The sequence below is a fragment of the Anabas testudineus genome, chromosome 11 (genome assembly GCF_900324465.2).
Source record: "Anabas testudineus chromosome 11, fAnaTes1.2, whole genome shotgun sequence".
Lineage (NCBI taxonomy): Eukaryota > Metazoa > Chordata > Actinopteri > Anabantiformes > Anabantidae > Anabas > Anabas testudineus.
In genome coordinates, this window is record NC_046620.1 from 20491943 (window position 1) to 20780300 (window position 288358).

Below are 288358 nucleotides of genomic sequence, written 5' to 3' on the forward strand. Positions count from 1 at the left end.
GTACTTTTACTGGAGTTTGGTACTTTTACTTTTACTCCACTACTATTTTCTGACTTTTCACAGATGTATTCTAATAAAATATAATCAACTAATAAATGATGTATACTCCATGTTTAATCATGTTTATTTAATTAAATCAGTTCCATTTTACCAGTGGAGCCATTTTCCTTCCAGGTCTCTGTAGTAACAGATAGATCATCTCCATTTTTTTTGTAGTTCACTGTATTTTTCCTCTTTGAAGGTTTCTCAAACAAATGTGGCCTAGAATTGTGCATTTAGTTCATCCTATTGTAGTGGAGTACTTGTACATTTGAAGTACAAGTTAGAGCATGTACTTCAGCCCAACACTGGTGATGTTTACACATGAATACACAAAACAATTATTAGTCAATAATATATCATTCTGCAGTACTTTTACTTTGGGTACTTGAAGTATACTTCATGATCATCTTTATCAATACACTTGAGGCCTGAAGATATTCGAGTTCAGCAGAAACTTGGTTGACCATGAGGTGAACTAATAGATTTGATGCCACAGTAACTTCACTAGTCTTTTTCTAATCTTCTAGTCTGTCTAGACTACAGTGAATAATAAACTGACAAGCTGAATACTGGGATACATACTTATTAGAGTTCAGACTGAACCTTATTACTCTTCATTCCATCAGAATCAGTGTATTCTCAAGGTTCAGGTTCAGTTGTATGTTGATTGTATGTTACACTTTGCATTTATTTGAGAACTTTTTTTTCCAGATTAAGATTTTATATAGAAAATATAAAAAAGAAATTAAAAAGCTCCTAACCTTTAAGCTAGAAACAGAACATTAAGTGAACTTATTTTAGTTCAAACAAAGTCATTTTATTAAAGCAGCACTCAAAATAAATGGTTGGTTAACAATCAAATAAAATATACACAATCAATTCTTAAGAGAAACAATAAAAAACATTTTTTGATAAAGAAGAAACTTTCTATTTGTAGGTCTGACATCTAAAATAGAGACAGATTACAGTATTAATTCTAGAAACTACACAAAAAATCAAGAAACAACAACAACAAAACAAACAAAAAACAGACACAGTAAGAATGTTTGGGATGTTCCTGCATTTCCACAAACAATGACTGATGAGTATAATGAAATGAACTGCCTATAGAAAAATTAAAGATGGTTTGAATTCAGAATCAAAGCTGGTCTCCATTAGAATTAGCCAGATTCTTTGGGACATAAACCTTGTAGTTGTGATCCAGGTCTAAGTTAAATGGACAAACAGATGATCAGGTGTGTTTTTCTATCACACTTGATTCCATTCTTCCCCAAGTTGGTTCTAATCAGAGTTTTGTCATTCTGCTGATGGCCTCATTCACTACACCAAAGAGCTGAAACACACAGTCGTACCTACTCCGGTCTTCAGGTTTGACCTGATCCACACTTGTCTGGAAGGTTTCATCATGGTTGGGCAGGATATCTCCATCTCTCCATCTTTCCTCCAGAACATTGAGGCTCTGCCAGGGTAGAAACCTGGAGGGTGGCAGCTGACTGGAGAGGAGGGAGTCTTCTGGAGCAGAGACACTGAAGGAGGATCTGGACAAGAGGAGAAAGTAAAAGAGAAGAAGATAATGGAGGTAGAAGAAGTGAGGAATCGTGACCAGGGTGGAGAAAGAAGAAAGCCAAAGATTAACTATCGACACCGGAAGAGAAAAAGAGAAACGGATGCATCCAGATATTCCCTTGAAAACAGAAATGGAAACCTGGTTCTGGTGCCAAAACAAACGTCAAGGTATCACCACATGTATTAGTCTGTAAATCAAGAATGACAAAAACTGTTTCACAGCAGCCAAACTGTGCTGTTCAGTGAAACAACAATCTTTCTATTGTGACGTGAATATAATGCTGTGAACCTCTTCATCTACAGTTTAATCTGTTGTCTTGCAAAACAGATGAAATGAACTGATAGCGCTGTATTATGGTAAATGGTAAATGTTCTGCACCCATTCACCCATTCACCCATTCACACACACACACACACACACACACACACACACACACACACACACACACACACACACACACACACACACACACACACACACACTCTTTGTTTGAATGCATTTATTATTTATATAATTCATATTCATATTCAGTATGTTTTCATGGCTGTAAATTTAGATCTCTCTGTGAGTTGTTGAAGATCAAGGGGGGGCAGCCCTAAGTATAAAATGACTGCCAGCTTATTCCATGAAAGGAAGGCCGTCGTTTTTGTTTAGTGTGTTGTTTATGTTCATGGTTTGTGTGGGTGAGAATAAACACCTGGTTTGTCTGCACCTCCTCTCTGCCTCAAGCCTCAAGAGTATTAATCTTCACCCACTAAGATTAAATAGCATTGCGTTTCGTTTGATGCTCTAAGAATAGGTACGTGATTGAACAGGAGCAAACAAGGTGGAGGCGGCCATATTGAAATCTGGATTGTGTGTTTCACTAGTGTCCACCATGAAGGCTTTGGAGAGAGACCAGCTTAACCGCAGGAAGAAATTCAATCCAGAGGAATTAGAGGTGTTAGTGGGAGAGGCTCATCACTTTGATGAAGAAGAAGCTTATAGTCCTTACTGACTGGATGATGTTGGCCTGCGGTTTCAGAGCGATCCATGTCTTTGTCTTCAGATCCAACTCTATTAAATTTTCTCTATCATAACTGTACTTTAGATAAGTGACACTCTCTGTAACATATTAGAGACAGACAACACACGCTGCAGTTAACAATGATGCATGGTTGATACTATGTACTAGATACTACAGGAAAGATTTTAACTGGAAAACACTGTACGTGTCAAAAACAGTGTTTTCTTTGCAGTGGCTCCATCTGTACATCTGTCCAGTGTACATGTCAAACTGATAATGAGTTAATTAATAATGATTCCATTTTATATTCTGCTCACCATATTACCACAATCAGGGTTGCCATGTTTACGCCAGTAACATCACATATTTTACATCAGTTTCCCAAACAAAGTCAATTTCAGTGTCGATTGTACCAAAATTATTTTATGTATAATCTTCTACATGCATCTGTTAATCCATTTCTGGCTGATGGAACCTTAATTGGCTGATATTTTCCCACACTAATCTTAACTGTGACACAAGGAAGTGATATCTCACAGTGTTTACCTGTCAAAAATACATATTTGTATGGTGTAGACAGACAAACAGCTTCAACTAATCACTAACTTAAAAGTAGTAAAAAGGAGACACTGAAAAACAAACAGGGCTGAATAGGTGGTGGCCAATTTCATTTAAATCAACTACAAACACAAGTAATTGTACCTGGGTATTTACACTTAGGATGAGTTTAAGTCTCTCCTTTGCCTCGGTCGGTGCCTAAATGTCCTGGTCATGTTCTCGCAGTGTTGACTGGAAAATCGTATCTGACTGATGCCATCTTCTTGTGATATGGTGCCGTCTTTCAGTTGCTTGAAGACAAGATTCATTCCTAAACACAGTACACTTGAAATGTTAGCTATTAAAAAGCCTTTGTTATGTTACTTCATCTGCAACAGATGACTCATGAGTACAGGAGCTACATATAAAATACCTATGTTACAACTGGCCGCATCACTGTCATGTAAAGCAATGCACATGTGTAAACACAAAACACAGTAAGTAAAATGCTTACATATTCATTGTTGATGGTTGAATGCTTTTTCCATTTGGGAACACTGTGTATATATATATATATATATATATATATATATATATATATATATATATATATATATATATATATATATATATATAAGATTATAGATTTATAAGACAAAATTCAATCTCCCATTATACAACAATTTTCCCAAGGGGATCAATAAAGTATGTCATACTAGATTCCTCTGTTCATCAAACCAGAGAAGGAAGACATTACAGTAACTGTGGATGCATTAATGATGTCAGTGACAATAACCTTAGTTATTTCACTTAGAATATGTATTTGTCTGAGTCACTTGTCTGAGGCAGAATAAGAAGGACAAGATAACTTCACCTGGATGACTGAGAATCTTCACAGATAAACAGAATTATCAGTTTGTTCAAGACTGAACTTAACACCATAAATATACAGTATTGAAGGTTTAACTGGTGCCTCTTTCAAGATGGCAGCCAACTCCTCCAGATTGGCGACCTTCTCTGTTTTTCCCATCGGTGATGGCTCTGCACCTCTACAAACAAATGTTGTTAGCTTTACAGTTCTTATTTCTATCTAAGCATTTTAAATACTTTTCTGTCAAGTCACCTAACTTTACACCATTTATTTTCTTATTTCACACAGTTTGCACTGTGAAAATGAGTGTTGTCTCACTCAACACTCATTTTCTCTGTCCTTGTACACATAAAATCTGTAAACCATGCTTTGAAAATATGCTCCAGATCAGATTTTCTATTTGTTGCACGTAAACTCGTAAACGTCCCCATAAACTAGATGATTCCTTCTGGCATCCTCTGAAATGTACTCCAGTCACAGAGGAAGTGGTTCAACTTGGAGAATTGTAGCAGAGCTCAATTCTACTACCCCAACTGTAATGTGAACTAATGTCAGTGTATGTGTCAGGGTAATATTAATGCCAAATTTCTGATTTTGTTATCACTGACTTTATCTTGGTCGGTACAGCCTATTCATGTCATGTTCTTCTGTTGCACACATGATGTGAAAGAAATGTTAATAAGGTTAGATTGTGTTTTGTCAATGCAGTTATCTGAATGTGATTTGAATCCCCTTTTACCTCCATTTCTGTCTCTTCTCACACACAACAGTCTCAACACTTTGAACTTACTGAATTCAAACACAAGTCAGCGCTAAATTTAGACCAATTACACAGACTGGAAATCCAAATGACATACTCACAAGTTCCCCATAAACTAGATGATTCCTTCTGGCATCCTCTGCAATGTGCTCCAGTCACAGTGAAAGTGGTTCAACTTGGAGGATTGTATCCACCCTAAATACAGAATGAAGCCCTTCCCGCACAAGTTTCAATGGACTTGATAATGGGTCAATCACAGCCATCACCTTTTACTCTAGTGAGGTGTTGATGGTTGATGATTAGTCAGCTATTCAGCAATTTTCTTGATTCAGTGCATTTACATATCATGACAAGTTGCAGCTTCATCAATGCATCTGAACAGTACAATGAAACAATGCATATGTAGTTGGCTGCAGAGCTTTGAAATAAGACAAATTAACTCCTACCATTGAGTTGCATTGCATGTGTAGAAACATTGTTAATGTTGAATTAGTGTAACAATGCAAGGTATCAATGTGTGAAAACGTGTTGGTATTCAGTGAAGCATTACATCCCAACTTCATAGCACTTTCCCAATTTTTCTCTAAAGAATGTGACTAAAGTTGGAGTGCATCTCTTACTGAGATTATCAAAACAATTTTCAACTCACACATCTGAAGATGCATAGCTCAATTTTACTACCCCAACAAAAGCACTTACTGTAATGTGAACTAATGTCAGTGTTTGTGTCAGGGTAACATTAATGCCAAAATTCAGATTGTGTTATCACTGACTTCTTTATCTCGGTCGATACAGCCTATTCATGTCATGTTCTTGAGAAGCACTTGTGAAGATGGGAATCATGAATGGCTCCATTTGAAGTTGTCTGAGACTATGACTTCCAATGCACTTGGTTGTTCTTGTCAAGTACAATTACCCCAACTACAAAAGTTCATGGATTACATCATACAATAAAGGATTGAGGATGGCTGTGAAGTCAGTGGTGTCAGAGGTCAGTCACATTACCCCACATATAGCACTTCCTCCTGTTAGAGCTCAAATAATAATGAATACTTTATTGATGCCTTTAGGGAAATTGTGGTTGGACAGCTGCCAGACAGTATGTCTGCGCTACTACAGGGTTTCTGTGTCTTGTTCAAGGATACCTCAGCAAGAAGCCAATTGGCACTGGGAATCAAACCATTCACATTGGGGTTTGTAGACTGCTCTACCACCTGAGCTACTGCCGCCACCAATATTGTTTTATGGTGACGGGTTGTTCTTACAAAAACTTCTTCTTAAAAAAAAAACACAACCTGTCGCAATGAAACTATATTTCCAGTAGGACTCAATGCAGCTTTCCAAATTTACCCTGATCCAGAGTGATGGGAGCATCAGGGTGAGAAGTGAGGAGGGTGAAGTGATGCACCCATCATGTCTAGTGCCTACTGTACAGGCCTGTGGGGGCAGTGCTGATTTCACAGGCATATTCCAAGATGACAATGACAGGATTCAAAGGGCTCAAATTGTAAAAGAGTGGTTCAGGGAGTATGACATCATTTTCACACATAGATTGGTCTCCACAGAGTGCAAACTTTAAACCCATTGAGAATCTTTGGGATGTGCTGGAGAAGACTTTGCACAGCTGTCTGACTCTCCCATCATCAATACAAGATCTTGGTGAAAAATTTATGCAACTCAGAATGGGAATAAATGTTGTGACATTGCAGAAGCTTATTGAAACAACAGCTGTTTACATGCATGTGAAGTGTAAAGAAAATAATTCATTTTCAGATTGAACACAGAAATACATTTAACAGAATATTTGTTGTTGGGCATAACTTGTGTTGTGACAAATTTCAATCTACTGAGTTCTGTAACGTTCCCAGTGTAAAAATCAGCAGCTGAAAAGTCAGTGCTGTTTGGAAAGCAATACTAGAAGAAGCTGCAGGACGACGACAGGACAGACAAAGACACACACTGTAATTTATCCTAACGTCACTGCAGCTTCATGGTGTGCTGAAATAAAAATACAAAAGTTTGAGAGACAACTAAGTCAGTGATTCTGTACTTTTTAGAGTAACTTCAATCTTAATAGTACTAGAGTACCGTCAAAGCCTGCTGAAACTTCTAACCTGTACCACATTATAATGATGTTACATAAACTTGCTTTATTAACACTGTCCAACCTACTACTGCCATAAATGTAGTTTTAAATCTTTGTAGCTGTTTAGCAGTACTGACAACATTCAGCAAGCTAATCTGGCAAAATAACAAAACAAGTCCACCTTAAGTGAATCCAGGAGCCACGGTTGAAAACTGCGCCAGGCCTCATTGTCAGAGGTTTCTTCTGTTTCTTCCGCTCCACTGTTGCCTAGCGTGGGATTGTTGGATTTTCTATATAATTCTGTATATGCTTAGCATTTTTTAAGGTCTTAAACCTTACACTGTAAAGAGCTTGAGATGACTTCTGTTGTGATTCGGCACTATAAATATAAATAACATTTAAATTTAAAAAATTAAAATTGAATGCTAAAAAAAGTAAAAACCAAATGCAAACTTGGTTTTGCAAACCTGTTTTTAACCTGCCTGGCCCTTATGAAAATGTAGTTGCCGCCTAAACATAATAACTGGTTGTGACACGCTTGGCAGCCACAACTGTGGATGTAAGTCCGGACCTAACTAGGCCACTTTCAAAACATAGTTAATTAATTTATTTATTTGTATTTGATGTTTGTGCCATTCAGAGTCAGAGTTGCTTGTGTGTTGTCCTGCTGCTCAACCCAACTTGAACTTAAGGTCACAAACTGTGACTTCTCCTTCTCCTTCAGAATTTTTTGGTTCAGCGCAGAATTCATGGTTCCAACAATTAGGGCAAGATACCCCAGACCATCACACCACCAGTTTATAATAATAATAATAATAATAATAATACATTTATTTATAGAGCACTTTTCTAAACATATGTTACAAAGTGCTTCACAAGACAGACAAGAAACACATGTAGCCCAACAAGATCAACTTGAGCAGCACTAGGCAAACAGTGGAGAGGAAAAACTCCCCCTAGGGGAAGAAACCTCCAGCAGAACCAGGCTCAAGTTAAACGGCCATCTGCCTCGACCGGTTGGGGAGCAGGAAACAGCTATACAAACAAAACAAAAATACAAACAACTACCACATCGGTCCTTGGGGAGACCAGTTCCAACGTAAAGACATTGTAATCTAATGGAGAGTCCTCCCAAGGACAGATTTGTTTTAGCTTACAGAAGATCACAAAAAGCTTGCGAAGTTTATTGCTGGATGTAACACAAAGCACACCTTCCAAAAGTTAAACTTTGGTCTCATCAGCCCACAGAATATTTGCCTTTGTGTTTGGGATAATCAGAATGTTTTTGGCACATGTGAGACGAGCCTTTGTTTTCTTTTTGGTCATAAGTGGCAAAAGACACTTCTCACTCAGCTTAACTAAGTAAGGCCTACAGTTCTTTAGATGTTGTTCTGGGTTCTTTTATGATCTCCTAGGTCAGTCATCGTTATGCTCTTAGAGTAATTTTGATAGTCCAGCCACTCCTGGAAAAGGTTCCAGTCCTGGTTTTCTCCAGTTGTGGATAATGGTTCTCACTGTGGTTCACTGGAGTCTAAAAAATCCTTAGAAAGCTTTGGAACCCTTTACAGACTGATACATATCAATGACTTGGTTTCTCACTTGTTCTTGAATTTCTTTAGATCACAGCATGTGATGTGTTGCTTTTATCCATCTTTTAGAGTGTTTTACTGTATCTGAGAGCTTCTATTTAAATTATTTCTTGATTCAATAAGGCCTGGGTGTGGCAAGTGAAATTAAACTCAGCATTCATGATTTAGCAAACGGGGAGCAATTACTTTTTCAGATAGGGCCAGGCAGGTCTGGACAGCTTTTTGCCTTAATAAATGAAATCATCACAGCATTCACAGCAATTCTGGTGTCAGAAGTGTGATATGCTAAGTGGTAGTCAGGGGAGTTCACAGATGGTGGACTGAGCTCACCCTGGGGAAGACAAACTCACTGGATTCTGCAGCCTCAACCTCCACTACACAGTAGTTTTTCCTTCCTGATATCTAGTGGGAGCCACATGGGATTCTCAGTCAGGGAGATAAGACTGATCTTCAGTCAGTAGGGGTGGATACTGACATAGTTGTTTGGAACAACCAGCCTTACTCAGTCAAGACTAAGTAGGTCACTGAAGCTCACAGAGAAACTGTGAAACTGTGCCCAGCCTGGGTAAGGGGGGAAAGAAGCAAAGTATAAACTGTTACAAATAAAACTGACTACAGAACCACATTGTAAAGATACATCAATAGATAAAGGAAGCAAACATGATATTGCTTATTTACAAATACCACCATCATACCCTCCAGGCTTGTCTCATCTCTACAGTACAGTATGTCCAGATCACTGGGCTGAAACTGGACTTGGACCTCGACCCCTTTTCGGTTGCATAACAGCCCCAACCAGCAACAGCACCACCACAGAATGCAGGTGCAGCTTGGGGCCTAAGGGTTGAGTAACCAGCAAAAGAGTAACCTGTACAAGGAGAAAAGAGACAAAACCAGCTGCCTGACTTTACCACCGTCATTGCTAGATCTATAGTTACGTCTCAACACCACCTAGGTCCCCTTCTACATCAACCCCACTTAGGTTGCGCATAGTACTGCCTCCAGCTTAAAGTCCTATGTCATCTACGCCTCTACAGCAAGGAAAACTGCAACCATTCTCTATGGGGGGAAATATAATCCTTTCTTTGACAACAGCCAAACCATGTCTATGCCCATGATGGAGGCTGCAGGCCCACAGGGACCGTAACAGATAAATAAACAAGTATAATTGATAGGAACATTTCTGAAAGAAACTTCTCAGGACCACAGATGAGATTAACAAGGCAGTCCTTTAATTTGTCTTGCCCAAGGGAACATGCACTGACAGAGGCAAAACTCAAAGAATCTAACACATGCAGGTTTTTTTTATAGATTTCAGATGGGAGGGAGAATAGATAATAATTGTCTGTAAGATATTACAGTTGATTCTTGTCTCGAGGTGAATTCCATGCTGGAGCATCCTGTCTGACTCCCTAAGATAAAAGTCTGGTGCAGTATCTCAATAGGGCAAAGGCAAGTTATAATAAATGGCAGTTTCATGAGAGAAACAACTGTAAAAGAACTGTAAAATAACTCTTTTACATACAACGGAAACAATAACAACGAAAAATAAAAGTAAATATAAGTGTATGATTCTTTTTTAATAATGGACAGTTAAACGAGAAAAAGAAAAGCAATAAAACAAAATTAACAACAAAATCATCACATGATACTGTTTACTTTTACACTGCTATCAGCATATACAGTGACAAGAAAAACTTTGTGAACCTTTTGGAATTTCATGGTTTTCTGCATGAATTGGTCATAAAATGTACTCTGATCTTCATCTAAGTCACAACAATACAAAAACACGGTCTACTAAAAAAAAAAAATAGTACACAAACATATGTTTTCATGTTTTTATTGAACATAACATGTAAACATTCACAGTGCAGGGTGGAAAAAGTATGTGAACCTTTGGACTTAATAAGATCTGGAGTCATTTTGGATCACTCCTCTTCACAAAACTGTTTCAGTGTAGCAATATTCTTGTGTTGTCTGGTGTGAATCGCTCTCTTAAGGTCATGCCACAGCATTTCAATCAGGTTGAGGTCAGGACTCTGACTGGGCCACTCCAGAAGGTGTATTTTGTTCTGTTGAAGTTATTCTTTTGTTGAATTACTTGTATGCTTTGGATCATTGTCCTGTTGCATCACCCATCCTCTGTGGAGCTTCAGTTGGTGACAGATGGTCTTACGTTTTCCTGCAAAATGTCTTGATAAACTCTGGAATTCATTTTTCCATCAATGACAACAATCCGTCCAGGCCCTGAGGCAGCAAAGCAGCCCCAAACCATGATGCTCCCTCCACCATGTTTTACACTGGGGATGAGGTTTTGATGTTGGTGTGCTGTGCCTTTTTTCTCCACACATAGTTTTGTGTGTGTTTTTTCCAAACAACTCAATTTTGGTTTCATCTGTCCACAGAATATTTTGCCAGTAGTGCTGTGGAACATCCAGGTGATGTTTTGAAACTTCAAACGTGCTGCAATTCTTTCTTGGACAGCAATGGCTTCCTCCGTGGTGTCCTCCCATGTACTCCATTCTTGTTTGATGTCCTCCTTATTGTAGATGTGTCAACAGAAATGTTAGCATGTGCCAGAGATTTCTGTAAGTCTTTAGCTGACACTCTAGGATTCTTCCTTACCTCGTTCAGCATTCTGCACTGTGCTCTTGCAGTCATCTTTACAGGACGACCACGCCTAGGGAGAGTAGCAACAGTGCTGAACTTTCTCCATTTGTAGATATTCTGTCTTACCGTGGACACATGAACATCAAGAATTTTGGAGATACTTTTGTAACCCTTTCCAGCTTCATGCAAGTCAACAATTCTTGATCGTAGGTCTTCTGAGAGCTCTTTTCTGCAAGTTATAGTTCACATCAGGCAGTGCTTCTTGAAACCAGTAAACCCCAAACTGGTGTGTGTTTTTAAAGGACAGGACAGCTTTCAGCAACACATCTAATATCATCACACTGATTGGACTCAAGGTTGTTATGTTCAATAAAAACATATGTTTGTATACTACTATTTTAAGCAGACTGTGTTTTTGTATTATCAGTTAGATGAAGATCAGAACGCATTTTATGACAAATTAATGCAAAAACATGAAATTCCAAAGGTTTTGTCACTGTAACATTGGGTTTTCACAATAGACAGGAATTCAGTACTGTTAGACTTCAATATAGGTTTCAGTATAGTTGTCATCTTTAAGGTTCTCATCCTTATCAGTGACCTGTTCATAGTCTTAGTTAAGGCAGCATCTGTTCAACTTTGCATTGGTCCCTGGAGGCAACAAATCCACATACTGCCACCAGGGCAGCCACCACTGCAATAGAGAGTAGAAGAGAAGAGTTTATACTCCTCCATCTCCCAAACAATTTTTCAAACAAGAAGTTGAAAGGATCGTCTATCTCTGAATTTTCAGGTTGTTCTTCAGAGAGTACAGTCAGGTCTTATAAGGCTTAAGTAATGCTGCTGTCTGGTGGTTTTGTTGGGTTTGCGTGTATATCTGCATGTACATAGATCTTCAAGTCAAGATGGCGGCGCGCACAGACGCAGCAGCTCACTGCTTCTCACGAACGGTGCTTTATTTTCTTCATTTACTTTGTGTGTATGTTTGGTTTGGTGTTCTACTATTTGGAAAACCACCGGACGCTGGGCACAGTACAGATACAGTCGTCAGGATCTTCTGAGTTTGGGTTTACGCTGTGAAAGGATTATTACAATGGACTTCCACCGCTCCCACGACATTCCGGAGGGCATAGTGAGACACTAGGGGTCTCCGTGGATGGTTCTCCCCAGCGGCGAGCCCAAGAGGAAGCGTAAACAAAGGAAGCAAAAACGGGGCTGCAGGGGTGGCCCGCTAGCGCAGCTGAAGAGACAACCATTTAAGCCGCTGCTTCCCAGCCTTTTCCTCTCCAACACAAGATCCATTGTGAACAAAATGGACGAACTGAGGCTGAACAATGCAACCAACAAGTGTTTCCGTGACTGTTGTGTTGTATTAATCACAGAGACTTGGCTGAATCACTCCATACCGGACTCGGCTATCGAGTTAGCAGGCCGCACGGTCTACCGCCACGACAGGAACGGTGACTCCGGTAAGAGCAGAGGAGGGGGGCTATGTGTCTACCTCAATAACAACTGGTGCAGAAATGCAACGACTGTAGACAGCTACTGTTCCCCAGATGTGGAATATCTGATTGTTAAATGCAGACCCTTCTACATTCCTCGAGAGTTTACCGTTGTCATGGTAACGGCCATATACGTACCTCCTGATGCTAATGCTAGCGTAGCCATGGAGGTGCTGCACAATGCAATAAGCAGAACTCTCATCCTGACGCAGTGCATATCATAGCTGGGGACTTCAATCATGCTGATTTAAGGTCAGTACTCCCCAAATTTGATCAGCACATTAAATGCGCAACAAGGGGTGCAAACACACTGGACAAAGCCTACAGCAACATCCAAAAAGGCTACAGAGCAACCCCTCTACCACAACTGGGTTTGTCTGATCACACGTCCTTGTTGCTGATTCCAGCATACACCCCCGTCAGGAGGAGAGCCCCTCCAGTGACAAAGACTGTAAAAACATGGCCGGAGGGCGCTTCACAACAGCTGCAGGACTGCTTTGAGGACACAGACTGGAATGTGTTCGCACACCAGGACCTTGAGGAGCATACTACATCTGTGCTCTCTTATATCAACTTCTGCGTTGACAACGTCACCGTGGTCAAACGTCACCGGGTGTACTCCAATCGGAAACCCTGGATGACTACAGAGGTCCAGGTCCTGCTGAAGCAACGTGATGTTGCCTTCAGATCCGGTGACAAAGCGCAATACAGTGCAGCCAGGGCTAACCTTAAAGGAGGCATCAGAGAGGCCAAGGCAGCTTACAAGAGGAGGATTGAGGACCACTTCAGAGACAACAACACACGACAGGTGTGGCAGGGGGTCCAGCACCTAACCAACCACAAGTCCTGCAACACCATGACAGCTGTGGGTGATGTTGTGCTCGCAGAGGAGTTAAAACACTTCTTTGCGCGCTTCGAGGTGGACAGACCTGGGACAGCTGAAGCCCATACTTCAGACTGCAGCAGCTTCAGTCTCACAGTGCAGGAGCATGAAGTGAGGTGTATCCTGAGGGCAGTGAACCCCAGGAAGGCTGCGGGACCGGACGGTCTGACTGGGAAGGTCCTCAGGGAGTGCGCAAACCAGCTGGCTGGGGTCTTCACCAACATTTTCAACTCGTCACTGTCTCAGTCCTACATCCCACCATGCCTGAAGTCAGCCTCAATTGTATCAGTAATTTTAACCTTAGGCCACACCAAGTTGGTCTCCTAAATGAGTGCCATGTTAGAAGAATGCCCCGAGATGTGTCTGAGTCCCTAAAATCCCTGAAGTATTGGTGGTTTCTTCACTGGTTTGAGACGATTGCTCCCTATTGGAATGCACTCCCCTTTGTAGCCAGACTTTTACCTTGGGATTTTTGGACTGACACTCCCCTGTCATTCTCCAGACATAAGGTATAGCTCTATAAGTGACACTAGTTAGGTTGAGTTATTGGTAAATTTTTTACATTGGCTCAGGTTGTGAGGGAATGGGATTGATGGGACCAAACAGGTAAGTATTGGAGGATAAATTTATTAAACAAAAAGGCAGGGACACAGGCAGCTAACAAACACAAAGTAACAACATAAAGACCCAAAACCACGGTGGAATAAGGACTAACAAAAACCAGAAACAGACGGACAAAGTATCAACTGAAAACACTGCAGTAGTGCAGGCAAAAATATGAACGAGTAAACTAAACACACAGAAGACCGACGAACGTAACACGGGACTACACAGCACAAACTACAGCTCTACAGACTAAGAAATACAAAGTAACAAATGAAAACCACTGCAGAGGGCAGGCAAAACATGAACAAACACATACACCAAACAATACAAAGTGACAACGGAAAAGGGCACTGCAGTAGCAGGCAAAAAGGAAAACTTATACGTGGGGAAACAGTCCAACAAACGAAACGTGAAGTAACTTGACTGACTGAATGGAGGGAACACTGGCATGTGGAGGACACATCACAATACAACACACCAGCAGGGAACAGAAGACTGAGGGGAGCTTATAAAACAAACAGGGGAACACAGGTGAAATGAATCAGTCAATCAGGAGTCCAGTGGGATGAGTGGAGGTGGAGGAAGGAAACAGGGAAACAGCAGGTGGAGACAAAAACGCCTAAACAGACAGGTATGAGGCCTGAGGCCTGAATCCTGACACAGGTGGATAAGTCACATGTAAGTTTAGTTTCTTATTTATTGTTCTATAAATTGTTTTCACTAATCCTGCAAACCATGGATGCATAGTGATTTTTTAAATTCTATTTTTCTTATCTTGAGCTCTCAACAGAGCTCCTAAGGTCATTTGGGTGCACAAACCCCTCCACCACTATAGTATAGTGGCAGTTTGAGGAGGGGACAACTTGGGATGTGTCAACTTTGCAAAATGTAGAAAGAAATGTGTAGGATGTGCAGGGTTTTCCATTTGGACCCCATCAAACATCATCCTGGAACACAGCTCCAAAAGAGCGTCATTGTCGTTTTTGTTGTTTCAGTTGGAACACAACTGAAACAACTTTGCAAAATGTAGAAAGAAATGTGTAGGATGTGCAGGGTTTTCCATTTGGACCCCATCAAACATCATCCTGGAACACAGCTCCAAAAGAGCGTCATTGTCGTTTTTGCTGTGGAGTAATGTAATGCCGAAAGAGACACAGGAGGGTTAGATTTGTCTACAAAAAGGGCAGAAGAACGGCTGACTTAGCAGCAGCATCCGTCCTGCAGTTTCTTGCTGAAAGAGAGGGAGGAACAATCAGGGTGAGGTCAGACTACCTGGAGTCTGGTGTCTGAATCAGTACTGCTCTAAGCCATCAGGGAAGACCTGCTGCTACAAGGTCCAGCTTTGCAGAGAAATAAGCCACAGGTTTCAACTTCCCACCATGCTGTTGTAAAAGAACAGACACCATGCATCCCTTTTGATCCACAGTTTGGATGAATGGCTGCATTTGTGACTCCATGGGGCCTCTTTGAATGGATCAGAATTCCATTCAGATTGATGAAAGCCAACACTGCATGGAGGAATGTCTGGAGGATTTGCGGGACAATATCTGTGTTTCTTACCTGAACAACACTTTAGTTTACAGCCAGTCCTTTGAGGATCATGTGGCTCATGTGAAGCAGGCACTCCATTGGCTAAAAAAGTATGGAACACAACTGAAACAACTTTGCAAAATGTAGAAAGAAATGTGTAGGATGTGCAGGGTTTTCCATTTGGACCCCATCAAACATCATCCTGGAACACAGCTCCAAAAGAGCGTCATTGTCGTTTTTGCTGTGGAGTAATGTAATGCCGAAAGAGACACAGGAGGGTTAGATTTGTCTACAAAAAGGGCAGAAGAACGGCTGACTTAGCAGCAGCATCCGTCCTGCAGTTTCTTGCTGAAAGAGAGGGAGGAACAATCAGGGTGAGGTCAGACTACCTGGAGTCTGGTGTCTGAATCAGTACTGCTCTAAGCCATCAGGGAAGACCTGCTGCTACAAGGTCCAGCTTTGCAGAGAAATAAGCCACAGGTTTCAACTTCCCACCATGCTGTTGTAAAAGAACAGACACCATGCATCCCTTTTCATCCACGGTTTGGATGAATGATTGACTGGGATTAGGAAGACAAAGAGTTGGTGCAGATCGCAGAGCAAGTTTCAGCAAAGGATTGTTCTGCCTCAGGTGTCCCCGTGATTTTACCATTGGACTGGAGATGCTGTTTGTGAATGAGTGATCTAAGAGGAGCCTCAAGAACAGCATAGTTAGGAATAAAAATTCCTGCAATAGGAACACATGCCAAGAAATGACATCAACTGTTTCTTAGTAACAGGTTTAGGAAGACTTTGCACAGCTTCAACGCATGTGGGACTTCAGCTGTAATATGTTCCAGAAATGATACATGTTGCTGTACAAACTGTAATTTAGTGAGACTAGCCTTGTCCTTCGGAAGCTAGGTGTTTCAGCAAGGTGACAGTGTCTATTTCACATTGTTCTCTGGATAAACTGAAAAGCAAAAGGTCATCCAAGTATTGCAGGAGTGCGCTCCAGAAAAGAGAGAGATGTTCAAAACTATGCCTGTAAATTTTGTAGTGCAGTGTTTGAATCAGTAATGCCATCAATAGTTTATTGTTTAGGAGAATATTATTTTTTACATGGCCTATATGTTGTTTAGGGTGTAATCACCTGCCTGGGAACCGGACCAGAGCAGTGGCGGCTGCAGGGACCGGAGCGGCAGCTTAGGCCAGAGCAGCGGTGACCGCAGCAACCAAGGTGGCTGCAACTGCAGCGACAGCTGAAGGACCAGGAACAGGAGCCGGATCCGTGACAGGAACAGGAGCCGGATCTGAGACCAAAACGGCATGGGCTGCTGGGGGGCTAACTAAAACCCCCCAGCGGCATGGGCTGCTGGGGGGCTAACTAAAACCCCCCAGCGGCATGGGCTGCTGGCAGGGAAGAGAACTGACAAGAACAGCAAAGACTATAGACTACAGAGAACTGAATTGAAAAACCCATCCTGGTCGCCAACCAATCCCATGAGTACAGGACATTCTTGACAGCCTTGGAGGCAATAGCTGGTTTTACGTGTTAGATCAAGGCAAGGCGTACCATCAGCAGGCCCTTGACTGCATTTGTGACTCCATGGGGCCTCTTTGAATGGATCAGAATTCCATTCAGATTGATGAAAGCCAACACTGCATGGAGGAATGTCTGGAGGATTTGCGGGACAATATCTGTGTTTCTTACCTGAACAACACTTTAGTTTACAGCCAGTCCTTTGAGGATCATGTGGCTCATGTGAAGCAGGCACTCCATTGGCTAAAAAAGTATGGAACACAACTGAAACTAAGCAAATGCCAGATGTTTAAGCACAAGGTTTGGTAGCTAGCTCAGCTGAAGTTGGCAAAGCAGACCCAGCTGATACCCTAGCCATAAAGACATTAAAAGCCAAGAGCCAAAGTACGGTGAGGCAGCTGAGAGCAGTAATGGGTCTATTGAGTTACTATAGGCAATACATTAAAGTGCCCAGTGTTTGGGTTCTCAGACTTCTCACAGCTCTTCATATTGCACACAGAGTCACTGCACAGAAGAGCTCTCATCTGACTGTGAGTTCAAAGAAAAAGAAAGCTGAATTTAAAAGACAATACCAGGAGTCCTTTTTTTGTGACGCACCAAGCCCGCTCTGCATAATATGCTGCGACCAGATCTCTAATGAGGCAATGAAGCCTTCAAAACTGCTTCAAACTGAAAACCCCTATATATTTAGAAAATGCAAAAAAGGTTGGGGACCACTGACTTAGAGAGTTTCCTTTCAAGCAATTTGTCGGGATGACATCTACTTTGCAGGAGAGAGGGGGGTAGATGGAAATTCTGATAGGTGTAATAGATATTGAAGCTAAAAACAATGTTGTTAAAATCTGAATGTATATCAGATTGTGCAGAGATGTGAGCCTAGGTTATAATCATCATAATCAACATGCATGATTAGCTTTACAAGTTGTTTGAAATGTTGAAACTTTAAAATGTCGTGTGTGTTTATTGAAACATGTTACTGTTACCTACTGTATGTATACTGAGGGTGGTAAAGAAAAAGGTTTGTTTACAATTATTTTGAAGCAACTAGTGAAGCAGTTAGATCTGCCAGCTCAAACTCAACAGAACAATGTAGACATGAGCTCATGCAGCATTTTGTTTATTTCTCTTTGTTTGGTACTGTAAAAAAGAATAATGAGAGTCACTGGACTCATGTACAGGAACATGTACAGAATTCTATAAACTGAGATGATTTACAGATGGACTGCAACTGAAGTAGAATGTAATGTCAACAGACAGCTATTGTGGAACATGGTTGCTTCTATGTTTGTTATGTTTTGTGAAACATTTTTCATATAGATACCATAGAGTGAAGTCCGTGTGCGAGATCTTTATTCATTTTCTCTCTTTTCAGGGTGTAACAGTTACCTCCCCTCCCTCTTTTTACTGTATCTGCATCAGTTTGATATATGGTCATTGCAGCAAGATGCAATCCTTTTTGATTCTTCCCCTCTTTGGTTTTCCTTTTCTTAGTACTCTGTGGTTGGTCGTAGACTGCATGCCTTCTCACTCTAATCTGGCGTGAACTTGAGGAAAGGGAGGGATTCCAGATTCCTGGAGAAGTGAGGCAGGACGTTATAATAATAATAATGAAATACTTTATTGATTCTCTGGGGGAAATTGTTGTTTGGACAGCAACGCCTCCAACTGTGCAGGTGACAAAGCACATGTTCCTTCTATCATGATACTCCACACGATCCTTGCAGTACTGCAATTTTTTCAATGAGACATTATCCATGTTCAGTTAATACAGTCAGCAGGATCATGGAGTCTTTGTGGCATGTCTCCATATTCAGTGCACACAAGATAATGTCATCCAAATATTTGATGACAGTGCTTGTGACCTTACCTCCCAAATTCTCCATATCCTCCATCAAAACTTTGTTAAACATAGACGGCACAATTTTTAGGCCCATGGCACTCTGTCTGGAGCATCTTAAAAATTAACCCCAATGCTGAACTGCAACAAGGTGCCTGCTGTTTTCACTCAGCGGCACACTGAAGAATGCAGAACACAGATCAATCACGGTAGACCACTTGGCTTCAGGTGGTACATTCGACAGCAATGTGTGCAGACTGGGAACTTGTAATGGAAAATGTATACTTGTGTTAATTTAGTGCCCTGTTTTTCAGTACCCGGCTTAATGTTAATATTAAGAGACCAAGGTTCTTTATCAGTTTGTGGAAACTGATCCTTAATTAGAGAGGTATCGCCTGACAGGATAGGAAATAAAGGTAACAGTAAACAGATACGTACACCATCATACTGTCACAGTGTGTCTTCTCTCTATCTAAAGTTAGACGTTTTTGGGTATCTCTCTCGTTTCTTTTCTAGATGAGTCACAGGTAGTCAGAATGGCAGATCTGATGTGTGAAACATTTTTGCAGTATGAAAGTGTAGCTCCTTCATATGTGTATGAATGGAAACTGCAGCAGTCTGTAATGTCTTCTGAACTAACCACACTTGCATGCTCTCTAGTGACTCCATTTGACACTGACGTTATGCACATAGGGGATTTTCATTGTACAGCACATATTTCTGACGGACCTGACATAGACTATAAACAAAGATGGGACATGACAAGTGCAGGACAGTTGGCTGCAGTGTACACGTATTGGACTGAACATCAGTGTGCTTTGCCAGAGTGACTATTTAATGTTTTTAATTCTGTTTCTTATATTCCTTTATAAGGAGAAGTGCTGCTGAGAAGTGGGAAGATTTGGATCTATTTGTTAAACATTGCAACGCTGTGACTGATTGACAAAAACGTACTGTGTGTTTGTTATCATCACAACATCTTAATACTTTTCACAACTTCCTGACAGATGCAGAGTTTATTATGCTTTCTGCATTACAGGGAGTTCCACAAACCTTATGCGATAAACACAAGTATGACGAGGGCTTAATCTGTAACTGTGAACCTGTGGTGATTACACACAAAACAACATACAGGCCATGTAAAAAACAAGGTCCTCTTGAACAAGAAGCTATTGATAGTATCACACCAGAGTTTGAAATATTACTGCATTACTGCTGGTGTCATAGTACCCTGTGTCTCCAGTCAATGTTGTTTTTTTCAGTGAACATGTCAAACATGGACTTGGACTAGGTTAGGTCAGGTCTTGAACATCTCACGCTTTCTGAAGGCAGAAAGCTTTGTACTTTCAAGAGAACTTTTGCTTTGCAGTCCGTCCAGAGAACAATGTGAAAAATACACCGTCACCTTGCTGAAACATCTAGCCTCTAAGCACATAGGGTTAGTCTTGCTAAATTACAGTTTGTACAGCAGTGTGTACAGTTTCTGGGACATGTTATTCCCTTTTTCATGTAAGTCCCTTTTTCCCCAATGTGTTAACCTTCCTAACCCTCTCATTAAGAAACAGTTTGTGTAATTTCTTGGCATGTATTCTTATTGCAGGAATTTCATTCCTCACTATGCTGTTTATATGGAGAGCATCTCCAGTCCAATGGCAAAATCAGATGGACACCTGAAGCAGAACAAACCTACTTTGCTGACTTGCTCTGCAACCTGCACCAACTCTTGGTCTCCCTAATCCCAGTCAGCCATTTGTCCAAATTGTGGATGAAAAGAGGGGATGCATGGTGTCTGTTATTTTACAGCATGGTGGGCAGTTAAGACCTGTGTCTTTTTTTTCTGTAAAACTGGTCTTCACCAGCTAAGAGCCCCCTGCATACCCTGCAACCGGGAGACTGGGTTATTATGAGAACATTGACCTAAGCACTGGGAGTCTAGGAAGTGGACAGGATCATTCCTAGTTCTGCTGACTAATACAGTAGTAAAGGTTGCAGAAAGACTGGATTCATGCAACACACTGCAAGAAAGTGCCAAAGCCAGTAGATGACTTCTCACCAACTGTACATCAGCACAAAGCTGATGAAGATAGATAACACCCTTACATAAGCACCTAAAAGCGCTCCTGGGGAGGACGATGGAACGCAGACCATGGCACTCGTGCCGACTTCCAGGAGTGTGTGGACTGAGGGAAACAATGTGTTTTCTTATGACAGTAGTATTATTAATTCTGTTAAGCATTTGGTATCAGATTTACCCTCGCCAAAACATGAACATCATGAGAGCTAAGCAACTTATAGTTTATGATAATGATGCATGGCAACTAGCTAGGGAATATGCAACTGCCAATCCTACTGGAAATTAATAGTTGTCTTAATGATGTTAAACTTTGAACCTATAGGGATTTGTTTAACTGTTGTTTGTGAGGCCCCACGTGGTATTATTGTTTATAGTAGTTTTTGTTAACCATTATGTTGGTGAAGATTCTCAGTCGTCCAGGGAAAGTTATCTGGAAGTTGAGTCATGGCAACTGGACTTTCTTCTTGTTAGGTTGAAATGTTTTGCTACTCATCCAAGTAGTAGTGGACGAGTTTCTGTCTGAACCCATCAACACAAGATGAGCAATATAGTGCATGCAGTCTAGTGCAGTGAAGAATGCTCTGAGCTGTACATTGAAGAAACCAAACAGTCGCTACATAGGAGGCTGGCACAACACAAGAGCAGTAACACCTCAGGACCTGAATCAGCTGTGAGGACAAGTGGTTTGAGAGAGCGGTGAGGAAAGCCTTGCATGTGCAAACAACACCCCTCAACAGAGGTGGAGGACTTAGACACAACCTGTCTTCTATTTATCATGCTGTCCTTTCATCTATCACCAGAAAGTTCAGTAAATTTCACCAATTTACTCCTGCACCAGGTTGGACACACTTAACAACCCATTTTAGGTGTTAAGAGGGGTTGGGCAGAGGTGTGACTCTTACATCCTTCACATCTTCCCCATTCTTTGTTTCATCTAACAAGCCTATTCAGGCCAAGGGATGGAGTAAAACCAAATCTGGAGTACAAATTTGTGGGATCCAACCAACTATCTTCAGACTGATGAAGCTACTTGGATAAGTAGTGAAACTTTTCAACCTAGAAGTCCAGTTGCCTTGACTCAACTTCCAGATGTTAACCATTGTGTATCTAAAGTGATCAATAGAAGGGGGGATGTAAGGGAAAATGTATACTTGTTAATTTAGTTAATTTGTGTTAATTTAGTGCTAAGTGCCTTGTTTTTCAGTACCAGACAGGGATAGGAGCTGCCAGAAGTGACAGAACACAGGCACATACAGTTCTCGCCTTGAACAATAGCAGGCTTTGTTCTGTAATGTTCTATGCTATTTGGCTGCAGAATTTGCCACAACAGAACTTTTGCCTCAATAACCTCATTTAAGGCTTTCAAGGGACTAGTTGATATTTACTCTGATCAGCTTTATTTACTGGCAAGATTGGTGTGCCACGGCATGGGTCTAGTTCTACCACCAGCATAACTGCATCCAACAATCCCTGTATTATTGGCTCAATACCAGCCTCAGCCTCAGATTTCAGAGCATATTGTGGTTTTCAGTGTGTGACTGTAGGTTTCATACAGCCTGATTTTAACTTCACTACCACTGGTTCCGGCACACTAGACAACATTTCTTTCCCAAGATCGGAGTGCTGGTAGCAGAAAACTGACACCAGCTCGAAGTAGACACAGACCTTAAGAAGAGAACTGGCATCACCCAGCCACATGTTTTGATTTTCTGTTGGCCTAAATATAGCTTTGTTTGATTGCAGGGGGCAAGTTAGTTTTTATGAAGTCCATCTGGATCCATGAAGGTTTTACTCAGGTCCCCAAGCCAATACACCAACTCCTCATTCTTTGTCACAGTCACATGGTTTATGGCATTTGCAATTCTATCATCCGGGGTAAGCAAAATTGCACATTTTCGTTTATACAAAGCGTCACGTCCAAGTAAATTTACAGGAGTCTGGTCTGATATCAACACTGTCAGTTCAACAGTCTTTCCCTGAAATTGCATTTGACATGGGAATCAATTAATCGATAAAAGATTCTCAGTCCTCCAGGTGAAGTTATCTAGAAGTTGGGTCATGGCAACTGGGCTTCCTTCTTGTTAGTGGTTGGAGCTCACCAATGTATACTCCAGGTTTGGTTTAACTTTAACCATGGCCTGAATAGGCTCATTAGGTAAAGAAAATGGAAGTGGGAGGATGTGAAGGATATAATAATCACACCTTTGCCATTCTCTCTTTTCACCTAAAATAAGACGCCATGTTCCAGTGTCCTCAATGACCTCACACATTATGAAGGCTTTTGAGAGGCTGATCCTGGAATCCCTCTGACCTCTGGTCAAACCCTCACTTGACCCCCTCCAGTTTGCCTATAAACCACAACTTGGAGTGGATGACGCCATCATACATCTGCTCCATCAAGTTAAGTCAAGAAGCTTTATTGTCATTCCAACCACATATAGCTGAAGCAGTACATAGTGAAATGAGACAACATTTCTCCAGAACCATGGTGCTAAATAAGACAGTAACAAGACAGAACATGAAGCTGAGGGCTGGTAAGTTGTCCTAGCCACATAAAGTGCATCCTGTGCAACCTAATGCAAAACAGAACGCAAAACACAAAACAGCAGTGACCAGTAACTGAAATGTACAATGTACATCTGATGTATTGTAAAAACGATGGTGGAAATGATGTGCAAGAACAGCAAGTAGAAATGATATTGTGCAAAAAAGCAACATGTAAACATTTGTAAACTGTTTGTAAAAAGACAGCATTAATTCCAGTGTGAGTGTGTGTTGAGCTTGAGGAAAGCCATCAGGCTTTTCCTCAAGCCATCAATATTGAGTTTTCTGTATTGATGTTATTTTGCATTTGTGTTGATGTGGCCCTTTCCTGGTTGTGATTCCTTTTCTTTCTGTCTTTGTTGAGAACAATTTCCCTCTAGGTTTTTTGAATCTTGAATCATGAGCCTGTGTCCCTGTGTGCAGCTATCCATTCATTTCCTGTTTCCCCAGAACAACCTTAATGTCCCTCATTGCCAAAATTTTTGCAATCGGCCCTCCAGGTCCATTGTAGGGCACGGCCCATATTGAAGGTGCTCTTACACTACAGTTGTAGCTACAGGGTACCCACTGGTTTTAAGAGTGATTACTCCATCCACCTTTCCATGTTCTTCCACAAATCCAATGCCCAAATCAAAGGCAGTGTCATCTGTTTTTGTTTTTTTTTTTCTCCCTAGAGTGACGTGACCTCCTTTTCAGGGTGTGGAATGTAGAATGTCTCAATATAGACTGAGGAATTTTGGGTTTAGTTCCCATCTGCTCATATCTCATGTGATGAGAGACAAGATGAGCCATTTAGGGGGTAGACACCATGCCAGAGTCAGTTAGACTTGAAAAATCCACCTTCACCAAAGAATCCTCTGAACTTTGTTCAGAATACTGCATATAAATAAACACAGCTTTATTTCTGCTTCAACTCTTATCAACTTTAGCATCAGAGGAACTCAAATCTTAAAAAAAAAACAAAACAAAAAAAACAATTACTTCTTGGAAATGTCAAAATCACAGTGCTTTTTATCTACTGATAATAGCTTACAAAATACATCCAGTACAATGTACAACTTTGACTGGCAAACTGAACACAATGAAGCAGCAGTTATATAGCCAACCCAAAAGCTGATCACAGCAAATGAAAGACCACAACACCCTGTCATGCGCTGGAGGAAGGACTCCATGGCCAGAGATCAGACAGGACAGAACAGAGTATTGAATCTTTATTTATATCGACAGAACAGGGTAAATGAATGAATTGAATGAAACAGGCACTAGATGGAAGGAGATGAGGTAGGGTGAGTATGGTGGTCTGGTTGGCAACCGGAAGTGACGTCAAAACCAAGATGGCTGACCAACGGAGAGCACATTGACAGAATGGAGGACAATGGAGGTGGTGGATGGGGGCAACCAAAGGAGAGTGTCCAGGAATGTAAACAGAGTATCACAGGAGTACAATGACAGTCACAGAACGTGATGAGAACCAATGTCCAAAACACAGTGTGGGTAAACAGTTAATGGTGAAGAACTAGGCAGTCCAAACAGTAAATCAACAGGCTAAACTCAGGTCAAGGGTAATCCAGGTCATACACGGTTAGGGCAGTACAGTGGTAAGTCCAGCAGGCAAGATCCACAACGAAAAGACAATCCAGGTCAAAAAAACACAAAGGGGTCCAAACAGTCTGAGCAGGGAAGGGGACAACAAGGGAGAAAACAGAACAGAGGGAAAACTCACAGAACCGGGGGGGGAAGCAGGGTCAGGTGAGGATGGTCCAATGAGGGGGAATCCAGGGTAGACAGGGTAAAGAGGTACAGGTCCGGGAAACGGAATCAGGCAGGTCCAGGTACAGGTTTGGTACCGTGAGCAGGGTGAATGACAGGGAATAAACAGAACTGACAGCACCAGGGGGCAGGCAAGAGACGGGGTCCAGAACAGGCAGAGTCCAATAAATCCAAAATAAGTAAGTCCAAGGAAATGCAGGATAGTGTCCGGGAGTCAAAAACAAACTATCTGGCAGAGGAGACAGGTGAGCAGGCCGGTATTTATAGTGTGGGGGAGACCAGGTGTAGTCAATTAGGTGAGTGTGTGAACAGACTGGGAAGAGGAAACGGGAAGCTGCCAAAATAAGAGCACGGGGGAAAACACCAGCAGCAACGAGGCTGGAATCATGACACACCCAGTACACTACAACTGCAATTTCAATAGTTAATTCTGCAATCGTCACGCAACTAAATCAATGACAATTTGCTCTTCCAAGACCATAAGAATTCCAACCAAGAAACACAGTGTGAAATGCCAAAACACTCCTCTCGCCTCCCCAACATTTTATGACAACATGAGAACGTACACAGCATACATGTACATATATGACAAAAATCAACTCTTTGCTTTTTCCTCCAGTCACAGCCACAGGCGCACATCACAGCATCAAGTAATACCCGTGTATATGCATTTTCCAACACCATCTGATCCGGACACAAATCAAAGCTTATACAACATTGCAGTTTTCTCGTGGGATTTCACCAGAAAGAAGCTATAGATCAGCTGAGTGACTGGCCCAGAGCATGTATAACTCATCACCTCACCTTGGAGTCTGACCCAAAACCCCCAAGTCACGCAAAATCTGGCTGCTCTACAGACAACACACATTTTTTCTCTTTTTGGCTGCACTTTAAGTTATGCAATGATGCAAACACACACAGGCATTAGTATCAGTTAGTTATTTACAGCTGTGTTAAGATTTAGCATCAGAGAATAAATCCATTTGGAATCACAATTTCACTGTCCTATAATAAGAAATTGTCAATTTTCTTACCTACATCAAGACAACATCCCATACACCAAGCACAGTTTCTTTTGTTTAAAGTAAAAACAAATTATTCCTACCTCTGTTGATCCACTATGCGTCTGGTCTGGGCATGCCACCCACAATGCCTTGATCCTAATCCAAGTTAGAATTCTACCTGTGTTTGTGACGTCAAGATTTCTGTAGTAGTACAGAATAGACCCCAGGCAAATCAATACAGTTCAAATGAGCATTTATTATAAAATAATAGAATTACTCAGAGAGGAAGCAAGTTCAACTTAACGTCTCCTCTGGTAAGAAGAGGTGCTGATGCCACATCCTGTAGAGCTCCCCCTCCTGTCTTTTCTTCACCCTCTTTTATAATCTCCCATCCATCTCCTATCTTTCCTATTTGGATTGGCTCTCCGACCGGAGTCATTTAGTATTCTTAAACTCCTAGAACCTACCAAATACCTTAATATATAATACACTTCAAGACATGAATAATATGGGATATAATCTAATCTAAACTCTTACCCCTAAAAAGTAGTGGATTGATGGAATGTCTATGTCAATACTGCTTGGTCACGGTAACCTAGCTGATATTTAGATAGAAGTGCTAATACTAACAATAATTACCTGCTACTAATAACTGTGTTGTCTTTCTATCATTGGTTAATAAGGGCAGTCAATTGAATTCAATTCAATTATATTCTGTGTTGTGGTCTTTCCCTGTCTGCTCTTGGGTTGGCGGTATAACTGCTGTGCCCGGCATGTTAAGTTGTACTGGAAGTGTATTTCCTCTTGTGTGTCCAGAGGCAAATGCTTCCCCCCTCCCCTGAGCAACTTCAGTTGAAAACACATAAACTTGGAACACTTGTAATACTACATATTTGCGAAAAGCCATGGGTTCTGAGAATAAGAGTGGGTCTCCAACAATGCTGCTTTGGAATAAGGTAGATAAAATTAAGAACATTTCACAGGAAGTAAAGATTCATAGAATAATGTATCACAGTGGCCATTGAAAGGAACATTTCACGTGAGACAACATGCTGAAATGGAGGTTTTGATCAGGAATTACCTTTGGTTTAGTGAAGATACTGATTGCATGGACTATGTTAACTCGTCTTACTGTCACATAGTTAACTTCTTTTTCAGATAAGTTTTTCAGATGGGCGCCTGATGGGTTTGGAGATGTCTGGTGATCCTAGGACATCATTGGGTATCATGGGCCCATCATTTATTATTGAATACTGCAACATTCACAATTAATAAATGACTGAACTGAAAACAATCCATAAGTAAAATGAATTCCAGGAAAGAGAGTGTTGGTCATCACCATCAAGGATTGTTAACATATTCAGAATGTGTTAGCAGTTCTGTGTCAATTGTCTCAGGTGAGGCTGGTCTTGAATGCCTGCTCCATTATCTTATCTGTAGGGGGAAAAAAAGTAGGATTACCATATTAGCATTAGACCATACTGTATAATGTACATGTGTACATAATACGTACGTATGAAATATGTAATACTTAGCAATTAATTATGTAATACACAAAGCATTTTTAGTAGCAGGGTGATTTTTGTTCCATAATTGTGTAGTTTCCACATTTCTTTGTCTTCAGAAGCTTTAGTTTAGACTGCACTTGAAGTTTATTAGAAACTGTGGCAGGTAGACATCACCTAAATCTGCATCTTCCACTTAATAACTAGTTCTCACCTCTGCAACCTTCTGGTCTATAAAATAAATTAGTGGCATACAATTGGCAATATACAGCAAGTACACAAGTAAGGCAAAAGTGTATATACAGTGGAATTCAGAATCTGATACCACATCCGAAGTCTGTGATATTTTCTTAGGCAAATAGTGCTGAATCTTAATTACTGCAGTTTCATTTTACATGTCAGAACATTTTCACCTTTTCTCATGTCTCTAAATCTTTAAACTTCCTGAATATTTACAGGTTTACCTGAAAACACCACAGATTTTGGAAGATGTCTCAGACTCCGTGGTGCATCTTTTGAGCTTTTGTAGTACAACTTAAGTACCACCCTGATAGATTGCAAAACCTGCAGCTTATATGTTTCAAAAGAAATGAAAACTGAGCCTATATGGATTTGACTCTGCAATTAACAGTCAAAAGAAGGAAATACACTACAGTAGTACATATGCTGAAAAAGACCAAAATGATGAATTCTGCATTGCATGCCCTGCAGTTATTATCCAGTGTAAACAGGGTCTGTGACAATCCGTAGACAGTGATTAGTAATGAGCTGCATACGTGATATGGCCAAGATTGAAACTGACCAGCCATTTGAAGAAACTTATTCTGGTTCACTGGGTAAAAACAGACAACTGGCTCATTGATGGAGCATCAAGTGCAGGTTCAGTGAATCCTTTAATACGTAGGGGGCGGGCACGCGTCTACGTAGGTAGGTAGGAGAAGGCGGAGGGGGAGGGGCCAGAGGAGGGGGCGCGGCATCCACACGGCACACAGCAGCGTCGGGCCGGGCGCACGATCTATTGTTCTCCTTTTATTATTGCTTGACCTCTTTCTCTCATATTAAGGAGTGAAACGAGAAAAACGGAGAGGAAAAGAGAGCCGGACATCCCAGTTCTGTTCGCGCAGGATTACTCGTTTGGACGGAGCGGGAGCAGAAACGCACTTTACTCCAATTCGTGGTCACACTTGATTTGTCCCTTCTAATTGGAGACTCCAGCACTTGGTGGCCATGGGGCTCCGAACCGTGTGGAGGCTCGGTGGGTCGAGTGCTCTGACGTTTCCCTTTTTGTGGAGGTTACTTGTCTTTCTCTGCATCTGGGAGCTGGATGCACACACCGCAGTGGAAACTAAATCCACCTACATTTGGCAAACAGGTAAGGTCCATCCTCTGCACCCTCATCACAATCACTGCGGGATTAAAGACTAGAACGGGGAAGACGATAAGGGGGTGTCCTGTCCATGATGAATCTCAAAATCACTGTGATTCAAGCACCTTTGATGAAATGTTCATATGTAAATCTTTGTGTACACAATAGGGTGCAGACAAGCTTGTGAACTTGCTCAGAGTGTTCATCATTTGATAGATTTATGTTGGTAACCTTTTATGATTCAATGTATTTCTTGGAAATGAAGGGGACCTTTATTTAAATCAAAAGTTTCTTTCCTGTTCCCATTTTCTTACAGGCACGCACATGGCATGGGTTGATGAATTGGAGCCATCTTGTTATAGTATAGTGTGCTAACATATTTAGTGCTCTGCAGTTCTTGATGTGAATATCTCGTTGCCCCCTTTCCTTCTTTTAAGTAGCAGGCTGTATTTGCTGTTTTTGCCTGTGCTTTCCCATTTCGGGCTGAAGCAGTTGGGACTTCTCAGCATCCTGTGACGGTGCTGGACTCATTTATCACAGTTTGACATTTGCAATTCATGAGATGTGCTGTGTGCACTGCATTCACATGTGGGATTTTTCTGAGTAGGACAAATGCAAGCATGGTGCAGGGAGGGGTAAAAACACTGATGTTCGTCTGTGATGATTTGATTGTAGGCAGCTTTGGAGGAATATACAAGAGTCCCTGCTGCTGCTGTTTTGGGTGCTGCTTCACACAGATCGAGGCTCATAAATTGTGAGAGAACAGCACATGGTCAGAAGTACACAATGTTGATGCATGGTCCAGTGAGCTCAAAAGTGGAAGAAGGAGGGGATGAGAGGGGAGAAATAGTGATGGGAACAGGAAAATGGGATCTCCTTCAACCCATCAGGACAGCTCCAAAGTGTCCTTTGGAAGCAGCTTGAAATCTATGTTCTTTTTAACAGCCATTGCCTGGATGCAGTGTACTGGATTCACTGGGATTCTGCAATCCCTTGGGGCCAATCAATTGGTATAGGCAAGGCTGTGCATCTCAGTTTGTACGGTATTGATCTGCAATCACAGTGGAATCTTAAAATGTAATATTTAAAATATCTAAAATGCTCAGTGCAGGTTAAACTTGTCATATGCTTCAGAATCTGTCCTGAATGTCCTTTGTATTAGACATTAATAATTGTATTTCACTCGAATTCAAAAAACAAGCTAAGACTCTGATGTTTACATTCACTTTGAAGGGATTAGACCTTTTTATTTATTACTTAGCCTAAAATATACAGTATTTTTGTTTAGCAGCTTCATTGTTCTGACTCTGTTCAGAGGAATGGAAATCCTCTGGTATTATGTCCTGCACCTCCCACTGTGTAAAGGCAGGGGAGGAGATTAAGGATAGAGAAAGCAGAACAGATTGGCCAGACAAGGTTAACCTAGATATGGTATAGACGTGTTTGTGTGTCTTCTCTTGACTTAAGTGCATTGGCACTTTGCTCACTGATGACGGTTTGGCACACATGGTAAAATGAATATCAGTAAGTCATTTTGTATGTTGGGGTTTTTTGTTACATCTTGATGTGATATTTATATCTATTTAGCACAACAATGCTAGAGGCTTTTACTGAATGTAAGCATCTCTTTTCTTTTCTTTTATTTGCATCCACACCCCCGATGTGTTAGAACTAGCTACAGAAGTAATTTGGAGCAATCGGTTCTGAATTGACATGGAAAAAGGAAAGAGTTCAAAAAATCTAGTCTGGGTCATCTGTGGAACAATACCAAACAGTTGTTCAACTGGGCCAGAATATCTACATGAAACAAACAAAGGCATTGTGTGTCACATTACTCTCTCATGCTATCTGGATGGAATTTTGTAAAATTTTATGTTCTGGCACTATATTTTGGAAGAAGACATGCTTGTACCGTCTCTATGTTTGAATCAACTTACCAGTCACCTAGAAAGAGACAATGAGGAAATTGAGTTTCTATTCTTATTAGTTTTTGCATATAATGGATTACCACTTATCTTTTTCTGTCTATTTGTTAATTTGATGGTTTGACCAAAGCTATCAACAAGATTTGGTCAGCTGCAGAATGTTTCTTCCCCACAATGAGCTCTTCAGTTTTGTTTTTATCTCCTCTCATGGTGGTGTTTTCTACCAGTTGTCGATATGTTGTCTCTCAGTTTTTGAGAAATCCTAGGATAGTCGTATTATCAGCAAATTTACACTGTTACACATATAGAGGTGCACCACTTCATGTAGAAGCTTACAGTCTTTGTGTATTTGTGAATGTTATGTGTTATGTTAGCCATAACCATAATATAGAGAAAAACTTGCTTTCAGTTTTTTTTGTGTGGTTGCAGTATGTGGTGTGACCTACCACAGTGGGGTCTGGAAACTACAGTGTAATCATCTGTGATGTTTCTGTATCAGTGGTCCACTATATTATTGTTTCTAGGTAAAAATCAAATCAAATTAGTGATATTTTTGTAGCAGGTGCATCTTTCAGAATATTAAAACCATGTCTCACAGAAAAATAAGACATTTGTTTGGCATTTTGGTGTCATGGTGTTGCACCTAAAGGAAGGCAAGGTACTCTGTGCCTATCAATGGTGCTATATTTATGTCAAAACCTTGAATGTGTAAGGTTAAAAAATCATAAGGTAAAGGTATCTGCAAATAAAAATATGTTCAGGCAACATGAGCAGTCAGGTGATCAGACATGTTGGGAAGCCCCAAGGTAGACAACATTTGGAAAATTAAACAAAAGCAAACTATACAATTATTTTCTGACTAGAGGGTTTATGATAAGTAATAAAGACAAATTTTTAACTCTAAACTCTACAAAAAGTAGAAACCCCATTTGTAATAAAATGAAATCACCATGATAACATTGCCAAAACAAGACATCTAATGATGACCTTTGAGTTTTGCCCAGTACTGTATAATAGATATAATGAGTTTTCTGTATTTATGTTATTCTGTATTTGTGTTGGTGTGAATCTTTTCTGGTTGTGGTTCCTTTTCTTTCTGTCTGAATTGAGAGCAACTGTAACAAGGCAAAACAATTTCCCTCTGGGATTAATTTACGTAAATATTTTGAATCTTGAATTGAATAAATCTATTTAAAGGTCCTCATGGATGCACACTGAGAAAACAACACAGTGCTTTGTTATTATGCAGCATATGGCTCTGTTAGGCCCTTTGCCTCTTTTTGAAAGAAAGAATAGGCTTCATCTCGAGTCACATGCTTTGGTCTTTGTTCTTCCTCTGATGTCCTCAAAAAATTACCCTTCTGTGCATATGCTACCACCACCACCCTGTGCCTCTTACAAGGTGACCTTTAACCTCAGATCTGAATTGTCTTGTGAGGTTAAGAGGCGGGGGGTGGGAAATAAAATACAACTGCTTTTCCAGAAGTGTGAAGTGATTATTTTAACTATCTTCACTAGTAAATTAAATAAGCTGCAGGCTGTAGGTAGGTAAACTGGAGTTCATCTGATACCAATGTGCATAATTCTAATGAATAAATAACTTTTTATTTAAAGCTCTACTGATCTATTTTTATATCACTACTGTAGACTACTTTTTAGAGCCTAAGTAAATTGTGTCACCTGCAGTGGGGTACAAAAACAGAAATGCCAACAATTCTATGAAACCTTTTTTAGACTGTACCCTACATTCTAAGGTACAAAAATCTCAAATGAGTTCAAATCACATGAGCTAATGTTGCTCTGTGTCTGCTAGACAAAAAAAATGTTTGCTCAGTTGTCTTTGAAGATCTGAAAAGGTTTAGTATGAGATATAGACAAAAGGAGAAGAAGTTTTTTTTTTCTGGGGCTCAATTAATAAAAGATTATATAATCTCTAAGTTATGGGTTAGTTTGTTGTGTGCAGCCATGGGAACATATCGGACAATTCACTTGAACTGACTGGCTTCTCACTAGTACGCACAGACAGAGGGACACAGAGCGATTAGAAAAAAGGAGTTGGCCTTGCTTAACTTTAAATGGTGTAATCCAAGACGTGTAACAATGAAAGAGTGCATCTGCACACCATATATTGAGCTGTTGGTGGTGGGGTTGAGACCATACCATTTGCCTCGGAGGTTATCGCACGCCATTGTTGTGACTGTAAATATTCCCTAAACTGTAATATGCTCCCTAAACAGAAAAGTGCATTTTTCTTCACAGCATAATGAGGAAAACAAATATTTTATTGATATTTGAGTCATATCATTTTCTAGTTGTGAACCTCAGTGACTGTGTCAGTAAGTTTCTTGCAGTTTGGCACACAAACTAAGAAAAAGTAATGTAATATTAGATAAAAACCTGAAAGCTTCACCGGCCAATTTCTGCTGCTATTCGTATGGAGTCTGGTTTGAAAAGTAAAAGGTTTGTCACACTGCATGCATTGTTACAAGAGGGATAACATTAATGTTCGATTAATTGAATTTGCTAGGTAATGAGACAAGTTGCAATAAAACACCCATTTTACCGTTTACTAAGGATATAACTTCTCTTTCAAGTTATTAAAGTTTAAGAGGAATGATTAAGGGTAGGACTGATGGGAGGAAGGACTGTCCAGAGAAATAATTAGACTAATGAAGGAGAAGTAAAACGGATTAATATATTCAAAATTATCTTTAATGAAAAACACATCTCTTAAGCATTAGATAGATGTAATAATTTAAAGTTTTTGATTTCTTATAATAATTATGCGTAAATGTATCAAAAATCTCTATTATAATTGACTGTTCTGTTCTATTTGAGCTATTCTGAAATGTACACGAATATACACAATTAAGTACTTCCCATCTGTTATCTTAGTCATGATATTCCAGATGATTTCAGATTTATTGATTTGAAATTCAACAGCAATTGCAATGCATTTTATTTTATTAGCTTGAACAATGAAGCGATAAAAACATGTTTGTCTGATTTACTTTTTAGTAGCACTGTAGTTGACTGCTCGGTAATGATATGGTAACATTGTGGAAATAAGGTAATAGTGGGTAATATCAAGGTAATGTCATGTATAACTATGATAATACCATAGTAATAAGACATAGTGTAAGGTTTCATAATAACTAGGTAATATTTACATAATAAGAATGTAACTGAGTATTGACATTTAGGCTACCACTCTTCCTAATGTAATATCTGTAAAAAGTCTCACAGAATAAAAAAGAGATTCATTATAAAACACGTTACTGCTGTTATTTGGTGTTCACATCACAAAACCATCTTTGTTTAACTTCATAGTACAGAGATAAACTTGTGGAGACACACTTGAGGTGGCTTTCCTCCTTCACAGCCAGGAAAAGTGTGGGAGACTGAAGTTGTTGTAGTTGATGTCTAAGAAGGTGACGTTCATTGAAGAGCTCAATTCAATAAAAATGACAGATTTGATTTGCCCAAATGTGGAGCTAGAAAATATTAGCTCACTAGTTTTAATTGGCATAACAAACACACTGCATTGTGATGCTTTTTTGTGTTCTCTCTCATTTTCTGTGTCGCACTGGCCATTTTTTTTCAGTTTCGTGTTTTAGAATGACTTACGGGAGCAATTTGACAAAGTCTGATAGCTTTATAGTCAACTTCAGTCACTTAGTGTAACATATATGAGATACTGAATTTCACAAATCACTTCATGTACATAGGTTCTTTGCTTTGGGGCATGTCCTGCTGTGTGTGTTTGTGGGCGCACACGCTGATGAAGTAGCTTGTTCTATATTGAGTCTCTTTCATTCTGTGAGGCTTTTGTTGAAATTTGACAGTGAATTAATAGTTAAATTAAGCAGGGATTTTACTCTCTGACAGTTTAAATCTAAATGTGTGTATCTTAGTATCGTAATTTTGAATTAGTTGATGTATCAACTATGACCACAAAAAAAAAAAAAAGAAAAGTAAAGGGACTTTTGTTTTTTTCATTCACAATTACTCTCTGAGTAATTACAATAACCATCCAACCAACCACTGAGCTACTCACTGCATCAATTAGGATTATTTAATCCTAACCCCTAACCCTTAGGATTATTTAATCCTAACTGCTAATTTCTTAAACTGCCATGTTGGATGACACATCCAGTGCCTGTGGAAGAGATGTTAATCAGTTTCGGTTGCAATCAGTCTCCCATCTTACTTAGTGTCTACTGTACTGTAAGTCTGTGGGGGCAGTACTATGATTTGGGGTTGCTGCAGTTGGTCAGGTCTAGGTTCAGCAATGCTATGTGCTCAAAGAATGAGGTCAGCTGACTACCTGAATATACTGAATGACTAGGTTATTCCATCAATGAATTTTTTCTTTCCTGATGCCACGGGCATAATCCAAGATGACGATGCCAGGAATCATCGGGCTCAAATTGTGAAAGAGTGGTTCCAAAGCATGACACATCATTTTCACACATGGATTTGCCACCACAGAGTCCAGACCTTAAACCCACATTTTCTTTTCACAAGAGATGTGGAGCACAGTGAGCAAATGTATTATTTTTTTTCTCTAACCCATTTTCAACAATGAGGCTAAATAACAAACAGAATAAAATAAAAATATTGAAATAAAATTTCATTTTGTCTCTATCTTTAAACCTTTCCTATTTTGTTTTCAGCTAGATAATATATGTGAAATATTTAGTTGTTTGTTTTAAATATATTAAATACAAGAGATGTTTCAGTCATTTATAATTGTTAGTCATTGACATATCCTACGCTAACTTCAAACAGTATGTGGACTGTGCAACAAAAGCAATTTACGGAAGCACAGCATTTTGCAGTGGCATGCAATCCCATCTCTTGGTTTACTGAGACCATCATTTTCCCCACCGGATAGTGACCCGAAGACACACCATCAGGGTATGTAAGAGTTATCTGTCCTGATCTAATTAAATTGAGATAGTTTGGGAATTAGTTGGACTGGAGAGAGAAAGGAAAATCAGCCACCAAGTATTCAACACCTCTGGAAACTGATAATGAAAGTGTGCCAAGCTACGATGAAGGCAAAAGGTGACTTCTATACATGTTTCTTCATAGTTTATATGTCTTCAATATAACTGCATAATGTTGAAAATAATAACAAAGAAAGAAGACTGAAAAAGAAAGGTGGAAAGAAAAGGTGCGTCTTTTGACTGGTAGTGTACATTCTATATGACAACAAAAAATGAAACCACATCCTGGAAGAAGATGACTAACCAAATTTAAAATATGCAACATCAGCAGAATTTCAAACAAACACAACTTGTGGTCAAATTAATACATTCTTTGAATTTATGAAATTTTTGAAATTGTACAAAATACAACTTTCGATATAAACTGCTTTAGCCTTAATGTGTGCAATAAGCCTGTTCCATCTATTGAAATTTAAAAAAAAAAAAAAGGAAAGCAAGCATATTGATTCAATTTAACTAAAACACTCACTTTTATGTACAATCACAGGAGAACCAGGGTGAGGGGATGGCCCTCTCCCTGAAATGATTAGGGTTAGTGATTACTGCAGTTACATTTTTCTAGCAAACATAATTATTATGTGATTTCATGGTAAAATGCACCTTTTGAATGATTAGCACTTGATTCCTGAAAATTACATTTGCTATGAAAAAGTAAATATCATGAAATATAATTTTTAGGAGACAGGGTTGGAAAAGTCCACAAGGCACATGTGTACTGGTTGGGCGAACTCCCATGAACCCTCAAGACCCCTAGTGAGGGTATAGAGCTTGCTGTACTCCTTCCAGGTCTGGGTTTTTGCACCTTGTGACTGCCTGGCCTGCAGTCCAATAACAAAACCCCGCTCTGGTTCAGATCGGGGAGGCCGTAACTCTCAGTCACACCCCTCCGAGTCACTGTTGTTGCCCACGTGGGTGTTAAAACCCCCAGCAGAACGATGACGGGGTCCCCAGTCCGACCACCTTCACTATAAGGTAGCAGTTTTAGGAGGGGTCATTAAGTTTTATTAACAGAAAGCCAAGACAAGCCACAGACCCAAGTTTGAACCCAAACTGCTCAAGCTTCCTGCTTAAGCAAGAAAAAGTAGGTTAGGCTAGTGTTAGGAAAACACAGACACCTTCTCTTCTACACAGAAATAAGATGGTTATCCCGAGGGAGATCGCTGGCCAGAGCATTTGAACTACGAGAGCTGCAGGATTTCCCTCAGAAAAAAAGTCACCCCTGGCTGCACATTTCAATGATGAGGAATGGGTCAAAAAAACTTGCTTACTTGTGTGACATATTGAACCTGCTCAATGAACTCAATCTGTCACTTCAGGGGAAAATGACAACTGTCTTCAAATTGGCAAATAAAGTAGCTGGATTTAAAGCCAAACTGGATTTGTGACGCGTGAACAGAGGTATACTTGACATGTTTCAAACATTACCAGGGATTTTGGAAGAGACTGAGACGGAGCCTTCATTCTCCCTGGTGCACGATCACCTGTCTTTGCATTTAAAAGAGTTTGAGCGCTACTTCCCAACCACAGAAGACCACAACAACAAACCAGGGGAATCCAGCTTGTCTATGCAAGAAGTAGATCAACTGCTGGAGATTGCAAATGATGGCGGCCATGTTTGGGACAACAACTCTGCCAGTGTTCTGGATTAAAGTCATGGCAGAATACCCTGAGATCGCCACAACAGCAATGAGAACCATGTTGCCATTTCCAACATCCTATCTGTGTGAAGCAGTGTTTTCTGCAGTGACAGCAACCAAAACAAAATTACGGAGCAGACTGGATATAGTCAACACACTTCGGGTGTCACTCTCACTGATTTAGCTCTACTGTGAGTTGTATTTTTCATGCACTTTATATTTGTTTTTGTGGTGTATCTTATTTTGAAGGCATGTTTACCCATTACTATTACGACCAGAGAGTGGGGCTGAGAGGCTATTACTCATGTTATGATGTTGGCGCGATGTTATGCGGACGCTGCTAATAAAGTTACATAAACAGTGCATTCATGTTTATTATTATTATTGGGGTTTCAATCAAAATTTGATCTTTGCAGATTAAAATAGGATTAAAACAAATAGAATAAAAATAAAAATAAATAAAAACTTTTTAAAATTTGTTTATTATTACTAAAGTTTTGTGTGTTTAACCATAAAAAAGGTGACCGGTCCGTGAAAATATTGTCTGACATTAAACCGGTCCGTGGCGCAAAAAAGGTTGGGGACCACTGAGTTAAAGGACATACCTTGGTCAAAATTAAGTTCAAGGTTTCTCACATTAGTACTTGAGGCCAAAGCTATTCCATCTGTTTAAGATTAATTTCAAAATTCAACAAACTTTAATAATCCCAGAGGGAAATTGTTTTGCCTTGTTACAGTTGTTGTCAACTCAGACAGAAAGAAAGGGAACCACAACCAGAAAGGATCCACGCCAATCCCAATACAGAATAACGACAATACAGACAACTCAGTATATATACAGAATATAGAAAGATGGATTAAAAAAGGGTAATAATTATAGTCAAGGGTGGGAGACAATAGATATATAACAAAAAATGGTCAATTCCCCCTCCCCTTCCAGAGGGGGGAAGAATTGTAAAGATCTATGAAGGATGTAAAGGATCTCCTGTGGCCTTAATGTGAAGTGTAATGTGCTGTGAAGCACTTAATGTTGATCAGTCTCTGACTAAACCTGCACCTCTGACAAGCCAGCACACTCTGCAGTGTGATTGTCCAGGGGTGAGAGGAGTTTGGACAGCATCCTCCTCTCAGCTACAACATGTAGAAAGTCTTGCTCCATCCCCAGAAAAGAGCCAGAGTCAGCTAGTGTCTGACAACTTAATGTTGCTGCCCCAGCAGACCACAGCATAGAAGATGACAGCATGGTGCTGCAGATGTTGAAGGACCTGAGCCTCCTCAGAAAATACATCCGGCTCTAAGCTTTTATGTATAGTGCTAATGAGTCTAGTTTGTTGTCCAAGTACACTCCCAAGTATTTGTACGACTTCCACCTCCTCCCCCTGTATAGAGAGACGGGATGACAGGACTCACAGATTTCCTGAAGTCCATCACCAGCTCCTTTGTTTTGTTGATGTTCAGTTGCAGATGGTTGAGTCCACACCAGTCAACAAAACTGTCCACCACTCCACGGTACTCCGTGACATCTCCACCCTTAATACATCCTACAACTGCAGAGTTATCAGAACGTCTGAAGATGACAGGACTCTGGGTTGTACCTGAAGTCTGAGGTGTACAGGTTGAAGAGGAATGGAGACAGAACTGTCCCCTGTGGAGCAGCTGTGCTACAGACCACAGTGTCAGACACATATTCTTTTAAGAATGCTTGAAGTTTGACTAATTGATTTGTTTCATATCCAGCAATTGTTTCTAAGCCTATTCAGCCTATGTGTCATCCTCCATATCTCAATATCATAGGTCTGTTTGTAGTGCAATCATTATATGGTCAAGAACCTAAGTTTGACAAGAACTTGAACTAACAATATAAGTGCTTGTGGGTGCAGCATGTCGAGAACAGTATTTTTTTTATGTACTGTGTTTCCCTCTGGGTAACTCATGCTCCCAGTGTGGCCTGATTAGCTTTGGGAAATGTGCTGGAGGATTGCCCTAAGCAGTATAAAGAGCTTTTCATCAACCTGCTTCTTATAGCCCATGCAAGACTTTTTTTTAGCTAATCCTCGCCTGACACATGTTCTACAAACACAACCACCAATTATTACCTTCAGATCATAGATGCAGACATAATAATAGACACAGACATAATAATCACAGGCACTGACTCCTGACGGGTTGCATCCTTTTTAAAACTATAATAGCACAATTCGCCTCTAAAGTAATTTATACATAGCACACAGACAGTTTGCATACATACAGGTGATCCATGCATATGCATGCACCGGAACACTGGTTTTATCTAGACATTACCAGAAGAGCTGAGCACTCACTGAGCTGCATTTTTACTTTGAACATAGCAAATAGTCTGCACTGATATTGCATTTTTGTTTTCCTCTTTGGTACTCAAAGCACTTTTACACTGCTTCTTATTCACCTATTCACCCTCACAAGCACACACACTCACATCCCGATGGCAGAGCTACCATGCAGCTGACCTGACTCATCAGGGGCAACTGTGGGTTCAGTATCTTGCCCAAGGATACTTGGACATTTGACAGGAGGAGCCACCGATCCTGTTAGAAGAAAATCTCACTTGTTCGAAGATGACAGAGTCACTGAAGTCTTTTAAAAGTTTTATTTGCAAGGAGCCAATACATGCACATCAAAATTACACATCAACATGTGACCAACTACACAACTTAATAATGCAGCACAAAACGCAACGTCTCCTCCCTGACCACTTCCTTCATATCCGACTCTGCTGGCCTTCAGTGTTTCTTTTCCACGGTCCAGATAAGAAAAAGGGAGCTGGCAGCTAAGTTTCGGTGGATGCAATATTGAGCAATCTGTTTCATAACAGTAATGCATAGAAAGTTTATCACATCATATTTTCGTTAGAACTTATTCAATGTAGGTTTCAGTATAGTTGCCATGACGTTAATGATGTTGAAGCCATTTGCTCCGCTGTTTCTTTAAACCCATCACTTGTAAAACCCAAGAATCCCTGTTGATCATATAAGTATAAAGTTTAATAATTTATCCAGTCTAAATTCTTATTAATTGTAACCCACATAAGGAATTATTCAAATCTAGCACCAATTTGGTTTGTAGCCTTATATATTTTAGGAACACCTCGAGGGACCCCTATAGCAGCTATGTACATGCGGTCATCAAACTCAAAAGTATTGAGATGTTGTAGCAACTGAGCCAGTGCCTTTACTGAGAACACCTGGAATGTCATCAACAGCTGGATTAAGACACATCATCCCTGCCAGTCAGGCTGGAGTTTCAGGTCTCAGTTTTGTTTTGTTTTTTTTCCCACAGCCGCCGTACATCTGACCTATTTACTGTTTGGTTTACAAACCACAGGGTATTATAGGGGAATTCTCCTGAGGAGATGTTAATGGTTTCATTAAAAGACGCTATTTTGAAACAGGTGTAATTAGCAGAATAAAACTCAGCTCCTGAGGAATCAGAAAGTGAAGAAATGCACAGTTTTATAAGTCTGGTTCTCTGGAACTGCAGAGGTTGTAAATAACAAAAGCATACCCTTTAGAACCTCCAGTTCACTGAGTGAGTGAGTGATGAGTCTGAAGGGGGAGGTGACCAAGAATGGTCTTGATGCTGTACATGCAACACAAAAATCAACCTGGGAAGCACTCTCTTCATAATATGTTGTTTTTCTGTACTATTAGTCTGTTTTCTTGGAGTTATATTCTCACGCCACAATATGACTATAAAATGAAACAAAGTCACAACAATAAGTATCGTTAATTGTAACCTTAGGCCACACCAAGGTGGTCTCCTAAATGAGTGCCAATGTCTCTTTTCCATGTTGGAAGAGTGCCCTGTGATGTGTCCCAGTCAGTGTCTTGTTGGACTGACACTCCCCTGTCAGCCAGAATATTAACATAGATATAATGATACTTATTGACAGGGCATCTTTTAATAAATTGGAAAATGTGTTTTGGTCGTGGGAATTATCCTATTTTTGGATTCAGGTTACCCTAAGGGTTACGTTTTGCACAAACAATACATCCTAAACCAAATTGTTTTTTAGTAATTTAGTAAAATACAATTTAGCCTTTTAGTTAAATACCTCATTTATCATATGTACCATCCCTCCTGTTGAGACATGGTTTAACCCATGGCTCAAAATTGCGGCACAGCAGATAAATTAGGGTGGTTTTGTTTTGTCATAGGTTTGTTTTGTGCTCACATATAAATGAGTATAAATACCATCAGAGTATTTTTCTTTGCGTCTTGTTTAAACCAGTGTTCTGGCTCAGTCTTGGGAGAATTCTTACTTATTTTTTTATTAATTCAACCTGAATCTCTAGGTTTTATATTTCCAAGCTAGTTCAACTTTAAGTTAAGTTGTATTGACAGAACTTATAAACATTGGTTTTCTGACTTTAATTTTGTAACTTAAACTTATGTGATGAATGAAATAATTTCTGAGTTAACTCAGCTCATTTAATTGAGTTGATAAATACAAATCTATTTAGAATATTATTAGATTTCTTAGCATGCATTTGTCAAGTTAATGCTCTTAAAATACTGTTCTTCTTGGGTATTAAAAGAAAAATGTCACGGTAGAACTTTCTGTGTGTCTTTAATACACATTTATCAGATCACAGTTGTTTACTTTCACACTAGTATAAACTATACGAACCATAAGAACCATGATAGACGTGGGTGTTAAATTCAATCCCTATCCCCGTACACCTATAATTTTTAAAAGCGCTTGGTGCAGCTTAACATGATTTTGACCCAAACAGAAGCCAGTATAATATGTTAGATGCAGTACTATGGTTACTTTACTCAGTCTGAGAAAATTGTAGATGTTATCCAAGTTAAGAAAAGTATTTTAAATATTAGATTAATTAATTAGTTCAAACTGACGGGTATCAATACAGTGGATTGTTCAAATAAAATTAGATCTTTAAGTCAGAGCAACTAACTAACTTAACTAATAAATCTAAATCAACCAAATCAAAAACATTTTTGTCATAATAAGTTCTGTTGTAATCATATACACTGCCTTTATAACTGTTGTTACCCAGTTAAATTATTGAGCATTAGGCTATCAGCTTTAGGTGAGGTGGACATGGTTTACCAATTATCCATTTCCTCCCCTTATGTCACAAGGAAACTCCCACATCATTCCATCAATCCACTAGACTGAATGTGGTTTTAATAAGGATACATAGGGCGCTTAAATATTTCAATAAAATGATTCTTCTATATTAAGATCACAGGCTGCCCCTGGATATTCTCACATTTCCAGCAGATTTACTGGACACGTTTAAAAGTACACAATGCACATACAATGGTTTTATGATGTCAGCATTAATGTTAATTAATTAATTAATTAATTAATTAATAGCTTTGAAATAGATTGAAATAAAATTTTAACTTTTAAAATATTTTCTGCAGTTATAATGTAATAATTCACAAATTAACTTAAATGTATAATGAAAAAAAGTCTAGTAAATGTGCTTTGAGTTCAGATGCAATTGTAACAAAAGAAATCAACAAAGAGATTGTACTTAAAGTGGTTTTCTAGTATACAACTAGATTCATTCTGAAATAGCAACTTTAATCTTAGTTGTTTAAATCATATTTAATAGTAAATCATATTCAATCTGTCTGGTTCCTTCACGAAATACAAAACAAAGTATCAATGCTTTCCCCTGATTCTTTGTCTTCTTCTTATTGTCAATATGTTTTTTCTCTTTAGATGAGGTTAAATGAGATTCATTATCATTAGTGGTCACAGATCTACATGCTCTTATGTCACATAACAACTTGTGTGTGTGTGTACATGCGTTTGACATGCGTTTGTCATTCCAGAGGAGGACCCTTCTCTTTTCTGAACCTGCAGTTTCTTGCCCAGTGGCCAACTTTCGCACATGCATAACATGGCTTTGTCTTCTTTTTGAGGCCGTCTCCCTCCTCCATAGCTCTATCCTCTGCCCTTTCCTCCTCTGTGACCGGCTCTGTCTCTATTCCTCGCTTCTGTGTGCTGTCCTGCCTGGTAAAACACACCAGAGAGCTGGTCTGCTGAAGGAGTGGTTAACACGGATGCTGCATTATTTTTCTTAATAACCCCCTCCCTGTTAAAATTATTCTCTTCATGGCCAGCACATAAGCACAATGCCTAGTAATAAATATATTTATCTGGGGAATAGATTATTTAATTGTTGTTTAATAGTCCAAACCTCAGGTTCTATGTCAGGGGCAGAGGGTGGAGGACTGCAGGAAGAGTCAGCCGGGCTGAAGTGTGATATAGCAGGATAGAGGGTACCATTGGGATGAGGTGGTGGGTCTGGTTCAGGTCCTGCTATAACTACAACCTCTTTCCCTTTTTCTGTCCCTTTCTTCCTCCTCTCTGATTATTTGAACCATTCTTTCACTTCCTCATGACTTTTATCTCCTAACTTCCTTTTATCGCCTTTGCCTGTCTTTTTAATTTCCTTCACTAGTTTTTCACAGTCTGCTACATTTAGTTTATCCTGAAACCCATATTTCTTTTCCCATTTTCTTAGGTGTGGTACACTTCTGACCCTCTTTTCTATTACTTGCTAACCATACTTCAGTGTGACCATGTTTGCTACGTTTTTTTTCTTTCACAAACTGTTTTTCACTCAGTTTACCGTTAAAATAATATTTCTCTTCCCATAGTGTCAGGTATTTTGTATACTTTTTATCCTTGCATTATTATTTTTATTATATTATTTTGCAACATGTATTTCCCATCTCCGCTACGGTCTTTGTCTGTTGATTTACAACACTTGTTATCCATGTTATCTTTTTAGTCAAATCTGTGTTAATTCCCCTGTTCAACAGCCAGCAGTCAGCTTGTATAGTGTAACGCTCAAGCAACTGACCCTGGTAGTAAAACACTGCTTCTGTTCTGTTTCCGCTGCTTGTTGTTTTACTAGGACACTGTCGAATAACTACCACCCACTCTCAAACATTTTTCAATTGATCATTCACACTTCACATTCACTCTGAGTCACTGTAGACTTGACTACTCCAACACGGTACTTATTATCTGTAGTATTCCCACATAGACTATGAACTATTTCAGTCCCTGACTCTGGCTCCCAGACCTTTTTTCTGTAAACTGTAAACTAAAAACTCAATATACAGTGAGTCTATTCCATGTCATGCAGAAAAATATTTAAGTTAGACTTTACCCCGTCTATCCTGTCACCTCTCCTCCCAGCCCAGAACTGGACTCTGTATTACAGCAATTCAGCTGGAGGTCTTAAAGGAGTTTCTTGCTTCCCCGTGCACGGTTTAAGTTCCAACTGTGTTACCTCCTGAGTCAAAGCCACCCAACACTGTGGCTTTCAATCTCTGTCTCACAGTGACTAAACAAATGCAGAATTGAATCCCTGTAGGTGTCAAAGCATAGAAGAAATGTTACTTCTGACTCCATGAGAGAGGAGTGGTAAGGCGCAATAATTAACTTATCACCTGTGACATTGTACTATTTATACTGTAGGCCTTACTTTTCAGATTCACACTTTCTGCACTTTATGGTGGCAGAATTTTAGTTACACACACATCCATGAACTATGGTGGACAGTGGTACAGTAGTGATTGTTTGTAGTGTTGCACTCACTCCATTCAATCCAATCGAGCATCTGTGGAATGTGCTGGATAACCTCATACATAGATCGATACCCCAGCACCCCTTTAGCAGTCTACTGAAGTCCATGCCTCGACAGATGAGGGCTGTTTTGGCAGCAAAAGCGAGTTCAAAATAATAGTAGGCAGGTGATCATAATGCTATGACTGATCAGTGTATACTGTAGAATAGAAAGACAATTTGGCATAGAATAAATAGGATTTTCAGAACTAAGTAATTTTATTAATGCTAATTTAACAACCTAATTGTTAAGGTGCAGGTGAAGCATTTTAGTACACACACTCCCTTTAAGTGCAAGTTTAAATTAAGATACCACCACCATCTGGCCACAACCAGTACAACCATTTCGAATGTCATGAAGAAGAAAGAAATCACAGGTGTATTAAGTAACAGACATTGAACAGGTAGACTAAGAAAGACTAACAGCAGTTGACAACAGAAACATGTAATTATAATTTTAAAGAAGACTTCATTGACAAAAGTACAGAGGGTACACCAGAAGATGCAAACTACTCATTAATAAAGAGAATAAGTAGACCTTTGCCAAAAAGTACTTGGCTGGCCAAGTAAGTCTCTAGACTGAAAGATCATGCATTTGCTAAAGAGGAGAGTGAAGGGAATAACCACTCAAAACAAATGACAGCTGAAAGAGGCTTCAGCAAAAGGCTGGAAAAGCATCACAAAAGAAGAATGCATAAGTTTGGTAATGCTAATGGTTCACAGGCTTGATGCAGATATTCCAAGCAAATTACAGCACAAGTAAAGGAACTGGCCTCAATTTTCCAGTACTTTTAGAAGGGAGAGTATCTCATGCTGTATCACTGGCCAATTCACAATTAATTAGTCTGTCAGTCCTCCAGGAGTTCAAAACTCACTTAAAAAATGTTAATGGAATCTCTGTACGAGTAACAGCAATTAAATTCAATTTAATTCAATTCAATTCAATTCAATTCAATTCAGGCCCTCTCTCTAATTCTACATTTTGAAATTCTAGGAGCCACAAGTAGACCTGCATTCTGAGAAAGTGTTCTGCTTGAAAAATATGAAACTATGAGGTTTAAGATATGATGGAGCTTGATTATTAAGTGCTTTATATGTAAGGGGAAATGTTTTGGAGAGGAGCTAATGTAGGAGAAATATGATCTATCTTCATTATTCTGTTCAGAACTCTGGCTACTGCATTTTGGATTAACTGGAGGCTTTTTAAGCAGTTAGAGGGACAAACTATTAATAGTGAATTACAATAGTCCAATCTGCTAGAAGGCAGTTCTAGAGATTTATTTTTTGTATGATGTAAAGGAGATATCCTGGTCAAAGACAACTCTGAGATTCCTCACAGCATTACTTGAGGCCAATGTTATGTCATCTAGGGAAAGAATATGATTAGACATCATGTCTGAGGTTTTTAGGACCAAATAACCTCTATCTTGTCTGAATTTAGAAGTAGAAAATTAGAGGACATCCAGGTCTTTGTCTTTTAAGCGTGCTTAAAGTTTGATTATTGATTAGTTTTTTCTTCATAGCAATGGATATTTATAGTAATGTTAGTGTTTTCTAATAATATTAAAGGGGACATTTGGCAGAGTGAAAATTGGCCCAAGCACAAAACCCCAAAGAACTCAAAGAATTTACATGCACGTATTGGAATCCATCTTATAGATTTAAGCCAACCTAGTGCTGTTCCTTTAACTCCAATGACAGGTTCCACAGATAGATCTATAGTGTGAAAAGAAGCACTAAGATCTAACATGACAAATATAGAGAGAAGTCCATTGTCTGACACTAAGAGATTGTTAGAGACTATGGTGGCGCTGTTTCTGTACTATGATGTACTTTGAATCCTGACTGGAAATCTTCATACAGCTTCTTCCTGTGCAGAAGGTCACATCATTGCTTTGAAAATGCTTTTTTTTGATGATTTTAGAGATGTAATAGCAGATGGCATATTGGTCTATAATTGACTAAAACCTCTGAGTCCAGAGTAGGCTTTTTGAGTAGAGGTTTGACTATAGCAAGCATAAAGGCCTATGGTATATAGCCTGTTAGTAAAGATAGATTGATCTGATCTAATATGGACAGGCTAATCAAAGGTAAAACATCTTTAAGCAGTCTAGTCAGGATGGGGTCTAGATAACATGAAGATGGTGTAGATTAATTATGGAAGTATGAGTGTGGTCTTCCAAATGAGTCTAGAGCTGCTGTACATGTGAGACTATCTATGCCAGTTGCCGGGAGGATCTGATCATTTGTTTTCTCTAATCATTATGACTTTATTAGTAAAGAAATTCATTAAGTCATTGATACTGAGAGTTAAGGGGATACTAGGCTCAACGGAGCAATGACTCTTTGTCAGCCTGGCTACAATGATCAAAAGAAGCCTGGGGTTGTTCTATTTTCTTTTATCAATAAGCAATACTATGTGGTTCTAGCTTTACAGTCTCAAAGTATGTCATTATTTTAAGTGTGATTTTAAGTCAACACGCAGGTTGACTTATAAGAGTATATCTTGTATTTTACATACAGAAGGGGATATAAAATACTGTACACTCAACCACCCTTAGTGCCGGCCTGTTGCTGCAGCTTCCTGTTACAGCTCTTTGTGTGAATGTAAGAGCTGCACCATGGACATCAAACTTGCCAAGTTTGCTCTGTTCTTTATACTTCTTTGGACTCTCTTTTCTACCGTGTATGGGAGTTCCGCATGTTGCCATGTTCCCATTGTTTACACCACAGATCAGCTGTTAGCATTCCGCAACATGGTGATGCTACATCGAGAAAGACCTGATGTTCCTCGCGGTCTGAGGAGGAGAAGACAGGGAAACTGAGCTGGCGCTCTGTGTCGGGTCAAAAGGAGACGGTATAGACCATCGTGATGGGAAATGTGAGATCTCTACCCAACAAGATTGGGCCCGGCACCATAGAGAATACCGGAAGACTAGCATCATTGTGTTCACTGAGTCATGGCTAACTACGCTAACACTGGCTACAGCCGTGGCTCTATACGGATTGCAAATGATGCGAGCAGACAGGACGTCGGAGAGCAATAAGAGGAAAGGAGGAGGACTGGCAGTATTTGTGAATAACAGATGGTGTAAATCTAGTCACATCACTGTTTAAGGGCAGATATGTAGCAGGGACATTGAGCTGTTAACTGTTGGCATGAGATCGTTTTACCTGCCCAGGGAATTCTTGCATGTTATCGCAATAGCTGCGTATATTCCTTCTTCTGCTAATGAAGAAGCAGCATGTGATGTCCTGCTGTCTACAGTATTGTTAACAGCCTACTGACACAGAGTCCAAATGCCCTACTCCTTATCGTTGGAGACTTCAACCATACCCCTCCATCGTCAACTCTGCCCACATTAACCCAGTATGCTTCATGCCTCACCAGAGACAATAAAACATTGGACTTATTTTATGCCCCTTACCCCATACTGCCCCTCACAAAGGCCCAGATGAGGAAGGCCGCAGGCCAAGATGGCATCAGCCACAGGCTGCTAAAAAACATGTGTTAAATGAACTGTGCAGCATAATGCTGTATATGTTTGGTCAGAGCCTGAAGCTGAGGAAGGTGACACAGCTTTGGAAGACATACTGCTTGGTACCAGTACCAAAGACATCTCGCCCAAAATGACCTCAAGGACTACAGACTGGTGGCGCTGACCTCACATCTGATGAAGACGATGGAGAAGCTAGTGCTTATTTATCTCCGCCCTCTGGTGAGACAGTCAATGGACGCTCCAGTTTGCCTACCAGCCAGGCATTGGAGTTGAAGATGCTGTCTTCCTCCTGAATAGAGCTCTTTCACACCTGGATAAGGCTGGGAGCACTGTGAGAGTCATGTTTTTTGACTTTTCCACTGCTTTTAACACCATCCAACCTGCACTCCTGAGGGATACATTGGTACACATGGGGGTGGACCAACATCTCTCTACCTGGATATTGGGCTACCTCTCAAACAGTCTACAGTACAGTAGACTACAGTATGCAGGCTCAAGACTGTGAGTTTGACATGGTTGTCTGCAACACGGGGGCCCCCGCAGGATACGGTTCTGGCCCCGTTTCTCTTACCTGTTTACAATGCTGACTTCATGTTCAGCTCAGCATCTTGTCACCTGCAGACGTTCTCTGATGACTCTGCCATTGTTGGCATGATCACGGAAGACAATGACAGAGAATACAGGAAACAAATCCAGAACTTTGTAGACTGGTGCCAGCGGAGCTATCTACAGATCAACGTAGGGAAAACCAAGGAGCTGGTGGTGGACTTGGGGGCACTCACACTCCACTCTTCCACTTGGGAACATCCAGGAAATGGACATTGAGAGAGTGGACTCTTACAAATACCTGGGTGTTCACCTGAACAATACATTCTTTTTCCTGAGGAGACTAAGGTCTAGTTGTCTAGAGGAACCATATCAAAGGTCTTTTCTGCTATCAGACTCTATAATCAGAGCTGCTCCCAGGAAACAATTTTCACTAATACTCACTTTAAAAACTGTTCTTTAAAGCTGTGCAATACAAATAACCCATGGTGCAATTGTTTGTATGACTCTGTAGATATGTGATATATTTTATATTCTTATTTTTATTTATTTATTTTTCATTTTAGATTGTTGCCGTACAATGCACATCTTCTTTTAATTAATTTAATTAATTATGACCATACTTTAATTCATGATGGTTTTACATCAGAGATGATTATCAAAGACAATGACATCTCTTGCATAACACATAACACTTGAGACTTAACAGGCATAAAGTTACTGTAATGTGTGTCAAGAAGAGCTTGTCTCTCTCTTGTCCTACTTTCTACTAATTGTCTACTTGCTGTTGTACTTGCTGCTGTTTTTTGTTGTGAAAAAAGGACTTAAGAAACATAGCATATTATTCTCATCTAATTTTAATGTCTCCTTACATACTGAGAATACTAAAATTATTCATACATAGAGCAAATAGAGCTTGAGGGAGCACTTTAGTTAATTAGAGCCAAAATAAAAAACGTAAATTACCTCCCCCTCTTAGACAATAACTTAGAGCTTGTCAAACATTAACAATGAAATATTCTGGCTCACTGATGAACTCACTGTTTTAAACTAATTTTAAACCAAAGGGAGAACTTTCCAGCCTAATTGGAATGTACACACCAGCTATGTAAGTGCAGACCATTTGTTTTTAGCCAATCTTCTGTGTTTTTAGCTGTGTTTTGGGCTACTATCCTTTTGGAGAACCCATGACCTGTGACTGAGACCAAGTTTTCTGACACTGGGAAGTACGTTGTCCTCCAGAATGCCATGATAATATTCAGAATTCATTGTACCCTGCACAGATTCATGACACCCTGTGCCAGATGCAGCAATTTCAATTTGTCATCAGTTTTCCTCTTGCAGCCACATCCAGGTTGGCTACAGTCCTGTGGATCTTAACAGTCCGGATAATATGTACAACTGTAGTCATAGGAACATTAAGCTGCTTGGATATGGTCTTATAGAATTGATCTTTAACATGTTTGACTACAATTTCCTTTCTAATCTCCTGAGAAAACTCTCTCCTTGGCTTTCTGTTGTCCATGTTCAGTGTGTACACGCTATGATACTGTGCTACTGATGCTATGCTAAGGTATGGTACCATCATTTTTGTTCAGGGGAGTTTCATTATTTGCGAAAATGCCTCTGTTGAACAACAACTCAAAAGCAATGCCGTATTTTCACGAGTAAATTATTGTTATTATTATTACGTTTTTTTCAGTGACCACTGTTTTTCTTTCTTTAACAGAAGGGTACCTACAATTTTCTCTCATTTGTACATGACTTCATAAACTGTTTCATTATTAGTTCAGCAGAATAGAGGTGGGAAAAACGAGTCTTTTTCTTCATTTCGTTCATTTTACAGCGGGTTGCGTGTTCTTCCACATCCAAGTTGGTGTGTAGCACAATATTAACATAAAAAATGGAATTGCATAAAATGTATTCTAGCAGACAAGTCACTGACCTCAGGTTTTAATTTTCATCTCTTTTTCTTTAACTAACTCTAAACTCTATTGCTAACCTGGGGCTGTATTCACGAAATGTAACCATAAGAGTTTAAAGTTGATTAAAGAAAAATATTAAAAAATATTCACAAAGTATCTTAGCCCTTAAAAAAGCTCCTCAAGTGACAACTTGAACCTACAGATGAACAGGTACAAAATATAAATCATAAAGTCCAAGCAATTATTTTATTCAAGTCATTACAATATATTTTTGATAAATCAATAACAACTTTGTGTCGTCCCTAGCAATAGGGTCAACCACATCTTCCAGATACAGTAGAAGTTTTTGTCCTTTCCTTGCTCTTGGTTGCTCTGAGAATTTTCCTAAATCACTCATAGACTGGGACTCCCAGCTAGGATTTTATAGGCTAGATTAGGAGCTCTCTGAGGTTTTTGTAAGAAACATGGTTATGCATTTACCTGGCAGAGTAATCAGAGAATTCTAACTCACGAAATCAGGTTTCTCTAATCCCCTACCCCAATTACCATTACCAGGTTTTCCATTTACATGACACCTAAGACATCAGCTTTCTTGAGAAAACCGACTGTAAACCAGTTACTTGAGTGCATGTAAATGCACTGAATGGAAGGAGAGGGTCCGAGTAGGTCTAACTCTAGGTCACACCTGTGAAAACCCCTCCTAAATATGTAAATTGGGCCTGTTTTGTTCTGAGGATAGTTGAAAGGGGAGCATGATAAATTGAAGATTAAGGCCCCTATAAGATTATGTGAATGACATCACTACATGGAGTCAGTAACCCTTCCAAAAGCATCACTCTCTGTGAACACAGTTTATTTTATGATCCAAGTTAAAGCTCTATAATGCAATGAAGCAGCCATATCCGGACGGATCTGGACAAACCACCAGCTTCTCTGGGCCAAAGCTTATTTGAAATGGTATTTGGCAAACTGATAAACTTTTCTGTGGTTAGATTAATCAAAATTTCTTCTTTTTGGAAACTATAGACACTGCTTCTATACTTTAGAACTACTACACTAGTTCAAGAGCGTCAATTTCTTGCATTTCATTGAGGACTATGGAATGGGCAGCTTGCACATCTAGAAAGGCACCATGAATGCTATATATGTTTTAAAGCAACATATGCTCCCATCCACATGTATTTTTCAGTATACTATATTCATATACTATTTACTTAACTTTTTTCTAAACATTTACATTTTCTCATTTTAAACCTTTTAGTGTTCTATTGTTGAGATTTGTAGTCATTCCATTTGTATTTTTGTAGACAGCATCCCAACTTTTTCAGAATTAGGGTTGTATACTATTCTTCTTTAAAAGTGTATAACAAGTGTATAACAAGTATTTTATTAGATTCCTCAACAAACATTTAAATTACACTTCTCAGTCTCAGTCTTTTTGACCGTTCACTAACCTCTCTGTTGTCTTGTTTTTTATAGGTCTATGGGGTCGTTGCATGGGCAGTGAGTGTGGTCCTGGAGGCAGTCAGAGCAGGGCTGTATGGTGCGCTCATTCTGAAGGCTGGACCACCTTACATAGCAACTGCAATCAGACAGAAAGACCAGACAGCCAACAGAGTTGCTTCAGAGTATGCGACTGGCACAAAGAACTTTATGACTGGCAGCTGGGTGCCTGGAACCAATGTGTCCCAGTGTCAATGCGCAGTGCTGGGATGCAGCGCCCCACTGTGTGCACCCGGGGAGAAGAGGGTATTCAGATGCGTGAGGTGGGCTGTGTCCAGAAAGCAAATGGTAAGCCTGCAGAAGATGCAATATGTGAATACTTTGAAACCAAACCACGCCTAGAACAGGCTTGTCTTATCCCGTGCCCTCGAGATTGTGTGGTATCTGATTTCAGCCCATGGACTCCCTGCTCTAAAACATGTGGAATGGGCTTGCAGAACCGAATCCGCATTATTCTGGCTCCACCATTGTTTGGTGGTGCAGTATGCCCAAACCTTACAGAGTTTCAGACATGCCAGCCTGGACCCTGTGAGGGAGAGGAGAGATTCTATAGCCTCAGGGTGGGACCCTGGGGGCCCTGCTCTGTCCCGCTGACAAGGCAAGCTAGGCAAGCTGACAAACCACCCAGGGAGAGTGAAAGTGATAAACCTTCCAAAGGGGGTGATATGCAATCCGGGAATGCTGAAAATCCATCCAAAGGGGGAGACAAGCACTCCAGAGACGGTGGCAAACAGTTAGGTGAGGTTGACAAACAGTCAAAACTAGGGGTTAAACAGACCAGACCAGACAAACAACACAAGGAAGAAGACAAATGGTCGAAAGATGGTGGTAAACCTTCAAGAGATGGTGAAAAACCATTCAGACCTAACCGTAAATTAGGCAGATCAAACAGAAAATCAGACAGGCCATCTCGACTGGCAGACAGGCCTAAACGACAGAAAAAGGCTAAAAACAAGGAGAAAAGAGAGAAAATGAGAGAGAATGTCAGAGAGAGGCTCAGGGAAAAGGGCAAAGCAAAGGATCCTGAAACAAGAGAACTCAAGAAGAAGAAGAAAAACAGGAACCCTCAGAACCGTCCAGGGAGGAAGTTTGGGGACCTGCAGATAGGATACCAGACTAGAGAAGTGTCCTGTGTCCACAAGAGTGGGATCGTTGAAGCTCTTAGGTAAGAAAGACTAAAATATGTTTCCTCATGTGTCACTTCAAAAAGTATAGAATGTCAATGGCACCATCTCCAGTCATTAGGTTTACATGCACTTAAGTAATCAAGTTACAGTCAGCTTTCTCAAGAAAGCTGATTTCTTAACTTCCATGTAAAAGGGAAATGTGATTACCATATTCAGGGTTGGGGAAAAACCTGATTTCCCAAGATAGGCTTCTCCCGGCACTGTAAAAAGGTCCGTCTCTCTTACAGTGCTGTCAGTCACCACCTGAAAACTTTATTTTGTATTTACTTTGGTTATCTTAGTGAAATATAAAATTTAGAGTGATGATCTCTATTTAAGTGTTACAAATGTAAATTAGGAAGGGGTTAAATCGTTGACACTACAACTGGAAACTGCTGGAAATAGTTGTGGGACTGGAAATTCGCTACAAGTCAAGAAGCATCAAAGCTAAGTGCTATGGGAAGAAATGTTTCAATTGCATGAGATGCAGCTACAAGATACTTTTTTTTAGATTTAGGTTAAAAATTAGTGACATATTTTGGAAACAGTGCCGGTTGCAGTATTTGAATAAAATAGCAAAGATTTCAAAGTATTATGTTATTTTCCTTAAACTTTATCATTATTTGGGTATGTTACTGATGTGTTAGTGCAAATGATAATAATAATGCTGATGATAATGATTATACAACCAGCAGTGACACCACTCTTTTCCTGAGGTACCTTTGTTTTTATTTTTTACAGCCTGTGTTCTCAGCAGACATTGCCAGTGACACTCCAGGCTTGTGTCATGACCAAAGACTGTTATGTGACTGAATGGTCTGAATGGTCAGCTTGCTCCAAGGAGTGCTACGACCCCAATGGGCCCAAAGGTGAAAGAACCCGCACCAGAAAAGTTAGCCAGCTCCCAACTGACGGAGGAAAGGATTGTCCAGAGCTTGAGGAAAAGGAACCCTGCAGCCTTCAGGGAGATGGAGTGCCACCCTGCGCTGTGTAAGTACTGGACAAGAATAGAAAGAGTATTCTACATATGTGACTCTTAACTGCCAAAGGGGTTAAGGTGTCACTCGTAGGATCAGTAATCAGATGCTGCTAAATTGCTAAAACCTAGCTTTAATTAAATTAAATATGTCTAAAGCTAATGGATGTATTGTCATAAAATGTTGTACTGCAGGGATCTGGAAAACACGAGAAAATTAAACAATACTTACTGAAGGGAGAATTAAGAAAAAAATACAGTGCATGCACATGTACTTATTTTTTGAGCAAGACAACTCTTAGTAATGACAACTTGGTAAAAACACTTTGGTAACATTTCATACACTTATAACCATAGGACAGACTCAAGAATATTCTTGATTACACATCATTGTAAGTAAGACACATTTATCTTGGACACCTTTATAATGCACCCACACCCAACTGGAACTTGTTCTCTTCTTGAGTCCAGATGCACATGTACTGTATGCCTGGGACTATTGCTCTTGCATTGGCTGGATGTGGGTTTACTGGTGATTTAGTCTGTTGCATTGTCTCTGCCGTTACAACTGGAGCTTGGATTTTAGTTCTCCCCTTTCCCCTTTTTTTGTTTTGTCAGTTCCCCTGGTTGCAGCTGAGTTAGCCAATATGCTAGTTGCTTGTTCTTTCAGCTCTTTCTTTTTTTTTTCCGCACTGCTCCACATGATGTACCACATGTCCAGAGAAGAATGGCCAGTCCAGTTTTATCAATCCCACAACTCCTTCCAGCTTCTTCCCGTTTTTTTAGTGTCCAATGTCTATGCTTTTTTGCCCATCTCAGTCTTTTGTTTATATTGGCCAGTCTGAGTTTTGGCTTTTTCTTGGCAATTCTGCTATGAAGGAGGTTCTTCCTACCTGTGACCATCAATCTTTATAATTCCTGTCTCCTCTGTAAGGGGACAGGGAACTGACAATTTCTTGTCATATATCCAATGTCATTCCACCCTGGACTATAACTATTGGTCTATTTTCATCCATCTTACATATTCTCTATATTTACTGAGTTTTCTGTATTTATGTTATTCTGTATTTGTGTTGCTGTGGATCCTTTCTGGTTGTGGTTCCTTTTCTTTCTGTCTGAGTTGAGAGTAACTGTAACAAGATGTAACAATTTCCCTCTGGGATTAAGTTTTTTGAATCTTGAATATTGAATCTTATGAAAGTTAACAATAATATTGCTTAGGTATCTATTCCTTTGTATTGTGCCTGTGTGTTTTACAATTGGGCAGCACTTTGGTGCATTGTTGCCTCACAGCAAGAAGGTCCCAGGTTCCAATCCACAGGTTGGCCAGGTGCCTTTCTGTGTGGAGTTTGCATGTTCTCCTCATGTATGGGTCCTTTCTGAGAATTCAGGCAAAACTCACACTAAGATCTAACTAGATGTTGAGATGAGTCTGTTTTCTGAAGCTTTGAAAGGATTGTTAGTGACTGTATTTGGGTTTATCCTGAAAACACTGTCTAACCTGTGGTTGAGTACTCCCCTTCAGTGTGTCATCCAGTGATGATGAAAATGTAGTTTTAAATAGGGTCTTTAAATACAAAATTCAGAAACAGTTAAAAGTTATAACGTTATGAACAATGTACCATTCCCATTAAATGGAGTGAACTACATGACGTACTACTGTGGGAGAACGTGTAAAAATTGTATTTATATAAAGTCTTAGTCTTAAACAAGCTTTGTTGCCCTCAAACAGAATCAGAATCTATTTTATTCTATCTATTAGTGATTGTCCCCACTGAGTCTGCCAGAAACCTGGGGCTGACCATTGATATCAACTGAGTTTTACCAACCACATCTTCTCATTGATGATCAACTGACCTTTACCGAACACATCTTCTCTGTCTCAAGACATTTACCGACCACATCTCCTCTGCCCCAAGGGCATGCAGATTTTTCCTTTTCAACATCAAAAGGTTTAGACCCTACCTTTTAGACTATTGTTCCTCATCGCTGTCCAATTTGGGCTTCTAAACATGTTTGTGTCCAAGTGCTTCCATTCTCACTATGCCTGAGTGTCCCAAATGCATCTCTTTTAACACCAGGATCTTAGTTTGGTTGGCATAATGACACGTGCCACATAACACACAGTTCTGCTCTGCTGATAATTAATTTCTCTGCATGTGGAATGCTTTCAGGTTTTCATCCATTTGGCTTCACTATCTTTCCATAATATACTTATGCACTCTAGAAAGCTCACAGTCTTTTCTACTTCACAGTCTTACACTATCCTGTAGATGTATAAGATGAGAGCCCATATTTGAATATGTGCAGCAGCCGTTATTTGTTTGTTTGTGGTAATCAGGTGTATGTGGTCAGTTAACAATTTAAAAGATCTCCCCCACAAATACAGATAGAATTTTATTATGCAAAAAACTAATACTAGGGCCTCTTTCTCTGTGAGTTTGGTTAAGTCTCTGCTTAACTTAATGTGTGTGAGGCATATGCTGTGGGATCAATTCCCTCTGGCAAGACACATTGAATGACTCCCACAGTACCACAAGCTGATGCATCACATGCTAAAGTCAGTGGCAATGTTGGGTCACAATGCATTAGCACTTGGTCACCTGTTAGCAGTTCCTTCCTTTTTGTTGCTTTTCCCCCTACTGCAAAGTTACTCCATCCCTAAGCAGCAAGTACAGTGGTTTCAAAAATTTACAATAACAAATTCTCAGGACCACTAATGAGATAATAAGGCAGTAGTTTATTTTCTTTTGTGCAAGGGTGTATGAATACACCAGCATAGCAGCTGACAGAAACATAATAAATTGCACACAAAAACATCTGGCCTCCCCTGAATGGTGGCTTTAACATCTTTAAGTGTCCCTAAATCATTGTAAATCAGGTCTGAGTGTACTTGAAATGACATTCATACTTGTATCTTTAGATTCAAAGAGAAGTTTAACATGCTGCACATATGTGGACCACAACTTACTTTCGGGTTTGAACTATTCGATCTTTCCCAGAAATATCCCATATTCCCTATATCCCAATACATACATGCACACACTATTACACTATTAGTGATACCATCAACTTGTAACCACTGTCCACACCTTGAAAACTATGGCAACACCCTAGAATCACAAATAGCATAATAGAATAAAGATAATGATAACAGTAATAATAAAAAGTAATAGAAAGCAAAGCATTATTAGTGTTGCAGCAACACTACAGCAACCACCACAATGGTGAGATGGGTGGGCAACGTGTGTGTTTGCATGCAAACATGCCACCGAGTGCCGCCAGTGACTCCGGCCAGAGTGACAAGAGTGGGACATGGCCATCATCCTATACTAGGTCTTACGGCAAGAAGAGACCTGGCTATCGGAGAAACCCCCTGCACCTAGGGCCAGGAAACCAGAGGTTGCAATTCCAGTGTCTGAGTCATCAGATGGTTTGACTTGAAAAAAAACTTGAACAAGTCCTTTTCCTTCCTCTCCGAACTTTTCCCACACAGTTTTTGCTTCTGTGCCCACCCGAGCTGCAGCCCTTCTGGTCTACTGTCACATTAATGTTGTGGTACAATCTATGTGTCCACCATCCACCATCAGGTTCTCCAACAACCCTCTGATCACAGTTCACAGCAGAGGTAAAGATGTTGTGAGCCTTGTACAACTAAGACTGCAAATTGTTGGAGAAGTTCAGAAGATTGAGAAAAATCTTCCTATGATCACGAAGCTAATGCAGACCACCTTTGCCCTGTGACGGAAAGAGGTCGTCTGTAATGACCTGCCTGGTGGTGACATTCTGGAACGCTGGCCTGCCCTTAAACTGGAGTCAAATGTTGTTCTTAATAACAAAAGACCACTCTGGTTGAGATCAGGCAGGCCGTTCCTCCCAATCTCTCCCCTTCAGGCTTCTCTGTCATTGCCTCCATGAGCATTGAAGTGCCCTAATAGAACTATGGAGTTCCCAGGTGTTGCCAGATATTCTGGACTGCTATTCAGTGCATACACACAGACAGCAGTCAGAGCTTTCCTCCCACACTGTAAAACCTGATAAGTTAATAGAACTCAAAAAATTAGTTGAAACTGATTACATAAGAAATGTACATAACTTGTTTTTATAAGTCCAAAAAACAAATGTTATCAAGTGAGTTCTACAAATTAGTTTTAATTGATACTAAATTGACTTTGTAAGTTCTAAATACTGCTTTTTATGCTTTGTTTTTAACTTGTTATTTTAAGTCCAGAATACACAATTAATTTAAGTATAGTTAACTCTTATATATCAATTACATGTTACTAAAAATAATTACCGTATTTTCCGCACTATAAATAAAATTTGTCAGAGTGAGAGTTGTGTATATTGATCTTTTTTAAGATAATTAGTTGCAGAGTGAGCGCTCTTTCCACTCTCTGTTCAATAGTACAGCTTTGACATATTTTCTCCCCGTCGGTAAATTAAGCTAGTTTCCACAGTAAAACGAACCGGGGAAGCCCCAGGACACATTGGAGAGACTATGTCTCTCGGCTGGCCTGGGAACGCCTCGGTGTCCCCCCGGAAGAGCTGGAGGAGGTGTCTAGGGAGAGGGAAGTCTGGGCATCTCTGCTTAAGCTGCTCCCCCCCGACCGGGCCCCGGATAAGCAGAAGAAAATGAATGAATGAATGAATGAATGAATGTTAATACTTACAAAGACAAATGCTTTCCAAGGCACTAACGTATAAAGCACACTCAGCATATACATGAACCAGTACGTTTTACTGTGGAAACTAAACTAGTTTAATTTACCGACGGAGCAAATACATCAAAGCTGTACTATTGAACAGAGTGGAAAGAGCGCTCACTCTGCAACTAATTATCTTAACAAAGATCAACTAAAATACACAACTCTCACTCTGACAAATTTTAAGAACAATACTATAATACTTTTTAGCTGCCTTTGTAACAACTTATTGTTATTAATTTATCACTGAAAGGCACAACACGGCCAGAGCACATCATCAACATCATTTTGGAGTGAACAGAGTTGTCAGAACGCTGGTTTGTAATCTATTAATAAAGTTTGACCGACCTATCTTACTGTTTCATTGACATTCCCTTTAGCGCAGCTCTATCTAATGTTGCATAACGTAACCCCAACCTCTACTGTAGCGTCTATTCTATGCGCCTTATAGTGCGGAAAATTCGGTAAGTAAAAGTACTTGCATGAAGGAAAAACATGACTTCTAATCACTTCTATTCATTTAGGTAAACAAATCTTCAGAAACTCCCATAACATTGTACTCTTTAGTTAAACAGTCCATGAATTTTAACCAGGTTGCTGGATTAGTCCAATTTATGAGAAAAAACAAACTCTCTTGTTGATAATTAAACGCAACTTCAATCTGAATGTGATGAAAATCTGAAGGTTTAATGATCACACCAGGCCTATTGCACGTTATTCTTTAGCGTAATGACATTTGTTTATATAAATGAACTGTTGCCTACACTATAAACAATGTGTTAACTTACATCCCACATCTTAAGAAATCTTGAGTCATCCTCATGCAGATATGCAGGAAGAGCTCGAAGGACAGCAGCACGTCTCACATCAACATCAATTTGATCCTTGAGTGTGAGAACAGAACTTGTTCAGCACAGATCTGTACAAAACATAAATTACATAGGTAGACTGTAGAAGAAAACTTGTGAATATTCTATAAATTGGTATTTTGCAAAGGTCTTGAGCCACCATGAGATTTGTTGCTTCGACTATGCTACTATGAGGGTAAATTTAAACAGCGTATGAAGCAAAAGTGAAAAGTTAATCTGGTTTTCTAAATTGTTGTTGTGTTGAAGTCCAGCAATTGGCTCAGCATCTGCGATGCTGATGCTTCCATAGTCCAAAGAATGTATGGTCTGTGTTGAAAAACCACACATAGCCGAATATTAGAATATATATATTTGAACATTTGTTTTTAGTTGTTTAATGTAAAAACAGAGATAAATTACCAAAATATATCTAATGGTGGCTGAAGACATAAAAAACATCTTTATACTAGCAAAATTCATATGTCAGGTTTTAAGTGAAACTGACCAAGATACTGTTGACACAAATAATTATATTTACCTAGACAAATAGATGAAGTAAGAACAACATTTGTACCTGTGACTCCAGTTTAAGGGCAGGCCAACGTTCCAGAATGTCACCAACAGGCAGGTCATCACAGACGACCTCTTTTCGTCGCAGGGCAAAGGTGGTCTGCGTTAGCTTCGTGATCATAGGAAGATTTTTCTCACTCTTCTGAACTTCTCCAACAATTTGCAGTCTCAGTTGTTAAAGGCTCACAGCATCTTCACTTCTTGGGAAGTTAGGAAGGAAATTCACTTCTGCCCTCTTTGGTCTTTTAATTAAATTTACCCTAAGAATTTGACCAGTATAAACTTAAAAATAAAAAAACATTTAGCCGGGGGCTTATGAATATCCCCACACCCACCTGGCGACTTTTACTTTGGGAAACTTTGGAAAAGGATAGTCCTTGATTACATATCTTTATTTTAAAATGGCTTTAAATGAAGTACACAAATAATAAATAAACAAGCATTGTTACATTAAGATAAGTTAATAAATAACAATGCACCAACCCCAACTAACTAAGTAAATGCAATAGTTTCAGATGAGATTGAGTGTCTTACTTGCCAACCTTGAGGCCTAGAAAATCTGCAGGATTTCCACACTGATATAAAAATGTGTCCAAAAATGTAGAATTTACACAAGACAAAGCATTCCAACCCCCTGCCTTTAAAACTGGTGTTGATATATAACATTTAAAAGAACATTTATTTATTTGACAAGTTGTATTATAAAATTCTAATAAATTTAATTTTTAAGAAAGGATTATATTTTATTGATATACTGTGTCATGCCAACCCCTTTTGTTTCCACATCTATCCAGTTACAGCTGGAAAACCACAGAATGGACAGAGTGTAGAGTGGATGTCCTACTGAGCCAACAGGACCGCCGGCGTGGAAACCAGACAGGGTTGTGTGGAGGTGGGATTCAGACCCGTGAGGTCTACTGTGTCCAAACCAGTACTGACACACCACTCAACCTCAGCTCAATCAGGCCCAAAGAAGGTAACTTTCCTAGCATGCATTCTTCTTTTGTCTCTCTTGTTCTTTTGTCTCTCTTGTATTGCACCTTGAGAGAATGAATACCTCAATAGAATCCTTCGTTATTGGACATATGAATACTAGTGTTAATGATGCCCGCTCTTTATTTGGCAGTCATTTAGGGAAGTTTTGCCCTGAGGGCACTTTGATTAGGTGGTCAAGGTGTTCTTATCAGAAAATAATAACATCAGTGAAACTTTGTGCATGATGCCTTAATGATATGTAATATACAGCTGATGCTTCTTTAGATGCAATGGAGATAAATTGTGATTTTGCAGCTACTGGCCCTTTACCCATCCATTATCCTTATCGTAAGTGGAATTATTAAGTGAAGAGCTGAAATTAGCTAAATTCTGAAAATGCCATTAATCTCCATTATACACAGAAAAAAAAAGACAAGATGTTAAAGTTTTACAATTAATTATGTTCAAAATGCCACCTTAAATTTGATGTGATATTTGGTGTTTCTGTGTGATTTTATATCATCCTTTGCACATGGACAACTTCTTCAAAGCACATCCACTTCAGTAATACGAGAAAATCTAACAACCTTCTGCACGCTTAGAGGGTGACATTGCAGGACAGTTTGCTCAAAACAGGTCAGGACATGTTCAGTAGTAGCTGTATAGGTTCAAGATGGCGGCGCGCACAGACGCAGCAGCTCACTGCTCCTCACGAACGGTGCTTTATTTTCTTTATTTACTTTGTGTGTATGTTTGTTTTGGTGTGCTACTTTTTGGGAAAACCACCGGATGCTGGGCACAGTACATATACAGTCGTCAGGATCTTCTGGGCTTGGGTTTAAGCTGTGAAATGATTATTACATCGGACTTCCACCGCTCCCACGACATCCCAGAGGGCATAGTGAGACACTAGGGGTCTCCGTGGATGGTCCTCCCCAGCGGCAAGCCCAAGAGGAAACGTAAACAAAGGAAGCAAAAACGGGGCTGCAGGGGTGGCCCGCTAGTGCGGCTGAAGAGACAACCATTTAAGCCGCCGCTTCCCAGCCTTTTCCTCTCCAACACCAGATCCATTGTGAACAAAATTGACGAGCTGAGGCTGAAGAATGCAACCAACAAGTGTTTCCGTGACTGTTGTGTTGTATTAATCACAGAGACTTGGCTGAATCACTCCATACCGGACTCGGCTATCGAGTTAGCAGGCCGCACGGTTTACCGCCACGACAGGAACGGTGACTCCGGTAAGAGCAGAGGAGGAGGGCTATGTGTCTACCTCAATGACAACTGGTGCAGAAATGCAACGACTGTAGACAGCTACTGTTCCCCAGATGTGGAATATCTGATTGTTAAATGCAGACCCTTCTACATTGCTCGAGAGTGTACCGTTGTCATGGTAACGGCCGTATACGTACCTCCTGATGCTAATGCTAGCGTAGCCATGGAGGTGCTGCACAATGCAATAAGCAGAACTCTCATCCTGACGCAGTGCATATCATAGCTGGGGACTTCAATCATGCTGATTTAAAGTTAGTACTCCCCAAATTTGATCAGCACATTAAATGCGCTACAAGGGGTGCAAACACACTGGACAAAGCCTACAGCAACATCCAAAAAGGCTACAGAGCAACCCCTCTACCACATCTGGGTTTGTCTGATCACACGTCCTTGTTGCTGATTCCAGCTTACACCCCCGTCAGGAGGAGAGCCCCTCCAGTGACAAAGACTGTTAAAACATGGCCGGAGGGCGCTTCACAACAGCTGCAGGACTGCTTTGAGGAGACAGACTGGAATGTGTTCGCACACCAGGACCTTGAGGAGCATACTACATCTGTGCTCTCTTACATCAACTTCTGCGTTGACAACGTCACCGTGGTCAAACGTCACCGGGTGTACTCCGATCGGAAACCCTGGATGACTAAAGAGGTCCAGGTCCTGCTGAAGCAACGTGATGTTGCCTTCAGATATGGTGACAAAGCGCAATACAGTGCAGCCAGGGCTAACCTTAAAAGAGGCATCAGAGAGGCCAAGGCAGCTTATAAGAGGAGGATTGAGGACCACTTCAGAGACAACAACACACGACAGGTGTGGCAGGGGGTCCAGCACCTAACCAACCACAAGTCCTGCAACACCATGACGGCTGTGGGTGATGTTGTGCTCGCAGAGGAGTTAAACCACTTCTTTGCGCGCTTCGGGGTGGACAGACCTGGGACAGCTGAAGCCCATACTTCAGACTGCAGCAGCTTCAGTCTCACAGTGCAGGAGCATGAAGTGCGGTGTATGCTGAGGGCAGTGAACCCCAGGAAGGCTGCGGGACCGGACGGTGTGACTGGGAAGGTCCTCAGGGAGTGTGCAAACCAGCTGGCTGGGGTCTTCACCAACATTTTCAACTCCTCACTGTCTCAGTCCTACATCCCACAATGCCTGAAGTCAGCCACAATCATCCCACTGCCTAAAAAGACCTCCATCAGCAGCCTCAATGACTACCGACCAGTAGCTCTGACACCTGTCATAATGAAGTGTTTTGAGAAACTGGTCCGACGTCACATCATGTCCTACCTCCCACCACACTCGACCCACTACAGTTTGCATACAGAGCTAACAGATCGACAGAGGACGCCGTCGTCACAGCGCTGCACACCACCATTTCACACCTGGAAACACAAGGGTGTTATGCTAGGCTGCTCTTCGTCGACTTTAGCTCTGCCTTTAACACAATAATACCGTACAGACTGTCAGCAAAATTGTTGGACATTGGACTTCCTCCCACCACTTGCTGTTGGATCAGAGACTTTCTCTCTGACAGCGTACAGAGAGTCAGAGTGGGTCCTCATCTCTCCACAGCCCTGAGACTAAACACCGGTTCCCCACAAGGCTGTGTGCTGAGTCCTCTGCTGTACACCCTGTACACGTATGACTGTGTCAGCACACACCCAGACAATGTCGTCATTAAGTTTGCCGATGACACAACTGTGGTGGGGCTCATCTCTGGCGGTGATGAAACGGCATACAGGGATGAGATCCAGAGGCTGGTGGGGTGGTGTGAAGACAACAACTTGGTCCTAAACACCTCAAAAACAAAAGAAGTGATCGTGGACCTCAGGAGGAAGAAGTCAGATCTGCAGTCCATTGTCATTAATGGGGAGTGTGTGAAGAGGGTGCCAAGCTTCAAGTACCTTGGTGTGCACATAGATGAAGACCTCCAATGGAGCTCCAATACCGCAGAGGTAATGAAAAAGGCTCAACAGTGTCTTCACTTCCTGAGGATCCTCAGGAGGGTCAACCTGAAGAGAGAGCTGCTGGTTGCCTTCTACCGTTGCTCCATTGAGAGTGTGCTAACATACTGCATCTCCGTGTGGTTTTCAAGCTGCACCATGGCACAAAAAAAGGTTCTACAAAGGGTCATAAACACTGCCCAAAAGATCATTGGCCACCCTCTTCCCTCACTGAAGGACCTCTACAGCACCCGATGTCTTAGGAGGGCACGCAACATCCTGAAAGACTGCACACACCCGGGACACCGGGTGTTTAAATGGTTGCCCTCTGGAAAAAGACTCAGGGTGCTGAGGTCACGGACCAACATACTCAGAGACAGTTTCTACAATAGAGCAATAGCCCTCATGAACACACACACACATCTGGTTTAGTTTTTCTAGAAGAATGTAGATTGTATATTCTGTATATACAGCTGGTGTGCATGTGTATATTTGTATATATAATTGTGTATATATATATATGAATATATGTATATATATTTAAATACTTTTTGTATGAAAGGTAATTGTAAGTTGTTTTATTATTATTATGTTGTTGTTATCTTCTCTCTCCTTGCACCAATGTGGGACAGTTTGCAATTTCGTTGTACTGTTGTACCAAGTGTGACTGTACAATGACAATAAAGCTTTATCTTATCTTATCTTATCTTACTTTGAATGGACAAGAGGCAGACGACTATTTAGCATTTTTTGGGCTAGTTTCATGCACTTGAGCTAAAATAAGTTACTAATAGGCCAATGCCAGTTCATAACTTTTGTGGTTAGAAACCTGTTTCTTTTTACTGAAACTGTGGCACATTTGTGACTTCTTTGCATTATTCTAAAGCCAGCACACACTTAGTGACTGTACAGCCCATTATTTAATGTGGTTAAAACTGGTTAAACCTAGCTGGAATGGATCAGTGCCAGTCTGCCTAAGTCTATTTTGTGATCCAGAACCAGTTGCTGCCTGTTGTTCTCATAAAGATTTTTTAAAACACATTTGATGTTTAGCACTGACATCAGCGACAGATGAAAGTCCTTACCTGAAGTTTGTTTTACAAAGTTACTGTACCTGTATCATTGTCCTGTGTAATTACCTGTACATACAACCCCTTTTTCTAAATAAAAACTCACTGCACTCAGCTAGAAGAGTATACTCTAATGTGCTCTCTCTCTATACAGTCAAAAGTATTTAGTGTGAACTTTAGATCCAGAAAGTTTTTATTATGGGTAGGTGTGTGTGTGCTGTGGCTGGACACTCAAATTATGTAAATAATGTTAGTTATACAGTTAGTCATACTATTGTTGTATCAGATGATGTTGAAATCTTGAAAATATCATCCCAGTTCATTTAATTGTATATAATTCTATACAATGATGAGAATGATATACAGTTATTTTCTTTGTATGGTGAAGAATGTATGTATAAAATTTCAACTCCGACCGATTTCAAAAAGGACATGAAAAACTACAACTGGTTAAAAAGATTTATTTTAAGAAGCTAGAATAAGGGAGATCAGTGTCCAGGTCCCATCACAAGCAGAGACAAGAAATAAAGGCTGGATATGTCTTTGGATGAAGTGGCATGATCTAGTGGAGACCAAATAGTTTCAGATCTGCTCTACATCTGTTTTTACTTCTTCTGCGTCTTGTTCTTTTGTTGCCTGCTGCAAAAGGCCGCCCACCCTGAGCCTAGTTCTGCTGGAGGTTTCTTCAGTTAAAGGGAGTTTTTCCTTTCCACTGTTGCCTAGTGCTTGCTAAAGGGGGGTTGTTGGGTTTTCCATATGATTCTGTATACAGTTATATTTCGTAAGGTGGTTGGTTTGGTTTGGATGGATGTTTGACTTTGTAGTTTTCTTTAGACCCCATCTCAATCTGACCAGTGTTGGCCTTATTAGCCGTATGTCGTCATTTCACTGCTATGGGTGTTAAGTGGTGTCTGGCAAACAACATGGGCTATATAGATAATTGGAAATTTTTTGGGAAAAACTGTGCTAACTAGAAGAGGCGGCATGCCCAGGACACTGAAACACAGTTTCCTTACAGTCCAATTAAAAGACTGTACCTGACTGTTCCTTTTCATTGCAATGCATATGTGTATTTGAATGTAATTTGTGTTATCATTATTGCTATTGGTTTATAAATAATATTTTATTGGGATATTTAAGAAAAGTTACAGATTTACCTTGTTTACTTTATTACATATATTGTCTTTATTTTTACTGTTAAAGTATTATCAATGAGTCACTTGTTGAAATTAAGTTGTACTAAAAATACTATTAATCACAGAGGTTGTAATTGATTTGATTGATTTTTTTATCGCTTGACAGCAGCAGTAAAGATAATTAAACATAATACATTACATTCATGGAGTTCAACTAAAATCTCACAAGCTGTTTGGGTTATTACATATGTGCATCCCTTCACTTGTCAGTGCACCTGCATCAACGTTTTTTATACCAGTGATGTTTTTCAATACAAATACTTTGAGTCAGTCTAAATTACATGATATAACCCTGTGATAAGGCTACTTCAGAAGGCTTGAGTAGCTTTTGTCTCTCACCAAAGCTCTATGGCACAAACAAACTCTTCTTTTGTGCCTGGCTTTGCCTCTTTTTGGATGTAGTGCTTTCAGTGTACTTTCAGGGACTGCCACACACGCTTGATAGGGTTCAAATCTGGTGACTCTGGTGGAGTTCTCACCCATTAATTCCCTCTGCGGCAGTGACAGAGGCTGCAGCAGTGTGCTTTGCATTGTTGTCTCAAAAAAAGCAGTGATAAGATCCAAAATGAGCACTGATGTATGGCGATGCGCTTTGATGATAACTGTTTCAGACTATTAACGGTCCATAATTCCCTCAATGACCATGGATCCTGGTCCACCTCATGAAATAGTTTCCCAGACATGGACCGTTAGAACCAAATGATAGGCGCTCTAAGCTATAACGATTCCCCATTATTTTATAGCAATCTGCATGCTGAGGGACCTGTCCGGCTCATAAAAAATAAAAGATGTGAGAAATGCATGCAATATATTAGAAAGGTTTTATAACAGGCAACTACACACTACAGTGTTTCAACATAGCCTATTTATTTGGTGATTGCCTTCAGTGATGATAATAACATTTACATTCAGTCATTTGGCACATGCTCTAATCAAGGGCTGTCAAACTCAAATTCGCAGTGGGCCAAAATTAAAAACTGAGAGGAAGTTGCGGGCCAAACTTTAGTTGCGCGTAAACATTGAATCTGGAGCAAGCAAAGCTTAATATTATAAACAAATGAGAAATTACATTTGAAATAAAAGTCATCAGTGGTATTCATTTCTTATTATGTCTCTATCTGTAGTCTTTCGAGTTCCTTTTTAATCAAAATCTTTTTTCTCACAGGCCAACAACAAAAAAAAACAAAAATAAAAATAATTCACTTCAATCTTTCAACTATTAACAGTCCATGCCTTGGAGTAGAAAAAGTGTATAAAGACAGCATCATTCAAGTTCAGTTTGCTAAACTCTGATTTACACTGATGCACATTGGTTCAAGTCAGATTCCTGGCATCTCTTCTTAGATGTCTGGGGTTCGGCTCTGAGCTGAGGAAATCCTCAAGATTGAGTGAAGGTGTTCATCAGTGAGACGACTCCTGAGTGATGTTTTGTTCATTTTCATCAACAAAGATATGTGCTGCAGAACATAGAGAGCATTCGAGCAGCGTGGCCACGGACCGCGGGTAGTTTATCCGGGAGGAAACATGGAAACTGGTTGGTTGGTGCGCTTTCCACGTCAACCGCAAACGGATTACTGAACAGTTCAAATCTGCATTTCTGGGGTTCAAAGTTGGCAATTCACTGGGTAAACTCTGCGTGGAGTATGCTGAGATTTTTGTGCACTTGGCCTCTTTCATTTGGCCATTTTTGAGGAGGGGTGGATTAAGTTTCGAGGTGACTAGTTGCATGGATTCTAATGATTGTCAACAGAGAAGGAGGGGGTGCTTACCGGTCTCGACTGACGCGCCAACACACTAACAAAACATTCTGGGATTTGTAGTATCAGAGGTGTATGCACTGTACTCTGGGGGGCAGCTCTGATACACATTTGATATTTATATCTTGCGGGCCAAATATAATTGCACTGGGGTCTGAGTTTGACACCCCTGCTGTAAGGAATCTTATCTTTGACCAGAATATCACCTTTACTCCATACATAAAAGACATATCTAGAACCACCTTCTTCTGCCTGATGAATATTGCTAAAATTAGGAGCATTCTGTCTCAAAGTGATGCCCGAAAAACTAGTCCATGTATTTGATTTGACTGCTGTAATTCATTATTAATAGTTTGTCCCAATAACTCCTTAAAAAGCCTCCAGTTAATGCAAAATGCTACAACCAGAGTTCAGATTTGTGAGGCATACACCCACTCTACATTTAAGACTAGACTTAAAATGTTTTTGATAAAGCTTATAGTTAGAGATGGATCATGTGACTCTAAACCACCAAATGTAAAACCCTTTCGTAAAGCAGGCAGTAACATGCCTTGAGTCCTCAACTTGAAAGAAACTAGAGCTCTGGTGGTGAAGATGCTCAATTCAACAAAGAGGGAGGAGTACGAATAGGCTATTGTTCTCCCAAAAAGGTTAAAGGATCATATGTATGATAATCATAATAATGATTGATATTTTGTTAATCCCTTGGGGAAATTCTTTGTGGACAGGCTGCCCCCTTGAGTGAGTGCGCAGACGTGAGCCTTGCTGCAGCAGATTTACCCCTGTTCTCATGTTGTGATGTCTTTTTCTGTATTTTATCTTATTATTTTTATTACTTTTTTGTAGATAAGTTACTAGTTTTGAAATTAAGTTTTACCCTCTCAGATCATGTTGTTCGAGAGAGTTTTTCTCTCCGTTTTTACCTTTGGTTTCATACTCTCACCAATCCGAAAGACCGGAGCGCAACAGCTGCTCCATCACCATGGAGCCAGCTCCTTTGTTTACACCCGGGATCAGCTGATCTTACTGAGGACGGCCGGAGTAAAGGATCAAACTTTGTCCGGGACTTTAAACATCCCAGAGGAGATCAGAAGAAGGACAACAAGGGGATGTAGAGGAGGCAAAAACAGCAAAAAGGAAATAAGGAACGGAGAAGAGCGATGTTCAGAGAGAAGGTGAGAAGATTCAAACCTCATCTCCCCTCTCTGATTATGGGTAATGTGAGGTCACTGGACAATAAGATGGACGAACTGACAGTTCTGGTGAGGATGGAGAAAATCTTTACAGAGTGTAGTTTAATGTGTTTCACAGAGACATGGCTGCATGATGGTAGTGGTGGTGCCATCTTGGCCATGTAACTGTGAAAGAGCGTGTCTGCAGCCCTGATATTGAACTGTTGGCTGTGGGACTTTGTCCAGATTAATGCCCAGAGAGTTTCTCATTCCATATTAATCTGTTTACGTTCCTCCATCTGCTAACGCCGCTGCTGCGTGTGACGTCATTCAGGCGGTCACCTCCAACCTGCAGACCAGACACCCCGACGCCTTCTTGATGATCTCTGGAGACTTTAATCACGCCACCCTCAATAAAACACTTCCTACCTTTACCCAGTTTGTGAGCTGTCCCACCAGGGGGGAGAGGACATTGGACCTGATGTATGCTAATGTTAAAGATGCCTACAGCTCCACTGCCCTCCCCCCTCTGGGAAAGTCGGATCACAACCTGGTACATCTCCTCCCAATATGTGCATGTGCAATACACACATTTGGTTCAGAGGCAGCCTTCCACCATTAAGACAGTAAAGAGGTGGTCAGAGGGGGCACATCTTGCCCTGCAGGGAGGCTTTGAAGAGACAGACTGGAAGACTCTCTGTGAACCTCATGGTGAGGACATCGATGGACTGACGGACTGCATCTCTGACTACATCAATTTCTGTGTGGACACCCAGGTACCCACAAAAACCATTCGCTGCTTCCCAAACAATAAGCCCTAGGTCACTCAGAACATCAAAGCCATCCTGAATGACAAAAAGAAGGCATTTAGATCAGGAGACAGGGAGGCAGCAAGGAGGGTCCAGAGACTGCTGTCTGTCAGGATCAGGGAGGGGAAGGAGACGTACAGGGGAAAACTGGAACAACGCCTTCAACAGAACAACACCAGGGAGGTTTGGAGGGGTATGAGGACCATCACTGGCTACAAGTCCAGCAGCCAGGAGAATGTGGGGACTGTGGACCGAGCCAACAAATCGAATAATTTTTTCAATCGATTTCAGGCTGAGCCACAGAGCCCACTTCAGTTCACTATCCGCTCCTCAGTCCCTCTCCCACACAAATCTGCCACCACCCTAACAATCTCAGCTGAGCAGGTGAGAAGAGAACTGCACCGGCTTCCCCCCACAAAAGCGGCAGGTCCTGATGGAGTCAGCCCAAGGGTGCTGAAAGCCTGTGCTCCTCAGCTATGTGTTGTTCTCCAACACATCTTCAACCTCAGCCTACAACTGGAGAGAGTTCCTCTAGGGTGGAAAAAGTCGTGCCTGGTTCCAGTGAATAAGACGCCACGTCCCAGAGTCCTCAGTGACTTCAGACCAGTGGCTTTGACCTCACATATTATGAAGGCTTTTGAGAGGCTGATCCTGGAGTCCCTCCGACCTCTGGTCAATCCCTCGCTTGATCCCCTCCAGTTTGCCTATCAACCTCAACACCATCCAGCCTGCACTGCTGGGAGAGAAATTAAAAAACACTCCCCTGATTTCCTGGATCATGGACTACCTCACCAACCGGCCACAGTACGTCCGCCTGCAGAACTGTGTGTCTGACACTGTGGTTTGTAGCACAGGTGCTCCACAGGGGACAGTTCTGTCTCCATTCCTCTTCACCCTGTACACGTCAGACTTCAGATACAACTCAGAGTCCTGTCATCTTCAGAAGTTCTCTGATGACTCCGCAGTTGTAGGATGTATTAAGGGTGGAGATGTCACAGAGTAACGTGGAGTGGTGGACAGTTTTGTTGACTGGTGTGGACTCAACCATCTGCAACTCAGCATCAACAAAACACAGGAGCTGGTGATGGACTTCAGGAAATCCGGGAGTCCTGTCATCCCTCTCTCTATACAGGGGGAGGAGGTGGAGGTTGTGTCCGAGTACAAATACCTGGGAGTGTACTTTGACAACAAACTGGACTGGACCAAAAACTCATCAGCATTGTACAGAAAGGCTCAGAGCCGAATGTACTTCCTGAGGAGACTCAGGTCCTCCAACGTCTGCAGCACCATGCTGAGGATGTTTTATGAGTCTGTGGTTCCAGTGTCATCTTTTATGCTGTGGTCTGCTGGGGCGGCAACATGAAGGTGGCAGACACTAACAGACTAAACAAACTGATTAGGAGGGCTGGCTCTGTTCTGGGGGTGGAGCTGGACCCTCTACATGTTGTAGCTGAGAGGAGGATGCTGTCCAAACTCCTCTCAATCCTTGACAACCCCTCCCACCCACTGCACAGTGTGTTGGTTGGACAGAGGAGCACGTTCAGCCAAAGGCTTATTAACATTAAATGCTCCACAGAGCGCCACAGGAGAACCTTTCTACCTGTTGCAATCTGTACAATTCTCCCCCCCTATCTATATATTTTGACCCAATTTCATATATGTATTTTACATATTCTGTATATATATTGAGTTTTTCTGTATTGATGTTATTGTGTATTTATGTTGGTGTTGGATCTTTCCTGGTTGTGGTTCCTTTCCTTTCTGTCTGTTTTGAGAACAGTGGTAATGAGGCAAAATAATTTCCCTCTGGGATTAATAAAGTTTTTTGAATCTTGAATCTTGAATATTGAGGCATCAATGGTTCAGAGTTCAGTATCTTGTCCAGGGACAGTTTGACATGTGGCCAGGAATCAGGGGAGAAACCGAGGACCAAACCACCAACCCTGGGGTTTGTAGATGACTGCCCTACCGACTGAGGCATGGTTGCCCAGGTGCAACAGCGTTTTAGAGGAATTTAGATACAGTATCTGTCTGTTAGTCTGGTGACATGTAGTTGAGACTCCAGCCATTTTATTTAGTTTCACCTAAAGGTTCAAATTTTTGGACTAATGCTATAAAATGTGGTATAGACATTCATGCTTCCCATGTTGAAATACATTATTGGGTGAAAATTTGGGTGAAAACTGTCCACTTCTTCTGTTTTATGTTCAGTGACTACAGTGTGTCATTAATGCTTTCTGTGTCTTTATAGTGTTGCGGCCAGTAGACAGTGATCTTTGTCTGGGCATTCCCCCGAACACCACCCAGCTTTGCCATATTAGCTGTCCTGTAGAGTGTGAGGTGTCTTCGTGGAGTGCCTGGGGCCCCTGCACATATGAAAACTGTCAAGACCAGGCAGCCAAGAAAGGTAAGAGCTCACTGTCAGAATGATAATACAACTGTGCTATAAAACAACAAATAGACATCTGACTTCTATATCTAAGCACAAACACAATGTGATGCTGATGTGGTGCACAACACGCTTTTCAGTTAAACTTTTGCGCCATGTAGACTCACCAGGGTTTAGTTTTAAAAGTTATACAAAGAAACAAACAAAAAACAAACAAGTGGAACAATTGCTCTTTTAGAGGTTATAATTCATTTAATGCTTCATGCTATTTGGTGTTTAAAACTTGTTTTAATGTAGTTTATTATCACCAGACAGTCTTTAAATGCTGTTGTAAGTGTTGCCCTACGTTTATGAATGCTGCTTCATATGTGTGCCAACACAGAAAAAAGAATCAGGACTGCTGAATGCTGACAGTCAGTCAGTTTTATGCCAGTGAAATTGCAGATGCACACTGGCAGTTCAGGACTGTGTTTATATACTCATAAAAACAAAACCTTAATTTTCTGTTCAAAGTTGCTATGGGCATGTCTACAAGGATCTACAGTTTTTGTTATCACCGGCGATAGCATTACAGAGTTCAACTCGCTGGAACAAGGCACAATGCAGAGGACAGACGGAAAACATTATTACTGGGAGAAATTTGTGCTTTGTGAGCAGGTGGATTTCTTGTCATCCCTTTTAAAATCAGCAAGTAAGGGGGAGAGACCAAGGTCTCAGAAAATTTATCTATGTAAACTACAGGAAGTTACAAAATTAACATTAATGTAAGTCACGATACACATGTTGATACAGACAGCTGATAAAATTTTAATTTGCACTCATGAAGTTACAGGAAAATTTATTTACACTCATCGACGAACCCCGTGGTGAGTGGTTTGATTCCCGGTTCAGCCGAAAGCCTGTAGTAGATACACTGCTCGTTCAAAAAACACAAGTCACCACCCTGATTTCACTCCCATTGGATAATTACGGCATGGATGATTATGTTTCAGCTGCCAACAAGTTACTTAACCCCAACTGATGCAGTTAGTAGATTTTCATTTCTTAAGCAAAGGAAAATACATCCTGTGGTTGTGGAAAAGATGTAAATCTGTTTCAGAAGGATCAAATTATTGGTATGCATCAGGCAAAGAACTAAGGAGATTGCTGAAACTACTACAATTGAGTTAAGAACTGTCCAATGTGGTCTGATGAGTCCAGGTTTACCCTCTTCCAGACTGATGTGCACATCAGGGTAAGAAGAGAGGGGGGTGAAGTGATGTACCCATCATGCCTAGTGCAGAGAAGAGAATAAAACATTCAATAGAATTTTAATTACTTTATTGATCTCCATTGGGAACAGCTTCACATAGATGATGACACTACTACTGGGTTTCAGTGTCTTCTCCAAATTTACCTTAACAGCGTGGTTAGATATTCATAGATTTATATATATATATATATATGAATATAATATTTATTATATATAATATATATATTAAGATTCAACAGATTACACAGGGGGTGCTACAGCATAGTTTATAAGTGTAGGAATGGTTTGTATTTATTTAGGTTATTAGGAGTCTATTGTTCTCCAACAGGCTTCAAGCTACGGAAAAGGAAACTCATCACTGATCCAATGGGCTGGACAGGGAACTGCCCCCACCTAATGGAGGCAATACCTTGTGAAGACCCTTCCTGCTATGACTGGCTGGTGGTTAAACTGGAGGAGTGTATCCCTGATAATGAGAAGGAGTGTGGACCAGGAACCCAGATTCCTCAAGTGCAGTGTGTCAACAATGATGGTGAGTAGACGTCAAGCATAAAACAAAGCTGCAGTTCTACTGAAGACATAAATAATGATGACAAAATCTGGATGTGATGATAATGGAATAACAAACATAACTTCCTAAACCAGTTTTAGTTACAGTCCCCCTGCCCCTTACAGAGGGGGGAGATGTTTTATTGTTTAATGTGAAACTTGACTGTATCTGGCTGATTGTGCTCCTCTGTCCAGCCAGCACACTGGTGCAAGGGATTGACCAGGACTGAGAGGAGTTTAAACAGCATCCTCCTCTTCTACTATTATAATTTCCACCATCTACATGTTCCTCGGCCAAGCATACCACAGCATTTAAGATGACAGAAAATACAGGCAGCTCTAGACAGTTTTTTAGAGTGCTGTTGAGTTTGTTGTCTCATCCAGTTTATTGTCAGAGGTATTTGTAGTTTGAAACATCTTGAGCCTCCTCAATAGATAGACGACTAACAAGATGCTTGGATTTTCTGAAATCGACCACTGGCTTTTTTGTTTTACTGAAGTTTAGCTGGGGATGGTTAAGCCCATGCTAGTTTCCTGGTTGGTAAGGTACCAACTGGGCTGCCGACTACAGTGTCAGACACACAGTTCGGCAGGTGAACTTACTGGGGGCCATTAGTGAGGTAATTCCCAACCAGTGGTAGTAAATGCACTAGCAAAATTAAAAAAATTATCCACTCCAAATGCATTTCATTCATCCAATTGCACACACAAGCGCACATACACACCAATGGCAGAGCTGTCATGCAGCCGAACTGACACACTGGGGTCAACTGGGTGTTCAGTATCTTGCCCAAGGACACTTTGACATGTGACAGGAGGAGTTGCATATCAAACCACCGATCCCATGATTGGTATTTGACTGCTCTACCTCCTGAGCCACAGCCACCCATGTACATGTAATGTACTTAATTGTACAGCAGCATGAGTTCTGACCTCATATTTAATTATGGTTTAAATGTCTTACCAGTTGAGTCAGTTCTGTAATAGATTTTGGTATAATTACAGGTAACAGAGAGGTCCATGTTGACGTTTGCCAATTTGCCAGCTGCAGGATTCTGCTCTGGACTTGTTTTTAGGATTAATATCTAACATTATATTTGGGTAACCCTTCATTTTACAGAATACTATACTATTCAGAAAATGTATGTCACTTGGTCAAATTAATTTGGCTTTTGTGACACTGATCAACAAAAAAAGATTCTTTCATGTTAAAGTGATCTTTACAAGCTAATCAAAAATACAGTTAAACAGAAAGTAAGTAATTACATTAATACTTTCCCTGTGTTAAGTCAAAACACCGATGGTAGATGCATCATCTGGTAGCAGTCCATCCTGTCTGAATGGATCTCGGTTAGCTTTGGGCCCTATACTGTCACAAATCTGGGACTGCTGCTGAGAAGCATCCATTAAATCACAAATTGTTCTTTTCCCTTTTATGCATAGGTACAGGTTAATAACACAAAAATAACATTTTTTAAATGTTGAACATTGTCAGGCTGTTTTTATTACAGCATTTTTCAAAGTGATCAGGACTATATATTTAATGTTTTGCAGTGTTTCAATGCAAAATTAGTTTTGCACTGTAACACCGTATTCAGGTCCACTTTTGGTCCATTTAATAGTATGGAAAATAAACAGCTCCCATGCAATATTATGGTATTTGATTTTATATATAACCAACTATTTGTGTGGAAATATCAGCACATTTAACATTATTTTCCCTTATTTGGTAATGTGTGTGCTATATTTTTTATATTTTAAATCATCCTGTGTACATACAGGTGAATATGTGGAGAGGCAATTCTGCCGTGATGCCATACTGCCCATGCCTTCCATTTGTGAGGTGCCTTGCCCAAAGGACTGTGCCCTAAGCCCCTGGACCCCCTGGTCTCTCTGCTCCCATACCTGCTCAGGAAAAAACACAGAGGGCAAACAGACAAGAGCTCGCTCCATCCTCGCCTATAATGCAGGAGAAGGTAGGAACACTTGCATTCTCAATAATGACCCAGGCATTTCAATATTTGATTCAATAAATCATATTGACCTAGGTAGATTTGTTAGAAGTTTTATTAAAAGTATTATTACGTAAGAGTCCACCTAGCGAGGACAATGGAGTAGCTGGATGGTTCAGCACGACTTGACCACAAAAGACAGATGTTTGAGTCTTGTGTAAATAGCAAAGATAAATACAGTTCTTATTTTATCCTTTAACTTTAGATAGTTTATCTTTTGACTAAACCTAACCCTGCTTTTTGTGCCTAAGTGAACTAAATATTGATTGTAAAATGTCATTTTTTTAACTGCTAAAGAACCTGCTGAATTGTTTGACTCCTATCACTAGATTATCTTTGCACAATACAGGATTATTTTACATTCTTTTAAACAAAAATATTCACAAAAATTATAATGAATCAAGTACCTCTAGGTTAAAATCTAACCTCCTGCCAGACACACCGTAAGAGATGAACCATTCTCACCAAACCTTGTTACAGAAAGAAATTATAGGCAGCACAGATGGGTACCGTCTGGCTTGGCATGAGAAGGGATTTTTTTCATTTATGTCCCTGCAATGACTTTAACAACTTATGTGATCTGACTTCTGCACCACATTGTCTTTGGTCTATTCACAACAACACAGCATAAATACTGGGGTAAGGAAACACCTCATGCATAATTGATTTTTATATAAATGGATACTCATGCTCCAAGCTGGGCTCCATAATAATATACAGTGCCTATAAAAAGTATTTACCCCCTTGGATGTTTCATCCTTTTATTGACATTATAAATCCATCATGGTCAATAAAAGGTGGCGACTTTAACAAAAAAAAAATCAGAAAAATAGCTCATTAATAGTAATGTAATTAAAAAAAAAAATATTATTATATTATATTATTATATTTTTAAAAATTATTATATTATATTAGTATATTTAAAAAAATAAAAAAATAAATAAATATATATATATATATATATATATATATATATATATATATATATATATATATATATATATATATATATATATATAGTGAAATTATTGTTTGCATTAATGATGGATTTCACTGATTCCAGGGGATGTTCAGTACCTTGGAGATTTTTTTGTATCCATCCCCTGACTTATACTTTTCAATCACCTGTTCTCTGAGTTGCTGGGACAATTTCTTTGTCAAAGTCGCCAACTTTTATTGACCATTTATAATGTCCATAAAAAGGATGAAACATCCAAGGGGGTGAATACTTTCCATAGCCACTGTATATCAGCAAATACAATATTCAATTTTGATGGTTTGAAAAGATTTTGATTTTCAGTACATTTAGAGACTTTAGTTGCTTGGATCTGTCCTTTGTCACTAGTCTACCTGTTGTTGTTATCCAGTTCCCAGCATCTGCTATTAGCACTGATTTGATTTTCTTTTCATCTGTAGTATACCTACATCGCTAATACTGGTCTATGCTGTCTCCTTGTTTTTTTTTTCTTTTTAGGTGGAATCCTATGTCCCAACATCAGTGCTCTGCAGGAAGTGAGGAATTGCAATGACCATCCTTGCACTGTGTACCACTGGCAAACTGGCCCATGGGGGCAGTGTATAGAGGACACCTCCATTACTGCCACAAATATGTCTGTGGGCCAAACACATGGTGACAGTGCAGCCTGCTCAGTGGGGATGCAAACTCGCAAGGTCATCTGTGTCAGAGTCAACGTAGGCCAAGTCACTCCCAAAAAGTAAGAATCCCCATGATTCCTGGAGTTTAGGTTTGAAGAGTGTCTTTTCATCTTTTCTATATTGTTAGGCATGGCTATTAAACCAGCCAAATAAGAACTATATAGGTTTGGTGCCAGGAGTCTTCAAAGGAGTGGACCTTGTCTTTTAGGTGCAGATGGGCTGCTGAGCCTTGTCCTAAGGAGCTGGCCATGCGTTTGTAAAGCTATTGACTGTAATGAATTTAGTAAATATAGGGCCCAATTAAAATGCTGAACCGTAATGCCATCCAGGAAACAGACAGGGGGAAGCAAGGAACTCTGGGAGTTGAAGTCTAGGAACACAAAATGGCAGGTGCCAAGTTGGTGTTCACCGCGCAGCAGGGTGCTTAGAAAGAAAACACGTGGCAAAAGGGGCCAAAGACAAAGCAACAACATAATAGTAGACAACAGACACACAGTCATACCCAGTATTTGTTTGTTCGCTTCCAGTAATTTTTGGTTTAAGTAAGATGAAGCTTTGTTTTTGGTTTTAGACTGTTTGTATTGTTCCATTTATTCTCTTGGTTAGTCTGTTGTTGATGGTGTCTGGTAGAGGTGTGGGCTGATGAGCTGGTTGCCAAGCATCTGGATCTGTTCCTCCCCTGAAGGCATCTGCTTGGAACATGAATTATTAATTTTTTTTTCAATAGAATGGGACCATTAGTTTTCTCAAAGGCACTACACAGGCAATCTCCACAAGCCCCCATAATGTTAATGGAAATTAATCTTGTTTTTCTTTCCCGTGCTTGCTCCGAAACCTACTGTTACATGCTGAGCAGTGAGTCTGCTGCCTTGGGACACACTTTTACATCGTTGGAGAGAGGGGTACCCGCTTTCACTAGAAGCACCAGCTGCAAGAATGTAATGACTGCCACTAGTAAACACAAAGTGACATTAACAAACTTTGTAGCACTGTAGTGCAAGTAATAATTACCATGGTAATAATAATATTACCAAGCTCAGTAATATTATTATCATTATCTGATACCACGGTCTGGGCTGTGCATGTCAACCTAACCTGACTTGGGTGTCGTTATTGGCTTTTTTGCTACATGGATGGAATGGGTTCTGTCAATGTTAAATCAACCAGTCTAAAAGTTATATCCAGGAAAGTTTATTTTACAGTAGATATCATTATCTTTTTATCGCGCAGCCAGTGTAAATGTAAGAACAATGCATTAATTAACTAAGATATCTGAATCATTATAACTTGAGTTATTCATGATGTTCATGTCTTCTTTACAGTTAACGTGGTACCCAATTATTCTGTTGTATTGCAAGAGTTGTAATAATCATCAACTAAGCATTACTTTGTCATGTCACACTCATTCTTTTACACTTTGTACACAAATTCTTAATGAGGTCAGTCTTTTTCTGTGTAGAGTGAGTATTTGCAAAGTAAAACATGCTCATTGAATTTCAAAGGCAACAAAGTTAACTTTCACATCACACCTGTGATGTGAAAGACACAAGATACATGGAGACTGAATACATTCCCCAGTAGTTAATTTAAGCATTTTTGCCCTTGTTGCTATTGTTAAATAATTTTTATCATTTAGTTATTGTTTTCTATTATTTCATTTTTTTGCAACAAAAACAAGATATGAGGACAAAAATAAACTTGTAGTTTCAAAAATTCTAAGTGTGACGCAACATACAAGCCAGGAAGTTCCCAGAGGCACTAGGGGAAACATGACCCAGATGTCCTTCAGTAAATGACCAAAAGATCCTTTCTTATTCGTGTTTCAAGGACAGTAATTCAATTCAATAACTGCAAGATGTTCAAGTTTCTTAGTTCCCCTTGAGCAGCACTAGTTGACAGTATAAAGAAAATCTCCCTTTAACAGAAGAAACCTCCAGCAGAACCAGACCCAGTGTGGCTGTTTAAAAGAGTAACAACAAGAAACTGCAAAATAATATTCCACAGGTTGATAGGGCTAACAACTACACACTATTGACACAGCTCTAAAGTAAGGCATCACTACTAAAGGTACATAGATAATAACTTTACTTTTCTGATTCCAAATTCTATTAATTTATATTTACTATGAATGGGTTATCTCAAATAGGTTGTAGGAATTAAGATAATTCTGGTTGATACATGACATATAAAATTACATATGCTGATGAAACTTAATAGAAATATTAATAATTTACACTTTTCTACTTTCCCAAGTAATGTGTCTATAGGATAGACAGAAAAACTGCTTTTACTAAAACTGTGACAAAAACGTGTATAAAAGAATGAGTGTGTCTTCACTTTATTAGGAGGGCCAAAAATATAAAGATACAGTAATGCTTATTTAATGAGGATTACAGCTCTTGCAATACAAGAGAATACTTTGGCAGAACAGTGACTAAAGAAAACATGAACATTATTAAAACCTCAAAAGTTATGATTCATCTATCTTAGTTGTAACATTAATAAATGCTTTTGCATTAGCACATGCATGAGCTACTGTTTATTCTTTCTCTTATTCTCTTAAGTTCACATAGTTCATACAGTACTAGATGCATGAATACAGAAATATTAATGCATGGAATCATGCATTAATTTGTGATAATTCATGTACCCTTACTATAAAATGTTACCAACGTGTAAAACTACATGTTTTATTTTATTTTATGGTAATATCATACATACAAAGGTCCAGACTCCATCGGAAAATCTTAACCCACTCTCCCAGATCGAATATCAGCAAAAACTAAAGACACGGGTGTCAAATCTCAACAAAACTCACACTGAATGAAAGGACTCAATATGGAAGAAGTCACTGCTGTTAAATGACATTTAATAAAACATAGGTAGTGTTGCATTTAACAGCTCTGTTACACCCACTACCATGTATGTTTCCAGGTAATTACTGTAACTCTTGGTACGTATTGATGTGCCATCCTTGAGGAGTTCGACTGGCTGTCCAACCTCTGTATGGTCCCGGTATCACCTCATGCTACCCTAACCACATGCAAAACTAGTGAAAAAACAGTCCAAAAGATAAAGAGGGAAAATGTCAGTGACCTCCACCTGTAAAACCATTTCTGTTTTAGGGGTTGTCTCACTTTTGCTCCTCTAGTGCTCCTGTTAATTTCATTAACACCAAAGCACTAAGCCCTTCTGCCACTTAACTGACCTGATCCTTTCATTGTTGTGACCAATATAAATTTCATTTGTATTATTTTAAATCTATTGAACTGCAGTCCGTTACTAAAACATGGAATAACATTACCATAATTGTAACGCCATTAAGAATGGAAGTTTCCAATTCTGCCACTGTTTCAGTATAAACACTTACAGTAACAATCTCCTGTGAGCCTCCAAGTGAACTTCCAGCATGGTTCTTTTGGCTTTGAGCCCTAAAATTAGATTTCTAAAGGTACGTTATGTATGTACGTATGAAAGCATGTAAATTATGTACTTTCAGATGTCCGGAGAGTCTGCGCCCGGACACAGTCAGGCCCTGCTTACTGCCATGCAAGAGAGACTGCATTGTCAGCCCATACAGTGAATGGAGCCCCTGCCCATCAACATGTCAAGCAGGTAGTTTCATTACATAGTGTTGTTTTGCAGTGTGTCACACTTGCCAAGCACAGCAGGTTGAGAAAGTGAATTTACAAAAGCTTGAATAGGACTCTTTTCTATAGAGGAAGTATAGTAAACATGCTCTTCATTATTTTTGGACCAGTACACAAATGAAATAATATGTGCACGAGCATGGAATAAAAAAAACTCCTGTTGCAGTTCAGTTATTACATAAATCAGAATGTGTTAGGGGTGCGAATTGTGATATTATTTTATTAAGAGAGTAGTAAATGTACATGATGTAGTATGTTTAATGGTAACGTATTAATATAATTAGTTATTATATATATAATAGTAATATACAGTGTGCGTTTATTCTTGCTTACTAGCTCTGATAAGACTGTGGATTATCTTTTAACTCCATTGCTAGTGGTTCAATTCCCAAATCGTTCTGACATGTGCATCCCTTGGCCTTGTCATACACTTTCAAAGAACTTGCACCTAACACGTATACAGTTTTGAAATTCCGATTTATGCAATTTGTGTTAATAATAATAATAGTATTCTTGCATATATACTAGTAGTTTTTCCTCTACATTCTGTAAAGCATTACAACCCTCTATAAAAATGAATCTGCAACAAGAATCACCAGGACTCTGGCACTGTAAGAACTGCAATGTGATACTCCTTAAATAGACCTTAACTTCCTGCAAGTTAATGACCTCTACCATGTGTTGAGGTGTTCTGGATTCCACAGAGAAGATCATGGGTATGGTTCAGTATTCAATATTCAGGTTCACTCCATTAGGCTTGCTTTGAAGTGGTCACTACCATCAGAGAGTTAACAGAGTAAAGTCTGGAGATGTTTAGGGTGTCACTGCATGTGTGAAGGCAGCACAGATGGATTACAGAAAATGGAAACCAACATTGTTTCATTACATGCACTGAACTCTATACTGAAAGACACCAGAGACATTGCATACAAAAGAAATATTGTTTTATTTTGGCTATCTTTGGAAATATCAATGTTATGCAACAACTCTAGTTTGATTTAAAAAGTCACTGCTGCATTTTACACATGCTGCGGAGTAAACAACTGTTACATTAAACTGAAGCCAGGTTCTAAAACAAATATTGCATTTGTGGATTCCCTTAGGTGTTAAGACCAAGAGAAAACAGTACCGGAAGCGTATTATTATCCAGTTACCAGCAAATGGGGGACAGGACTGCCCTGAAATGCTGACCCAGGAGCAAGAGTGTGAGGCTCCATCTGTCTGCCAAGGATATAGGTAATTGCTTTTCATTGTAAAACCTTGATAATGACAGCACTAAGTGTCCACAAACAGGCACCAGAATTGCCACAATGCTGCCATTAACAGCAGTAAGAAATTTTACCAATCGCAATCAGCCACAACTTTAGAACCATCCGGTGTGTTTTTTTTTTGGACACTGTGTTGCATAAGATAAGACAAGACAACTTTTTATTGATCCCTCAGTGGGGAAATTCAGTTGTTACCACAGCTCCAAGACAATAGTAAGGTGCAAAAGAATAAAAATAGAAAATTATGCAGAAATGTGCAAAAATTAAACATGTTCCAAATTCACAATTATTTTACAAGACCAAGATATACATTATATGTATAAAATGAAACAAACTACTGAAATGAGACAGTTTAATAATGAACTTGTATGTGTACTGTTAGACTGTACAACTCAACAGTTTAACAAACTCTAACCGTGGTGGAAACGAATGATCTGCGGCACCACTCCTTCCTACACTGGGTGGATCAGTCGTCCACTGAAGGAGCTGCACAGAGCTTCCAAGGTCTGATTCAGTGGATGAGATGTGTTGTCCATGATGAAAGTCAGCTTGTCCAACATCCTCCTCTCACCCACCTCCTCCACAGAGTCCAGTTGACATCCCAGGACAGAACTGTGTGCCTGCACACCAGCAGACCACAGCGTAGTGGATAGCAGAGGCTAACACAGAGTCATAAAAGTCTTTAGCAGTGTTCTGCACACTCCGAAGGACCGTAGTCTCCTCAGAAGGTGGAGGCGACTTTGACCCTTCTTGTACAGGGCATCAGTATTATTAGTCCAGTCCGGTTTGTGGTTTAGGTGAACACCCAGGTACTTAAAACTGTCCACTATCTCAATCTCTGAGCCCCGGATGCTCACCGGTGTGTGTTGTAGTGTCCTTCCCCAGAAGTCAATTAACATCTCCTTTGTCTTAGTGGTGTTTAAGCGGTACAAGTACACCATGGAAATCCAGCCACATAAAGCCTGGTGCTTAATTAAACTTTCTGATGTTATGCTGCACGAACCAGCTAAAAGAAAACGTTCACAAGCTGTATATGTTCCCACCTGGGCTCACTTGGATATGAACAAACTTTGTACTAGTGCACTCACAGGATAAAATCTGGGTAATCTCCAAGCTGAATAACTGGTTTGCATTCATACATAATATTAATAATAATAAATTCATTTATAGAGCTCCTTTCTAAACATGTGTTAAAGTGTTTCACATAAGAAAAAACACAGGTAGCCCAACAAATCCAACTTGAGCACTAGGCAAACAGTGGAGAGGAAAAACTCCCTTTAGAGGAAGAAATCTCCAGCAGAAGTTAGTCAGGTACTTGACCGGTTGGGGTGTTGGGAAACAAATAAAATTTACAACATCAGTCCTTTAGAAAACCAGTTCCAAATGACAGCAGAAACTCAGTCACATTCATCAAAGTTAATAGGAAGTCATCATAAAGACAGAGTTGTCCCTGTTTAAAGAAGATCAGGAAAGGCTCGCCGGTAGAGGTATGTTTTAAGGAGATTTAAAAGATGTTACTAAGTCAGCTGATCTTATTTCCTCAGGTATGTCGTTCTGGAGTTTGGGGGCTCTACCTGCAAAAGCTCTGTTACCTCTAGTTTTAGTTTTTTTATGTTTCATTCTCTAGAAACATACAGAAGATCTCTACCAGAGGATCTCAGGCTATGTGCAGGCTCATAAGGCTTTAACAGGATGAGATGAGTGGGAATGGAAGAGTTACTCAATCCATATATGAGCATGGCAGGAAGTGGCTGGGGAGCAGAGTAACAGGAGTACAGGCAAAAGACAGAGAAAGAGAAACAGAAGTAACTGGGCCCGGATCAGGCAGGAATCGAGAGTCATCTAAAAGAGGATCCTATTTCTGTCTTGTTAGAATTCTGTAATGTCTGCTGTATGCTGCTGTATGACCCCTGTCCACTGCAACATTTTAAGTTGTGGCTGACTGATGAACAGTACTGGAAGTATCTTTGTCTAGTCTATATAACAAGACATTTTCCCCATTCTTTTCCTCTGTTAACATGGTCTCCTGAGAATGAATGCTTGATATGTCATTTGGCATTTTAGATAAACTAATTAAGTGAACTTATGTGCCTTATGTGAGTGAATGAAACACGTAGGAAATAAGTATTGCAGGTGAAATAAGAATATTTTAATCCCCTTAAATAAACAAACTTACAATAACACACTTACAAAATATTCATTATTTTCTATAATATACTCATTTCAAGTTGTCCATCTTTGTTACTACCTCAGAAAATTGAAACATCTTCAACTCTGCTACTTTCAGCCCCGCCTCGTCTTTTTGTCTGTGCGACTGTCTCCAGTCCATACAGCAGATCTGCTCTCACTACCTGTAAACTTTCCCTTTTGCTCTAGCTGATACCCTTCTATTAGAGCACTGTACTGCCTGTACTCTCTTCTTCACTTCTCTACCACACGTACCATTGCTTTGAACAGTTGACAGTTATTTAGTCATCCACCTCTACTCCTCATAACAGCAACATTTCCATCACCTTGCCTCTAATTTCCACATGTACTCCATCTTACTGCTGCTCACTTATATTCCCCTTCTCTCCAGTGTGTACCTCCATCTCTCAAGGCCTATCTCAGCCTGCTCCCTATTGCACTACAGATCACAATGTCTTCCACAAATGTCATAGTTCATGGAGACTCCTGTCTGTTCTCATTCATCAACCTGTCCATCACCACTGCAAATAAGAATGGACTGACAGCTGTTTTTAATGCAAACCCACCTCCATCTTGAAACAGTGCATCAGTTCTGCTTCATAACTCACCATTGTCATGCTGTCCTTATACATATTCTGTACCACCTTCACATACTTCTCTTCCACTAAAAAACTAAACTCAGGCAACACTGACTTTTCAACACTGAATTCTCTCTTAATGGACTACCAAACAACTACTACAGACAAAATGTCCCAACAAAGGGAAACTTAAGGTGTATAATGGCTGATTAGACCATTTAAAACACACAGGCATAACCACATATTATAACTTTTAATCTGTTGTAAATAGGTAAAAAACAAACCTAAACTGTGTTTTTAATTTACTAGCATCTCTTCACTTCTACTTAGATACCTCTGATTTTTTTTAACTTCTTTTTAAGATGGAAAACACACAAATGGCGACGATGCCAGCTAGTGCCATGGTCAGTTCGTCAGGACAGTCCTGGAGCTCAGGAAACTTGTGGACCAGGGCTTCAGGTTCGAGGTGAGGACACCCACAAACACGCTTTTATATCTTTGTTTCATCTTTATATGAACACATACATCAACCTGAACATGGCAGACATATAAATAGCATAACTTCTAGACATCAAAGTAAAAGTGGCTGTAATTCCTAAATAGTAAATGCCCTATTTCTGTGAAACCTCTTAAAAAAGCTGAAAGTCTATGTTTGGATTACATCTTGATTGTTTTCCCCAAAACCAGGTCTGTGGTGTCTTTATCTGCTACAGTTTTTCAGTGAAATGTACTTTTTTTCCACTACCGTTATTGAAGGATATAATAACAGCACAACAGAACATAAGGTGATCCTTTATAATATATTAATATAGAATATTTAAATTAATTTAATTTATAAAACCCAAATCACAACCAAAGTAATGTCAAGGCACTTTACACTGTAAGGTAGAAAACCCAACAATCTCATTTGAGCGGGACTAGGCAACAGTGGAGAGGAAAAACTCCCTTTAGAGGAAGAAACCTCCAGCAGAACCAGGCTCTGGGTGAGAGGCCATCTGCCTCAACCAGTTGGGGTGAGTGGAAAGAGAAGAGAGAAAAGAACAGCAGGCAACAAAAACAACAACAAGCAGCAAAAACATTGGGCAGCTCAGTGTATTAGTAAAGGTCCCCCAGCAGACTAACATATAGCAGCATCTCTAAAACAGTTAAGTTTTAAGTCTAGTCCTGTAGACCAGATGTAGAGAGGGTGTCTGCCACCCGAACCTGAACTGGTTCCACAGGAGAGGAGCTTGGTAGCTAAAGGCTCTGCCTCTCATTCTACATTTGGAAATGTTAAGAACCACAAGTAGGCATGCACTCTGAGAATGGAGAGTTCTACTGGGAAAATACGGAACTATGAGGTCTTTAAGATAAGATGGAGCCTGATTATTAAGTGTTTTATAAGTAAGCAGTAGAGATTTAATAATAATAATATATTCAGTAACAATATGCAGTAAGGTTAACCTCATGATGAAAACTCGTTAAATTCATCATTGTAATCTGTATATTTTTTAATATCCTTCCTTGTTTAAACCCCCTTTATCCCTCCTTTTGTTCTATTTTAAGTGTAAATAAAAACATCCCATGTTATTCAATAATTAGATGGATTAAAAGGCAATAAAAGGCTTTGTTTACACTCTATTAAGTTAAGTCTGCCACTTATCTGGAGTCTCTTCTATATTTGGTCTTTATTTTTTTTTTCTGGTGAACAAATTCTAAAAAATCTTTTGTATTGATAATGCTTGTTCACCTGTACATTTATCTATACGTTTATCTCTAGCTCTGCTCTCTTTCTTCATCCCAATAAAACTGCATCTTTTTTTCTCTCTAGCTGTTTCATGTCGGAAGCAGGATGGAGGGCAAGCAGACATTGAAGCTTGCCTTAAGTTTGCCAGCCCCATGCCATCTCTCACCCAACCCTGCCAGCTGCCTTGCCAGGAAGACTGTCAACTCAGTAGCTGGTCCAAGTTCTCCCCCTGCACAGTCAACTGTGTAGGTGTCAGAACACGAAAGAGGATGTTAGTGGGTAGGTGATAAGGCTTCCAGAATAATGTAACTTTAAAAAAAATGGATAAATGTGGAAAAAAAAAATTTGAACTTTAAAATTTCTAGGTAAAGTTGACTGGTGCACCATATAACAGGCAATGAGCAACTAGAGGTTGAACACCTTGTTTAATAATAATATTCTTTAATTTCATGACTTGGGAAATCTTAATTTTGCAGGGAAAAGCAAAAAGCATGACCAGTGTAAAAACTACCAGATGTATCCCCTGAGCGAGACCCAGTATTGTCCATGTAACAAATACAACGCCCAACCTGTGGGAAACTGGTCAGATTGTATACTACCTGAAGGCAGCCGCATAGAAGGTCAATTGGGAATAAGGGTCCAAGGTGACATCAAGGAGTGTGGCCAAGGATATCGTTACCAGGCCATGGTGTGCTATGACCAGGACAACTGCATAGTGGAGACCTCTCGCTGTAACAGCCATGGTGAGTTTTAACATGCAAATAACTTTCAAAACCTTTGCAGAAACACCAGTAATGGTGTAGTCAGATGAAAGGAATTTGAAATCAGCACATTTCCCCCAAGTTTCTGAAATATCTTTAAATACCAGTAGGAACCTTAAGTTTACAAATTGCATAATTTTACTTGAAGAGGCAAAGTCAAAACGTAAACCCAATCTCTCTATGTGAAGGCTCTCTTCCCTTTAAATGAGGATAAGAGACAATTCCTGGCAATTTTCTTCTTCATTTTCAATCTTTCTTTTTGTCTTTCTTTTTTTGGACACGTCAGGGGAGGTCACTGAAAGCCCTGTGAAAGGTAGAAAAACACTTTTACACAGAAGCAACACTATTGGTGTAGAAGGTGTCATCTTTTATCCAGAAGAAGGTTTCATTAGTTCTGACTGACTGGCTGGAAGAGCAGTCTTAAAAACCCTGTGAAGTCATTGAGTCATTAGCACTTGAAGGAACTGCAAAGTTTGCAGTTTTAAAGTAAAAAAATATCTAGGCACACAGGCAAGTGATTCAGGATTCAGACACTCAGATCAGAAAACTGTACTACAACCAGAAAGCAATTTACAAAATGTCCAGCTGGCAACTTTTACTTTTTATCAAGTGCTTAATGATGCATCTACTACATCTACTGTTTATAATGACAAACCTTACTGATTGTAGGTGGACCCAGCTGCAAGCAACAAGATCCTCACAGAATGAATGTTAATGTTAATTAGCTATGGTAAAACTAAACTTTTTTGTCAATGACAGTTAGCTACATTTAGTTGTGACCAGTCTGATCATAATTATTATTATACTCACAATACTGAATACATTGCCATTTATCGCTGAGATCAAACAAACATTAAAAATATTTTTAAATACATCTACAATGCAATGTAACTAACCAAAAACTAGCGATAAAAATAAAAACATGTGATAATAAGCACTGATTTGTTCAAATGCCTAAAACAAACAATGTTTTGCATCTCCAACCTAATTGTTGTTCTTGTGTGAAAATGGCCCTTCCGCAAATGGAGCTATAGGCCACACAGGGTTTTGTGTTTGAGTGTACAAATCATCAGAGTTCAGTGAGGGCAGTTGTACCCTCTCTACTCTAGTCGACTTTACTTTTACACTTCTGAGTTCTTTAGACATGACCATAAGTGGCAGATCAGAAAATGTGTTTTGTTTAGTTCACATAGGTTTTCTCCGAAGGCACTTCTAAACAATCCCTGTATTTTAGTGAGATGCTATCTAAAATCCTACATTCAATCATACACTGATTGAATTATCCAGATCTCTCTCTTCCTTCTTGTTAGGTCGAAACTTTTCACACCTCTGCCAACCTCTCTTATCCTCTAAAGTGGGATGTGTCCAACCTGGTACAGGTGTAAAATGGGGCTCATCTTTCTGGGGATTGATGAAAGAGCAGCATGATAAATAGGAGACATGTTGTGTATAAGGCCTCCACCATTTTTGGGGGGAGGGAGTGTTGACTTGCACATGCAAAGCTTCCCTCACTTGTCTTCTCTGTCTACTATGTGAACCTCTTTGTCCTCGAAACAGTGTCTTATGTCCTTAAGATGAAGTTACACAACTGATTCAGGTCCTGAGATGTTACTCCTTCGGTGCTTTGCAATCATCCTGTGTAACAGCTATTTCGTATCTCCAATGTACAGCTCAGAGCATTCTTCACTTAACTGGACCACTTTCACTATATTGCTTAACTTGTGTATTGGAGTCCGGTTTTTGGGTTAGTCGACTCTCTGTCTGAGTGTGTTGGTGGGTTTGAAATAGACAAGTATGCTCTGGAACAGGAAGCTGCCTTGTTGAAGGCCCACTTGGGGTATTCACTTTGGTTTTGAGAACTGTCTTGAGATGCTTGTCTTCCTTCAATTGGGCCTCTATAGAGGTGTGGATGTTTTGCGCTTTATTGTCCTCCCTTGTGAATGTGATGTTAGTGTCCACTGAGTTAATGTGGTTTGTAAAGGCCTGTACCTACTGGATCTTCACCCAGGTGTCATCCACATATCTAAACCATTGTGTTGGTGTCATCCCCGGGAAACAGTTAAGAGCTTTGTTCTCTACTTCTTCCATATATCAGTTGGCTACAATGGGTGACACTGGACAATGGCACAGCCATGTTGTTGTTTTTAAAAGTCACCTCTGTATGTGAAGGAGACGGGGTGAAAATGTTATCAGGAATTACATTACTTCCAAATGTCTGAGCTCCCCACACTTTTCAAACATTGAGTACAGGCATCCAGAGAAATAAACAAAATCACAAGTATGCCGTTAGATTTAGCTCTGTCTGCAATGTTTGGTACAATATCCACAGTACATATGATGCTGCACTAATCACTGTCACTGATCAATTTACAGGAGAGTAGCCTGACCTCATACTCGGAGGTGCTGACTCTGATCCAAACCTCTACAGCTGTCTAATTTTTCTATTTTCTAATATAGTTTCTTGCATACTATTGTCTACAATATTTAAGTTAAGATCACTTTCACTTTTATTTGATAATTACAATTCCTTCTTCACAGAGTACATTTCTGTAAAGTTTCTGAACAGAACTAATGTTGAAGCGCCTCAAGGTAGCCTTGAGGCTTACAATTCTTACATACATTGTCTTCTAAATTACTTTTTTGATGATTGTACTTTACTGTTTATGCTGACTCCATCTCATTGAATGGTGTGATTTATGTGATGTGTTCTTATTAATACAAAACTTCCATAATGCAGAAATTAAATATGTCTCTACAAATACTGTGTTGGTAGAAGTACCATTTATCTGTGAGAATATATAGCAGCACATATTGCAAAAGTATGTTCAGACTGAGCTTTAGATGTGTTTTCAGGTATATGTATAATATAAATTATTAAATTATTATAATTAATTTATTAATAAATTCTTCAAATGTCTGCACTCCATCTTTTAACTACAGTGGGTTTTACTGCATGGGTCACTTTATCTCACTCTTGGAAAGGGACTGAAAAGTCTGTATTGCAAAATGTGAAACAGTTCTTTTATGCTAACTGAGGGGTTCATTTTTGTACAGATAATGAACAAACATCAACAATCATCTTTATTACTGTACATATATATTTAAACACTCTCATGATCTCTGAAATAAATGTTTTCTTTGTCATGAAATTGCTTACAGGATATATTGAGGAGGCTTGCATAATTCCCTGTCCATCTGACTGCAAACTCAGCGAATGGTCCAATTGGTCACGCTGCAGCAAGTCATGTGGTAGCGGTGTCAAAGTTCGCTCCAAGTGGCTCAGAGAAAAACCCTATAATGGCGGGAGGCCATGTCCTAAACTGGACCATGTTAACCAGGTGAGAGAGGTCTCAGTTTAAACTGTGTGAATAATACTACTGTTGAGAATGATTCTCTTTTGTTGGCAATGACTGCCTTTGTCTTTGTGACATGTTTCATTTATTATAATGTTATCTGCTAAATTTAATGTGCATTTGTGCTTTATTACTGACTACAATAATCTGAATTAATTAAGTCTATTTCTGTCCTTTCTGCTCTTTGGTGAATGGATTTTAACCACAGGCCCAGGTAGGTTTTCTTAATTCATTTCAATTTCATTCAATTTTGTATAGCGCCAAATCACAACAGAAGTCATTTCAAGGCACTTTACAGTTAAGGTTTAATACCTTAAAAAGTATAATTGTATAAAAAATGATATAGAAAACCCAACAATCCCATTTGAGCAAGCTTTAGGCAACAGTGGAGAGGAAAAACTCCATTTAGAGGAGGTTTTGGGACATTAATAATGAATTACAATAGTCCAGTATGAAGTAACAAATGCATGGATTAGTTTTTCAGCATCACTTTGGGACAGAATGCTCCTAATTTTAGCAATGTTTCTCAGGTGGAAAAAGGCAGTTGTATATATTTCTTTTATGTATGAAGTGAATGAGATATCCTGATCAAAGATAACTCCGAGATTTCTTACAGTGTTACTTAGAGGCTACTGCCGCCAAGGGGGCGGTTCCTCCTGATTCCTGGTTTCTCCTGGCTACTTGCTTAGGTGTCCTTGGACAAGACACCGAAACCCCGTAGTGTAGCGCTGACATACCGTCTAGCAGCTGTCCACCCACAATTTCCCCAAGGGGATCAATAAAGTATTCATTATTATTATTATTATTATTATTATTATTATTATTATTATTATTATTATTATACTAAGTCAACTAGGGTAAGGATGTTAGACATAGTGTTGCTGAGATTTTTAGGATAAAAAAAATAACCTCTATCTTGTCTGAATTTAAGAGAAGGAAACTGGAGGACATCCAGGCCTTTATGTCTTTTAAGCATGCTTGAAGTTTGACTAATTGATCAGTTTCTCCTGGTTTCATAGATAAATATAGCTGGGTATCATCTGCATAACAATGGAAATTTATAGAGTGGTTCCTAATAATATTGCCTAAGGGGGAAATATATAGAGTGAAAAGAATCAGTCCAAGCAAAGAACCTTGTGGAACTCCATAGCTAGCCTTGGTGTGCATGGAAGACTCATCATTAACAAGCACAAACTGGAATCTATCTGATATATACGATTTAAACCACCCTAAACAGCACCCTAGTGCTGTTTCTTTAATCCCAATGACATGTTCCAGCCTGTTTAATAAAATGTTGTTATATAGTGTCGAATGCAGCACTAAGATCTAACAAGACGACTATAGAGAGAAGACCATTGTCTGATGCTAATAGAAGATCATTAGTGACCTTTACCAGTGATGTTTCTGTACTATGATGTACTCTAAATCCTGACTAGAAATCTGCATACAAGTTATTCCTGTGCAGGTAGTCATATAATTGCTTAGAAAATAACTTTTCAAGGATTTTAGAGATAAAGGGCAGATTCGATATTGGTCTATAATTCGCTAAGACCCCTGAGTCCAGAGTAGAATTTTTGAGTAGGGGTTTGACTACAGCAACCTTAAAAGCCTGTGGTACGTAGCCTATTTGTAAAGATAGATTGATCTGATCTAATATGGACGTGCTGATCAAAGGTCAGACATCTTTGAGGAGTCTAGTTGGGATGGGGTCTAAGAGACATGTGGATGGTTTAGGTTACTGAAATTAATTTAGAATAATCCTCAAGCAGGAAGCAGACTAAGTACGAGTGTGGTCTTACAAATGAACATACGAGTCCATCCATGCCATATGCAGGGAGGATCTGATCAATTTTTTTCTCCAATAGTCATGATTTTATCTGTAAAGAAATTCATGAAATCATTTCTGGTAAGAGTTAAGGGGATACTAGGCTCAACAGAGCTATGGCTCTTTGTCAGCCTGGATACAGTGCTGAAAAAACCTGGGGTTGTTCTTATTTGCCTTAATTAATGAGGAATCATATGTGGTTCTAGCTTTACTGAGGGCTTTTTTATATATTATTAAACTATCTTTCCAGGCATGGAATTTAGAATAAGATCAAGGGTGTGGTTAAAACAGTGAGTGGGTTTATTTACATTTTGGGTAAAACCAGTGTTGAGGCAGTTATCATCAACATCTACATGGATATTAAAGTCACCCACTATAATGACTTTATCTTCACTAAGAACTAAATCAGATAAAAAGTCTGAGAAGGGATAGTTGGTTAGTAAGGGACAGGAGGACGGTACACAATAACAAACAGGACTGTTTTTTGATATTCCAGTTTGGATCAGACAGGCTAAGAGTGAGGCTCTCAAATGAATTCAAACTATGTTTAGGTCTGGGGTTGATTAATAAACTTGAGTGGAAGTTGCTGCTGCTCCTCCACCCCGACCTGTGTTTCTAGGAACATGATAATTGATATGACTTGCGTCATTCAGACGGACATATTCATCCTGCTGCAGCCAGGTTTCAGTAAGACAGAATAAGTCTATTTAATGGTCAATTATCAAATCGTTCAGTAAAAGCGATTTACACAAGAGAGATCTGATATTTAACAGTCCACATTTGATTATTTTCTTTTTATTTTGTTCGGTGAGAGGAGTTGTCTTTATTTTTATTAGGTTCTTATGAATCATACATACTCCTCTTGGGTTGGTTTTTGATATACATAATTCAGGTGGTTGGGTGCAGAGACTGTCTCTATGAGCATCTATAGTTTTGGGGGCATAAGTAATTATTTTTTAAGTCAGACTTTTACATTTTCTGAAATACTGTTGTATTTTAATGCTGTTTCGATCAGATAAATCAGTGTTCTCAGTGCTTTAGGACACATAAAATTGTGTTTACATGTGTTGATGTTAAACAACACATTTCCTGTGCAAGATCACAATAGGGATGTTTGTATGTGTCAGGTGTATGAGGTAGTGCCCTGCCTCAGTGACTGTGGACAGTATGTCTGGGTGGCAGAACCCTGGAGTGTATGGAAGTTCAGCAATTTGGACCTGAAGGATAACTGTGGTGAAGGTGTTCAGACTAGGATGGTCAGGTAAGATGAGACAAACTTAAATCACATTCTCAATCTGCAATTATGCCTGTACTTGTGTGTTCTAACCAGTGCTGAACACAGAGTCATAAAGATGACTGTAATACCTGTCGTAGATTGTGGGGTGTTGTAGAAATAGACTAACTCTTTGTTTATGCAGGTGTATGTTGAACACAATAGATGGGCCCTCTGAGCAAGTGGAAGATTATCTGTGTGACCCAGAGGACATGCCTCTGGGGGCCCGCAAAAGCCAGCTGCCCTGCCCAGAGGACTGTGTGCTATCAGAGTGGGGAGCCTGGAGCCCATGTGCACTTGTAAGAATGACATATTATTTTATGCCTATGTACTTCTTCTTATCTTTACAGTGCTCTTTGTATACAAGAAATACAAATAATTTTCAGCATCATTAAGTTATTATTATTATTTGTATGTTAATCTCTATTCATTTAGTGGTACCTGTCTAAAGAGAATTTCAACTGACTCCTCATTCAACTAAACTTGCATTCTTTTAACCCTCGAGGCACCTTTAAAATTACCATACACTTTTTACCTTCGGGACCCCAAACGGGCCCTCTCATAAAAGTGAAATAAAAATGTGATATATCAATATTTTTTTTCACTTTCACCACATCAGATCTCTTCAACAGCTTCAGACCTATCCATATATATAAAGGTTTTTATTATTTTTGTATGTTTTTTAGGTTTTTATGCCCTTTTTGTCATGAGAACCCCCAAATTTTCAACAGGCAAAAACGCAAAACATGCAGTATTTACCAAAAATAAGATACAAAGTGAAATATTCCAAATGAGGGTATTAGAGCCTTGACTAAGTGAATATTTGATAACAACTTTGATTTTGATGCATTATTATTTTTGGAGCAATATGAGTTTATTCAAAAAACTTACACCTTTTAACTTCGGGACCCCAAACGGGCCCTCTCATAAAAGTGAAATAAAAATGTGATATATCAATATTTGTTTTCACTTTCACCACATCAGATCTCTTCAACAGCTTCAGACCTATCCATATATATAAAGGTTTTTATTATTTTTGTATGTTTTTGAGGTTTTTATGCCCTTTTTGTCATGAGAACCCCCAATTTTTCAACAGGCAAAAACGCAAAACATGCAGTATTTACCAAAAATAAGATACAAAGTGAAATATTCCAAATGAGGGTATTAGAGCCTTGACTAAGTGAATATTTGATAACAACTTTGATTTTGATGCATTATTATTTTTGGAGCAATATGAGTTTATTCAAAAAACTTACACCTTTTAACTTCGGGACCCCAAACGGGCCCTCTCATAAAAGTGAAATAAAAATGTGATATATCAATATTTTTTTTCACTTTCACCACATCAGATCTCTTCAACAGCTTCAGACCTATCCATATATGTAAAGGTTTTTATTATTTTTATATGTTTTTTAGGTTTTTATGCCCTTTTTGTCATGAGAACCCCCGATTTTTCAACAGGCAAAAACACAAAACATGCAGTATTTACCAAAAATAAGATGCAAAGTGAAATATTCGGGATGAGGGTATTAGAGCCTTGACTAAGTGAATATTTGATAACAACTTTGATTTTGATGCATTATTATTTTTGCAGCAATAAGAGTTTATGTACAAAATTTAGACCTTTTATCTCCGGGTCCAAAATGGGCACTCTCATAAAACTGAAATAAAAGTGTTATTTAGAAATATTTTTTTTTTCAGTTTTACCACATTAGATCTCTTCAACAGCTTCAGACTTATCCATATATATAAGGTTTTTATCAGTTTTATATGTTTTTTTAGTGTTTTATCCCCTTTTTGTCATAAGCACAGGAGAGAAAAACTCCTATGCAATATTTACCAATTTGTTATTTTCTGTCAAAAGATGTTTTGTTTTGTCATGTGTGTCTGTGTGTTTGCAATGCATGTTGATGCATAAACCACAGATCCCTGTGAGGTGAATTTAGCATGCATGCACTCCACGTTTGGTGCACTGGTTCCACACCCTTCTGCACTGTGGGCACAACACCCACTGCTTCTGCTTTCTGGAGGTCCCTGGCTGTAGCTTCTCCTCCTTCTCTTCTTTCTCCACATGACCATGGTCCTGGCCCTGGGCTTGTCGGACCAGTCTGTCTGCAGACAGTCCTCTGTGCAAATGCCTCCTCTTTGCCATGGCTGGGGCAATGAGAGCTCTGTCAACCGACTCTAAGAAGAGATGCCAGCTGCAGCACTTCGTGCTGTTCCAGCGTGGGTCCACAGAAGTGAGCAGGACATAGGCATTGTAACATGACATGTCCATCATGTCATATTCCTAGATATACTTGAAACCTGCATGCATATGAGGTCTGCATGCAGGCAGACAACATCTTCAGCCCATAATATCTTCAGACAACCTCTTCAACCCATAATTTCCAGGTTTGGAGGGCACATACTCTCAAATGCAGTCTCAGGGCCGCTAATCCTGACAAATGCAAAGTATAAGTCCATCCTGGGGTCAAGATGGGAGGGTGAAAGAATGTCAGGGGCTCTTCATGTGTGGCAGACCAAAGGATTTCCCCATTTTCTGATCTCTATTGAGATATTACCACTTTCTCTTCCTCCTCCTCCGAGTTGCAGGTCCCCTAGTTGCCTAGCAGGAGTTCCACCTGACTCTCGGTTGACTTTTCACTGCTGGTAACTTGCTCCTCACTCTCCTCAGAGGACTGCAAGTCTGCAGCAGGGGCCTCGCCTAGTTTCATTCTTCCCCTGATGGCTGTCTTCAGGACATATGACCAGCCAGACAAGGCTGCAAACTATTCTCCCTGCATGTTTATGCAGGTGCATGTCTGTGTTTACTACACATCCAAAAGGAGAGACGAGGCTGTCTCTTGATAAGCCCAATTGGCCTTTGATGACACACACACACACACACACTCACACACACACACACACACACTCACACACACACACAAACACACACACACACACACAAAATGTATTCTCAATCACTTTCACTCTGTTTTATAAACTGAGCCAATTGGGCCTTTGATGACTGAAATTTCACATGCGGACACACTAACTCTCTCTCACACACACACTCACACACACTCACACACATAAAAAATACATTTTCACTCACATTCACACTACTCTTTTACATCAGTCCTACACACCAAGACCATTTTTGTGGTGCTCAGATTTCTTATTGCCATGCATTTTGGTAACGTAAGAGAACCAGTCCTCGATCGAAACCTTATGTGATAAAACCCTGCTGACCCTGGTGGTTTTGGGGGGGTCATGAACCGTAAAACCTTTTTTCCCTGTATTTTGAAGGTAGAGGCTTAGATTTATTTGGTATTAATGGGAAAAGAATGATAATAGGTCAGGATTACAGTATATCAAAAATATGTCATTATAATGGAAGTCAATGGGACCAAAACGGGTCCCGAGGGTAAAGAGTGTATGCATTTTGCATATCTCCTATTCTATACACCTTGTAATAGAGGGGAATTGGAATTTTAAAATTTAGAATAAAAGAAAAATCCTGGGGAAATTTTATACAGATAGCCTTTGAATTGACTGAGATATTGAAAAATGAAAAACCAAAATCAGCAGAATGTACACGTTTGGTACCCCAAGGTGCCTCGAGGGTTAAGCAAGCATGGCAAAAATGTTTTATTAATGTATTATTTTTTAAAGCATTGACATTAGTTAGGTATTATTCTTACCTAACTAATTGCTACTTAACACAAATGTATAGCTACTGTACATTTACATTTGTGTCTTATTTATCACATCTGACACTCCCATCCAAAAACTGTACGATTAATATCGAGGTACTTAAATTAACACAATTGCTTGTAATGTGTGCACATGAATTACTACCTCTAAATCTCAGCCATGCAGTGGGAACAGTACCCGGGAGAGGAATGCTTATCTGCTCCGCCAGCCAGGAGAGCAGAAGGAGTGTCCACCAACTAAAGAGATAGAGCCCTGCAAACTCAACAGCAACTGCTTCCATTATTCATACAACATCACTGGTGAGATTCACACAGCATGGTTCACTAAATTTAATTCTGGGATAGGTTTATGTTCTATTGATCTTTTGCTGATACAAATCACCTTTCAGATTGGAGTACCTGTCAGTTGAGTGAGAGAGCAGTGTGTGGAAATGGCGTAAAAACTCGAATGCTGGACTGTGTACGCAGTGACGGCAAATCTGTTGACCTGAAGTTCTGCAAAAAGGTGAGATATGTGCTATTTCTTACTTTCAAATCCTTTACTAATGTTTTTTTTAAAGAAACCGGTTCATGAAACCAGTGTTGTGTTGTAGTTGGGTCTGGAGAGGAAGTGGCAGATGAATACTTCCTGTGTGGTGGAGTGCCCTGTCAACTGCCAACTGTCTGACTGGTCGCCATGGTCTGAGTGCACTCACACCTGTGGGTTAGCAGGTATGTTTGTAGCTAAGTATGATTTTATACCTATCACAGAAGAATGTTTTTCAATTTATCAATTCAATTCAATAATTTATCAACTCTTTTCAATAACACAGCAAAATGATTAGAAAATATGTTTATTCTACTCCTATAAATTGTGATTTATTGGAACTACCTTTAATAAATAAACTAACTTTTTGATTATTAGTATTAGCTATAGACAACTACAAAAATACAAATAGCCATATAACAGTAGTTATAACTGGAATGTTTAAAATGGAAACAGTTCTAAGCTAGGTATCCACTAGAGTCTCTTAATTTAGAGATCAATAGTATTTGAACAGTGACAACATTTTTATTATTTTGGCTCAACCTTGTTTTATTACATTCAATAAGCCAAAATGGCAGCATCTTCTGAAGTGATCATCACTTCAAGGTTGGCAATGCACAGCTGTCAGTTGTGACTAATGCATGGCATGAGTGGTGATATAGACAATAAGAAAAAACATTTGAATTAAATTAGTTGTCAGGAAAAAAAATGCCAGTGAACTTCCCTGTAAATGTGCTGTGTTCTTATTTAATATCAGCTGACCTCAGTGAGTGAGCCCAGCCACGTGAGATAAAGCTACTTTAGAGGCTATGCAAAATAAACACACACGGCAAGAAGATTTCAAATGCGTTGTGGAACATAAAAAAATAAAAAACATGTTTAACTTGCAGGCCTGAAAATCTGCCAAAGAGTTACTTGACACTGAGAGCAGGAAACGATGGAGCAACATAATGTTAGAATTGGATCATTTGTGCATTCACACACAATGTCACCATCAAAGCTACTCTCCACAGATACTGTTTACATGATAAATGGAAACATACACACATATGTAACTACATGAATCAAAGTAGTGGGCCATAGCTTGCTTAAACATTTAAAGTAGTTAACTAGCTAGTTAATCTGGTGTGTAGGAATTTGCTCATGTGTGTTACTTAGCCACAGTAAAAGGTCGGACCAGCTGCAGAACTGTTTGTGTTGGCGAAGCCGAATAAGTGACGAACATTGGTATGAAAACAGTCACACTTCAGGTTGTGCTGTAGTACTGCATATCAGCATGGCTGTGATTGCTACAAGACATGCTTTATGATTTGAGATGCAATGGTGTTGTAGTCCTAAACCAAATAAAAGAGAGCAGTAAATGTCCTCAGATAGGTTTCCACTGGAACAGGCCCCTGACTGGTGGTCCATTATAACTCATGGATGAAATGTATGGCTCATGGAGCACTCTGCCCTCCTTCAGTGTGTTTATATGCACTCTAGCCACATTACAGTCGGCTTTCTCTAGCAAGCTGATTTCTCAAGTGTCATGTAAATGGGAAATCTGATTATTGTAATTTGGTTAGGGGATTAGAGAAACCTGATTCCCCAAGGTAGATTTCTCCCAGAGAACTCTGATTACTCTGCCATGTAAACATGTAACCAGGTTTCTAGACCACTTTTCACAACAGCAAAGGCACTCACTACTCTACTACTGTCAGCTGGGAAGTGCAGTTAGGTAAGAGGGGAGATCAATACACAGAGTGATGCTGCTGCCTCATTTAGTAGAAATTAAACTAATAGACTAATAATCTTAATCTGTCTCCAAGCAAAAACTATTTTTTTTGTAGAGAAACAGCTGGTAGGTGAGGAGGAGGCCCCCAGAGGAGAGGGCCTCCTTTCTTTCCTCATTGTATTTATTTTTATCTGCAGGAATGCTGCAAGGACTAAATTCCCCAGAGGAGCTAATTTCTATTTGTGAGCTAGGAAGAACAAATGAACATACCTGAATGGAGTGAGGTTTTATCAATCAGGCAGTGAAAAACACAGCAGTTTTTCTGTGTGTTTCAAGTGTTGACCTGTATGCATATAGGATTTTGTCTTTGTGTGTTTCTCAGACAAACAGTGATTTGTGACAGCTTGCACACATCAGCCATGTTCTGTGGAAATTCTTCTTTGTTAATGTGAGAGTTGCTATTTCTTTGAAGAATTGAAGATATCAGAAAGTGAGATGAATCGTCTTAGGTTTAGTACGTGCAGCATGGAGAGAAGACCTTGCCAGTGTTCTGTGACCAGGGTTTCCAAAAAGCCAGCTCATACTGTTTTCCAAAGTGGCTCCACTCTCACAAGACCCTAAAAAAGGGCAAACATATCACAGTAGTACACTCACAACCCTTATGTTATTCCAAACCGTTTGTAAGGCCATAAAACCCCTTCTACCTTTGCCATGCATCCTGCAAACATTCAGCATACAATATATCCAGAATATAACAACAAACCCTCTAGGTCAGAGGTGTCAAACTTAAATTTGCAGTGGGCCAAAATTAGAAACTGGGACGGAGTCGCGGGCCAAACTCAATCTTTATTGAAAAATTAACTGTAATTGTTTTCCCATCTCTTTAGATATGTAATGTTGAACCTTTTCATATGGAAACAAACTTTAGTTTTGCATAAACATTGAATCTGGAGCAAGCAAAGCTTAATATAAAAAACAAATGAAAAATTAAATTTGAAATTAAACACATATCAGTGGTATTCCTTTTCTTATTATGCCTCTATCTGTAGTCTTTCAAGTTCCTTTATAATGAAAATCTTTTTTCACAGGCCAACATCAAAACAAGTGTGTTTTTGTTCATCTTCATTAACAAAGATATGTGCTGCAGAACATAGAAAGCATTTGAGCAGCTTGTGCACGGAGTTGGGGCAGTGTGTCTGGGAGGAAACATTGAAACTGGTTGGTTGGTGCTTTCCACGTCGACTGCAAACGCATTACTGAGCAGTTCAAATCTGCATTTCTGGGCTTCAAAGTCAGCAAATCTCCGGGTAAACACGGCGCGGAGTACACTGAGTTTTTTTAGCGAACCGTACACTTTTTGGGGAGGGGTGGATTAAGTTTGTCCAAGGTGACTGGTTGCATGGATGCTAATGATTTTAAACAGAAAAGGAGAGGGGCGCTTATCGGTCTGGGAACTAAACATTCTGTTATTTATAGTATTATTGGTGTATGCACTATATACTGAGGGGCCAGCTCTAATACACATTTAATATGATCTCGCAGGCCAAATATAATTATACCGCGGGCCAGCCAGAGTTTGACACCTCTGCTCTAGGTGGTTGGTCATCGTTAACCTTTCAATATTGTGTGACCCTTTAGAAAGGTTCACACCGATTTGAATACAGGCGCATCTTCCCTGCACTACCACATCCACACTCAGCCACTGATAACTTCTCTACCACAATATGCTTAATTTCCCACATTCCACCCTTTCATAGTGTCAGTACAGTCGTAATGAGAAATTATTTACATAAGCATATTTTAACATTATTATCAGTTCAGTATAGAAGTATTAGAGTTAAAGTTCCTTATGATGATCCTTGTTGTTTTGTCTGCTCATATCTAAGTATAAAGGAAGATTTGCACATGCAGAGATTCTCTTTCAACGGGATTTTTAGGATTTTCTCAGTAGGCAGGTTTCTCTAGGCATTCTTTGTTCTAGATCTTCTGACATTGTCCTCTGGGTAACATGGTAATGCCCCTTCTACACTCTGTATCCTGACGTTTTTTTCAGTGATAACACACCCATGCCACTTCCATCTCTGCTGTCCTCCTTTATTGTTTTCTGTTAAACTGCACCTTCTTTGTTGATGACTAGTTTTGTGAAGTACAGATGCAGCACAGTATAACTATTTGTCCAGAGCCATGTCCATTCTACAATTCTTCATACTGTAGTGTTCCCCTTAACACTGTTTACATGCATCTGATCTTCTTTCACCTTCACTACACCATCTGGCCTAATTTCCACACCACCCTCTTCACCCTCTGTCCTTTGGAAATGCAGCAGCTGTTCTTAATTTCTTTAGTTCATCTGTTTGCCAAGTTCTGTAGACCGGCACCTCTTAGACCCAGCTGACTTTTACTTGAGTGTTGTAATGTGGTTTGTAACCTCCCTCTCAAGATCAGCATTTGGTGCATCTCCTCTCTCACCTGGAGCCAGTAGTCAAGATAAGTTCTGTTTGTAAAAGAAGAAACTAGAAGGAACAGTTACCGTATTTTCCGCACTATAAGGGGCACCTAAAAGCCTTCAATTTTCTCAAAAGCTGACAGTGCACCTTATAATCCGGTGCGCCTTATATATGGATCAATATTGAACCGCAACAGGTCTCGCAACTACGGTAAAGAGCCGCCGACTCCATTTTCCCTCGTAGAAGAAGTAGAGCGCGGTGCATGCTGGGATATATGACTTCGCGTAGCATGCCGTTGTTATGCCGCGTTTTGCATGCCTGCCGACATCTGCATCCCCCACTCTAATCAGGGAGGAGGATGCAGATCTCGGCAACTCAGAGTTGCCAAATATTGCACCCCCTCCCTTATTAACTGTGACACACGTTACGTTTAAACTCAAGGCGATCAATCACGCAGTAGAACACGGGAACAGACCAACAGCCAGTGAATTTAACATTAACAAATCAATGGTGCGGTTTCTTGTCTTTACTGGAGTTGTGAACTGAGGAGTACATTGCTCTCAACTACATTTTATCCTATCTTTTCTTTATGTAACTGAAAGAAACAGAAAGAAACTAAATTAACAAATAATACACATCGTTACACATTTGGTATGTTACACTCGCACACGCTAGCTTGACTTGAATGAAGCTGATTACAATAACATGCACACGTAATTTATCACATGTAACAGGTAACAACTAACAAAATTCTAATGACAATAAACATGTTAATACTTACAAAGACAAATGCTTTCCAAGGCACAAACGTATAAATCACACTCAGCATAGACATGAACCAGTTCGTTTTACTGTGGAAACTAAACTAGTTTAATTTACTGACGGAGAAAATACGTCAAAGCTGTTCTATTGAACAGAGTGGAGAGAGCGCTCACTCTGCAACTAATTATCTTAACAAAGATCAACCAAAATACACAACTCTCACTCTGACAAATTTTAAGAACAATACTATAATACTTTTTAGCATTTATCACTTGAACTGAAAGGCATGACACGGCCAGAGCACATCATCAACATGGACAAAGATAAACTGTGCCACCAAAATTCTACGTCACTGACTTTACCTTGGGGAAAATAATAAAACAGCTGTTTATTCATTTTGGGAGTGAACAGAGTTGTCAGAATGCTGGTTTGTAATCTATTAATAAAGTTAGACCGACCTATCTGACTCTTTTGTTGACATTCCCTTTAGCGCGGCTCCATCTAATGTTGCATAACGTAACCCCAGCCTCTACTGTAGCGTCTATTCTATGCGCCTTATAATGCGATGCGCCTTATATATGAAAAAAGTTTTAAAATAGGCCATTCATTGAAGGTGTGCCTTATAATGTGGTGCGCCTTATAGTGCGGAAAATACAGTAGTCTAGTCTTTTCTCAGACTAACAGGAAATCTCATAAAAAGAGAGAGAGGCAAATGGAAAATGTTTTCTTCCTCCCCCACTTCTGAGTTTTCCTGTTGCTGGTCAGATCATTACAAACAGATCAGTGTTGCAGAGTGCAGTGTGTAATAGACAGCAGAGTGCATACACCCAGGGATTAGCATGGCCACAGTGGGAACTGTTGCCTCTCAACAGTGGGTCAGCCAGGTGCCTTTCCCTGTGGAGTTTGCATGTTCTCCTGAGTGTCTGCATGGGTTCTCTCCAGCTACTCAGGCTGGTTTATTGGTCACTCTAAATTGCCCATAGGCCCATAGGTGTGAATGTGAGTGTGTATTGTTGTTGGTCTCTATATGTCAGTCCTGTGATAGACTGGTAACCCGTCCCCCGGTGTACCCCGGCTCTCGCATAGGCTCCAGCACTCCCTGAAGTGCACAAGTGGTTAAGAAACTTCTTCCCCTACTTCTCAGTTTACACAACTCTTTAATTTTCAAGACAAAATCCTTCTACAGATTTTTTTGCCCTGATTTATCTTTACTTACTTTTTTCCCTACTTTTTAACTTCCCTCTAAAAAAAACTCTAAAATTTTAAATAACATATGCTTAGTGTTCATATATTTACATTTAGTCATTTGGCCGTTCATCCAAAGCGACCTACAAGCGTACAAGGTACAATATAACATAATATTGCTATTGTTTACCTGATGCCAAAATTGAACACCCTCACCCACACAGTTCCCCATTTGTCTGCAGTCAATTTAGCAGAGCCTGTAAGAACTAATTGGTAATTTTACTTTTGATTTTTAGTGGGCTTATCAAATACATATAAGTTTACCATTCACTTTTATCTTCCCATTTTGTCATATGTTTGGATGTTGTCAATTACACATTTGATGATTTACATATTTTGTAATAGTTAATAGGAACCCTGCAAAGACTTATATATCTGATTCTCAAAAATATGCATTTTTATTGATTAATGCTCAAGTACTTCAGAAAATGTGAATTAATGATCTTTGGTAAAGAATTGGTTTGGTAAAGGGCTCTCGTCCTCAGTCACAAGACTAGTTTTAACAAAGTATATTCAAATTCTCTGTTTTTTATAATTTAAATATTCAAAATAGATATTTGGGATGAATATGTGTTCATGATGACCATCACTTGAATTATAGCTCTGATTTGAGAATCTACTGTAGCTCCAGTCAAATTCAACAGGTCAAATTCCATGTGTTTACTTGCACCCTAATAGCCAGGTTATAGTCAGCTTTCCTGAGTAAGCTAATTTCTTAATTGTCAAATGGGAAACCTGGTTACCGTAAACAGGCTAGGGGTTTTCTCCCACAGAACTCTGATCACTCTGCCATGTCAGGAAGCATCTTCTCTGTCTCCATACATCTAGAATCTGTGAACCATGCTTCCACAATCGGTCCAGGGCAGTGGAGAAATCAGATTACTCATTTGCTTCATGTTTATTCAGATTTTTTCAGTGCATGAAAACCTGTTTCCCCATTACCTGAGAAACCTGGTTTATCTCAGTAACCTGATTACTTGAGTGCATGTAAACACACTGATTGACACCCAAATCCAAATCACTTCAGCAGTGCACACTCTTCCTGCTGCTTTAACTTGACTGATTAATTAAACTTTGGCATGTGGAGATCAATCTAGTCAATATCTTCATGATGAAATTTTTTTTTTTCCATCTGCTGTTCTACAGGCAAGTTATGGAGGCGACGGAAAGTGATCCAAGCTCCTCAGGGTGACGGGAGGCCATGTCCCTCCCAAATGGAGCAGTGGAAGCCCTGCTTAGTGAAACCCTGCTACAGTTGGAGATACAGTGCCTGGTCTGATTGCAAGTCTGAGGTCAGGCAACTTTCTATCTATTTGACAACTGCAACAATGTATTGTCTGTCTGATGAATATTGTGTGTGTGCTTTTTTAAAGAGATTTAAACAATAATAACTTAATTATTTTCTTCAAATACATTTCCGTTTGCTAAAAAAATGTCTTCTCTGTAGCTAGCCTAATATGCAGCTTCAGGTCCAACTCTCAGTTTATGCAATACATATTAAAGGTATCTAGCCAGATGCATTTATGATCTCCACAGGGTGAAACTCACTGATTCCACAGTGATCTCCAGACATTTCCCTTGTCATTACAATGAGTTTTATATTGTGGTTCTGTGTGTTTTTTCTCAACAACTGTTTGATCAGTTGCCAAAAAATGTGGTGTCTTTGACCCCTATATACTGCTTTTTTGTCTATCAGGGAGCAAAGTGTGGAGAAGGCGTGCGCTTTAGGAATGTGTCGTGCTTTGTATCGGATGGTTCAGGTCAGCAGGATGGTAGCCTTGTAGAAGATGAGCTGTGTGCAGATATAGAGCCTTCAGTGGATGGAGATGCACACATTGTTCTGAAGGAGATCTGTATTGTTCCTTGTCCAGGTAGGTCTCTCACTGTGACACTACACTTAGTGTTTGATCTGTAATCTAAATATAATAGGTGTAAGCTAAACATGACAAAAATGACACAAAACAATCATATATAGAACGAATTGTCCTGTTGGAAGGTCCAATGCTTACGCTTATACTTACTCACAGATAGCATGAGTGTTTTCTCATAGAATTTCCTGATACGATTGAATGAATCCATCTTGCCCTCCACACACTGCAGGTTCTCAGTGCCACAGAAAACAAAGCAGCCCATCTCAAAATCAGCTGTTTAAAACTTTTAATAATAAATCTCTAACAAAAAAAGTGATACTACTGACCCTTTCTAGTGTGAACTAAAAAATAGTTTTGCAGATCATTATTTATAATACAAAGTTTTGTTTTTTTTTTTGCTGGATGAGACAAAAAAATGTGCATTCCATTTTAGTATACCCAAAACATACACCACTACACCACTGGTTGTTACAAATTCCTTTTTTTCAACTATAAATGCCTTTGTAAATGTTAAAAATATTTTAGGGAATCTAATGTTGGTACTAGCCTATAAAAACAATTTGAATACTTCTTGTGTTTGCATACAATAACCATGCGTGCTTCATTTAAAGCAAACATATTGGTATGTTCCTTTAGCACAGTGAGATTTGGTTGCTGATCCTCTGCATGTTCTGTAGGCGACTGTTACCTGATGGACTGGACTGTATGGAGTCCATGCCAGCTAAACTGTATAAGTGGGGATGACCTAGGTTTTGGCTCAGTCCAGGTTCGATCCAGAGCAGTGGTGGCCCAGGATCCAGAAAACCTGCTGCAGTGTCCAGAACAGGAGATGGAAGCACGGCCATGCACTGGTCAGCCCCTGTAAATTACATGAACTGCATCTCTTTGAGTACTGTAAAAAAATTACATCTTAAATTCACTGTTGGCTATACTCTGTGTATGTATTGTTTGGAGAAAACTTGTATATCCTGTATACTTTAAATTTTTATTGTACACCACATCTGACCATATTGTTCCTGCAGAGGGGCAGTGTTTTGAGTACAAGTGGAGGACTGGACCATGGAGAGGTTCATCTCGCCTAGTCTGGTGTCAGCGCTCAGATGGACTAAATGTCACAGGTAAGCAGTACATATTTACAAAACGCCTCCACTACAGTTTGAGCAAAATAAAAATGTTGCTCGAAGTTTCTCTTCCACTAAAACAGCCACAATAGCTAATCTCACAAAAAAATCGTACCAAGATTTCACACTCTTCCCCCCCCCAACATCACACACCACCTCGGCTCTTTCAAACTGATGGTTGGTCCAAGTCATTTGCATGTGACTCTACCTCTCGATGCGACTTGGACGAGGTTTGCAAGTCTATGGCTAGATAACTTCCCTTATTTTTAAGTACAGGGCCTACTCACTGCTATTTACTTAGTTTTTCAAAGTGGGGCAAATAGATTAATTGAGTCAAATGTATGTATTGTTTGTAGATTCTGAAATGTCTTCACATGTCTTCACATCACTTCTGCAAAGGCTGATATGTTAACATTGGAGAGTTTAATGCAGTGAAAGTTCACATAAATTGGAAACAGGGAATGGGTGTTAAATCAGTTCTACATTAAACTATATTATCAGCCTTCTTTCCCATGTGTCAACTAAAGCGTCTGAAAACAATTCCTTGAATACGAATAGAGAGTAAAGTTTTTTGTGCTTTTAAAATTCTAATGCTAAATGTAATTGAAACAAATACATTAGTGAGCGTTTTCATAAAGTCAAAGGCAGAGAGAGTTGTAACTGCTGTAATACCACCTCCATTTCAACAAACTGAAAACAACAATCTGAGACACATTTGTACCTGTAATATTGGCCAGACTGTAGTATTGCCATTAAACTACCATCAAAGGGATATATTAGATGTCTATTTAATTTCCTTACTGTAATATATAAGAAACACTAGTTGTTGAATTCTACCATCTGAGTTTAAGCTTTCAACCTTTGTTTTATAGGTGGATGTCCAGTGTCAGCCAAGCCTATGACTGACCATTCTTGTCACCCACCCTGCACCAAACCACGTTCCCTCTGCACAGAAGTGAGTGATCTCAAATATGGCATCTCTTGTGTCTTGTGTCTCTCTGGGCTCAAACTTCCTAATAGGTAGACTCAAATGCAAATCTGACCTCCGGGTGAAGGTATTCCACGTGTCCATTTTTGTTCCAACGTTTTGGTGACATTATTGTGTACAGGGCACAACCATGTGGAACCAGAGGTGTAAACAGTACTAAATTATAGGTGGTGTTGTTATGGTGAAATTATACTGAAGAAAAATTACTTACTGCAAGTAATTTCACTCTGGAGATATTCAGCTCCAAGGCCAAAGATACCTGCAGAAAAGTACAGAAAGAGACGGGAGAGAGAAAACACAAAGTTAATGACATGCATTTGTAGCAATCGAATGGATAGAGGAGAGGAGAGAAGCTCAGTTTATCAGTAGAGGTCCCCCAGCAGACTAACCTATAGCAGCAGAACTAAGAGATGGTTCAGAGTCACCTGATCCATCTCTAACTACAGTGTCTATAAAAAGTATTGACCCCATTGATGTTTCATCCTTTTATTGACATTATAAATCAATCATGGCCAATAAAAGTTGCCGACTTTTACAAAAAAAAAAAAAAGGTTTTTATAATAAAAAATATATGGTGAAATCAGTGTTTGCATTAATATTCACCCCCTTTAAAATGACTGATCTAATCCAACAGAGCTCCATCTACTTGATGCTAGTAGTCCCACAATTAGTGAAATGGGGAACACCTGAGTGCAGTGAATGCGTCTCAAGTGATTGCTGTATAAAGTCACTGGTTATTCAGTATTCCTGGCTACCATTACACCATGAGGACAAAAAAGCACTTCCAGCAACTCAGAGAACAGGTGATTGAAAAGCATAAGTCAGGGCATGGATACAAAAAAATCTCCAAGGCACTGAACATCCTAAACATCTAATCAACATGAAGGAGACTGGTGAGAGAGGCCACTAACACACTGATGACTACTCTGAGGGAATTCTTCACCAGTCAAAGCTTTATGGGAGAGTGGCAAGAAGAAAGCCGGTGTTGAAGAAAACTCATGTTAAATCACGACTTGAGTTCAACATTAGACGTGAAAGATTCCATGGTCATGCTGTTATTGCAGCCAAAGGTGCATCTAGTAAATACTGACTTGAAGGGAGTGGATATTACACTGATTTCACTTTACATATTTTTATTTAGTTGACATTCATTTGTAGAAACCTGTTTTCACTTTGACATTAAGGAATTATTTATCTCACATTTTTTTTGGCAATGTCACCAACTTTTATTGACCATGATTAACTTCTAATGTCAATGAAAGGATAAAACATCCAAAGGGGTGAATACTTTTTATAGGCACTGTATAAGCTTTATCAAAAAGGAAAGGAAAGGAAAGAGAACGTTCTTGTTGTAAAGCATGAAACAGCCCAGTCTCCAGCAGAACTATGCCTGGTACATTGTCTGAGAAATAAAAAGCTAAAAGGCCTGAATGTATCCATTTAATTGTGTTAAACCTAATCCATCCTCTCTCAGGCAGGCGTGTGTGGCTGTGAAGAGGGCTACACTGAAGTGATGACATCTGATGGCCTCCTAGACCAGTGCACTGTCATCCCTGTGCTGGAGATCCCTACTACAGGTGACAATAAGGCAGATGTGAAGACCATTCGAGCCTTTAATCCCACACAGCCTGCTGTCAGCACCCCAGGCAGGGTGGGACGCACCTGGTTCCTGCAGCCCTTTGGTCCAGGTAACACTACAGAACACAGTGACATCTATGAAAAAAGGGATAAGAAAGAAAAACAGAGACAGAAGAGAAGCAGGGAAAAGAAGACCCAATGAATACGTCCATTAAAAAGCATGAAATAAAAACAGAAAATGGTCAAAAGGAAGAAGAATAAGGTGAGAAAACAGAAATAATTAAATGAAAAGAAAGAATGGGAAAGACAAAAGAGAGATAGATCAAACATTAGCAATAGCAATACTTTCTAATAAAATATGAATACAGAATACAAAGTCAATTCCAGAAAAGTTTGGACGCTGTGTAAAATCTACACAAAAACACAATGCAATGAGATCATTTTAAAATTGATGGCAGCAGCAAGCCTCAAAAATGTTGAGACGGATACAACAAAATGTTGGAAAAGAAAAACTAAAACACTGTAACTTACAGGATGGTTGGTATAAAAAGGGCATCTTAGAGAGGCAGAGTCTCTCAGAAGTAAAGGTGGTAATGTTTCTTAATCTGTGAAAAGCTGCATCTACAACTTCAAAATGATTTTACTCAGTGTAAAAATGGAAAGACTTTGAATATATCAGCATCTACATTACAAAGAATCATCAAAAAAGTAAAAGAACCTGGGGAAATCACTGTGGCAAGGGAGAAAGCCCAAACACAATATAGGATGCCTGTGATCTTCGAGCCCTCAGATGGCATTGCGTTAAAGATGGGTATGACTCTGTACTTCCAAACATCACCGTCTGTGAACACACTTCACCTTGCCATTCAGAAATGCAAGTTAAAGCTCTGTCGTGCAAAGAAGAGGCCATATACAAACAGAATCCAGAAATGTCTTCTCTGAGCAAATAGTAATTTAAAATGGTCTGTGACTGTGTGGAATGAGGAGAGGAACCTTCTGGCTTGTTATCAGTGCTCAGCTCAAAAGCCTACATCTCTGATGGTATTAGGCGCATTAGTGCCTATGGAATTCTCAGCTTTCACATCTTCAGAGCTGAAAGATATATGCAGGTTTTAGAGCAGCATACACTCCTGTCCATTTCAGCAGGACAATGGTAAACCGCATACTGCATCTGTTGTCAACAACATGACTGTATAGTAGAGTCCGGGTGCAGAACTGGCCTGTCTGAAATCCAGATCTGTTACCATATTAAAATATATTATAATAATATCATATGTAATATATAATATATTTGGTGCATCTTGAAACTCAAAGTGACCTAGGACTGTTGAGTGATTAGAATCCTACAGTATATCAGAACAAAACTCCAGCTACTCATCTCCACAGTTCCTAGACTTTTACAGTCTGGTGTTAAAAGAAGGCCTCAAACATGCCTCATACATGGCCCTCTCCCAACTTTTTTGAGACATGTTGCTGCCCTCATTTTCATATTAACCCTTTTTTCTTAAAACAGTTATTTTTCTCAGTTTAAACATTTTTCACAGTCTAAAGTTTTCTACAGTTTATTATAGAAAAACTGGGTTTAGATTTGCGAATCATAGCATTTTATTTTTATGTAGATTTTACACAGCATCTCAACTTTTTGGGGTTATACAATTATTGGAGATAATGAAAGTAAATATAACAAGGGTAATAGGCTTCTAATGTGTGCACAGCTGTGTCCCAAGTTACCAAAGTGCAGTCATATTGAGTAGTTCCTGTTTCTATTTCCATATGTTTCTACACTGCTTTACCCATGAAGGAGCCATGCCTATGAAACATGTTCAATAATGAATTACTGAAAATGTTTTTTTGCACAGATCCTTAATCCCTTTACCCCCACTGCAAACACACACACACACACACACACACACACACACACACACACACACACACACACACACACACACACACACAGTGTTATTGTTATGATTCAGTGACCAACAGTTATTTCTACTTCTGCCCCCTGTAGTTCAGATAACACATGAATTGTTATTCAATGCATTGTATTAACAGTGTTCGCTTCTCTATGCAGATGGGAAGCTAAAGACCTGGGTGTATGGAGTAGCAGCAGGAGCATTCGTGCTTCTTGTCTTTATAATCTCCATGACATACTTAGCATGGTAAGAATATTAATTTCTGTCTCATCTATGTATTGTGACTCCATCAGCTTTAGTTACCACTTGTGCTATCATTCACACGTTCAGTGATGTAATGAAGATATTTACAAAAAACTGAGGTGCACATATGAACAGTTCTTCTCTTGTTCATGCTGATCATGAATACATCATTTCATTCAGTCCATTGAATAAGAGGCAAATGCCAAACTTTGTTATGTTAGTATAAATTCTCTCTTTGTGTTTCCCTGTTGAGTTAATAGTGACAAATTAGGACTAATTTGGAAGGTTGAAACCTAGTTTTAAGAATTTTCTTAATCGATGGTCTGTAGCATTAACAACTGATATAAAATACAATGTTCTTTATTAAAATTGTTTACCACTCATGTGACTTATGTTATTGCAGGAATCAGTAATTTAAACAGCAAAGTTAACACAAATGCCTCAGTGGAGAACAAACTAGATTAGACTAAACATGCTGTACTTACTTTATGGCAGTAATGAACGTGACTCACTTGAGCTACTATAGCTAGTGTTAGTCCAGGTGCTAAAAACACCTGTTCAGTTGGGACAGATATCCTACATATGCATAAATACTGTCTTGCCAGATTTCAGTCCAAGAAATAAACAAACACAACACCAGAGCTGCAGCATTGCTATCAGCCCAAAAAACTAAATGGCTTTACACCCGATCCCCACACAACCTGACAGAGCTTGAGCAGTTTTGCAAAGAAGAATATCATAAAATTCCAGTGTCCAGATGTTCAAGCCTAATTGAGACCTATCCACACAGACTCCATGCTGTGATGCTGGCTGCCGAGAAGCATCCCCACAGCAGATATTAGTGGCCTCTCTCACTAGTGTCCTTCTTGCACACTCAGTTTGTGTGGACGGCCTGTTCTAGGCAGATTTACACATGTTCCATATTCTTATCATTTTATGATGATGGATTTCACTGAACTCTGGTGGATGTTCAGTGCCCTGGAGATTTTTTGTATCCATCCTCTGACTTATACTTTCAAATGACCTGTTCTCTGAGAACCAGTGACTGGACCTTCCAGACACAAGTTTCTTTATATTGCAATCACTGCAGACACATTCACTGCAGTCAGGTGATCCCCATTTCACTAATTGTGGGACTACTAGCACCAAGTATTTAGACCTCTGTTGGATTAGATCAGTCATTTTAAAGGGGAGAATAACACTAAAGTAAAATAATAAAAAAAATGTTTTCACTTACTCACTCACTTAATGAGGTATTTTTCCAAAGTTTTTTGTCAACTTTTATTGACCATGATTGATTTATACTTTTAATTAAAAGTAGGAAACATCCAAGGAGGTGAATATAGTTTTAGGCACTGTCCATGACAACAGATCTTGGCCACTTCAACAGTATCTGCTTTTTTTCCAGCAGTGCTGAAGTTGCATATATAAGTCTCAGCTGAAAGTTGTGCAATTTTGCACTGGACAAGGACTGTATTCCATTTTCTCACAATATATTCTTCTACCAAATAGCTTGCAAAATCACAATTTATTCATTCCTTCAAGACGGGCTGTTACATCACTGATCGTATTTATTTATTCATTTCATTTGTCATTTTAAGTTTTGTCATCATTTTCCCTTTATTTCTTTCTCCACCTGTACTCTCACACTACCTGTTCAGTTATTGTGGTTGTTGCCTTTGCTGCAAGTTGAGCTCCAAGTTCCCTTCAGATGGAGTTAACTGGATGGACCCAAACAGCTGCACAGTGCTGTACACCTGCCCTGTGTGCCAGAAACTAGAGAAAGATGAGTCAAAACGTCACAGCAACTTCCCGCAACAACATCATCTGCAGCAGCAGTATGAGGCACAATTCCAACAGTCACCTCCACTACAACAACCACAGCAGCAGGCACTGCCACCTCCAACACGCCACTTTGAAACTCTCATCACTTAGTCAAGGCCCCACCTCAGCCCCCTCTTCATGCCACATCTCATCCATTTGTACAACCTGTTCATTCATTTCAGTGGATAACTTCCTGGAGGTGAGCTGTCACGCTTTCAACAAACAGACCACGCGACTGCAGCCTGAATCCTACAATACTGGCCAATTATGTAAAGGCTAATAAGATTAAAGCTTCAAAAAAAGAATTAAGCTTCTTCTTAAAGCTATATTTTGTACTTTCTACGACTAATTTTGAAACAAAAAAAAATAGAGATATACAATCAATGTTTAAATCATTTGTATGAGTAGGTTCTTTTCCATATCTACACATTCTTTTTTAGTTATCTAAAATCTTTCAGACAGTTCTCACCCAATAACAGCTGGGATAGGCTCCAGCATTCCCGCAACCCTTCAGTGGACAAGCGGTTAAGATAATGGGTGGATTTATGGATGGCTACATACCAACAGTACAGTTCCATGTGTATATAAACTTAGGAATTCCGTTCTTCTGCCCAGTTTCTGAAGTCATAACTCAAGAATAATGATAATAGGAGAAGAAACTAAACTAAACTCTCTGCTCACTAAAGAATGCTTAATTCATGATCTACATTTTGTAGACTTAGTTTCACTGTGTTGCTATCTTCTAGTTATTCATCCACAGTTCCATATAGCCACATAATTATTTTTTTCATGAAATCATTGAGTTTTCATTATTGAGCGGACAAAAGCATTTGCACAAAATATGTAAAGGAAAACATTTCTGCTGTAGAGTATCAAAGTAAGCACTTACAGAATTTAGACTTCACTAGGTTAATTCTATGAAATATTACAGTGAACATTATGACTACTACTTATAAAAAATCAATTAAATTGTAACAAGGGTACATTAATTATCATGAAATAATGCATGTAATACATGAGTACAATACAATACAAGAGTATCTGATGCATGTGTTAATTGCTCTCCACTGTAACTATAAAGAAGACATGAACATCATTAATAACTCAGAGCTCCTGATGATTCAAATACTTTAGTTGTAGCATTAACTAATGCATTGCTCTGGAATGAACACATGCATCAGTACTCTTAATTCCTGTGAAGTCCTAATATTTCATCTAGTATTGCATGCCAGAACCATGCATGATTTTTCATACATAAAATAATTTCTGAATTCATGATAAATTATGTACCTGTGCCATAAAGTGTCAACAATTCAATTAGATATAGATTAGATATGTATACGGAAATATTCCTATATTTCATCACTGTGCAACAAGATTCAAAATTCTACTAAACACAGTGGTGCAGTGGTTAACATGCTGAAACATGCTGAAGAAACTGAATCTGTTTTTGACAAAATGACTATTGGCTGTTGTATTGGAGTTCTGTTAAAGTCCTGAATCAACCTGTTCGTATGGTTCAACAGTTGAAATCAGGTTCTCTTTGTTTGTTCGTTTGTTCTGTAGCAAAAAGCCAAAGAAGCCACAGCGACGGCAGATGAACAACAGACTGAAGCCGCTGACTCTGGCCTATGATGGAGACGCCGACATGTAGTCTAGTCTACCTGCTGATGACACTGTCCTACTGTAGGACATACACTGCTGCAAATGAAACCACTTGATGTCAGGGCTTCCACTGGATATTTTTCAATAAATATGCATATTGTGGGAGGATGATTCTGAATGAAGAAAGAAGAGAAACCTCAAAAGATAAAAACACTGATTGATGTCTGACAGCAGCCTTGAAGTTCATGTCTTCTATTTCTATATTTTTCACAAAAGCCTTCATGGATTCTATATCTTCTTCTGGAAGTCTGCCTTTTCTGCTCTGCCATTTAGAACTGCCAATAACACCCAAACCACAGTTGTTGGAGAGGGTTGCCTGAAAACTAAGATTTTGTTCTAAAAGCACAATCATTTTTTTAAGTTTGTCACAGTTTAGTGGGATAAGCTGTGTAGTTATCCCCTCAATTATGTTGGCCTTGGTCCATCTTGCGAGACCAGATCAAACTAGAAAAAAAAAATTGCAAATGAATCACCATAACTTCTGTCTTCTTCATTTTTCAGACATAATTTTGCACTATATTAGTGCAGCATGTACTTATGTCTGACTTCGCCATAGGAAACTGCCTCTCTCAATACAAGATAGTGTACAGTCTTGTGCTAGTATAACAGTAGACTTTTGCAGAACAGAACTCACCAATGTTTGTTAATATGTTTCTTCTATTACCTCTTGTATGTGATGTACGGTGGGACAATGTAAATAGGATTTTTTCTGTGATCTCCACTTTACCTTTCTAGTATGTACAGCTATACGTTTGAAACTCTGCCAGAGTTTATTTATTCTCTTGACAATTTTTTGACTGTGGCTTAATATGATTTTTTTTTACTTTTGTAACTTATTGATATGCATCTATGCATAGTAAGTAAAGAGTTGTCAAAACCAAGAGACATGTTAATATTGCATCTTGACTCCTGGTGTTTTGGCATATGAAGATAAAAACAGCCAAAAAACACATCTGATTTCTAACATGGCTGGACTATTTTCCAGTTTAACCTGACCCTAGTAGTTAAGTAGGTCTGATGGACAGAAAGAAACTATTTAATTTCAAATGGTCCTCTAAATGCAGTAGATAAATGTAGCCTTCTTTTTCTGAACTAGGAGGCCACAACTGGTTTAGTTGTGACAAGGGATAAAAATAAAACATTCAATCGTGTTCATGTTTAATGAGATTTGTCTAAATGATCTCTCTTATCCCACAGAGACTGCACTCATGAACAGTTGCTATGTTTGTATGTTTTAAAGAGCTTGCGTGACTTTTAATATCCCATGACTGTGTAAAATCCTGACCATGAGGTCATTCTACTGATAAAAATACTTTTCAGGGAGAATTTTCAATGTGGAATATTTAGATTTTGAAAATTGAAACTAAGTGTGCAGTCTGTTTATGGAATGTTTAATTTGTATTCCTAGTTTAAAATAAAGTGCTAAAACATTGTATATATTTTTTGTTCATGTACGATGATATGGTTCCACTTTTATAGCAAAGGGAGCCACAAAAAAGAAATAACAAAAGGAATGTGGGTGTGCACAAATAAACAGGTCTTTCCTACTGTTTTCCAATTGCTGGTAATAAAAAAGAAAATTTGAAGTGCCTACTGTGAAACATTGCAAAATTATATTTCAGGGCATTACAATAAAATATAGTAGTTTTATTTTATTTACAGTTTTATATTTACATAATGTAATTTTTTGCATTTATGATGTGTAAAAAAGTATTTAGTATAAAACCAAATATTTCTAGATCTAGATGCAGACAACCTTTCAGAAAGTCTGAAATCAAGCTCTCATGTGCTGGCACATGAAGTGCCGTTAGCAGTGTGTGTATGTTAACCTTTATAAATGGGTACAAAACACTGTACAGCAAGGAAAAGGAGACAAATCATGACTTGTGACACAACATGACAAAATTCCAGCACTAAAAAAAGTGAAATGACACATGCCTCAGGTCTAGAATATTTCAATTAGATCAAAAATCACACCAATGAACAGCTTAAACAAATTTTATCTCACCACTTTTAGGAGAGTTGGGCCTCTAGCGCTGTTTTATGGAAAGGGATCAACACAATTAAAAACTACAAACTGTGCAGTCACAACCTGCACACCCTTCATCTGACAAATGAATCAATAATCAGCTGGTGAGCTCATGTTCCCCCACACTTCCCCTCCTTCACCCCCACTCATTGATGTTAGATCTCAAGTAGGTAAACTGAATTTAATCACAAGTTTATGATAAACTTCTATTGTAGATGTTAGTTCCGAGGGCTTAGGAATAATGACATCATGCCACATAACCACTGAGGGGTCCATGCTGCATATAAAATACAGTACTACAGTTTGAGGACACTGAAAGGTTTTATGGCCCAGCAGTGATCTGGCCTAAACTGGCAAAGTTTGTCACCTGACCTCAATCTACCTGAGCAGCCATGTTACTAACTGAAAATCAGATGAAAAGTAAAAGTTTCCAATCAGACCTGGCTGAGAATCATCAGGTGAGATACCATATATCTTTAAGTGTCTGTGTCTGTCAAAAATGTAAGGGATTTAACCCCATTTATTATTACTAAAGTTTAGCTTAACTGGTCAAATTATCTATGGTTCACTGAAGGTGGACTTTGACAGGAAGACATTGAAAGACTGGACAGTTTGTTTCATTTCACCACAAGACCAATAGCACAGGAAAGGAAAAAATATATGTTATCTGTTCACAGCAATACAAACAAGAATACTGTGTTTTTTCTGTATTTTAATGGCCAAAAGCAAAAATCCACTCTTTAGACATATCTTGGTTTACTCTAACTTGGCCACAGGTCTAAATTATTGTGAATGGTCTCTCTTTGTGTGCCATATGATCAGCTTAGGCAGACTGGTGTCCAGGTTGTACCCTGGCTTTCACCCAGTGACAGCCAGGGTATTGGCATAGGCTCCAATAAGCTTTACATATGTGTGGATTACATAATGGATCGATCTTGTATAAAAGAAAAGCCACAGTTTGCCACAAAGAATGAATTAATGGAATATAATGAACTACTGTACTGTTCAATGTGTGCACTGTGCATAGATAAACTTCTCTAATCATCCAGCTAATTAAAGTACAACAACATAGTTATGATTGTTATAAATTACAATCTGTCCATCCATCTATCTCCTACACCACTTATCCCGCTGAGGGTTGCAGGTGGCTGGAGCCAATCCTAGCTGACACTGAGGAGGTCTGATTCACCCTAGATTGGAGCTTTGCAAAAATAATGTCGTCATAGAAATCATAGTTTTCTCTGGACCACTAAACAATTTGACCAGTAATGGCATGTATAGCCATATGTCTTCATTCAACCACTGGCTGCCTAGGTGGAGTCCAGCAAACAATGTGGGCTACATAGAACGTTTGGGGGGAAACCTGGGCTGATTAGGAGCGATTACATCCATCCCACTTTTAATGGTGCAACTCTCTCACCCAGAGATGTTGCCGAGTTTATTACACAGGGTAAAGTATGACAATAGAGATAAGTCTTAATGCCTCTCAACAGTTCCTTACTCCTCAGTGTCTCATATTTAACAATATGATTGTTTAATGTTTCAAATAGAATTTCAAAACATGAACTTCTATAACATAAACATCAGTTTTGCTATAGATATAGTTAATAAAATTGTATATGCATTTCAGTATATATTAAGTACTAACAAAGTCAAGCTTGCTGTTATAATATACTGCACCACCAGATGTCAGTAAAAGACAGCTAAAGATATGCCCACTGTTGACCAGGATTTTGGTCCGGTGACACAATCACATTGGCTATAAATTCCTAAGACATGCAATCTAATAAACAGTCTTCTAATCCAATAAACCGCGTACAGCTGATTGTGTCTGGATTGACAGCAATTACAACAATTGGAACAATAATAAGGTTCTTTTTTGTTCATGAACTGAGTTTATAGCTTGTGTTAAACCTCATAGTTCTCTAAGAGACAAAAGAGGAGTCCTTAGTGAAGAAGAAAGGGTCAGTGCAAATTAACCTGTGTCATAAGAAATTGACACAAAAACTGAAGTCACAAAGTAAGGTCAAGCATTCTGTGCTGGCATACAAAGTTGATATTCTGCAATTCATTTACAGCATCTTTGGCTGCAGATGTATCCTAAAGGCACAGGATGCCTTGTGACTCAGTAAAATAGTTTGGTCTAATTATTCTGTTCTTCCACATCAGGGAACATGGTTTAGTCCTTTTATTTAATCAACATTTGATGTAATCATGTCCAATGTTCAAATAAAATTCCTCCAATAGAAATGGAAGCTTTACCCGATGCCCTAACCATTTAAGTCATGTTGTAAAATCTAATTCATACAGGGGACTTTGTAGCAACCAAGAGGGGCATCAAAATCTGATTAGAGATCATCTATTTATATTATATTATTCTTTGTTTCTAAAATCTGTTCCCCTAAGACCAGCAATGTCTCATGTAACTGCTCTAACCCCTTGATTAAAAAAGCACTGCTTAAAGGAAAGTGGTGAATTGTCTTCAAAAGGGCTTAAAGAAAAGAGATCTGTGAGAAATGAAAGGAAAAAACCATCTCTGACTGGACATTTCTCCACGTGAACCACCAGCCAGTGACAAAAACAGAGGTATACTGACAGTTTAAAACTATCATCAGATCAGCCAGGTGAGAAGGAACCAGAAGTAGATTTTCAATATCACAGGTCAAAACATATGAGTGTGACCTCATTTTTTCTTTTTCTTTCGGAAAAAATGCAGATGATTGTTTTTTTCTCTCAGCAAAACCAGAAGCTTTGGATGATTTAAACCAAGAAATAAATAAGTGAAAAAGATCACATTGATTTTAAACAAATCCCAAATAATCCAAATTTTCTGCAAAAGTATTTACTAAAATATACATTAAAAACACCAATCACAATTTAATGGTCAGTTCCTGTCAGTTGGTAGTGGTCTAAGGAACTTACTGCAGTTATTAGCAACATTATGGATAACATGCACATTTAGCACCTTACTGAATATTGGTACCGTCATGACCATGCTATATATGATAGGGTTAATGTTAGGTACCTCCTGTCACCCTCATTAACGTTCAACAAACTATACATGCAGACACTGCCATGAGGGACATAAAGTCACACTGCTTTCCATGCCAGCACTGAAAAGTGGCATTTGATGTAATTGTGTTTATTACATTTGGTGTAATGTTAACAATTGCCAAAGCTACAAAAATGAAGACCGTAGTTGTTATACACCTGTTTTATTCTTTCACTTTATTTCCCTTTCTTCAAATATTTTTGAGTACCTTTTACTGCAGACTCCTTAATGAGAAAGACCTTCCTTCCTTATTTCCATTCCTTACTTTACACCAGCATAAAAGGGCATTCAACTCTACCCAAGTTAGTTTACAAAGTTTTCATCCAAAAGTAGTCTCAACTCTCCAGTTGTCTATTACTTGAAGACTTGTATTTAGGCCCTTAAATAAGCCACATGGAAACTTCAGTTTCTGTTCCTGCTACTTGAAGCAAAAATTGGCAGTCATTCTAATTGTGATGAGGAAGCGATTGATGTGGAGCAGCTGCATCCTGTGACCACCGCTCCACTCAGCCATTTGTCTCTGTCAGCTACTCCTCAGCCCGCCCACCCTCCACATCCTCCTGAAAAGCACTGCCATGCGCGACCGTAACTGGAGGCCATAGATCCTTTTGTCACCACACATGGCATGAGGCAAACCCATGGCCCTTTTGGTCAAGCCTAGTTTGACTCCTATCCCTTGCCGCAGATGTGGAGTGACACTTAAGATGGCAGCTGGTTGGGCAGCGGCCACTGCAAACCTGCTGCCACTTACGAAGGTATGCCTCAGGGGCCACAGTAACATCTGCCCTCACAATCATCTATGGAGCCCAGCCAGCGAAACATATTCATGCCAACGGATGCCAGCATCACTCAGATAGGCAATCATCCTCTTCCTCTCTCTTGTCTTTATCTCGTGCTCCTCCTCTTTGCAATCCAATGGTAAGCTATTAGGAATAGGCTACCCTATAATTTTCTCCCCCAGCACAGAATGGGTACTAAAAGGTGTGTTTGGAAAATTGGCAACTTGACCTCCTAATTATACTCAATCAATGAGAGATGATCTGGTGCTGAAAAGAGGAAGGGGAGCAGGTGTTTGATTGAGAAGTAAGAAATGTTCTCTTTCTCTCCTTTTTGTAATGATCGGCCCCGGCTATGTTCACATCACTCTTGTGAATGGTTATTATTCTGGGATGCTGACACAACTCAGCAGCTCAGTTCTAACTGTCTGTGCTTCACTGATGCTGTATAGTGCCCTTGAAATGCAATAAAAAAATTCTTTGCCACCAACTGTCTAGGTTAAAGACTTAAAGCACATTCCACAGCATTAGTCAAAGCCCTAAACAGCTTATGCACTTTTATTCACCCTTTCATTATACATACAGTACTTTGACAATAGCAAGGCCAAACTGCTTTTAGATAAGCGGTGTGGATTAACCAGTGTTTAGATTTTCACAGTTACGCACACAGTGTCACACTCTCAGTCCTTCTGTTAACATTTTAAATGCTGAATGAAACCCAGTTTATGTCAGCATATTTCTTTATTTTGCTTGACTAGATAACTGACAGTTTTGGTCCACAATGTTCAGTGTCCCACTAGGAAAGTCGATGCGCTTGTCACATTCAAGTGACCAATGTTACTGACTGTGAAATTCCTTTTATTAAAAAACACAATCACTACCATAAACCCGAACAGAAAAAGATCTTAACTATAGTTTGGTTGCCATGACCATAATATTTAATCATACCAATACACAAAGTGCAATGCTGTGTGTGCTGTTTTGCAAGCAAGTTTATTAGTTAATTTACATACTATACTACACATTCTGGCTGACTGTGAATGTAATTGACTCTCAGAAACGTGTGACAATCATTATACTAGAAAGGGCTAACTTTTGGGAGCATCCAGGTGGATGAATGGCTACAGCGCATTCTGTATAATGTGGTTTTAGTCTGACTGGGGACCATTGCTGTATGTCATTCAGGGGGTCTGTGGGTATAACTCTTGTCCCATGTTTCTTTTGTGCCTCTCTCTTACTACCACTGTCAAATAAAGACACGATGTCCAAAAATATCTTACAACACAAATTTGCATAAATTTGTTTCTTCACCATTTTTTTATCAAGCTTTTGGTCATATGGGGTTGGATGTACTCATCTTACTGTGTTTGCCCAATGAATGTAATGTAATAATGTCCATTTAAAGTCATGTCCCTCATCCCTGCTGAGGGACCTTGACCCTACTGCAGTTTGACTGGATGACTCAGGCATTTGCGACAAACCTGCAGCACAGTGTCCTTGTTCAAACTGTTAAAATAATAGGCCACATTGGATTGGGTATTATTGATCAATAATGTGCAAATGTTAAACTAATACTAAATTATAGGCCTTACCCTAAACCAGATTTTGTTTCATTAAAGCCACAGTGGAGGTCAGCCAACCCCTACTGATTTATCTATGCCTGTTCTGCCACTGTATGCCAGGCTGGGCTTCTGAAGGCTATCATGGAACAGGAACCTAAGTTGTCTGAGTTATGGTGACAATGCTAGGCCACTGCAATGAGACTGGTGGGGATTTATTAAAGTACTGCCCTCCTGTCTTTTTTCTTCGGTTTACTCCTCCCCACCCCTCCTAGACACTGACAAAAGGATCCTAGGTATCTACCCCAACCTAGAGACACACTCTGCACACTCACAATTTGTTTTGATCCCTCAGGGACTTTACATTAAATATTCTGATCCATCAATCTGTGACTTTCTGGGGGGTTATTCAAACCTTAACCATAACTTGAGCCTAAGATTCAGTTAAGGCATCACTCTGCAGCCAGTGTGCTGGTGGGACCCGGATATGATCCCATTGGAGGAGAAGACAGTGTATGTAAACAGAACCAATAACTTTTAAACACACATATTTCTCTCTTACACAGTTAGGAGCTACTGTGTGTAGAAATATAGCATCAACTCAACAGCACATATTATCAGCACTACAACAAGAGTTTACGACCACATATTATGGTCACTATCAATATTATTTTGTTTTATTAAACTAAACTAAAGTACACAGTGCACAATTAAAAACTGAAACTATATAAAGGACTGGACTTTAAGGTTACAAATGCCTTTTGATGTTTTAGAGTGGGACCAGAGTCTGAATCAGACTTTAAGACCTCAAATGGTACATGTATTAATTGAACTATCACAAAGTAACACACAGCAAAGGAAATTCAGGGACTCAAGAGACTGACTGGAGTAGTCAACAGTGTTCCTTTGTCTCTGAAATGACACTTTACTAAAATGTATTAGTCGTCTCTGACTGGATTACATTCAAAGCCCATTATTTATATTTGAAAGACTCGATGAAATGCTATAAACTCATCAGCCACAACATTAAATGATACTGTCCTAATATCCACAGGCTGGGTTGCAGCTTGCTGTTCAGAGGCAGATGGCTGACCGCTGTCCACCACAACATTTCAACGCCTTTTTAATGTGCTGATTAATAGTAGGGTGATGACCCCTGACACACACGACTTTAGTTACCATCTGGTTAAAGTTAAGAAACGAACGTGGTTGAGGTAAGTGCACATGAGCCTTTTAGGTACAAGCCTCTTTCTCCATTCTTTTCACAACATGACAAACCATGTTGTGTCAGCTGACACTGACATGTTGTATGTTTGTAGAAGAACGATGCAGATGTTCAGTAGATGGAATAACAGCAGTAACCAAGTGAACTGTGCCAGTGATTATGACTAAATATATTAGGGAATGACATAAAAAAAACATCAGGTTTGTGGTTTTCTGCATTTTGGCTAAATGAACATTGGGAGCGTGTAACAACGACTCAGTTCATCCGTTTCCATCAAACCCACAAACCCACAAACCCAAGGTGAAATGTCTTTTAACAAATTAGAGCAAAAGACTAAATAACTTCTGGCATCAATTTGTGTCTTGGACCAATCTCTCCCGTTTTATTTCTATTTCCCTGCCTTTCTTAAAAACCTCATTCCTCATTTCGTCCCTCCCCCCTAGAGTGAGAGTCTCCCTGGTTGTGCTGGAGGAGCGCGTTATAAAGCGGAAAGCCCCGACGCTCCGTACAGATCGGAACGCTGCGACCACTGCGCGCGTCAATTGTCAGACAATCGGGATCTGAACCCGTTTACAACTATGACCCTGCAGATTTCTATACTTGGATTAACTCTCAAGTAACCTGACTGTTGCCACCTCGACCCTACTCAGTCCCAGCCCACCTGGAGCAGCAGTTGCAGCGTCCCCGGTTCTTCCGTCCTCCAGTCTTCAACTGTCAGCTCAGTCAGCAGTCATGGGGTGCGTTGTATCCTTTTTGCCTGGGTTGCTGAGGGGCTTGGCCGTGCTGTGAGGCGGATACCAGGTGGATTTATGGTCCGCAAAGCCGCCACTACCAGCTGAGGGAAATTAGTGGAAGTTTGAGCTCCGGGAGGATGCAGGTGACGCGCTGGTGCGCCGCGCTTCTCCTTATGCCTGCACTTTGCCTGGTAAGTACTTGTAGCTCAACTTTTCTCCACCTTAGGCTGCTCCGAAATGAAGTCCTCTCATTATTATTAGGAATAAATAATAACATTGACCGGCTTTCAAACTTCCTCTGTGGGATTGACTGACAGTGAAACGTGCACTGTGGGTTTTTGTTTTCCAAGACAAAAACCCACAGTGACGTAGGACACTTTCAAAATGCTTCATGGAATAAAGATAAACTTGTTTTTAGAATATTTTAGTCTTATGATACAAAGGGAATCCGGTTTCTGAAACAGCGGTCTCTACCCTGCACAGCAGGGGAATGAACTGAGGGGGGCGCTAACAAACCAAAGCTCGGACTGAAGGCTTTGATGGTCGAGGACGCGCTTTCCGGTGGACTTTGATGACAGAGACCAGTTCGAGCCTGGTCTGACAAATATTTCTTTTATACGCCAGGGATGTTAACCAGGCCAGAGCAGACAACGCTGTGTAGAGTTAATTTCTCGCTGATTATGAACATGAAGTTCAGAGAGACATGTACAGTTTGGGATCGCTGCCGTGCGAGGCGCGTTTCTTATCAACTTCACAATAATACTTCTCTCTGTCTAACACTGATTTTTGAAATTAAAGTGAAAATAATTAAATTATAAATTACCAAATGCTGTAGAAAGCCAAGCCTGGAAATTCTCTTCTGTATATTAGACCCACAGAAGTAAGACTCCTTAAAGCAATGCTCGATTTTCTGCACATTTATTTCTATTAATTTTCTTCCTTTAGTTGCTTTGACCGTTGACTGTTTTCTGTTTTCTGTTTTTTGTACAGGGATTATTAGATTTTATGTCATCAGTTTGGTCTCTTTCTATGGTTATATAACAATATATATTGTTATATATATATATAACAGGAATTGAAGGATTCACACTTAACCTACACAGACTAGATATTTTAATATTGTCTCGATATTGAATTGATAAGAATCTCTCCTTGTAGATTTAAACTAACTCCCCAAAGGTGTAATCACTATAAATTCTTATTAAATGAATAAAAACACCAGGGAATAATGATCTAATTCAGCTAATCCAGTGAACGTTTTTCCTCCCATTAGTGTATAGGCCTACATATTTAGTTAGGTTTTTACTTTCATTTCCTTTGTAAATGTGTGTCACCTTTAATTTAGTTAGTCACCCACTAACACCCAAAGTAAAAGATACAGGTGGTTGATGTGGAGCTCTCCAGGGTGCTGCATGTTTATCTTCAAATAGACTTTCTATAGTTTTTGGACTCTAACAACAGGCCTGACCATAATAATAGATTTGTAATTAAAGTTAATTCTAAATACACTTGAGCTCCACTGCTTCGTACCGAAGTTGGATCGTTTTTTAGATCATATTTATTCCTCCTACTGTCCTGTGCCCTCTTTTCAAATTAAATCATTCATAGACTTCGAATTAATTAAAACATTTCTACTGTAGTTGGAAATCCTTTGTTTTTCAAATCCAGCCTGATAAAATCGCACTGGTGATAATAAATCCTCTCGTCGCGTTGTCTCAGGTAAATTGTGAACCTGGAAAAACACGAGCACACACACCGAGGTTCTTGCGCAGCAGCGGGGATTAGAGCTGAACTTTGACGGTTTTATTTCGTGTTAAAGGCTCTTGTCTCTTCTTAAGCCTCTTGTCTGAGAGCCGCGCCTTGACCCTGATAACATCACAGAGCAGGTAGACTGCAGTGAAACAGGCAATAGAAGACGGAGCGGGACCGTTTCCTTTGTGTGCACTGTTTAATTAATATGGCTCCTTATATTCCTCCATGCCAAAATTTCCATTTGGGATTATCATCATCATTTTTGTCAGTTGTTTATTTAAATCTTTATATTTTATACACACCACTTGCTAAACTTAAAACATTTCAACTTCATTTCATTCATTTCGACCTATTATTTTGTAGGGTTACATCTTTGTAACCCTGTAATCTGAAATGAAGGTTATTAATAATTTGCATTTCATTTTCTAACACCATGCCGATGTTCCTCATGTGGTTTTGATAATATAGTTACAGCTCTCTATCTTTTCAAACGGGGTTCCATGGAGATTCCTGAAACCAGTGTTTAGTAAAAGCTCATTCCAGTGCAGTTTTTCTGCTGAATATCTGCCTGTTGAATTTATGAAAATAAACTCTGCAGTTTCAATTTTTTGGACATTTTGTTTTATGTTTTTTGTCATCATTTGTCATTTCCATCTTATGTATACCTGTGTGTGCACCAGTGAATTTGCGCTTTTCGTATACTGTGTTGATCTTCTCTACCGGCCTCTTTCTATTGTCATAGCTATATAAAAAAGGATTTGAGCCTTGTTGAAACTGCTGATAGAATAAAAAAAAAAAAAAAACAGGCAGATGTGCTTGTTTCCTGGTCTGGGCCTGCACTATTCTGATTTAAAATCCGGCAATGAGGGCTCTCTGGCTGCTGGCTCCCACCACCAATTCATTCCCCAACTTATTCCTCCCTCCTGTCTCCTCTGAAAGTAGCAGATGAAGTGGTCCCACTGGCAGCAGTCATAGTCATAGTCACATTAAAGTTCAATTATCAAACACTTCAATTGGGGCCTGCAGTGTCAAGCAGTCTGCACGGTGGGAAGAAAAAAACGCCCCACTGAGACACTACAACACAGCTCACACAGTGTGAACCTCCACACCCCACCCCCCCCTCCACGTCTTCATGTCACCACACCCCATCTTCAATACACAGACCTCTAAATTAGCCCATAATAATAAAAAAGCAATATGTTTTCACTGGGCTGTTTGAAGCTGAAATCAAGAGTGGGCCATTATTAATTTAATTATAAAGAAAAGGGACACACTCACACACACACACACACACACACACACACACACACACACACATACATACATACACATATAGACTGCAGGATGGACAAGCACATTGTACGGCCATCATCAGTCATGGAGAGTGTGAAATGTAAAAAAAAAATTTCAGCACAGATGTTGACAAAGTGAACATTTGTCAGTTGTTCAACCTTTGTGCTACTTAGCTTTTAAAACAGCATGGCGGCATCACTTTAGAGCTATTCAAGCCCGGCTGCTGGAGAGAGCCGAGTACAAAAGGACTCGGGGAATAACACCGCAATTCCTCTTCCACCAGCTCGCTGGCTTCCGCTTAGTCCAGTTACAAAGCTCTGTGTAACTGACAGCTTTCACTCAGTGCCTCCACTGTCTCTGAAGCAAATACTTACACATACTACAATGTCATTGCAGTCCTCAAACTGGAGATGTAGAGGCACCTGTGGGCTTTTAGGAAGGCCTTAGCTTACATTAAATATTATATTTAACAGCTAATAAATGAACTAAAATAAATTCTCAACCAAAGGTAAACAGGGAACATGTTTTAATCTACCAGAGAGCACTGACAAGGTTGTTGGTCAAAATTCTTTAATAGGCAAATTTAGGCAATTTATATGAAACGTTTCATTGTGTGATGTTTTTAAATACATTGGTGGAAGATCAGATATTTTTACATAGATATTTTTATAAAATAAAATACGGTCCACAGAGACATTATTGCAGTTACAGTGTGTCTAACCAATGACACCAAAATCTACACAAGAAGTGTACAATAAAATATATCGGTAAAAATTAAAAGTAACAAATCCTCTCTAATGAGAATCTAGAACCACAGGATGTGTGGCCTTTTTTTAACCAAAACCTGAAAATATGACTTGGTTGACAAAGAGTTTCAACTCTGGTTTTAGTCATTTTTACACTGTCTCAGTGCAAAAATCTACAGCAAGTTCTGCAAAATGCACAAAAAAAGCCCTCTGGGATAGGACACAAAATTCAAAACCAATGAAGACACTAAAAAGACATTTCAAGAATTATAACAGTATGTCTGAAATTGAATTGTAATTGAAAGTGATCAATTGATCTTTGACTTTGAGTCAAATTGTTGCTACGCAGATTGATGCTTTACAAATGAACGTGTCAAGGTGACTCAGTCTTGTTGTAGTGCTTTATATTATGTGAACTGTAACCTCTCTGATCCTACTTGTGAGGGCTGGGCTAACAAGAACCAAAACAATACTTGACCTTCATGTTTAGCCTTAAAGTCAATGATAATAGTACCCACTGTGGTGTGTGGAATTAGGACTTTGGCTGGGAGGAGGGTGGGATGAGGTAAATCTGCTTCAGTTCTGGATCTTTGATTGTCGACCTTTGATTGTGTTAAATTGAGAAGATTTTTTTCTGAAAACATCACCACCACGTCTGACTTTGCAGCCTGAGCAACATCAGTTTGTGTGTTTGTGTTTGAGGCAGTAGGCATTTTGTGATTAATGACCACAGCCTCTCTTCTCTCCTTCATGTGCTGCTCCAGATTTTCAGTCGCTTTCACAGTTCAGAGGTCAAAGCTGGAGCTGATCGTTGGAGGGCATTGTTCTCAGATAATCCAGCCCTGCTAATGCTCCAGGTTTGATCCTGATTCACTCCCTTGATTCCCTCTGCACAGAGCAATCCTTTAAAGGCAAAGCATGTGGCGTAAAGCAGCACTTTGAAACAACCTAGGGATAGAAGTGTGTTTGAAGGGAGGAATGGACTAGATAACCTAGTTCAACCTGCTCCAGGTACTCCAGCTGCGGCAAGTCAGAGATTCTGCAAATTGATAGAGTAGACCTTTCCTGGTATTTGCATCTGATGATTCAACAGTTTCTTCGATGGCACTTGGATAGATTTTCAGCTGCCTGTATCTTCCTTTTTTACTACTGTTTTATGAGCATTTAGCATTTATAATCAACATAAAGTAGTAGTTGCGAACTCAAAATCGTAGTGCCACTGTTTTTACAGTTATTAAAAGTTGGAACTATGAGTATTTTTAGCTAATTCGTTTGGCTTTAGGAATTGCAACTTTACTGTGGTTCATTCCCACTGCAGCCATTTAGCAACTATCAGCAATAAAACTGATTAATTCACTGTGTGCTAACTGCACAGCAGGAAAAAACATTCACACAAAGACCACACAAATGTTTGCCTCAAAAGCTACACATTCTTGGAACGACTGTGGGTTAGTTGGTAAGGCAGTCGTCTATGAACCTGAGGGTTGGTGGTTTGATTAAATCACTGATTTCACTGATTGCTCTTCAGCGATCCTCTATATTAACAGCTATTCTCATATTCATATATCTCTGATACTTGGTAATTGAGCAGTTTTTCAATCTGGTTTAACCCCATTTTCCCCCAGTTCGGAATCACTGAGCTTCTCTGATATACATAGCACATATTGTGTGTGCATGTTTAGTAGTGGAAGCGGTATAGCAGATAAGAATGACAAGTCCAAAATAAAGACAACGACAACAATTTAGACCTGCACACAAATGAATCAACCAGATGCAGATCCCACACTAGGGAAAACTGGAGGTTTAAAAAAGCCAAACACCTGAAAAGGTGATAGTAAGTACCTTCTTCTGTGTGAGCAGCTTTACCATAGCCTCCTCACTTAAAAGTGAATGATCACTAGCTTGTGTAATCTCAATAAATATTTAAAAAGTGAAGTTGTATATGTTTTTTCACCAGAATGATTATATCAACAGATTTAATACATATAAAGTCTTTTTTTTTTTTTTAAATACCCACATACACACAGTATGACCGCTCAATTCCTGCTGAATTGGATGAGGATGAGGATGGGTTCCCTGTTGAGTCTGGTTCCTCTCAAGGTTTATTCCTGTTGCCACCGTCGCCCTCGGCTTGCTCATTAGGGACAATCTGATTATTATGATTAATACACATTCACTGTTCATATAAACTAACCAGCGGCTGGTTAGTGTAGTGGTGACGAAAACCTCCTCACGCCCTTGTACCTTGTACTGACTTGTAAGTCGCTTTGGATAAATGACTAAAATATAAATGTAAATGTAAACTTCAATAGATACAAAGCTGCTTTGTGACAATGTACGTTGTTAAAAGCACTACACAAATAACATTGAATTGAACTAATACCCTACAGATACAGAACAGTGTGATGTAACTAACCCAATGACAGATCTAACTTACCAGTCAAATAGTGCTGGCTGAGGTTTTGCACCCCTCAGGGAAAAGGGAGGAGGAGGTGGTGGAAGGAGTGTTAATGTAAAGGAAGAGGAGGTGATGAGGAGCGAAGAGATGCTTCCCTCTGGTGCATTGGCAGTGATGGATCTGCCATCAAAGCTCATCTCTTCTACAGACAGTTACGCTGCCCACTGATGGGAATTACTACACATGTCCGTTATCTTTTCATTTAGATCTTTTCATCCTGTTATGTTACAGTGACTGACCATGCAAGTGCAAAAAAATTAGTGCATAATGAATATTCATGCAAGCTTTCTTTTAACTCATATAATGGCCACTTCTGTTGCCAAGAAATCATTACAGTGGAATGCAGAAGGATATTAATCACCTAGAATTAACCTGCAATTAATTTAACATTAGCCCTTCTAAAGAGCTGTTGAATAATTATATTAGTCTCAGATTTACTAGACTAATAGAGTTTTACTTTCAGCTGCTCTAAGGTCTGTTTGAATCAGTTTTCCACCTAAAATTAAACAAGCAAAAGACTATATTTGTACTTCATGTAACAGTAACAACCACTGAATCTGTGACACTTTGACACAACTGTGACACATTTTTAGCAGGTAATCTGATTTCTGTTCATGTGGCACAAAGTCCTCCCTTTGCACTTTGATGACGTTGCAATCAGCCTTAAAACAAGTGATGATATTTTCACATTTAAAATGATGTCCAAGTAATTCCGGATTCCATAAATGAGGTTTATTGAAGTCAAGTGCATTATTTCACCAAGAAAACAGATTACTAAATTTGTAAGTCAAAATTTAATAAAAAAAAACCAAAACATTGGCATCAGTAAACAACAAGTTAAAAGTAGACAACATAGACAAGAAAATACATGCTAGCCCAGGAGTAGACACCCCATTCCAGAGAGCCGCAATCCTGCTTGTTTTCCAACTACTGCTGCTTCCACTGTTTATTACCTGGATCACGTGTTCTGTCAATCTGAAGCTGTAACCACAAGAATGGTTAGAAAACAAGCAGGACTGTGGCTCTCGAGGATCAGGGTTGCCTCCCCCTGGTATAACCTGGTCAGAACCCTCCAAATTAATGATAATAATGACATACTTTATTGATCCACTTGGGGAAATTCATTGCAAATGATCCACCCTTGATCCACTTTTTCCATCATAACATAAGATTATTTTATTTTAAACTGCACTGAACAGGAAGCAAAGAGTTGTCAAAGTAACAATCCTTCCTGACCACACCTGACCTTCTCTGTAAAACGTTCTGAAGCTCTGCATCACACAGCTTCCACCTTTTGCTCCGAACACAATCATAATTTGCATGATCGCTAGAGGTCAACAAATGTTTTCTATTCTTATTTAGGACAATGTCAAGCAAACATTTTTTCTTGCAAATATGTTTATTCCCAATTAGCTATTTAAAGATTTCAAACTCTTAATCTGTGCACCTGGTTTTACCATTTCAGTTCCTAGCAAACCTTTTAAAACCTTCTACCCAAACTCGACTACCCTTATTTTTTCACTTAAAAATTATAATTTGTGGAACTTTCTGGGAGAGCTGCACAGCCTGTGGGAAAGCACTACCTGACTACCTACTGTCTACTATTCACCTGTGGACTACTAACTAGAATTATAAATGGTTGTAGAAAAACAACCATTTATATTAACCAACAATAACCAACAAAAATGTTACTGACGTAAAACAGAAATTGATTTTTTTTCTTTTGTAGTATGTGATATAAAAGTCACAAATTTTATCACAGTTGCTGCTGATATCAGAAACGCTTAAAAAGAAGATCTACAGTACAAGTGGGTAAAACCAGTTTCTCTAAATAGGCTATTGGTTATCCTATGTCATATCAAATTCCTGAAATTAAATCTTCAAAGTAACAACTCTCTGTGACGCCTGTGGTTCACTTTCTAACTTTGTAGTGCAAAGTCTGATAAAGTGAGAGAAATGTTAGATGAGGAAAACAGCAGGAAAAAGGTGGAGGAGGGAGGCGAGTGAGCGACTTTTAAGTTTAAGCTGCTTTATGAGTACAGTTCTTTGTCGTCACCACTAACATGTCACGTCAGGTTAGGCTGTTGTACTGTTGCTCTCAGAGAGAACAAGCTGCCGAGGACAAATAGACTGCAAATTGTCAAGACGGATAGTTTTTTAAAGAGGAGCAAATGATAGAGTCAGCTAAGTTTATATAAAGACCTATAAAAACCTCAGTGTTATTCCTGCCTCATTCTCTCATTCCCTGCTTGTAGGTGGTAGGAGAGGTAGAGCACTGAAAAAGAGAAACTGTCAGCATGAAGGAGTTATTTGAGATACTTAATATACATAGAATATATAGAAATCAGTCAAAATTTATTAGAGGCATTTGACTAGATTCAAATCTTGACAAAAACTGAATTGACCAAGCCAAAAAGCCATGTTGCTTGCATTTTTGTTATTACAATATGTATGATTAATAATCAATGAATGCATTTTCATCATTCTGTATAAAGAGAAATGTTTTAAAGTTATCTTATATGGCTACAGAAAATTTGAGAAGGATAATCTGCCAATATTATTGCCTGCAAAAAACTTAGAGAGAAGATTTTACAAAGCATGCAACTGTGAGAGAACGCTATGATCCTTATCTTAACCATAGTCAAGATCAGTCACTTACTTTAAACCAGCAACATTAGTGCATGTTAATATATAGCATGGTATTGAGTTCATTATCTAATCAACTTATCAAATCGGAATTGATTTGAATTCCTTATGAAATGTTATGACATTTAGCTTTCACCATTTTATAGCACCTAAAGTTATTCATAACCACAACTCAAAGCTTTGCCATCATCTGTCATCAGGCAAACGTCTAGAAATACTACAGTTTGTAGTGGAAGCTACTGAATAAATCACTGTAGGTCACAGAGTGATGTGTAAGCAATTTGGAGCAAATACAGTGGCAAGAAAAAATATATGAACCTTTTTCATGATATTCTGCATTAGTCATAAAATATGATCTGAGCTTTATTTAATTCAAGAGTATTAACAAATATAATGTGGTCAAAATAACAACATACACAAATCATAGCTTTCAGAGCTTTTTCTTTGTTGAAAACAACCATAAGAAGATAATTAGTTTGCATGTGTGGATTAGAGCTACTTTGGCTGGTAAAGAAACAACCGCAGGTCACAGCCAAAGATTTGAAGGCATCATTGGAACTAGTTAATTAACATCTGCATTCATGTGTTTACAGTACGTAAAACATTTACCAGGCAGGGTGTCTATGGCAACACATAGGAAGCCTCTGCGTACTTAAAAGAACATTTCTGCACGCCTGACATTTGCCAAAGAGCACATTGAAACTCCACAGCAGTACTGGCAAAATGTTTTGTGGACTGATGAAAGTAAGATTGAACCATTTGGTAAAAACATGCAGCACTATATCTGGCTTTACAATCGCACTGAATATGATCATGAAAACATCATCCCAATCGTAAAGTATGGTGGAGGAAACATCATGAGGCCTGCTGTGCTGCATCAGGGCCGGGCCAACTTGCAATGATTGGGGGGAAGATGAAGTCTCAAGTGTATAAAAAGAATTTCAAGATAACGTGAGAATGTCTCTACGTCAGCTGAAACTCTGTAGAAGTTGAGTGATGCTACAGGACAATGACCCAAAACACAAAAAGTCCACAACAGAATGGCTTCAGAAAAAACAAATCTGCCTTGAAAATGATCCCAGATCTCAACCCAGTGTTCTCAAAGAAGACATGAATGGTCATAATATTTGTGTTATTATTTTAGGAACAATGTATTTGTTATTACTCTTGACTTAGATGAAGATTAGATCACATTTTATGACAAATGAATGCTGAAAACCTTGAAATGCCAAAAAGTTCACATACTTTTTCTTGCCACTGTAGATGGATCAAAATTTCAGTGGTGCTGTTCACAGTTAACATCAACAAAATAACTGAAAGGCAATGTATTGTATCAGTGTGATTATGATGTCATTCTGATTTAAATGGCTAATAACTAAAAGCCACTAGCACCAACAGAATTTAATGTAGCTGAAGTTAATTAATCAGTACATGAAGCATAGATAATTTTTACTTCTTTTTTCAGTGTGTGACAGGGGTGCTGTGATGATGCAACAAACTGGGCAGTCTTTATCTATTCCTCAGTGCTGTAAATGACAGGGATTCATTACTTACAGCAGCACTGAAGTTTGTGGCTGCATTTATTTTCCCATTTTCTTCCCGTGGTTGGTTAGCTGTCACACTGGAGGACAGAAAAAAAAGCCATGAGGAGCATGTCTGTGTCTGACAGCTGTCAGTCACATGTCAGCGAAATGAGTCATCCTTTAGACAGGTGTTGCATCACTAAAAGTTGAGGGGAAGGAGGAGCCCTTCAATTTTCCCTTATCTCCTTTTCTCATTTACCACTTCTCTCTGTCACCTTGTTTGGTTATTGCACTGTCTCTCTGACTTTCTATTCTCCACACTCTCTCTCTAGACTCACATGAATAACTGTTCTTAGCTAGCTGACCATGGACTTGAAACATTTCATTCCTTTCTGGGAATCAGATGTACTCCTTCATACATTTCTTTCGAATTATCATTGTATTGCCATCAATTCATATTTTTATAACTCAGAAGTTCCATGTAGGCTGTTGTTCAGATACACAGAGTAAACATGCTCACATGCATTTCCCAGCTTACTAGGAAATGCATGTGAACACGCTCTGCTCCCCTTCTGTAAAACAGACTGAATTAAGATCTGTTCTATAGAATTGTGATTAAAGCTGTGTGAGTGTTGCAGAAGGCAGCACAGCAGGCAGGGAAACCTTGCTTTTATTAAATCAGCTAATTTTCAATAGCATCACCTTTAAAGCTGCATACTGCTGTCATACTTTACAGTATATCTGTGTTTTCCTGTACTACCCCTAGGTAAGTAAAGTAAGTAAGTAAATAACCTTTACTTATAGAGGACTTAGCCATACCTACAAAGTGCTTAATGAGAACATAACATACTGTATAACAATTTGGTAAAACAAAGTCCAATACAAAGAACATAAAATTACTGAAGTAATAAAAAATACTATGGGATTTCTTCACTATGATTGAAAGCTTCTTCTAAATGTTTCTTCTTCATTGTCAAACCTTGTGAAAATGTTCAGAATGAAATGGACTCAAAAGGCTGTTTACTTTGTGTCGTATCAGTTTTCTAAGTTGACTTTTAACCCTCTGGGCTTTGCACTTACATTTACAAAAGTAAACCCTGCTTATGTAAACTGTATAAACAGAAGTGTATTTTAGAGCAGTAAAACATAGTAACTGAGTTGATTCTTCAGGGGTATCGTCTCCTTGGTGTTTTTTGTGTGTCTTCCTTCGTCTGTCATACTCTGTATGCTTGAACATTTATCAAATCAATTACTGCTGATGGGAGTTCCTCTGAACAGGTAGTGAGGTGTCTTGGCACTAATTCATCATGTCGCTTTGATGGAACTGCTTGGCTCTCTTAGTGTCAGGCTGACAGCTTAGGGAGAGCGTGGCCGATATGTCAGGCCTCACAAGCCATTATTTAAAACATTAGCTGCTCAGAACACGGAGCACACCTCCACCATGATGATTTACTGGAGATTTCTGTGTGGCCATTGTGTGTTAGCTCCAGGAACAAGTCCCTGCATAGCTGTGATGCAGTTAGAATATAGTATACACTTACTGTGTCTCACCAAAATTGGCAGGCCAGCAGGATTCACCACATAACACTTTTTTCACGAATAAAAGAGAAAAGGGGAAAAAGATAACATACTACAACTTGCATGCTGACATTTTATTAAATTAATAATAATAAAAAAAACCAATGCTGTAACAACATAGAGCAGTAAGAGAGTTGGTAACTAAAATGTTAGCTGCTATTTGTTATTTACAATTGTTCAGTGCACTCAAGTTGAGTTGTAGGCACTCTTCAAAGATAGTGTTTTAGTAAAGCTCATGATTGGTAGACAGGATGGATGCTCTTTTAAATAATTTTGGAAAAAAGAAAAAAATATATACACAGTATATTTATGTGTGTGTGTGTGTGTGTGTATATATATATATATTTATATTGCTTTGTGACTAATAACTCCAGCATTTCGTAGAGTTGTGTGCATTATTGCAGCTGTTGTCGTTTCTCTTGTAGTTGCTCATTCCTCAATAAAACTCCCATTTTATTCAGCAAAATATGCAGATCGATCCGAGGAGAGGCAGAATAGCATCCAGATACAAAGATTGCTTCGTCATCATGCTATGATTGAGAGACTAAAAGCACCTTTAACAACTTGCTTGCAATCATTAGCCTAAAGATTTGCTAACAACTCATGCATTGAAAACGAGACGTTGATGTATTACTGCAGTATAGAAATACATCTTTCACTGTTTATTTAGCTAGTTGCAAATAACAGCAGAGCAGGTCAAACACACACTCCACCTTAGCTCATTTACATGCCTGGATTTGCTCTTTAAAGTGGGAATCCTTTACGATTTATGAGTACGAGGTAGGAGTAGCTCTCAGTCATCAGTAAAGCCTTTAGCTAATACCACTACTGTACCACTTCTGTTCGAATAAATGTGGTGCAGAATCTAGCAGCTTCAGTTTGCATCAGTTTTACAAATGCAGATTCTAAAGCAAAACACTTAAACTAACTAAATATTATTTCATCAGATGAAGTAAACACATGCACAGATTTTTTAAAAGCAGAATAGAAGCCGTCCCTATGTTGTCCCCCAGATGTGAACGGCACCCATGAGCTAACTTTATCATCATAAGCTGCTTTCACCGCACTGAAATCCTAAACATGTCCAGACTTTACCTGGGTGAGCAGCGTGTGAGAACACAAACGTCTTAGTTATTCAGCTCGGGGATTACTCAGACTTTATCCTGCGAACCCCCTAGTACAAAGTCTGTGTAATGTCCAGGTGAGCTTGTGTGCATACAGCAGGTAATAGTAAGGTAATAGGGCGTTTCCTGTCAGCCGCTCTGCTCAGCACAGCATAAAAAAACTGCCTCCTGTTGTTGTTTTTGTGTCATGTCGGGACTCTTGTATGCCACCACCCCTGCTCCATCTTAAATCAAACATTATTTTCCTGAATGAAAACCTATGTCACCCGGACTTTCTCCTGCTGTGCTGCTGCACGCACAATTCTGTGCAATGTCTGGACCTGATCCTGCTGAGATAGTCCGGAGTGTCGTTGTGAACATGCCTATAGTCTTTTATTATAAGTCTTTTAAATCAATATTTGTGCCAGGTTTCCAGCTTATGTGATCCCTGAGGTGAAATTGAATAGTCTAGTCTTTGTTTGGCCTCCAGTGCTTTAACTTCTTTGCAGTGCAGTGATTTACTGTACAGATCTATTGCAGGTTGAATAAGTATACATTGTTGGCTGTGGTTATGCATGCATTTAATTTTGCATGCAATTAAAATTAATTCTGCTCACAACCTAACACAGCCTCAGCAATGCTGGGTTGGTTCAGCCGAATTAAAGACAAGTTGATGCAACTCAAAAGAGAATTTTGAGATATTTGTGAAAAGCTCGATGGTTTCTAATCATTGCATTTCTAGAAACATAAACTTAGTCATGTGTCAAGTGAAAAACAGTGAATGCACATGGTTAAGTTCAGTTTATGCTTGAATACATTCAAGCATGTCATTTCAATATATACAACAGAAACATAAGTTATTGTTATATTTTTGCTGTAACTATGGTTACAGGAAGCTATGACCACTACACAGTTTGCTGACATTTTATGCCAGCTGTTATTAAAAATGTTATTAAAAATTTTTACTCACAGATTTCAACTCCGTGACGTGATCAGTAATAAAATTCAGACTCTGAGCTGCTGCTGGACAGTGAAGGAAAAAGCTAAGGAAAAAATCATTTAAATTATATTCTTCATTTATCTGTATTATTATTATTATTATTATTATTATTATTATTATTATTATTATTATTATTATTTACAAAAAGAACAAACTTTTTTTTTAAAGAATTTATCCATATTTGGTTGTCAAGTGAGTATTCATGGAATCAGAACGGTGTATGTTAGATTGAGTCAAAATAAACAACAGTCTCACTGATGTGTTCCTAATAATTTTTGGATGACAGTGGACCTCTGTGGCACAAGCTCCACAATCTCCTGGTCACATCAGTGTCCTTGAGCAAGACACGGTCCACATGGTCCTGAGGACCCAGGGCCCAAGCCAGGATCTGAGTTGGGTTGGTTGCAGATAAACCATCCAGTCCTCTTACTCTGCTTCCTGTACTAAATTTCAATATTATTTGTATAGTGCCAAATCACAACAAATCATCTCGAGACACTTTACAGTGTAAGGTTTCAGACCTTACAGAGTACAATTGTAATACAGAGTATAATTGTACTATTAAACTCTGGCCTACCATCAGTCTGAAGATGTCACATGCCTGCTGTCCTCTGTGATTAATGGTAAACACTGTCAGGCTGAAAGGCAAACTCAAAGGACAATGAGCATTTTAAAAGGAACTTGCTTCAAAAGCCCTGTCATGCTGCTGGACAATAGAGGAGGCCTTGACACAGTTAAAGTCAACCTATGCGCCTTTTGTTCAAATATCAGTGCTGTACAGGAGACTTGAAGTGCACATACAAACATGTTGTTGGTACCAATTAAAGAAAAAAAAAAACCCTCATTGGTCTCTGACATAAAGTGTAACTGACAAAAGTAATAAAAAATAAAGAAATTCAGGAAAATCAGAGAACTCAGACTGAGCTGCTGTTCAACAGAGGCATTAAAAAACTGACTAATGAACAAAAATGATGCTACCCTTAAATTAATATTTTGTTACACAACCTTCGAAACAGTCACTGCAATCAAGTCATTTCTGTAACTGTCAATGAGACTTCTGCACCTGTCAACAGGTATTTTGATTCATTCCAGACAAGCAAACTGTTCCTGCTGTCTTCGATTTGAAGGATGCTTTCTCCAGGCTGCATGCATTTCAGCTCTTTCCACAGATGTTCAATAGGATTTAGATCAGGACTCATAGAATACCACTTCAGAATAATCTAATGTTTTGTTCTTAGCCATTCTTGGGTGTTTTTAACTGTGTTTTTTGTGTTATTATCCTGTTGCATGACCCGTGACCTGCAACCTTTGTATGTAATTGTATCTTTGTATGCTTTAATTTTGCATCTGTAAACACAGAGCTGATGTGACTTGGTAAAAAGGTCAAGTTTTGTCTCAATGTTCGAAAGGACATTCTCCTAGAAACTTTGTGGCTTGTTAATATGCATTTTCTCGCTTTTTTATGATTTGCTTTTAACAGTGGAGTCATCGTTGGTTGTCTTCCATTAAGTACACTTTGGCTCAAACAGTGACTGATGATGCAACATGACACTGATGTGCCTTGACCTTAGGTTTCACCTCTAATGTCTTTGGAAGTTGTTTTGAGCTCTTTGGTTACCATTCATATTATTTGTCTCCTCAATTTGTCATGAATTTTGCTCTTGCATCCACATGTGTAGTCACAGAAACATCAAGCTGCTTGGAGATGGTCTTATGGCTTTTTTTCCTGTATCATCATTTTTTTCTAATCACATGAGACAACTCTCTCCTTAACTTCCTGTGGTCTATGTTTAGTGTGATCCACACCATGATAACCCCACAGCACAGCGACTACTTTTCACCCTTTAAACAGGCAGACTGACTGATTACAAGTTTAAAGACACCTGTGATGTATGAGCACATTATCAGAGAGAACATCAAGTAACTTGTAATCAACCAATAACCAACAGATGTGAGCCATGTGGCCTCCTCCCCACCATAAAGTATGTTACATGTTATCAGTTGGCAATGTTGGATAAAGGAAACACAAAACACAAAAGAGGGAGATTAAGAAAAATAGTAGGATGAGACTCTGGATAGATGAAGATATACATCAACAAGGAGGCACTTACAGCAAAGAGGGAGAGATGGGTGGTCAAGGGTCCAGCACAGAGAGTACAAAAGTAAAAAGAGAAGAGCTGGAGGAGATGGAGAAGACAGGGAGAAGAGAGATAGAAAGATAGGCACACTAACAACTACACATATTTTAATCTTGATTGGCACTACGACCAAAAGAGACTGAGATTGCCCCACTTTTAGCAAATGGTAACAGGTACAAGCCCTGAGGTACAGAATAAGCTACTAACTTAAGATTAAGGTATAATTATTAGTTTCAATTTCAGAAATAGAGGGCTCAACTAGGCACATAAGGGAACTAAACTTGAGCTAAACTTTAGCTTTTTACCTTGTTTCACCAAATGTCCAATCTGACATTTTACAGAGCTATTGGGCCATTATTTTTGAAGTGAAGATTGTTGAAGCAGCTTGTGATGTAATTTCATTGACTAGGTTTGCAAACAAAATAATACTAATTTGATCTTTGAATTCCGCATTGACAGACACATATATATACTGTACCTCACTAGACTCAAATAGAGGATAAGTCCCACATGATAGTTTTCTCGTGGCAGCACACATTTCACATGTCTCACACAGTGGGTAAATCATATACACTTCAAAAGTATTGAAACAGTGAGGGAAATTCCTTTACTTTTGCTGTAAACTGAAAACATTTGGGTTTGACATCAAATGATGAATATGAGACAAAAGATTAAAATTGTATCTGTTTTTTCGTAAGTTTACTTCAAAATCTGATAAACAAGATAGCACCTTTTTTTGTAACCCACCCATTTTTCAAGTGAGCAAAAGTATTTACAGATGTGACTGACAGGTGTATTTTCTTGCCCAGGTGTGTCATATTACATTGATTATTTAAACAATAAGTAGCATTGAATGTTCAGAGGTGCTGAACATTCAATGCTGGACCCTTTCCTCAGTTTCATATTTGGGTTTTGCTTGTTGTTGCAGACTGCATTTATAGTTAAGAGGTGTAACCAACATGAAAACCAGAGAGCTGTCTATGGGTAAAAAACAAGGAATTGTGAAGCTGGGAGAAGACAAAAAAATCAAGAAGAAAGAGAAGAAGAAAGAAAGCAATGGTCTACTAAGTAACAGAGCAACAGCAGTTATGACAAAAACATTGTGAGAGCTGTAAAAACAATTCCCTTAAACAACTATTAGTGACATAAGAAAACAATTTCCAGTCTGCAGGAGTGAATGAATTGCAATCTACTGTTACTACAATCTACATAGAACACTTCACAAACAAAAGTACAGTGGCTACACAATATGATGAAAATATATATAATATATAGATATGGAAGGTTTAGGCTGGCCAAGTCAATCTCAGATTTAAACCATATAGATCATGCATTTTACCTGCTAAAGAGGAGATGGAAGGGAGTAACCACCCAAAACAAACAACAACTGGAAGAGGCTGCAGTGGAAGCCTTGGAAAATATCAAAATGCTAAATCCAAGTTTGGTGATATCAATGGGTCACAGGCTACCTGCTCTTATTGCAAGCAATGGACCTGCAACTAAACATTAGGTCTTGTTCACTTGAATCTATTTTAAGTCGATCTGTTCTTATTCTTTTGTCCAACAAAATGTGTTATCTTCAAAGTTGTGCATTGGATCCAGATGAAAACACTTGGAAATAGATCTTTTGTCTCATATTCATCTTTAAATGTCAAACCCAAATGTTTTCAGTCTACAGCAAAAATAAAGGAATTGGCCTCACTGTTCCTGTACTTTTGCAGTGGAGTGTATATGGACATTTCCTTGCTTTAGTCTCCCAATAAAAAAGACTTTAAAACAGATCTTTTTTAAGATATGAGATGTTTTTTCCTCTCCCTTATCAGAAACATCTGATGATGCTGAATCAGATCTGTATATAAATTAAAAACCAGCATTCTGTCGTGTGTTCAAGTTCTGGTCAGTGGTCAGACACTGGATTTACATTAGCACATAAATACCAGCAGTGCAATTTTAAAAAAATATAGATTTTTGCATGTGCATATATTGGTATTTTGTTTGTGAATTTATTATTTAAGTTTATATATAAAATGTTTCATATGCATATATTTTGTAGATATTATTTATTAATCTTTATTAATGGTAAGTTACATTTCCAACTCAAGTAGTAGTTTGCAGTTTGTTAACATACTTTTACAGGAAATTAACATAAATGTGTTCAGTAATCATAAAACCAGTATAATTGATGTCACATATCATTTGTATTAGATTTTTAGATGTCTTTATTTAGATCCTTGGTTTATGTCAAGGATTAGGTCATTTAGGTCATTTAGGTCAGTTCTCTGTTGGGCATCTTGTCAACAGCCGTGTCTACAGTGATGGGACCAAAAGATACATCACTAACTCCAAATGCATCTCCCAGTAGCCCAAAGTCCATCTGAAAAAGACCAGTGACTTTTTACAAGTCTGACTATATCCCATATATGCCATAGTGCTTTGATAAAATGTTACTTGGCCACTCAGTTGGTTCTGATATGAAATAAAACGCCCAATTAGTACTCACGTAATAGTTCACATTCTTTTGCTGCGCTCCTTTGATGAGGTAAATAGAGAAAGACAGAAATGCCATAAAATCCAGAGCACTGCAGTCACTCAGCAGCTTCCACCCTCTGGGTGACACAGACCTTTGATTTTCCCATTAGCAGCCGGAATAGAGGGAGTACAGCCTAAACCTACCTGGCTTATGATGTTCAAAAGTGAGTAGTGGAGATACTGTTCACCTAACCCCCCATCCCTTCCTCTACTCCACTCAGACAGCGGCATCAAACAGGCTGATAACAGATAATCTCAGGCAGGCTGCTGTTCATTTACAGCTGAGCTTACTCAGATGAATGTGGTATGGTGGGCTTTATATTCACTCATACTGCCCTCGCAGAGGCTGCTGCAGCTCTGACTTACAGAGGTGCACTTGGTCTGTTTGTCTACATTGAAAATGGACTCCCCTCATAGTGTGTTTGAGAAAGGCAGCTGAGCAATGCATTTTGAATAGGAAGCAGCTGACTTTAATTTATCAGATCAACTAAAATCTGTTAATCAGCCACCATTTTTATTTGGGGAAAACCCAGTTGGAATACTTTCAAGTAATTATTTTGAATTATATTGATGAATAATTTCAAGTCATTTAAAATATAAAAAATAATTTATCTTCAAAGTTTTTATTCTAATTAGACATGAATTTCTTCCTTTCTAAGAAATGATAATGACAAGTTAAAGGGCTCTGCAGCTAAGAAAGCTGCAATTCTACAGCCAGCATTAAAATTTTTAGTTTACTGAAAAGCATCTAAGACATTGCACAGTAGTAGATAGTGTAGATAAAGACCCTATTACAAAAAATCAGAAAGTCTTTTATTTAATAACAATATGATAACAGTTTGCAAGTTAAAGTATTTCAGATCATTTTCTGTCTGCAGCAGAAACTTGATATAACTCATAAATAGCTCTCAAATGATTTTGAGTTAATAATTTGAATTATGGTTTCGTTTGCCTTTTTTAAACTAAAGAAAGTGATCCAACATGGCTTTCACTGCAGCCTCTTTCAGTTGCAGTTGTTTGTTTTAGGTGGTTACTCTCAGCAATGCAGCCCAAGCCATGGCATTACCTCCACTGTGTTTCACAGATAAGCTTATACTGTATGTGCAGATCCTGTCTTTCTCCAAACATTAACCTTTCTAGCTCTTTGGTAAAGGTTCATTTGGTCTCATCAGCAAAAACAGCAAAAATAAAGGAACTGGCCTCTCCGTTCCAATACTTTTGGAGGAGCGCTTGTAATTGTTGCTTCTTCTTAGGGATGTTGATGATAGTGAATGCTGATTAACAGTTGCACTAGATTTTAATAATACTCACTCTATTCTGCTTTAGAGGCTACATTTATTTATTAATTGATTTTAACAGTACAAATTTTTTGAGGGAGTTTCACCAACGATCCAGCATTACTAGGTTGTGGCTTTGTTTTTTTATTTGCTCAGGTATAATCAACAATGAAATATTTTCAGACATACATTGATCACATGGTGGATAGAAAGTTGTGAATAATAACATTGCCTGCAATACAGCCAGTTTTCTCTTTAGTGTGTTTATAGCAATTAATGATTAGTAAACTAACTTGTTGTGTTAACACAATGTTGGAAAGAGACAGCAGAGTTGATTGGTTTAAAAAGCAACTGTGGAAATAAAACTATTTTACAGTGGTTGAACTTGGCAACTATTCCATGGTTTATACAGTGCTTATAAAAAGTATTCACCCCCTTGGATGTTTCATCCTTTTATTGACATTATATATCAATCATGTTCAAGAAAAAGTTGGTGACTTTGACAAAAGAAATTTCTGAAAAATATCTAATTAATGTCAAAGTGAAAACAGGTTTCTACAGTGAAGTAATGTTAATTAAATAAAAATATATAAGGTGAAATCAGTGTTTGCATTATTATTCACCCCCTTCAGGTCAGTATTTAGTAGATGCACCTTTGGCTGCAATCACAGCATGGAGTCAATGTGGATAGGTCTTAATTAGGCTTGCACATCTGGACACATCTAGATTTATTTCTTTGCAAAACTGCTCAAGCTCTGTCAGGTTGCGCGGGGATTGGGTGTAAACCAGCTAATGCAGCAGCTAGTATTACAGCTTATTTCACCTTCCAAGGCGAGAGGCAAGGTACACCCTGGACAGGGCTGACATATAGAGACAGACATCCCAATCCTAGCTGCATGTCTTCAGATACTGGGAGGAAACCGACTGGAGGACCTAGTAAAAACCACACATGGAGAACATGCAAACTCCACACAGAAAGGTACCTGGCTGACTTCTGGATTCAATCCCTGTTTTTTCTTGCTGTGAGGTGTCAGATTGACCGCCGCCCCACTTTGCCACACATGATCAGCAAATTTAATGTAATTAGAATATAATAGAAATAAGTAATGCCTAAATTGTAATGATTTTAGTGTAATTAGACATTTACTTTTACAGTTTATGTTTTCTTATTGACATAGTGAAGATATGCTATTAATTAATGCAAATGACAATCTTTCTTGTATAAAACAAACAATAAAAAACAACAACAACAACAACAACAACAACAAAAGAAAATCTTTATAACCCTACAACAAAATGCTTTTGTTGCCTAAACATGACAGACCTGCACAATTCTTTCAGTCAGGTCAGCTGCATAGCAGCTCTGCCATCGGTGTGTGAATGTGTGTGTGTGAATGGGTGAATGAGACACAGTGTAAAGCACTTTGAGTACCAGCTAGGTAGAAAAGAGCTATATAAGTGCAGAACATTTACCATTTACTCAACTCTAAATATCAAGGTAACACCTTCATTTTTTGTTTATTCTTCATGCACAAGATTCCTTCTTATTGTTTTTAAGAATTCAGTTTTACAAAGAAAAGGGAAATAGTGGATGAAGGCATTCCTTTTTTTGTACTGATGTGTGGAAGTGTGATTAGATTAGATTAGATACAACAAACTTGAAGTGGATTCAGGGACCAGACTCTGTGTATATAAAATACATAATAAATAAAATAAAATCCGTACTACTTATACTAAAACTGTTAAGAGCCACATGATTGAGCTAATTCCAGTCCCTGGGTGAAAAGCAGCATACATTCTGGATAGTTTGCCAGTCTATCATATCATATCATATAATCATATCATACCAAGAGACAGACAACTATTTACATTTGCAGTTCATAGTGTACAATTAAAATTAAAATTTTAGCTGTGAGACAGGAATCCTAACCACTGACTGATGTGTGTATGCACGTGTATACTGCATGCAGGCAGCAGCAGACTGGGGAACAGAAACAAGCTTTTCATTTTTCACCTCCGAGTTTAGCTCAAATGTTAGGGGATACTACAAAAACACTTGTGCAAGTCAAACTAAGTCAAAGTCAAAATTGTCTTTGAGTATCTTATGGCACTGAGAATAGAACAAACAAAAGTAACCATCTCTATTCCAAAAGGTCTATATTTTAATGTGTGATTCTCTGAGATCCTCTCAATAGACTGAGAAATTGTATTTATGTACACACCAATCAAAGTAATTACATGAAATAAATTTACAGATGGCAGTAGTATTAACAGTCAGTGTTTTATTTATTTAAACTAATTCTGCATTATAATATGATAAATATGTATATTTATCAAATATTTTGTTCGTATAATGACTCATTGTTTATTTTTTCAGAACTTGACAGCTGCAGAAAATGCTCATGAATAATACCCCCAAACATTACATGCATACTGTGCTTTCAACTGCATGTTTGCTGTGTGAATAACTTAATGTTATTTGTATAAGTAATAATCTTTTGCAATGCATCATTTACTGGAGGAAGAATAAAAAAGGTACAGAAATGGTGGCTAAAAAGCATTCGAGGGGATGGTGGGAATAGTGATGGCGGCGTGTGCTGCGGGAGTTATTGCTCCACTTACTTTACAAACTGAAAATCTCATTAAGTGTGACACTGAAGATTAGTTGAGAGGGACCAAAGTGGAAAGAGAATGAACTCACAAAGAGGCTGTGAGGAGACTTTGGCTTTGTTTGCCATCATTAATTCAGCATTGAAACAGCTCAGGGGGAAGCTTCGAGCCACTGATCAGAAGAGCTGTAGATGTGACAGGCAAACAGGTGCCCTTTTCCTCTCTAAACACTCTTCCCTTTTAGCTCCCCTCCTCAGGTCTTAATTGAGGTGATTTGTGGATTTGGGCCATCTGTGTGCTGACAAAATAAAGCCGGCTTTGATTTATTGTACCTCGGGACATATTAGCCTCTGAATTTCACTACCAGGAATCCCAATTGTGCTGTAAACACCAAGACAACAAGAGTGGAAACAGGTTTTATGTTTTCTTAGAATTTAGACATTAAATGTGGAGCAAACATGAGTCACATTGTTTTATTAATTATAAACACATTACACAGTTTTCTCTCTTATAATACAGTACAGTTAATTAAAATATAATTAATGCATATACGTTGATGTTTTATTAACAAAGTAAGCAATCATCTATTTCATATGTCAGCTGTAAATGATTTTAACTCATTTTTATTATTTTTCTTAGCCAGGGTTCATGGTACAAATTTGCTCCATCCATCAGATGCTCTAGTGAGAAGCAACTAGTCAAGAGTGTTATAGCAAATGGCTTCATGAAAATTTAGACATGGGTTTTTGAGTTGTGGTTTAACAGAAGCATTTTTAAATTAATGATGGTGAAATAATGGCACCGTTAACTTAATTTTTGTTACACAACCTTTTGAGGCAATCACTGCAATCAAATGAGTTTTTTTTAAATTTCAATGAGACTTCAGACTTATATGCTGTTTACTAAAGTTACACATATTATTCAGAAGTTTAAGGTCCACATGGCAGTAGCCAACCTACTATGTTCCCTACTATGAACTATGCTCCCAGATGCAAAAATAAAGCATACAAAGAAAAGAACACTGTACATTGGTCTCAGTCGCAGGTCATGGGTCCTCCAACAGGATAATAACCCAAAACACACAGCTAAAAACACTCAAAAATGCCTAAAACATTGTCGTACTACTCTGAGGTGGCCTTCTATGACTTATGATCTAATTATGTCATGTCAAATTAGCTTGAATCCAGACCTCCAACCTGACCAAGGTGACCAAGAGTAAGTAAGCATTTTACTCAAAAGTAATAATGCTATGGTGAAATTGCACTGCATTATGCATAATCTTAGGTTTATATTCTAAGGATCTACTGAAATCATTTTGGATAATTTACATTCTCTAAAGAGTCCATAGATGTTAAAAGTAATGGTAGTTTACTATGGTAGCTGAAATAGACTTAGCAAACATTTTGAAGGGAAAACTTACAAATCCCTGGGGCATTGTGAAAACAGTGATATGTGAAGTGATGAACAGATATATCAGAGTGAAATTGAAAAAAAAAGCTGAACTCTAGCAGGGTTGTTGCATTTAGATAGTAAAACCATAATCTTGTTACGAACTAACTTAACTGTGATGAAACAACAAGAATCCATTTACATCTGGAACATGATTGTCATCATTACATTTTTGGCCAAGCATCTAATTTGCAACAGAATAGGGGTCTAAATGTAAATGGAAACTTTAGCTCATACTGCAGTATTTGTCTAGTTTTTGTTTTTTGGGTTTTGGAAGCTTTCTAAATATAGATGTGGTTTTGGTCTCCACATGTCTACAACATAGCATCTTAGTACCACCACCAGCAATAGCTCAGGTGGTAGAGCAGTCATCTACAAGCCACAGGGTGAGTGGTTTGATTCCTGGTTCCTTCTGGCTACTTGCTGAGGTGTCCTTGGACAAGACACCTAAACCCAGTAGTAGCGCCGACATATTGTCTGGCAGCTGTCCAACTGCAATTTCCCCAACGGGATTAATAAAGTATTAGCATTATTATTATTCTTTTTCCCCCAGTTGTGCCCGCATGGTCTTTAGACAAGTCAGCCAACTATGTCTCTAAAAATTAAATTTTCAGACATGTTTTTTTTTAAATACATTAATCTGTGATTTATTAATTTACAAGGACAGAGGAAACAAGGAAATGTGTCTTTAGAGACATTGTAGTCTCCTGCTCCTCTTATGGTATGTGTATAGTATCACTTCTTATTGCCAAAGCTGACCTGCTGATCACTTGTGCGGTGTATACATGAAGTAATGCTAACGCTTAACTTATTTCATGCTAAATACCTAGTTTTACTATACAGCAGCTGAAGTAAGAGTCTTAACATATGCTTGTATTATTCCTGCACCTAAAGATAAGACACTTTCTTTTTTTTCTTTTTTTTTCTCAGGTCTGCTAGGTTATTGTTTTATTAGCTCATCCATTAGCCATTGCTTCTCTGTCTCCCCCAGTTACCAATTCAATTCAATTTTATTTGTATAGGGCCAAGTCTCAAGAGAAATCATCTCAACAATAATCAGCTAAAACATTGGGTAGGTCGGTGGGGCCAGTAACTGCACTCTGGTGATATACAGCTCCAAGGCCAAGGAGTACAGAGAGTTAATGCAAAGGTAGCATTAAAATGGATAGGATGGTCCAGAGTCACCTGAGCCAACTCTAACTGTAAGCTTTTTAAAAAAGGAAAGTTTTAAGCATAGAGTTAAATGTAGAGAGGGTGTCTGTCTCCCAAAACGTGAACTGGAAGCTGGCTGCATAGGAGAAGAGCTTGATAGCTAAAGGCTCTGCCTCCCATTCTACATTTGGAAACTCTAGGAACCACAAGTAAATCTGCAGTCTGAGAACCTAGAGTTCTGCCGGGAAAATATGAAACTATGAGTTTTTTAAGATAAGATGGAGCCTGATTATTAAGTGCTCTATATCAGTGGTCCCAAATCTTTTTTGCGCCACGGACCAGTTTAATGTCAGACAATATTTTCATGGACGGGCCTTTAAGGTGTGGTGGATAAATTCAACAAAATAAAATGATAGGACTGGCATAACAACTGGTATTTTCTATATGTGGCCAAGCAGTTTTGAAGGCTTCATTGCTTCATTAGAGAGCATGTCACTGCAGATTATACAGAGCGGGCTTGGTGCTTTGGAACAACCTGTTGCAATAAATCCATATTTCCAGTAGGACTCCTGGTATTGTCTAATATTTTAATGCAACTTTCTTTTTCTTTGAACTTGTAGTCTCTTCTTCTGTCTTCTCACTGGCTCTTTTACCCTGCACAAATATACTTTCCAAAGCCGTTAGTTTTTTGTTCATTTTTCTAGCTTGGGGGTTTCAGTTTAGCTGTAATGTATTATGTGATACCGACTGGAGCAGCCCCTTTAAGAAGGTGGAGGATGTAGGTAGGACATGTTACTGAGGCAAGCATCTTGACATGGATCAAGAGTGAGTCATAGATAGATGTGGAGGAGAGAATCTGGTAATTTTCCAAATTAAACATCGCTTAGAATCAGATAATAAATAAAACGGAAATAATGTAAGTTATGTATTCTTTCGGTGCGGCCCGGTATCAATTGACCCAAAGACTGGTGCCAGTGATATAGTTTATCAGAGCAGCGAGTATTTGAGACACTTAGCTGATAAAGTGATCACAAGTAGTGCTAATTAGCGGTGCAGTGCTAATAATATAGTAACACGAAGCAGCCAGACCTGAACCCTTAACCCCCTTTCTGCTCACTGGCTTCACTTCACTTAGAGATAAATATGAAATGATTTATATATTCTCTGTTAAAATTATATAGATAAAAAGATATCTGGAGCTTGGGAAGTATAAATACAACTCCAGAGAGTATTTTTAGGATAACAGGCTTAGCCTTGGCTGCAGAACTTACAGTCAGATACGCTTCAAACTAACACTGACAGATGATATAACATCCACATGAGCTGATTTAGGATTGTGAAACCTCATAAGTGTCATGATAGAAATAGTTCCACTGAGATAACTTTACAGATACATAAAATCATATATTACATTTCATTGTGCTTTCATTGTCTCAATGGTACACCAATGGAGCAAGCTTGGATTTTCTTTTTAAATGTACACTACCAGTTAAACGTTTGGTTGCCCATAGAAATTGGCATGTTTTTGATAGAAAAACAGCTTTTATAGCATCACATTGATCAGATATACGGTGTAGACACTGTTGTAATGAGTATTGTAGCTGGAAACAGCAGTTTTTAAAGGAAAGGTATATAAACATACAGAGACCCTTCATCAGCAAACATTAGTACCACATATTGGTATGTGTTCCACATATTGCAAAAGTTTACAGTATGTATTTTGAAACACTGCTGTATTTCAGTGATCAGACTTGAAAAAACAGTGATTGCACAAACCACTGTATTGAGACCAGTTAATAATTTTAACATTCTCAGGTTATCTGCAACATTTGCAGTGACTTTAGTAAAGAAATCATGTCTAGACTGAAGAGTACCGACAGAGATTATGTCGCTTGCTTTTCTCAACAGTCTTCTTTGCCTGGGGGGGAACCAACTGGCTGTCTGGCCAGTAGTCAGGTATCTGCAAGGCCTGTGCTGGCCATGGTACTCACTATGTTTACCAGATGCACTATTCCCTTAGGTAAGCACACTACAACTGGCAGCTTTAGGATCCAGCAAGTCCACTGGCAGTCAGCTTGAAATATGTTGGATGATGCCCATGACTGAGAACTACACAGATAACCCTGTTTGTATACGCCACACAGAGTCCACCCACTGGACAAAACAAACAATGACTACAAATAGACAGTCCTGTCCACAGTCAAAAAGATGATAAATGTATCTGACTAATAAATTTTGTGTGTATTCAAACCGAAATATATCTTATCCCTGTCACTCCTAATTAGTTAGGACCATGGCAGTACAAAACATTAAGTGACCCCTCTCAAAGAGAAATCAGCTAAGTAACGTTAGACTGTGAAAAACTGTGAAATACTACAGAAATTAATTTTTATGAACAAAAATTGTACAATAGCTGAATGCCCTAAGTAGTTTGTGGGGAAATTAGTTTGTCTGGCCTGCCATATCTGGCCAGCTGTAACTACTTAAATTTACAGTATTTTAATTTTAAGATAAACATCTATGTCACTTAATTATAAATATTTAAAAAAGCTTGCTGTATGTTCCTGTTGTCCTGAGATACATGCTGTGAAGCAGTTCAATTTGAAGGGCCAACTGATTTGTAGCAAAACCTTTTTTTAACTATTGATCCTGGAGGCAACCCACAAAATGCAAAAGCCTCAGCAAGACACATATGCTGTCATGTCTCATAGTAGAAATCAGGCAATCAATATCACATACCACCAGCAAAGCCTGTATGAATCTAATTCCATCCATTGGTGCTAAAATACCTTTGGATTCATCAATTCAAGGAACAGTTTTTAGTTAATAGTCTAGTCTTTACCAGCTGAATAGACAGTGTCTTTATCTGTGTGGCCCAGAAGATACTACCTGTATTTGACAAGGGCACAATATGTTTTTCATTGATTGCTGTATTTTTATTTATTTTTTTTTGTGCTTGGCTTGCTGTAGTGTAATCCCCAAATTGGAACTATCAGCTATCATGATTGATATTGAATATTTCAGTCAGTATGTCCTGCATGATATAGACTAATACCATATTTCATGAATGCAACATCATTTCACCCAATACAGCCAGACTGAAGTATGCTCTTTTACCAACTAACCATAGCCTTGGACCAGTATCATTTTAAAACCCATTTCCACCCACCTAATCCTACATTACTTGAATACCTACTCAACTCACTGCCCTCAATTTGTTGATATCAACAATGAGTTGTGAGGATAGTGTTAAAATAAAAAGTGTTTTTAATTGCTCTTTTTAAGAATCTTGCTCAAGTGTTTGGACTTATTCTGAATGATTTAACCTCTGGTAGGAATTAATCAGCTGCCTTTTTTTTTTTTTTTTTTTGCCAAATCACTGATATTTGGCTTGTTGGTGGTAATTTGGCAAAAAAATGTTCTAGGACACGCTGTAGGTACTAATGTTGGGAAAATGCAACATCCATACATGTTAATTGTTTGTGTGCTAAAAGCGTAAGGGTTAATCCAGACATATCAGAAAATTATTGCATGGATCAGTGATACAGCTGCATTGGTTCAAAAGTACAGATAAAACTGGTCCCTTGCAAGTTCATCATTATTCCTGTTTGTGCTTAGCTTGCCTTTTTACTGCATAGGAAACAACAAAATGAAACTGAAAATCTAAAAATTAAGCAACTTTGCGCTTCACTTTATCTGCGGGGAGCAAACAAACTGGAGTCATGTTTCCAGAAAGGAAATCAACTCAGCATACTCTAAAGGGCCCATCAACTAATATTTATATCTTAGACAACTGAGTGAAAGAATATATATTTAGCAGCTGATGTATACTATTTTTTCATGTTTCTGCAGGTTACAAGCACTCATGCCTCAAAGTCAGACGTTGTCAAGTCAGGAAACCCCAAATCACCACTAAAACATATATGGACAGAAAGCAGCAAGGATATGTCCATTAGTAGGCTGCTGTCACAGACACTGCAAGGCAAAGAGAACAGCACAGCTTTGGACCTTCACTATGATACTCCAGAGCCCTACTCAGAACAGGACCTCTGGGACTGGCTAAGGAACTCCACAGACCTGCAGGACTCGCGGCCAAGGGCTAAACGGAGGCCAATGGTCAAGACAGGGAAATTCAAGAAAATGTTCGGCTGGGGGGACTTTCACTCCAATATCAAGACGGTCAAACTCAACCTGCTGATCACTGGTAAGATTGTGGATCACGGCAATGGCACATTCAGTGTCTATTTCCGACACAACTCTACAGGCCAAGGCAATGTGTCTGTCAGCTTGGTCCCGCCCACTAAGATAGTAGAGTTTGATTTGGCAGCACAGCAGTCTGTCATAGATGCCAAGGACTCAAAGTCCTTTAATTGCCGTATAGAGTATGAGAAGGTAGAGAAAGGTGCCAAGAACACTCTCTGCAACTTCGACCCATCCAAGACTTGCTACCAAGAGCAGACACAGAGCCATGTCTCCTGGCTGTGTTCTAAACCTTTCAAAGTCATCTGCATCTTCATATCCTTCTACAGCACCGACTACAAACTGGTGCAGAAAGTGTGCCCAGACTACAACTACCACAGTGACACTCCCTACTTTCCCTCTGGCTGACATATCCTGATTTACAGCAAAGTGTATAAGTGGAGCACAGACTGGGGCTTTTACCCAGAAATATGGATGAGACCCATTCTTTCCTAAAACATAGCCATTCCAGAGTGTCAACCATCCCAAAATCTTTTCCAGACTTTATGTTTTTAATTTTACTGAGGAAATAGATATTTTAAGTTGTTTAAAAAAGGAGAGTTTATAGAACTGTAATATTTTTGAAATGACTAATATGATTACTATTATAATAAGTTCTTAAGTTACAATTTGCTTCCTGAATTATATTTTAACCCTTTAAATCATGTATAGACTGTAAGGTTGTATTGGTCCTGTTGGGCTTATTAGTTGTCACTATTAAACTCTGTGCATTGTTGTTTAGATCACACTCATAGTAAAACTAAAACTAGACTAGTTAATAACTTTCCTTTACTTCTCAGCATATTTCATGTACAATACATTAACTATCTGGATAATAACATGTTGACAATTGCCCCTGCTGTGCTATCTATGCTCTGCAGTTTATCCTGCATAACTGGAAAACAAAATAAACTCCTAACTAAAAACATTTTAAAAAAGAAGAGGCAGCTGAAGAGAGTGAAAATTCAAATCAGAGTTTGAGGCTTTTAGAAACGTGAGGTTGTCTTGCCTTTGTAGAGGTGAATGTGAACTGTTTAGAAAAAGTCAGGAGAGAAAATATATAACACACTTAGACTCTGCAACACTGTCAAACTATCTTCAGTGTTCCTGCTAAAGCAGGCAGCGTTTGAGTTTGCTGACTGAATGTCTGAGTACCTGACTAGTTAATCAGTGGTTTGTTTTTAAAGACGGGGCTTGCTCACTGTCACTTAATATATAATATGTAATGTATTGAATTCTATATCTTACAGCCTAATTTTTATGAATGGTTTGTACTGTACATAGTTTATTCCAACTGAGCTGCTTCTGTACATGCCCTCATAAGCTATGTGTTTGAACTTTCCTGCTTAGGACAATTTACGCTCGTTCTTGGTTGCTCTAACAAACAGAATGACATTGCTGCCCTAGATGTGAAGTCCATGAAAACAACAATCCTGTACAAAAGCTGTAAAACTGATTAAATATATTAAAAGTATACAATTAAATTATCTTTATGAAGGGGGGGAGGGAGGTGTACATATGAATAAAGACAACTGTAAATTTTATCAACTGAGTTCTGGTACATGAAAGTTCTTCCTGTGAGTTCTGCTAATATAATGAATCAGTAATGATTTGCTGACACATGGTTCTTTGCATTTGTATACAGAAATACATGCATACTTCTTTAACACACTGCCACTACATAAAATTATTTTTACAAAAAACATATATAAAAAATCAAGAAAAAGTTATACATTTTACAGTTGCACAAAGCTAGACGGAAGAAGAGATAATACCAACAGTTACAGTTAAACTATCCAGAACAAAACTAAGAGCTGCAAAAAAATTTGCAGCTGCTCACCCACGTCATTTGGTCAGTACTCAAATAATAGAAATAATAATCTCTGTACTTCCAATGCATTAAATGGCACTGCTTTTTAATTGTGTTTCAATTGTTCCTTTAACTGATTAAAGCTAGTTATCTTCAATTAACATTTTTTTCACTTCCATATAAAACTCAGAGTGTTTGTAAACAGTGAAAAACATTACATTGCCTCCACAGCAAAGGGACCCAGAACACATAAGCTCTGTGTTTGAATATAATTACTTCTTGGAGCTTCTTCTGATCTTGCACCCGTGTGATTGAGCAGATTTCCCAATAATCAAGCATGCCAGAAAGTTGGACACATAGAGGCAAACTTGTTCTTCGGCCTCTGGGAGATGTGGAGATTTGCATGTGAGACTGATACCGTCTGTTTTGGGACTTCTCAGTGGCACCTGTCATTGAATCCTCTGATTCTGCAGTTGGGATCAGCAGTCAGCTTTAAACAGATTAGAGCCCCTGGGGGAGGCAAATCCATTGCTTTTGGCTAGCTCACAACTTATCAGTAATTAAACTGGATGTCAGGCTTGTGTGTTCATTGGTGGTCCATGGTGTGCTTTTACAGCTGTCCTCATTAAGGAACTGTCTTCAAAAGTCTGCCTTTAATACTCACTCATTTATAACCATAGGCCTACAAGTATATTGACAGTTTTTATAATTTTGCCTTCATACAACACCACAATAGATTTGAAATACTGCACAATAATAAAGATGTGATCAGAGTGTTTTGCAAAAGTATGGAATTTACCATTTTAGAATTATAGTAATAGAGACAATTGACTTACAAGAAGTAAATTGGCCAGGTATCGTCCATTCCTTTGTTTCTGTAAGACAAATGAAGCAGGTAAAGTAGGTGAAGTTGATATGAGGTATTGAGTTGGCATTTGCCAGCTGTTTGATTGGAGCTGGCAATATAAAATATATAAAGTATATAAAGTCAATATAAAGTAAAATGAACAATGCAAGTGAAAGAGGCCATCATTATATTAGCAACGTAAATAGATAAGGGAAATAACAAATCTAGTGTGGTTAAATCAACAGTTTGGTACATTCTTAAAAAGAAAGGAAGCACTGGTGAGCTCAACAACACTGAAGGGCCTAGAAGAACGCTGAAGCCAACTAATGTGGATGATCGCAGAATCCTTGGTGAAGAAAAACCCCTTTCCAACTGCAACAGAAGTCAAGAATACTCTGGAGAAGGTAGACAGATCATTGTCAAAATCTACAAAAAAATCTTCAATCAAGAGATATTTATTTATTATTATTATTATTTTATTATTATTTTTTTATTATTTTATTAGATTTTATTTTCATGAACGTAAATACAGAGGATTTAAATTGTGCATATGCAGTGTGAATACAAAATTTTCTGCTGATTTTAATATTACACAAAAATCACCTGTGTAAATACAAAATGTAAAAAAGTATTTGCCCCCTAAACCTAATAACTGGTTTAGGGGGCAAATACTTGTCACCCTTGGCGGCATCCACTTCAATAAAGTGTTGCAGCAACTAGTAAGGCAGTCACATTGCTATTGAGTAATTTCCACCTCAACAAATTATTCTTTGCATAATTGTTTTAATTCAGCCAGACTGGAGGATCATTGAGACTGTTTAAAGACACACCACAACATTTCAGTCATATTTAAGGCTGGCATTTGACTAGGCCACTCCAAAACATTATTTTTGCTGGTGTGACTTTTTGATGTGTTTCAGTTCCTTGTCCAGCTGCATAACCCAACTTGAGCACTTGAGTTTGAGGTCACAAACTGATGGCCGGACATTCTCTTTCAGAATTTTGGTTTTTCAATTCATGGTTGCAACAGTTATGGGAAGTTTTCCAGGTCAGGCTCAGGACATGCTGCCTTTGCATGTAGTATCATGGTGTCACATTGCATAGTGTTTGGTAGTTCAGATGCCTTTTGACAAGACTACAGTCTAAAATACATGTATTAAATGAAGTAAGTATGAAAAGTAACTAGTGGGACTGACTCATGCCACACAAATCCATTAACAACCCCTTGTTAATGAACAATCATATAAATAACTCATCATAATATCAATAATATAGCTGATTCTATCAGGGAGGGCTTCATTTCTGGATGGGGGACCTTCACAGCAAGTCTGGTATGGATGCACGAATCTCTGAAGATGCACCCCTTTTGGCGTCAGGCTCCCAAATGAGGTTTACCGTCTCATACATTGTCACCAGAATGGCAGTTGGTATAACACTTTGCTCTATATGGTCAAAAAAACATGACAAAAATGGTGCAAATAGAGTTGTAATATGTTTTCCATAACATAATGAGCTAATTTTATTAACATATCATTCTTGTTGCAAAATTGCTGCTCCAGAATATAAAATTAAAATTAAGTGATTGTGTTTTTGTGAAGAAAAATTTAAGAAGAAATGTATGAAATAAAAAAGCTGATTAATTGTGTTCCCTTTTGGTTTTAAATCTAATGCAAAACAGTCTGAGTTTGTCAGTAGTATGAGAGAGTGTAGGTGCTGGAGGTGTTCTTGAAATGAATTAATACTGCATTAATAGTTTCACTATAGACAAATTCTGTTTTATCATTTCTAACATGTGCAAAACTAGCAAAAGCACATGATGGCTCTTTCAAAGGCGATGTAGATCCGACATGCGTATTATATGTCACATTAGACATCACACTGCTTAACCCAGGGTGCAAGGTAACTGTGTAAAATGCACACTGGAGCACCTTTAAGTGGCATTTTAAATTACAGTGTAAATAGACAAAGGCGTCACACGGCCATCTGCACCTCCCAACATTCAGCGGTCGCAACAGGAAGGGGGAGGGGGCTTTACGCCTTGGGTTGACATTTGGTGATCTCTGGTCACCTCAGCAAAGCATTTATCTATTTACATTGCATACTGTATATATTTTATTGTAATCTCTGTATTAATTTTTTTGCTATTATTATTTTCATTATTTTTATGTTTTTTTTTATATACCTATTTACATGAGTTACTTTATAATGAAGATAATGTCTGTTGTTTTTATTAAGCCATTGTTTTCTCTGTTAAAGAATGAAATGTAATGTTTACACAAAATGTAAATATTCATTGATTCACTTGTCTTCCAAACTCAGATTTAACAGAGAGAATGTAATTAATTTAAAATGTAGTATTTTTAATTGTTTGACAGCAATAATCAAAATGTTCACTGACAACACATTTGATTTGTTTTATACCTAAATATCAGAAAGAAAACATACAATATCACATAGTAATTCTAACCAAAATCATTATACCTTATGAAATCTATCTAAATGAAATTTAAAATAGCTTTTTAATGAGTCTAATGAGTCAGTTGAAAATTATACTATTGAACCTGTTATATATATTAAATATTCTGATGTGAAATTGGATGCAATCATTATGTTGCACAATACTACAACAATTGCAGTTCTAGGCGGCCTGTCTATGACACACAGATTGCTAAATAAAAGGCTATTTGTGTCTTGACAAGAAATTTATTATAATTGTAAGATCAAAATCTTGACTAAATTGTGCCCACAAATGACTAAATTGAGTGCACATATTAGTTAATTGATAGTTCAGATTACCAGATTGAGAGTATCTGTGCACATGCATTACTTAATTTATACTTACTTATACTATATTTATTGCCTTTGGTTTCAGGTGTCAGACAGCCACTTTTAAGCACAACTGGCAGCTTAAATAAAGCCACAAAACCACTATAGTTTATTGTCTTCAGCACACTGGAAAACTTCTGAACATCAGGCTCTTATACACTTTACAACTTTGTTAACATTTCTTACAGCGTTTAAGTCACAATATTTATACTGCAAATATTAGCCTACACTAACTATACAGTATATTCACAAAATGTGAGATGATTTCTGACACATTCAACATTTATTTCATACAGATGTGTGCATACAATCTCAAAACACACATTAATAAGGTTGACGAACTGATTATAGTACTGTACTTGCTGACACACAGAAGCAGCTGTGGACACTTCATCTGTAAAATGATTTCAAGCTAGTGAAAGCCAGCCTGTCCATGTCACTGTTGTGGCAAATTCTGCAGCTATAGTGAGATCAATAAAGAATCACAAACCCAATCTGTCTCTCTGTGGTTTTAGTCTTGGCCAAGAGATAAGTACACAAACAGCACACAAATGAGAAAAAAACCAGTGTAGTTCTGAGTTTAATGATCACGTACATCCCTTTTCATATAGTTCAACAACATCCCAGCCTACAACTCTTTCTCATTGGACATACTCAGTTACATTTCCTTTAATGGTATAGAACATATAGTATAGAACATTTCAGAACAAAGCATGTTATCTACCAGGGCCTGTGTTTCTTCACTTCTGACAGCTCCTATTCCTGCATGGTACAGAAAAACAAGATCTTTAGCGTTGAACTCATACAAACATACATTTTCTCTAACAGCCACGCATGGTGATATGGACAGTATGTAAAGTGAGAAAAAGCCACATGCACAGACATCTCTGAAATTTGTTGGCTCACTTTGGATTAAAAAAAAATGTAAACAGGAAGGATAGGTCTGGGCAGGAGGCTTCAAGGTCTAGAATGAAACTGAGAGGCAGGGGCAGAATTGGCAAAGGGACAATGTGCAGTGTGATAAACAAATCAGGTGTATGACGAGAAGGTGATCAGGAAGTACACTGGAAGTGCTAGGTTGAGGTCAAAAGAAGGGAGATGGAGCCTGGAAAGACAGGGTTGTAGGAGTGGAGCAGTTAACTGGTTCTGTGGAGAAGAACTGATTCAGGTGAGTAATGAACAGGAAATCCAGCATGGTGGGGCAAAGAGAGAATAATGTGTGGAGTGAAGAGAGGGCAGAGACTAGAGAGATCCGAAAACATGTACGAAAACAAAATTAGTCTCATCAACAGCAGTCAGATCTGTAAACAGACCATTCACAGGAGAACAGTCCAATATGCAAAATCCAAAATCAGAATCTGACAAGACAAGGCATCAGTTCAGAGTAATAAGATCAGAGTTCGACTTACAAATCCAGAGGAAAAGGCTGATAATCGGGGGTAAGGTAAACAGGTGAGGTCAGGTACATGGATATTCAAGGCAAACATGAGCTCAAAGGACTGGAGAGTGGCTTTGTGTTGAAGTGGCACAATCTGGCAACTGAGAGAGGGCTGCAGACCTGCTTATAAGGAGAAGAGGTGAGCACAGGTTAGCAGAGTGGAAAGGGAGAGGCACTGTAGTAAATCCAGATATGGGCCTGACAGGAATTCAGGCTGGAAATGCCTATACTATACAATACAATACAAAAAAACATATTCGTGATTGCATTTATTTGTAAAAATGCAATGTAACAGGTCTTCTTCTTCTTCTCTTTCGGCTTTTCCCATCAGGGGTCGCCACAGTGAATCATCCTTTTCCACCTAAATCTATCATGGGCATCTTTTACCCTAACACCAGCCAACCTCATGTCCTCTGTTAAGACATCCATATATCTCCTCTTTGGTCGTCCTCTTGCCCTCCTGCCTGGCAGCTCCATCTCCAACATCCTTCTACCAATATACTCACTATCCCTCCTCTGAACATGTCCGAACCATCTCAGTCTGGCCTCTCTGACTTTGTCGCTAATACAGACAACGTGAGCCGTCCCTCTGATGTACTCGTTCCTTATTCTGTCTAACCTGGTCACTCCTAAGGAGAACCTCAACATCTTCATCTCTGCTACCTCCATCTCAGCCTCTTGTCTCTTTCTCACTGCTACCGTCTCTAACCCATAGAGCAGAGCTGGTCTCACCACTGTCTTGTAGACATTTCCTTTGAGTCTTGCTGACACTCTTTGCCACCTCCCTCTTCACTCTACACTGTGCTTCCTTGTACTCCTGTCTACTTTCCTCAGTCCTTTCTACATCCCACTTCCTTCTAGCTAACTTCTTCCTCTGGAAGCATTCCTGTACTTCCTCATTCCACCACCAAGTGTCTTTACCTTCTTTCCTCTTTCCAGATGACACACCTAGCACCTTCCTACCTGTTTCCCTGATAACCTCTGCTGTAGTTTCCCAGTCATCTGGAAGCTCTTCCTGATCACCAAGAACCTGTCTCAACTTCTGTCTGAATTCCTCACAAGTTTCTTCATTCTTTAGCTTCCACCACTTGGTCTTCTTTTCTGTCTTTCCTCTCTTCTTCTTCCTGACCTCCAAAGTCATCTTACACACCACCATGCGGTGCTGTCTGGCTACACTCTCTCCTACCACCACTTTGCAGTCACTAACCTCTCTCAAATGACCTCGTCTACATAGGATGTAGTCCACCTGTGTGCTCCTACCTCCACTCTTGTATGTCACTCTATGTTCCTCTCTCTTCTGGAAGTAAGTGTTGACTACAGCCATTTCCATCCTCTTAGCAAAGTCCACCACCATCTGTCCTTCCAGATTCCTTTCCTTCACACCAAACCTGCCCATCACCTCCTCATCACCTCTGTTGCCCTCACCAACATGCCCATTGAAGTCTGCTCCAACAACTACTCTCTCTCCTCTGGGGATACTCTCTATGACCTCATCAAACTCACTCCAGAATCTCTCCTTCTCTTCTAACTCACAGCCAACCTGTGGATCATACCCACTGACTACATTCACCATCACCCCTTCAATTTCTAGCTTTAGGCTCATCACCCTGTCTGAGACTCTTTTCACCTCTAGGACATTGTTCACAAATTCCCCCTTCAGAATCACTCCTACCCCGTTTCTCTTCCTATCCACACCATGGTAGAACAGTTTGTACCCTCCTCCAATGCTACCTGCCTTGCTGCCCTTCCACCTTGTCTCCTGCACACACAGAACATCTACCTTTCTTCTCTCCATCATGTCTGCTAGCTCTCTGCCTTTCCCTGTCATTGTGCCAACGTTAAGAGTCCCTATCCTCAAATCTCTGCTCCTGCCTTTTCCCTTCTCTCTCTGACCACGAACCGAATCGACCGATCCGGTATATGAAAGTCTTGTGAATGATTCGCATGGTTATTTTGGCAATTTTTACATCGGATGCCCTTCCTGACGCAACCCTCTCTATTTATCCGGGCTTGGGACCGGCACAGAAGTCACTGGCTTTAACCCCTGTGGCTAGATTAAAAATGCAATGTAACAGGTAAACACTAAAATTCTGTATTTTATCTCTCTAGATAAAGAGTTGCACTTTGAAGTGCTAGAGGGTTTACATACATGAAAAGCAGACATACCATATTAAAATAAATAGATGAATTCATTGTATAGACTGTGCGAAAAAGTTGTAGCTACTATGAAAGAAAATGCTTTAATTCCATGTAAAGTAACCATGACAAAATCAAAGAACAATGTTTAGGAACAGACTCTTCCACATTGGTAAAATACCTGGATTCTTTGAGCTCTGCAGCTTTATTATTAAATAATTCATTCACATTCTCTTTGTTATGATGCATACAAACCTGTGAAAAAATGGATTCTGACTATAATGCTCTAATTGTGACCCATCAGGTTGTGTGTGACCTGTAGCAGTGAACCAATGAGTTTAGCTTCAGTTACTGCTAAGTGTGCTCTGCAAAAGTATTAAGATTTTTCTGATGCTCTCAATAATCACATTATAATAAAGCTTTAAACATGTAACAAACACTATTATGATTTGGTGGACCTGTATTTTCCCCCTAAATTTCATAACTGTGAGGTTTACTGTATAAGTCAAGCAAAGAACTATTTACTATGCAATGCATGTAAAAATATTGGTGACAGTTTTCACCAGTTATGCAAATGATCAATGTCGCCTAAAATTTGAATCTGACAAGACACATTTTTCCACTGCTGACCCTCGGCATTTATATTCATATGGGTTGTATCATCAAGTATAATCAAGGGAAACATATTTGGTGTTTGTTTGAGAACTTGCTAATTGTAAGCCCCCTCCCCTCTCCATTCAGCAGCACATCTATATGTTGTAGCTGAGAGGACGATTCTGGCCAAACTCCTCTGAACGATGGACAGTCCCTCCCACCCACTTCAAAGTGTGCTGGCTGGACAAAGGAGCATGTTCAGCCAGAGTGCTCCACAGAATACCACAGGAGATCCTTTCTACCTGTGGCCATCAATCTTTACAATTCCTTCCTCCTCTGTAAGGGAGGGGGAACTGACAATTTCTTGTCATGTATCTGTTGTCATTCCACCCTGAACTATAATAATTGACCTATTTTCATCCATCTTACATATTCTGTATATATACAGTGTTTTCTGTATTGATGTTATTCTGTATTTGTGTTGCTGTGGATCCTTTCTGGTTGTGGTTTCCTTTCTTTCTGTCTGAGTTGAGAGCAACTGTAACAAGGTAAAACTATTTCCCTTTGGGATTAATAAAGTTTTTTTTAAATCTTGAATCTTGAATCATTTCATGTTGATATTATGTTGTAGGAATTGTGTTCGTGTGATGAAAGTCTGTTGTCTTCTTTTTCATGATAATAGTCTTACCCTAAAAAAAAAGTCTGTGAAATCAGGGCATCTGAGCAATGAGTTTGGGGTTGTGCCCACATTAAACGATCTTTGCCAATCTCATCCTGACCTAAACCTCACTTTTCTCTGCACAGAATTTCTACTTTAATCAAAAGCGAAATGGAAAAAAGGACCCTGCATGCCTCTGGGATATTTTTCCATTAACCATTTTGACACATGACTGACTGTGGGGGATTATTGGTTTTTGAAGAACTATTAACAGCTGTACATTTGCATTTTAATACAGTTCTCCCTAACATACCCATGCATTTTGGTTCTCAGCTTTGTTGCTGTCTCCTTCCTACAGCAATTCAGACTAACAGCAAAAGCCCTCCAGCTTCAATTATTTTAATGCCATGGAATATTAGTTTACATTAATAACTTCTAACTCATCACAGTTAGACACCAACAATTACAACTCCTCTCCAAACAGTTGCATGTTGCTTCCCAGAAGGTTTTGGCTGACACAGAGAGCACATAGATATCTAAGTGAAAAGCTCACCATAGGTGTGCCAAATTCGGACCTAATTAAGATGTTTCATCTCCATGTTTCTTTTGTTGTTTGTGGAGAAATATAATTATTAATAAAATAATAACTGTAAATTCCCATTTTTAGTCTCCATTCCTGGCTGGCAGCATTAGGCTGAAAAGGGTAAAGATGTCACAGAGACAAAATTCCAAATGATTAAAATCTCCTAAATATCACTCATGTTTTATCCACAGGAACCGGACTATGTGTAAAGATGTACATATAGACTGCATTTGTTATATTTGCCCTCAGCATGAGCCTTTCCGCTGTCTTTGGCAGAACACATTAGTCACTGAATATTACCTGACTTTATGCAAGAAAAAGATGCATGAGTAATTGCATGGCATTTTAAAGGGCAAAGTAAAGTAAATTGAAGATGTGCTTTTTGTTTGTAATTTATGACATTTTATGAATTCTAAGAAAATAACATTTTGTATCCATAAATTATGTAATACATAAAGTATGCAGAAGTTTTTTGATGAACATTTGTTAGGATTACTGAGGCTGTTTCAGCTTTCATAAATTATCTTATGGCACCAAAGACTGTACTACAAAATGTAGTTTGGAAGTTGTAGTCCAAATTGCAACATCCTCCCAAAACTCAGATCATTGTGCATAATCGTCAGTTTAAAAGTACAGTGCTATTGCACTTATTAAATTGAATTTTATCTATATAGAGCTAAATCACAACAGATGTCATCTAAAGGCATTTTACAGTGTAAGGTTAAGACCTTACATCTTACACCTTACAAATTAGTTTTTCAGGGAACAAAAAAAAAAAAAAAAGAAGAAGTATACAGGAAGGAAATACATAGCTTCAAGAGACAGAGAGGAGGAAGCACAACTATGAGAGACAGAGGACACAAATTTAATGACATGCAGTGGTGTCAAGTAAATGGATAGAGGAGAGGACAGGGAAAGGAGAAGAGCTCAGTCAGTATCGTAAGGGAGGTCCCCAAGTGACTAATCTATAGCAACATAACTAAGAGATGGTTTAGAGTCACCTGAGTCATCTCTAAGTATAAGGAAAGTTTTAAATGTAGAGAGGGTGTCTGCCTCCTGAACCTGAACTAGGAGCTGGTTCCACATGGAGAGGAGCTTGATACGATATATATTAATAGATGCTGGCTTGATTTCTGACTGGAATTAGCAAGCAAGATCATATATCTCCTGCATTAGCTTCTCTCTGTTGGCTCCCTGTAAAAGCCAGAATAGAATTTTCAATTTCTCCTCTTCACATAAAAAGCACTTAAAACACAAGCTCTGTAAAATCTTAATGAACTAATATTTCCAAATTTTCCCAGCAAAACACTTTGCTCTCAGACTGCAGGTTTACTTGTGGTTCCTAGAGTTTCCACACAACATCGAATGGAAGGCAGAGCCTTTAGCTATCAAGCTCTTCTCTCCTGTGGAACCAGCTCCCAGTTCAGGTTCAGGAGGCAGACACCCTCTCTACATTTAAGACTTGGCCTTCCTTTTTTATAAGGCTTATAGTTAGAGAGGTGATTCTGAACCATCTCCTCGTTATGGTGCAATAAATTAGTCTGCTGGGGGACCTTCACTTATGCACTGAGCTTGTCTCCTCTACTGTCCTCCCCTCTATCCATTCAAATGCCTCCATTGCATGTTATTAATATTGTGTTTTCTCTCTCCCGTAGTTGTGCTTCCTCCTCTCTGTCTCTCTCGCTCTGTACTCTTCTGCAGGCGTATATATGTATATAGTCTTGGAGCTGTATATCTCCCGTTACTGGCACTAACAACCTGCCCGGTGTTTTGCTGCTTGTTGCCTTCTATTCTTTTCTCTCTCCTCATTCCACTCACCCCAACCAGTTGAGGTAGACGGCCGCCCACCCTGAGCCTGGTTGTGCTGGAGGTTTCTTCCTCTAAAGGGAGTTTTTGCTCTCCATTGTCACCTAGTGCTTGCTCAAGTGGGGTTGTTGTTGTTGTTTTATTTTTTTTTAATTCTGTATACAGTTATATTTTGCAAGGTCTTAATTCCTAAACACTGTAAATATATCATATCTGTTGTTTGGCATTATATAATTTTGGCATTCTTCATTTAGAAATGGCACTAATTTAAATCGTCTTGGAAAAAAGCAAGCTTGTGAACAGGGGGGCAAAATTTTACCTTTCTGGGACTTCCTTCATCAACACCACTGTGGGGCCATGAAGCAAGTTCTTCAATCCCAACTGCTCTTGTGGAGCTTCCAATTAGCAAGCAGATCAGGACATGGTCATACTCTGCATCTTCCTGATATTTCTGTGGGAATATGATTAGTTCCCGCAAAGGACAGGAAGCCTCTCAGTGAAAGTGCCCTGAATAAATAAAGATTAAAATGATCACAACTCAACATTAAAACTGTGACAAGGGTACATCAATAAATCTTAAATGACAAAAGAGATGAAGGTTACACTCAAATTTAATGATACACAGTTCCCAATGGACCTATAAGAGACTCTCAGGAGGTGTTTGTTATCCTTATTAAAAGTTCAATAACACTATGAAAATCTACTTAATTAATACTGATCTTGTGTGAAAGCCTGCCTCGGGGCTTTGGAAAATGTCTGATGAAACATGTAACATTTTGATCTAGGTGAATTAATTACCTGCAAACCATACAAGTAAAAGTACATTCTTATCATGCCTTTTCTTTTTCACCTTTTCCTTTCTCCTCTTCATCCCCCTCTCTTTCATGTATTGCAGCCTCACTCTGAACAATACTGTTGCCCCTCTGAAAAAAGAAGGTAGTGAATCATAGGAAGCTAGCTCCATGGTACAGTTCACAAATCCTCAGCTTAAAGCAGACATCACATAAGCTGAAAAGAAGGTGGCGTTTCACTAATTTAGATGCATCTTGTCTGGCCTGGAAAGACGGAGTTTAATAATATATAAAAAAGCCCTCTAAGGCTAGAACCACATATTATTAATCTATAATCCTAGCATCCCCTTAACTCTAAGCAGCAATGACTTCTTGAATTTCTTTACTAATAAAATCATGACTATTAGAGAAAAATTAATCAGATCCTCCCTGCAAAAGGCATGGATGAACTCGCATGTACAACAGCTCTAGTTTCATTTGTCAGACCTTGTACTCCCCATACTGCTTCTTCCCCATAAATCATTCTGAATTAATTTCAGTAATTAATTTAAACCATCAACATATCTCTTAGACCCCATCCCAACTAGACTGCTCAAAGATTTCTTACCTTTGATCAGCATGTTCATATTAGATCAGATCAATCTATCTTTACTAACAGTCTATGTACCCCAGGCTTTTAAGGTTGCTGTAGTCAAACCTCTACTCAAAAAGTCTACTCTTGACTCAGGGGTTTAAGTAAATTATAGACCTATATCCAATCCAATTATGTAACCACCTGCATAGAAATAACTTGTTTGAAGATTTCCAATCAGGATTTAGAGTACATCATAGCACAGGAACAGCACTGGTAAAGGTTACTAATGATCTTCTATTAGCATCAGACAATGGACTACTCTCTATACTCGTTTTTTTAGATCTTAGTCCTGCATTCAACGCTATAGATCACAACATTTTATTACACAGACTGGAACATGTCATTGGGGTTAAAGGAACAGCATTAGGCTGGTTTGAATTGTATCTATCAGATAGATTCCAGTTTGTACATGTTAATGATGAGTCTTCCAAGCACAAGGTTCTTTGCTTGGACTGATTCTTTTTACTCTACATATGTCCCCATTAGTTAATATTATTAGGAAACGCACTATAAATTTCCATTGCTACGCACATGATACCTAGCTATGTTTATCTATGAAACCAGCAGAAACTAATCAATTCATCAAACGTCAAGCATGCTTAAAAGACATAAAGCCTGGATGTCCTCCAATTTACTTCTGCTAAATTCAGACAAGACAGAGGTTATTTAGTTTGTTGATTCTAGACTGGACTATTATAATTCACTACAGATAGGGTGCCCCAAAAACTGATTAAAAAGCCTCCAGTTAATCCAAAATGCTGCAGCCAGAGTTCTGACTGGAATTAACAAGAGAGATCATATTTCTCCTACGTTAGCTTCTCTCCATTGGCTCCTTGTAAAATCCAGAATATCATTTACAATTCTTCTCCTCACTTATAAAACACTTGATCAAGCTCCATCTTATCTTAAAGACCTCATAGTTCCATATTTTCCTAGCAGTTTCCAAATATAGAGCTTGCTGAAATGGGATTGTTGGGTTTCCTATGTAATTTTCTATACAGTTATACTTTGTAAGGTCTTACACCTTACACTGTAAAGTGCCTTGAGATGACGTCTGTTGTGATTTGGCGCAATACAAATAAAATTGAATTGAATTGAAATAAATTCAACACTGGGAAATAGTTTGCACGCTATGGCTAGGGTATACACAATACATGAAACAAAAACAAAGCGGTGAGGGAAAGTGCAGGTTATGTACACATTGTCATTTAGTTATTATCTAGTTTGTCTGGTCAGTCTTCTATGATGTAGTTGTGTGTGTAGCTCTGTGTAGAAATGTAGGTTAACTTGTCTGATGGCTGTCCAAGGAGCAGGTGCCCACAAGCCACTGAACCAACTTGGACTAGTCAATCTTTAAAACCTCAAGAACCTTTCACCTTTAAAACAGTCCTGTTCACCAGCTTTTGGTAGCAACCTTTTGGTTTTCTGTCCCTGGCCTATAAATCAGTGATGGAGAGAAGACGCTTGATGAATCATTGAATCTTTTCCTCAAATTGGTTCACTGAAGGATAAAGCTTCTTGAGGCTTCATTTGCTCTACTAACCCATCTCCTAGAGAAAATAAATAAATAAACAGGTCAAGATACTAGAATGACATTAGTGGTGTGTATGTACTTTTTGATCTTAATTAAACAATTAATGTCAGTAAATATATGATGTACCTACTTTAATGTAGTGTCTGTTTTTTATTTTTTTGTTTTCCTTGTTTTTTAATCACAATGTTGCAAGGGAAAGTGAAAATAATAAAATAGGGGGTGAGGACAGTGAATGTGCTTTTGCACCTTGGGAAAACAATGTTATTAATTTTTGTTCAGAAATATCACATTTTCATCAGTGGTAGGACTTAGTCAATTTTTTTCTTTAGAGTATTTCACCTGCTTTTGAGACTTTTTCACAAGGCACAGAGGATGCAGGGATGCTGAAGTAGGCCACTGCAAGCTTGTGCATTTTGGGGTAGAGAGGTTTTTGTTTTTTCTAGCAGTCCAGTGGGTCTTCCATTCTGCCAATATTGGGTTCCATCATGTACCTCTGTACCTCATCCTCAATAGACTGCACTTATGAGCAAATACCAAGAGATTTTTTTATGTGCATATACTTATTTACTGTATATTCTGCTTTGATTATATTAATCTAAAAATCTAGTATGTGGTCCTCATCACTGTTAAAAGTACCTAGGGCTGATGGAAAATGCTCAATAAAGTAGCCATTTCCAGTTAATACCCTGGCTGTAATATTTGGGATTTCTTTTTTTACCTCACTTTGAGACAGGAAGTTATCTTGGCAATATTTCACAAGTAAAATGGCTGTTTGTTTTATGTGTGAGTTAAAGACAAAGCCAGGGCCAAAATAACTCCAAGGTTCTCTCAGGAGTACTGGCCAATAGTATTTCTAAGCTAATAAAAAAAAAATCACTCTTGAAACATGGGCATCAGACTGTTAATTGACAGTTGCTGGACTGATGAACCGCCTGGTGTCAAAGCAGAGAAGACACTGTAAGGAAGTTGACCACAGTTTCTACTGTTATACAGCTCACCTTAAGACTCAAAATACAGTTTGAGAGCGCTTTCTAACCCCCAGTGAAAAAAACATCTAATTGCTAATCTATAATCCTGTTAATACGCTTTTGCCTTTTTCTGATTGATCCTTTTCCAACCGGAACATAAGCACCGAGGGCTACATTAATCCTGTTATCGAGAGCCTGGAGTGTGGTTCTAGAAATCCAAATAGCTCTTTTACCCATGTCACCCACTCTTCCCACCCACTGGGTCCCCTGTTATTATCTGTAATTGATAACTTCATAAAGATTAAACAAAAGGAACATAAGATAACAAGGGCTATGTCCAGCTGCTGAAGAGAGATTTTCTTTGTATTGTATTTGTTGACAATCGTTAAAATTTTAATTCTACATATCTGCAAATCAAGTGTCTAGGACACAGTCATATACAATGATTACGATACAATGCCACCATTGCATGTCATTAACTTTGTGTCTTCTCTCTCCTGTAGTTGTGTTTCCTCCTCTCTGTCTCCCTCTCTCTGTACTTTTCTGCAAGTATCTTCCTCCTTGGAGCTGTTTATCTCCACAACCCAGTTGACCTGCCCAATGTTTTTGCTGCTTGTTGTTCTTTTTGTTTGCCTGTTGTTTTTTTTTCTCTCCTCTTTCCATTCACCCCAACCACTCGAGGCAGATGGCCGCCCACCATGAGCCTAGTTCTGCTGAAGGTTTCTTCCTCTAAAGGGAGTTTTTCCTCTCCACCGTTGCCTAAATCTTGCTCAGATTGGATTGTTGGGTTTTCTATATCATTTTTATACAATTATACTCTTCTTAAATAAATCTTAAACCTTACACTGTAAAGTGCCTTGAGATGACTTCTGTTGTGATTTGGCACTAAAATTGAATTGAATTGAATGAATGCAGTCTAGATTCGTCTCCTAATGAAAAGGTATGAAGTAACAAATATGAAGCATCATGAAAAGAATCAGATAATGGCAACCATAGGCTGTTAAGCAGCTGAGGTCTTGTATCCAGCAAGATTGGATCAGTCCACAAACCATCTGCCAATACCGCTGTGGAGTATCAATTTGTTCTTTGGCAACTTCCGGCACACAGAAATGCTCTTTCAATTAATCAACAGCTTCCTACATGGTGTAGACATTCTGCTTATTATTTTAGGTACTGTAGACTCATAAACCCAGATGTATTTTAATGATGCCTTCAAATCTTTAAGGTCTTAAACCTAAATACTATAAAGTTCCTTGAGATAACATCTGTTCCATGCAGTCCAAGGAACTGTCTGTAGACCTCCAAGACAGGATTGTATCTGGGCACAGATATGGGGAAGGGTACAGAAAAATTTCTCTAGCACTGAAGGTCCCAATGAGCAGAGTGGCCTCCATCATGTGTAAATGGAAAGAGCTCCAGTGTTTCTCTGTGGAGGGAGGAGAAAGTTCCAGAAGAACAACCATCTCTGCAGCACCCCACTAATCAGGCCTGGATGGTAGAGAGGCAAGATGGAAACCACTCTTCGTTAATATTTTTCAAAATGCACCTGAAAGACTCTTAGACCATGAGAAACAAGATTCTCTGGTCTGATGAAACAAAGGTGGCTTTCACACCTACAGGATTTAGTTCGATTAAATCAGTTTGTTTTCAGTCTTGGTGCGGTTTGTTTTGTCCGGTGTGAACACAGCAATCGCACTCAAGTGCGCACCAAATCAACCGCACTGAGACCCCCAAAATGAGGTGGTCCAAATCAGTTAGCGAAATCTGGTGCGGTCCTCCTGGTAAGAACGCGTACTGAACCAAAACGGGACCAAGCGGAGAGGACGTTCTCACTTAGTTTAAAGTGACGTGTTTTGGTCCTCTTGGATTTTTACTCTGTGTGAAATGAAACCAAACCGAGGAGAAACTGCTACAATGTTACAAAGTCATCAACTGATTCGGACCAAAGCAAAAGAATTAAGGTGTCAAAGCAACCAAAGACTGAACTCTTTGGTCTGAATGCCAACCTCTGTCTGGATGAAACCAGGCACCGCTCTGCACCTGCACAATAACATCCCTAGAGCAAATCACGTTGGTGGCAGCATCATTCTGTGGGGATGTTTTTCAGCAGCAGGAACTTGAAGACTGGTCAGGATTAAGGGGAAAGATGAATGCAGAGGGACATCCTTGATGAAAACCTGTTCCAGTGAGACAATGGTTCATCTTTCAACAGGACAGCAACCCTACAGATGCAGCAGCTGCATTTTCCGCCGAAGAAACTGTCTGTAACCTGTCTGGATTCTCGCCTGAATTGTGAACCCACTGCACTGATGGTGAAAGCGGAGCCGCCCTGTTAACACCCCCTATTCGACCTTCACAGAAGCCTGTTACAATTGTGTATTGAGCAGTAATTAGCACTAGGATAATGCAGAGTGTGTGACAATCAGAATTTCTCTGAAATCAAAAGCCCACACTGTACTGTACCAGAGACAGACATTATGACTTTCTTTTCAGTGATCTGCATTGTAAACATTAAGGCTACATGGATCCAGTTTTTGATCTGTGTGTTTGAGGTGTGGCCATGTTTATTTCTGCTTTAGAACATAATCACAGTAAAACAATCAGAAAATAACATTTTATTTTTCAGATTTACAGCTCCGTCTCGATCACTGACTCAGCTCAGTTGCTCAGCTCTCACACTAATGAAAAGAGACCCCACTACCATTACCAAATAGCCCAGTGTGAAGCACACAGGCAAATAAGTTTCAGCCTGTAAAACTCTTTTGTGACATACAATAACATCCGACATGTTAATGCATTTTACCAACTATGAGAAGAAAATAAAGCTATCACTTTAAACAGACTAGACTAAATTGTAGTCCTGAATGTTCCGCTGTTCTACTGAGTTATTTATGTTAGATGCACAACTAAAGTCACAGTGGTCAAAAATGCCATCGTGACTGTGACCATTGACAGTTCTCCATGGCTTCCTCTAACACAAACACACTCCTCTCATGATACATTTTAACACATCTGGCCAGGATAGTATCATCAGACATGTCATTCTGCAGATTCCTACTTACAGTATAAACAGTTACAGCCTCGGGTAGTTTTAAAGTGAGTGATTACACCAATCAGACAAAACGGTAACAAAGTGGCGGCTTGTTGGCTTTTATCAACAAGTGTCTGAACAACAACACAGTATATCACAGCTTCTGAATATCAAAACCAGGTCCAAATTACACTTACAGTGGCAAGAAAAAGTATGGGAAGCCTTTGAGGTTAAGTGGAATTTTGCATGAATTGGTCATAAATTGGTCATAAAATGTGCTCCGATCTTCTAACTCACAACAATACTGAAGTCTGCTGAAAATAATAGTACACAAACATATGTTTTCATGTTTTTATTGAACATTAAGAGTGTAGTGTTCACAAAACTGTTTCAGTGTAGCAATATTCTTGGGATGTCTGGTGTGAATGGCTCTCTTAAGGTCATGTCACAGCATTTCAACCAGGTTGAGGTCAGGACTCTGACTGGGCCACTCCAGAAGGTGTATTTTGTTCTGTTGAAGTTATTCTTTTGTTGAATTACTGGTATGCTTTGGGTCATTGTCCTGTTGTATCACCCATCCTCTGTGGAGCTTCAGTTGGGGACAGATGGTCTTACGTTTTCCTGCAAAATGTCTTGATAAACTCTGGAATTCATTTTTCATCAATGACAACAATCCGTCCAGGCCCTGAGGCAGCAAAGCAGCCCCAAACCATGATGCTCCCTCTGCCATGTTTTACAGTGGGGATGAGGTTTTGATGTTGGTGTACTGTGCCTTTTTTCTCCACACAGTGTTGCCAGTAGTGCTGTGGAACATCCAGGTGCTCTTTTTCAAACTTCAAACGTGCTGCGATATTTTTTTTGGGACAGCAATGGCTTTCTTTGTTTAATGTTTTCCTTATTGTAGATGTGTCAACAAAAATGTTAGCATGTGCCAGAGATTTCTGTAAGTCTTTAGCTGACACTCTAGGATTCTTCTTTACCTCATTCAGCATTCTGCGCTGTGCTCTTGCAGTCATCTTTACAGCACAACCACACCTTGGGAGAGTGGCAACAGTGCTGCAACAGTAAACCCAAAACTGGTGTGTGTTTTTAAAGGGCAGGACAGCTTTCATCAACACATCCAATATCATCACACTGATTGGACTCAAGGTTGGCTCACTCCTGGCTCCAATTTGCTCTTGGAGAAGTCATTAGGCTAGGGGTTCACATACTTTTTCCACCCTTCACCGTGAATGTTTACATGTTATGTTCAATAAAAACATGAAAACATATGTTTGTGCACTATTATTTTCAGCAGACTGTGTTTTTGTATTGTTGTTGTTGTTGAGTTAGATGAAGATCGGAGCACATTTTATGACCAATTCATGCAAAACTCCACGTAACCTCAAAGGGTTCACATACTTTTTCTTGCCACTGTATATAGGCTACAACTAAACTGCAATCACGAATATGCTTTTCCAGGTAACGTAATTGCAAACCGATCCAAAACCAAACTTTCATGCGTAATTAACATAGATGACACTGCAAATACATTGACACTTAACATATTAAACAAACACAGGTAATGTATTTTTGTCCACCAAAACAGTTCAACATTCAGTTTTATGACTCCAGCCTTCATAAAGGTTTTTTTATGGACAGGTTGAGACACGCTGGGTTAGGATCAGAAAAAGACTGTGGTCTAGGTTAATAGAGAAAATTAGACAGTCACATCACACACAATGTCTTAATTAAAATTAAACCCCAAACAAAATCTGTATCTACTCCTAACTAAAGTACTTTTCTTGCCTAAATCTGACCTGGCATGGGTCTCAATTGAGGGTCTGTTTGTCAAATGTGCACATTGTTAAAACTGTAGCTGCAGACCTGTAGCTGACACTGGTTGAACAGAACAACCAGCTAATTATTGTGGCAGTTTGACGGATGTGTAAAGTTACCATAAACTACGGGTATGAGTTGAGGGGGATAAGTGCAATACCAAACTTGGTGGTTGTGGGTTTGGAAAATTGGGCTAGATTAAAAGATGAGAACGATGCACAAGCACAGGATTTGCAAGTTAAGATGGATCAAAGCAAATTATTGTTTAAAAAAAAAAAAAAAAAAAGACATCAAAGCAATCAAAAAACTCGCAGTGCGTTTAGAAAAAGTATGTCAACCCTTTCAATAATGACCTTCAAAAAAAAGCTCATTGGAGTCAGCTGTTAGCATAGGGTAAGAACATTAGTTTGGAGATCTGGACTAGAGTTACTTTAACCGTCAAAAACCACTAACATTTTGAGTTTGTCCTGCACAAGAAGAATACACTTATGTGAGCCAAGCCTCACCAAAAGGAGCTCCAAGAGCATCTTAGATCAATAATTGCCGATTTACTTTAGGCTGGAAAGACTTCAGAAATACATCAGTCTATAGTTATATTTGTGACTGCCTTCTCTACTGAGAAGTGGGCAGCCATTCAAAATGACCCCAAGAGCACAATAAACACTCATTGAGGTAAAAAAAAAAAAAACAAACCAAGACAGCCAAAGAATGTCTGTACATCAGCTGAAACTCTAGAAGTTGAGTGATGCTACAGGACAACAGAATGAACACACAACTGAAAGGCTTCAGAAAAACAAAACCAAAACAAAGTCAACAGCCAGACCTCAACCTAAAAGAGATGCTATGGATTGACTTTAGCTTGGGCGGGAACTCAAATGTTTGTTTACATAAGTTTGTTGAACGCAAATGGTCAACAGGAGCCGGCAGGACGAGAATCATAACATGTATAAGCTGTATAATTATGCAGTTATAAGATTTCATGATTTCAGACATAAGTTTAAAATCATGAAATCATTTCTGGATCAGAAATTAATTCCATTGAGGTCTATGTCTTTAGCTGTTACTCTAGAGTTGTATTTCACCTTACTAAGCATTTTATATTGTGCTTTTCATGTGATATTGACTAGGAACCACAGTAGCTACAGTACCAAATCTACTGCATTTACCGAGAGTTTGTTTAACTGTGCAAACTCATTGATATTACGCTGTAACTCTGTTACATGTAAATCAGTAACTTAATTACAGGTCTTCTGAGGTGTCTTATTTGCGAAGCATGACTCACCATGAAGTGAATGACACACTGACACTGTTTGAGTGTGCTCTAAACCACACCACCATTCTCCTTGTCCTAGTTGGATTTCAGGTTTGCTAACACCTGACTCCAGTTGGCACTTATCAAGTTACAAGTCTAGAGTTTCACCTACATTTTCCATCACCACTGTATGTTTAAAAAGTGTCTTCAATAAAGACATGAAAGATTGTTTTGTGACCTTAGAAGTAGTGCGTTTGTTGATATTTGTGTTTATTATATATTTGTTTTACAAACAGGCTAACAAGCAGACCCAGTAGCAGAAAAACAACAGTTAGATTTCCCTAACAAGATTTATTAACAAGATTTATTAACAAAATATGTAACAAAAAATACAGAGCAGACGTAATGTAATGTAAAACAAAAAGGAACAAAAAAAAACCTCAAAGGAGGAAAACAACTAAGGAACTCTGCAAAAGGCAGGCAAACTAGATACTCACTAATCTCAATTACTAACAAAGAAAAACGCAGTAAACACGATACAAAACGGAAATCAAAATCACAGCCAAAGCTGGAAAAGAACAAAGCAAAAACAAACCAAAACACAGCTGAAGCTGGAGCTAACAAACAAGACCACAGCAAACACTGGGATTAATAAACAAAACAAGAGAGCCGAAGTTGGAGCTAACGAGAAAAGAAAACTAAGCTAATTGCTGGAACAAACAGACTAAGCAAAGCTACACTAACAAACTAACTGTAGTGAAAGTCACAAACCGTGGATGAAAAGCCAAAGGTCGGGGGAAAAGGTGAATGGAGGGATCAGGATACAAACAAAGACGACAGTTGACACACTAGCAAATAATCGACGGACAGACACCAACTTAAATACAAGACACAGTAATGACAAACACAAGACACCTGCTAAAAAACACACCTGCTGCCACTCAGACCAGCCGACATACGTCCCCGGAAGTAAGGGAAAACACAAACAGGAAAAAACAAAAATACAGAGATACCGGGGACACTGCCTCAGCTGGCCGGAGGAGGGAAATGTAAAAATATTATATACTAGTGTTTCTGTTTTTTTTTTAAGGTTTGCATGTGAGAGACTGGTTAACCAAAGTTGCTGTACTGTTTTTATTTAATTTTATACAGGTATGTCTACTCTCTCGCTGTCGTTGTTTATATTTGTTTTAAATTCTTTCATAACATTGTGTAACTGTATCTTTGTATTTACTGTTAAAATTTCATTTTGTTTAATAGAAATATGTAAGTCGCTTTGGATAAAAGTGTCTGCTAAATGACTAAATGTAAATTAAGAAAATTACCACTGGTAGGTTAAAGCTTTTAGTAGCATGTTGCTGTTTAAAATCACGTCACTATGGAATTGAAACTATATGATCACCCTGTTTATTTATTTTATATAACAGTGTGATGCAAAGTGTAGCTCAGTTGGCTAGAAGCCTCGCTGAGGAAAGGTGTGCATGTGAAAGACTGTTCAAACGAAGTTGCTGTACTGTTTTTATTTTATTTTGCACAGAGCCTCGGTAAGAGGAAACAAATCTGCTACCAGTTGGCAAGACAGCAGTTGTCCTGTGTCCCATAATTCAGAACACAACGCAGGTTATTTTTCGGCCCAGAGAAGAAGTATCAGTACAGGCCAGCTACACTTTCATGCAATAATAAATACTCGTGTACCCTTTCAATTTACTTTCAATAAAAAGCTTTCAGTTTAATTCAGTTCAATGAATGACAGAAGTCATCTCAAGGCACTTTACAGTGTAAGGTTTAAGACCTTACAGAGTTAAATTGTAATTGCTTAGTATTTTTAATCGGGACATTTTTGAGAGTTTGGAGGTGAGCCCAGTTCTTGTCTTTACGCTATGGCTTGTTCCTTTCCGAGTGAGGCAAGAACTGGACTGTATCCAATCTCTATTGATTTTTGGCCTACCGTAGCCTACCTGTAAATACACAGTGTGGGAATGTCTGGAAACAAATGGACTTCTTCATTGGTTGTGACAGCTGTGCAGGATTTGATGGACAGGAACTAATTTTTCCATCATAGGCAAATAAAAACAAAAGAGATCAAATATGTAGCTTATTAGAAGCAGGTGTTGAGCAAACCCTATAAATGCAAATATCTGTTGGCCTGTTTATTTCCCATCCTGATTCCTTTGATGTCCTTTTTTTGATTCTGCTGGATAAACTTTAATCATACTGCAGTAATTCATCTTGAATTTTACTTTTACAATAGTTTAGCTTTACAGTGGTACCTTTTCAGATGATTAATTTAACACTGAATTACACGAACAAAAATTGAATTCAATAATGTCTGTTCCTGTCTGTTCCCTCCCTTCTGTATCCCTTGGGTTGCGTTTATTTAATGTCACCAATGTTTATGTTCCTAGTTAGAATTAACAGACACTATTTAAAATCATAGGGGTGGCTGTGGGTCAGGAGGTAGACTGGTCGTGTACCATTCGATGGAAAGTTTGATTACCAACTCCTCCTATTCTACTAAAGTGTCCTTAAGCAAGGTATTGAACCCCCATTGCCTCTGGTGTGTCAGGCAAGCCGCATGGCAGCTCTGCCATCGGTGAGTAAGTGCATATGTACTTGTGTGTGTGAATGGATCAATGAGTAGCAGTTTAAAAATGTTTTGAGTAGCAGTAAGGTAGAAAAGCACTGTATAAATGCAGACCATTTACCATAGTAAATCTTGGAATATGGAGTTTCTCTAATCTTTATGCTCCCTAGCAAATTGAAGCCTTTTTTTAATTTAGCCTCAATGACAAGTGATTTTCGTAGGGCTACACAGCTCTTTAATGTCATACTCCCTACCTGGTCTTGCCCCTGTTGGTCCAAAACTGTTTCCACACATCTTTCTTACCTTTCCTGCCTAGTTACCCTGTCTCTGGTGTTTCTAGCCTAGCTTTTGCCCTGTGTTGTCAGACCATGTTGCACCCCGGACCTTGCCACTGCCTTACCCCCTGTAGATTCAGTTTGACTCATGTTATGGACTTTTGCTCTCCTTTGGATTTTTGCAATATACACGGACTTCATACCTCGTCTTTGTTTGTTTGCCTGCTCTTTACAGTGATTTTTCAGTTTTTACTTTCCTTGTTTCTGACATGCTATTGTTATAATCTTACATCCAGACCCACCATGGCAGCCATGGCCCCAGCTTCCCCTATTTATGATTTTGATTTTGTTGATCTGAACTAAGATGATCTCTAATTTTCTCTTATTGTGGGAGGTTTTTTGTATTACTAAGTGGCTATGTTTTGCAGACCCTGACCGCTTGCCTGCTACCGCTGTGCCCCACTCCAGTTTTTTCAAGTCCCCTGAGGAAACAGAGCCTGCAAACCCCAGCCCCGCTCAGTCTTTCAGCCCACCACCTCCAGCTAGCCACCCAGCCATACCTTTGGATTGTCCTGCTGCTGGTTGCGGCTTTGCTAGCTGCCACCCTCTTCAATCAGCAAGAAGACAATTGTGAGACACCCATCATTCCGGATAAGGCCCAAGAGATTTTACCTCAAATCAGCAGCTCAAGGTCTGAGTTGGCACCTGATACTGATCCCCTTAGCTGCCTATTTGTTAGCCAGCCCTTGGACACCTGCTACCACAGCATTCACCTTATCAAAGGACTTGCTTTGCTTTCTGGATGGAGGAACCTGGGGAGAAAGTGGCACTTTGTCTTTTACCTGTGGGTCCATCCTTTCCAGCGAGAGTTGGCCATCCCCGCTGTTCTCCTCTGAGTCAGCACTCCTTGTTTCTCCTGCCGCCTTCTGGCCATCCGCCAGGTTCCTGCCATGTTCTTGTTCATTTTCAGGTATGTAATCTTCAGAAGTTCTGATGACTCTGCAGTTGTAGGATGTATTTAGGGTGGAGATGTCACAGAGTATCAGGGAGTGGTGGACAGTTTTGTTGACTGGTGTGGACTCAATCATCTTCAACTGAACATCAATAAAACAAAGGAGCTGGTGATGGACTTCAGGAAATCTGTCCTGTCATCCCTCTCTCTATACAGAGGGAGGAGGTGGAGGTCGTATCTGAGTACAAATACCTGGGAGTGCACTTGGACAGCAAACTGGACTGGACCAAGAACTCAGCAGCACTGTACAAGAAGGCTCAGAGCCAGATGTACTTTCAGTACTTTCATGTACTCAGATGTTCTGAGTTTGTGGTGGCCAGTATCATCTTCTATGCTGTGGTCTGCTGGGGCAGCAAAATGAGGGTGGCACTAACAGGCTGAACTAAACTGATCAGGAGGGCTGGCTCTGTTCTCGGTGTGGAGCTGGACCCTCTACATGTTGTAGCTGACAGGAGGATGCTGTCCAAACTCCTCTCAATCCTATACACACTATACAGTGTGTTGGCTGGACAGAGGACCACGTTCAGCCAGAGACTGATTAGCATTAATTGCGCCACAGAATGCCACAGGAGATCCTTTCCACCTGTGGTCATCAATCTCTACGATTCCTCCCCCCTCTGTAAGGGGTGGGGAACTGATAATTTATGTCTTATAATTTCTATTATGTCATTTCACTCTGGACTATAAATATTGACCCATTTTCATTCATCTCATATTTTCTGTACTATTCTGTATTGTACAAATATATTTTGAGTATTGATGTTATTGTGTATTTATGTTGGTGTGGATCTTTCCTGGTTGTGGTTCCCTTTATTCCTTTCTGTGTTAAGAACAACTTGTCTTTTGTTCCATCCTGGTTTATGGATCCATATTGGTCAGACTGTACAATCACAGGTATTACAAAATGACAGACCCAAATGCAGACCAGGAACCCGAAGCCAAAGTGTTTTTGCCTGACAAAAGTGGATACAAGGAAAGAATAGCCATAGCAGTCTATTAAACAAAGACACCTGTGCATATGGCATGGAACATAAAAATGGAAATAAAGTGGAAAAATAGAAACTCATTGAGTGTGTCATTGATGACGTGTGTGTGTGTGTGTGTGTGTGTGTGTGTGTGTGTGTGTGTGTGTGTGTGTAGGTGTGGCATAAGAGAAGGAGCTTGGCCAGTTGGGTTGTGAGTGGGGAAATGATCAGAGGGAAAAGCTACGATAATGTCCACGATTGTGACATTGTTTTGTAAATCAGTATATAACTACAGTATTACATACTGGAAAGTGATTCAGAAGAAACACAGTGGTTCTTTAGACTTATTCATTAGCAGCCCTAGAGCACTTATTCCACTTAATGGCAAATTAATGCTAAAACATAACACAAACACAAGTGGATACATTAGCTTCTCGAACAGTTTACTATGGAACAAAAATCAACCTGGGAAGCACATGTCTCCCTGTCTATGAATTTTATCGTCACTGACCCTTTTCTGGTATCTTTTGTCTCCTTCTCCTGTCCTATCACCCTCTTCATAATATGTTGTTTTTCAGTACTATTAGTCTGTTTCTCTTGGAGTTATATTCTAATGCCACAATATGATATATATAATATATAAAAATATATAATATATAATATATATAAATATATAAAAAGAAAAAGTGACAACAATAAGTATCAGTAATTTTAACCTTAGGCCACACCAAGGTGGTCTCCTAAATGAGTGCCATATTAGAAAAGTGCCCTGAGATGTGTCCCTAAAATCCCAGAAGTATTGTTGGTTTCTTCCTGTTGGAATGCACTCCTCTTTGTAGCATTAAATTTAGTTGATAAAATACAAATTCAATTAGAATATTAGTAGATTTCTTAGCATGCATTTGTCAAGTTAATGCACTTAATATATTGATTGTCTTAGGTACGTAAAGAAATTTGTCATCATAGATTTTTCTATGTGTCTTTAATACACATTTATTAGATCACAGTTGTTTACTTCCACACCACTAAAAATTATAAGAACCATGATACTGATGGGTGTTAAATTCAGTCCCTACGTCAGTACACATAGTTTTTGAAAGTGCTTGGTGCAGCTTAACATGATTGTCATGTATTCATTATTGTACATTTTGGACCAAGCAGAGGTCAGTATTATGTTCGATGCAGTACCATAGTTGCTCTACTCAGTTTGAAGAGTTACTTCAGAGTAACTGAGATTGAATTGTAGATGTTGTGCAAGTTAACAAAACTAGGAGCAATTTAAATATTAGACCAAACTGACCTGACTGATTTTACAAAATCTCATCTGTAAAGTTTAAAATATTTATTTGTAAAATATAAAACAGTTTTTTTTTGTATAAAAAACATTATTTTAACACTGTCATTTTGCACTTTTAACTTTTTGTTGTTGTTTTTTGTATTACAGTTTTCCTGAGTTTAAAATACAGTAATCTATCAATTAGTTTTCTTTTGTTAGAATTTAAAGTTTGGTTCAGTAGTTTACTAAATACTACTGTAAATATAACACTGCTTCTTTGTTTATTCTATTTCACTGGTACCTCCCGGAGTCCCCTCCTTTGGCGCTATCTTTAACGTGCTGCACAGAGTTATTTATTCCTGTAGTCTTCTCCCATAGACTATGGACTGAAAAGGCTACTTGGGGTTTCCTTAGGGTTTCCAACTCTAAGTAGAAGTTCAAAACTTTATAATATAATTTTTTATTATCTACCCTTTAACTTATGTCACAGAGTGATCAGCTCACACCCGAGAGCCAGTTTGTTACTCTTATCGCCCACTTATTACTAGTCTCAGAATAATTGATTGAAAACCACATTCTACCTTTTTCCCCCTTTTTTTCTTTATTTCATTGATTTTACAATAGTTTTGTTTTGTCTTTTCCCTTTATTATAAAATAGATCCTACCTTATTAATCTGGTGTCCTGGTTTACTATGGATTCAGTCACTTCTCAGACGTCCAGAGGAACCTGGCCTCTCTAAAGGGACAAACACTCCAATAGTAGAAGTGCGCCAGAGGACTTACTCATAAGTCCCAGACTCCCCCATGCATGGTTTCAGGTCCTGTAGTCTGGGCATCGCAGAAGATACTGGGCTCTAGCTCAAAGGACCAAGTTCCAAAACAAACTTCTCAGGACCACCAGTTTAATAAGGCAGTAGTTTAATTTCTCTTGCGCAAGGATGCATACACTGACAGAGGCAAAACTCAAAGAATCTAACACATACAGTTCTTTTTATAGATTGCAGATGGGAGGGAGATCTTTTATGTATAAAAGTATAAAGATGTAAAAACATAACAATGGCAGTTGTGACATTGCAGTTGATTCTCAACTTGAGGTGAATTCCATGCCGGATCATCCTATTTGACTCCCTAATATAAAAGTCTGGTGCACAATCTCACTAGGGCAAAGACAAGTTTCACTGAGTCACTGAAGGTTATACAGTTTCATGAGAGAAACATATGTAAAAGGATAACTCTTTGTACACTTTTTCTATCACTCTATTTCACATCAAGGTCAGTTTTACCAACTATTTGCAGGCGACAGGAATGCCTTTGACCAATCACAATGCAGCTTGTTGAAACAGAACTAAAAAACATTCAACATGGCGAACCATTTGATTCAGTGTTTCAGCTACAAGTACATTGAGAATGTGTGGAGAAGAAAAGCTGAAAAGCTTTGTTGTGACCATAGTGTGTTTATACCTGTGCCCTGGTTTGCAGACAGTAACTTGGTAAATCGTTTTAAATTGTTTGTCTGCTCAGTTATTTGTGGGCATATATTTTAATACTTTCACCAGGATCAACCGGTCAATCTGAAATACAGTGATCTCCTTGGATGAAGGATCGGCTCTGACCCCCTTCTTGTTTGCTCTGATGATAGACAGGTTAACATATTAGGTTAGACGGGAATCTCCATCGATTATGATGTTCGTAGATGACATTGTGATCTGTGACAAGAGCAAGAAGCGGGGTAGGAAAATCTAGAGAGGTGGACGCATGCTTTAAAAGCAGAGGGATTAAGATTACAAGACAAAGTATGTGTGAGAATGAGAGGGAAAAGGAAAGGTGAGGTTACAGGGAGCATAGGTAATGATTCAGAGCAATGTAGACAAGGTGAAGTGAAGAGGCGTGTGCAAGCAAGATTGATTTGGTGGAGAAAAAGTGTCAGGCGTGTGATAAAGTATCAGTGAGAATGAAAGGAAAGGTGTTCAACACGGTGGCAAGACCAGCGATGCCTACGGCTTAGAGGCGGTGGCACTGAAGAAAAGACAGGAGGCAGAGCTGGAGGTAGGAGAGCTTAAGATGTTAAGGTTCTCTTTGAAAGTGAAGAGGATGGATAGGATCACCAATGAGTACATCAGAGGAACAGCCCATGTCAGATGTTTTGGTGATAAAGTCAGAGAGGCCAGATCGAGGTGGTTTGAAAATGTTCAGTACAGAGATTGTGAACATATCGGTAAATGAATGCTGAGGTTGGAGCTGTCAGGCAGGAGCTCTAGAGGAAGATCAAAGAGGAGATTTATGGATGTAGTGAGAGAAGAGGATACAGAGGAGCATTGTTAAAATTAGGAGCATTCTATCCCAAAGTGATGCTGAAAAACTAGTCCATGAATTTGTTACTTTCAGACTGAAATATTGTAATTTATTATTAATAGTTTGTTCCAATAACACTCCTTAAAAAGAGATCCTACATTATCTTCTCTCCATTGGCTCCCTGTAAAATCCAGAATTGAATTTAAAATTCTTCTCTTCACATATCTTCTTCTCTTTGGGCTTTTCCCATCAGGGGTCGCCACAGCGAATCATCCTTTTCCACCTCACTCTATCATGGGCATCTTCTACCCTAACATTAGCCAACCTCATGTCCTCTGTTAAGACATCCATATAGCTCCTCCTTGGTCGTCCTCTTGCCCTCCTGCCTGGCAGCTCCATCTCCAACATCCTTCTACCAATATACTCACTATCCCTCCTCTGAACATGTCCGAACCACCTCAGTCTGGCCTCTCTGACTTTGTCGCTAACTCAGACAACGTGAGCCGTCCCTCTGGTGTACTCGTTGCTTATTCTGTCTAACCTGGTCACTCCTAAGGAGAACCTCAACATCTTCATCTCTGCTACCTCCATCTCAGCCTCTTGTCTCTGTCTCACTGCTACCGTCTCTAACCCATAGAGCAGAGCTGGTCTCACCACTGTCTTGTACACCTTTCCTTTGAGTCTTGCTGACACTCTTCTGTCACACAACACTCCTGACACTTTCCTCCACCCGCTCCAAACTGCCTGCACTCTCCTCTTCACCTCTTTTCCACACTCTCCATCACACTGAACTGTTGACCCCAAGTACTTAAACTCCTGCACCTGCTTCACCTCAGCCCCCTGTAACCTAACGCTTCTACCTTGATCCTTCTCGTTCAGACACATGTATTCTGTCTTACTACAACTGACCTTCATGCCTCTTCTTTCCAGAGCAAACCTCCACCTCTCCAGCTGTTCCTCCACCTGCTCTCTACTCTCACTGCAAATCACAATGTCATCCGCAAACATCATTGTCCAGGGAGATTCCTGTCTGACCTCATCTGTCAGCCTGTCCATCAGCATAGCAAACAAGAAGGGACTCAAAGCTGATCCTTGGTGTAGTCCCACCTCCACCTTGAACTCCTCTGTCTGACCTACAGCACATCTCACCACCGTCATACTTCTCTCATAAACCTGGCACAGCTTCACTGTTCATTGTGGGGCTCATCAACTTTATTCCTCTGTAGTTGCTGCAGTTCTGCGTGTCACCCTTGTTCTTAAAGATCGGAACCAGAACACTTCTCCTCCATTCCTCAGGCATCTTCTCACTCTCTAGAATCCTATTGAACAAACTGGTTAAAAACTCCACTGCTGTCTCTCCTAAGCACTTCCACACCTCCACAGGTACGTCATCAGGACCAACAGCCTTTCCACTCTTCATCCTTTTCAGAGCCTTCCTAACCTCATCCTTTCCAATCTCTGCTACTTCCTGCTCCACAACATCCACATCTTCCTCCCTTCTTTCCCTTTCATTTTCCTCGTTCATCAGCTCCTCAAAATACTCCTTCCACCTTTTTTTGCACACTCTCCTGGGTTGTTAGCACCTTTCCATCTCTGTCCTTAATCACCCTTATCTGTTAACCCGGGCCTCGACCGATCCAGTATGAAAGTCTTGTGAATGATTCGCATGGTTATTTTGGCAATTTTTACGCTGGATGCCCTTCCTGACGCAACCCTCTCAATTTATCCGGGCTTGGGACCGGCACAGAAGTCACTGGCTTGCAACCCTTGTGGCTAGATTCTTCTCCTCACATAATCTTAATAACCAGGCTCCATCTTATCTTAAAGACCTCATAGTTCCATATTTTCCAGCAGAACTCTACGTTCTCAGACTGCAGGTTTACTTGTGGTTCCTAGAGTTTCCAAATGTAGAATGGGAGCCAGAGCCTTTAGCTATCAAGCTCCTCTCCTGTGGAACCAGCTCCCAGTTCAGGTTCGGGAGGCAGACACCCTCTCTACAATTAAGACTAGACTTAAAACTTTCCTTTTTTATAAAGTTTATAGTTAGAGATGGATCAGGTGACTCTGAACCATCTCCCCCCAGTATCTGGGGGAACTTTACTGATACATTGAGCTCCTCTCCTCTCTTCTTTCTTCTCTATCCATTCAAATGCCACCATTTCATGTCATTAACTTTGTGTCTTCTCTCTCCTGTAGTTGTGTTTCCTCCTCTCTGTCTCCCTCTCTCTGTACTTTTCTGCAGATATCCTCAGTCTGGAGCTGTATATCTCTAGAATCTAGCTGAACTGTCCAATGTTTTTGCTCCTTGTTGTTGTTTTTGTTGCCTGCTGTTCTTTTCTCTCTCCTCTTTCCACTCACCCCAACCGGTCAAGGAAGATGGCCGCCCACCATGAGCTTGGTTCTGCTGGAGGTTTCTTCCTCTAAAGGGAGTTTTTCCTCTCCACTGTTGCCTAAAGCTTGCTCAAATGTGATTGTTGGGTCTTCTATGTAATTTTCTACACAATTATACTCTTTAAGGTCTCAAACCTTACACTGTAAAATGCCTTGAGATTACTTATTTTGTGAATTGGTGATATACAAATAAAATTTTATTGAATTAAATTGAATCATTAAAACATCATCCCAGCCATAAAGTATGGTGGAGGAAACATTATGATTTTGGGCCTGCTTTGAGGCATCAGGGCCTGTGAGAATGTCTGAATATCAGCTGAAACTCTGTAGAAGTTGGATGATGCTAAAACACCAGATCTAGTCCACAACATGGCTTAAGAAAAACAAAATCTGCCTTTTGCAGTGGCCAAGTCAGAGCCCAGACCTCAACCCGAAAGAGATGCTATAGAACGGCTTTTGGAGAAGACCAAAGAATATGACAGACCCAGAGCAGTTCTGCCTGGAAATAAAATTCCTCCTGAACAATGTGCAGATCTGATACACAGCTACAGGAAGTGCCTCTATGACTATGAGGTTTTTATGGTTGTTCTCAATAAAAACATATAACAACAAGATAAATGTTTTGTGTGTTAATATCTTAGGCACATTATATTTGTTAATACTCTTTACTTGACAAAGTAATGCAGAAAACCATGAAATCCCATAACATACTTTTTTTTGCCACTGTATATGTAGAAGGGCTCCAAGCACAAAATGATTTAGCTTTTGCTTGGCTGTGTTATTAACAAGCTCATTACTAAAAATTCTGTTCTTCTGGGAAAGATTTTGTTTGTTATATCCTATATAAAAGAGTATGAACTGAGAATGACACATAATAGTGTAAGAGGGGATTACAATGAAACATGTTAAGGTTTACAACCTTACATTACTGTTAACAACAGACATTTTTCTTGTTTACGACTACCTTCATTTACATGCTAGTAACCCTAACACTTTGGGAGATACATGTGCAATGTATATTGCTGCCATTAAGTCAGTTAGCTACAACTTGATCTTGACCATTTTGCAGTATGAAATTTGCACTAAGAACTTTTGCATTCGTCCTTTGTGGTGCTTTTCCAGGCTTTCACTGCAACCCCTTTCATTTGTTGTCTTGGGGGGTTACTCCCTCCAGTCTCCTTATTAGCAGGTAAAATGCATGCTCTTTAAAGTATAAGTCTGGAGACTGACTTGATCAGTCTAAAACCTTCCAACTGTTGCCCTTGATGAACTTCTTTTTTTTTTTGGCAGAGTGTTTTGGGTCATTACCTGTATCTTGCTGCATGATGAAGGAACTCCGAATAAGTTTGAATTGTTCATCTTTTTTTTTTTTAACTGGCAGACAAAATGTTTCTGTAAACTTCTGAGTTCATTTTGCTGCTGCCATCATATGTTAATTCATCAATGAAGTCATATAAGCAATGCCATTACCTCCAAATTGTTTCACTGATGGGCTTGTGTGATTGGGGATCATGATCTCTTCTGTGAACAGATTGTAATACCTTCACTTCTGCCCTCTGGAGTTTGATGTTTTTTTATGGTCTTTATTTACGGCTCTCATAATATTTCTGTCTTCAGCTGCTGTTGTCTTCCTTAGTCTGACCATTTGACGAGATGGCCTGAGCCCTGAGCCTGTTACTTAGTACACCAGTGGTTTCTTTCTTCTTCATGACATTCCAAATGGTTGTACTAGCTATGTTTGTGCAATGGTTTTATTTGTTTTCCCATCTTCTTTCAGCATCACAGTTGCTTGTTTTTCACCAATAGACAGCTTTTTGGTTTTCATGTTGTACATCTCTTAAATTTGAGTTAAGTTAATTTTAAGTCTGAACAGGCAAAACCCAAATCTGAAACTAAGCGTAGACATTCAATGCCAATTATTATTTGAATATTTAATATTATAGGCCGAGGCAGATGGCCGCCCACCCTGAGCCTGGTTCTATTGGAGGTTTCTTCCTCCAAATTGAGTTTTTCCTCTCCACTGTCGCCTAGTGCTTGCTCAAGTGGGGTTGTTGGGTTTTCTATATAATTCTCTGCGTTTTCCATCTGGTCACTAAGCACTAAGGACTGTTCCTGGAGTCCCTGGCTCTTTCTCTCAGTGGTTCCCCTGTAGGATTTGTAAGTGATCACTCTGAGAGATTTTTTTATTGAAACTTGTAAACTCTACTCACCTTACTCTCCTTGCCACACCAAACCTCTAGAGCTACTCACCTTGCAATATTCACCGTTTAAATTTGGTCCTTACAACTATGAAATGGTGCATTAGACTCATTATGTTCTCCTTTGAGAAAAGACAAGACCAATAGGCAACAAAAGAACTACAACAACAAGCAGCAAACAATACACTGAATGTGTTGGATGGCTCAGTAACTGCAAAAGTATAAAGACAGGGAAAAAGAGAAGAAGCAACAAACTACAAGAAAGAGAAAACACAAAGTAATGTACACATAAGGATATTGAGAGGAGAGAAGAGGAAAGGAGCTCAGTGTATCAAGTAAGGTCCCTCAGTTGAAGTCTATAGCTGCATAGTTATGAGATCTTTCTTTTATGTATGAGATGAAGGAGATAGCCTGGTGACAATATGATTAGATATATAATCTCTGAGGATTTTAGGCCAAAAATTGTTTCATCTGGTTTTATAGATAAATACATGTACAGTATAACTGGGTGTCATCTGCAGTGGAATGGAAATTATAGTTTAATAATTTATAGTTGTTTCTTATAATATTGGGGGCCTGTATAAAGTGAAAAGATCAGTCCAAGCACAGAACCCTGTCAAACTCCATAAGTAACTTTTGTGTGCATAGAAAACTTATTAACATGAACCAATTGAAGTCTATTCCATAGGAAAGATTTACATCTATCTAGCACTGTCCTCTGTAATCCCAATGACATGTTCCAGTCTGTGTGATAAATTGTTGTGATCCCTAATGTTGAATGTAGCACTAAGATCTAGGAAGACGAGTATAAAGTCTGTTGTCTAAAGCTGACTTTCACCAGTGCCATTTCTGTACTCTAAGTCCTGGCTTTTTTGCATATTTGTCACACTGATTCAGATTATCAAGCAAATTTTGGTATTACACAAAGATTAAAATAAAATGCAGTTTTTAAATCATGACTTCATTTGTTAAAGGTAAAAAGCTGTTTAACACTCCCTTTGTGAAAAAGTAAATGCCCCCTACATGCTAAATCATGGATGAATTGATTTAATCATGAAGTTAATCATGAATTGATTAACCAAATTTTAACCACACTGCCAGTCCTGTTTTATCAAGAAATCACTTAAAAAGAAGCTGTCTGAAAGTCAAAGTCAAAGTGAAAACAGGTTTCTACAAAGTAATGACAATTAAATAAAAATAGCGTGAAATCAATGTTTGCATTAATATTCACCCCCTTCAGGTCAGTATTTAGTAGATGCACCTTTGGCTGCAATGACTGCATGGAATCTGTGTGGATAGGTCTCAATTAGTCTTGCACATCTGGACACTGGAATTTAATTTCTTTGCATAACTATTCAAGCTCTGACAGGTTGCGTGGAGATCGGGTGTGAACAGCACTTTTTAAGTCCATCCACAAATTCTCTATTAGATTGAGGTCTGGGTTTTGACTCGTCCACTCCAGAACATTCACCTTGTTGTCACTAAACCCTTTCTGTGTAGCTTTCGCTGCATGCTTCAGGTCAAGCCGTAGTTTTCTTGCAGACTAACTAATATTGTCCTTCAGGTCCTATATTTTGCCGCATTCACCTTACCCTCTACCTTAAAAAGCCTTCCAAGGCCAACAGCCAAGAAGCATCCCAACAGCATGATGCTGCCACCACCGTGTTTTACAGTAGAGTTGGTATGTTTGTGGTGATGTGCAGTGTTTGGTGTGCGCCAAACATAGAGTCTTGTCTGATGGACAAAAAGCACAATTTTGGTCCAATCAGACCAAACAACCCTCTTCCACTGGACCATGGAGCCTTTTACATGCCTATTGGCGAACTCAACTAGTGATTTAACATGAGTTTTCTTCCACAGTGACTTTCTCCTTGCCACTCTTCCATAAAGCTTTGACTGATGAAGAGCCAGTCTTCACCAGTCTGTGCTGTTGTTTGGTATGATGGTGTGTACCACAATGAACATGGAGAAACTAAGGAGAGAGTTGTCTCAGGATATTAGAAATAAAAATGATAATGATAAATGAAAAACATTTAAAAGGCAAAGGCAATAAGACCATCTCCAAGCAGCTTGATGTTCCTGTGACTACAGTTGCACATATTACTCTGAAGTTTAAAGGGAGACAACCTGAGCTGACAACCTGTTTGCTCACAAGGAGTTGGGCCAAAATACCCATTGACAGTGTCATTGACAGTTTGATTGCAGTGATCCTTTTTGTCAAAGCCTGTTTCATTAGTTTGTTTGTTTGTTTGTTTTATTTTATTCTGCTAAACCACAAGTCAAAAGCAATGTCTGATTTTCATGAGTTAATTTTATGAGTTATGACTTTTATTTTATTACATTTGTCAGTTTCAAGTTCTCTTGTTCAGCATGAGCTGAACAAGAGAAGCTGCAGGATGATGACAGGACAGATACAGACACACTGTGACAGTACTGCAGTATTCTGTCAGTAAAGACAAAAACAACAGCATGATGATTCATCTCAGGTTTATTGCATGCAGCATGGAGAGAAGACATCGCCAGTGTTTTCTGACTCAGTCTTCCACAGTTACACTTTTATAGACACAAAGAAAAACCCCACACAAAGATTGTTAATACAGATTCTTATCAACTTTCCTGAAGACTCGGTGACCCAGGTCAGTGATCGTCCCTTACATTCTTTAGGGTTATACACACAATTGGCTTTTTGAGGCTACTTGATCAAAGGATGTCCTTTGTATGACTTTGCCACATTATAGGAATGTTACATAAACATGCTACTTTACTAAAACCATCCAACCTACTTGCTAATCCCATAAATATTGCTTTACATGTTTCACATGACTTCTTTAGGACATCCTGTCTGTGCAGCTGTGTGATTAGCCCTTCTCCTGCTTCAGAGTCTGAGAGAAGCTAACATTAGCCACATTAGCCGTTTAGCATTAGTGAGCAGGTAATGTGGCTACATTTAGCAACAGGCCAGGTTTCAGTAAGACAAATAAATCTATTTAATGCTCACTTATCAAGAAATTCACTAACAGGGATTTTTTATTTCCAAAATCTGATATATAATCAACCATATTGAATTGTTTTGTTACTATTATTGTTGTTATTATTTTGTTCTGTAGTAGAAATCCAGTTGTCAGGGTTTTGGATGTCTAATAAACTTCTCCATACTGTATTTCTAGATAATAGAGCTGCAACAATCATCAATGTGATGATGTTCATTGTGAAGTCTCTCTGGTATTTGTTCGTTAACCAAAGTACCATAAAGATTTATGAATACACTAGATTAAGGATCAATAGGTCAACTCTATCACAGTTCTTCCAGAGGAGAACGTGTTAATTATATTTTGTTATAATACATTCAGTAATTGCATTACAGGCAAAATCAAAACTATCAGAATCCATGGCAATTGAGAAAAAAAAAGGAAAAATATTTTTTGGAGAGGATGGATGTTTCTACCAATCCATCTGGTAAATGTTATACTTATAGGAAAACTATGACTGAAGGTGATAAATTCAGTAAATGTGACTTCTAGATTGCCCATAAAAATCAGAAAAAATACCAAGTTCTATAATGACTATTATGAGTAAAGTAGAATTGAGTGTCCTATAGGGCAGGTGTGGATTTGACCTGTAAAGTCTGCCCACAATTAACAAACCATGATATTTAAATTCAGTTTATTTATATAGCACCCAATCACAACAAAATCATCTCAAGGCACCAACAAATCCCTCTTGTTGGAAAACTCCCTTTTTATGGAGAAACCTCCAGCACCAGGCTCAGGTTGGGCGCCCACCTGCCCCGACCAGCTGGGGTGAGCAGAAAGTGGAGACAAAAAGCACAACAAGCAGCAGACAAACACTGGGCAGGTTTGTATGGTCAGAAACTACACACAGAAAACATAAATGTCCCAGGGTGGGGAAACCAGCAGAAAGGTAGAGAGACAACAGAACAAAGGACATCTCATCAGTTAAGTTAATGACATGTATTGGAGACACAGTCTAGAAGTCTATAATAGTAGCATAACTAAAAAATGGTTCAGAATTTTTTTCACCCTTCTAAACAAGGTGTTTCTAAACAAGGTGTTTAGAAGAGGTGTTTGTAGCATTCTTATTTATTGCAATTTCATGAAAGTAATTCCTGAAAGTTTGAGTAGAGCATAACGTATGCTCTTAACATATAACATAAGAGTGTGTAGGAGCAGGTTGAGGGAGGGCTGTGTTGATTGGAGTGATTTCCAGTCTCATGTTTCTGCTACTAAAGATCAATTGCTAAAAGTAGCATATTATAAAAAAATAAACATTTTGAAGAAGGGAAGGCAGACCTTTAGTTATCAATGTTCCTAACCCTTCCTGTGGAACCAGCAAAGAGTTCAGGTTTGGGCACCCTTTTCAATTTCTTTCTTTTTTGATAAAGCTTATAATCAGAGTTGGCTCGGGTGATGTTAAACCATCTCTTACTATAGATGTATATGCCGCTATAGTCTGCTGGGGGACCCTGCTTGATACATTGAACTCCTCTCTTCTCCTCTTCTGCCATAACTGCCCACCCTGAGTCTGGTTCTGCTGGAGGTTTATTCTGTTTAAGGGATTTTTTTTTTTTTTCTCTTCACTATAATAAATAATAGTGTAGCTAGGTAATGGGTCTTTTACATAACTGTAAGGCTTTAACCTTACAATGTAAATTGTCTTAAGATGATATTTGTGATTTGGCACTATATAAATTAACAGAATGGAATGTGCCCACACAACACAACGAGAATAATTCATTGTGATTAGTTTGATAGTCAAAAACTTTCCTAGTTTTGTGTGAATTTTGTCTTTTGTTTAATATTGGGTCTCCTTGGTCAGCCAAAGTACAATAATGTGATCTTGACAAGTTCCTAGTCTGCATAATCACTCCTGTCACAGCAGATGAAAGGGAAACCATGAAGAATTTCCGGCAGAGTCATCATTGTCATTGTGTGGAGCCTTGTACTTAGCCCTGTCACCTGCAATTAATGTCAATGGGAAAGTGTAGCCTGGCTGACACTGAGTTTAACTCTATGACAGGCTGTTACCCCACTAGGCTTTCTCCGTCACTGTGTCTCTTTGAAAGAAGGCAGACTGAGATCTATTTCTTCTATAAACAAAATATTGTATTGTTGAGGATTGAAAATAAGACATTACTTGGTGACGGTTATACAAACACCTAAAATGCATTGTTTTAGGCACCCACATAAAAAACACATTTTCTAGCAAATAAATATATTTTTTCTATCCACTGATGAGCCACTATTGTTCATTGTACAGTACATATTTACCAAAAGGTGGCAGGTGACAGTGGTGCTGGGTGGGAGCCTTTCTGTGTGCTGGTGGCATGTTCTCCTCATGCCTGTGTGGGTTCTCCTTGGGTAGTCTCTGTACACAACTAATCATCTTTATTCCCACAAAGTTTAGAATATGCTGCTAATACAGTGCCCTGCAAACAGGGCAGCCATCACATGCAATCAAATCAAATCTTTCCAAATAGTAGCATGTCCCATTATTGATCAGCCAATAAGGACACATCACGGCGATGTCCATACAGTGGCAAGAAAAAGTACATGAATCTTTTGCTATTTCATGGTTTTCTGCATTAATTTGTCATAAAATCTGATCTTCATCTGAGTATTAACAAATATAATGTGCCTAAAATAAAAAAACACAATAAATTCAGATCTTTCATTTCTTGATTGGGAACATTATATATATGTATTATATAATCTAGCCACAGGGGTTGCAAGCCAGTTACTTCTGTGCCGGTCCCAAGCCCGGATAAATAGAGAGGGTTGCGTCAGGAAGGGCATCCGGCGTAAAAATTGCCAAAATAACCATGCGAATCATTCACAAGACTTTCATACCGGATCGGTCGAGGCCCGGGTTAACAACGACCGCCACCGATGCTGTTAACCTACAGGGTGCCGGTGGAAATTTGACTACTGTTGGTCGAAGAAAGAGGGGAGGCAGGAGAGTTCGTGGTCAGAGAGAGAAGGGAAAAGGCAGGAACATAGATTTGAGAATAGGGACTCTTAACGTTGGTACGATGACAGGGAAAGGCAGAGAGCTGGCAGACATGATGGAGAGAAGAAAGGTAGATGTTCTGTGTGTGCAGGAGACAAGGTGGAAGGGCAGCAAGGCACGTAGTATTGGAGGAGGATACAAACTGTTCTACCATGGCTGTTGATAGGAAGAGAAACGGGGTAGGAGTGATCTTGAAGGGGGAGTTTGTGAACAATGTTCTAGAGGTGAAAAGAGTCTCAGACAGGGTGATGAGCCTAAAGCTAGAAATTGAAGGGGTGATGATGAATGTAGTCAGTGGGTATGCTCCACAGGTTGGCTGTGAGTTAGAAGAGAAGGAGAGATTCTGGAGTGAGTTTGATGAGGTCATAGAGAGTATCCCCAGAGGAGAGAGAGTTGTTGTTGGAGCAGACTTCAATGGGCATGTTGGTGAGGGCAACAGAGGTGATGAGGAGGTGATGGGCAGGTTTGGTGTGAAGGAAAGGAATCTGGAAGGACAGATGGTGGTGGACTTTGCTAAGAGGATGGAAATGGCTGTAGTCAAAACTGACTTCCAGAAGCGAGAGGAACATAGAGTGACATACAGAAGTGGAGGTAGGAGTACGCAGGTGGACTACATCCTATGTAGAGGAGGTCATTTGAGAGAGGTTAGTGACTGCAAAGTGGTGGTAGGAGAGAGTGTAGCCAGACAGCACCGCATGGTGGTGTGTAAGATGACTCTGGAGGTCAGGAAGAAGAAAAGAGGGAAGTCAGAGAAGAAGACCAAGTGGTGGAAGCTAAAGAATGAAGAAACTTGTGAGGAATTCAGGCAGAAGTTGAGACAGGTTCTGGGTGGTCAGGATGAGCTTCCAGATGACTGGGAAACTACAGCAGAGGTTATCAGGGAAACAGGTAGGAAGGTGCCAGGTGTGTCATCTGGAAAGAGGAAAGAAGGTAAAGACACTTGGTGGTGGAATGAGGAAGTACAGGAATGCAGTCCAGAGGAAGAAGTTAGCTAGAAGGAAGTGGGATGTAGAAAGGACTGAGGAAAGTAGACAGGAGTACAAGGAAGCACAGCGTAGAGTGAAGAGGGAGGTGGCAAAGGCCAAACAGAAAGCTTACAATGAGCTGTATGACAGGTTAGACACAAAGGAAGGAGAGAAGGACTTGTACAGGCTAGCCAGACAGAGAGATAGAGATGGGAAGGATGTGCAACAGGTAAGGGTGATTAAGGACAGAGATGGAAAGGTGCTAACAACCCAGGAGAGTGTGCAGAAAAGATGGAAGGAGTATTTTGAGGAGCTGATGAATGAGGAAAATGACAGGGAAAGAAGGGAGGAAGATGTGGATGTTGTGGAGCAGGAAATAGAAGTGATTGGAAAGGATGAGGTTAGGAAGGCTCTGAAAAGGATGAAGAGTGGAAAGGCTGTTGGTCCTGATGACGTACCTGTGGAGGTGTGGAAGTGCTTAGGAGAGACAGCAGTGGAGTTTCTAACCAGTTTGTTCAATAGGATTCTAGAGAGTGAGAAGATGCCTGAGGAATGGAGGAGAAGTGTTCTGGTTCCGATCTTTAAGAACAAGGGTGACACGCAGAACTGCAGCAACTACAGAGGAATAAAGTTGATGAGTCACACAATGAAGCTGTGGGAAAGAGTAGTGGAAGCCAGGCTTAGGAAGAAGGTGGAGATTTGTGAGCAGCAGTATGGTTTCATGCCCCGTAAGAGCACCACTGATGCCATTTTTGCTTTGAGAATGTTGATGGAAAAGTACAGAGATGGTCAGAAGGAGCTGCATTGTGTCTTTGTAGATTTAGAGAAGGAGTATGACAGGGTGCCGAGGGAGGAGCTGTGGTACTGTATGAGGTCGTCGGGAGTGGCAGAGAAGTACGTCAGAGTAGTTCAGGACATGTATGAGAGAAGTATGACGGTGGTGAGATGTGCTGTAGGTCAGACAGAGGAGTTCAAGGTGGAGGTGGGACTACACCAAGGATCAGCTTTGAGTCCCTTCTTGTTTGCTATGCTGATGGACAGGCTGACAGATGAGGTCAGACAGGAATCTCCCTGGACAATGATGTTTGCGGATGACATTGTAATTTGCAGTGAGAGTAGAGAGCAGGTAGAGGAACAGCTGAAGAGGTGGAGGTTTGATCTGGAAAGAAGAGGCATGAAGGTCAGTTGTAGTAAGACAGAATACATGTGTCTGAATGAGAGGGATCCAGGTAGAAGCGTTAGGTTACAGGGGGCGGAGGTGAAGAAGGTGCAGGAGTTTAAGTACTTGGAGTCAACAGTTCAGTGTGATGGAGAGTGTGGAAAAGAGGGGAAGAGGAGAGTGCAGGCAGGTTGGAGCGGGTGGAGGAAAGTGTCAGGAGTGTTGTGTGACAGAAGAGTGTCAGCAAGACTCAAAGGAAAGGTGTACAAGACAGTGGTGAGACCAGCTCTGCTCTATGGGTTAGAGACGGTAGCAGTGAGACAGAGACAAGAGGCTGAGATGGAGGTAGCAGAGATGAAGATGAAGAGGTTCTCCTTAGGAGTGACCAGGTTAGACAGAATAAGGAACGAGTACATCAGAGGGACGGCTCACGTTGCCTGTGTTAGCGACAAAGTCAGAGAGGCCAGACTGAGATGGTTCGGACATGTTCAGAGGAGGGATAGTGAGTATATTGGTAGAAGGATGTTGGAGATGGAGCTGCCAGGCAGGAGGGCAAGAGGACGACCAAAGAGGAGATATATGGATGTTATAACAGAGGACATGAGGTTGGCTAGTGTTAGGGTAGAAGATGCCCGTGATAGAGTTAGGTGGAGAAGGATGATTCGCTGTGGCGACCCCTGATGGGAAAAGCCGAAAGAGAAGAAGATATATATGTATTATATATTATTCATGTTTCAGAAGCTAACATAGCTAATGTCAGCATTTTAACTGTGCCAATTGTATGGCAGGATGTTAATGACATAGTGCAATTGTTTCTGTGCAAGATGTTGTGGAAAACAAATGCGATATATTCCATGTTGGTCAATTTGTTGTAATGGCACATGCAATGGTTATGAAGTTCTCAAAGGGCTTTGTTATTAAGTAAAGACAGTAAATAACAAACTTGCTGTAAATGGTCAGAAGATAAGTGTCTAGTGCTTAGCAGCCAGTGTAAACAGAGCATTCACTATAGCAGCTAAAACTTCAGCCTTATTTTGGACTGTTCTGTTCTATATTTTGCAATTCCAACACCCATTAAATCCAGTTAACACCCGAACTGGTCATTCAGCAAGTGCAACACACATGTTGTGACATTATGCTGATTAATTTTTTTAAAACACTTGGGAATTCTTCTTCCTGCCCTGATGCAGCAAAGTAGGCATGATAGTTCCTCCCCCATACTTTACAGTTGGGATGATGTTTTCATGATAATATGCCCTTTTTATGCCAGATGTAGTGCTATGTGTTCTTTCCAAATAGTTCAATCTTAGTTTCATCAGTCCACAAAAGATTCATAGGTAGTCATTGTGCTATTGGAGTTATTTTGACTAACCCCACACTTCTTGGCAAAGTAGCCACAATCCCAAAGTGTCTACAATTGTACAATGTTTATATAACTGTTCACTGGTGAATTTCTAAAGTCTTTGACATGACATTGTAACCCTTTCCAGCTTTATGTAAATCAACAATTCTTGATCATAGATCCTTTGAAAGCTCCTTTTGGCGAGGCACGGCTCACATAAGTCTATTCTTCTTGTGCGAAACAAACTCAAAAGGTTTATGTGTATTTTGTCAGTCAAAGTAGCTGTAGTCCACACCTCCGAACGAATCCTCTTAACAAGACTCAAATTAGCTGATTTAAAGTCATTCTTACAAAGGGTTCACATACTTTTGTCACTGGTTCTATGAGGTTTTTATGGTTTTTCTCAATAAAGACATAAAAGATCAGAATGATTTTGCATTATCATTTTAGCCAAGTTATATTTGTTGATACTCAACTTGACTTAGATAAACATTGGCCTCAAGTAACACTGAAGTTATCTTTGACCAGGATATCTCATTTACTTCATACACATGTAAATATGTAATATGTAGAACTTCCTATTTCCACCTGAGAAACATTGTTAAAATTAGGAGCATCCTGTCCCAAAGTGATGCTGAAAAACTATAGCAGTCTATGCATTTGTTACTTCCATATCGGACCAGTGTAATTCACTATAACAATACTGATAGTATGTCCTAATAACTGCTTTAAAAGCCTCCAGTTAATCCAAAATGCTGCAGCCAGAGTTATGACTGGAATTAGCAAGAGAGATCATTTTTCTCCAATGTTAGCTCTCTGTCTCTCCCTCTCTCTGTACTTTTCTACAGGTATCCTCGGACCTTGGACCTGTATATTTCCAGAGTCCAGTTGACCTGCCCAATGTTTTTGCTTGCTGCAATTGTTTTTGTTGTTTTTTTGTTGTCTGCTGTTCTTTTCTCGCTCCTCTTTCCACTCACCCAACTGGTCGAGGCAGATGGCCGCCCACCCTGACCCTGGTTTTGCTGGAGGTTTTTGGAGGGAGTTTTCCTCCTCACTGTTGCCTAATGCTTTCTCAAATGGGATTGTCTCAAGTTCCTTGAGATGACTTCTATTGTAATTTGGCGGTATACAAAAAAAATTAATCAATTGAATTGAATAAGTTTGCTTAAATTTTTTTGAGAACATAAGAAATCACAATATGAACAGACCACCAGAACTTCTCTTATCTCTCAGTTTGGGGATTAATCAGGTCATCATTTTCCATGTCTTATTTTTCATGTCTTCAAGTGTTATGCATTTCTTGTATTAATTGGAACTAAACTGTTAAATATTGATTTGGCTCGTTGTTGATTTTATTACCCCAGACAAGAAGATCTAATGAAAATCTCAAGTGAAAATACTTGTAATGCTGCATTCTGGCATTACAACCTGCTTTAATGGCAGTGGTGTTTTGTTTATCAGAGGCTAACAATGCATTGTGCTCCTATCTATTTGCACTCTGAGGCAACGTTACTGCACTATGAGACATTTTAATCGGCTTAGTTTTCTTTGTCTACTGACTGAGAAAACAGACTGTATGTAAAATCATTCAGGGCCTGTTGCTATAGCAATTGTCATTACAACAGGTTTATTGACTCTGCCAGGCAAAGGGGGGTTCACATTAACAAAATTTACATATTGAGAAAATTAACATTATTGGCATGAAACTGGAGTCATTAAAATGAGAAGCAACTTAATAAAAAGTAAGGAGAACCGCTGTCATATGTCCATGTAGAGGTACAGCGCTGAAGTACATGTACCACAGATTTTCCTTCTATTATCTTTAGCCTGCGCTAATATTAACAAACTTTAAATTTATATAGATGCAGAGGTTTATGGGTTATTTCAATTGCCTCATTTTTTCTTCTATCCTCACTAACCTACATTATGGCACTGTAGCTGCTACCCTGCTATTATGTAAACTACAAAGGAACCAGAAAATCATTAAATTCAGAGATCAAATAAATCAGAAGAAGTGAAATAACATTATTTTAATTTGAAATAGTTATTTACAACCCTGAGACTAATCATAGGGACAATTAATTTTGCAATTAAAATAATTACTTAAAAATGTTGGTATAGTTTAAAATCATGATCTAACAAATCATCATAAGGCATTTCACACTGTAAATACAATTTCTGAGAAAAACACATTTTTAAAGTTTATTGTAGTTAAGAGATTGAGCCAGATTCATTCACATTTCTCTAGTCCAGTCTTTTCCTTTCATCTTTAATTCTTCCATGACACACTTCTTCCTATGGTTTTAACTTATGCACATGTTCAGATATTTCAGTGCATCTCTTCTAATTTCTAAATAGTACATCTTAATCACCTTGTTGGCATTTAGTGTGAGTCGCATTTTAGCGGAGCAGCAGCAGCTACTTTGGTCCTGCATGTGTGTCCACACAGGAGGCAGTATGCAAAATGTAAGTCACATGTGCATACATGTATAAATATCCTGTCTTACATCTAGTAAATTGAGTATATGACTTTTATAGGATATTCAGCAAAAACTAGAAAAATAATGTATTTCAACTCAGCTGTTAGTTGTTGGTTTTCAGGTTAAGTCCTTTCCCCACAACCTCATTCAGGTTATTCCATTCCAGTTTGTCAATGTCCACAAATACAGGAAAACAGTTCTGTCTGGGTGTTACTTTGAATCATCCCCAAATAAAACCCCAAAAAACACATTCAGGTAGCTGGAATAAGTACTCACAGCACCAGTGACCTACTGTAGAGTCAAGAGTCAGTCAGGTCAGTAATGTCGTCCGCAGTTTCAGCCAAAGCCTCCACTGTTGAACAGAATCTGAGAAGATAAACATACAGCTCACCAAGGCCAGACCCAGAATCCTGGTTTATTAGCAATGTCCTTTTGTAGGTCACAGGCTTAACAATGTGATTGAAAAATGTGGTAAACAGGTGTTTGTCTTTCACTCTCTTTCTCACTAACCACTCCACACCAGTGGCCTGAGCCATCTAAGAAATAAATTGTTCCCGTAGGCAGCATTCATACTGCACGCGGAAAAAATCAGTGACATGATTGGCAGACTGCAGTAACATGTGTGATGATGCATTTATTAACTATTTAACTGATACATTTTATTTACCCTTTACAAATGTTTTTTGATGGTTACCTGACAGGTCCCAGAGAGGGACAGAGAAATACTTAATGGTTCATCCCTTTTAGGGAAACTGCCCAGGTGTGAACCCATTGGGTAAATATGTCAGCGTCATGATCCCGTGTTTTTTTACTTCCTACTCCGTGATTTTATTTTGGTCTTCAACACCTTGTCTTCTGTTTCCAGCTCATCGTAATCACCCTAATTACATTCACCTTCTCCTCACTATCCAACCTGCTTTCCTTGAAAAAACACTCCCTCATTCAGCTCTCACTATCCTAATGTAAGACGTTGTTCTTCTCTCCAGCATTGTAATTCTACCTCGGACTTTCCTTGTATGTTTTGACGTACCTTCTGCCTTGCCTTTGCCCTTGGATGAAAGACTGTGTTACTCTGCCCACCAGTGTTTAGACCTTTGCTCTCTCAGGACTCAGATCTTTCCCACACTCCTCCCTGCTGGCTTTGGGCCTCGGACTGGACGTTGGGATACTCACCTTGGACTTTGGACTTCGTCCTCTATCTCTCTAGCTTTTTTCATACCATGCCCAAAGGGAACAATTTATAGGGATATGTATAGGGATATAAAATATTGTTTTTGGAAGAGATCTCTATATGTTCTGCTAAACTGCTAGACTGGCATCAGCCACCTTACTCTGAGAGATTATGCTGCCCAGAATTCCTCATGCTCTCTGCACTTCCTGTTTACACCTATTCTTCTTAAACCAAGTAAGTCGGCTTATTCATTTGCTCATGCTGCTGTGATACTCACCATGTCTCTTCACCAGATCCCAGCCTGTTTACACATTACTCTATTTTTACAATAAACTCTGTTATCATGTTAAGCGATCTCTGGTGATTTAATCGGGTCCTTTTCGGTCATTACAGTTCATTGTTGGTGAAGCCATTTCACGTGATTACACCAGTACCTTAACTACATCAACTTAAAGTTTTTGCCAAAAACCAGATCTGCCATATATGTTAAAATGTATTAGGCTAGATGTAATATAAAATAATTCCCTTAACTTACTGCTATAGGTGTTAGTTTACTGATAATGATAAAATCAGTGCTTCAAAAATAGACGTGGTTCAGAGGTGTGATTATTATATCTATTTACACCCTGTAATCCTGTGACTGTTTTTGTTTCAACTTAGAAATATTGTTTATTTGTGAATTTAGTGAAGGCCGTATCATATTTCATGACCAATTTATACAGACAACCTGGAAATTGAAAGTAGTTAACTCACTTTTTCTTGCAACTGTAAGTAACAGCAGGTAACAAACACCTTTTCTTTTTATCAATTCAGTTTGTAGGCCCAAGTCAGGGGTCAGCAACCTTTTACAGCCAAAGACCCATTTTGACCCACTTTCCACAGAAAAGAACACACTGGGAGCCGCAAATACTTTTTGACATCTAAAATGAAGATGTCAAGATTGTTTTACCTTTTTTTTTAATTTGTTTTACCTTTACGCTTTGTATAAACAGCTATAGTGTGTTTCTTGTTATATTTTTTAAGTGCTACAGAGAAAATTTCATTTCATTCATGTAATGAACACATTTTAAACTTAAAACTTAAACAAAAAAATAATGACAAAAGAAAAATTAAAACACGCCGAGTTGAAGGTCTCTTAAGAATGAATTAAAAAGCTGAACTTAAATTATCTATGTAGCAAACAGAAAATGCTGTGAGCTGTCATCCTTATATCGCCTTTGGGCTTTCGAAGCGTGCAGCTGAGCCTTGACCTGAGCTTTGACCTGATTTAAAAAAACAAACGGGGAAAAAGCACTACGTCACTAAACAGTGAAAAAAAAAAAATTTGCAAATCATCTGCAGAAATACGTATTTTACTTTGTTAATGGGACTTCTGCACCTAAATCTCTGATAAAGCGTCTGCAGATCGGGCCTTTACGAAGTCACTTTCATCTTTACGCAGTGAGCTGTCGTGAGGCATGAGCGGTGTTAGTTTTTAATGTAGTTCATGTTGGAGAATAGCTGCTCACATACGTATGTGGATCCAAAGATCGACAGGACTTAAAATGGAGATTTCTTCATGTTTATGTAGGTGTCGGGGATGAATTCCATGTTTCAAACACGAGTTTGTCCGGTCTTGGGAGGTTCTTAGTATCACTCTATTTTTGATTCTGTATTTAATTAAATAATTATAATTTTTTTTTCCAAGCCACGAGGAGCCGCAATATAAGGATGAAAGAGCCGCAGGTTGCTGACCCCTGGCCTAAGTGCTAGCGGAAGAAGAAACACCTTTATTTGTCACATTTACATGTTACAGATGAAATTGGTCCTCTGCATTTAACCCATCCCCTGGGGTGAGCAGTGGGCAGCTACATACAGCGCCCGGGGAGCTAGCATAGAGTGAGTGCTGTGACAGGGTTTAAACCCCCAAACCTTCTGTATCTCAGGCCAATGATCTACTCATTGAGCCACCAGGCCGAACTATACTATGAAGTCTTTAAGGGCTTCTTACTCTGAGCATATTTATAAGCTTATTTATTTTTAGAAGTGCACACCTCTGAATCAACTTCAGTAGCATATTCAAATGCACAATTAAGATATTAATATATATTATAATAAACCGCACTGCTGAAAGTGTTGATTTAGTGCCCCATAGTAGTTTGAAATGAAGGTTCTTAAGAAATTTTTGTTGGGAGAATATGAGGTTTGAAAAATTGATTCGGAACAGCAGCTGAACCCATCTGCTGATCAATCAATCAATAAAAACAGTGGGACGCAAAACATTCTCTCAGTCAACTAAAGAACACATGCATAAATTATATATAACCTATATGGTCGTCAAGTGTAAGTATATGTATGCGATTGTTTCTCTGGCATACAAAGAAACTACATTTTAAATATAAATAAATATGTACATATCTCCAGTGTGATATTGACATTAACTTATACTTAATTAGTAAACGTAATAGTCCTGCTGATATGTACTTGTATTACTCACCTAATAGCATTGAAACTCAATTCCCAAAAACCTTTTTTTTGCTTTAGTAATTTAAAGTAACATCTTTATTTAAAAAGATAAAAGTAATCATATTTGAGTATAGCCCAGCTATATTCATTTATTTTCTATTAAACAAAGGACACTAAGCTTAAGTGTGGGGCTTCCTGCATATAGTTGCAGAAATGCACTCATATTAGTTCTGCATTCGTCAAAAAATAATACAGTGTTATCTAATCCTTGATAACTGGTATTACTGGTAAGACACAAGAGCATGTATTTATGTGCACTGTTAATGAAAAATATGTACAACTACATGCAAGCATATGACAGCCCAGAAGATACGAATAGCAATATTAGCATTTTTTCATCAGCCACTTATCTGTGTGTGTATATTTTAAGTTTAGATTATATTGGTTTCTTACTAACAATGATATAAATAGAATAGAATAGAATAGAATGCCTTTTTATTGTCACTGTGCACGTATACAATATACATTATATACATGTACGATGAGATTAAAAGTATCTCACTGTTGGTGCATACATGGATAAATATATCTACAATATAAAATAACAAATGACAATAACAATAATAACAGTAGCAGCAGAAGAGATGAATTGTATAATAGTGCAAGTCAAATGAGATAGGGTACACAAAAAAAAGGTAACAATCAAATATACATATGCAGGTGGACAATTGCACAGCAATTGTAAAATATTGCATGTTCAGTAGTGTATGCAAGGTGGATTTTTTTTTTTCTTTTTTTTTTTTAACATTCAGTAGTTAGGATGATTCAGTAATCTAGCCACAGGGGTTGCAAGCCAGTGACTTCTGTGCCGGTCCCAAGCCCGGATAAATAGAGAGGGTTACGTCAGGAAGGGCATCTGGTGTAAAAATTGCCAAAATAACCATGCGAATCATCCACAAGACTTTCATACCGGATCGGTCGAGGCCCGGGTTAACAACGACCGCCACCAGTGCTGTTAACCTACAGGGTGTCGGTGGAAATTTGACTACTGTTGGTTGAGGAAAGAGGGGAGGCGGAAGGGTTTGTGGTCAGAGAGAGAAGGGAAAAGGCAGGAACATAGATCTGAGAATAGGGACTCTTAACGTTGGCACAATGACAGGGAAAGGCAGAGAGCTGGCAGACATGATGGTGAGAAGGAAGGTAGATGTTCTGTGTGTGCAGGAGACAAGGTGGAAGGGCAGCAAGGCAGGTAGCATTGGAGGAGGATACAAACTGTTCTACCATGGTGTTGATAGGAAGAGAAACGGGGTAGGAGTTATTCTGAAAGAGAAAGTTTGTGAACAATGTCCTGGAGGTGAAAAGAGTCTGAGACAGGGTGATGAGCATAAAGCTAGAAATTGAAGGGGTGACGGTAAAAATGGAAATGGCTGTAGTCAACACTCACTTCCAGAAGAGAGAGGAACACAGAGTGACATACAGAAGTGGAGGTAGGAGTACGCAGGTGGACTACATCCTATGTAGACGAGATAATTTGAGATAGGTTAGTGACTGCAAAGTGGTGGTAGGAGAGAGTGTAGCCAGACAGCACGGCATGGTGGTGTGTAAGATGACTCTAGGAGGTCAGGAAGAAGAAAAGAGGGAAGACAGAAAAGAAGACCAAGTGGTGGAAGTTAAAGAATGAAGAAACTTTCAAGTGCAGCGTAGATTGAAGAGGGAGGTGGCAACGGCCAAACAGAAAGCTTGTACGATGAGCTGTACGACAGGTTAGACACAAAGGAAGGAGAGAAGGACTTGTACAGGCTAGCCAGACAGAGATAGAGATGGGAAGGATGTGCAACAGATAAGAGTTATTAAGTACAGAGATGGAAAGGTGCTAACAACCCAGGAGAGTGTGCAGAAAAGATGGAAGGAGTATTTTGCGGAGCTGATGAACGAGGAAAGTGACGAGAGAAAGAAGAGAGGAAGATGTGGATGTTGTGGAGCAAGAAGTAGCAGAGATTGGAAAGGATGAGGTTAGGAAGGCTCTGAAAAGGATGAAGAGTGGAAAGGCTGTTGGTCCTGATGACATACCTGTGGAGGTGTGGAAGTGCTTAGGAGAGGCAGCAGTGGAGTTTCTAACCAGTTTGTTCAATAGGATTCTAGAGAGTGAGAAGATGCCTGAGGAATGGAGGAGAAGCGTTCTGGTTCCGATCTTTAAGAACAAGGGTGACACGCAGAACTGCAGCAACTACAGAGGAATAAAGTTGATGAGCCACACAATGAAGCTGTGGGAAAGAGTAGTGGAAGCCAGGCTTAGGAAGAAGGTGGAGATTTGTGAGCAGCAGTATGGTTTCATGCCCCGTAAGAGCACCACTGATGCCATTTTTGCTTTGAGAATGTTGATGGAAAAGTACAGAGATGGACAGAAGGAGCTGCATTGTGTCTTTGTAGATTTAGAGAAGGCGTATGACAGGGTGCCGAGGGAGGAGCTGTGGTACTGTATGAGGTCGTCGGGAGTGGCAGAGAAGTACGTCAGACTAGTTCAGGACATGTATGAGAGAAGTATGACGGTGGTGAGATGTTAGGTTACAGGGGGGCTGAGGTGAAGAAGGTGCAGAAGTTTCAGTGTGATGGGGAGTGTGGAAAAGAGGTGAACAGGCAGGTTGGAGCGGGTGGAGGAAAGTGTTACGAGTGTTGTGTGACAGAAGAGTGTCAGCAAGACTCAAAAGAAAACATGTACAAGACAGTGGTGAGACCAGCTCTGCTCTATGGGTTAGAGACGGTAGCAGTGAGACAGAGACAAGAGGCTGAGATGGAGGTAGCAGAGATGAAGATGTTGAGGTTCTCCTTAGGAGTGACCAGGTAAGACAGAATAAGGAACGAGGATGGCCAAGGAGGAGATATATGGAGGTGTTAACAGAGGACATGAGGTTGGCTAGTGTTAGGGTAGAAGATGTTCATGATAGAGTGAGGTGGAAAAGGATGATTCGCTGTGGCGACCCCTGATGGGAAAAGCCGAAAGAGAAGAAGAAGAGTTAGGATGATTCAGTAAGTAGTCAGTGCATATGTGAATTTATGGCAGTGATGGCTTTTGGAAAAAAGCTGTTCTTGAGTCTATCTACCCCTCCTGAGGGTAACAGGTTGAACAGTCCAGAAGCTGGATGGGAACTGTCCTTAATGATATTCTCCGCTCTGCTGAGGCAGCGGGAGGTATAAATGTCCGACAGGGAGGGGAGAGGGCAGCTTATGATCTTTTGTGCTGATTAAACTACTCTCTGAAGCCTCCCTCTGTCTGCTATAGTGCAACTACCGTACCATACTGTGATGCAGTAGGTCAGCAGACTCTCAATGGACGCACGGTAGAAGGTCAGCAGCAGGCTGCGGGCCAGGTTGTGCTTCCTGAGGACTCTCAGGAAGTGGAGTCTCTGCTGGGCCTTCTTGATGACCGCTGTCCATGAGATGTCATCAGAGATGAGGACCCTGAGTAACTGGAAAGTATGGACCCTCTCCACTGATGTAGAGAGGGGCCAGCTCGGTGCTGTGCCTCCTGAAGTCGACAATGATCTCTTTGGTTTTCTTGGTGTTCAGGGCTAGGTTATTCTCTGAGCACCAAGTTTCCAGCTAAACTCTCCCCAATCAATTGGTGTGTTTAAATCTGCTTTAGATGTGAGGTTACAGTGACCTTGATGGTTGACCACCACAACAGTAGCTTCTTTTACACAGAAACATTGTCATATTGGTGATGAGGCGCCCCCACACACTTTTACCTCTACATTTAGTCATTTAGCAGAAGCTTTTATCCAAAGCGACTTAAAAGCAGGGTACAATGGTAGGCAAGGTGAGCATAAGGAGGTCTTCTCTAATGGTCAATTCATGGTTAATTCAGGAATTAAGGGATACATTTTGAGTTGGAGCAAGACTGTAAGACATAATAATAAATGACATGTTTTTCTGCTGCCTTCATCCAACTACTTGCACATTGTAGCAGTGCTTGAGTCTCTTCAGTTCTCCAGCGTGGCGTTATGTCTGATCACTTACATAAATACATTGCTTAAACAAAGAACAATGTAACAGTAATCATTAGTATACTGAACACAATGTTTGACAACTCAGGTTGAGTTCAAATCACATCAATAATTAATAATGAATGATTTTGGCTCAATAGGTAGAGCAGTTGTCTGCCAATGATAGGATCGGTGGTTTGATTCCTAGCTACTTCTGTCACATGCCAATGTGCCTCTTAGGCAAGATATTAAACCCTGAGTCAGATCAGCTGCATAGCAGCTCTGCCATTGGTGTGAGCTTGTGTGTGCAAATGGGTGAATGAGATTCAGTGTAAAGCGCTTTGAGTATCAGTTAGGTAGAAAAGCGCTATATAAGTGCAGAACATTTACCTTCATAAACACTGTTTATCCTCCAACCACAGTATCTGGTCTCAATAAACGTTGCCAAAATATTACACTCCTTACTCTCTGATACCCTACGCCAGCAAAAGAACTGCCCAAGATTCTCAACAGTCTGTTGGACATGACATTAAGCATTGACCAAAGAATGGAAGAGAGAACCATAGATCAAACCCTCCAATTTCTACAAACAGGGGTCAGTCTCGACCTATGTGCCACAACAAGACCCATCCCTGTGCCACCTGATCCCTGCAGAGTGGATTTACAAGATCAGGAATAGAGAGCTTCTGGTCATTAAGTTGGAACTGGAGCAGCTGCACTGGAGGGAGCCAAGCACCTATTTATTGTCCTTACTAACTTGAAGAACCTGGAATACCCTTGCTCAGCCAAGAGACTAAACCCATGACAAGCCTGGTGAGCTTTGTTGCTTAATCACTTCCATTTTACTGTGTTTTACAGCCTTGGCTCCAAAAACTGTAGCGTTGATGCTCTTTGTCAATGTTTTGATCTTTCTTGAGGTCCTCTGTGCTCATGCTCCGGCTCCCACCTGCTGCCCACCTGACCACTTGTCCCAGACCATCTCCGCCCTGCATCTTTCAGTGGTGCCACTCCTCCAACCTTTCCTGTCTTTGCGCCAACATCCTGCTAGATTATAACAACCCCTGCCTGTTTTATACCGTCCCTGGTCACACAATCTGAAGATCAACAAAACAAGCTCTGTTCACTGAGACACCGTAAAGTAACTTCATCACAGATACAGAATTGGCTTAATAAAGAATATAAGACTTCAATTGGCAAAAGTAAACAAAGCAAGCTGTCTAGTAGTGATCTCACAATGAGTAGCAGTCTCTAAACCACTTCTCAGGAGGACAAACAAGAGCAAATGCTTGAGGTGGGCTTTAGAGATGTATATTTGTCCTCTGCATCTCCTTTTATGTAAAAATACACTTAATAGCCACTTTATTGTACACACCTGTACAATCTAATGCAATCTAATAGAGCAGTGACATGAATTCTACTTTTACAAGGTTTTAATTTTATACTTTCATACATCAAACTGTCAAAATGGAATGGACCCTGTAAAGCGACGTGCAAAAAAACAAACAGACAAAAATATCAGGCCAGAAAGTATTTCTTGCACACACAACAGGAAACAACATTGTAAATCTGGGTGTCAGATGTCAATGCAGAAGTTGAGCTTTATTTTAATTCTTAGACTTAATTTTACGGACAATAAAGCTTTGCTGGTTAGTCATCACTTATGTGTATCTGAGCCAAATCTGAAGCAAATTTTGAGTCAGAAACTAATTGCTGTTTGCAGGAGCATGTCTGTTAAAGATGCGTCGTTCAGTTTGTGCATGTCTACAGCAAAGCCTTAATGTCCTTATTATTGAGCTCAAACTAAGCAGCATTTGCACACAATAAGATTTGACCCCTACATTTACAATGTTGCTTTTTATGACATGTGCATCAGAAACATTCAGCACAAGAAAAATTAGTTTTTACCAATATCCTTTTAGGGCCTTTAGAAAGGTGAAAGTCTAGAAAGTCTAGTATATTTTTATTATTGAGGTAATAGTGGGGAGTGGAGTCATACTGGAGTGCTTCTCATGGTTTTGCCTGTTTACATAAATGAGGGGGACAAAATATTAGAAACACATAACGTTGTCAGTGAGTGTAATTAAGGTAAGGTGATACTTTATTGATCCCCTGAGGGTGAAAAGTCAGGTGCCTCAGAAGTAGATTAAAAAGTACATCAAGTGATCATAGTTTGTGCAGCAGGTCCTCATTAACAGTTGTCACTGTTCCTGCTGCTGCTATTGTTATGTATAATACAATCAAACTGTAATCATGCACATTATGTACATGGATAAGATCTTGTTTCTCCATGTGTCCCTATCCACTCCTGCTGTAGAATATAATCATACCAGGAGGTCCTTCTCTGCAGTGCCAATATGACTGCTGGTTATTGACCCTTTTTGTCAAATCATGTACTGGCTTACCCTCTGTATAGCCATTCAAGCACAAAATTAATCACCATGACTGTGTGTTTTGACATGTAGCAAAGCACCAGCACTGCGGACTTGATAAATCACCCATAGAGTACCCTGTACACCAAAGAGAGCCACATATGTGACTGAGATCCATATTGCTCTAGATGTGCTCTTAATGCTGCTGGTTGATCTTATAAAAATGCTGAGGCTCACAGAGCAAAAGCAGTGAGGTTGTTACGATATATATGAATTTAATATTTCCCCTTAAAGATAATACTGGCTCATAGTTTTGCCTTTTTGCACACTTGAGTTGTGGAATGTGCTCCTTCAAGCTGTGGCATTTTTTTAAAGGGACTACCAACTTGATTTCTACTACTTCTATCTGGGTAAGTGGAAAATACTGGAATTTTCTGAAACTAGTAATGCAATGCATACTGTCCGGGTATTCATTTCAAAATGACCCTAACTTAAAGTTCATTAAAGTTGATTTAAATATGTCTGCTGTATTTAATATCTAAAACTGAGCATAAGACATACCATTAGCTTCCTCTAGAAGCTGAAAAAAGCTAATTTATTTCCTTCAATATTTAGTGCTACACTCTCTGAACTCAGCAAATTTCATGTTGGTGTCAACCAGATACAAGTGCAGTAAAGACACATAAACAATAATTTGGTTATATTTAAACTTTATTAAATATATTGTCTGTTCAGACACCTTTTAGGATGATCAGATTATCAGTTCTCAAAACAGGGTGCCACCAACTGGAGAAGCACGAAGGAGGAGGCTTAAATTTAGTGTTTGTTGTTTAAGTCTAATCTACTAAATCTGTCACATGGCAGTTCAATGAACAAATTACGAGAGGTGGCACGTGACATACTATATAAAATGTTGGCATTAGAATGACATAATTTTCTTGTGAAGCCATGTCTACATAGACTGCATAGAGTGAGAAGCACATCAACAGAACAGCAGATGCTCCATGTGCATCGACACTAGAGTCATTGAGCTACAATTCAAAGGGTAGGTCACGTGCACTTTGGAAGTGCTCAGAGCCCAAAACACGCAGTGATTATGCATGCGAACACTAGAAAATGGATTTTAAGAATTAAAAACTATGCTTTGGCCATAGTTGCATGCATATAAGTGAAAAGTGAGCCAATGAGCAAAGGTTGTGCAAATACCTGAACTGATTAAAAATGGAGCCAAGGTTCACGTACAAATGATTTTAGAGATCTGCAGAGTCAGTTAGAAGTGAGCAGTAAAGGCAACAGTTTTACAAATATACAATATTGGTCTAAAAGGCAAGCTTGGTCCATACTCTACCTACACTTGTAACATGAAAAAGTTGACATAATTCAGGGAGACCATCAAATGTTTAATTTCTGATTCGACTTAAATCCCAAAATGTAACATTTTTATGTTAACAGCTTCAAAATTCAGTTAAATTCAATTAATTTATATAGCGTCAAATCCCACAAAAATCATCTAAAGGCACTTTAATGTGTAAGATTTAAGACCTTACAAAATATAACTGTATAAACACAATTATATAGAAAACCCAACAATCCCACTTAAGCAAGCAACAAGCACTAGGCAGCAGTGGAGAGGAAACACATTTCTACAGAACCAGGTTCACGGTTGGTGATCATTTGCCTTGACCGTTTGGGGTTGAGTGGAAAGAGGAGAGAGAAAAGAATAACAGGCAACAAAAGAACAACAACGAAAAGCAGCAAAGACACTTGGAAGGTTGGCATGGCCAGTAACTGCATACCACATACAGCTCAGAGGAAAGTACAGAGAGATGGATAGGAGGAGAGCAGGAAGCACAACTACAGGAGAGAAAACACACGAAGTTAACGACATGCAGTGGTGGTATATTAGTGGAGAGAGGAAAAGAGACAAGTTCAGTGTGTTAAGGGAGATCCCCCAGCAGACTGTCTATAGCAGCATAACTGAGAGACTGTTCAGAGTCACCTGAATTACAGACGGTGTCTGCCTCCTGAACCTGAACTGGGATCTAGTTCCACAGGAGAGGAGCTTGATAGCTAAAGGCCCTGCCTCCCATTCTATATTTAAAAACTCCAGGAACCACAAGTAGACCCCTATTATGAGAGTGAAGTGGTCTGCAGGGAAATTATGACACTTTGAGGTCTTTATGACTTGACAGAGCTTGATTCTTTTTATGTGAGGAGATATATTTCAAATTCTATTCTGGATTTTACAGGAAGACAATGAAGAGAAGCTAAGCAAACAACCCTGTGGAATTCCGTAACACATTTTCTGTGTGCATAGAAAATTCATTGTTTACAATAACAAATTGAAATTAGATAGAAATATATCTAATAGAAAAGATTTAAACCAGCCTAGTACTGTTTGTGCAGTACAAACAGTACTTGTACATATTATTAATTGTAATAATATGTTGTGATCTATATTGTTGAATGCACTAACTCCAGTTAGTTGAAGAAACATCTCAAGGATGATCAGTGGAAACAGGGTGCACCAGAGCTCAATTTTGAGTGTCATGGCAAAGGCTGTGAATATTAATGTACATTTGATTTTTTTGATTTTTTTATAAATTTGCTAAGATTTCAAACAAACTTTTACAAACTTTTACATTGTCATTGTCGCGGGCTGTGAATACTTTCTGGATGCACTCTATATAGGGGGAGGCACTGACGCATCAGGAAACCTTCAAAATAAAGGTGGAAATGGGCAGATGACAAAATGCTAATGGAATCAAAGAGAATACCAATACCTGAGTATAACCCATACACTTATGTATTACTGTGACTGAGGTGGACAGAGGTTTGAAATGGACTAGCTCCACACACATGCCACCATCATGTGTGCCCTTTCCCTTAAGGTGCTACTCTCTACTCTCTCTCTGCTATCAAAACCAAAAAAATAGAAATCTCCTAAATTAATGTGAATTTATCAAACTAGCGATTATTACATAAACATATTGTATCACTGGAGTATTGAGGGAACTCCTGTGGTGGATAGAAAATATGTGAAAATTATAAAAATCTCAGGGGCTCCCCCACCTGGATGCTCCAGGTGAAATGTCCAAAGTATCTCATTATTAGTAGTATCATTGTGTCATAGTCATACAATTTCTTTTATTTTTCATCACATCCCACCTATATTTATTATTATGCTCGGTGATGATTAAAGAATTAGGTTATGACTCAGGAACAGCGCTGTGCATGTATACAAGATGTTGAATAAGAAATACTTAAACTAAAACATGATGAACTTATTGGCTATGAAAAGATCTATACCTTCGGGAGTTCCAGTGGATGTCTGGCTTACAAATATCCCTGCTTTTGAAAACCTAAAGGAAATGTTCTAATGGTTAGCAAGATGCATGATTAGGATTGCAACCACATTAATTATTGTTTTGCCTAAAAATCGGAGTCTGTCAAACAGCCAAGGAACATTAAGCAGAAATCTCTCTTGTTTTCAGCATAGAATCTTGCATTCCCCTTTCATGAGGCACATGCAACACGCTGGAGGATGGCAAATTGGGCCGAACTAATTACAATTTAAACTAAACCATAATTGGATATTTTGCACTTGTCATATGATGAAAGACAGATGGGTTTATAATTACATTACAAGTCTGACATCATGGCAGCAAGTTACAGTGTGCACCTCCCTGTGCCCTTCATGGAGAGCTGAAAAGAAGTGGCCCATGTTCAAAAACAATCTACTGTTGATTTCTGTAATCAGTCAGCATCAACACCCAGGTACTCAGTCAACCAAATTAGAATAAATCACCACACCCATCAAATGTAAATCTCATTTCAGGCTAATGTAGGAAAATGGGATGAAAAGCAAATGCATGGACCTATATTAAACAAAGATTCTGAAGTTTTGTTTAATCATATTTAAATTTGATAATGTATTGCTAATTAATGTAACAGTAAGGTAGAAAAAATTATTATACCAGATTTCAGACTAAACAAAATAAAGCAGTATATATTAACAGACAAAATACTCTGTTGACATTGCATATTTAAAATACTGTGGACATTAAAGCGAGGCAGAATTCTTGTCTTGCACTTCTTTAAAATTACAGAAGGAGTCTGCCTCCTGAACCTAAAAAAAGAATTGGTTCCATAGGAAGTGCTTTGTATGATCCTGCTTGCGGAAGAAAGCAATTCTAAATATCTTGGTCAAAAATAAGTTAGAGATTCCTCACTAGTAGTACTAGCTGTTAGCCAGTGCAATCTAGAGTTACTGTATGATTAGACAGCATATCTAAATTAAATCAAATTTTTAGATCCAAATACAATAATAGATTACAGGACATCCAGGCCTTTCTCTTGCTCAAGCATGCCTGACATTTGACTAATTAATCTGGAGTCATATAGAAACTGAATAAATTGGTATCAAGTAATAAATATAACATGATAAATATCTCAAAGACAAATTTATCTGAAAAAAATGTTTACTGATTACTGATTTTTTTCCCATGAGTTAGTAGTAGTTTAGAATCCAGAAAATATGAAAACTGCTTTTAAAACTCCACCAAACACTGGACAAGGTATGTATGTGTGTTATTCTATAGACTGTACTAGCAATAATCCCTGCTCTTTGCTATTCATACCTTCTGTCAGGAAATGATTGACTCTTCCAATCCCTATGAAATAAAACATTCATATTAATTTAGCTAGGTAGCAGGTGGAGGTGGCTTTTTGTGGCTTTATTTGAAAGAGCAGAAAATCCTATTGAGATCAAAATGAAACTGCTAAAGCCCAAACTCCAATTGAAGTTTGATGTCATCCTCTGGCAAACATGAGTGGATTTAGTTTTAATAGCTGCCCTTAATCCTTGTGATGTGATTTAGCACAAAAAACTGCAGGTCAATGATAAAAAAACTTGGGAAATATGATTATGCTATCCAGAAATATTTGAACCCTGGAGAATTACCTGTCACAGACTGTGAAGAAAGATGAATAGCCCAAATTCTCAATCGGAATTACATTCTGTTTTTTGTATACAAATCGGCTTACTCATTGTTTTGACAGATTGCACAACAGTGCTGTTAAAATTCAGCTCAGCCTGCAGTTGATGCACTGAGGAGTCTATTGCAGGAGGAACAGAAGTTTGAAAATTGTACATCAACAAATGTACACGCTAAGTTGATGCAAACACACACACCAGGAAGGTCTATAAGCCAAGGAGTAATTACATGCATGCGTTAGCCTGACACTGAGTTTTAAGAGTCTTAGCAAGAGCATTAAAAAGCTGCAGTCCATGGTTTTAAACAGCAGCAGCAAAGTGACAACTTTGCGAGACTATTATTTGACCCATATACAGGATTAATTGATTTCATGGGATTTCAGGCACATTCTGGGGACCTGTATGGAGGTCCTCAGTACCTTAGGGCTTTAAAAACCTAAACAACTTCAAACTTTTGTCTCAATAGAGTTTGAAAGAGTGCTCGAGCCTTTAGAATTGCACCTCCACAAAATCTCCACGGTTTAACCATCAAAAAAAGTACATTCAACACACATTTAACAGGTATTTAGTATCCTCTGTGGCTCTGCAGTAGCTTTATAAACTCTTGATCAAATCAGGTTAGATTTTGAGAGAACAAAGTAAAACAACAGCATAGTCTAAACATTCAGAACCAAGAGTTTTACAAATAAAGTCATTTAACAATTATAACGCAAAAACGTGATATTAGTTACATAACAGGATAAGTGGGAATTGCCAAGATGAAGGAACACTGCAACCTTGCGAAAAAAACAGAACCCACAGTTTAACATTTTTATTTAAGATAGGAATGCATGTATACTGTCAGACCCATTATGAAATCTTAAACCTTAAGGTGTATGTCATGACAGAACTGAAAACATAAATTATTATAATTATCATTTTCCTTTATCCTAACTGCTTTTCCTCTTAAGGGTTGCAGGAGTGCTGGAGCCTATCCCAGCCAGTTGGTTTGGAGCCAGTGCTTAATTTTGAACTAGTTCTTTGCGTTTGAACAGTCAAAGAAACTGGTTCTAGACTGGCTCCAATCTTTGCTGGTCTAGAACTAAGAACTGCCCTACATCACAGGCTGGGCTGTCATGACCAATGAGAGCAACTAAAGCTTTGTAATGATTAAAATAATGCACAATTTATTTATTACTGCTCATAACAATCACAATGAGCTGCCCATATGTGTTGGGCCAGTAGTATCTGGATGCCAGAGCAGGCTCAAAAAATCATTTATGACTTTTGCACAGACATACATTGTAGTACTTGTTGTACTTAGTGTTGGTGGTGTTGTAAAGGCAGAAATGTATCCACCACATGTACTATATGTACGGTAAGGTGTCATCATGACATAGCTCTATGGTGGCTCTCACTTGTGGAAAAACAAGCTAGTTCTAAGATGGTTCCCGAGTTGAACCAACTCAATGAGCATCAAGTTTGTATTGATTGAAAACGATTATATAGAGAAAGACAGAGCAGCTTAGAGGCCGGAGATAAGCCTGCAGAAAAGTACACAGAGAGAGACAAGGAGAGGAGGACGCACATCTACAGGGGAGAGAAGACAGAAAGTTAATGACATGACATAGCATATACGTTGGATAGAGGAGAGGAGAGGAGCTCAGTGTATCAAGGGAGGTTCCCCAAACTAAGTCTGCAGCAGTATATCTAAGAGATGGTTCAGAGTCACCTGAGCCAGCTCTAACTACAAGCTTTATTTTTATTTTATAAGTGGAAACCATCAGTCAATGATACTGTGCTAGTGCTGGCTTTGCATTAGGATGAAAGTTGGGCCTGATTTTTGTCTGTATTGACCGATGTGCAGGCACAGAGTAACAGCTAAATAGTTACAAAGTTCATATGTATTACTCACCAGGTATTATGTAAAGGCAAAATTATTAGCCAAGGAACTATGGATTTCCATAAAATTCTGCCCAATGTTTGCATCGTTTATAAAGCAATCAGTGCCCATGTTAACTTTTTCTCTCCAGGTTTGCTTTACATCAAATGTGGTAAAAACTTAGGTGGTTAAATTCTTGGTAAGAAATAATTCATCGTGCCAAAAAGTAAAAAATCAGTCTGGAAAGATAGTGGATGCTCATATTATGTGAGAAGGCTTTACTGTTTTATAGTTTCTAGAACAGCTGTTTGTTGCACCATAAGAGCACATAGCATAAAAAAACTATTAACATTACTTTTACTTGACTTTTTATGTGTAATACATATAAATGAGCACTGATACAACTGATTCAAAAATGCAATTAAAAACTAAACTGTAATTAGTTTTTTTCACTTGAACCTGAAAGTTACCTTTTTTCCACATTTTGTTATACATATACAGTATAGACAGTACTGTACGTAAGGCACTGTTTGCTTTGTACTTTTATGAACGATGACCGGTACTTATTATTATTTTTATTTTTTTTTACATTAGAAACACCAAAAGTGGTTTCTTGACTTTTTCTCTCAAAGAAGAAACTCTGGGAAACTTCTCATGAGATTTTCCACTTCTGTTTTTGTCCTTGACCTTTCCAGATTCCTCTACAGAGGCTACACTTATTATTGGTCACTTTAGCCACATAATGTTACAACAAACATGTTTATTCTGATATTTCTGTGTTTTTTTTCACTACACAGCTAGTGCAGATATTTCTTATGTACACTAGCTGTAAGATTTTTGCACAGTACTGTATATCAAATTTCTACACAAAACACCCCATAATGTAATTATTTGTGCATAAGTGACATGCTTGACAGTGACATTTGTTTGAAATCTTTGCAAATATATTAGCATTTCTGGTCAATACTTTGTTCAAGCATCTTTAGCAGCAATTACAGCCTCAAGTCTTTTTGAGGATAATGCTAGAATGCTTGGTATAACTATTTTTGGGCAGTTTCTTCCAGTTTCCTCTTTGCAGTACCTCTCAAGATCCATCAGAACTTGAGAGGTTAACATCAGGTAGGATGAGGAGCATTGGTGCACAGGCACTTTCAGATCTCTCCAGAGACGTTCAATCAAAAGTCTGGACCACTCAAGGACATTTACAGAGTTGTCCTGAGGCCACTACTTTGTTATCTTGGCTGTGTGCTAAGGGTAGTTGTTTTCATCCAGGATGTCTCTGTACATTGCTGCATTTATCTTTCCCTCAAGGCATGTGTTTATGGAGAGAAAAGCATGGTGTCAGGTGAGCGTAATCACAGGACAAAGTTCAGGTTTTGAAGCCAGGTCGATACCAAAGGATCATTCAGGAGAGATCGCTGGATAGTTGTCGTTATAGAACTGATAGCAGATTAACTGGCAAGGAGCAGAGACTGGAGAGCAGAGCAGGAGACTCACAGACCTGAATATGGGGACAGGAAGACAGGTGAGCAGAATCAGGACTATATAAGAAGAGAGGAAACAGACAGGAAGACCAGTGACCATGACATGTGGCCACAGCATTATGCTACCACCATCGTGGTCCACTGTAGGGATTGAATTGGCCATATGCTGTGATTTCAAACATCTTTTATTTACAGACGATGGTCACTGTGTGTATTGGGGCCTTCAGTGCTGCAGAAATCTTTCTTTACCATTCCCCACATCTGTGCTTCAATACAATCCTGTCAGATAGATAGATATTATGTGATGGATATTATGATGTATGTTCATACTAATAAAATGATGTGCATCATTTCATAGACCTTCCATTTTTTTATGTCATGTCACATGTCAAAGTGTCCTTAGGCAAGATACTGAACCCCAAGTTGCCTCTGGTGAGTCAAAAAAATTCATTTCTCACTTTAAGTGTAATTTTTTGTATCAAACATGTATCTAGGAGCCTCGTCATGTTTGCATATGTGTATATACCCCCAACCCCCCTCTTTTAAGTCAGCAGCCACTGTTCCAGCCAAGTGGCCCTCCTTTCCACAAATGAAACATACCTCTGGATCAAACTGTCTATTTCTATGTTGTCTGGAGCCTTGGCCATGGCCTCTGTTTCTTCACACCTGCCAGAGCCTGATACAGCAGCATACATCATCAACTGAGCTGTGTTTTTCTGTTTAACCTGTCGTTTGAAACTTCCCGTTAGAGAATGTTGCAGTTTTCCAGTCAATACAGCTAGTTTTCAATCCCTCAGCAATCTCTAAAAAGGTTTAAAAAGGCATCTTTCAGATAATTCTCATATGGTGAGGTCTGTTACGAACGAGCTAACTAGCAGACCCAGTTGCAGAAGGACAATAAAAGCAGAGAGAGATTTCCCAAAAAGATTTATTAACAGATTAAGTAACAATAAATGCAGAACAGACGTACTGTAATGTAATGTAACAAAAGGAACAAACAAAACCTCAAAAGGATGAACGAACTAAAGAACACTGCAAAAGGCAGGCAAACTAGAAACTCACTAGTCTATATAACAAACAAAGAAACGCAGCAAACGTGATACAAAAAGGAAATCAAAGTCACAGCCGAAGCTGGAACTAACAAACAAATCAAAAGCAACCGCTGAGATTAATAAACAAAAACTATTCAGCCAAAGCTGGAACTAACAAGAAACAAAAAACGCAGCTAAACACTGGAACAATCAAAATAAAAAAACAAAACACAACAAACGCTGGATCAAACTACAGAGCAAACGTATAACTAACAAACAGACTAACTACACGCACAAGACTTACGAACCGTGGTGACGTAAACTAGAGGTCGAGGAAAAGATGACCGAAGGAAGCTGGGAACAAACGAGGTTGACAGTTAGACAGCTAGCAACTTAAATACACAACACTAAAAACACACACCCGATGACACTGGAACCAGATGAGACATGTCCCATAGACATAAAGAGACTTCCGGGGACACTGCCTTTTATAACTGTACATAAAACACAATTGATTTCCATGGTGTCCTTTTTGTGTCATGCTCACTGCCATGATTCCAGCTCCTCCTACCTGTCTGCCCCTGATTTCCTGGTTTGGCCTGTTCCTTGTTTTCTCTCTCTCTTCTGTCAGGTGACCTTTTGATTGCTGATTGCCTGAACCTGTGTCTCGCCTTCCCTTTATTAGTAGGTTCGTTTGGTCTCCTTGTTTGCCAGATAGTCTCACATCAACCTGAGAATGAATCTATCCAGCACTAACCTTCGGACTGATCTTATGTTCTGACCCCTGCCTGACCTCGAACCTGTTTATACCGGACTCCCCCTCGTTTGGACCTGCCTTCTGTCGCGACTAGCTTCTGTTACTTGCGGTACCGTAAGTGTTTTCTCTCTGAAACTGTGTCATTCCTCATTCTGTCTCCCAGGATAGGACTCACTTCCCCTTTACCTGGATCTGCCTCAGCATGAACCTCCGGTACAGTGAGTGTACTCCCCTTACCTGAATTGCTTTTCTTTTCGACCTGTCTTCCTCCCTGTATCTGATCCGTTCCTGTTTCTATTCCCCCTTGTGCCCAACTCTGCCTCTTTGTTGGACCTCACTGTGTATGACCTCAGAACGTCTCCTATACTCTGCCTTTGGATTCACCCTGTCAACCACCTATTGGAACAGCCTTTTCTGTGTACGACCCCTGGCTGCCTTATCACTCTGAGTTTTGGATTGTGGATATTGGATTGTTTGAATATTGTGCTTCTACATTGACTTTGCACGCTCCTGTAACCAGCCATTAGGCTTTTGCTCTGTGCCTCAGGATATTCTGTTTCTCTCGGTTTTATGTGCGCTCTGATCTGCACATGCCATCTTGGATTGTGACATCACCTCTCACCTCTACACCACATCCGGGTCGTCGTCATCATCTCGCCAACTCCTCACTTCCTGGTTCACCTCACTGCTCTCACTCAGGCCATCTACTCTTATTACATTAGTATTCTACTGTGACTCCAACTGACTCTGTCTCCTTTCTTAGACCTCCGCCCACACCCGAAACCAACTGTGACGCTACTGGATCCCCTCACATTAGTACTGTATTCCTTTCTGTAATAAACCTTTTTAACTCATCCTGGTTTTCCGTGTCTTCTCTGGTTATGGAGTCTGACCCTAGCCCCGTAACACTACACAGCGATCAGCCAAAATCAAATGACAATAATTTACCCTGAGTAAGAATACATGTCACCTGGACTGTATTGTAGTGGCACATAACTGTGAAAATGGTCAAAATACATTGAGCAAGGGGGCTAAGAGGGGGGGGAAAGACTTTCATGACTGTATTCTGTGATGATGGACATTTTGTCCTTGGTGTAACTTAAAGCTGTGGGTAGAACAGACTGTATCTGCTGGTTCTGGCTGCCTAAAGGGAAAACCAGAAGGCAGCACATTGAACTGAGTTTAGGCTGTTTAGATGTCAAAGAATTCGCTGTACTTTTCCAGAAGCTGCTTCCTATGGAGGTCAGACAGGCTGCTTAATGGAATTCCAGTGATTTGTTTTTTTTTTTTTTTTTTTTTTTTTTTTTATAAACTAACTCATCCAATTTAATGAGCTTTTTCTGTTTAACACTGAGTGAGTTGTGTCAACATGAAACTTGGCCAACCTTCATAGACAGAAAGACATTGTTGACTTCTTTCACCGCATGTTTGTATTTTGTTCAAATTACAGTTTGTCAATATGGTGTCCAGGTATTAAAAGAACTTCACTGTTTCTACAGCCTGGTCATTTATTGCAGTGCTGACAGACCCTGGTACATTGTGCCTAAAATTAATGGACATATACTTAGTTTTAGGTGACCTAGGATAGGAGAGCTTATTGGGAGGACCACAGTCAATCGTTTCCACAGAGTTGGCACCCTTTGCTGGCTGAGGGATAGATTGAAAATGTGTAAAAATATGACCAAGCCAGCATCAGGACCAGGCATTGTCCGAGCTTTAGAGTGCTTGAAAGTCTGCACAACCTGTTGTTCATCCAAGACAGAGCTTAAATGAAAATAATTGCTCATATTATTCTTCAAAGCAGTTGTTCCATTGCTGAAGTCATTCATATAAAATCTGGAATAAAATTCATTGAGCTCTTCAGCCAATTCTAAGTCAGAAAGAAAACTGGAGCCACTTTCTTCCCCACACTGTCTATGGAGTCTCTCATAATAGGCCTAGCCTCTGCCTCTGAGCACATCCTACAAATAGTTCAGTGTTTACATTTGCCTTAAAGTGGAGATAAACCACTGTCACAAATATAGGTGAAAGGGCTGGATGGACAAGTTCTAAATATTTGATGCACAAATATTCCCTCACTACAGTAGTTTTACACCATCTGTTATTGACATGAATACATACAACACCTCCATGTGACTCGCCAGTATTTGTAGAATCGCTGTCTGTGCACAAAGTTATACCATAGCCATCGACTGACAAAGCGGAGTTCGAGTCCTTCTCTTCAAGCCAGGTCTCTGTCAGGGCCAAGATCCATGCTTCCCTAAAATCATGCTGGTAGTTGACATGAGCCTGGAGTTTGTCGGTTTTGTTCCAAAGGTATGCGGCATTCATTAAGATGATAGAAGGCAGGGGAATGAGTGGTAGGGTAACAACAAATTAGGCAAAACAAAATCAGGCAGTGGTATAAGGTTTGGTGGACGATCATGCTGAAAAATAAAGTCTCTGCTGTATTTTATCCTTGAAGGAGATATATAGGCACACCATACCTAAGCCAGGTAACATGCCAGCAACACTAGCGTCACAGAGGCAGATCAATCCATTTTAATCAGAAACATGGAAAAAAAGTGAAAATGGAAAAAGAAAGTTCCTCCTAGAACCTGTATTAACTTATTCTAAATGAAGTGATAGTAGGATACATACATTTACATTTAGCATTTATCAGCATATTGAGTTTAAAAAAACAAAAAAAACAAGGAGCACTAATTTTCTGCTACCAGTCGCTGCATGTGACAACCCTGCACAATGTCTGGACCTGATTCCCCAGATTTTATTCAGAGCTCATATGTGAAAACGGCTATAGTCACAATAGTGTATAAAATCCATCTTGGAAAATTCTGAACCATTCTTGTAAGATAAGTTTGTATTTCATGTAAATCAATTAAAAATGAAAATGTCAAATCTTGAATTTAGGACATCTTCCATTTATGGCATCTTCTGCAGTATCATAGACATGGCCAAGCAAGAGTTAAGAAAAAGACAGAGCAACAGAAAATAGATGCAATTATCGATCAAGGCAGCAGATTGGAGCATTTAAAAAGACTCATTCATACAACAATATGCAGCAGCATTTCAGTACCTCTGATTAGATTCCTAGAATTGTAAATTGTGGCTAATTAGGCTGTCATGAGTTCATTAAGGGCTTCAGCAACTCAGCTGTCCCTCACCTGCATGTATATTAAAACTCATTAGCCTCCTTGTCTGAGACACCACTTGCATTAATTGCCATTGATGCCCTGGTTTTCTGCACAGGTGCCTTTTCATGCTCTCTAACACAGTCTAGTTAGTAACTTAAAGCATTTTCTATTCTCTAAGTTTTAATCTCAAATATGTTGAAGTATAAGATTTTAGGCTTTATCATTTTACCGAGACCTTTATAAAACAAGGTCTGGAAGACACAAAAGCTAATTAATAAAAAAATGACATTTGCAAGTGCTTCTCACGGGTGATGACCTTCAGTCTGCAAGAAGGATTAGCTTATTTATCTGTTAGTTATACCTCTGTTGTCCAAAAAAGTATAAAAACGTATCAGCCAGACACACTGCTCTACTGGATGATTTTATACTAAAATCCTTAGTTGAAATGTCTCAGTTATCCAGGTGAAGTTATTTCAAAGTTAAGTCAACTGGGCTTTCTTCTTATTAGGTCAAAACGTTTTACTACTCATCCAAGTAGCTTCTTCAGTCTGAGGATAGTTGGTTAGAGACCACAAATTTATCCCTGAGCTTGGTTTCACTTCACACCTAGCCTGTATAGGCAGGAAGCAATGGAAGGGAGGGTTTGAAAACATGTAAAAGTCATACCTCTGCCAACCCTTCCTACCCCCTATAGTGGATCAATAGGTGTGGCCAACCTGGTGGATGCGTGAATGGTGCTAAGTTTTTCTGGGGATGGATACAAGGGCAGCAGAATAAATAGAAGACAGGTTATGTCTAAGGCCTCCACCTATGTTGAGTGAGGGGATATTTTTTTGTACATGCAAAGCTATCTATCCACCTAGAATTGGAAAACATCATTGATAGGGGAACATGGTACTGTTTCTATCCTGGGAAAGTCACACATTACCTTTATGGACTTTTCAAGATACATAGGGAAGGAGCACCCCTTAAACCCATATTCAGTATGATTTAAATATTTTTTTTAAATCCTCATATGTCCTGAATTGCCATAAATTCGCCAAAGACAACACTTCAGGGAGGATACAAAGTGAAAAACTGAAATAATGCAAATATAGTTCACTTTTCTTATGCAGAAGATATTCTATTGCTGTTACATAAAAGTAAAATAGATGTCATTAATGGAAATCAGATTACTAGTTTACTGCATGTATACTCGGATGTAAAAGCTACATTTACAGATGGAGGCTTTGCTGCCCAAAACATTGCTCAAAAAGGTCACAGGGAGACAATGAATTCAGACCACAGAATGCTGCAATGAAAGTACCCTAGTCACCAGATCCAAAATGAAATATTTGACATTTTGGCAGAAATGGCCTGCTACACCATTATCAATGAAGTCAAGGAGACTCCAGTTTTTGCAATTGTGGCTGATGAAACCAAAGATGTAATAATTAACAGTGAATTAACAATTTTTCTTGTTCTCAGATATTACTAAAGTGGAGCTGTAAAATAGAGCTTCTTGCACTTTGAAAGTGCAGAGCATCAGGATGCTGCAGGATTGATAATGAAGATCATACATCATCATGCAGCTGCCAGTTGATTTGTCCTCTTGCACAGTTGTGCACTGGGGCCTCCCACTCCTTCTGTCTTTGTTAGAGTCACTTTGTGCAGCTAAGTGGAGGGAGTAGTATAGAAATTATAAGTTTCCTTGCAACAGCTTACATTAAGAAGCCTTCCTTTCTAAAGGACAACAATAGACTGACGGGTCTCAAATGAAAGTTCTTTCTTTCTGGCCATTTTGAACCAAACTAATAAACAACTGCTGATATTCAGAAATTAAACTAACCTAAAGAATGCCATGCTCCCTTGTTTGCTCCATTATTACAATGATTCTCAGCTGTGTAGCACAATTGCAAAAGGGTTTTCTCATAATCAGTTTGCCTTATAAAATGATTAACTTGTATTAGCAGCCATACCAGATCATTGATGCAGAAAAATTTAGAAATGTGTGTGTGTGTGTGTATTACTGTGCATATACTGTACACACATGCATATTAACCTCTCCTATTTATATGCTTATTTATTCTAAAAATTTCAGTTTTTACATTCATTTCAAACTCCAAGTAGTTTCTTCAGTCTGAAGATAGTTGGTTAGAGCCCAAAAATGTATTCTCAAGGTTTAGTTTCACTCAAATGACATTAATTTACCCTGAGTAAGAATACATGTCACCTGGACTATATTGTAGTGGCACATACCACCAAAGATTTAGCAATTAAATACTGTTTATTTGTACCTTTTTCTAGAGGAGGAGATTTTTATTGTTAAAGAAGTACGCAGAAGAAAAGGACAAAGGAAAACTGTAAATATCGAGAAAGTGTTGGAAACTGGACAAGCAAGGGGTTTTTAGTAAACAAATATATATATATATATATATATATATATATATATATATATATATATATATATATATATATATATATATATATATATACACAAGGACGGTTAACTGGAAATTTCTGATTTGTTTATAAGTTAAGTTTTGGTAGTTGTCTTACTGAGCAACTTACACAAACAGCTATGTTCACTGATGTTAGGCAGTTAGAATAAGCAATATCTGGAGATGTGCACATGGCAACGGTTCATATAAGACAAAGTAAATTCAAGCTCACCCTGTAATTTGCGGGATGACAGTCAGAGCCATTCTGCAACGTCACAACTGCCACTAAAGAGAGAGAAAAGTTAGGTAATACCATTCCCTGCATAAAACATACATCATTGATGTAAAGATCTGTACTTCTCATGTCACAATATGACTTGCTTGGAAAGGCTATGCTCTATGCTAATGCAAAAAAATATATAAAAATAATAATACCTAATAATTTGAAGAATGAAGATAGGTGAAACTGGATTGTTGACTCAAGTGGGCTTACTACAGTTGCTTATGTTGTGTACAAAAGCTAATGACATGCAATGGTAGCATTTGAATGGATAGATAGATATCCTCTAGTAGAGTCCCCCAGCAGACAGACTAACTTATAGAAGCATAACTAAGAGATAGGTTAGTCACCTGAGCCATCGCTAACTATAAGCTTTTTAAAAAGGTTTTAAGCCTAGTCTTAAATGTAGAGAGGGTGTCTGCCTCCAGAACCTGAAGAGTTGGTTCCACAAGAGAGGAGCTTGAAAGCTAAAGGCTCTGGCCTACATTCTATATTTGGAAAATCTAAGAAAATCTAAGAACCATGAGTAGACCTGCACTGTGCTCCATAGACCTGCACTGTGCTCCATAGACCTGCACTGTGGCCCATAGACCTGCACTGTGCTCCATAGACCTGCACTGTGCTCCATAGACCTGCACTGTGCTCCATAGACCTGCACTGTGGCCCATAGACCTGCACAGTGCTCCATAGACCTGCACTGTGCTCCATAGACCTGCACTGTGGCCCATAGACCTGCACTGTGCTCCATAGACCTGCACTGTGCTCCATAGACCTGCACTGTGCTCCATAGACCTGCACTGTGCTCCATAGACATCTAAATAAGTCACTGTACACTGCATATTTCTTTTATTCAGAACGGGTTGCACTGTTAAATGACTTTCTCATGTCACTATACAATAAAAATCTGAACCATGCCATTCCAAAATCAGCCGAAGATAGAGATAGAGATGTTCTCCTTGTGTCTGCGGGTTCTCTCCGGGTACTCCAGAATCCTCCCACCACCAAAGACATGCATGTCAGATTAATTGGTGTCTCTAAATTGCCCCATGAAAGTCAAAAAGACAAACTCCTCCTCTACTACAAATATCCCCAAAGCTCTTGGCTGTTTTAAATCTCCACTCACTCTGGCTCTGACCAACCCAGGAACATAAACGTGGGCTCCTGACACTCCCCCTTCTGCTTTTATAAATGGCTAGCTTGGCTTGCCTCGACAAGAAATTCAACAGATGCCACTTTGTTGCATTTGTTCTGCGATACACAACATGTCATGTTCCTGCTTTCATTAAAACCTTTAAAAATGACAGATAATAGTAAAAACAAACCATGTAGCCAATTGTACTCTATAAAAGTAAAAAAGCCTCACCAAAGTGTTCACACGTGCAGGAAACTGCTGGTTTGATCTTTCCAGTGAATGAGATTACTTCAGTTGTCCCGTGTAATATTCCTATATTCACCAGTTCTCTTGTTTAGTGGGGGTTTGTAGAGTCTTCAATAAACAATTTTACAAAATATAAATATATCTCCTGTGGAACTCTGTCGAGCACTTGATGTTGATGAGTCTCCGGCTGAAAGTGCTCCTTTGTCCAGCCAGCAAAGTGTGTAGTGGGCGGAAGGGATTGTCAAGGATAAAGAGGAATTTGGACAGCATCCTCATCTCTGCTACAACACGTAGCGAGTTCGGCTCCGACCCCAATACAGAGGCTGCCCCCCGATTATGGTTTGTTTAGCCTGTTATTGTCTGGAAAAGATGACACTGGCCACAACAGACTCACAGAACATCTGCACCATGTTGCTGCAGACGTGCGTCCTCAAAAAATACATCCAGCTCTGACCCCAGTGCTGATGAGTTCTTTGTTCTGGTCTCCCAGTCAATTACGAGCACCTTTGTTTTATGTTGCTGTTGCTGTTGAGTTTGAGGATGGTTGAGCCCACACCAGTCCATAAAACTGCTACTCTGTGATGTAGGGAGACAAAACTGTTGGGGATACGGTCATGCAGCCATGTCTCTGTAAAACAAATCACATTACACTTATCAAAGATGTTCTCCTTCTTCGCCAGAGCTGTTAGTTTATCTTCCAGTGATCTAACATTGCCCATGATCAGAAAAGGGAGATGCGGCGTAAATCTGCCTCCCCGGCATCCCCTTGCTGTTTCCTTCTTAGCTTAGAAGCTGAGAAGTTTGGTACAAAGTTAAATCCTTTATGCTGGCCATCCCCTGTATGATCAGCTGATCCCAGGTGAAAACAAAGGAGCTGGTTTCATGGTGATGGAGTTGCTGCTGCATGCCGTTCTTTTGCATGATTGAAAGTATTATTCCAAAAGTAAAAACAGAGATAAAAACTTTCTTGAAGATAATGATCTGAGAGGATGCAACTTCATTTCCTAAACTAGTTACTTATCTACAAGAAAAAAAAGAAAAGAAAATAATTTTTTCACACAGGCTAGACAATGCACGAGTCTACTGGCAATCAGATTATTAATAACTTTACAATACACTTAAGGTTTAAGACCTTACAAAGTATAATTGTATAAAAATTATATAGAAAACCCAACAATCCCATTTGAGCAAGCTTTAGGCAACAGTGGAGAGGAAAAACTCCCTTTAGAGGAAGAAACCTTCAGCAGAACCAGGCTCATAGTGGGCGGCCATCTGCCTCGACCGGTTGGGGTGAGTGGAATAAGGAGAGAGAAAAGAACAGCAGGCAACAAAACCAATAACAAGCAACAAAAACACTGGGCAGTTCAGCTAGATGCTAGAGATATACAGCTCCAGACTGAGGATATCTGCAGAAAAGTACAGAGAGAGGGAGACAGAGAGGAGGAAACACAACTACAAGAGAGAGAAGACACAAAGTTAATGACATGCAATGGTGGCATTTGCATTGATACAGGAGAAAGAAGAGGAGCTCAGTGTATCAGTAGAGGTCCCCCAGCAGACTAAGCTATATCAGCAGAACTAAGAGATGGTTCAGAGTCACCTGATCCATCTCTAACTATAAGCTTCATAATCTTAAATGTAGAGAGGGTGTCTGCCTCCCAAACCTGAACTGGGAGCTGGTTCCACTGGAGAGGGGCTTGGTAGCTAAAGGCTCTGCCTCCCATTTTACATTTGGAAACTCTAGGAACCACAAGTAAACCTGCACTTTGAGAATGTAGAGTTCTGGTGAAGCTCTGAAAATATGGAACAATGAGGTCTTTAAGATAAGATGGAGCCTTTTTATTAAGTGCTTTATATGTAAGGAGAATTATTTTAAATTCAATTCTGGATTTTACCGGGAGCCAATGGAGAGAAGATAATGTAGGTGAAATATGATGGTAAAATGGTAAATTGTCTGCACTTTTCTACCGAGCTGGTAGTGAAAGCGCTTTACACTATGTCTCATTCATCCTTTCACACACACAAGCACAGCAGAGCTGCTATGCAGCTGACCTGGCTCACTGGGTGCAACTTGAGGTTCAGTATCTTGCCCAAGGACACTTTGGCATGTGACATGGCAGCTGGGAATCAAACCACCACTCCTGTGATTGGCAGACAACTGCTCTACCTATTGAGCCACAGCCACCCCACATGATCTCTCTTACTAATTCCAGTCAGAACTCTGGCTGCAGCATTTTGGATTAACTGGAGGCTTTTTAATGAGTTATTGGGACAAACTATTAATAATGAATTACAACAGTCCAGTCTGGAAGTAACAAATGCATGGACTAGTTTTTCAGCATCACTTTGGGACAGGATGTTTCTAATTTTAATGTTTCTTAGGTGAAAAAGGGCAGTTCTACAGACTTCTTTTCTGTATGATGTAAAGTAAATATCTCTCAAAGATAACTTCTTAAAGTGTTGAGGCCAATACTAAGTCATCTAGGGCAGTGCTTCTCTATTATTTTCTGTTCCGCCCGCCCCCACGAAGAACTAAACATTCCCCCTCATTGAAGTTTGATTAATGGATTAGTTTTTTCTGGTTTCATAAATAAATATAGCTGGGTATCATCTGCATAGCAATGGAAATTTATAGTGTTTCCTAATAATATTGCCTTGGGGGAGACATACATAGAGTGAATAGAATCGAACCAGGCATCAATGTGGTCTCAGTGCCCTTCGGACTCCTGGTGTGATCATCCTTCAGTCACTGCTGGTGCTGCATCTCTGCCAGCTCTGCTCGAAACTCCCCCTCCTCCTCAGCATCTCCCAGCAGCAGCCATGCAGCCTGTCCCCGGCCACTAGTGGAAACCGACGACCGTCATGTCTTACCTGCCTGTCAAGCCCCCCCACAAGCAAAGGCGGCAATGACGGGATGCCGGAAACGATGTGTGCCACTCTGTGGGATCTGCCACACACAACGGCTCTTCAGGGGCAACCACTTCTCAGTCGAAAGCAGTCTCCTGACATCCATTCTGCTACTATCGCCCCTGAGTTTTTTGCGTCACATTTCCCCCACATATGTGAATTCCACTGCACTCACACATTCTGTGCCAGCAGTGTTGGCACAGATCAGATGTTTTTCTCTCCTGCCAACACAACACTTTATACACACATCTCCCCTCTCTATGGCCTCCACACCACTCATCCATCTGTGTGTGTATTTTCTCTTTGGCGTGAATCAGATGATGATTCGGTTTTTTCCGTATTCACAGCCCTTTCACCTTTGCCCTCCCTTGGGCTGCAACAAGCGACCACTCAGCCCTGCAGCGGTGGAGAGGGCTCTCCTCTGGCTGTCAGCCATGTTCATGGAGGCTCCACAGAAGTGTACTCGCCCGCTCTCAGATTGTTTCTCAGTGTTGCAAAGTCTGATTCCTTTAAACAGGTAGATGAACAGTGTAATAAAAAAGGGCAATTGGGTAGCAGTTCTCCTTCCCTCCTCCTCCATTCATCAGAGTGGTGGAGACTGTGATGCCATCTCAGGCAGAGACAGCTGCTCTGCAGACGGAGTTATCAGAACTGCAAGAAAAAGGAGCCATTTCCAGAGTCCCAACAGGCGAGATTAAAGAAGGATTTTACTCGTGCTACTTTCTTGTTCCAGGGAAGAGCGGCAGAATGAGACCCATTCTCGATCTGTCTCTCTCCAACAAATGTCATCATACCATAGCGAACACCACCCTGGCGATTGATGTAACGGCAGCTAATGGCAGTGTATTGTTGTTTGTTTTTACCATTACAGTTGTTCTTCAACAGAGAAGCAAAATCTTTCAGCACTTTCAGCACTGTAGAGAGCTCCAGTCAGTTTATGTGGGGAGACGGTGGCTCTCGCCATCTTCCTCACATCATAAACACTGTTTTGTGATGGAGTGTGTTTGTAACAGCGACTGGGTCACATCAATCGACCTGAAGGACACTTATTTTTATGTGCCTATCATCGCAAAACACAGGAAATTCCTGCATTTCTCCTTCCAAGGAGCTCTGTTTCAGTACAATTGCTTGCCTTTCGGGTTATTCCCTGGCACCACACACATTCTCCAAGTGTGTAGAAGTGGCCCTGTAGCCGTTACTCAGAAAGGGAATCAGAGTATTACTTATTTTATCTTGATGACCTGTTTCTGATGGCTTCCTCCAGAGAAACCACAGTACTTCACACAGCACAGCTAGTGGAACACCTGTCTCTGCTGGGTTTTGCCATAACTTGGAAAAAGAGTTCCTCACTGCCCTCCCAGTTAATCGTTTATCTGGGAGTGTGTCTGGATTCAGTGATGCAATTCAGTGATGCATTTACTGGGCATGATGTTAGTCAGTCACGTGGTGGTTCCCCTCTGTCTCCTTTACATGAGGAAGACCCAGAGGTGGTATTGCCTTCTCCACTTTGACCCGACACGTGTTTTGTCAGCAGGAGTTCCCCATTGCAGAACAGAGCTAGCAGAGCTATATCACACATTGGTGTAGACAGATGCATCCTTGTTCGGATGGGGTGGTATGTGTCTGTCCCAGGTGGTGGGAGGAAGATGGGGAGAGCCACCGTCTCTCTGAGTGGAGCTCTCTACAGTGCTGAAAGTGCTGAAACATTTTGCTTCTCTGTTGAAGAACAACTGTAATGGTGAAAACAGACAACAATACACTGCCATTAGCGGCCGTTACATCAATCGCCAGGGTGGTGTTCGCTCAGCCCACCTACTGGAAACAGCCAGAGGTCTGCTGCTATGGTGCCATGCAAACCTACGTTCGATCAGAGCGGTTTATATCCCTGGCAAAGAAAACCAATCCGCGAATTTGATGTTGCAAGGCAGACATCTGCCCAGCAACTGGAAACCTAATCCCACGATCTTCCAGGGTTATTGGGACAAGTTCGGAATAGCGGAGGTGGACCTGTTTGCGTCCTGTGTAATCGCACAGTGCACTCGGTGGTTCGCAATGGGTGCACAGGAGGATCCTCCACCCAGAGTGGATGCTTTCTCTCACCACGCGTGGCCCAGACTTCTTCTCTATGCCTTCCTGCTCATTCCTTTGATTGTCTGTCTGTTGGCACATGTACAGGAGGAGTGGCTGTCAGTCCTTCTGGTGGCTCCAGAGAGCATGAGCGTTTCATGGTTTCCCCCAATGACACAGCTGTTTTCGGGCAATCCATGGCAACTCCCATGGCGCAGGGACGTGCTCTCACAGGTGGACAATACGATCATCCACTTCCCAATAATAGGTCACTGACTGTGGGCCTGGCCCCTGAACAGGAACCTTCAAAGAGCCTAGGTCTGCCGCCTGCAGTAATTTGCACTTTTCAGAATGCAAGAGCACCATCCACAACAGCCTCATATGCAGCAAAATGGTCAGATTATTAGCAATGGTGTGTTGTGGTCACTGATCCCACTTCAGGCCCCCTTCCCCAAGTTCATTTTTTTCTCCAGTTGTTGGCAGATTGAGATCTGGTTCTTTCGACGGTTAAATCACACGCCACAACCATCTTGTCTTGCCATGAGGGTTTTGGAGAGAAAGCTGTTCTTAAGAGAGAGAACGGTTCTTAAAAGGTGTTAAATATTAATCAAGGCACAGGTAACACATGCAGGTAAGTTGCGTAGAACAATCTGGCAGAGGGGAAATGGATGAGGGAGGGTTTATAAAGGAAACCAGGAGCAATGAAACACAGGTGAGAGTGATTACAGTGACAGCTAGATACTATAAATGGAGGAGGGAGGAGGAAGTGTATTAAAATAAGAGCCAGGGAAAGGAAGTGCAAGAACCAGGATCATGACAGTTCTATGCCATTAGATGCCTGAAGTCAGACCTGCACAACGATCTGGAGTCATTTTGGACCACTCCTCTTCACAAAACTGTTTCAGTGTAGCAACATTCTTGGGATGTCTGGTGTGAATGGCTCTCTTAAGGTCATGCCACAGCATTTCAATCGGGTTGAGGTCAGGACTCTGACTGTAACAAAAATGTTGCATGTGCCAGAGATTTCTGTAAGTCTTTAGCTGACACTCTAGGATTCTTCTTTACCTCTTGCAGTCATCTTTACAGGACGACCACGCCGAGGGAGAGTAGCAACAGTGCTGAACTTTCTCCATTTGTAGACAATCTGCTTTACTGTGGACACATGCACATCAAGGCTTTTGGAGATACTTTTGTAACCCTTTCCAGCTTCATGCAAGTCAACAATTCTTGAGGTCTTCTGAGAGCTCTTTTCTGCGAGGCATGGTTCACATCAGTGCTTCTTGAAACCAGTAAACCCAAAACTGGTGTGTGTTTTTAAAGGGCAGGACAGCTTTCAGCAACACATCCAATATCATCACACTGATTGGACTCAAAGTTGGCTCACTCCTGGCTCCAATTAGCTCTTGGAGAAGTCATTAAGCTACATACTTTTTCCACCCTGCACTGTGAATGTTTACATGTTATGTTCAATAAAAACATGAAAACATGTAATGTTTGTGTACTATTATTTTAAGCAGCCTGTATTTTTGTATTGTTGTGACTTAGATGAAGATCAGAGCACATTTTATGACAAATTAATGCAGTAAACCATGAAATTCCAAAAGGTTCACAAAGTTTTTCTTGCCACCGGAGCTGTAATGTCAGGAGGTACTGGTTAATGCAGCAGAATGATTTGGTGTCAGGTGTACGTGCATGTCAGTGTGTAAGCGAAGGTATCTGTACATGTGAGGAGTAGCCACAGCAGTACCCGTGTGTTAGCAGCACTGTTAATAAAAGTTCCTTGTTGCGTTAAGCCCAGAGTGGTTATTATAACATTACAGTAGCCACCAAGACTTTTTTATTCTCTGGTTTGGAAACCAAAATTGGTGCTGAAACGTGGAGAAAGGTTAATGTTCAGATGTTGTCCTGTTGGAGACAGAATGTATGATCTATATGTCAGGCCTGTATTTATATATTTTTAAGAAAGAGTGGCTTTGAAGCTTCTTCTTAATCTGTGTGAAATGTCATGGTATACAGTGAGAGCAGGTGATGCAACACCTAACATGTTTATAGTAACACCAGACTTTTTTTAAGCTTAAAATGATTAGTATAACAAAATAATTAAATAATGAGGAAAATGCTAAATACTAAAAGCATAAAAACTGATAATAATGTTTTTGTTTACTTAATACCCAGCCTGTCAGTCATCTATATAGTGAAAATATTTCACAAACCAAAGATTTGCACCTCAAGTTTGAGAAACCTATTGGGAATTTGTAACAATCAGGTCCTGTTTGACCTTAAGATGCCATCTGCAGAATGAAAGAAGAGGGAGAGAGAATGTTAACATCTAGGAAAGAGAATCCCACCACAGACATCTCTATACTATAGAGATGGTTCAAAGTCACCTGAGCCTGCTCTAACTTCAAAAAGGAAAATAGAGAGGGTGTCTGCCTCTTGAACCTGAATTGGAAGCTGGTTCCACAGGAGAGGAGATTGGTAGCTATGACTATGCATCCCATTCTACATTTGGGAACTTTAGGAACTACAAGTAGACCTGCACTCTGAGAGCAAAGTGTTGTATGTGAGGAGAGGAATTTTAAATTCTGTTCTGGATTTCTTTAGGAGCCAATGGAACAAAGTTAAGTTGGGAAAATATGTTCTGTTAATTCTGACTGAAGCATTTTAGGAGCAGAAGGCTTTTCAATGAGTTATTACCACATCGTATTAACAGTAAATTATAGTAGTCCAGTCTAGGAGTAACAAATATATGCACTAAGATTCAACAAGATGAATAAGGAGAGAATGAGAGCAGCAGCTGGATGAAGCTAAGAGATCATTAGTGACTTGTTGGTTCAGTTTGTTAGTCTTTGTTAGTGAGCACATAATACTATGAAGTACTCACGTGATATGATCACAAAATTGTTTTGAAACTACTTTTTCAAAGATTTTAGAAATAACAAATTTAACAATTTTTTGTTATTTCAGGTAGATCCTCATAGCTGCCTCCACTTTAGCTTAACTACAGGGTCCTCATTCCCTCCCCCACACCGCTCAACCACTGCAGATCCCTTGAAGAGAAAACTTAACAGGCTTCACCAGGCTGCAGGGCTGGATGGAGTCAGCCCAAGGGTGTTGAAAGCCTATGCTCCCCAGTTATATGGTGTTCTTTAACACATCTTCAACTCATGCCTGCATGTTGGGGGAGTTCCTTTAAGTCGAAAAAGTCATGCTCAGTTCCTATGAATAATGTGTGATGCCATCAAACTATATTCCCCCTCCATACAGAGGGGGGAGGGAGACTGACAATAGTCATAATCATTATGTCATATTTATTTTCCGTTACACTACATTTTTACTATTACTACTATACACTACTATTATTGGCCCATTTTATGTATCTTTAGGTTACCTTTTTTCTTATTGAGTTTCTTATTTTCTATTGTCTATTGGCAATGTCAAAGCTTAAAGAGTCCACTATTGTCCCTGCTTGATCTGGCTGGAGAAACCGCAGTCAGCATTGTCCTGTACCAACCAACAAATAACAATGAAAACCAAAAAAAACAATGATCTGAAAACTAAATACTATTCTGTATTTTAGTCTAGTTGCTTATATTCTGACAAATCTCCATCATAAAAGGTCCTGCTGCTCTGGCTATAGCAAGTTAATAATCAATTTCTCTTTATGGGACCAACATAAAGATGTGCACAGTTAAGCGCTGTATGATACATCACAACAGTTTTTTAAGTAATGTTTTTCACCACAGCAGTCATGACATGTCTTTGCAGGTTTAATCAATTATATAGACAGAGTGTAGTCTTTAGGCTAAGGACCCCGACACTGGCAGCAAGAGAAAAAAAGAAGAAAAAAGGAAAAAGTTGTAGTCATCAAGAATTTAAATCTAATGACAGAAATTTCACCCCATGTAGATGAAGCACATCAGCATCTCAACAACATTTTTGTTCCACATCATTAATCTGCAGAAGCTTCCTTAGCGGGAAAAACAAAATGGCATTAATTAGGAAGATGCAGGAAACCAACTTGAGGAATTAATAAAACTGTGCTCCTCGTTAATGGACACAAAACAAATGATACCATTATTCTTTAAAAGGCAGGTTGGCTCAGTGAGCTGGCTGCTCATTTCTGACTCAATTACAATGCAGAGAGAGCGCTGTTCTCTACCTTTCTGAAATGAGGTTTCAATGAGAAAATTTAATTAGGAATTATAGCCCTGCAAGGATGCTGATTGAAAACAAAGCTTCTCATTTTCGTTTTTGCAACTTTTTTTTTTTTTGCAAGTTTTTGTTTAGTTAGAAAACAGTCTTAACAGAAGTGAATTTATTTTCAGAAATCCCTCCTGAGAAATTGCATTTTTGGAATACCAATGCCTGGCAGCAGCTAAGTGTTCACAAGAAAAATGCATTTTATTAATCTGATCTAAGGCGCTTTAAACTATTCAACAAATGCATCATTTCTACTGGTACGCTTTGACATTTTTGAGAGCAGCACATGCTCACTGCAAGCACATGAAAATAAATATAATGTTCTCAATATGTGCTCTTAATTTTGGTATTAACTAATGTGCAGAAGATCCACAGCACAGGTCTGTTGTCACTGGGCTGATTCCCCCTCCTTGTTGGCTGTGTGTGTGCGCTTTGACATGTTTGGCATGCAAAGCTGTCAGGGCACAAGTGGTAGAAAGGTTAGCAGGGGTCTAGCAGTAGTGGAAGGAATCAATATATGATGAGTCAGAGGGAGGAGAGAGCTGTCTTACCTGAGGACAGTCAGACCTTCCTCTAATCTACTCAGGGAGAAATTTGCAAAGCTCAATTTAAGACCTAACCCATGAAATTAACACCCCCAGCTCTCTTTTCTGCTACCAAGAGTGATTTCACAGAATGGGCAGTCTCTTTTAAACTTTTTAAAGTGAGAGAGGTCCCTGACTTTATTTCAGGATTCACCTTATGTGCCTCCTCTTCTGCAGGGCCGTTGAATCTGGCAGAAATGTGGAGGGAGGAGCAGTAAGGTGAAATAGGCCCAAACAGGAGAATGTAGAGCAAGGTATTACATGAGTGATTATTTAAGAATAGGAATGCCGGAGCTGTTTATTTAAATCACCAGTCCTGGTTCCTAATTTTTTGTTTTTACAATTGTTGGTCATTGTTGCAGGATCATATACAGTATATAATATTATATATATATATATATATATATATATATATATATATATATATATATATATATATACACACACACACATATATATATATATATATGTGTGTGTTTGTGTGTGTGTGAGTCACCCATTAATTAAGTATATAACTACAAATAATAGATATTACTTTAAACGCACAGACTGTGATCTGAAGGTCAACAGATACTAATTAAGCAAACAAAGTGAGTTATCCATATGCTCAGGGACATTGCTTCATGTCACATGAAAGTGGTACTAATCTTGTGTATTGTGTACATGTATTTGTCATAATTTCCTGTAATATCACATAGTATTGGGTTATGAATCTGAATAAGTCTTTCTTCATTGATATGAATTGCTTGGATAATACAAACATAAAAAAGGGTGACATGTCCACGTATATAGATTTTCCATCTGATTAACTCCAACTTCAATAAAAAACATGCATATAACTTTAACATATATGAAAAGAAGTAAATTAGACCATCAGGCAATACTACAAATTATTTTTATTATTATTTCCTTATAGAACAATTTAATGTTTAAAGAGTCTGTACTGATGGAATTACCACTCAGGACCTCCTGTCTGTCCTGCTGCAGATCAACTTTACCTCCTGCAAATCCACAGCTCCCACTGTTTGCAAAACACCACTAAAACAGCTTGAGGAAAGAAACTGATACTCTGACAAATGTAATACATCATTTTAAATGAGACCACAATGATGAATATTTCTACCAGGAATTTAATATGCAGCTAATTACAATACTTAATGGCAATAATTTAACTTTATATTTGCAAAACACCCCATGGATCAAGAAAGTCATATATAAAGTCAGACATAGCAGCATCTAGCCGTGACGTGATGACTTACTTACAGAAGAAGAGAATGTCTAGCTGCAGATGTGCAGTATATACATCTGGATACTTTTGTATTAATTCCTAGCATGTGGGATTTGCACTCTTTGGCATTTTTGTAGGGTTTTTCAATACAAAGAAGCATGGACAAAGAGTGCATGATATGACATGCATATATTCACAGCCTGTTCAAAAAAAAGTCACCACCTGGATTTAACTAAGCAAATAGGTAATAGCAACCCATTGATAATTACTGCATAGATGATTATTTTTTTTTAGCTGGCAACAAGTTATTGCACAGGGGCCTTTCATGCTCTTAACACCGGTCTAGTTAGTAACTTAAATCATTCTTATTCTCTAAGTTTTATTCTCATATATGTTGAAGTCATAAGATTTTAGGCTTTATCATTTACGAGACCTTTATAAACACACGAGGTTCGGAAGACAACAAAAGTAATTAATAAAAAAAAAATGTACTTTGCAAGTGCTTCTCACGGGGTCGATGAACTTCAGTGTCTGCAAGAAGGGATAGCTTATTATATTGTTAGTTATACTGTGTTGTCCAAAAAAAGTTAAAACATGTCATAGCCAGACAACACTGCTCTCTGGATGATTTATATCAACATCTCTTTAGTTGGACAATGTCTAGTTATCAGGTTGAAGTTATTTCAAAGTTAAGTCAACTGGGCTTTCTTCCTTATTAGGTCAAAACGTTTTCATACTTCATCCAAGTAGCTTCTTCAGTCGGTATGTGGGATAGTTGGTTAGTAGATGAGACACAAATTATTCCTGAGCTGGTTTCACTTCCCAACCAGGCTGTCGATAGGCAAGGAAGCCACAAATGCGAAGGAGGGTTTGGTAAAACAAATGTAAAAGTCAACCCTTGTTCATTATGCAACCCTTCCTACCCCCTATAGTGAGCATAGGTGTGTCCTAATACCTTGGGTGGATGCGATGCATGGTGCTAACGTTTTTGGGGCTTGGATCAAGGGCAGCAGAATAATTAGGAAGAAGGTTAGTCTTAAGGCTCCACCTATGTTTGGAGTGAGGGAATTTTTTGTTACATGCAACGCTATCTATCCCCCTAGAATGGGAAACAACATCATTGATAGGGGACCATGTACTGTTCTATCCTGGAGGGAACGGTCACACCATTACCTTATGGACTTTTCATGAACATAGGGAAAGGCAGCACCCCTTAAACACCATATTCAGTATGATTTAAATTTTTTTTTAATCCTCATATGTCCTGAATTGCTAATTCGCCAAAGCCAAACACTTCAGGGAGGATACAAACAGTGAAACACGGAACGATTGAGAGGAAATGAAATATATTCCTGTTTTTCACAATAGCCTTTTCTTATGCAGACGCTATTCTATTGCTGTTACATAAAAAGTAAAATGAATGTCATTAATGGACAATCAGATTACAGTTTACTGCATGTCTAACTCGGTTTGGATGTAAAAAGCTACGTTTACAGGATTGGCTTGCTTGCCCAAACCATTTGGCTCAAAAAAGGTCAAACCAGGGAGATCAATGAATTCGACCAAACAGATATGCTGCAATGAAAGTACCCTGTCACCGGATCCAAATGAATATTTGAATAATTTTGGCAGAACATGGGCCGCCTCTACACCATTCAATGAAGTCAGGAGACTCCAGTTTTGCAAATTGTGGGCTGATGACACCAAAAGATGAATACACTTAACAGTGGAATTCAACATTTTCTTGTCTCAGATATTACTAAAGGGAGCGTTGTAAAATACGCAGCTTCTTGGCACTTTGAAAGTGGCGAGCATTCAGGATGCTGCAGGATTCTACTAAGTGCGATCATACATATCATCATGCAGTTGCCAGTTGATTTTGTCCTCTTGCACAGTTGGTGCATGGGGGCCCTCCCCACTCCTTTCGTCTTTTGTTAGAGTCAACTTTGTGCAGCTACGTGCGAGGGAGAGTATAGAAATTATAATGTTTCCTTGCAACGCTTACAATATACGAAGGCCTTCCTTTCTAAAGGGACAAACAATAAGACTGGACGGGTCTCAACATGGAAGTTCTTGCTTTCTGGCATCAATTGTTGGAACCAAAACATAAAACAACTGCTGCTACTCAGAAACTTCACAAACTAACCTAACATGAATGCCATTGCTCCTTGTGTCTCCATTAATTACAATGATTCTTCAGGCGTGAGCACAATTGCCAAAAGGGTTTTTCATCATCATCGTTTGCCTATTTAAAAATGATTATACTTGTTACTTAGGGCAAGCCCATACCCATGATCCAATTGATGCAAAGAAAAATATTAGAAATGTGTGGTGTGTGTATACTGTGCATCTACTGTACACACAATGCATATTAACCTCTTCCCTATTTATATGGCTTATTTATTCTAAATATTTCAGTTTGTGCTTCCATGTAACAAACCTGCCCGTAGTTTCTTCCGTCTTTGAACGATAGTTGGTTAGAGCCCAAAATGTAATTCTCAAGGTTTAGTTTACTCAAAATGACATTAATTTACCCTGAGTAAGAAACATGTCACCTGGGACTCTATTGTTAGTGGCACATTACACCAAAATTAGATTAAATACTGTTTATTTGTACCTTTTTCAGAGGAGAGATTATAGATTTTTATGTAAAGAAGACGCAGTAAAGAAAACGTGACAAAGGAAAACTGTTAAACTATCGGAGGAAAGTTTGAAACTGGACAAGCAAGGGGGTTTTTAGTAAAATAATATATATACTATATATATATATATATATATTATATATATATATCTTAAATATATATATCATATATACTATATATTAATATATATATACACAAGGACGGGTTAACTGAAATTTTGATTTGTTTCTCAGTAAGTTTGGTTAGTTAATTCTTATGGCAAACTTACACAAACAGCAGTTCACTGATGTTAGGCAGTTAGAAATAAGCAATATCTGTGAGGATGTGCACATGCATACGGGTTCATATAGACAAGTAAAAGTAAATTCTAAGCTCACCCTGTTATGGGATGTGTGGGGGATGGACAGTCCGGGCCATTTGCAACGTCACAAACTGCCATAAAGAGAGGAAAATAAACGTTAGGAATCCCATTCCGCCTGATAAAACCTTATACCTCATTGGATGTAAAGATCTGTACTTCTCAGATCCACAATATGCGACCTTGCTTGGAAGGCTATGCCTCTTGCTAATGGACAAAAAAATAAAAAAAATACTATAAAAATAATAATACCTAAATAATTTGCAGATGAAGTATAGGTGGAAACCTGGATGATTGTTACTCACAGGGCTTTACTCAGTTGCTCTTCATGTTGTGTACAAAGTAATTGACATGCAATGGTTTCAGCATTTGAAATGGATGAGATCGTATATCCTCTAGTAGGAGTCCCCCAGCAGACGGAGACTAAAATAACTTCATAGGAAGGCATAACTAAGAGATAGGTTAGTCCACTGAGCCATCTCTAAACTAACTCTTTTACAAAAAGGGTTTTTTTAAGCCCTTAGTCTTAAAACGTAGCAGAGGGTGTCTGCCTCAGAACCTGAAGAGGTGGTTCCCAAGAGAGGGGAGCTTGAAGCTAAAAGGCTTGGCCTACATTCATATATTTGGATAAATATAAGAAAAATCTAAGACCATGAGTAGACCTTGCACTGTGCCCATTAGACCTCACTGTGCTATAGATCCGTGCTCATACCTGACCTTGCTCCATAGACCTGCATGTGGCCCTATTTAGACTTGCACGTGCTCCATAGACTGCACTGTGCTTCCATAGACCTGCACTGTTGGTCCCATGACCTGCACTGTCCCGACGACGTCCCATAGACCTGGCACTTGCTCCACTAGACCTGCAAACTGTGGCCCATTTACGCGTGGCAAGACCTGCACTGTTCCCATAGACCTGCACTGTTGCTCCATACCTGACTGTGCTCCATAGACCTGCACTGTGGCCTCCTAGACCATCTAAATAAAGTCACTGTACACTGGCATATTCTTTATTCAGAAGGTTGCACTGTTTTAAATGACTTTCTCATGGTCTCTAGACAATATAAAATAAATTCTGAAACCCATGCCATTCCAAAATCAGCCGAAGATTAGTAGATAGAGAGTGTTCTCACTTGTGTCTGAGGGTTTATCTCACGTGTAACTCAGAATTCCTCCACCACCAAAAGAACATGCATCTGTCAGATTAAATTGGTTGTCTCTAAATTGCCCCATGAAAAAGTCAAAAAAGACAAAACTCCCTCCTCTACTACAAATTATCCCCCAAGCTCTTGGCTGTTTAAATCTCCACTCACTCTGGCTCTGAACCACCCAGGCGAACATAAAACGTGGGCTCCTGACATCTCCCCCTTCTGCTTTTATAAATGGTAGCGTTGGCTTGGGCCTCGACAAGATTCAACAGATGGCACTTTGTTGCATTAGTTCTGCGATACACAAACATGTCATGTTCCTGCTTTCATTAAAACCAAAATGACAGGATAATAGTTATAAAAAAAAAAACCATGTAGCAATTGTCCTTAATACTCTAAAAAGTAAATAAAGCCTCACCAAACGTGTCTCACACGTGCAGTGAAAATGCTGGTGTTTGATCTTTCAGAGTGAATGAGATAACAGTTTCGTTTCCCGTGTAATATTCCTATATTCACCACGTTCCTCTTGTTTAGTGGGGGTATTGTCAGAGCTCACATATAAACATTTTAACAAAAATATACATATATCTCCTGTGGAAACTCTGTCGAGCACTTGATGTTGATGGAGTGTCTCGGATGAAAGTGCTCCTTGTTCCGCCAGCAAAGTGTGTGTATGTGGGGGAAGGTTGGATTATTCCAGGAGTAAAAGAGATTGGATGTAGGCAGCATCCTCATCTCTGCTACAACACGTAGCGAGTTTTCGGGGCTCGACCCCCACTACAGAGGCTGCCCCCCCGATTTATGGTTCTGTTTAGCCTTTATGTGTCTGGAAAGAAAAGATGACATGGCCACAAACAGACTCACAGAACACTGCACCATGTTTGCTGCAGACGTGCGGTCCCTCAAAAAATACATCCAGCTTGACCCCAGTGCTGATGGTCTTTGTTCTGGTTTCATCCAGTCAATTCTCGAGCACCCTTGTTTTAATGTTGCTTGTTGCTGTTTTTTTTTTTGAGTTTGAGATGGTTTAGGCCACACCCGGTACCATAAAACTGCTACTTCTGTGATGGTAGGGAGACAACAACTGTTGGGGATATCGTCATGCAAGCATTGTCTTCTGTAAACAAATACACTACTTATCAAAGATGTTTCTCCTTCTTCGCCAGAGTGTTAGTTTATCTTCATGATCTAAACATGCCCCATGTATCAGGAAAAGGGGGATGCGGCGTTAAATCTGCCTCCCCGGCATCCCCTTGCTGGTTTCCTGTCTTAGCTTAGAAGCTGAGAAGTTTGGTTTTAAAAAGCATAAATCCTTATGCTGGCCATCCCCTGTATGATTTCAGGGCTGATCCCAGTGACAAACAAAGGAGTGGTTCATGGTGATGAGTTGCTGCTGGCTGCCGTTCTTTTTTGCATGATTAAGTAAAGCATTATTCCAAAAAGTAAAAAAAACGAGATTGATTAAACATAACTTTCTTGAAGATAATGATCTGATGAGATGGATGCCAACTTTCATTTCCTAAACTAGTTACTTCATCTACAAGAAAAAAAAACAAAGAGAAAAAGAAACAAATTTTTCAACACGGCTGACCAATTGCACGAGTCGTCCTGGCAATCAGATATTAATACTGTACAATACAATTAAGGTTTAAGGGAACCTTACAAACGTATATTGTATAAAAAATTAATAGTGAGGAAAACCAACAAATCCATTTGAAGCACGTTAGGCCACATCGAGTGGAGGGAAAACACTCCTTTAGCAGGAGAAAAGAAACCTTCAGGCAACAGGAACCAGGGCCTCATAGTGGGCGGGGCCCATCTGCCTCCGGACCGGTGGGGTGTGAGTGAATAAGTCGAACCGCGGACCGAAGGAGATATAGCAGCACCGGCACAAACAATACCATGCAATCATAAAACTGACGTGGCGCGTCTATGCTAGTTTTCTAGATGATAACAGCTGTCTCAGATCTGAGGATTATCGTTCTGCAGGAAAAAGTACAACGAGAGAGTGGAGACCCAGAGGGGGGCAAACACTACAATTCTTACAGAGGAGAGAAGACACAATGTTAATGAACATGCAATGGTGGGCATTTGCATTGATACAGGAGAAAGAAGAGGGAGCTCAGTGTGTTTTGTATCAGTTCGAGGTCCCTCCAGCAGACTAAGCTATTTACTTCACGCATGAACTGACGATTGGTTCAGAGTCCAACCTATCAACTCTAACTATAACGCTTTCATAATTATTAAATATGTAGGACGGGTTTGTTCTGCCTCCAGAACCATGAACTGGACAGCTGGTTCCACTGAGAGGGGCTTTGTAGCTAAGGCTTCTTGACTCCCCTTTACATTTGAACTCAAGGAACCCAAAGCGTAAACCTGCACTTGAGAATGAGTTCTTGAACTGAACAAATATGGAAACAATGAGGTCTTTAAGATAGGATGGAGCCTTTTATAAGTTGCTTTAATTGTACAGAGAATTATTTTAATTTCAATTTGGATTTTTACGACCGGGAGCCAATGGAGAAGTAAGGATAAGAGGTGAAATATGATGGTTAAAAAATGGTAAATATTGGTATGCGCTACCTTTTCTACCGAGCTTGTAGTGAAATGGCTTTACACTATGTTCATTCATTCCTTTCACACAAATAAGCACAGCAGATGCTGTATGCAAGCTTGACACTGGCTCCACTGGGTGCCACCAACTTGAGGTCAGTATTTGCCCAAGGACACTTCTGGCATGTACATTGGCAGCTGGAATCAACACCACTTCTGCTGATTGGCAGGACATACTGCTCACCTACCTTGAGCCACAAGCCACCCCCACATTGATCTCTTCTTACTAATTCCAGTCAGGAACTTCTGGCTGCAGCATTTTGATTAAATGGGAGGCTTTTAATGAGTTATTGGAGACAAACTATTAATAAGAATTACAAACAGTCCAGTTCTGGAAAGTAACACAATGCATGGACCTAGTTTTTCAGCATCCACTTCTGGGAACAGGATGTTTCTAATTTAATGTTTTCTTAGGTGAAAAAAGAAAAGGCAGTCATTCTACAGGACTTCTTTTCTGTATGATGGTAAAGTAAATATTCTCTCAAAGATAACAACTTCTTAAGTGTGCGGCCACTATACTACAGTTCATCTAGGGAGTGACTTCTATATTTTTCTGTTCAGCACCGCCAACAAAGGAGAACTAAAACATTCCCCTCAATGATAGTTTGATAATGGATTAGTTTTTTCTGGTTTTATAAAATAAAATATAGCTGGGTTCTCATCTGCCATAGCAATGGAAATTTATAGTGTTTCATATACATCATTGCCTTGGGGGGAGAAATACATAGAGTGAAAGAAAATAGAACAGGGCATCAATTTGTGTCTCAGTGCCCTTAGGATCCTGGTGTTGATCATATCCTTCAGCACTTGCTGGTTGCTTGCATCTCTGCCCAGGCTCTGCTCGAAACTCCCCCTCTCCTCAGGGCATTTCTCACAGCCGCAGCCATCAGGCCTGTCCCGGCCACTAGTGGACACAACCGGCAGGACCGTTATGGTCTTACCTGGCCTGTCAGCCCCCCACAAGCAAAGGCGGGCAAAAATGACGGTGGATGCCCGGGAAACGATGTGTTGCCACTCTGTGTGGATTCTTGCCACACACACGGCTCTTCAGGGGCAACCACTTCTCAGTCGAAAGCAGTCTTCCGTGACCATTCCACTTCTGCCTACTATCGCCCTGAGTTTTTTGCGTCCACATTTCCCCCACCAAATATGTGCAATTTCCACTGCCTCCACAACATTCTGTTCCAGCACGGGTTTGCACAGATCGATGTTTTTCGTTCCTGCCAAACCCAACACTTTATACAAACATCGTCTCCCTTCTTCGTAAGGCTCCACACCACTGATCCATCTGTGTGTGTGTATTTTCTTTGGCGGTGAACAAGGATGAGATTCGGTTTTCCGTATTCTAACAGCTCTTTCACTTTTGCCCCTCCACGTTGGGCGTGCCAACCAAGCGACCATTATCAGGCCCTGCAGAGGTGGGATGAGGGCTCTCCTCGTGGCTGTCAGCCATGTTATGAGGCTCCACCAGAAGTGTACCGGCACCGCTCTCAGATTGTTTCTCAAGTGTTGGCAAAGTCGCTTCCTATATTTTTAAAACAGTTAGATGAACAGTGTTATAAAAGTAAAAAAAAGGCGCATATTGGAGAGCAGTTCTCCTTCCCCTCCCTCTCATTCCATCGAGCTGGTGGAGACTGTGATGCCATCTCAGGCCAGAGGACAGCTGCTCTGCAAGACGGAAGTAGATCAGAAACTGGCAAGAAAAAAACGGAGCCAATTTCCAGAGTCCCAAAAGGCGGCAGGATTTAAAGAAGGATTTTAACTCGTGCTACTTTCCTTGTTCAGGGGAAACGGGGAGACAGAGATCCCAGAATGAGACCCCATCTCGACGCGTCTCTCTTCCAACAAATGTCATCATACCATATGCGGAACACCACCCTGGCGATTGATTTGTAACGGCAGCTAATGGCAGTGTATTGTTCGTTTGTTTTTACCCATTACAGTTGTTTCTCACAGAGAAGCAAACATCTTCAGCCACTTGTCCAGCACTTGTGAGGCCTCCAGTCAGTTATGTGGGGCGAATCGGTTGGTCTCTCGCCATTCTTCTCACATCATAAAAACACTGTTTTGTGATGGAGTTGTGTTTGTTAACCGCGGACTGGGGTCACATGCAAATCGCCCTGAAGGGAGCATTTATTTTTTATGCCCTATTCAATCGCCATAAAAACCAGGTAAATTCCTGCATTTCTCCTTCCAGGGAAGGACGTCTGTTTCAGTACAATTTGCTCTGCCTTTACTTTCGGGTTAATTCCCTGGCAACACACACATTCTCCAACGGTGTTGTACGAGTGGCCCTCTGTACAGCGTACTTCAGGAAAGGGAATCAGAGAGTACTTACTTATTTATCTTGATGACCTGTTTCTGATGGCTTCCTCCCAGAGAGAAACCACCATTACTTTCACACAGCGCACAAGCTAGTGGAAACACCTCGCTCTCTGCTGGGTTTTGCCCTCATTAAACTTGGATAAACAAAGAGTCCTCACTGCCCTCCCAGTTAATCGTTTATCTGGGTAGTTGTTGTCTGGATTCAGTGATGCAATTCAGTGATGCATTTACTGGGCATGATGTTTGTAGTCAGTCAGTACGTGGTGGTCTCTGTCCCCTTACGTTCCTTTACATTGAGGACAGACCCCAGAGGTGGTCTTGCCTTCTCCACTTGGCCCGAACGTGTTTTGTCGGCAGGAGTTCCCCATTGCAGAACAGACGCAGCAGAGCTATAACACACATTGGTTTGTAGACAGATGCCAAATACCTGTCGGGTGGGGTGGTTCGTGGTTATGTGTCTGTCCCAGGGGTGGGGAGCGTGAGATGGGAGAGCCCCGTTTCTCTCTTGCGTGGAGCTCTCTACAGTGCTGATGAAAGTGCTGAAAACCTTTTGCTTCTCTGTTGAGAAACACACCTGTAATGTGGTGAGAAAACAGACACAACATACATGCCATTGCCCGGCCGTTACATCAATCGCCAGGTGGTGTTCGTCAGCCCACCACTGGAAAAACAGCCAGAGGTTTGCTGCTATGGTGGCCTGCAAACCTACTTCTGATCGAGAGCGGTATTTTATATCCCTGGCAAGAGAAAAACCAATCCGCGAATTTGATGTTGCAAAGGCCAGACATTGCCCAGAACAAACTGGCAAACCCTAATCCCACGATCTTCCAGGTGGTTTATTGGAACCCGTTCGGTAATAGCGGAAGGTGACCTGTTCGTCCTGTTCACTGTGTAATGAAACAGTGCATTCTCGGTGGGTCGCAATGGTGAACAGGGGAATCCTTCACCCAGAGTGGGTGGCTCTTTCCACACCACGCTGCGGGACCACGATTATATCTATGACTCTGGCTACCATTCCTTTGATTGTCTGTCTGTGGCACATGTACAGCGAGGAGTGAGTTTCTGTCACCTTTTGGTCGTGGCCTCCAGAGCGCTTATGGGAGTCCGTCATTCTGGTTTCCCCAATGAACAGCTTTTTCGGCAATCCATGGCAAACTCCCATGGCGCAGACGTGTTCTCCCAAGGGGGACAATAACGATCATCACTTCCAATTAATACGGTCCACTGGACTGTGCGGCTGGGTCCCCTGAACCGAAAGAACCTTCAAAGCGGCCTAGGTTTCTGCCGCCTGGCATTAATCTGCACTTGTTCAGAATGCAAATGAGCACACATCCACAAAGTCCATATGCATGCAAAATGTCACGCAGTTAATAGCATGTGTGTGTTGTGGTCACTGATTCCCACTTTCAGGCCCCCTTCCCCAAGTCATTTTTCTCAGTGTTGCCAGATGAGGATCTGGTTTTTTCTTTCGACGGTATTTAAATCACCACGCCACAACCCATCTGTCTTGCCATGAGTTTTGGAGAGAAAGATGTTCTAAGAGATTGAGGAAAACGCGTTTCTTATTTAAACAAGCTGTAAAATCATTTAACTTCAAGGCCAGGGTAACAAATGCAGGTAAAGTTGCGTAATAGGGTAGAACAATCTGGCAGAGGGGAAATGGATGAGAGGTTTTTTTTATAAAGGAAACCAGGAGTCAAGAATCACAGGGTGAGATGTGATTACGTGACAGAAGCTAGGGATACTATAAACTGGGTGCGGAGGGAGGAGGAAGAGTGTATTAAAATAAGAGCCATGTGAGGAAAAGGATAGTCGACAAGAACCAGGGTCATGAAGTTCATCTGCATGTAGATTGCTGGAGTCAGACCTGCACAACGATTTTCTGGAGTTTCTTTTGGACCACATCCTCCTTCACAAAACTGTTTCATCGTATTGTAGCAAAACATTTCTTGGGATGTTGGTCGTGAATGGCTCTATTAAGGTCATGCACAGCATTTTTTCAATCGGGTATTGTTGAGGTTCAGGGAACTACGTAACAAAAATATGTTGCTGTGCCCGAGCGATTTTGATAAGTCTTTAGCTGGACACTCTAGGATGTTCTTTACCTCTTGCAGTCATTCTTTACAGGACCGACCACGCCGAGGGAGAGTAGCAAACAGTGCTGACTTTATCCATTTGTAGGAACACAATCTGCTTACTGTGGACCAATGCACATCACGGCTTTGGAGAGGATACTTTTGAACCCTTTCTAGCTTTCATGTGCAAGTCAACCTTCACGTAGAGTCTTTTGAGAGCTCTTTTCGCGGGCTATGGGTTCACATAGTGCTTCTTGATGAAAACCACGGTAAACCCAAAAACTGGTGTGTGTTTTAAAAGGCCAGGACAGCTTTTTCGCAAACCACATCCCTATCATCCACTGATTCGGGACTCAAAGTTGCTCACTCCTGGCTCTCAAATTAGCTCTTGGGAGAGAAGGTCATCAAAAGTCTACATACTTTTTTCCCCCGGTCCTGTGAATGTTTACATGTGTATGTTCATAAAAAAATTGAGAAACATTTAGTAATTGTTAGTGTATCTTTATTTTCAGCCGGGCCTGTATCTTGTATTGTTGTGACTTAGATGATCGAAATGCAATATCGAGCTAAACTTTAAATGCAGCTAAACTAGAGGTAAAACCAATGTGAAATTCCAAAAAGGTTCACAAGTTTTTCTTGGCCACCCGAGCTTGTTATGTCAGGGAGGTTACTGGTTTAATGCACGCAGAAGTGATTGTTGGGTTTGTTCGGTTGTTGTACGTTGACCGTTCCAGTGTGTAAGCGAAGGTATCTGTACATGTGAGGGAGGTAGCGCCACACGCAGTATACCGTTGTGTTAGCACAGCACCTGTTTAATAAAAGTTCCTGTGCGTTTAAGCCCACGCCGAGTGGTCTGTATAAACATTACAGTAAGCCACAAGCTTATTTTTATTCTCTGGTTTGGAAACCAAAATGGTTGCTGAAACGTGGAGGAAAGGCGTGTATGTTAGAGTTGTCCCGTGGAGACAGAATGTATGATCTATATGTCAGGGCCTGTATTTATATATTTTTAAGCACAAAACGAGTGGTGCTTTTTGTTGACAGCTTCTTCATTATTCTGTGTGGAATGCATGTGTATACAGTGGAGAAGCGGGTGATGCAAATAACACCTCAACTGTTTATGTAACCACCAGACTTTTTTTAAGCTTAACAATGATTAGTTATCACCAAAATCAATTTAATAACTGAGGAACATGCTAAATACTTTAAAAAGCATATTAAAAAAAACTGTAATAATGTTTTTGTTACTTTAATACCCAGGCCTGTCAGTATCTACTTAGTGAAAATATTTCACAAACCAAAGATTTTGCACCTCAAGTTTGAGAAGAACCCTATTGGGATAATTTGTTAACAATCAGGGTCCTGTTTTGAAACCTTGAAGATGCCATCTGCAGAAGGGAATGATAAAAAGAAGAGGGAGAGAGTGTTAACATCTAGGAAAGGAGAGAAATCCAACACCAAGGAGAATTCATCTCTTACCTAAGAGGATGGTTCAAAGTCCACCTGCGAGCCTGCCTCTACTCTTCAAAAGGAAAAGGAAAATAGAGGGGGGTGTCGTGCCTCTTGAACCTGGAAATCTGGAAAGTGGGTTCCCACAGGAGAGGGAGATTGGTAGCTATGACTATGCATCCCATTCTACATTGGGAACTTTAGGAACTACAAAGTAGCTGCACTCTGAGAGCAAAAGAAGGTGGTTTTCGTGATGAGAGGAATTTTAAACTTTCTGTTCTGGATTTCTTTTAGGAGCCAATGGCACAAAGTTAAGGTTGGAGAAAGAAAATTGTTCTGTTAATTCTGATGAAGCATTTACGAGCAGAGATCGGGCTTTTCATGAGTATGTACCACACTCGTACTCTACAGTAAATTATCGTGTCCAGTCTACGGCGTAACACACTATATGACACTAACGATTCAACAAGAAATAAGGAGCGAATTGAGAGCAGCAGCTGGATGAAGTAGAGCTTGTGACTTGTTGGTTCAGTTTGTTCAGTCTTGTTAGTTGGCGAGCACCATAATACTTATGAAAAAAGTATATACATGCACAGGTGATATGATCACAAAATTGTTTGAAACTCTTTTCAAAAGATTTTAGAAATAACAAATTTAACAATTTTGTTTGTATTTTAAGGTAAGATCCTCATAGCTGGCATTCCACTTTACGCTTAAACTACAGTGCCATGGTCCTCATTCCCCTCCCCAACGCTCAACCACTTGACGATCCCTTGCAGAAAAAACTTAACAGCTTCACCAGGGCTTGCAGGGCTGGGGGAGGAGTCAAGGCACCAAGGGTTGTTGTTTGGAAAGCCTATGCTCCCCAGTTATTATGGTGTTCTTTAAAACACATTTTCAAAACTTTCTGCCATGCATTGTTGGGGGACGTTCATTTAAGTCGATCGAAACAAAGTCATTGCTCAGTTCCATGAATAATGTGTTGGATGCCATTCTCACACTTATTCCCCCTCCATACAGATTGGGGGGAGCGGAGACTGACAATAGTCATAATCTCTTGTTCATATATTATTCCGTTTACACTTACATTTATATTACTACTTTATACACTACTATTATTGCGCGCCAATTTATGTCTTCTTTAGGTTACCTTTTTCTTATTGACGTTTCTTATTTTCTATTGTTATTGGGCAAACTTGTCAGCAGCCTTACACGTCCCTATATTGTCCCTGACTGGACTGGCTGGGCGGGGGAAATACGGACGAAGGAAAACGAGAAAACGCAGTCAGCATTGTTCCTGTACCAACCTAACAAATACAACAATGAAACCACAACAAAAAAAAAACCAATGATTGCAAAACTAAATCTATTTCGTATTTTAGTCTAGTGTTTGCTTATTCTCTGACAAAATCTCCATCATAATAGTCTGCTGCTCTGGCTATAGCCAAGCTTTAAAATCAATTCTCTTATGGACCAACATAAAGATGTTGCACAGTTTAAGCGCTTGTATGATCATCCAAAGAGTTTTTTAATAATTGTTTTACACCACCGCAGTTCATGACATTGGTCTTTGGCAGGTTTAATCAATTGAATATAGACAGAGGTGTTAAGGTCTTTTTGAGGCTAAGGACCCCCTGTGACTCCAACTGACTCTGTCTCCTTTCTTAGACCTCCGCCCACACCCGAAACCAACTGTGACGCTACTGGATCCCCTCACATTAGTACTGTATTCCTTTCTGTAATAAACCTTTTTAACTCATCCTGGTTTTCCGTGTCTTCTCTGGTTATGGAGTCTGACCCTAGCCCCGTAACACTACACAGCGATCAGCCAAAATCAAATGACAATAATTTACCCTGAGTAAGAATACATGTCACCTGGACTGTATTGTAGTGGCACATAACTGTGAAAATGGTCAAAATACATTGAGCAAGGGGGCTAAGAGGGGGGGAAAGACTTTCATGACTGTATTCTGTGATGATGGACATTTTGTCCTTGGTGTAACTTAAAGCTGTGGGTAGAACAGACTGTATCTGCTGGTTCTGGCTGCCTAAAGGGAAAACCAGAAGGCAGCACATTGAACTGAGTTTAGGCTATGGGAGATGTCAAAGAATTTGCTGTACTTTTCCAGAAGCTGCTTCCTATGGAGGTCAGACAGGCTGCTTAATGGAATTCCAGTGATTTGTGTTTTTTTTTTTTTTTTTTTTTTTTAAACTAACTCATCCAATTTAATGAGCTTTTCTGTTTAACACTGAGTGAGTTGTGTCAACATGAAACTTGGCCAACCTTCATAGACAGAAAGACATTGTTGACTTCTTTCACCGCATGTTTGTATTTTGTTCAAATTACAGTTTGTCAATATGGTGTCCAGGTATTAAAAGAACTTCACTGTTTCTACAGCCTGGTCATTTATTGCAGTGCTGACAGACCCTGGTACATTGTGCCTAAAATTAATGGACATATACTTAGTTTTAGGTGACCTAGGATAGGAGAGCTTATTGGGAGGACCACAGTCAATCGTTTCCACAGAGTTGGCACCCTTTGCTGGCTGAGGGATAGATTGAAAATGTGTAAAAATATGACCAAGCCAGCATCAGGACCAGGCATTGTCCTAGCTTTAGAGTGCTTGAAAGTCTGCACAACCTGTTGTTCATCCAAGACAGGCTTAAATGAAAATAATTGCTCATTATTCTTCAAAGCAGTTGTTCCATTGCTGAAGTCATTCATATAAAATCTGGAATAAAATTCATTGAGCTCTTCAGCCAATTCTAAGTCAGAAAGAAAACTAGAGCCACTTTCTTCCCCACACTGTCTATGGAGTCTCTCATAATAGGCCTAGCCTCTGCCTCTGAGCACATCCTACAAATAGTTCAGTGTTTACATTTGCCTTAAAGTGGAGATAAACCACTGTCACAAATATAGGTGAAAGGGCTGGATGGACAAGTTCTAAATATTTGATGCACAAATATTCCCTCACTACAGTAGTTTTACACCATCTGTTATTGACATGAATACATACAACACCTCCATGTGACTCGCCAGTATTTGTAGAATCGCTGTCTGTGCACAAAGTTATACCATAGCCATCGACGGAGTTCGAGTCCTTCTCTTCAAGCCAGGTCTCTGTCAGGGCCAAGATCCATGCTTCCCTAAAATCATGCTGGTAGTTGACATGAGCCTGGAGTTTGTCGGTTTTGTTCCAAAGGTATGCGGCATTCATTAAGATGATAGAAGGCAGGGGAATGAGTGGTAGGGTAACAACAAATTAGGCAAAACAAAATCAGGCAGTGGTATAAGGTTTGGTAGACGATCATGCTGAAAAATAAAGTCTCTGCTGTATTTTATCCTTGAAGGAGATATATAGGCACACCATACCTAAGCCAGGTAACATGCCAGCAACACTAGCGTCACAGAGGCAGATCAATCCATTTTAATCAGAAACATGGAAAAAAAGTGAAAATGGAAAAAGAAAGTTCCTCCTAGAACCTGTATTAACTTATTCTAAATGAAGTGATAGTAGGATACATACATTTACATTTAGCATTTATCAGCATATTGAGTTTAAAAAAACAAAAAAACAAGGAGCACTAATTTTCTGCTACCAGTCGCTGCATGTGACAACCCTGCACAATGTCTGGACCTGATTCCCCAGATTTTATTCAGAGCTCATATGTGAAAACGGCTATAGCACAATAGTGTATAAAATCCATCTTGGAAAATTCTGAACCATTCTTGTAAGATAAGTTTGTATTTCATGTAAATCAATTAAAAATGAAAATGTCAAATCTTGAATTTAGGACATCTTCCATTTATGGCATCTTCTGCAGTATCATAGACATGGCCAAGCAAGAGTTAAGAAAAAGACAGAGCAACAGAAAATAGATGCAATTATCGATCAAGGCAGCAGATTGGAGCATTTAAAAAGACTCATTCATACAACAATATGCAGCAGCATTTCAGTACCTCTGATTAGATTCCTAGAATTGTAAATTGTGGCTAATTAGGCTGTCATGAGTTCATTAAGGGCTTCAGCAACTCAGCTGTCCCTCACCTGCATGTATATTAAAACTCATTAGCCTCCTTGTCTGAGACACCACTTGCATTAATTGCCATTGATGCCCTGGTTTTCTGCACAGGTGCCTTTTCATGCTCTCTAACACAGTCTAGTTAGTAACTTAAAGCATTTTCTATTCTCTAAGTTTTAATCTCAAATATGTTGAAGTATAAGATTTTAGGCTTTATCATTTTACCGAGACCTTTATAAAACAAGGTCTGGAAGACACAAAAGCTAATTAATAAAAAAATGACATTTGCAAGTGCTTCTCACGGGTGATGACCTTCAGTCTGCAAGAAGGATTAGCTTATTTATCTGTTAGTTATACCACTGTTGTCCAAAAAAGTATAAAAACGTATCAGCCAGACACACTGCTCTACTGGATGATTTTATACTAAAATCCTTAGTTGAAATGTCTCAGTTATCCAGGTGAAGTTATTTCAAGTTAAGTCAACTGGGCTTTCTCTTATTAGGTCAAAACGTTTTACTACTCATCCAAGTAGCTTCTTCAGTCTGAGGATAGTTGGTTAGAGACCACAAATTATCCCTGAGCTTGGTTTCACTTCACACCTAGCCTGTATAGGCAGGAAGCAATGGAAGGGAGGGTTTGAAAACATGTAAAAGTCATACCCTCTGCCAACCCTTCCTACCCCCTATAGTGGATCAATAGGTGTGGCAACCTGGTGGATGCGTGAATGGTGCTAAGTTTTTCGGGGATGGATACAAGGGCAGCAGAATAAATAGAAGACAGGTTATGTCTAAGGCCTCCACCTATGTTGAGTGAGGGGATATTTTTTTGTACATGCAAAGCTATCTATCCACCTAGAATTGGAAAACATCATTGATAGGGGAACATGGTACTGTTTCTATCCTGGGAAAGTCACACATTACCTTTATGGACTTTTCAAGATACATAGGGAAGGAGCACCCCTTAAACCCATATTCAGTATGATTTAAATATTTTTTTAAAATCCTCATATGTCCTGAATTGCCATAAATTCGCCAAAGACAACACTTCAGGGAGGATACAAAGTGAAAAACTGAAGATGCAGAAAAATGAAAACTATTTTCAATTTCCTGTTTTTTTGCAAATATAGTTCACTTTTCTTATGCAGAAGATATTCTATTGCTGTTACATAAAAGTAAAATAGATGTCATTAATGGAAATCAGATTACTAGTTTACTGCATGTATACTCGGATGTAAAAGCTACATTTACAGATGGAGGCTTTGCTGCCCAAAACATTGCTCAAAAAGGTCACAGGGAGACAATGAATTCAGACCACAGAATGCTGCAATGAAAGTACCCTAGTCACCAGATCCAAAATGAAATATTTGACATTTTGGCAGAAATGGCCTGCTACACCATTATCAATGAAGTCAAGGAGACTCCAGTTTTTGCAATTGTGGCTGATGAAACCAAGATGTAATAATTAACAGTGAATTAACAATGTTTCTTGTTCTCAGATATTACTAAGTGGAGCTGTAAAATAGAGCTTCTTGCACTTTGAAAGTGCAGAGCATCAGGATGCTGCAGGATTGATAATGAAGATTCATACATCATCATGCAGCTGCCAGTTGATTTGTCCTCTGCACAGTTGTGCACTGGGGCCTCCACTCCTTCTGTCTTTGTTAGAGTCACTTTGTGCAGCTAAGTGGAGGGAGTAGTATAGAAATTATAAGTTTCCTTGCAACAGCTTACATTAAGAAGCCTTCCTTTCTAAAGGACAACAATAGACTGACGGGTCTCAAATGAAAGTTCTTTCTTTCTGGCCATTGAACCAAACTAATAAACAACTGCTGATATTCAGAAATTAAACTAACCTAAAGAATGCCATGCTCCCTTGTTTGCTCCATTATTACAATGATTCTCAGCTGTGTAGCACAATTGCAAAAGGGTTTTCCTCATAATCAGTTTGCCTTATAAATGATTAACTTGTATTAGCAGCCATACCAGATCATTGATGCAGAAAAATTTAGAATGTGTGTGTGTGTGTATTACTGTGCATATACTGTACACACATGCATATTAACCTCTCCTATTTATATGCTTATTTATTCTAAAAATTTCAGTTTTTACATTCATTTCAAACTCCAAGTAGTTTCTTCAGTCTGAAGATAGTTGGTTAGAGCCCAAAAATGTATTCTCAAGGTTTAGTTTCACTCAAATGACATTAATTTACCCTGAGTAAGAATACATGTCACCTGGACTATATTGTAGTGGCACATACCACCAAAGATTTAGCAATTAAATACTGTTTATTTGTACCTTTTTCTAGAGGAGGAGATTTTTATTGTTAAAGAAGTACGCAGAAGAAAAGGACAAAGGAAAACTGTAAATATCGAGAAAGTGTTGGAAACTGGACAAGCAAGGGGTTTTTAGTAAACAAATATATATATATATATATATATATATATATATATATATATATATATATATATATATATATATATATATATATATATATATGTATATATATATATATATACAAGGACGGTTAACTGGAAATTTCTGATTTGTTTATAAGTTAAGTTTTGGTAGTTGTCTTACTGAGCAACTTACACAAACAGCTATGTTCACTGATGTTAGGCAGTTAGAATAAGCAATATCTGGAGATGTGCACATGGCAACGGTTCATATAAGACAAAGTAAATTCAAGCTCACCCTGTAATTTGCGGGATGACAGTCAGAGCCATTCTGCAACGTCACAACTGCCACTAAAGAGAGAGAAAAGTTAGGTAATACCATTCCCTGCATAAAACATACATCATTGATGTAAAGATCTGTACTTCTCATGTCACAATATGACTTGCTTGGAAAGGCTATGCTCTATGCTAATGCAAAAAAATATATAAAAATAATAATACCTAATAATTTGAAGAATGAAGATAGGTGAAACTGGATTGTTGACTCAAGTGGGCTTACTACAGTTGCTTATGTTGTGTACAAAAGCTAATGACATGCAATGGTAGCATTTGAATGGATAGATAGATATCCTCTAGTAGAGTCCCCCAGCAGACAGACTAACTTATAGAAGCATAACTAAGAGATAGGTTAGTCACCTGAGCCATCGCTAACTATAAGCTTTTTAAAAAGGTTTTAAGCCTAGTCTTAAATGTAGAGAGGGTGTCTGCCTCCAGAACCTGAAGAGTTGGTTCCACAAGAGAGGAGCTTGAAAGCTAAAGGCTCTGTCCTACATTCTATATTTGGAAAATCTAAGAAAATCTAAGAACCATGAGTAGACCTGCACTGTGGCCCATAGACCTGCACTGTGCTCCATAGACCTGCACTGTGCTCCATAGACCTGCACTGTGCTCCATAGACCTGCACTGTGGCCCATAGACCTGCACAGTGCTCCATAGACCTGCACTGTGCTCCATAGACCTGCACTGTGGCCCATAGACCTGCACTGTGCTCCATAGACCTGCACTGTGCTCCATAGACCTGCACTGTGCTCCATAGACCTGCACTGTGGCCCATAGACCTGCACTGTGCTCCATAGACCTGCACTGTGCTCCATAGACCTGCACTGTGCTCCATAGACCTGCACTGTGCTCCATAGACATCTAAATAAGTCACTGTACACTGCATATTTCTTTTATTCAGACAGTTTGCACTGTTAAATGACTTTCTCATGTCACTATACAATAAAAATCTGAACCATGCCATTCCAAAATCAGCCGAAGATAGAGATAGAGATGTTCTCCTTGTGTCTGCGGGTTCTCTCCGGGTACTCCAGAATCCTCCCACCACCAAAGACATGCATGTCAGATTAATTGGTGTCTCTAAATTGCCCCATGAAAGTCAAAAAGACAAACTCCTCCTCTACTACAAATATCCCCAAAGCTCTTGGCTGTTTTAAATCTCCACTCACTCTGGCTCTGACCAACCCAGGAACATAAACGTGGGCTCCTGACACTCCCCCTTCTGCTTTTATAAATGGCTAGCTTGGCTTGCCTCGACAAGAAATTCAACAGATGCCACTTTGTTGCATTTATTCTGCGATACACAACATGTCATGTTCCTGCTTTCATTAAAAATGACAGATAATAGTAAAAACAAACCATGTAGCCAATTGTACTCTAATAAAAGTAAAAAAGCCTCACCAAAGTGTTCACACGTGCAGGAAACTGCTGGTTTGATCTTTCCAGTGAATGAGATTACTTCAGTTGTCCCGTGTAATATTCCTATATTCACCAGTTCTCTTGTTTAGTGGGGGTATGTAGAGTCTTCAATAAACAATTTTACAAAATATAAATATATCTCCTGTGGAACTCTGTGGAGCACTTGATGTTGATGAGTCTCTGGCTGAAAGTGCTCCTTTGTCCAGCCAGCAAAGTGTGTAGTGGGCGGAAGGGATTGTCAAGGATAAAGAGGAATTTGGACAGCATCCTCATCTCTGCTACAACACGTAGCGAGTTCGGCTCCGACCCCAATACAGAGGCTGCCCCCCTGATTATGGTTTGTTTAGCCTGTTATTGTCTGGAAAAGATGACACTGGCCACAACAGACTCACAGAACATCTGCACCATGTTGCTGCAGACGTGCGTCCTCAAAAAATACATCCAGCTTTGACCCCAGTGCTGATGAGTTCTTTGTTCTGGTCTCCCAGTCAATTACGAGCACCTTTGTTTTATGTTGCTGTTGCTGTTGAGTTTGAGGATGGTTGAGCCCACACCAGTCCATAAAACTGCTACTCTGTGATGTAGGGAGACAAAACTGTTGGGGATACGGTCATGCAGCCATGTCTCTGTAAAACAAATCACATTACACTTATCAAAGATGTTCTCCTTCTTCGCCAGAGCTGTTAGTTTATCTTCCAGTGATCTAACATTGCCCATGATCAGAAAAGGGAGATGCGGCGTAAATCTGCCTCCCCGGCATCCCCTTGCTGTTTCCTTCTTAGCTTAGAAGCTGAGAAGTTTGGTACAAAGTTAAATCCTTTATGCTGGCCATCCCCTGTATGATCAGCTGATCCCAGGTGAAAACAAAGGAGCTGGTTTCATGGTGATGGAGTTGCTGCTGCATGCCGTTCTTTTGCATGATTGAAAGTATTATTCCAAAAGTAAAAACAGAGATAAAAACTTTCTTGAAGATAATGATCTGAGAGGATGCAACTTCATTTCCTAAACTAGTTACTTATCTACAAGAAAAAAAAGAAAAGAAAAGAATTTTTTCACACAGGCTAGACAATGCACGAGTCTACTGGCAATCAGATTATTAATAACTTTACAATACACTTAAGGTTTAAGACCTTACAAAGTATAATTGTATAAAAATTATATAGAAAACCCAACAATCCCATTTGAGCAAGCTTTAGGCAACAGTGGAGAGGAAAAACTCCCTTTAGAGGAAGAAACCTTCAGCAGAACCAGGCTCATAGTGGGCGGCCATCTGCCTCGACCGGTTGGGGTGAGTGGAATAAGGAGAGAGAAAAGAACAGCAGGCAACAAAACCAATAACAAGCAACAAAAACACTGGGCAGTTCAGCTAGATGCTAGAGATATACAGCTCCAGACTGAGGATATCTGCAGAAAAGTACAGAGAGAGGGAGACAGAGGGGAGGAAACACAACTACAGGAGAGAGAAGACACAAAGTTAATGACATGCAATGGTGGCATTTGCATTGATACAGGAGAAAGAAGAGGAGCTCAGTGTATCAGTAGAGGTCCCCCAGCAGACTAAGCTATATCAGCATAACTAAGAGATGGTTCAGAGTCACCTGATCCATCTCTAACTATAAGCTTCATAATCTTAAATGTAGAGAGGGTGTCTGCCTCCAGAACCTGAACTGGGAGCTGGTTCCACTGGAGAGGGGCTTGATAGCTAAAGGCTCTGCCTCCCATTTTACATTTGGAAACTCTAGGAACCACAAGTAAACCTGCACTTTGAGAATGTAGCTCTGAAAATATGGAACAATGAGGTCTTTAAGATAAGATGGAGCCTTTTTATTAAGTGCTTTATATGTAAGGAGAATTATTTTAAATTCAATTCTGGATTTTACCGGGAGCCAATGGAGAGAAGATAATGTAGGTGAAATATGATGGTAAAATGGTAAATTGTCTGCACTTTTCTACCGAGCTGGTAGTGAAAGCGCTTTACACTATGTCTCATTCATCCTTTCACACACACAAGCACGGCAGAGCTGCTATGCAGCTGACCTGGCTCACTGGGTGCAACTTGAGGTTCAGTATCTTGCCCAAGGACACTTTGGCATGTGACATGGCAGCTGGGAATCAAACCACCACTCCTGTGATTGGCAGACAACTGCTCTACCTATTGAGCCACAGCCACCCCACATGATCTCTCTTACTAATTCCAGTCAGAACTCTGGCTGCAGCATTTTGGATTAACTGGAGGCTTTTTAATGAGTTATTGGGACAAACTATTAATAATGAATTACAACAGTCCAGTCTGGAAGTAACAAATGCATGGACTAGTTTTTCAGCATCACTTTGGGACAGGATGTTTCTAATTTTAATGTTTCTTAGGTGAAAAAGGGCAGTTCTACAGACTTCTTTTCTGTATGATGTAAAGTAAATATCTCTCAAAGATAACTTCTTAAAGTGTTGAGGCCAATACTAAGTCATCTAGGGCAGTGCTTCTCTATTATTTTCTGTTCCGCCCGCCCCCACGAAGAACTAAACATTCCCCCTCATTGAAGTTTGATTAATGGATTAGTTTTTTCTGGTTTCATAAATAAATATAGCTGGGTATCATCTGCATAGCAATGGAAATTTATAGTGTTTCCTAATAATATTGCCTTGGGGGAGACATACATAGAGTGAATAGAATCGAACCAGGCATCAATGTGGTCTCAGTGCCCTTCGGACTCCTGGTGTGATCATCCTTCAGTCACTGCTGGTGCTGCATCTCTGCCAGCTCTGCTCGAAACTCCCCCTCCTCCTCAGCATCTCCCAGCAGCAGCCATGCAGCCTGTCCCCGGCCACTAGTGGAAACCGACGACCGTCATGTCTTACCTGCCTGTCAAGCCCCCCCACAAGCAAAGGCGGCAATGACGGGATGCCGGAAACGATGTGTGCCACTCTGTGGGATCTGCCACACACAACGGCTCTTCAGGGGCAACCACTTCTCAGTCGAAAGCAGTCTCCTGACATCCATTCTGCTACTATCGCCCCTGAGTTTTTTGCGTCACATTTCCCCCACATATGTGAATTCCACTGCACTCACACATTCTGTGCCAGCAGTGTTGGCACAGATCAGATGTTTTTCTCTCCTGCCAACACAACACTTTATACACACATCTCCCCTCTCTATGGCCTCCACACCACTCATCCATCTGTGTGTGTATTTTCTCTTTGGCGTGAATCAGATGATGATTCGGTTTTTCCGTATTCACAGCCCTTTCACCTTTGCCCTCCCTTGGGCTGCAACAAGCGACCACTCAGCCCTGCAGCGGTGGAGAGGGCTCTCCTCTGGCTGTCAGCCATGTTCATGGAGGCTCCACAGAAGTGTACTCGCCCGCTCTCAGATTGTTTCTCAGTGTTGCAAAGTCTGATTCCTTTAAACAGGTAGATGAACAGTGTAATAAAAAAGGGCAATTGGGTAGCAGTTCTCCTTCCCTCCTCCTCCATTCATCAGAGTGGTGGAGACTGTGATGCCATCTCAGGCAGAGACAGCTGCTCTGCAGACGGAGTTATCAGAACTGCAAGAAAAAGGAGCCATTTCCAGAGTCCCAACAGGCGAGATTAAAGAAGGATTTTACTCGTGCTACTTTCTTGTTCCAGGGAAGAGCGGCAGAATGAGACCCATTCTCGATCTGTCTCTCTCCAACAAATGTCATCATACCATAGCGAACACCACCCTGGCGATTGATGTAACGGCAGCTAATGGCAGTGTATTGTTGTTTGTTTTTACCATTACAGTTGTTCTTCAACAGAGAAGCAAAATCTTTCAGCACTTTCAGCACTGTAGAGAGCTCCAGTCAGTTTATGTGGGGAGACGGTGGCTCTCGCCATCTTCCTCACATCATAAACACTGTTTTGTGATGGAGTGGGTTTGTAACAGCGACTGGGTCACATCAATCGACCTGAAGGACACTTATTTTTATGTGCCTATCATCGCAAAACACAGGAAATTCCTGCATTTCTCCTTCCAAGGAGCTCTGTTTCAGTACAATTGCTTGCCTTTCGGGTTATTCCCTGGCACCACACACATTCTCCAAGTGTGTAGAAGTGGCCCTGTAGCCGTTACTCAGAAAGGGAATCAGAGTATTACTTATTTTATCTTGATGACCTGTTTCTGATGGCTTCCTCCAGAGAAACCACAGTACTTCACACAGCACAGCTAGTGGAACACCTGTCTCTGCTGGGTTTTGCCATAACTTGGAAAAAGAGTTCCTCACTGCCCTCCCAGTTAATCGTTTATCTGGGAGTGTGTCTGGATTCAGTGATGCAATTCAGTGATGCATTTACTGGGCATGATGTTAGTCAGTCACGTGGTGGTTCCCCTCTGTCTCCTTTACATGAGGAAGACCCAGAGGTGGTATTGCCTTCTCCACTTTGACCCGACACGTGTTTTGTCAGCAGGAGTTCCCCATTGCAGAACAGAGCTAGCAGAGCTATATCACACATTGGTGTAGACAGATGCATCCTTGTTCGGATGGGGTGGTATGTGTCTGTCCCAGGTGGTGGGAGGAAGATGGGGAGAGCCACCGTCTCTCTGAGTGGAGCTCTCTACAGTGCTGAAAGTGCTGAAACATTTTGCTTCTCTGTTGAAGAACAACTGTAATGGTGAAAACAGACAACAATACACTGCCATTAGCGGCCGTTACATCAATCGCCAGGGTGGTGTTCGCTCAGCCCACCTACTGGAAACAGCCAGAGGTCTGCTGCTATGGTGCCATGCAAACCTACGTTCGATCAGAGCGGTTTATATCCCTGGCAAAGAAAACCAATCTGCGAATTTGATGTTGCAAGGCAGACATCTGCCCAGCAACTGGAAACCTAATCCCACGATCTTCCAGGGTTATTGGGACAAGTTCGGAATAGCGGAGGTGGACCTGTTTGCGTCCTGTGTAATCGCACAGTGCACTCGGTGGTTCGCAATGGGTGCACAGGAGGATCCTCCACCCAGAGTGGATGCTTTCTCTCACCACGCGTGGCCCAGACTTCTTCTCTATGCCTTCCTACTCATTCCTTTGATTGTCTGTCTGTTGGCACATGTACAGGAGGAGTGGCTGTCACTCCTTCTGGTGGCTCCAGAGAGCATGAGCGTTTCATGGTTTCCCCCAATGACACAGCTGTTTTCGGGCAATCCATGGCAACTCCCATGGCGCAGGGACGTGCTCTCACAGGTGGACAATACGATCATCCACTTCCCAATAATAGGTCACTGACTGTGGGCCTGGCCCCTGAACAGGAACCTTCAAAGAGCCTAGGTCTGCCGCCTGCAGTAATTTGCACTTTTCAGAATGCAAGAGCACCATCCACAACAGCCTCATATGCAGCAAAATGGTCAGATTATTAGCAATGGTGTGTTGTGGTCACTGATCCCACTTCAGGCCCCCTTCCCCAAGTTCATTTTTTTCTCCAGTTGTTGGCAGATTGAGATCTGGTTCTTTCGACGGTTAAATCACACGCCACAACCATCTTGTCTTGCCATGAGGGTTTTGGAGAGAAAGCTGTTCTTAAGAGAGAGAACGGTTCTTAAAAGGTGTAAAAAATTAATCAAGGCACAGGTAACAAATGCAGGTAAGTTGCGTAGAACAATCTGGCAGAGGGGAAATGGATGAGGGAGGGTTTATAAAGGAAACCAGGAGCAATGAAACACAGGTGAGAGTGATTACAGTGACAGCTAGATACTATAAATGGAGGAGGGAGGAGGAAGTGTATTAAAATAAGAGCCAGGGAAAGGAAGTGCAAGAACCAGGATCATGACAGTTCTATGCCATTAGATGCCTGAAGTCAGACCTGCACAACGATCTGGAGTCATTTTGGACCACTCCTCTTCACAAAACTGTTTCAGTGTAGCAACATTCTTGGGATGTCTGGTGTGAATGGCTCTCTTAAGGTCATGCCACAGCATTTCAATCGGGTTGAGGTCAGGACTCTGACTGTAACAAAAATGTTGCATGTGCCAGAGATTTCTGTAAGTCTTTAGCTGACACTCTAGGATTGTTCTTTACCTCTTGCAGTCATCTTTACAGGACGACCACGCCGAGGGAGAGTAGCAACAGTGCTGAACTTTCTCCATTTGTAGACAATCTGCTTTACTGTGGACACATGCACATCAAGGCTTTTGGAGATACTTTTGTAACCCTTTCCAGCTTCATGCAAGTCAACAATTCTTGATCGTAGGTCTTCTGAGAGCTCTTTTCTGCGAGGCATGGTTCACATCAGTGCTTCTTGAAACCAGTAAACCCAAAACTGGTGTGTGTTTTTAAAGGGCAGGACAGCTTTCAGCAACACATCCATATCATCACACTGATTGGACTCAAAGTTGGCTCACTCCTGGCTCCAATTAGCTCTTGGAGAAGTCATTAAGCTACATACTTTTTCCACCCTGCACTGTGAATGTTTACATGTGATGTTCAATAAAAACATGAAAACATATAATGTTTGTGTATTATTATTTTAAGCAGCCTGTATTTTTGTATTGTTGTGACTTAGATGAAGATCAGAGCACATTTTATGACAAATTAATGCAGTAAACCATGAAATTCCAAAAGGTTCACAAAGTTTTTCTTGCCACCGGAGCTGTAATGTCAGGAGGTACTGGTTAATGCAGCAGAATGATTTGGTGTCAGGTGTACGTGCATGTCAGTGTGTAAGCGAAGGTATCTGTACATGTGAGGAGTAGCCACAGCAGTACCCGTGTGTTAGCAGCACTGTTAATAAAAGTTCCTTGTTGCGTTAAGCCCAGAGTGGTTATTATAACATTACAGTAGCCACCAAGACTTTTTTATTCTCTGGTTTGGAAACCAAAATTGGTGCTGAAACGTGGAGAAAGGTTAATGTTCAGATGTTGTCCTGTTGGAGACAGAATGTATGATCTATATGTCAGGCCTGTATTTATATATTTTTAAGAAAGAGTGGCTTTGAAGCTTCTTCTTAATCTGTGTGAAATGTCATGGTATACAGTGAGAGCAGGTGATGCAACACCTAACATGTTTATAGTAACACCAGACTTTTTTTAAGCTTAAAATGATTAGTATAACAAAATAATTAAATAATGAGGAAAATGCTAAATACTAAAAGCATAAAAACTGATAATAATGTTTTTGTTTACTTAATACCCAGCCTGTCAGTCATCTATATAGTGAAAATATTTCACAAACCAAAGATTTGCACCTCAAGTTTGAGAAACCTATTGGGAATTTGTAACAATCAGGTCCTGTTTGACCTTAAGATGCCATCTGCAGAATGAAAGAAGAGGGAGAGAGAATGTTAACATCTAGGAAAGAGAATCCCACCACAGACATCTCTATACTATAGAGATGGTTCAAAGTCACCTGAGCCTGCTCTAACTTCAAAAAGGAAAATAGAGAGGGGGTCTGCCTCTTGAACCTGAATTGGAAGCTGGTTCCACAGGAGAGGAGATTGGTAGCTATGACTATGCATCCCATTCTACATTTGGGAACTTTAGGAACTACAAGTAGACCTGCACTCTGAGAGCAAAGTGTTGTATGTGAGGAGAGGAATTTTAAATTCTGTTCTGGATTTCTTTAGGAGCCAATGGAACAAAGTTAAGTTGGGAAAATATGTTCTGTTAATTCTGACTGAAGCATTTTAGGAGCAGAAGGCTTTTCAATGAGTTATTACCACATCGTATTAACAGTAAATTATAGTAGTCCAGTCTAGGAGTAACAAATATATGCACTAAGATTCAACAAGATGAATAAGGAGAGAATGAGAGCAGCAGCTGGATGAAGCTAAGAGATCATTAGTGACTTGTTGGTTCAGTTTGTTAGTCTTTGTTAGTGAGCACATAATACTATGAAGTACTCACGTGATATGATCACAAAATTGTTTTGAAACTACTTTTTCAAAGATTTTAGAAATAACAAATTTAACAATTTTTTGTTATTTCAGGTAGATCCTCATAGCTGCCTCCACTTTAGCTTAACTACAGGGTCCTCATTCCCTCCCCCACACCGCTCAACCACTGCAGATCCCTTGAAGAGAAAACTTAACAGGCTTCACCAGGCTGCAGGGCTGGATGGAGTCAGCCCAAGGGTGTTGAAAGCCTATGCTCCCCAGTTATATGGTGTTCTTTAACACATCTTCAACTCATGCCTGCATGTTGGGGGAGTTCCTTTAAGTCGAAAAAGTCATGCTCAGTTCCTATGAATAATGTGTGATGCCATCAAACTATATTCCCCCTCCATACAGAGGGGGGAGGGAGACTGACAATAGTCATAATCATTATGTCATATTTATTTTCCGTTACACTACATTTTTACTATTACTACTATACACTACTATTATTGGCCCATTTTATGTATCTTTAGGTTACCTTTTTTCTTATTGAGTTTCTTATTTTCTATTGTCTATTGGCAATGTCAAAGCTTAAAGAGTCCACTATTGTCCCTGCTTGATCTGGCTGGAGAAACCGCAGTCAGCATTGTCCTGTACCAACCAACAAATAACAATGAAAACCAAAAAAAACAATGATCTGAAAACTAAATACTATTCTGTATTTTAGTCTAGTTGCTTATATTCTGACAAATCTCCATCATAAAAGGTCCTGCTGCTCTGGCTATAGCAAGTTAATAATCAATTTCTCTTTATGGGACCAACATAAAGATGTGCACAGTTAAGCGCTGTATGATACATCACAACAGTTTTTTAAGTAATGTTTTTCACCACAGCAGTCATGACATGTCTTTGCAGGTTTAATCAATTATATAGACAGAGTGTAGTCTTTAGGCTAAGGACCCCGACACTGGCAGCAAGAGAAAAAAAGAAGAAAAAAGGAAAAAGTTGTAGTCATCAAGAATTTAAATCTAATGACAGAAATTTCACCCCATGTAGATGAAGCACATCAGCATCTCAACAACATTTTTGTTCCACATCATTAATCTGCAGAAGCTTCCTTAGCGGGAAAAACAAAATGGCATTAATTAGGAAGATGCAGGAAACCAACTTGAGGAATTAATAAAACTGTGCTCCTCGTTAATGGACACAAAACAAATGATACCATTATTCTTTAAAAGGCAGGTTGGCTCAGTGAGCTGGCTGCTCATTTCTGACTCAATTACAATGCAGAGAGAGCGCTGTTCTCTACCTTTCTGAAATGAGGTTTCAATGAGAAAATTTAATTAGGAATTATAGCCCTGCAAGGATGCTGATTGAAAACAAAGCTTCTCATTTTCGTTTTTGCAACTTTTTTTTTTGCAAGTTTTTGTTTAGTTAGAAAACAGTCTTAACAGAAGTGATTTTATTTTCAGAAATCCCTCCTGAGAAATTGCATTTTTGGAATACCAATGCCTGGCAGCAGCTAAGTGCTCACAAGAAAAATGCATTTTATTAATCTGATCTAAGGCGCTTTAAACTATTCAACAAATGCATCATTTCTACTGGTACGCTTTGACATTTTTGAGAGCAGCACATGCTCACTGCAAGCACATGAAAATAAATATAATGTTCTCAATATGTGCTCTTAATTTTGGTATTAACTAATGTGCAGAAGATCCACAGCACAGGTTTGTTGTCACTGGGCTGATTCCCCCTCCTTGTGGGCTGTGTGTGTGCGCTTTGACATGTTTGGCATGCAAAGCTGTCAGGGCACAAGTGGTAGAAAGGTTAGCAGGGGTCTAGCAGTAGTGGAAGGAATCAATATATGATGAGTCAGAGGGAGGAGAGAGCTGTCTTACCTGAGGACAGTCAGACCTTCCTCTAATCTACTCAGGGAGAAATTTGCAAAGCTCAATTTAAGACCTAACCCATGAAATTAACACCCCCAGCTCTCTTTTCTGCTACCAAGAGTGATTTCACAGAATGGGCAGTCTCTTTTAAACTTTTTAAAGTGAGAGAGGTCCCTGACTTTATTTCGGGATTCACCTTATGTGCCTCCTCTTCTGCAGGGCCGTTGAATCTGGCAGAAATGTGGAGGGAGGAGCAATAAGGTGAAATAGGCCCAAACAGGAGAATGTAGAGCAAGGTATTACATGAGTGATTATTTAAGAATAGGAATGCCGGAGCTGTTTATTTAAATCACCAGTCCTGGTTCCTAATTTTTTGTTTTTACAATTGTTGGTCATTGTTGCAGGATCATATACAGTATATATATATATATATATATATATATATATATATATATATATATATATATATATATATATATATATATATATACACACACACACACATATATATATATATATATATATGTGTGTGTGTGTGTGTGTGTGTGAGTCACCCATTAATTAAGTATATAACTACAAATAATAGGTATTACTTTAAACGCACAGACTGTGATCTGAAGGTCAACAAATACTAATTAAGCAAACAAAGTGAGTTATCCATATGCTCAGGGACATTGCTTCATGTCACATGAAAGTGGTACTAATCTTGTGTATTGTGTACATGTATTTGTCATAATTTCCTGTAATATCACATAGTATTGGGTTATGAATCTGAATAAGTCTTTCTTCACTGATATGAATTGCTTGGATAATAAAAACATAAAAAAGGGTGACATGTCCACGTATATAAGATTTTCCATCTGATTAACTCCAACTTCAATAAAAAACATGCATATAACTTTAACATATATGAAAAGAAGTAAATTAGACCATCAGGCAATACTACAAATGATTTTTATTATTATTTCCTTATAGAACAATTTAATGTTTAAAGAGTCTGTACTGATGGAATTATCACTCAGGACCTCCTGTCTGTCCTGCTGCAGATCAACTTTACCTCCTGCAAATCCACAGCTCCCACTGTTTGCAAAACACCACTAAAACAGCTTGAGGAAAGAAACTGATACTCTGACAAATGTAATACATCATTTTAAATGAGACCACAATGATGAATATTTCTACCAGGAATTTAATATGCAGCTAATTACAATACTTAATGGCAATAATTTAACTTTATATTTGCAAAACACCCCATGGATCAAGAAAGTCATATATAAAGTCAGACATAGCAGCATCTAGCCGTGTTGTGATGACTTACTTACAGAAGAAGAGAATGTCTAGCTGCAGATGTGCAGTATATACATCTGGATACTTTTGTATTAATTCCTAGCATGAGGGATTTGCACTGTTTGGCATTTTTGTAGGGTTTTTCAATACAAAGAAACATGGACAAAGAGTGCATGATATGACATGCATATATTCACAGCCCGTTCAAAAAAAAGTCACCACCTGGATTTAACTAAGCAAATAGGTAATAGCAACCCATTGGATAATTACTGCATAGATGATTATTTTTTTTAGCTGGCAACAAGTTATTTAACCCTAACTGATGCAGGAAAGTAGCTTCTCACATCTTACTTTCTATAAAAGAATAGAAAAAAATGTGCATGCATCAAGCAAACAAAACATTCAAGGTGATTGCTGAAACTACTAAAATTTGGTTATGAACTGTCCAATGGAGAAAGGTCATGTGATCTGATGAGTCCAGATTTACCCTGTATCAGAGCGATGGGTGAATCAGGGTAAGACGATAGGCGGGTGAAGTGATGCACCTATCACGCCTAGTGACTACTACTGTACAAGCCTGTGGGGGCAGTGCTATGATCTGGGGTTGCTGCAGTTGGTCAGGTCTAGGTTCAGCAATGTTATGTGCCTAAAGAATGAGGTCAGCTGACTACCTGAATATACTGAATGACCAGGTCATTACATCAATGGATTTTTTCTTCCCTGATGACACGGACATATACCAATATGACAATGTCAGGATTCATCAGGCTCAAATTGTGAAAGAGTGGTTCAGGGAGCCTGACATAATTTTCACACATGGATTGGCCACCACAGACTCCAGACCTGAAACCCATTGAGAATCTTTGGGATGTGCTGGAGAAGACTTTGCGCAGAGATCCGACTTTCTCATCATCACTTCAATCTTGGTGAAATATTAATTCAACTCTGGACAGCAATAAATATTGTGACATTGCAGAAGCTTGTCGAAACAATGTCACGGTGAATGCGTGCCTTAATCAAGAGATCAAATTGATTTTTTCTTTTTTTTTTGATGGGCAGTGAAGCCCTAAATAACTGGATTAAGGCCCAGGTTATAACAATCTGTCATAACAGGTAATTTTTTGTCATAATAATATGATGTCATTACCTGTTATGACTGGTTGTTATAACCTGGCCCTTAATCCAGTTATTTAGGGCTTCAGTAGGTTCAATCTGTCTAAAAATAAGCAGAAACAAAAGATATGCTCCCACATTTTTAATGCCAAACTCTACCTTTGACTGGATCCACACCATTCAACAGATCTCTTAAAAGATTCTGGTGGCACACAGTGAGGCTTTGGGTGTTCTTTCGGAGCATAGGGCACCAATTATAATGATAATGACATCAATAATGGATCCTCAATCAGGCTGATTGCTTAGTTGGGACCAAAAGGGGACAAGGGTGAGGACTAAATTAAGAGTCTCCCATCTTCCACTGATATTGTCAATATAGAGCAGTCATTGGCAAACCAATCAAAGGTTCATCACATGGCACATTTGAAGCAGTCCCTCACGTTGCTAACCCAGGCCAACTGATGGCTCATTATCCTGCAGCTGAAAATTGCAGTCATCCTGAACGGAATTTCAATTATGCACTTCTTAAAACACTCAGTGGATTAAACAAGTTACAAAAGGCTACTCACTGCAATCAGGTTGACTGATTAGCTTTTCATATGGAGGATGAAAGCTATGCTTTGAAATACATTGAATCATTTTTGTGCCTCACAAGCTGCTCCTATTGCGCTCTCATTGACCTTATGCACAGTTCTTTCGAAGCAGTGAATTTCAATGATGGAGAGAAAGAAAAATTTCCTAGAAATGGTCGGTAAGTGAAGAAGATGTGAAGTGTGTCCAAAATGTACAGCAATGTACTGTGCTTTACGTACAAGGATTATAGGAAGCAGCCAGGTCCAGAGCATAAATTTTATCCTAAAGCTACAGTGGAAGTACTGCATTGATGATTATTTTTCAGCTGGCAACACGTTATTTAACCCCAACTGATGCAGTGAGTATCTTCTTATTCCTTAAACAACCATCCAACCAACATTCTGTGGTTGTGGAAAAGATGTTCATCTGTTTCAGAAGGGTAAAAAAAAAGGTTAGCATTAAGCAAAGGCAACATCTAAAGAGATTGCAGAAGCAACTAAATTGTTTTCTAATGAGTCCAGATATACCCTTTACCAGAGCGATGGGTGCATCACGGTAAGAAGAGAGGCAGCACCCATCATGCCTAGTGCCTAACATACAAGCCTGTGAGGGCAGTGTTAAGATCTGGGGTTGCTGTTGTTGGTCAGATCTAGGTTTAGCAACGTTATGTGCGCAAAGAATTAGGTCATCTACATACAGAGTGGCTTGCTCAAGGACACACTTGGGGTTGGGATCAGGAATGTTCTATATCCCAGACCAATGCTCTACCCTATCAGTGCCTAGCCATCAGGGCACTAAATACACTGAATGACCAGGTTATAGGTCAACTGAATTTTTCTTGACAATGCCAGGATTCATATGGCTCACATTATGAATGAGTGGTTCAGGGAGCATAACATCCTTTTCACACATGGATTGGCCACCACAGAGTTCAGATTTCAGTTTTAACCCCATTGAGAATCTTTAGGATGTGCTGGAGAAGACTTTGTGCAGTCGTGGAAAGTAGACTTTCCCATCATCAATACAAGATCATAAAAGAGCAACTCTGGATGGGTATAAATGTTGTGACATTGCAGAAGCTCCAAATATTAGAGTGTTTATTCACTGTGCTAATATTAACTATAATTGTCAGTTAAAGAAACGTTTGTGTATTGCAGGGTGATTGGGTTTTTTATCCATCCCAATAAAAGCATTCTGGGTAAATACCAATACTAATACATCTAGTTAGCAGGATCTTGGATATTGGATTACAGTATGAGCTACACCACATTTTAAGTTTACCCATGCTTACAACTACCAGTACATATAGCTAGGACCCCAGGCTCTCCCAAGATCACTCTACCCTGCAGTTAGGGGGCAGAGGCAGAGAGGCGACAGGAGACAACAGTGGAGCAGTGGGGCTTGTGCATAAGCACAATTATGGAGGCAAAAACTGAGGCTTCAACTTCCTAGCATTTTCACCCCAAATGCCAGATCCCTTGTCAACAAGATGGATGAACTGAGACTACAAGACCTAGCTACACTCATCTGTCCCAGATTTAGTCATTAAGCTAGTAGACTCCACATCCACGTGCTTCAAACGTTATCATCGTGTATACTGTCATTCTGTGACCATTATCAGCTTTTATCAAGACCATATGTTTGGGTCAGTAGGTACCTACCTACGTTTTATATTACTACAATATTACTCAAACACAAACTCTGGATCATGCACACAATGTGAAATAAATATTTGTTTTGCACTGGACACTACCTTAGTTTTTCAATTTCGTTTCTGAGAAATCCGTCACATTTTGTCTGTGATTTAAACATCATTTAGCCATCCTTACACTTTTTTTAGGATGGCTTAAAAAAGCTAGGATGGCTTAAAAACCCTCTTGTGTTATTTATTTCTATTTTCAATTTCTATTTTTTATGTCTCTTAGGCACAATGGCACAAAGAGGTAAACCCTATAGTTTTATATATGTTTTTGTTCACGAAATGTAATGCTATCAATAGTTGCCCTTCTGATTTGTGTGTTTCAGTACTCATTTGCTTTGTTTTGATTATTGTTCCACACAGAGAGAACAGTAACACCAGAAGAGCAAAAAGAATCTTTATCTCCACTGGTGCTAGCAGCTGCTGAGGTCACTCGGTTACCACCTGTTATAAAGGTCACTTTTGGTTATAACACAAAGTAGTGAACAAGTTGTCTATTTTTACAGTGTAAGATTGGTATTAAAGATATAATGTTACCCTTCACATTAAAGTACTTGCTAATCAACTTTTTCATTCAACATTTCAGTGTTTTACACAAATTGTGCCACTGGGCAAGTTTTCCTAGAGGTAATGCAGTGCACAGAGACAAGTACAGTATTACACACCTTTCTCTGGTTAACATTACCAATGGTACAATATTAAAAACTACCATCATCTTGACACACACTGAGCTAAAAATAGCATGTAGATGTAGCAAACGTGACGTAACACTTGTTCATCAGTTTTTAACAGTGCTGATATGTTAACATACAGTGTTAACAAGTGAATAATATTAACATTAAATTCTACCACATATTATAACTTACATGCATTATGAAGGTTTCATGAAGCAAGTAAAATATTGAGTGATATTTTGCTACCTTTCCTCAGCTCTGCATGTTCCTAGGGAAAACAGCTTCAATAAATAGATTGATAATCTTCTGTTATTTCAAACACACAATGTGACTGAGTGAGAATAAAAACATTCATGACTGCAACTACAACACTGTTGTTGTTGAAACTGCCATCACTGAGCACGCCGCCACCTTTTCGTGTACTTCAGAGTGACGGAACACACCAGCTTACTTTTATATCAAATTGTATAGAGCATAGCAAGTCTGACTGTGACACACCTAACTCTTGATGATGAACTGTGAACTTTAATCGGCATTAAAAATATTGCGGTACATCATATAGCATAACATTTGCTATTTACTTTTCATGAAGTTTGTTTTTACTATAAAAGGACTCTCAAAGTGCCTTCCCATGCAAGATCCATGAAGTGCGAACTTTATACACAGAATCCCTTTTTTGGAGAGACCTACTGTGAAACAAAGGTAAGAGAGCTGTCATGTTGAATGTTGTATTGCAAAACTTATGTAGTATATCTTTACAGTAAATATTAAGGTTTGTTACATCAAATGCCCTTTTGCACTTGTTACTTTATATTTACAGTATATGCATTTTCTGTATTAGTATATTAAAAGCTTACATTACATTAACAGAGATAAAAGCCACATTAATAGTAAACAGATAACATAACATAGCCTGTCTCATATTGTAGTTATTTAGAAACATTAATTTTCACCATTCCTTACTTGCACTATGGCCAAATAGATTATGTTGTTTAAACATATTTGACTTGTTTATGATATATCAATGACTGAGAGAAAAAATGTGAGAACAGGCCAAATCAAATTTTATTTGGATGTTGCCTAACATTGTCCAGAGTAGTTTGAGTATTCAGTCTAGTGAAATGAAAAGTTATGTCTCATGGTCTTAACTTACATCCTCATTGCAAGTAAAAATTCTACTCTACTCAGGCTCTACTGCTGTCATTCTGTTTGTATCTGGATGTGAAAAAAAATCACATAGTGACACTCACATATATTGAGTTTTTCGGTATTGATGTTATTGTGTATTTATGTTTGTGTATTTATGTTGGTGTTGGATCTTTCCTGGTTGTGGTTCCTTTTCTTTCTGTCTGTTTTGAGAACAATGGTAATGAGGCAAAACAATTTCCCTCTGGGATCAATAAAGTTTTTTGAATCTTGAATCTTGAATCACATACTGTATATTCTAATATCCATTTTAAAGTAAATGTATTTTATTCTCAAGCACACTGAAGGATATAAAGCAAAAGTGGCCTTTTGTACAAGAAGAGGTTATCCAAAAGGCTGCAGCTCTTAAGGTTGAAGCTAAAGACCAGAACCTTAGTCCTAAGATGAATGCCTTTAACACCATCCAGCCTGTCCTGCTGAGAGAGAAGCTCCTGAAGATGCAGGTAGACTCCTCCACAGCCTCCTGGATCACTGACTACCTGACAGACAGACCACAGTTTGTACGACTGCAGGGATGTGAGTCTGAGCGGGTGGTCAGTAGCACAGGAGCAGCTCAGGGGACTGTCCTCTCACCTTTCCTCTTCACCCTGTACACCTCAGACTTTCAGTACAACACTGAGTCCTGCCATCTGCAGACGTTCTCAGATGACTCTGCAGTGGTTGGGTGTATCAGCGATGGGGAGGAGACAGAGTACAGAGGTCTGGTGGACAGCTTTGTGGAGTAGTGTGGGAACAATCATCTCACCTTGAATGTAAGCAAGACCAAGGAGATGGTTGTGGACTTCAGGAGGAAGAAAACTGGCTTTGACACTGTGTCCATTCTGGGTGAGAAGGTGGAGGTGGTGGAGAGGTACAAATACCTGGGTGTTCACCTGGACAACAGACTGGACTGGAAGTTCAACACAGAGGCTGTATACAGGAAGGGACAGAGTAGACTCTACTTCCTGAGGAAGCTCAGGTCCTTTAATGTGTGCAACAAGATGCTGCAGATCTTCTACCAGTCTGTTGTAGCCAGTGTGATATTCTTTGCTGTTGTCTGCTGGGGCAGCAGCATCAGAGCCAGTGACACTAAGAAACTGAATATGCTGATCAGGAAAGCTGGCTCTGTGCTGGGGGCTCCTCTGGAACCTTTAGAGCAGGTGGTGAGAGAGTGACAGAGAGTCAGTGTCCACGCTGATGGTTTAACAATGTGTAACTAAGTCACTTTACATTCAAGTCCTACTGTGTGTTTTGTTGGTATTACTGTGTATACTGTGTGTTATTCTTGTACTGTGTTTTGTGTATTGTTGTGTAGATCATGTTACTCAGTGTTCAATGTTTTTCTGTGTAATGGCTGCAACACCAAAATTTCCCCTTGGGGATCAATAAAGTATCTATCTATCTATCTATCTATCTATCTATCTATCTATCTATCTATCTTAAAACTACAAAGACTCCTAAAGAAACTGAAGTTAGAGGTTTGCAAAAATAGCTAGAACCTGCTAAAAATTTATGGGAGCACAGTGATATGCGCACAATATGATGTTGTCATTTAAAAGGTTTTATACATCCTTCCAAAGTAACCGTTGACATAGTTTAAATGTTGGCTTCACAGTGAACTGATGTGTGTGTATTGACATGATTTGAGCATGTAGCCATTAAAATACTCTTTTTGAATAATATTTCTTCATCCCTCAGTAGTTTACCCAAACTTAAGCTATAAATTAAGATTTTAGATACTGATAAGTAATTTTCATTTGTCTTTACTTGTAGTGTAGTGTTGGATGAAAGTAATCATGTGAACCTTTTAAAATGCTGTAATTTTCTACATTAATTCGTCATAAGATGTGATTTTCATCTCGTCTAATATGATATGCCTAAAATAATAATATTAAAAAAATGTTGATCTTTCATCAGAACAACCAAGAAAAAGTCATAGTGCTAGTGGATGTTACAGATGTGTTCAGTTGATCTATTTCTTCATTTGATGTTGATGTTGATAGAAATAATGTGAATTGAGGTCTATATTGTATTGTTTAGATAGATAGATAGATAGATAGATAGATAGATAGATACTTTATTGATCCCCAAGGGGAAATTTTGGTGTTGCAGCCATTACACACAAAAACATTTGAACATTGAGTAACATGATCTACACAACACTACATGAGACACAGTACAAGAATAACACACAAAATAGACAGTAATAACAATAAAACACACAGTAGGACTTGAATGTAAAGCGACTTAGTTACACATCGTTAAACCATCAGCGTGGACACTGACTCTCTGTCAGGGAGTCATTGTATAGGCTGGTGGCTGTTGGCACAAATGACTTCCTGAACCGTTCCTTGTCACAGCGGAGCTGGAGAAGTCTCTGACTAAAACTGCTCCGCTGTTTGATAAGCAGGCTGTGGAGAGGATGTGAGCTGTTCTCCATGATGCTCAGCAGTTTGTGCAGCATCCTCCTCTCCACCACCTGCTCTAAAGGTTCCAGAGGAGCCCCCAGCAGAGAGCCAGCTTTCCTGATCAGCTTATTCAGTTTCTTAGTGTCGCTGGCTCTGATGCTGCTGCCCCAGCAGACAACAGCAAAGAATATCACACTGGCTACAACAGACTGGTAGAAGATCTGCAGCATCTTGTTGTTACATTTCCCTCCTCTGGCCAGCTGGTTTAGTTTGTTAATCCCAGCGTTTGCTGTGGTTTCGGCCCTAGCATCTGTTAGTGCGGTTGCGGACCAGGCTTTGTTGCTGGCTAGTTCTCCCTCTACCGAGTGCAAATTGGCACCTCCCGAACGTTTTTTCGGGGACGCTACCAAGTGTCGCTCATTTTTGGCTGGGCTCAGACTTTTTTTTGAGCTCCAGCCAAATACATTTGCCACCGAGCGGCGCAAGGTAGCGTACACACTCTCTCTCCTCGGTGGGAGGGCACATGAGAAACAGGATGAGTGCTGTTCCTCTTTTGATAAGTTTGCAGAGGAACTGACCTCAATATTCAATCCCTCAGCTCATCGCCGAGTGGTTGCAGCAAAGCTGTTCCGTCTCTGCCAGGGTGCTCAGTCCATCATTGACTACACTATTGAGTTTCGCACCCTGGCGGCCATGACGAGCTGGAAGGAGGAGACGCTCTGCGATAAGTACTATGAGGGCCTCGCAGAGAGCATAAAGGACGAGTTGGCAGGCCACACACTTCCAACAAAGTTAAAAGAGCTTATTTCTTTGGCGGTAGCAATGGGCCAACGCTTCACTGAGCGGGAGACAGAGCGGCGGCTGGACAGACGCACTCGTGGGCGTGGTTTTTTATCCACCTCCTCCACCGGACCGGGGCCCTCGACCACTGAAGACCTGCTTCTTTCTGGTGACAGGCGGCAGGCTGCTCCTCCTTCCACTCTCCTGGCAAATCCAGGGGAACCAATGCAGCTGGGACAAACTCGTCTGCCAGCAGCTGAGAGGCAGCGTCGCCTGTTGGGGGGCCTTTGTCTCTATTGTGGGGAGACTGGACACCGAGCTCGTCAGTGCCCGTTAAACTCCAGCGCTCGTCAGGCAGCAGGGAGGCGCTGACGGGCTTTACTGCATGCACGTCCTCCCATCCTCGTCCAGTGCTTAGAGGGGAGCTGTTTGGACCAGAAGCTTTGTTGGACCTCGACGTCTTCATTGACTCAGGATTAGAGGGGAATTTCATCAACAGCACTCTGGCCCAGAGCCTCTGTATCAGGACTGTGGGGCTGAGTAAGCCCATTGAGGTACGAGCCCTAGATGGTCACATTATACATGTTGTTCAGCATAAGACTGTTCCTACTAAGTTGGTGGTGTCCAGAAACCACCAGGAGTTTTTGGAGCTGAATGTCATCTCTTGCAGGCATACGCCACTGTTATTGGGACTCCCATGGCTCGCTCTGCACAACCCTCATGTATGCTGGTCAGCGGGGAAGGTAAGAGGCTGGAGCTCCTATTGTTTAGCCAACTGTTTACGCTCAGCAAACCCTCCTTCCTCCTCCAGAACTGCACTGCCTGCCACCGTGCCAGTCAACCTATCCGGGGTGCCTCCAGTCTACCAAGACATCCAGGAGTTATTTAGCAAGAGCTGTGCCCTTACGACTGTGCGATCGATCTACTCCCTGGTACGACCCCCCTAGGGGTAGGATTTTCTCTCTCTCCAACCCTGAAAGGCAAGTAATGAATGACTATATCCGAGACTCCCTCCAGGCTGGCATCATCAGGCCCTCCTCTTCGCCAGCTGGAGCAGGGTTTTTTTTTTGTGGGCAAAAAGGATAAATCCTTACGCCCTTGCATTGACTTTCGAGGCCTTAATGACATTACCATTAAAAACAAATATCCTTTGCCATCTCCTCAGCCTTTGAACTTTTACAGGATGCAGCAGTGTTCACCAAACTGGATCTGCGCAACACCTACCACTTGGTTCGGATTAGGGAAGGAGATGAGTGGAAGACGGCATTCAACACCCCCAACGGCCACTATGAGTATCTAGTAATGCCGTTTGGTCTTACCAACGCCCCCGCCATTTTCCAGGCCCATTGTGAACGACGTGCTCCGGGACATGATCAACCAGTTTGTTTTTGTTTACCAGGACGATATTCTAATCTATTCCAGCACCCTTGATCAGCACGTCCAGCACGTCCGTGCTGTTCTTCTGCGCCTGTTGGAGAATCAGCTTTTTGTGAAAGCAGAAAAGTGTGAATTTCACGTACAGAAAACGACCTTCCTGGGTTTCGTCCTGGAACCAGGGAAGTTGTCTATGGACCCTGCCAAGGTTTCAGCAGTCCGGGATTGGCCTACTCCTACTCTGTAGCTGCTTACAGACTGTAAGCAGCTACAGAGGTTTCTAGGGTTCGCCAACTTCAACCGTCGGTTCATTCGGGGCTACAGCAAGGTGGCTTCCCCTCTCCACATACTTACCTTGTCCAAGATGGCATTCGTTTGGTCCTCGGCTGCTGAGGAAGCATTTGTTTGTTTGAAGGATTTGTTCACCTCTGCTCCCATACTCAACCTCCCTGACCCCAAGAGGCAATTCATCGTGGAAGTGGATGCCTCCAGTACTGGAGTCAGGGCGGTCCTTTCTCAGCGGGCTGCAGTTGATAACAAGATACACCCGTGTGCATTCTTCTCTCGCCGCCTGTCTGACGCAGAGAAGAACTACGATGTTGGCAAACGTGAGCTGCTTGCAGTCAAGCTGGCTTTGGAGGAGTGGAGACACTGGTTGGAGGGAGCTGACCAGCCTTTTTTGGTCTGGACTGACCATCGAAACCTGGAGTATATCAAGACTGCCAGGAAACTCAACGCCCGCCAATCTCGATGGGCGTTGTTTTTTGCCAGGTTTAACTTTGTCCTCTCTTTCAGGCCTGGCTCTCGAAATGGCAAACCGGATGCTCTGTCTCGCCAGTTCGAAGAGGGGACCTCGGATTCCGAGGAGGATGCCGTCAACCAACACATCGTTAACCCGGTCCACGTTCGGTCCCTCCGCTGGGACCTAGAAGAGAGGGTAAGACAGGCTCCTCATGTCACTCCTGTTCCCCATGGTTGTCCCGTGGGTCGTCTGTTTGTCCCCTCTTCTCTCCATCCGCAGGTGCTTAGGTGGGGGCATGACTCAAAGCTGGCCTGTCATCCAGGTGCTTTTCGCACGGCAGCGCTGATCGCCCAACGCTTCTGGTGGCCATCGCTTAGGGAAGACGTCAAGCGATACGTGGCTGCCTGTCGGGTCTGCGCCTGCAATAAGGTCCCCCACCAAGCACCTGCAGGTTTGTGACTGGATTGCCGCCTTCAAATAGACGGACTGTAATTATGACTGTGGTAGACCGGTTTTCCAAGCTGGTCCATATTGTTCCTCTGTCCAAGCTGCCGTCCGCCAAGGACACTGCCATGCTTCTGGTGGACCATGTTTTCAGACTGCACGGTCTGCCAGAGGATATCTTATCGGATCGGGGCCCACAGTTCACGGCGGCAGCTTGGGCAGAATTCTGTCAGGCACTCGGGGCCACTGTCAGCTTGTCTTCAGGTTTTCACCCACAGACTAACAGCCAAACGGAGCGGATTAAAAAGGAGGTGGAAAGAAGCAGCTTTCCTGGATCGAGTACGCCCACAACTCTCTTCCGTCCTTCGCCTTGGGCTGTTCGCCATTCGAGGCAGCATATGGCTACCAGCCTCCTCTCTTCCCTGCACAGTCTGCCAGAGCTTCTGTCTCATCTGTTGGGGCCCTCATCCGGCGGTGCCGTTCCACCTGGGATCGGGTTCGCCGGCACCTCCTCCGGGGGCAGGACCGGTCTGCTCGGCAGGCCAACAAACACAGGAGGCCAGCTCCTGCTTACAAGGTGGGAGATGAGGTGTGGCTGTCCACCAAGGACTTGCCTCTTAAGGTGGAGTGCCGTAAGCTGTCTCCTCGTTTTGTTGGTCCGTTCAAGGTTGATAAAGTTGTTAATCCTGCTGCTGTTAGGCTGGCCCTTCCTGCCAGTATGAAAGTGCACCCTGTGTTTCGTGTGTCCAGGTTGCAGCCGGTTTGTCGGAGTCCACTGGCGCCCTCCTCCGGCCGCCCTCCGCCCGCCCGGCTCGTTGATGGTGCTCCTGCCTACCCCGTTCGCCGCCTTCTTCGGTGTCGTCGCCGGGGTCGGGGGCTCCAGTACCTTGTTGTCTGGGAGGGGTACGGTCCAGGGGAGCGGTCCTGGGTTCCTTCCCGCTTTGTCCTGGACCGTGACATGGTGCGGGCCTTCCACCGGGCCCACCCTGAGTTCCCCTCCTAGGTCGCCGGGGGGCGACTTTTGGGTGGGGGGCTCTGTTACATTTCCCTCCTCTGGCCAGCTGAGGCAGTGTCCCCAGACGTCTCTGTACTTTTGTTTTGCCTGTTTTGGGTTTCCCATCACTTCTGGGGACATGTCTCGGCTGGTCTGAGTGGCAGCAGGTGTGTGTTTTTTAGCAGGTGTCTTGTGTTTGTCATTACTGTGTCTTATATTTAAGTTGGTGTCTGTCTGTCGATCATTTGCTAGTGTGTCAATCGTCATACCTGTTCATATCCTGATTCCTCCATTTACCTTTTCCCCGACCTCTGGCTTTTCATCCACGGTTTGTGAGTTCACATACGGTTAGTTTGTTGGTGTAGCTGTAGTATTCTGTTTGTTCCAGCATTTAGCTGCGTTTTCTTTTCTTGTTAGTCCCAGCTCCGGCTGTCTGGTTTAGTTTGTTAATCCCAGCGTTTGCTGTGGTTTTTTGTTAGCTCCAGCTTCGGCCGCGTTTTGGTTTGCTTGCTTCTTTTCCAGCCTTGGCTGTGATTTTGATTTCCAGTTCGTATTGCGATTACTGCGTGTTTCTTTTCTAATGAGTATCTAGTTTGCCTGCCTTTTGCAGAGTTCCTCAGTTTTCCTCCTTTTGAGGGTTTTGCTCTTTTGTTCACATTGCATTACGTCTGTTCTGTGTTTTTGGTTACAACTTTTGTCAATAAACTTATTGGGAAATTCCACTCTGTTTGTTGTCTTTCTGCTTCTGGGTCCGCTTGTTAGCCTGTTCGTAACACTTGTTGCACACATTAAAGAACCTGAGCTTCCTCAGGAAGTAGAGTCTACTCTGTCCCTTCCTGTATACAGCCTCTGTGTTGAACTTCCAGTCCAGTCTGTTGTCCAGGTGAACTCCCAGGTATTTGTACCTCTCCACCACCTCCACCTTCTCACCCAGAATGGACACAGTGTCAAAGCCAGTTTTCTTCCTCCTGAAGTCCACAACCATCTCCTTGGTCTTGCTTACATTCAAGGTGAGATGGTTGTTCCCACACCACTTCACAAAGCTGTCCACCAGACCTCTGTACTCGGTCTCCTCCCCACCAGTGATACACCCAACCACTGCAGAGTCATCTGAGAACTTCTGCAGATGGCAGGACTCAGTGTTGTACTGAAAGTCTGAGGTGTATAGGGTGAAGAGGAAAGGTGAGAGGACAGTCCCCTGAGGTGCTCCTGTGCTACTGACCACCCGCTCAGACTCACATCCCTGCAGTCGTACAAACTGTGGAGAAATCAAAGAACGTGATCCTCACAGTGCTGTTTGCCTTGTCCAGGTGTGAGAGAGCTCGCTGAAGCAGGTAGACAATAGCATCATCTACTCCAACCTGGGGAAGGTAGGCGAACTGCAGTGGGTCTAGTGATGCCTCAACCTGAGGTCTCAAATGAGTCAGAACCAGTCTCTCCAGGACCTCCATGATGTGTGAGGTGAGGGCGACTGGTCTGTAATCATTTAGAGCAGAAGGAGATGAGGTTTTTGGAACTGGCGTCAGACATGATGTTTTCCAAACCTTTGGCACCTGCTCCATTCTCAGGCTCAGGTTGAAGAGGTGCTGTAGAATCCCAGAGAGCTGCTCAGAACAGGCCTTCAGGACTCTGGGGCTGACACCATCAGGTCCTGCTGCCTTATTCTGGTTCAGCTTCTCCAGCTGCCGCTTCACCTGGCTGCTGCTCACTGACAGATGGGTAGGGGAGGTGGGTATGGTAGAGGAAGGGGAGGGGGGTGACGGTGGGATCATTTCTTCTGCAAGAGTTCCAGTTTGGTTGTAATGTACTATGTACAATGTGCTTGTTCTTAGAACAGCCAATGCTGTTTAATCCTGTTAATGTGATTGGAAAATCAAGTGTCATGACATGGGTTTTGTAGTGTGATTGGCTAAGGGGTGGGAGTTAGAGAGGTCGAGAGGTCAGCGGAGAAAGGGTGAGCCTCGAGGGGAGCGGCCCGCGGCGCTTGGAAAAGAAAATGTAAACGAGAGAAAGAGACATTACGAAGGGGAAGTACAGTCTTACTGTGAATATTGTGCTTGTCAGTCCTGTTGTTGCACCCGCTACAGCACAGTGGACTACAGTACCTTAAGTAGCCGTTTTAACGTGCACTGACTCAAACAACGACAAGGAGGTCGGCGTTGTTCGATTAGCATTTCTGGCTAACAACCAGCTAGCCTGAGCAGAGACTTTTCCAGACATCCCAGATATCGCTCCAGGTGACCAGGAGAAAGCCTGACAGCTCCTCTGGTAACAATAGAGAAGGATACGGTTC

The 288358-nt window shown here is 39.8% G+C and overlaps 3 protein-coding genes across 5 annotated transcripts in view; 2 read left to right on the forward strand and 1 right to left on the reverse strand.

Moving 5' to 3' along the window:
- The window catches only part of LOC113153603 (NACHT, LRR and PYD domains-containing protein 14-like), a 16289-nt gene extending 16271 nt beyond the window's left edge, over positions 1–18 (reverse strand). The window contains exon 1 of the mRNA XM_026347283.2: positions 1–18. This exon is cut by the window's left edge and continues 2009 nt beyond it. The gene's annotated coding sequence lies outside the window, so the exon portion shown is untranslated.
- A 28931-nt stretch (positions 19–28949) lies between these two features.
- Positions 28950–118337, forward strand: thsd7aa (thrombospondin, type I, domain containing 7Aa). 3 transcript variants are annotated; one of them, XR_003298069.1, is made up of 29 exons: positions 28950–29217; positions 52890–54078; positions 54821–55069; positions 61974–62155; positions 73619–73774; positions 75337–75540; positions 77339–77533; positions 79044–79284; positions 82725–82840; positions 83979–84111; positions 87271–87374; positions 88719–88913; positions 89111–89377; positions 92555–92733; positions 92957–92962; positions 95701–95834; positions 95992–96145; positions 99703–99844; positions 99934–100049; positions 100138–100255; positions 107385–107530; positions 107935–108109; positions 108787–108960; positions 109132–109227; positions 110103–110185; positions 111693–111906; positions 113871–113958; positions 115617–115978; positions 117346–118337. XR_003298069.1 is itself a non-coding variant. In XM_026349205.1 (28 exons), exons 1-28 carry the CDS (start codon positions 29073–29075, stop codon positions 117431–117433), a joined length of 5289 nt encoding a protein of 1762 aa, XP_026204990.1. In that variant the 5' UTR covers positions 28950–29072; the 3' UTR covers positions 117434–118337. The 3 variants fall into 3 exon arrangements, 2 of the variants coding, with proteins under 2 accessions (XP_026204990.1, XP_026204991.1); XM_026349205.1 differs by lacking the exon at positions 115617–115978; XM_026349206.1 differs by lacking the exon at positions 117346–118337 and having other exon boundaries at positions 115667–115746.
- An 8320-nt stretch (positions 118338–126657) lies between these two features.
- On the forward strand, positions 126658–157753 carry nxph1 (neurexophilin 1). Its single transcript, XM_026348936.1, has 2 exons — positions 126658–127010; positions 155926–157753. Exons 1-2 carry the CDS (start codon positions 126957–126959, stop codon positions 156679–156681), a joined length of 810 nt encoding a protein of 269 aa, XP_026204721.1. The 5' UTR covers positions 126658–126956; the 3' UTR covers positions 156682–157753.
- The last annotated feature ends 130605 nt before the right edge of the window (positions 157754–288358 follow it).

Coding starts and splice junctions, on each gene's coding strand:
- thsd7aa (XM_026349205.1), top strand. CDS start 29,073: ATGGGGCTCCGAACCGTGTGGAGGCTCGGTGGGTCGAGTGCTCTGACG. Junction 89,378..92,554: donor CTCTCGCTGTAACAGCCATG/GTGAGTTTTAAC, acceptor AATTGCTTACAG/GATATATTGAGGAGGCTTGC. Junction 113,959..117,345: donor TCCATGACATACTTAGCATG/GTAAGAATATTA, acceptor TTTGTTCTGTAG/CAAAAAGCCAAAGAAGCCAC.
- nxph1 (XM_026348936.1), top strand. CDS start 126,957: ATGCAGGTGACGCGCTGGTGCGCCGCGCTTCTCCTTATGCCTGCACTT. Junction 127,011..155,925: donor TTATGCCTGCACTTTGCCTG/GTAAGTACTTGT, acceptor ATGTTTCTGCAG/GTTACAAGCACTCATGCCTC.